The sequence below is a fragment of the Meleagris gallopavo genome, chromosome 21, assembly GCF_905368555.1.
Source record: "Meleagris gallopavo chromosome 21, MGAL_WU_HG_1.1, whole genome shotgun sequence".
Lineage (NCBI taxonomy): Eukaryota > Metazoa > Chordata > Aves > Galliformes > Phasianidae > Meleagris > Meleagris gallopavo.
In genome coordinates this window covers 9,219,020-9,452,362 of record NC_139424.1, presented here as the reverse complement: position 1 = coordinate 9,452,362, position 233,343 = coordinate 9,219,020, and the positions used below count along the sequence as shown (strand labels likewise).

General features: G+C 44.3%; 9 protein-coding genes and 1 long non-coding RNA gene across 35 annotated transcripts; 5 read left to right on the top strand and 5 right to left on the bottom strand.

Annotated features, from left to right (window-relative positions):
• Window positions 1-3,233: 3,233 nt before the first annotated feature.
• On the bottom strand, window positions 3,234-31,060 carry PAFAH1B1 (platelet activating factor acetylhydrolase 1b regulatory subunit 1). 3 transcript variants are annotated; one of them, XM_085240817.1, is made up of 11 exons: window positions 30,919-31,060; window positions 16,277-16,477; window positions 14,223-14,307; window positions 11,841-11,915; window positions 10,621-10,827; window positions 8,751-8,919; window positions 7,580-7,682; window positions 6,698-6,926; window positions 5,234-5,335; window positions 4,475-4,631; window positions 3,234-3,853 (listed from the first exon to the last, which is right to left on the bottom strand). In XM_085240817.1, the coding sequence occupies exons 2-11, from the start codon at window positions 16,306-16,308 to the stop codon at window positions 3,780-3,782; spliced, it is 1,233 nt and encodes a 410-aa protein (XP_085096943.1). In that variant the 5' UTR covers window positions 16,309-16,477; window positions 30,919-31,060; the 3' UTR covers window positions 3,234-3,779. The 3 variants fall into 3 exon arrangements, with proteins under 3 accessions (XP_085096943.1, XP_085096944.1, XP_085096945.1); XM_085240818.1 differs by lacking the exon at window positions 30,919-31,060 and adding an exon at window positions 30,718-30,850; XM_085240819.1 differs by lacking the exon at window positions 30,919-31,060 and adding an exon at window positions 30,362-30,476.
• Window positions 28,570-47,584, top strand: LOC146543042 (uncharacterized). The gene is made up of 6 exons (XM_085241188.1): window positions 28,570-28,591; window positions 30,235-30,705; window positions 30,743-31,402; window positions 36,382-36,491; window positions 36,956-36,988; window positions 42,790-47,584. Exons 1-6 carry the CDS (start codon window positions 28,570-28,572, stop codon window positions 42,799-42,801), a joined length of 1,308 nt encoding a protein of 435 aa, XP_085097314.1. The 3' UTR covers window positions 42,802-47,584.
• A 20,780-nt stretch (window positions 47,585-68,364) lies between these two features.
• On the top strand, window positions 68,365-93,035 carry MNT (MAX network transcriptional repressor). 2 transcript variants are annotated; one of them, XM_085240814.1, is made up of 6 exons: window positions 68,365-68,616; window positions 74,728-75,280; window positions 77,355-77,396; window positions 78,105-78,216; window positions 89,845-90,037; window positions 91,524-93,035. In XM_085240814.1, exons 1-6 carry the CDS (start codon window positions 68,541-68,543, stop codon window positions 92,237-92,239), a joined length of 1,692 nt encoding a protein of 563 aa, XP_085096940.1. In that variant the 5' UTR covers window positions 68,365-68,540; the 3' UTR covers window positions 92,240-93,035. The 2 variants fall into 2 exon arrangements, with proteins under 2 accessions (XP_085096940.1, XP_085096941.1); XM_085240815.1 differs by lacking the exon at window positions 77,355-77,396.
• A 6,785-nt stretch (window positions 93,036-99,820) lies between these two features.
• Window positions 99,821-144,175, bottom strand: SGSM2 (small G protein signaling modulator 2). 10 transcript variants are annotated; one of them, XM_085240557.1, is made up of 24 exons: window positions 144,043-144,175; window positions 139,177-139,252; window positions 127,311-127,473; window positions 125,387-125,548; window positions 123,395-123,462; window positions 122,750-122,895; window positions 122,212-122,346; window positions 120,869-120,993; window positions 119,938-120,005; window positions 118,014-118,177; window positions 117,340-117,469; window positions 115,803-115,937; window positions 112,366-112,516; window positions 111,734-111,798; window positions 111,148-111,293; window positions 110,669-110,797; window positions 108,897-109,094; window positions 107,370-107,774; window positions 106,420-106,544; window positions 105,310-105,392; window positions 104,712-104,821; window positions 103,777-103,873; window positions 103,184-103,351; window positions 99,821-102,604 (listed from the first exon to the last, which is right to left on the bottom strand). In XM_085240557.1, exons 1-24 carry the CDS (start codon window positions 144,097-144,099, stop codon window positions 102,516-102,518), a joined length of 3,195 nt encoding a protein of 1,064 aa, XP_085096683.1. In that variant the 5' UTR covers window positions 144,100-144,175; the 3' UTR covers window positions 99,821-102,515. The 10 variants fall into 10 exon arrangements, with proteins under 10 accessions (XP_085096683.1, XP_085096689.1, XP_085096685.1 ...); XM_085240563.1 differs by having other exon boundaries at window positions 103,184-103,258; XM_085240559.1 differs by having other exon boundaries at window positions 108,897-109,079.
• A 210-nt stretch (window positions 144,176-144,385) lies between these two features.
• On the top strand, window positions 144,386-147,837 carry LOC104913908 (uncharacterized). Of its 2 annotated transcripts, XR_795698.4 has the most exons (3): window positions 144,386-144,605; window positions 144,710-144,887; window positions 145,061-147,837. It is a non-coding gene; the product is annotated as an uncharacterized LOC104913908 (long non-coding RNA). The 2 variants fall into 2 exon arrangements; XR_014887512.1 differs by having other exon boundaries at window positions 144,710-147,837.
• Window positions 145,300-158,114, bottom strand: TNFAIP1 (TNF alpha induced protein 1). 2 transcript variants are annotated; one of them, XM_085240570.1, is made up of 7 exons: window positions 157,991-158,114; window positions 156,009-156,305; window positions 154,505-154,674; window positions 153,207-153,296; window positions 153,058-153,110; window positions 150,527-150,722; window positions 145,300-149,975 (listed from the first exon to the last, which is right to left on the bottom strand). In XM_085240570.1, the coding sequence occupies exons 2-7, from the start codon at window positions 156,223-156,225 to the stop codon at window positions 149,757-149,759; spliced, it is 945 nt and encodes a 314-aa protein (XP_085096696.1). In that variant the 5' UTR covers window positions 156,226-156,305; window positions 157,991-158,114; the 3' UTR covers window positions 145,300-149,756. The 2 variants fall into 2 exon arrangements, with proteins under 2 accessions (XP_085096696.1, XP_085096697.1); XM_085240571.1 differs by having other exon boundaries at window positions 157,854-158,013.
• A 59-nt stretch (window positions 158,115-158,173) lies between these two features.
• On the top strand, window positions 158,174-160,231 carry IFT20 (intraflagellar transport 20). 2 transcript variants are annotated; one of them, XM_010721969.4, is made up of 4 exons: window positions 158,174-158,312; window positions 158,495-158,580; window positions 159,365-159,468; window positions 159,796-160,231. In XM_010721969.4, exons 1-4 carry the CDS (start codon window positions 158,186-158,188, stop codon window positions 159,875-159,877), a joined length of 399 nt encoding a protein of 132 aa, XP_010720271.1. In that variant the 5' UTR covers window positions 158,174-158,185; the 3' UTR covers window positions 159,878-160,231. The 2 variants fall into 2 exon arrangements, with proteins under 2 accessions (XP_010720271.1, XP_019477508.1); XM_019621963.3 differs by having other exon boundaries at window positions 158,186-158,387.
• A 294-nt stretch (window positions 160,232-160,525) lies between these two features.
• On the bottom strand, window positions 160,526-163,091 carry TMEM97 (transmembrane protein 97). Its single transcript, XM_085240572.1, has 3 exons — window positions 162,916-163,091; window positions 162,133-162,277; window positions 160,526-161,625 (listed from the first exon to the last, which is right to left on the bottom strand). The coding sequence occupies exons 1-3, from the start codon at window positions 163,033-163,035 to the stop codon at window positions 161,375-161,377; spliced, it is 516 nt and encodes a 171-aa protein (XP_085096698.1). The 5' UTR covers window positions 163,036-163,091; the 3' UTR covers window positions 160,526-161,374.
• Window positions 163,092-163,188: 97 nt separating this feature from the next.
• On the bottom strand, window positions 163,189-201,380 carry NLK (nemo like kinase). Of its 2 annotated transcripts, none has more exons than XM_085240569.1 (12): window positions 201,251-201,380; window positions 199,918-200,855; window positions 181,376-181,505; window positions 179,788-179,843; window positions 171,923-172,029; window positions 171,064-171,149; window positions 169,990-170,199; window positions 169,064-169,165; window positions 167,552-167,638; window positions 166,344-166,542; window positions 165,424-165,523; window positions 163,189-164,883 (listed from the first exon to the last, which is right to left on the bottom strand). In XM_085240569.1, the coding sequence occupies exons 2-11, from the start codon at window positions 200,373-200,375 to the stop codon at window positions 165,426-165,428; spliced, it is 1,533 nt and encodes a 510-aa protein (XP_085096695.1). In that variant the 5' UTR covers window positions 200,376-200,855; window positions 201,251-201,380; the 3' UTR covers window positions 163,189-164,883; window positions 165,424-165,425. The 2 variants fall into 2 exon arrangements, with proteins under 2 accessions (XP_085096695.1, XP_085096694.1); XM_085240568.1 differs by having other exon boundaries at window positions 165,430-165,523.
• Window positions 201,381-201,764: 384 nt separating this feature from the next.
• LYRM9 (LYR motif containing 9) lies at window positions 201,765-232,781 on the top strand. 10 transcript variants are annotated; one of them, XM_085240577.1, is made up of 7 exons: window positions 201,771-201,978; window positions 212,910-212,980; window positions 228,243-228,383; window positions 229,197-229,289; window positions 230,487-230,577; window positions 231,292-231,399; window positions 232,681-232,781. In XM_085240577.1, the coding sequence occupies exons 3-5, from the start codon at window positions 228,258-228,260 to the stop codon at window positions 230,502-230,504; spliced, it is 237 nt and encodes a 78-aa protein (XP_085096703.1). In that variant the 5' UTR covers window positions 201,771-201,978; window positions 212,910-212,980; window positions 228,243-228,257; the 3' UTR covers window positions 230,505-230,577; window positions 231,292-231,399; window positions 232,681-232,781. The 10 variants fall into 10 exon arrangements, with proteins under 10 accessions (XP_085096702.1, XP_085096703.1, XP_085096701.1 ...); XM_085240575.1 differs by having other exon boundaries at window positions 201,954-202,016; window positions 230,487-230,532; XM_085240574.1 differs by having other exon boundaries at window positions 201,962-202,016.
• Window positions 232,782-233,343: the final 562 nt, after the last annotated feature.

Below are 233,343 nucleotides of genomic sequence, written 5' to 3'. Positions count from 1 at the left end.
CAGCTCTGAAAGCGGCTTCCGAAGTCAGCAGGCAGCTTCAGTGACCGCAGCACCACCTGGACTGAAGGTGGGCAGCAAAGCAGACGTGCAGCAACAGCTGCTGAACAGCAACACTGCTTCAACCTCCTAACTTCTGCATCCAAGGAAACGAAGACACATCTAGTTTTATATGCATTTAATAGTTTACCAATTGGTACAATAAGATTTTTTTAATATGCAGAAAACATGAATAAATTTTGTTTTACACAGTCTGAGAGCAACAAATCTTACTGTAAAACACAGAGCAGTATTATATACATTCCTTTACTATTTTTTGTTTTTTCTTTTTTTTTTTTTTTAAATTGTGTCAATATCTTTAGTTAACTCCTACAGTCTGGGAACTGTTTTCTCCAATTGCAACCTGTAACATCATTCTTACGGAAAAAATTCAGCGTTTGCCTTCAGGTCAATGTCAGGACCAGCTCCTACAGCTCGAAGATGTCGCTAACTTATCTTCAGGGTGAGTCTGGGGAAGCCTGAGCGCAGGCGGGACAAAAAGCAGCTACTTACGTGACACAGTGGAAAGATAGAAAGGCCAGTTGAGCCCAGGTGTGACTCGGACATCCACCCCAACCTCCCCCACTCCTAACATCTTTATCCCTACCATTTTATGCACGTATTCTTTGCTAGAAGAATCTATTGACTTCTTTTTTTAAATACACTGGACTTAATGTACAGTTGGACAGCAAATAACTCATTCTAAGTGCGTTTTTCCTTCACTCAACTTAGTATCTTTTCTTTATATTCAAATCATTAAAAGGATTATCAAGCCACCACTGTCTACAGAAAAGGAAAAAAAACGAACAAACAAAGTCTCTTTCTCTGTTAAATAGCCTTCATGCGAGCCAAAAGCTATTTAAGAGTGCTAGTGTCAGGCAGCTCACGTAAAGACAGGAGCGCAGAGGAGCAGCAGGCGCGCGGTGCCATGGCAGCCACAGCTCCCAGGCAGCACCACGCAGCCCAGCACAGCTCACTGCAGCCCCGGCTTTCTCTACTGGGTGCCGGGCACACCATTGGTCACACCACACACAAAAGCAGGACGGTTTTCTTAAGTCTTCTAAAGTGCAAGATGCGATAAAACATCACCTCCAGATTACGTCTGAACCACAATAAATGTTGCACTTTCAAGAACACATCTAAGACTTCCTGGGCACAGTACACGAGTGTGGCACTGGAATGTCTGTCTGTTAAGCCAGCAGCAGTCTGCGCTCTGTGTGTAGCACGGTTTAGATGCAGGTATTTTTTAAGCGATGCCGATTTTAGTACGAAAAGTGACAAAGCAGCAGTGAACCTCTTCAACCCCCAACAGTTTGCAAACCAAACCAGTAGCCTCGGCGTATCACAGGAAAGGCACAGCATCAGGCAGCTGACAGAACATTGCAAACAGCGAAGAAGTTCAACACAGTGTAACACCACGGAGCGACACTGCAGAAGAGCCTCACAACCCCACCTCCTGCCTTGTGGGTTCAGGTTTTGCTTTTTGTCTAAACAGGGCTTTCGCTTTTGATCCGGTCGGGACCATCCCTGAGATTATTCACTGCTCATTAGAGGAGAAGGCTGCACATTGCACTGCAGAAGTACAGGGCAGGGCGCTTCGCACAAGCAACTCGCTGCTGCTTACGTTCGTTAGTTGCTTCCTCCTGCAAACGGCCCTGTGCTACAGCAAAAAATGCAGCAGACAGTTTCCACTTAATAGGTACCTTCAGTTTCTGAGTCATGTTTATGAATTATGTACACAAGTGTGGTTTTCATACTTAAATCAAGTTTCTGGGCTCTATGGGGAGCTGAACTGACCGACTCCTTTACCACTGCAGTGCACTGAGGAATTTTAAGATGCACTACTGTGTGTCTGAGTTCCTGAATAGCACAGAGCAGCCAATTCTTCCAGTCCACGCAGCCAATGAAGATAAAAATACTTTATTTCTGCACACCTGAGTGCAGAAACACCCACTGGAAGTGACATAAGCCACTGGATTTGAGAGGACTGCCTGAATCTTGCACCGGCTCCAAACCCCACACATCAGAACCCCGTTTCCTCACCGCTTCCAGGGCAGCTCTGCCCAGCAGCAAACTGAGCTCTGCCTGCACACAACGGGTCCTCCTGGGCAACTGTAGGAAATGAGCACCGCATCCCGCACACCTCGGACCGTTACTTTTAAAAGGGACAGTTTTAAAAGCCATGAATTAAACAAAATGAGTAAAAAAGCACAACTTCACCTGTTAAAACGTCAGACCAGTATTTTATCGGAGCGGAAATTTTAAAGGGCATTTTTTAAAAGACATGGTTAGTTCAGTGAGTACGGGAATTCTTACTTCTCTACAACAGAATTTGTCACAAAAGGCTGATTAAAATATTAATTTATATTTTCTTTCACTTCAGACCAAAGTATGTAACTCCAGGGGTATGCAAATTAAAAACTGACTCTACCAGACAAGGCAAAACACCAATCACCAAGCTGGGCTGCTTTTGTGGATAGGATTTGGTTTGTAGTTGTTCGCTTGACAGCATAATTCCCCCAGCTGGGCTCTGTTTTGCTGATGGCATTTTGGTTTTCTTTTAGAAGCCTGCATCAATTTGTATCTGCCATTATAATCCGATGCTCAAAGTATTTATAGTGCTTCTTTAAAGCATTTAAAGGCTATACCCAGAGATACCTCTTCATACGCAAACCACAGTAAGCTTTTATTTAAGCCACACTGCCTTGTCAAGGTGAATATAACCTCGTATTCAAAAGGGTTCCCAAGGAGGCATTAAAGAAACCGAGACAGCTTGGTACATCCCAGCCTCCTGCAGGTGAACGTAAGGGAAGTGTACTTTGATACTGTTGTGTAACAGGAATTGCACATCTCTAACAAACATTGAAAGCAAACAGCAAGTTGTACCATGGCAGTCATTTGGGAGATTAAGCTCTATTGGAAATCAGATCACTAAATTCTAGTGGGATGGACAACTCCTCCTGGAAGTTTGTCTAGCATTAAAAAAAAAAACCTGAAAAAAAAACCCCCACATTTAAACTTAGTTTAACAGCACAGTTTAACCACCGAATGACCAAATAAAAAATAAATACATTTATCACATCAGCTGCTACTAGGATTTGTTGTCTTATTTCAGGTTTACAGTTAGTCATATAAATATACCAACCCTTGCGTGATAGGAGGCCAAAACAAAGTGTATTCTGTTGATTTGGCAAATGTTTCATGACAAATATTCCAAAGTTTAATTAATTTCCATTAATTACATATAAGGTTCAGAAGATTCTGACTTGCAGCCTTATTATCTAGTACTCTTAGAGAAGATTTATTAAGCACACTTAAGTGATGTTACATAGATACACATTTCTGAAAGAGCCCTACAAAACCTTTCCCAAATGAGGTCACCAATTCAGGCACCAACAGACAGCAGAAAGAAAAACAGGTATAATTATCCGACACAGAACGACACTGTCAACTATTCAGTTAAGTGCCCTATTTCAATCATCAAACTTCTGCCTTCTTAGGTCTGATGTGACCAATGCCAGCCCATGTTCTTAAACCTATGGTACTTCTAGACAACGTATGTAAATTTACAGTATACAATTTGGATTCACCATGCATGAATACTTTGTGTGTAACATTTAATAAGCTCAATCTACATCCAGAATAATTTACATGAAAGGACAATATTTATTTAAACAGAGCTCAATGGGTAACCATGGTATCTGAGTGCATCCAGAGGAGAAAGGGGTCAAATGTGAAATCAATCAACGGCACTCCCACACTTTTACTGTTTGATCTACACTTCCAGTAACCACATATGGTGCCGTCTTGTGGAAATCTGCGAGGAAAGAAAAGGGTACGTTAAGAATGAGTGGAACAGTTTCACTCTCTCTCACTGAATGCCATTACTTCTTCCCCAAAAGCAGTGCCAGCTCAAAGATTAAATCCCAAAGCTCTGCAAGTTTGTAGCTCTGAAGGCAAATTCACTGATGTAGAGTATAAAAAAAATATCTCTCTTTTCAGTTTGGATAGAAGAGGTTTTGTAGAAAGGGGGGAGCTAGCAGCTATCATGATCTGGTAGTGCCAACCTACAATGCCCAGGAATTCAAGTTGAACACTTTTTCCTGGCTTTTACTTTTTCCCCCTTGCTCACAACCCTCCTCCTTTAGGCTAGGAAGTGTCTGTAACACAACACTCCCCAAATCCCTGCACACTCGGCAGTGAAAGCTTCCAGAACACTCTGGCAGTTAGCATCTTTATCTCATATACAACAGTGGCAACAGAAAATTCCAGAACGCCTGAAATTCTGATCTATCCCTATTTGATTAAAATACAGCACAAAACATCATGGGAATCCCAGAACGTGAATGCCCAGCTTGGTCCTCAGCTGGTGAAGATGCAGAAGAACTTGTCTCTCTGGTTCTGTACTTTGAATCTAGTGCTGGGGAACAATACATACCCAAAGAGGTAACAAAGTGTTCGTGCGCATTGAGGGTTTTCATGCATCGTTTGTTCTTGAAGTCCCAGACACGTAGAGTCTTGTCATCAGCACAGCTCAAAATAAACTTTCCCCCAGAATGGAACAGAACGCCACGTACCCAGTTATCATGGCCCACCTTATGCACAAGGAGACATCAGTGAGCAGATGCACGTTTTAAGGTCAAACAGCTTATGCTATGGCAAGCCGAGTAACTCTGTGCCCTTGGCCTGCAGTGACAGCATTTAGCATTCCAAAACTACTGGAATTCAAACTTTATCTTCAGTTTCTATTATTACATGTTTATCAACACTACCAACAATGAGTTCCTGTCCTTGAAGGCAAGCAAACAGGAGTTCCCATGTGATCTGCACTGATTCTCATCCTCACCCCCTGCAATAAGGGCTAGTTCAGTCTGAGCACAGGCTGGAAAACAGCAGCCTGCAGGACCACCACACCGAAAGAACAACGTTTTACTGAAGACAATATGCAGCTGATTACTAGCAAGTTCCTTTCCAAGAAGTACACCACAGTACTCCTGCATTCACACTACGTATTTTGAGATTTACTATTTCTTAGCAACAGAAGCTGAAATACAGAAGCCATTAAAACTATTTCCAGCGCACGTCTCATTTCAATAGCTCTAAATCCTCTTCAAAACAAACATGTAAGACAGTTCACTCCACGAAAGCTGGCGTTACACATGCAGCTATCGCCAAAGAAAAACACCACCAAACTTACAAGTGTCATAAGGCACATGCCAGTGCTGATGTCCCACATCTTGATGGTCTTGTCTCTGGATCCAGACAGCAGAAAAGGCCCAGGCTTACCACTCTTCTTAGTCTACAGAAAAGTATGTTTTCATTATGGCACAGAAAGGGGAAGGAAGGGGAGAAAGCAGATCTTAAGTGCTGCTATTACTTAGAAAAATTAGATTGTACGATAATTAACAGCATATATACACACACAGTACCAAAGCTGGGATTCACAGGCATGCTGTTACTAGTAGTATGGAGAAGAAAAAAAGAAAGGAATTAAACAATCTGTTCAAATAGTTTTATGTCCTGCTGATATACCAAGACAAATGAACTACTCTGAATCCAAGCTTTCCACCTGCAAGACATCTGCTTCAAATATACCAGTAGATACAGTCCGAGTAGAGTCACACATCTCAGAACAAAAGCATATGAAATTCAGACACACCTCTGTGTTGTCATCCTTTACATAAAGTAATGAAGTAAGTTCAACAGTTTCGGTTAGTCCCTACTCTGAAATTATTTCCATTTGTAACCATGCCAAGTAGGAACCAGAGACTCAGTTCCCAGAACCTGAAATCTTTCAACTGTGACGTTATCTTTAAGTTGCTCCTTGCCCAGAGCCAAGCATCACAGCGTGATGTACGCAGCCATCAGACCAGCAGAGGGCAGGAGATGCAGCACATCAGGTAATTACCGCTGCCTGAGGAAGTAAACAGTTGGGATTTACATTTCGTTGTTTTGAATAGAAAGACTGTAAGGATCTTGTAAGGATGCAAGTGAAATTTGACTGAAATAATTTGTTCAGTCCATGAGTAGACAAGTTCCTGCCTCTTTGTTACGGTTTTTTTAAGCTTGACATTACTTTCTTCTACACTGTCATCCTTAAAAGGAAATCTGTGCGAACCTCTGGTAAGCCTTGCTTCAGGAGTTGGCAACCAAGCCAACGTACATCCATGACCATACACATGCAGACTTTTAAGAATGCTTCCTCACATCATTAACTTTGTACACTAGGAAACTGAGGTCAAAGCTTAATTTAGCAGCAGTTTGAATTACACCCAAGGTAGCTTCATTTCTGCATTTTTAACTTGCTGTTCCCCCCCACACACACCTTTCATCGCCAGGTAACGTGAACATTACAAGGATACATTAGCTCAGCTGCCTTCCACATTGCTTCATGGAAGTATGTAGTGCAGTTCAACTCTCAACCTTCTCAGAAACAGAGCCTCTCTCTAAATGTCCCTTTCATTAGTGCACAGGTAGGGCCCTACTGTTAAAACACAAGAGCACAGTGCCTACAAAGCCAAGCTGTGGATTAATGATGCAACAGGTATAAGCAGCAAAAAGGAAAAAACAACCGCCAACACTCAAAACACCTGCCATGCCTGCCAAGTGCTTTGAGAACAAAACTTAGAAGTTACATATTTATGAGCACTGGAAACATTACCTCTGATCCTGTAGCTTCTGATATGGTGGAGTATGAGCTCTCGGGAGCCCAGGAAATGCATTCTACCACATGCTCATGTTCTCGGAGCTCAGCTTTGCATTCCTTTGTTGCTACCACCCAAACACGCACAGTCTGGTCATTAGAACAACTGGCAATTAAGGTGCCATCCTGGTTAGGCCGCACCATGCGCACCCATTCTCTGTGACCCGTGAAAGTCTTCACACAGTAACTATTCAAAACAGAGAAATACAGAATGATATATAAGCACTGCAGTAAAGCTACTACACATGCTTTTGATATCTAAGGACTTGATCTCCTCTCAGAAGTTAAGCTTTAGCAGGCATATCAGTCCTGGCTGATGTACAAGGCTGTAAAGCAGTTCATGGGGAGGAAGCTTGTATGAAAAAAGAACAGTTAAGAGCCAGTAAATACTTTTTAAGGGAGAAAATAGGAGGCTGCTGACATTCCAACTTGTGTTAAATAGGTATTTTAAGAACATACAGATTTACAAATCATTCAGACAGCCTTTACACTCAACCTGGATGGATCAGAGAGACTACTGAATAATGAAACAGACAAAAAAAATCTTCCCGTGTCAAGAAAGATGGCAGATTTCTCCTTCCACTTCTCACAATCCCTTCAAATTTGCTATTAGTCACTAAATTCCTACCTGGTCTTGAGTTAGTGTTATAGCTCCATAGCTCCCAGAAAGATAAAATCAGATACTTTTAACGAGTGGCTACTAAAACCCTGCACTTACTGACTTAATGCAGAACCCTTCCACTGACAACGGTGTCAAGGTGCACGTGGTACATCTCCTATTACAAGTATTTTTCTGAAGGTTTTCTTCAGGCAGTGATGTTCACCCAGAACTGCACTCACCCTGTTTGGACTTCCCACATTTTGATAGTTCTATCCCTCGAGGCAGAAACTATATGATCTCCGTTGGGCATGATGGCTACCGAAGAAACATTATGATCATGGCCTAAAAAGAAAAGCAAACTTTTATTAAGTGCTACTGCAATACTGTAACACTGTACACAGGACCTGCTACTCATTCATCGTGATCAAGAAGCTACAGCAGAAGCCTTTAGTGTGCTTTATGGAATAATCACTGAACGTAAGCCTGAAGTTTTACAGAAGCCATTTATATTTTCAGAAGCCATGCAGCCCAGCCATTGAGCAGCTTCTAGGATTGTTTCAAAAAACATCCTTCAGGTGTTTTAAAGACAATCAGCACCGCAAGCACTGCTTTGTAACAGTTGCCAAACCCAGCAGCTACTTTGACTGCACTCAAATTTACCAGGTAAGTCTGATTACAGTGTTATGATGCCCCACTCAGGTGATGTTTCAACGGAAAAGGTCTTTTTCTTTGGTGTGTGTGCACTTATTCTTACAAAAAATTCTCCAACATTATTACTGCTCATCACTTCTACAAGATGATATTAAAGTGAGATAAGCAGTATAAAAACATTCTTATATTGAGACCATAAAACAACGAGTTGCTGTCAACGACTGAATCCATGTGGTGGTTTTACTTCCCCACTTTTTCCCCCATGGCTTTTGATTCTAATGCAATGATTCTAATACACTCATTTGATACCAGACAAGTCTGAAGCAAAAGACCGTACAGCATACAGAGAACACTTTGTATCCTGTATCCTTCCTGAGTCAGCACTTTCTGGAAACAGAGGGGTGCAGCTGAAGACAGCTTTCCAGTCATTTGACAGTACAGATTGTTATCTAGTAAGCATTTAAATTTCAGCACTCAGCTCCCCTATATTTGCCATTTCATTTCAGTATCATTATGGGGTGCTTCCCCACAGCACTGTGTGTAGCAGATCTGAGATGCTATTTCATTCCACAGACACTGAACATATACTCCATTTTTACAGAACACTTTAAGCATTAAAAATATCCCCTTTCTTTGGAGTAAAACTCTGCTTTATTTCCCTTTCAACATCTGCAGTTTTTCTCATTCATTAAAGCCAGAACACCACAAAACAAAACCACACCTCTACTTTACAGACTGTTAATTTCCTTTAAACCTTACCATGCATAGTTCTGATGCACTCAAAGCCCTGGAAATCCCATAGCTTAATGGTCATATCAGCAGAACAGGAGGCCAACAGTTTGCCAGTGTGGTCAAAAGAAATATCTTGCACAGAGTCTGTATGCCCCTTCAGGGTTCGTTCGAAGTCTCCGGTCTCATAATCCCACACCTGACAAGCAAACAGAAAACCCATTAACAGTAACATATTATTACTCTCTGTATTCTCCAGCCTTACATTTGCACTCTGCAAACCAGTCTGGCACCTTATTCAATAATTAAACAAACAAGAAACAAAGACAGACCTAAAAAAGTCTAATAGCACTGCAAAAAAAAGCACTGTTTTAATATGATCATTACCTATATATCCTACACATCTTTCTGTATTGTTTCCTCAACCCTGGTACACAGTCTGTTTTCAGTTAGTGGGAGAAGCACCTTCAACAACTCCCCCTGCTCCTTTTTTGTAGTTTCAGAAACTACTCACTGCCTCAGAGTCACCAGCAAACACTTGGTCTGCTGCAGGGCAATAACCAGAATATATCAGTTTAGGGATGAGACCCCAAATCACAACTAGGAGTCTGACATACACATATTAGCAAGATTACAGAATTTGGAAAAGCTTAAACAACTGCCTGCAGTTAATAACTGCAAGATAGCATGAGGTCCCATTCCCACCTCTTAATTAAGTTAGTCTTCTACCATCTAATCACAAACAAAAGCCTTTGAAACAAAACAAACTTCTACAGATTGTACTGTGGGCCTCCAAACACAAAATTAGGCACTTCGTTTTTAATTATATCCTGAATAAAACAAAAAAGCCCACCATCAGCAGTGAAAGAATCCATCATCCCCAGCATTTCAATCTCTGGAAATGGAACAGTCAAATTATGCTATGCAGCTAGATTTCAATAGCACAGATATTCATTCACAGGATCCATAAGAGTAAAGAAACAACCAAACTAGTCAGGCTCCTCCAAACCATCCAACAAGCAGAGAGCTGTCTCTGCTGCAGAGGACCCAGTCTGGTTGAAGAAGAAGAAGAAAAGACTGTGCTGCCTATCTGCCACAGAAACAATGGCATAAGAGTTTCTCCTTAACTGTGTCTGATTCCACTTTCTAAGCCTTCTCCAGCAGGCAGTCACTGTCAGAACAACTCACATTTCTAAGCACATTACTTCCAACACTTTCCAACCTTTGTCAGGACAACATTTTTCCAAAGAGTTTTCAAACAGCACAGATGGCAATTTCTCTTAAACAGTGACATTCACAGAGCAACAAAATGCACAATTACATCTTTACTCGGTGCTAAAATGAGAAATCACTTGCCTACCACAATAAATCTGTTCTTGTCATTGTACACTGCAATGAAGGTGCGTGAAGATCATTTAGAACTACTGAAAGTCTCTCCTAAAACTCACAGCAACTTCACGGGGCCTGCATGTGCCACTTAAAATAAATGGGAAGAACCATTCTTCAGTTAAGGACACAGCTGCACAACCACTCTACCTAGGCCTTAGATGACTTGAGGAGACTGTCTTCCTCCCTCCCATGTCTGGATGCTCTCTGTGCCACTTTCTCTTACTGAGCAGTCAAAATGCATTCCCCCACCATTCATTGTGCCAGTCCCTAATCCACAGTAGCTCAAGTATTTTCAAGTGTAGTAAAACATACTTGCAGATAGTAACTGAACCAGCATAAAACCAAAATTCATATATTACACCAGGAATCATATTTGAAATAACTGTCCCTAGTGAAGCTAAAGCAGAATCCGAAGCCATCTTTCATCAGTACAACACACATTCACCATGAAATACTGGTGCTACATACTGCTACATACTGCTTCGTTTAACTTTCTCCAGCAAGTACATACCTTTATTGTGGCATCCTCTGAAGCAGAAACCATTACACTGAAAACCGGATGGAAAATTACTCGAGTGACAGGACTCCTGTGTCCACTCAAAGCATACTTCTCTGGAGGACGAGGGATCCACTCCTTAGGGTCTCGTTTCTGACCAAGAGGTCCACCTGATGTAAATTCTTCCTTAGCTTCATTCAGCTTCGATTCTAATTCCATTACCTAAGTTTATGGATTTTAAAGAGACCATTTATGTACAGCCTTACACCAAGACGTAAGCCATCTATAGTCATTAGTGCCCCAAACACTAACAAGCTTCCAAATTCACAGTTTAGCCCAGGCTGCACAGATCCAAACAACTAACAAGCTATAGAGCTGATATTTCTGAATTAAAAAAAACACACCTAAATTAAGCACTTATTCTCCTCCAACTGCCCAAACCTCTGGCAAGAAAAAAAAATTCCACCAAAACTTATCACCTAAATACTGTGCAAAGATGTACAAGCAACTGACTCAAAAGGGACAGGGCTTTTGTGTGTGCTTCTTGCTTATTTGGCACTTCTGATGAACTACTGAGGGCATTTTTGTTAACAAAAACACATCCTACTACTGCAATTTGCTTTTCTGTGTCCCTGAGATGGTGTGTGTGTGTTAACTAACAGCAGAGAAACTGAACACATGATACAATCTTACATATACTGACCTCTATAATAGATAGGCCATTACTGTTGGTACACTTTGATTTTTAAGGCTTTTAATGCCCTCCAGAGCCACTGAAGCATTACTAAAAAGAGTTTTGTACCATCCCTTTGCAGAAGAATCACATGCTGTAGCGCACTGGAGTTGATGGTTTCTTCCCTTTAATGTAATGGCCAAAGACATCAGCAGCATGGGTTACTTCTAACCGAGTTAAGCCTTCTGGAGACAGTTATTCAGTCTTTCCATTCACAGACTGCCTTAGGGCACATCTTTCCTTCTCCGCCTCAAATTGTACATACAACCCATAAACTGAAGTAAATAAATGTTCTTAAGAAATTGAGAGGATGTTTCTGCTAGCACTAAGATGGACAAAGACTTTCTGCAACAGGGACATAGCTATTTTCCCTGCTCAAGTCATGCAAATTAATCTTTTCCTTCCTGAGAAGGAAAAAAAAACGTAACATTCTGTTCCCTGATGAATGTTCACTCTCGGTTATAACTTTTGATACAAGTAAATCTACCAGATCTCTACTTACCTTCTTTTGTAATCTTATAACCGATGTCCATTTTTTCTCCAGAAGTCCGGCATACTTCTTATCTAACTCTTCATTCTGGGTAGGAGTGTTTAAAGAAATCAGTAAGTTATACATCCAAAGCCTCTGCAAGTTCCTCCAAAAGCAACATAAGCAGCGTGTTTCACAGAAAAATCAAACAGAAGACTATGATCAGTTTTATTAACAAAAGAGAACAACTGTACTTCAAGTTTTAATAAACCACAGTTTACACACAGGGAAAAGAAGAAACATTAAAATACATATATTTAATTAAAGATACTGCAGTAACACTGCAAAGACAATCCCAAAAACTAGAATTAGCCATCAGTATCTGAAAGCTTTTAATTCTATGTGCTCTGCATATCTGAGAAAATTGTGTCCCATTTTACTTTGTTTTTTTTCCTCCTGCACACACTGACAGCAAGGACCGAGGCATACAGGACTGGATATCACTTTCTCCAACAGTCTTCTGTTCCTCATCCATCAACTGGAGCAGTAGGAACTAGTGAACAACCCACACAGCCCAGACTGAGCTCACGCAGTACTGTTAGCACAGCGCCTTTCTTCCAGGGAAACGCACCTGGCTTGAGAGCAGCAGCCAACATCCAGAGGACAATTCAGCCCAACTAATTTAGAACTATTTTTGAAAACGTGATCATAGTTAACTTCAAATAACAGCTGTGACATTGCAGTTTTGTGCAGAGCCCTCAGCCAATCTGAAGTTTGCTCCGCAGCATCGCTACACCCCACAGCAGCCCCACGGCCCCAGCCCAGCAGCACCCCACATCTTGGGAAGATCAGCGCTCCTTTTCTATCTCTAATGAACCGCTAATGATGCATAATTTTCATCCTCTAAATATTTTCCTCCTTTGGGCTTCAGGGAGTAACTGAGGAGCAAGTGAGCAACCAATGTTCCAGCAAAAGGCTGCTTCTCTTTGCTTCTTGTCATTTTAGTACCATCTCATCTAATTCAGATCTTTCTTCTGAGAATGTCACACACAACTTTAAACAACTGCCTTTTTTTTTTTTTTTTAATCAAAATAGGACAACCTAGCCTGTTTAGATTGCCTTTTTAACCTCTGGGAAGATTTAATTAGGTTGATAGATATGAGCAAATCTGGGAATGGTATTAGGAGTTTAGATGTTAGGTATCCCAATTTGTAATCTCTACTTACTTACTACATACTTGGAAGCAGATTTTGCTGCTATAAGATGTTATACTTCAACAAAGGATTTTGGGAAAAGAACACCACAGTAATTCCAACAAAGAAAAGGCTCTATTAAGGATCATCTCATCAAGTTCACTACTCAACCCAACTATCTCCATTGTAGAAGCAAGCTACAATGAAATACAAGCCTCTAGTAAATGACAAGTTTAAAAATTAAACTGTAGGAAATGACTGGTCCATGTCACCAGCACCTCTCTAGCCTGACAGAGAACTGCTTAACAGAAACTGGTCAGACCCGCTAACTTTTAGCCTCGCCCTCCTACTACATCATTAACCAACCAGTATGCACGCAGAGTCACAGGTAATGGTTTAACTACTGACCCAAATGCAGTCACAAAACAGACAAGGTCTTTTCCACTTTCAACAAAGTACAAACCCTCTCACTCAAAGCAAGGTCAGCTGGAACTGCTCAGGACACGTCCACACACCTATTGAATACTTCTAGGGACCAACTCCACAACATCTGAACCTGTTCCACTGTTCAGTCAAAAGGTTTTGTTTTTAAAGTTTCACACTAAATTCAGGTGGAATTGCTATGTTTCAATTTCTGCCCACTGGCTCTTGTTCTGTCACCGAGCAGAGCCTCGTTCTGTTTTCTTTACACCCTCTTATCAGGTATTTACAAACAACATAAGATATCCCTTGAGCCTCCTCTTCTCTAGGCTGAACAGCCCCAGCTCTTCCAGCCAGTATCTTCCTTGTCTTTTACTGGACTCACTTCAGTAACTCCATGTCTTTTTTTTTTTTTTTTTTTTTCTTTTTAATACAGTCTTTATCATCTTCCTTATACCTTCACATTCCCTTTCATTAACTTTGCTTTCCTGCAGCTTTCATCTTGAAAGATCTAGGCCCTCCCAGGATCACTGTACAAACCAGTGGTAGCTAGAGAGAAAGTAAGATTAAGTCTATGCCTCAGTCATAGATAAAGACTTTTATTCAAAACTCTTTAAGCCATCTGATAATTGTGTTTTAATTGTACTGTGAGACAATAAGCTATGCAGGTGTACCACCTCCAGTACTAACTGCATGTGCTAATAGGTAGATAACAGGCATACATATTCACAACAAAAGCAAATGCTATAAAATTATGAACTCTTTACTTAAAATATACACATAGAATTTTGTTTGAACTCACCACATCTAACTCAGCTTCCTTTTTAAAAACCGAATATGCCTCTTCATAGCCATTAGAGCGAAGGTAATCTGCTATTGCTCGATTTCTAAAAAACACAGAACCAAAAACACAATCATTAGCATGTTAGTTCTGAATAAGAGGATTGGTTCAGGGCTTTTTGTTGAATTGTACCACCTCCTGTCAACACCCAGGATGATCAGGCTTGTAACAAGCCCAGGCAAACTCTAAGAATACATTTGGTAAACATTTTGTATCATGACAAATAGCAAGGCGCTCACTTCTTAGAATACATAGTCCTTGTTTTAGATTTGAGAAGAAAAAAGGTTATTTTTTTTGTTATCAAACATTGGAGTAGCATGAACATACTTATCAATCTGTACGGCACAAAATCCAACAGGAGACACAGAAAATAACTACATGCACATATGAGATGGGGGCTTTATCTCTGAAAGAAGACTGCATTGAGAAGAACAGTCTGCAGTACTTAAAAGCATTGACTGAATTCTACACTTCAGTGAAATCTGAACGCTCTGCTTAAGAAAACAAGCCTTAGCTTTGTTTTTCAGAAGGATACAGTAATTTTAGTTAGATTACAGGGAAGGATACCCCATGTGACCAAAACATACAGTGCTTCCAATTTTACATTTTTGTTCAAAACACTCTTCTGTGACCAAAGATTATTACTGAACTAATGTGTCTTGGACCCTTCCTTCGAGATAACATGCATTTGGTTTAGACCTACTCATAATGTGAAAGAACAGTTTCAATACTGCTTGTTGGAGTCTTAGAGTAGTCATCATCTGCCAGTTTGTTTTTTTACAATAAGACTTTAGGAAAGGCTGCAGGCACTGAGCAGACAGCCGAGGTCCCATCCACCCCCAGCTGTTCTGAGCGTGGGTACACACGTGTACACAGTGAGCACTGCAGTGACTACAGGATTTACATAAACCAACACAAAAACTTCTTAAATACAAAAATCAGGATGTCATCTATGTAAGGCATTCAGTTAAAAAAATAAACCTCTTTGGTAGCTGAAGTAAAAAGCAATAATGGCAGTGCTTCTACAGGAATAAAAAGGCTACTTCTAATTCCAAATCAAGATGTATTCCACTTCACACAAATTCTGAATTATAGAAAGGAATATCAAGCTACGGTGAAAGAGACAGGCCAAGTCCTCAGCGACTGAAATGCAACCATCCCTTCACGGCTCCCCAGCAACCCCACCACAGCTCAGCCCTCCACATAATGACTTGTCACTTGCGCTTTATTAACAGTGTGGGACACGTTCCCAGAGGCACTGCTCTGCTCCTGGTTCTCAGCACTACATTCCCCATAACACACCGCATGCAGAGGAAGGCCATTGCACAGCAGGCAGACCAGGGCACAGGCTCTGGCAAGCATCTCAAAACAGGCATTTTACATCTGTGTTGAAGCACACAGCAAAGAGATCTGGAAAAGTAGAACACTTAAATATTTGGTACACATTGTGGTCAATGCTGCACTGCAATTGATTTTTCTTCTGAGAAGAATTGCTTTTCACTGGAAAATTCTTCCCGCAGCTTTAATCACATTCTTCTTTCTTATCTCCTACACAAATCCAGCCTCCCCTCAGACACTCAGCCCTGTGACCTCAAGTAAAAGTTTCCCATTTATTCCCATAAGCAAAATACATGAGAACAGCGTTGCCTTCTTCTGCAGAAGCAATCACAGTCTGTCATTCCCCATTTTTATTTACAAAGTTCACAACAACCACCCCATTTATTTAACACTCTTCGAAGTGTTGCACAAGAACTTCAGATAATTGATAAATAATTGTAATCATGAATGTGTTTAAACCCCAGAGCTTATTCAAATAGAAGATTTTGAAGATAACTTGTAACTAACTTAAGAAGCTGTATTCAGACAGCACAAGAGACACAAAAGCTAAATGATACAGGTCTGTATGTTTATGAATAAAATCAAACCACAATCTCTAAGTAAATACAGTTGAAAATGAAAATTATTAGCTCAAGGTTAATGAATATAAGATAAACATAGAAATAACTGTTTCTTACAGTTCATCTCGTTGCCTCTGTGAGAGCACCATTGTGGCTGTGATGTCAGGTTAGTGTGTGTCAGGTTAATGTCTTCCCAAGATCTGAAGCCTTAGGATCCACAATTCAGTCTGCCACAGTGGCTCAAAGCACAATTGTTTCTCCAGATGGGAAATCCAACAGAAAAACCTGGAGGCATTCAACACAGAAGATTCAATCCATCTAGAAGGAAGAGAAAGAGATATTGTTAATTTATTTTAAATAAGCATTCAGTCATTCTGAGCTGACGAGCAGATTTATGTACCAAGATCACATCACCACTCTGGACAGAATAGAACAACTTTATCTGTAACTACAATTTTATTTTGGAAGCCTGAATTCTGCCCCCACAGCACATTTCCAGTCTGGAGACACTTGTACACATTCTCTATTCCTCCTCTTCCTAGCACTGCTGCTTCAAGAAACATGGAGCTGAAGGAGTTACCTTCACACACAGCCCAGTCCCAGGCTGTCTACCTTAAATAACAGGCTTGTTGTCTCACTAGTCCTATCCCCCATCTCCCCATCCTCCATCCTTGCACAAGATTTTTATTGTTTGAAGATCTATGGCTTCACCAAACTGTGCTCAGCGAGGTTTATTTCAGTTAAGTTTCAACACGCTCTCATATCTTCCAGCTTAGTGGTAGAGTTTAAGCAAAAAGAAGCAGATGCCACAAGGGACGAAGGGAAGCACTATGGCACACTCAGCTCATAACCAGCACCGTCAGCACGCTCTGCTCCTGCTGCAGCTCAGCTGTGGCATTATGCTAGGTCTGGGATTCACCCAAACAGTGCCCTTAAAGAATACAGATATAACTCAGCACCTGAACCTTCCAGGGAGATTATTACACTTATTAAACAAATTACTTTTTCTATCCTATCAGCACCACCTGAAAAAGTTCCAAATAACACCATTCTGAAGAGACAATAGCTGCCTCCTTCTCAGTCATGTGCTGACAGAGTTTAACTCTATACGTTAAATCTAACCCTTATTTGGGGTACATCAGATTTGTAAGAATCTTCAGCATTAACAGAGCAGTGCAATTTTTACAACACCAAGTTCAGAACCAGTCAGAAATCAGCCTTTCTTTAATTACCTATTTCTGCCCCACTTATTATCTTATTCAGTAATAAACAATCTTAACAAGAGCTACTACTAAGGACATTAACTATTCTCAGTGTGCAAACGGCCTCTGTTGGACAGCAGTACCTCAGTCCAGGAGACAGCAATAAAAGCACTTGAGCAGCTCTGCCTCCTGGTGCTGCACTGCAGGTACTCTTTCGTAAGAAGCACCATTATGAAAAATGCTGAAGCGGGCACTTCCTGCACACCGGACAAGAAGCTGCACAGAACATTTACCAAAGCTGCTAAGCAAGTCTCACCAACCGACTTCTACCAATGAGACAGAGTGAAAGCAACAGCATACAAAGACTTCAGGAAGAAGTTGGTGGGTCTGTAACCTTTCTGCCAAAAAACACATTCCCACTTTCTCTCCCTTGCTGTTTCCCATACAGGTAAGAGGCCTACTTTAAACTTCAGATTTTTAAATAATACATAAAATACTCAGTTTATGTCATTCATGTCTACTTATCCACCGCAGCAGATCAGCAGTTGGTTTCTAAACCTATCTGGGCTCCATGGTGTGTTTCAAAAGCGCAGCTGTGAGCTGTACGTGCTGCACCTTGCTGCTGGATTCCCCACACCAGGTGCTGTCATCACAGAAACGCACCACGAGCTGTTAGGGCAGCAGCTCTCCCTAATTAGCTTAACACCTTCCCTAATAGCTACTTCAGAAACAATCCAGCTGAAAGCCAATAGCACATGTTCCATCCTTTCAGACAAGGGAAGCAAGCAGTTCTCATTCTCTGATCCCACCTCCTGACAGGTAACAGACAACTGCTCTTCACAGATGCATCAAGGCAGGAGTGCAGAATATAAAGTAAGGGAAATTTAGTTTTATATAGGTGAAATAATATATTGACATGATCAGAAAAAAGTGCCCTCTAGAGGGCAATGCTGCAATAAATTTAAGTGCTAGGAAAAAAAAAGGCTCATAATGGCTGATCTCTGCACTTCAGTACGAACGAAGCAACGCTGTGACAAACCTGCTGGGGGGAGCAGCACAGACAACCGCCTCCCCAGAAGCACACAGCAGAACACAAGCTGTGAACTTCCAGAAACTGCTCGTAGCATTACAACTGCAGTAAAATCACAGCATCAAAAACAAAGGGTTTCTGCATTGTGAACTGTCTCAGCATCAAATGTAGTAACAGTGGCACAATAACTGGTAAAAATAATACACCAATATTTTGTCAGTGCCTCGAGGAGACACACCTCTAGCTCACATCTAGCAATACCAACTAGGTTGCACAGTGGTCCTTGATCCACCATCCAGCTAACAAATGTGTTTCTGTCCTTCAGTAACGGAACCCTAAACTCTCCCTCCTATATCCCCAACTGCTGTCCCACTCCAACTCCTGACTGCAGCCCCTTCCCATGTGCTCCCAACACGTGCTGTGCTGCAGCCTTATGGGCTGCTGACAGTGACAGCTCTGCCCACCTTCCTCTGCTCACTGTGTCACTCTGGATGCTGAGAAGCAGCTTCCTAACACCCGGGCACACTTTCCTCTGCCCACAGCTGCTATAATTGCACAAGAACTCCAGTGATCACACACATTCCTGCAGTAGCAAAGCTACTTTATGAAGGTATGCTAACACCATCCCACATTTCAGCAGTCAGTCCAGACATAAACAGGCATGGGAATTTGGTTGCCAGTCTAAAATAATTCAAACACAGGCTGAGGAATTAGTGGCAATATGTAGAGGTTGGATCCTACACTTTGCTGCCTCCCAAGAAAAAGGCAAAGTGTGAGTGCTTCACCAACACCTGCACTTCTACAGGCCTTGTGGAGCAGTGGAGAAGCATTATCAAAAGCTTCCAGAAGCAGGATCCTCTCATTCTGAGCTACAGATAGCCAATACTTGCAGGAAAACCACCACGAGCTGGCCGCCATCTTCATTCCCTCAGTAGCAGTGTAAGGTCACAGCACTCAAGGCCTGAGTCCTATAAAACGCCGATAAACCACTGTGCACATCTTTTACCATTGAAGCAACAAGGAATTTGAAGGAGGAAACTTTCTGGAATGTAAGAAAAGCTGCTTTTATTCCCCACTAGTGAACAATATGAACTACCAGCCATGGGAAACCAAGCTGACACCTGGCTTTCTTTGGAAGCTGAACTGCAGCGACAGCGCTTCAACTCTTCACAGCAGCTGCCTTGTGAAGGGCTTGTCCTTCGGGGAGCACTGGAACTCCCTGACACTGAAAGGGAAATCATCCGGCAATCAACGCAGCTGAATATTAATACATGCAAAATCCTTTCATGAAAAGTAACTTCCAAACTCCAGCATGGTGTGAAAAGCAGCAACATGGCCTAGTCACAAGTTTGCCAAAGTAAAAGTAAAAATCACAGCTTGTTTGCCTCCAGGTGAGTTTTATTACCAGCTGGGGCAAACACCTGAAGGGCTCCTGGCCTCCACCCCCAGGTTCAGCCCCCTACAGCTTCCAAGTGACAGCTGCTTCATCTGCTCAATCTCAGAATCCAGAAGATGTCTTGAATGCAGCATTAATTCACTTTGTTCAAACCAATGCTGCTCAATCACAGCATTTCTCTGTAAATTTGAGAGCCTAGAGAAAAAGCAAACTGCAGTCTGTTGAACACCGACTATTCAGAAAGCAGACTTTTTCTTCGGAAGGCAAGCAGCACATCAAGCAACCTTCATGTGGATGCACTTCTTACTCGCCTTAGCTGAGCCCTCAGCATGACACGGCTCTGTAGCAGTGTGATGATGCAGTCTTCATACAAAAATAGATGATGGTGCAGACATCTGCAAGTACCAGAAGTACGCCACGCAAGGAAAGAGGTCATACTTATTTGTTCAGAAGTTACCACCCTGATGGAAACGTACCTCTTTTAAAAACAGCAGAGGATGGACAAATGTTGTCCACGTGCACTGCCTCCTCACTCGGCCAGCGAGGGCTCTGACACACAGCTTGGTGGAGCAAGACTAACCAGTCCTCCTCCACCTATCGAGGTTTGCAGTCACTGCCGCATCACACACATCCCTGCAAACAGCCCTGGTAGTGAGAAACAAATGCTCAACAGAGAAATCTTGGGAAAAACCTATTCCTTGTGTCTTGCCTGACATCAGTGATCCACGGGACCAATAATTTGCTGTGAATGAGGTGGTGTCAAGACAAAGCCAAATCTTTCTCAAAAGAAAAGATTTCTTTTTAATTTGTTCTGTATTATTCAGTACAGGAAAAAGACGCCTGAGCCTAATACAGCCATCCATGGAGTAATAACTACTAATTAAATGCAAAACAGGATGTGCCTCGTATTAATATCCCCACCTATAGTGCAAAAAAGTTTTACTTCCTAACTTAAGAACCTTCTGATTCCATATTGACAGTCTGCATATAAAAAAAAAGCATTGAGAAAAAAAATCACTTGCAGGCAAAGGACTGTCACAAAGCCCCCATTTGTGATAAATCCTGTCATTAAATAACAAATCATGGCCCGTGATATGATCTACTTCACAAAGCCACAAAAACTAAACAAAACTGTTGAAGCACGCTTGAATACTTTGTTTTTTTAAAATGAAAACCAGTCCCTTCTCTTACATTCAATTACTGAAACAGTGTTTCTGGACTTTTACTGACCCCTGCCTTTAAATACTGCATAGATTAGTTACTTCCCAAGCTTTGTTATTTTCCCTGTTTCACCTAAATCATTGGTTTTAGTTGTTACATCTTTGCTGAGGAATCCTAGTAACTCAGCGCTCCACCTTTTATCTGAAGGTTCTCTCAGTGTGGCAGGGCACCATTCAGTCTCCCAAAGTATCGCAGCGTTACACTATGACAAAACTGGAGTTACAAACACAGAGGTCAAGGAAGTCACGGACGGGGGCTGCTCTGCCGCTGTGTGCAGGGGGAGGGCTCAGGAAGCCCTTCCAATGCACGCAATTCAGAAATGCATCGCAAGACATTTATGTACAGAGATCAAACAAACTACAACCAACCTTATCATCCTCCTCCGTTATTGCATCAGCAAGGTCAGCTCAAAGCTCTCCACTGCCCTTCCTTTCCTTCCAGTAAGCACGACAAAGCAGTGCAATGCCTCGACTGACTAACAATACCCATTTCTGCTCTTCAGAACAGTTTATAGTAAAAGTTACTCCAGATTGAGATATGATCCACCTACGCTACAGGTTAGCAATGAGGAAAAGCAAATGTTTAACTTAGAAACAGCATATATAGCCATATAAATAAAAAATACACAAATAGCAAATAACTGCTCTCCAACTCATCTTCTATTCTGGGTGTACGCTTGCTTTGCTACACTCAGTGGAGCCTCTGAGGTACAAGCAAGACCCAAACCCAGGGCAGGCCCAGCCATCCCACACAGCACCCAGCTTTGTCAGCTCCTACACAGACCTTAACTGGTGCTGGCGGGCAGGCAGCAGGGAAGTTAACCCAACTTCACCCCAAACCAGCATTCCTTGCATACATTTGTAGGACGTAACCAGGTTTGTTAAGACTCCTCAGCACAGTAGCAAAGAGTAACACAGAGAGAAACCTATTATAAGGCCTTTTTAACATTCAGAAGAGCAATTTCATGGGCTTCTGCCACAGCCCAAGTCCCTCTGAGCCCAGGCCACAGCTCCCATCATCACAGTCCCATCCGCAACCCCTGAACTCCAGGTTTAATGTCCTTACCAGGCTGGTAATTTAACTGCTGGAGCCCACAGAAACATTGCTTACTAGCTACAAAAAAACAATCAGCCTTAACACATTCATAAACACTTCCATTTCCTGTAATTCCCACGTGCACATTCATCCCTCCTGTATTTTATGGATTCTCTCCCATCCACTTCTGATCCTGTCCAAGTCAAACCACACAGCTGCTCCTCTGCTCTAGCAGTGTGCCCCAGCTGGCCCTACTGCTGTCTGCACCACAGCAACAGCTGCTGCTGCCCGGCTGGGGCTGCACACCCTGGTCCATGTCCGGAGCTCCCCGGGAAACTTCAAAATAAATGACATTTTTGTGGTTTTAATGACCATTGCTTAGGCTCTGTGAACAGACTTCCCCACAAAAACACAAGCTATATATACCAAACACATAACTGTAGCTCATTAAATCTGAAATTAAAAGAGCTAGATGACATAAATTATAGACAGAATGTAGCATCAGATACAAAGCAGGCCAACACTTTTCCAACTCGTAGAAGCGGCACTGGGCCTCAGAAACAGGATTTCATTTTCCCCACAGTTTGCAGAAGCCTAATATCCTAACAAACTCAAAGACACACACACACATATATAAAAAAATATATATATTTTAAAGTAATCTACACAAAGATTTCTTTGAGGGAGGCAGATCTGCAGTCACGCTCCCAGTGGCAGGCTGAGAGGCCACACGGTAAGCAGTGCTGGGCAGGAAGGTGCACAAGTCACTGTGAACAACCATGTGGGATCGTGGTTACATTATGAAATCAATTACAGAGTTTCAGATTATTCCCATTTAAATGATTGCACATTACAGCTTCAACATGAAGCAGTTCCAACACTGTAAAACTTGGGCCAGCCTGATGCCCAGCTCTCGTGCTGTCCTCAGAAGGTCTTCTTCTCTGCCTGCGAGGAAACGCCTCTCCTTCTCTCCTCAGCTTCTTACTGTATCTGAACTCTGCTTTGTGCGGCTCGCTTCCTCTTTCTGGGTAATCCTTCAATCCCAGTGAAAGCCAAATCCCTTACGGAGGAGTAGTGGAGATCAGAACCACCAAAAGACTAATTTACTTAATATCAGATATAAATTTGATTGTCCTTCCAAGTTGGGACCACCGCTCTGCCCATGAATGCAGCAGCCACTCTCCTTGCAGTGCCACTTGTTACAGGTGCCACATCAGATCCCAGCAAACTTTTTCAACAGTGTATCTTGTTTCAAAACATATTAACAAGAGCTGTTAAGCGGTTATTTGCTGGCCATTAGTTACAATCCCTTCAGGGAGAACTAGATTAACAGTTGGATACACTGCTGGACCCCATGAAGCACACAACACTTTTTTAATCTAGATTAATTGACTGATTTTTTTTCTAAAACCAAAAAGCTGCTTTATGAACCCCAGCCACAGAATATTTCTCATGATAAACTCTAGAAACAGATTCCACACAAGCTGCCATTTAAAGCTGATATAACTAGAAGTGAAGGAATATTCATACTTCTTGGGCATAATAATTATGACCTAAAAAAGGTTTCTTAGAAATCTGTCTATCTCTTGATAGGAAAGGAAAACATAACGTACCATACCAAGCATCCAGTTCCCTCTTGCCCCGTAACTCTCACTGCACCAGTCACAGCAGAACAGCACACACACAGTGCTATCACAACAGCCATAGAGCTGCTCTTCCAGTGTGGCAAACACACCTTACTGTACGCAATGTTAGAGGCCAGCAAGGATGAGCACAGGAATACAAAAAAGCAGCTCAGTTATCAGCTGGCCTCATATTTTCTCTACTTTTCACCCAACATCTGCATAGCCAGTTCAGCATGCCATGGCAGTAATTGCAAAGAATTATTTCACAAAGTGAGATTTAAACCCGTATTATCCCTCCAGTGCAAACCTGGCAGGCTGGGAGGTCGGACAGGGCGGTGACACGGCTGTGCGGGGGGATGAGGGCACAAAGTATTCCAATGGGCATTTCAAGCTGCTATCCCAAACTCGTTTGGAGAAACTCACAGCTCCTATCACGGCTTATCTGGATGACTCCAGCAAAAAGTATTTGTGAAAATGAATTTTGTTTGGTCAAGTGATGCAGACACTGTTTGGGTAACAGCACCAGAACGCTCTACTTAAGCTATTTTGTCTAAGCTGCTGAGAAAAGGCTCTACATGCTGTGAACCATTTCCAAAGCCAGCCAGCAATCGTGCACTGGATGTGATTCTGTTCCTTTCAGTTCTCTCCCTCCCACTTCCCTGAGTTACAGAATGAAGCGGCAATCAGATAATTCACAAGACCATTCCCACATTTATCAGCCCACTAGTAACCTGCCTCTGATGCTGTAAATCGTTAACAAACATCAAATAAATTTAATCAGTTCACAAGATGAAGAACAACTGGAAGGAAACCTGAAGGCACACTTATGTTGAAGCTTCAGACACAGCAAGTCACAAAATGACAAAAAAATCCAAACACTCCGCAAATCATGAGAACGCTCATCCTTCAGCTGTGCTGGACAAGAAAAACAAGACTCAAACATCACTGTCGTACGTACATCTCATCTATTACATGGAAGAGCTCAATCTGTCACGATGCTGGTGCCAAACACGATGAAAGCAGGGTTCTTCTGGGAGGTGCCCAATCCATCTCAGGGCCCACCTCCACCACGTGCTGCTGCCCCCCCGCCCGCCACAGCTGCACGCGCTGCGGCCAGGAGCCCCGGGTGATGCTGCCCCACATTGGCCACCACAGCCAGGCTCTGCAGAGCTCCTTTCCTGCTGCGGCTGATCCCTGTCACCACACTGAAGCAAGGGCAGATGGACCTCAACAGGGCTCGGTCCCGCACCGGGCAGCAGAGCACAGGCACTCGTGCGCATCCCAGCTGCCATTTTGTTCATGTATACTTCTGTAATTGTGATACGCTGTGGTACTGGCAAATTATCCATCATTACTGCTCAAAGTCTTATTAGTGAAACAAAATAGAACAATTCCAAGGTTTAGTTACAAACATGGCCTGCATGATGTCAGAGCTCTGACCCCAGCCCCACAGCCGAGGTGGATGCCGGGCTCACAGCCCCTCTCCAAAGCTCTCCTGCTCCAGGTTCTGCTTGCTGCCTACAAACCCAGTGTGTGAGAGCCCAGAACTTCCACCACACTGCTGATTTAATAGACGCCATCTGCTTCAAAACACATACACTCATGCTAATGACATCATCCTCTTAATACAGTGCAAAGAGGTTAGCATTTAAATAAACAAATTGTTTATCAGATCTTTTCTTCAGCCCCCCAAAAACCCCACAGGTGGATTAGGAACAAGACCAGCTGCCAACACTTTCTATAAGGAAGAAACATTCATTTATCTACATGTGAACAGCCTAGATGTTTCCAACCAACCTTCCTCTAGACCTGAAGAGGGATACACCTCTGTTCTAGCACTAAACTACCTCCATGCAGAAAAAAAACGAGGCAACCGATGGAAGCAGAGCATCCAGGGGGTGGAGGAGGCTAGATTTGTCTAATTAAGCCAAGAGAACTTCAATTTGTACAGAGCAACTAAAACTGATACAAGAGGGAAGGTGTAAGAGACCTCAGTCACGAAGGCCACAGCTATCTCAGATGTGAACCAGCACAGCATTACACCATAAAACCTGTTACCTTTAGCCCTGCCTTGAAGCAGGCATGCCAGCTGACTCACCAAGCAATGGAGAAGAGGTGCTTCAGAAAAGCCTACCTACAAACTCACTGAACAGGGACCTACTTAACAACAGATCTGAGAAAATTACAGGACAGACTTTGCTGCAGCACCACCTACAAACCACAAGCACAATGGGCTGTCCTGTAACTGGAAGTATCTTCTCAACACTGCAGCAGCTAGTTACTGGTTACAAATTCCAGGTGGCTCTTCCAAAACCAGTGGAATCACAACCCCAAAAATGTATTTATCATGTCTATTTTTACACAGTTCTAACCTAGAGGTCCATAAGCACTCAAATCAAACTACTGGGCTTTCTAAGAAGCATTACTAATAAGAAGTGGCTAAAATACTTCTCGATCTATTCACAAGTATCTTGAAACCATAGCATTATTTATATACATGCCTATATATACACATATATATCTAACTACGCATCATAAGTGCTTGCTACTGCTTAGCATGACCACACTGAGCATATGCTCCACTTTGAAGAGGGCTGTACCCTCACAGCCCTGATGGAAAGGACAAGAGCTCCATACAAACACACTTTCTTTGTATAGAAATGTTTCCTTGAAATTTCTGCCACAGTCCATGGCAGCACTATGTGATACCACAGTCCACCCTTGGGGAAAACAGCTAGAAGCAAGACTAAGTCACATCTATTTAATTCCCCAAAGAGAGTACATGAGGTGAGCTGTACAGGCTCAGAGCCTGCCTCAATAAGCATTAAGAGAAAGCCCTCTTTTGAGCAGCTATAGATGTACACAACTGCAGGAGGTAAGCTTGCAGTATCTAGCAAGTACCAGAATAAAACTAGATCTCAGTTATTCCTTTCACACTGAAAGCAAGTGGTTTTTCTTGTTGTTTGTTTTGTTTTTTGCAGGCTAAAAAGCCTTGTTCAGATAAACAGATGAAATAACACAATCTGCCTATAGCAGAAGGCCAAAAAACTCCACTTCTTTCAAATGCTTCTGGTGCACGATACTCATCAGTGGGTCACTCCACATTGCAGGAACGGAGGAGAACAGGGTTCTAAGATAGTTGTGACACATGTAAAACAGACACATAGCTTAAGCTATGGGCACCACAGTAAAGCTGACACAACACAGCTACAGTTCCAGTTAGGCCACTGTGTTTTCAGTAACGGCACAAACCTTTCAGGGACACCTGCTGGTTCACACAGCAACTACTGTAAGAATTTCAAAGAAATAACTTGATGCACTTGAATCTAGTCAAGTTCCTACTAGTCAACTAATCAAGACCACCTATTAGTGTAAACGTCTGTTTTTAGAAGCACGAACCGAGGCACAACCTATTCTGCCAAGCACAGCTCAAAAGTAACATCAGTCCATAATAAACGTCTTTGCTCATAACACCCAGAAGCCACTAGGTAAGTTCTTCTGTGAGAGTTACAATTTTGTTTTATTTTTTAATGAGAAACAGGAGAATTAAGAGACCACTTGTTAGTAAATCTGCCTTTTTAGACAGGACAGAAGTCACCGTTCTCTGTAATAAACACGAGAGAAGAAATCCAGGAGCATTTTGACTAATACACACGGCTCTGATACATGGAAAGACCTTCAATTGCCATCACAACTTACATACTAGGCTGGGAAGCAAAAAAAAGAAAAAATACTTTATGTGAAATCCAAAATTATTATTTGTTACTAATAACAACTGATTGTTATTGTCTCTTGGTTTCATGAATTTAGGCATAAGCGGCTTTTATTTGCAGGCTAACAACTATTCCAGTGTTCACTTGGAAGAAATTTCAACAGCCCTCCCACAGCCTTTGCCGTCCATCTGGGCGGCTGCCCGGGGGGCCACAAGAGCAGGGGAACCCGAGTGAAACAGGACTGCTTGAGAGGGGCTCTCTTTGTGCTGCAGTAGTTCCAGCCTTCCTTGGTCATGAGCACCAGAAGGAGCCTCAGAGGGCTGTGTACAAACTTTGTAACGTACACATACAGCATAGCTCAGAGCTACAGAGAAGCAGGGGTTCTCCAGCTGTTCCTCCACAAGAGGGTACCCATTACGATTAGCCCCAGTGGAAGCTGCTTACAGAGGTCTTGAACAAAGACAGTTTGGGTAAAGACAATCAGCAGAACTACCCAATAGTAGCCCCACTGGCAAGTTGGATAGGCAAGAGTTGACAGCAGGTAAAGAACACAACCCAAGCACACGAGGTTGGGTGGAGCATAGGAAGCAGCACAGGGAACAGACTCAGGCAACCAAGACAGACGTCGGTATGCATTAATGTCTTTTTCTTTTGTAGAAGAGAAATTAACACGTTACTGCCATACAATAAAGTAGCTTCAATCATTTCAAGGACAAAAATCAGCCAAAGTTATAAGAAGGTAAGAGTTGTATTGGATTCTTCATTATTCTTACCTTGGCTTCATTCGTACACACAGGCATTTAATGAATACAGCCATTAACTCCTGTAACATCTACTCCTCTAAGTAAATGAACTTTAAAAAGCCACTATCCTTTAATTTAATTTCGGGCAAATTAACACCAAGGAGCAGTCTCATCTGCAGCCACCTACCATCGAGAACTGGACTCCAGAACCGAGAGACCCAAGAAAAACCGTCAACTTGCTTCATAATTGTTTGTTTTCTGTGCTGCACTCGCTCCAAACAACACTGAATTCAGGAGCAAATAGCACTAGCTACGTCTCGAATAGCAGGGCACTCAGAAAGCAGGCCTTTCTAGGTGCTTCATCTGATCCCTTTTGTATTCCCCAAATCCTTTGTTCTAATGCCTTTCCTACACAACTTTAAGTCTCAGCATTAGTACTGCCCTCATGGTGCACAAGTATGCACACAGTAAGGCTCTTACAGTAAGGAAGCCCATCGAAAAGGGCTTCCAAAATCTTGAGATGTTATTTTGTATGAACTTGGGACATGACAAAGGGGAGGGCAGCATAATTAAATCTGCACACTAATGGGAGTTGCCTGCCCTACTACGGGCACCAAAGCGAGCAGGGATGCTTCATCTCTGCATCCACCCAAAACCCAACCCAACCAAGAAGTTACATGAACAAATAGTAACACTAAGCTACAATACAGGGGTTCTCCATAACTCCCGGAATCTTGTGTGTAAAACACCTATGCCAAACTTATAACTCTTATTTAAAGTAAAATAAAATAAATTCAACAAGTGAATATCTAAGTTGATATATTGAAACGGGTAACAGACAAAACAACTGGCTTTGAGACGGTGACTGGTCACTTCTCACTGCCACACACATCAAGATCCATCCTGCAGAAAAATCAGCCTCAAAACAGTGAGGTTTGTGTTGCTGCATCCTTAGATTCTTCCCTAAAGAAGAGACCTCATTGTTACATCAATTAGTATTCTTCCACCCCAGCAAACGCAAGGAAAGGGGAAAAAAAAAAAGCCATGAAAGGGTAATCTAGCCATTTCGCAGCTCTGCCTCCTTACTCCACCCAGTCTCTCCTCTGCTCAATGGCTGCACACAGCATCCATAAACACACTCAAATCAAAAGAAACACACAAAAACGAGAGCCCTGAGAACAGGAAAAATTTGCAATACATCTATTAGAAATATTTTCTTTGTTTAGCTTCCTGACATGATTTCTCTGTTTAATAAAATGACTCGAAGGGCAGACAGCGTTGTGATAGCAGACCCTCCCTCTTCCAAAAACCAGCTGAATGCTGCACAGTCATTTATGAAACGATTATCACTGAACATAGGCTCTTTAGCCCCGCACCTCCTAATACTGTATAAACAATATTGTCACACAAATACATCCATAAAGGAGTCTCCACATAAAAACAGAATTCAGCCAGGTCCATATACCCAAACATCTACTCAGAATAAAACAGTGCTTACTCAAGATTTTTTACATAGCTTCAGTAATCTTCCCCCATCCCTGCTTGGGGATTCATTGTGAATTGACCTGCAAGGACCAAGCCCTCTGCTGCAGCACTACCGGCAGGGAAACATTACCGGCGAGACTATAGCAAAGAAAGGGGAGGCAACGCACCGCTACCGCTACTAAAGGTCAAGCCAAAATGCATCCACCTTACAAAAAAAAAAAAAACAAAAAAAAAACCTCAAACAAAAAAAAACCGTCAGAATTAAAAATCTCACCCTTCCACCCCGGAACGGAGTAACCCCGAACTTCATAAGGGAGGCACCACTCCCACCCAGAGCCAGCAGCAGCCCGCCGCGTAACCTCCCGCCCGAACAAAAACTGGAAAGCAGCGATAAACGGAGCGACGGAGCGGAGCCGACCGCCAGCAAAAGGCTTCGGAGGAACCGCGCGCCTGCGGGCAGCGGAGCGACCCCAGGAAGGAGAGACCGGCTCTCCCCGCCCCGTTCTGCTGCGGCTGGCACCGAAGGGCTGAGCCTCCTCCCGCCCGCTCCGCCGCCGCAGGGAAACGGTGGGAGCGGAGGATTCCTACGGCAGCGCTCCGGCTCCGTTTTGTCCCCGTGCCGCAGCGGGCCGCGGCCGCCTCCCGGGCAGCGCCTGCTTCGCCCTCCGCAAGGCCGGCGGCCGGAACGGGACGAAAGCCGCCGGGAACGACGGAGAGAGCGCTCCGTATGTCCCTAGCAGGCACAGACTCACCGGGCACACGGACACGCACCGGGCTCCTCGCCCCGCAGCGCCCGTCCGCAACCCCGCCGCCCCCGATCCTGCCAAGTCACCGGGCGCAGCGGAGCGGCCTGCAGGCGGACGCAGCGCCGGGCCCGCCGCCCCGCTCCGCTCCGCTCCCCCCGCCCCACCCGCGCCGCGGCCTCCCGCCCCTCCCCGCGTTCCTGCTAAGTCACCGGCGGAGGGGAGCGCCGGGCCGGGCGGCGGAGAGCGGCGGGGCGGGAGGCGGGGAGGAAGCGGAGGAGCCGCGCCCGGCCCCGGCACCCCCCGCGGGGAGCGGCCGCCGCCCGCCAGCCCCCGGCCCGCCGCCTCCCCCGGTCCCTCCTCACCGACGGGCGCGGCCGCCATTTTGAGAGCGAGCTGGAGAGAAGGAGGGAGGAAGGGAGGGGGCGGCGAGGGAGCGGAGGGCGGGGAGGAGGGGAGCGGCCGCCGGGCCTGCACCGCTAGGGACGGCCTCCGCGGGGCGGCGGCGACGGGCGGGCGGGGGAAGGGACGGAGAGAACGGAGAAGATCCGCGGCCCCGGCCTTACCCGAGCCGCCGCCGCTTCGCTGCGCTCCGCGAGGCCAGCGCCGCCCGCCTCTCCCATCCACGGGCGCGGCGGAGTGCGAGGGGTCCCGGAGGCGCTGGGCGCTGCTCCGCTCCGCGCTCTGTCAGCGGCGCCCCGGCCGCCAGGAGGGAGGGAGGGAGCGGCGCGGCCCGCCGGACCACTGCGCATGTGCGGGGCGGGGGCGGGGACGGCCGCCCGCCGCCATCTTGGAAAGCTGAGGTGCGGGGAGCGATTCCCGGCGTGCCCCGCGCGCACCGGCTCCCGGCGTGCCCCGCGCCCGGGATGGCCGCGAGTATTGCTGGCCCGGCCCCGTCCCGGCCTCGCCCCGTCCCGGCCCCCACAGGCGCTGTGGTTCCTCTGAGCGCTCGCTGTCGCGCCTCCCGCGCTCTGGCTGCCCATCAGCCCGCCGGCCCCTCACACCTCTTGCCACTGATACCGCAGATCTTCGTCTGCATCCAAACGAAGGGTAAAAACGTGTTGATGTTCAAAACGACGCCATAAATGTCAGTGAAGAGAGCGAGGCTGCTGGCAGGGCCGGGAAGGGGAAGGCCTCGTGCAGAAGATCGCAGATGGCGTGTAGCTGTGAGCGCGGCGTGGCGCAGCAGGGCTGTGCTGACCCGAGGAGAGGCCTGCGCTGAGCCCGCTGCTGCGTTCTGTGGCTGTGTGACACCGCGCTGCGCAGGAGCACGGCCATGGCGTGTCCTGGCCTGTGTGGAATCTGCTCCTGAGACAGCGATATTTTCAGTGAGTAACCCTGCCCCGCAGGCCTGCAGTTCCAGGCTGGAAGGAAGCAAGTCAGTGGTGGCCTTCACCTCCGTGTGAGCGCAGATCTAGCTGTGTACCGTGCATCTTGCTGCTGCACATTCAAACATGTGGTTCAAAATAGTGCTTTGTGCTTGGAATGGGAGGTTTTTATAATCTTCTACAAACCACAGTTAGTAGGGATTTGTAATCACAAAATATCCTTGGTTTAATTTCTCAGTGTTCACAGTAGTAAACTGAGGCCCAGACCACAGATGATTTAACCCGTGTACTCACAAGAAATGATTGACAGAAGAGGGTACAGAAGCCCAGAGGAATTGCCTGCCACCTCCCTCAATTGCCACTTAACAGTACGCAGTTAAGCAGCTGTATGTATCAGAAGCCAAATTCTACCCCCAGCTTCTGATTATGCAGTTCTTACGGTCTTCAGTGGTTCATCTGTGTGACAGTGAGAACTGTCCTTCCCCAGGTGCTTTGCAAAATGTTCTGTGTTTGGCAAATGAGAGATGAGCTGGCAATAGACCCAACCAGTATAACTGCTTAATCGCAGTAAATCCAGGTGCAAAACAAAAAGAGCTCTGCTGTTATAGGAAACAGTTACATGTGTGTCACTATCAAAGGTCAGTGACCAAAGTCACCTCTGATATGGTTCGGCCATTTTTCTCCTCCAGTCTGCCTGCAGCTTGGCTATCATAACGTGCTGGGAGGCCACGCAGAAGCCTTGCTGAAGTCAAAGAAAGCATCAAGCAGGGCTCTTGCCATGTCCATAGAGCTGGTTGTCCTGCTGCAGAGCGTTGGGCTGTGCAGGTGCATTAAGCACAGTGTGCCCGAGGTAAAGCACGCTGGCTGCTCCCAGCCATCTCCTTGTTCTGTGTGCCTGAGCGTGGCCCCCAGGAGGCTTTGTTCCACAGCCTTCCAGGAACTGAGATCAGCCCAGCCAGTTTGTAGCTCTCTGTAGCTCAACTGCAGCCAGTGAGCAGGATATCTGCAAAAACAGCCTGACATTTAGGATAAGACTTTGAAATAGTATGCCAAAATTATATTTGCATTATTTCAGTCTGTTTGCAAAGCAGGCTAAACTGCCTTGAAATTTCTCAAAATTATAACGTGTCAAGTATTTTGGGATGCATATTCTAAGTGATAATTAGTATTTACTCATGAAATTCAATTAATTTTACAGAGACTGATGAATTTTCCCAGTGCTATGAAATATCTATGAAATAGATATTTTATTCTCCTTCTACAGCTGCCCTTCCTTGTACTATCATCACTTGATACTGGGATGAAAAAAAATTCCAGCTCTCAAGACAGCTAAACTATACACTCTCAGAGCAGAAATGTTCTTGACAATTTCCTTGATTGCTACAGTGTGTCTTGGTGATGGAAAGAATGCACTCTCAGATCCCTCATCAGGGATGTGTAGCTCCGAATTGTGTAGCTCATTCCGATGCCTGCTTCCAATTTTCCTGCGCAATATTCCTAAAGTAAATGTTTTCATCTTGTGCAGAGGTACTTTGGAGCAGTAGCAGTAGATGTTTTGCTGTGAGGACTGCGGTGATTACGTATTTCAGAAAGGTGCATCAAACCTCAGAGAGGCATTATTTTACTAACCACAGAATCATTCATTGATAACCCACGTTGTCTCTGAGAGAAAGCTGTGATTAACATTCCACCTGGGTAGATACTTGTGTAGCAAAACATCTGTAGTGATTATACTGCTGTAATGAACTAATTTACACGTTGCAAGTTCTTCTCCGTGCCTGACCTACAAAAGATGTGATCTGTTACAGCTACAGAGCTTTGGAAGAAAGTTGCCCAAAACATCTGCACAGGTTTGAACAGAAAGTTGGTCTCAGTTTTAGGTTGGGAACGAAATCTGGTGACACGACTATGGTCGTGACTAGGTGTGTAAGCATACACCAAAGGAAAATTAACTTCGAGTTATGTCTTGCCACTCCATGTAATGATTCAGCAGGCATGTCTACCCGTGCCGTTAACCCCATACAAGAAGTGAGCATTTTTTCATCTTTTTGTTCGTTAATAAATAGTGACTTCTTTGTGGCTCAAGCATGACTTCTTTCTTTCAAAGTTTTCCACTTTTTTATTTTTATAGGTAGAACAACATGCAGAAGTTTGAGGCATTGTATTTTTTAAGTATAACACTTCTTGGGAAACAACAGAAGATACTGAGAAAAATTGTTATTTTTGGAACAGAAATAGAGAGAAAATACCTACGTATGGAAATTGTTTATGTTCCCAATGTAAAGCATAGAAGCATTCAGATTCATTTCTAATGTATATCCAGATTTTAGGAAACATTTCTCCAGTTACCTTATCTATATATTATTAACATAAGGAAGAGGGCACTCTATAATGGTGTTCCTCTCTACCTGACCTTATGATAGCATTAAAAACAAGATAAGCAAATCCAGGCTCTTTTCACATTTATTTCAAAGAATGTGAAGTGATGAATTTTCTGTTTCTTCAACTAGATGTTTACATGTTTGTATTTATTCTGTTTTGCTTATCAACTGAACTGGTCATCACACACAGGTTATACAGCGTTCATGCTACTATCCACGACAGTGTGATCTTTCTGCACTTCGATTCATTACTCTCTATTTCTGTGGATATTATTTTCATGCTAACTTTCTGTATACTCACACATTAGTTCACCATCTCCTTTGCCTGGAGCCTAGGGGTGAAGGTCCAAGCACAAGCAGGACGTCGTCAGCATATCGGTTTCATTTTCCCTGCTGTGCCACAGCAGAGGACCTTGCATAAACTTTATTGTTTACCTTTGAAGTGCAGCTTTATCTAACATGTAAGCCTGGCTCATTCATTAAGTCACAATTTATTTGTGGCTCTTTGGTGTTTTAGTGACTGCATGATCCATTTCTGCTGTGCCCAACATTTCAACCACATCCACTGCGACACAGCGTGGTATCATTTTGTGATGCTGTGAGAACAGGTACTGTACAGAATAACCCTGACAAAGGTTTTAACATTATAGCAATAATTGCATGCATTTCTTGTCATACATGTTTTCTGTTTCTAATTTTTAAAATAAATATATAGAAATTAAACTTATTCAAAGGATAAATATACTTAATTTTTATACTTTTATTTAATATTTTTTAGCGAACGATTGCTTATCTCTTCAAAATATTTTCCGAATTAAAGTGAAGGCTTTATCAATAACATGTAAATTCCAATTAAAAGTATTGTAAAGCAATGCAGAGATAATAGCAGATCTGCTTCTCAGTCCAGTTGGGTGTGCACTTCTTATGCAAAAGATGTGCACAGTTACCGTGCAGATGCAGAGGTGCACTACAGCTGAACGTGTAGATCAGGCCATCGTAGGTTCCCATAGCTAACTAGAATAATTTGGGTGCATAAGTACCTGATTTGCATAGGAAACTGCTGCAAGAGTACACAAAGATATTTTAAATCAGATAAACCATTTGTCGATCTTACAGATATGTTTCTAAGCAAATTGCAGATGGAAGTAAGCTAAATTTGACATTCTCTTTGCAAGCCTTCGTTGTACTTCAGCGTCCCCTTTCATTCATACCTACAGCCTTCACAAATTGCACTTTAAAATAAAATGAAAGTCAGCATGTAAACTGTTAGAGGAAGTGATATAAGGATGCTTCACAAATTTGTTCATCAAAGTGAAAAAACCAACTACAACATAAAAGTTTATCAGTATGAAGGTTGGGAAAAGCAGTCCCAGGCATATTACTATGAGGTAGCAGTATTAAAGGAGGGGAGCACAAACTAAGGTCGATGTATTCTTAAGCCATAGTTATCCAAGATTTGGATTAAACTGCCTTCTGGAGGTTTTTTAAGGCCCTTTTTATATTTGAGGATTTACCTTTGGTCGTGACGATTCTGCTTTTAATGAGTTCATATTTGAAAAAAGACCAAGAAAACCTTTCTGGTGAGGATATCAGTGGAACTGCTGCTGAGTCAAAAACACAGTTAAAGCAAAGCAAATTGTTGCTTTTATAATTCTTTACATTCCTTTGCTAATTATAGTAATGTGTAAACATGCATGCTATTACTGCTGACACTCTCCAATACTCCTTCTAAGTTCTCTTCACCTTGTTTCTTTTCACTTAAAGTAATAAAGAACTGCTAACAGCACTGTGTGACACTGCTTGCATTTTTTGTGATCATATCCAGCGAAGGCTGGTTTCACTGCATTCAGCCTAATATTAAAAGATGTCCTCGTTATTTTTCATGCTTTTGTAATTTTATTGTTAATATATAGCCCACAGAAACCTAGTATTTGCTTCTAAGTTAAGAGTTTCTTTCCTCTCAATCACTTTCATCCATACGTATTTGTTGTCTATCGTAGAATCACCGAAAGTTCTTTAAAGTTCAGTGTTTACAGCAGAACTCTGTTGCTCAAGATATATAAAACATTAGGGAAATACTCCCTCTGTCCTGTCTATGCTGCAGCATTCTGAACAGCTTTGATGTACATGAAGTACCTTCATGCTCCGTTTTCACGGTTCCATGAAAATTCAAGTCCCTGTGTAGTTTTCATTAGAGATAAAGGAAAGGAAAACCATGTACAAGTATAGCTTGTGGCTGTACAGGGAAAACTTATCAACAGTTGCTGACTTTGTAATCATTGCATATACTGTTGACATAACATGTTTTTGTTCCCGACAGGTGCAACAGTAAGCTGTCAAAGACTGCATTGCTTCTTCTCCACAACGACCATAGACTTTACGACTGAAATTACTGGGAAGCTGATGGGGATTTGTAATACATGTGCTAAGGTATGTGAGAATCCTGGCTATGTGAAAGACAATTTTTAGTTGTATGTGTTTTCTAAGCAAATATGTCTTCCCAAACAAATATTTATCTCTTAAAAAGAAAATGAATGCCCCTGACTTTCTATTTAGCTAACAGGTCTGCTCCAGTCTTTAATAAACTGACCATCTATTACCCTATTAAAATCAGCAGTTTTACAAAAAAATAGAGCTACTTTGAAGTTATTGCTTTGGGAAAACATAATTGTAAATGCCAAAGTGATGCCATATTTTTTTAAGTTTAGAATATTTATTAGTACTGGAAAATTCCAATTCTATTTAGATTAGGAAAGTTTTAACTATTATTCTTCTGTAACATCATGAATGTTACTGGCCTAACTAGAAGGCTTAGGAATTAAAATGGATGTGCGCTGGGATTGCTGGCAGCTTATAAGAAAGTGGTCCTGATGGACAACTTTTCTTTCCCATAGGAAGGAGTACTGAGGCTTCCCAGTGGCCAGGAGGTAGGTCATTCATAATGCCCTATGACTCACGTGCAAAAGAATGTGCCACGATCAATCCATGCACAGATACTCACACACCCTAATGAAGTTATGTGTTGGACGTATTCTTGAAATGAAACTTTCTGAATGCAATTATACTTATTAGTTGTGCTGTGATTCAGTTTTATGCTACTTAGTAATGAAATGCTTCAGTGGAATTTTGACTATTCCTCATAGCATATCTCATGAGGAAACAGTGACCTTAGCTTGCCTTTGTATCACCTTTTTTTCTCTGGAAAAAATCAGCCATAATTAATGTAATGTTACATAGAAGGGATGGTGAAGAAGGATGGTAAAGAAGGAGACATTGGCTATCATAGTAGGTATTTTCCAGTAAATGCACTGAAAATTATAAGTGGAAGGAAAAAAAAATTACATTTCAGTGAAGAGTAAACTGAGAGAGAAGACAGTGTGGTGGGATGCTAACTGCTAGTGCTGGGATGCTACAGTACTTAGATGAGAAAGGGGATGATTAGCAAAAAAGTGAAAGGCTGCAGAGGCAAATAAAGTTGGCTGCCTGGGAGAAGGTGGGATAAAGATAAAGCAATACTTCAGTGTACTGGAGAAGGGAAATTCTTAGCTTACGTTTACTGAAATTCCATTGTCTTCCAGAAATATTTCCCAGCATTCTTCTCAAAGAACAAACTAGGTTTTGTGATTGCATTATCTGAATTTGAAAATCTAGATAAAGGAGAAACATTTTTCTAACAGTGTAAATTGTCTGAAATTTTATTGAAAATGGGACCATAATTTGATAGCACTATGAAGAAAGTGAGGTTTATTCCCTTGTACATCACTGTGCATTTCTATAGTTAACATAATGTTACTAGACTATTTAGAGATAATTACATGGAGTGTAAAACAACACATTCTTTGCCCATGTGGACATTCAACACTGACATCTCTAAATGACGGAGGCAGTAAAACGTTTCATTCTGTAGTATTTCATTCTGAAATTCTGTAGTTAATCTTTGCTAGTCAGACCTGTAATTATCAACAGAGAAGAAAACAGTAGAAAGAGAGAACGTCTGTTCATTTTTGGAAAAGTCAAATGGCTGACACTGAGCTGCAGTGATGTGTGCTATGCTGTGTTCTGTCAGTAATGCATCTTCTTGTGGGCAAACCATTTACCCCCTTCTGGAAATTTTTTCAAACATTTCTAGCAACTGCATTATTAACTCCTGCTTTTGAAGTTTGTTTATATTTATTCTTTAGTAGATATCACAACAAAAATAGTAAGAACAAATATTGGAAAAATTAGAAAATCAGTAGTGAAGTTCCAGGTGACTGTGACAGAATAATCTAATTGGTCTGTAATTTTTATGATGTTAATGTTCACTCATGCTCTACTGGCTCAAGTGCTTTCTCAGACCTTGGTTTTAGTCCTACTGTTTGTTCAGAGAATTTAGTGCCCTCAGCAACTGTACTGTGTTTATATTTGTCATTAGAGAAAGGTAGGTTTCAGCTTGTGGCATTTCTTGGCCAGGTTAGGAAAAAAAAATGCTTTGGAAAGTGTGCATTTTCTGCATCTCTCTGCTGTATGTTCTGCGTCCATTCTGAACAGGAAATTATGCAAATGTTGTTAAATTAATGTATGTTACCTAAAAATGTGTGAAGACTAAGTCTGATTGTTTTCAGAGCTGTCTATGAAAAAAGGGAGTAGAATTTTACTCAGAGACAAAAAAGTAGCATTTAACACTGATACATTTAATGCAGGGAAAACTTGCATTGGCTTCAGGTAGAGCTGCTCTGCAATAAGATCCCAGTGAGGCAGTAGCATGATTTTACATAAGTACTCACCTTGGCTCATCCAGTAATGACATGCAAGTTGAATTGGGAACAAAGTGTGGGACTAGTTACAAAAATGGTGAGATTCTGTTTTTTACTATTTTAATGTATGATTAGAAATTGATAACCCTTATTTGGGATTGGGAAGAATTTCTAATTGAGACTGATTTACTAAATCTTAAAAAGTGGGAATGGACATCTCTTTGATTCATTTACAGAGTCCCAGTAGATTTCCATTTGGCCTGGAGAGTTTTCTGTCCCCGTTTTCAGACTTCATTGTGTTATCTGTATTCACTTCTTTATCTTATATGGCAGCCTTTTCATTATTAAGCAGGCTCAGTGAAGGATACACTAAATTAGAACATTTCTGTCCTTTTACAGCAAAGTCTCTCCTAAGCTTTCTGGTGTTCTGCTACAGCAGAAGATTTATGTGAGCTATATCTAACACCTAATCTGTAGTTATCTTCTGAAATGCTACATTTTCAGAGCTACTCTTTTACTTTTCAGGAACAAACAAACAACTTATATCTGTTAAGAATGTCTCTGGGAGGATGTAACAGCCAAAGGTCCTGCCAAGTCAGCAGAGAATGACTTGAGTAATATAATAAGGAGTTTGAGTTGCAAAGTTGTTTCTTCCTATAGCAATATTACTTATGACCCTTTATATCTCAAGACTTAGAATTTGTCAGGCTGATGGTATGTAGCACAGATAAAAGAAACGCCTTTTTTTGGTACTAATTTGGCAATGTAACCTTAATTAAAAAAAAAAAAATCAAAAATGGGGAGGGTAGAGGGATGGGCAACTGATTGGGATGTTATGCTGGAGTAATTAACTTAGATATGGCTGCTAAAAATTGAATCATGGTAAGGCAGAAATAACCAGTATGGGAGTCTGGACTTTCAAACAGCTGTAGCAGATCAGTTCTTTTCTGTAAAACTCACCTTTCTGTAGGCAACTGCAGATCTGCGTGAACAGGCATTTGCAGCTGATAAATCCCTGTCTAAGAGCTCGATTCTGAAGCTCAAATAGCTGCAGTTGCCATCAAGCACTTGTCACAGAGACCATTGCAGCAGCAAACAGGAAGAAGTTAAGCACTGCAGAGACTACCAAGAATTACTTCAGTGAGTTGGAAACTGAAATTAAGACTGAGGAAAAACATTTGGGAGAAGTTGGGAGCAGTGATTTGATTTTTGGAGGGCCTGATGTCCTTGAACAGACTTCTACTCTCTCCATCTCTACCTTCTCTGTGTCCTGATGCAATGGATATTTTCACCTTTTATTTTAATGTGTACAGAACTGGGCTTTGTGTACTAGCATAGCTTTCAGAAACATTCTTTGAATGTAGAGAAAGATCCTTAGGCAACATAGCTTTTATTCCAGCAACATAGATTTTATTTTCATTTTCTGGAGAGAAAAAGAGAAAGCACTGAAAGCAATGATGATAATATTTCATTCTTAAAAAAAAAAAAAAAAGAAAAAAAAAGTCATGTAATGTATTTTAAATGGCTAAGAACAAATGTTCAAGGAAAACCAGAAATCTTTTCACCTTGAATCTCAGACACCAGTCTTTGGATCTGTAACCTGCCAGTCTCTTTTGTGTTCACAAGCAGGTACCTTTTCCAAGCTGCCATTTTTAGTTTCGGTTGTTTTTCTCACAAGGGAATCCTTCCATGCTCCAGGTTAATTATGTTCCTCTCCTCTCAAGTTTCTTTACTACCTAGAAATTTAAGCTAATGCAGTCTATTTTAGGTTTTTAGAAGTGCTCAGTGCTATGATATCTGTGCACTAATCTGCACAGATTATACAAATCAGGGGAGATAAGAGGACAGCCAGGGATCATCCTAGAACATAGTATCTTTTGGCTGGCTTGAACAGTTGTCTCGGAGTAGTACTGCATTGTGTTACGCAGAATGTGTACATTTTAATGAGATGAGTTAATCCCTATATTCTTGGAAAAGACCTTGATAGTATTATCTGACTTGATTTACAATACTGTTTGTATTAGAGTGCACAGAGCTATTCTTGGTCTGCCAGATCAGTTAAAGAAAAACAGCCTCTTACAGACAACTAAAATTTAATTCCTTACAAGCTACTAATCAGTCACTGCGGAGAGTGTCAGAAACAAGAAATGACTGCTGCATTTGCTGAAGGCACTGGAACAAAACGGTAACACTGGTGAGGTCCTAAGAAAGAACTCGCTGGCGTTTTCAAGTTCCAGATTCTCATAGCACTCAGCTCCAGCTTGGGTCAGTATTAGCAGTGACAGCCAAGTATCTGAGCTGCACACATTACTAAAATAATGCCAAACGTCAGCGTTTTCTAAAGAATCCCCTGCCCTGCAGTTGCTATCATCCTTGTCCATAGTGCAGGTCTTCAGAGTTCTTTAGCTGACAGCAACAAGTATTTCACCGACTCCTAGGAAAACAGCTCCTAGTTGTAATTGTTCAGCAGCCCTTTTTCCAGTTGAACTCTCTCAGATTTCATTTTCAAAATAATTAACTTGGACTTGCAGGGAAGGTCTGTAGCCTGGATTTGTACTTGGGAGCGACAGGAACTCCTGCCTGAATCTAGACATATAATAACTGCAGGTTATCAGTATTCTTGCTGGAAGACAGACAGAGATTTGGACATTACAAGAGCATTATAGCTAGCTTTGTCACCAGAGAAATCATCAAGATTTCCTAGATTTTATTTATTTGTATTTTCAGTATAAAGTTTAAAAAAGAACCACAAAAGTAACTTTCATTGCCTTGTAGAACATTTCCCAATATAGGAATAGGAGAGCATTTACCTACACATCTTTGTAAGAAAGCTGGAAAATATGAGCAGAATGTATCTGAGGAGCTTAACATTTCAATACTTGTATACTTTTAAGATTTTGAAGTAATTAATTTTCATGGCTTAGCTTGCAGTGCTTTGCTGTGTGACACTGACAGTACTCTAGAACCCTTTATTGATGTATTTTTGTTCACTTCAGATTTCTTTTCCATTACTGCTTGTGGAGTAATTTACATATATGCAAAATGAATGGAAAAAAGTCAAAACTGTGGCCTTTCTCACTGAAGTTTTGCAAGCGCTGATAATAACACAGAATGCATGGCAACTGTGGAATCTAGCCTTCAGGCAAGAATCCAACTTCACACAATTCTTGTCCTGTCCTTGTTTTGATAGTTATTCTTAAATTATATCAGAACTTTTTTCACGAATTAAAAATTAGGCAGCAAGCTACCATTCAAAAATCATTGTGAAAGTCACTGACTAATATAAATATTTATCCAAGTATTGATAATGATAGTGAGAAGCAAGACAAGATGGAATGGGAGTAAGGAGCTTGGAATATCGTAAAGGAATTGGAGGAGAAGGAGAGAAGCTCATTCCATTTAGCAATTAAGGAAGGGGTCTGTCTTTATCTGTTGCATCAGACGGAGGAAAGAAAAGAGAGAAGGGGCCGTGAGCTGGGTGTTTCAAAGAAAGATGTGAGCATCCAAGCTGTGGGGAGAAGGATCAGTGGAGGAATAATGAGAAGTAACTGTCGATATCCACAATAAAAAATGTCTTAGCAGGCTGGCAATCAGCTCGTCAGAGATTCTGTAGCCCTCGTATTAGCCAGGTGGCCAGTTCCCCACTTAGCCTGCCAAGTGAGTTGATCATCATCTAGGAGCCAGACAGTGCCAGGTGGCCAGATCCATCACTCAGCATCCAATTAACAATGACACTGGTTCCAAGCCAAATGGAAAGGCAGCTCGGAGACGGATAGGGAGCATTGCTGCAGCTCCAGTGCAGACCCTATGTCAGGTCCAGCTGCCTTGAATTTTTATAGAAAGCTTTTTTTTTTTTTCTTTTTCTGATTCTTTAAGGGTTTTGTGGTTGTTTTTTGTTGGTGGTGGTTGTTTTTTTTTTTTTTTTGCTTGTCTTTGAGCAATAAAGCTGTCTAAATCTTCTCAATTTCACCACTATTTTTCTTTTATGGCAGTTCTGTGTCTAAGAGCAGATGTGCCACACTATACGTGATCTGTCCATACTAGGAAGAAACTACCAGGTCATTTACCTTCTGAGCTGCATTGGAGTTCTAACCCCATTGAGCGACTGCTAACCCATGTCTGGTGCTGGATGTCATGGCACAGGTGGATCTTGCCTGATTTATTTTTTAATTACTTAGCAAGAAAGGATCCTTCACTCTTATTTCATCACGAACCTTAGATATAGGGGTAGTTTTTGAACTCTGTTTTTCATACTTGATAAAGGCAAGTGTATTTCAAAGGGTTTTTCATTTCATTCGATTTTCTAAGAGAGATCCCTTCCATATGTTTAAATGGAAATATGGAATTTATTTTTAATTTATGATGATGTGGGTATAATATAATCACACACTTACTAGAAAGCTCTGGAGAAGAGTCAGAATTTGGGAGATTGCCCAATGAATGTGATAGTTTAAATAATCCTACGTCTATTAGGATTCGTGGTTTTCCACACTGGTGACTGTCCTGCATGAAGCAGTCTGCTACTGGGCCTCTGCCACCAGAGTGAAGCAAAAATTGAAGATGTTTTCAGTGTTCTCCACTCCCTAGAAATCAGATTGAGACACGTGAGCTGAGAACATTTTGGTGGTTTTGTGAGCATGTCATGAATAAGTAGAGGTCTTCAGTTTGTGATATCTTGCATGATATTTAAAAAATGGAGGAAGGAGAATACTCAAAAATGCAGCTCTGTTTAGGCCCCTCTCACAGTCTGAAAATAGTGTTCCACCTTTGGGCTGGCAGCTAGGGCAAGATAAACAGTTATGAATGAAGCGTGCGACTGGTGAAAAGTGAGATAATAGTTTATAGGAATAGAGCTATATATGGCTTGAAGGATGCAGCAATTTGAGCTGCAGCATCCGGTGACTCATGTGCCACTCGGGGAAGGTGCACTCAGGATAAAGCCTTGTCTGAAATCTCTGTGCTGCCCCTGTAGTTGGCACCAGCATAAAACTGCTGGAGAACACATGTTGGGAGTTTGTGGTTGTACCTGGGCAGCTACAGTTAATAACATTCAAACAGTTTAACAGGCCGGGTGGTGGGTTTGTCGTATCTGACTGCTTCATTGTGTATTAGTAACAAGAGTCTGTGTGTAGGAACAATTGGCTGCATGGAGTGGAGATACCGACTTGTTTAAAGAGAGATGGTGGTTACCTCTCCTGGCAAGGAAATAGAAAAGAGCAGCATTTGCTGAAATCTCTCACAGACTTCATTCAGTTAAATTGTGTTAATACTTCTCTGTAGCAGATCTCTCAGTGATAAGACAGGAGTGGTGGTTTTGATGCATAACTCCTTGAAATTAACAAAACCTCCCAACGTTTTGGGGTGAGAGAGTCCATGACTGGCATGCTGCTATCTGGGGTTGGCTCAGAGTAGGGGATGCATTAGTCTCTCACCAGTTTCCATAGATGCAAAATGGAGCTAACAGTGCTTAATTATCCACTTTATCTACTAAGTAGGGTTAAGGCTGGGGACATTGTGGCCATTTAATTACTCTTTGTAATGAGCTCTGAAAGAAGTGACTTACAGGCAGTATCGGCATGAATCAGGCGCAGCCCTGTCGTGGTGCAGTGCCAAGCGCCTCGCATCGTCCGCTCGCCTCCGCCTTGCCGCACACAGCTGTGACAGTAACAATTATGCTGGGAGGAGTGCATCTCTCTCTGGTATTTCCACCCATTTGATCCCTTTCAGACAATCACAAGGAGGTGGGGTTTCTGTCTTGCTTACGTGTCCGTGTTTTCAAATGAGCCTCTCTCTCGTGTTGCCGCTCTGCAGTCAGCACACCGCCAGGCTGCTCTGTGCTGCACAGCCCGGCGTCTCCACCAGCTGACAGCGACCTGTGGCTGGCCAGCTGCAGGCAGCTCCGTGCCAACACCGCCCGCCAGGATGGGACGAGGCACCCTGCTCACACCCTGCTCACCCCAGGGCACCCCACTGCCCTCCGGCCGTGCACAGCGAGGGAAGCGTGCTCTCTGTGTGAGGAGGGAGAAGAGGCTTCGCTGGATCAAGCTGCTGCTGATCAGTGGCGGGATGCAGCCCCTTCGAGGGCTTGATAATTACTGCACCGATCTGCTTGCCTCTGCCACCGCAAGTGCAGAGCCCACAGTGAGCGTCAGATCTGCCTCTGCCCAGCGCGTCCTTACACAGCTTGGTCAGCAGGCCTGCGGGCGGCCGGCAGCTCTTATTGTAGTTCCTGAAATGTGTTTATTTCGAAAAACAGAATAACAAGCATTTCATGCTGCCTGGGTCCAGAAATGCCTTGCTGTCTTTGCCTTTTCTTCAATTTTTTTTTGTTTTTATTTTTTGTGAAACATAAAGAAATGAGGATTCTGCCCCTTTATATTGTATTTTGGTGTAACTGCTTTTAGACTGCTTCCATCAGAAGGTGTTTTCCTGACAGCTTCCTAAGGGCGGTTAATGCAGCAACATGCATTGATGAAGGCAGAGAAAGGAGTGGTCTACTTTATGATCTCAAGTGAAAAGCCCAAGAGAGATTCTCCCCCAGAGATTTTTTTTGCCATTTTAATTAAGCTTTGAATCTTTACTGATGGCTTATGCCAGCACGTCGCGTTGTTTATCCGGGCAGTATTTACATTCTGGAGTGCTGATGAGCAACACAGGAAAGACCTGGAAAGTCCAACCAAAATAAGTTCAAAGATATTATCGCTTTGACATTAACTTAATTTGAGGCTTTTTTATCAACAATCTCACATTCTGAAATGCCAGTAGCAAAGCTGTTAAGGGAACGTGCAATGGGAATGGGCCATCTGTACTGGAGCCCAGTCAGCTGCCATCACAGGGGAGCACATAATCCTGTTCCTCAACGTCTGTAATGCCCCAGCCCTGTTTTGTTTTTTTGTAACCAGAAGATGATAGTTTTCTCCAGGTTGGAAAAGCCTCTCCCAGACCTCTCTCCTCCGGTTGTCAGAAACGCTGACTGCAGACAGGTGACTCCTGCATGGGCAGTAGGGAGTGTTTCACAAGACATTGAAGGGCAAAGCTATTTGTTTCAATTAGAGCGGCTTTCACTGGCAGCAGTAGTAAATTCATGTTAATTTCAGTGTATGTCACATGCTATGCCCTATATATTTCTCAACATAGGCAGCGATTTCGTCAGTCCCTCCGCTTCCCCCTTGGAGACCCATCCGTTATCTGCCGGCACGGCCGTGCTGGAGGATGTGTGATCAGTAATGCAGTGAGTGCAGCTCTGCTGGCCTGGCAGTGCTCGTAAAGGCCTGATGAAATGCAGAAAGCCTCTGCCAGTCACCGTGAACAGTGCTGCCCCAAGGAAATGAAAAATTGCCTGCCTGTTTTACACCCATGCGCTTTACAGATTAGAATGTGGCTTTAGGTATTTAGGTGCTGTAAGCTTGAATGTAAGATTTCTTTTGCCCATAATAATGAAGTGGAACTAAATGATCTATTTCCCAGTATGCCACAAGGCTGATTAAGTAGGAGACTGGAAAAGGAGTTTTAGAGACAACATTTAGCTTTGGGTCTTCTTTTGTTTGTTATTTTTTAACAGCGAATTGGAAGAGATTACAAAGCTTGAAATTAATATAAACAGTTTTCTGATTTAAAAAAATAAAGGAACATAAAACAGAAGAGGACTTAATTCAAACCGTGCCCCGAGGAGCAGGTGGCTCAGAGGTGCACTGTGGACCCATGTAGCACAGCTGCAATGAGTATTCCTTACCAAAAGAAAATGACACTCTGCTCGATGGCTTTGTTTCAAAATGTTCTTCTAGCCCAGCTGTTTGTTATGCTGTTACTAGCATATTAGGAAACTATTATTTACAATAGTAGTGCCTTCATGGCTCGTCTCGGCTTCAGAACACTTTGTAGCATCAAGTAAATTTTTTTAGCAGCACTCCTGAAATGGAAGAGTAATCCTTATAGTCCTAGCAGTCTTCTGGGAAATGTGAGCAAATGCTTCGGCCCATCACACCTGGACGTGGCAGCCTCACTGCCCAGTCAGGAGCATCGTGCAGCAGCACTCAGCAGCTTGTAGACTGCTCTCAGCTCCAGGTCCTTGCAGCACAGAGCCCTGGTCCTGTGACTGTTCTTCAGCACTCCCACATCCTCCAGGATTCCCATTGCCTTCGCTTAGTTCTCCTCTGAGTTGCTTGACAGGAGTCAACTATGAAGTCGTGTGCCAGGAAGTTCCATAGAGAATGCATTAGGAGAGAGAAAAAAAAAAAGAAAAATGAAGGTATGTGAGAATACAGCTGCTAGCAGGGTAAGCCAGCCTGCTGCTGCCCAGCTCCCATGGCGAAACCTCTGGGAAGCGCTTTCCATTCTTTCTAACTCACAGTTTTTTTCTGAAGAAATCTGACAAGGGATCGGGCAAAGCATAATGGAAAAGCTGTTGCATCCTGCAAGTGACAAACCCCAAAGCAGTTCGCATTTATTTTTGCTGCATTTGAAGGCATAGGCTGCATAATTTAGTATGTCTTTTATGTCTTATCTTGTATTGTTTCTAGATTGTTTAGTGAGCGTGTCACCTTTAGGCATTATTAATGCAAAACATTTGAAAATGGAACCTTAGCAGGCTGCTTCTTGGAAACAGAGAGGCCCAAGCAGTGCTGGCTGACCGCAGAGCTCCATTCCCAGCTCACTCCCACGGCCGGGCCCTGCTGCCTGCGAGCAACGCGCAGCCCGCTGAAGGTGTGCTGTGTGCGGGTTGCCTTCATGTAGGGTTTCACGTTGGAACACGTGGTGTGAAATACAATAAAGCTGTTTGGAAATATGGATGGAAAACAGTATACCTTTGCTTATCTCTATTTGGTTATTTGGTTATGTGCCTATTTACATCTGCATTGCATCTGGACATTTGTTAACACGAAGCAAGAAATATTCAATTTCTCTGCCTAATGCGCTAGGAATTATTGAGGTTTTCTGGGACCACTAATTAATATAGATTCTTTATCTATTGAGAACAAGGATGAAAGTGGGCTTAGCAAAAAATGCCCTGAGGTTAGTGGTTTTGCTTCGGCTCTGTAGTGACTGCCACACAAAAAGCTTTCAACTCTTACGGTAGTTTCTAACTCTGCTAAGAAGAATACAAAATTATGTATGAGTGTATATTAATTTAAATATATATACACTTAAATCTGGTTTTAGAGCACTCAGGGGAAGATGGGGATAACTCTGACCTAATTTCTCACTGAATTGATTAGTAGTTCTGTGTGCCTCAAAGTGAAACACATTAAAAGGTGCCATCTTGTTAAAGTTTCATCTCTGGTGGTCAAGTTTCTTTGAGAGGGCTGTAGTTAACCACTCAAAAATAGATGCGGTAGCAGCAATTTCTGAATATTTAGGTCAGTCATTCTCTTTTCCAGTTTTCACTGTTGAGACAGGACTGGTGCAGGTAGTTATCTGGTTTGCACTCACCTCAGCTTCCACTAAAGTGAACTTTGCCATGAAACTCCGTGGACAGAAGTTTTCTTAAAGGCTTTCTCTATGGTTATTGTACAAAACAGTCTGCTTCCCCTGGCCTGGTGCAGTGGCTGCAGGACGGGGAGTTGCTGTGTGGTGCATTCTGGGCTGCAGCTCACACTCGGGTTGGTGTCCAGGCTCACAGCCTCCCTGTGCCCCCAGGTACCTGCGAGTGTCAGCAAGGGGCAGCTGGGTGAAGCATGCTGTGATTCCTACAGAGAGGTCAATGCAGGGCTGACAACAGAGTTTTGAGCACCTAGCTGTTCCCGTGAAGCTCTTGCATTGCCATGGCGTACCGTGCAAGCGCTAGTTTGCTTTTTGTTTTTCACTTGCACTAGGACATAGAGAGGAGCAAATGCAGACACTGCATTGTCAGGTTAGAGGTGACTGTAGCTTTCCTTTTTGAAGTGAAATATCCCTATTGGCTTTACAAGCTGCTGCTACCCGGTGTTCAGCGGGCTGGGAACCCCGCAGCAGGGCTGGAGCCCCACGGGGGGGCTGGAAATGGTTATGATTTCGTTTCCCAGAATAGCCGTGTCCGTGTAAACCAGCGTGTTCCACAACTCCTACTGTAACTTCTCTCCCTCCCTTTTTTGCTGTGTTAACTGTGCTTGAGTTGGGGATTTGCTCAGCTTCAACTACCCCATTATAATTAAGGCAATACAATTTGCCTGAGACAAGCTCTTAATGTCATTTGCAGTGATTATACCTGTATTAAAATTACAGCACTTGTTTCAAAATAATTGTGAAACAAATGAGTCGTCCTTTTTAAGAATATTGTTTCAAATATCTTTTCTTCAGATACTCCCCTTCTTTTCGATGGGTTGATACTACAAGACCTCTGTTCTGCCTCGCTGATGGTCGGGGCTGGGATTCCGTGGCTGGAATCCCTGAGCACGAGGAGCCCCTGGGGGGCAGCACGCCGGCTGCTGTGGGTGCAGGTCCCTGCTGTGAGGTCTGAAAGGTGACCTTGCGGGGACCCTGCTCGGAGTGCCTTTTAGGAACGCTGCTCTTAAAGGATCTCCTTCTTTGAGATAAAGAGTTGCTCATGAAAGGCGACTGGATAATTAAACCATTTTGTATTTTAGGATGAAGAAGCACTGAAAAGTCATTTATTACTTTTACAGTAGGAAGTCCCACAAGTACAGACAGTTGGGATAGCCGGTCTGATCTTCATGTTATTTATTCTAGTTGTGTACCATCGACTTAAAGGCAGCGACCACAAATTATTAGTTGTTGTTAATGTTTAGTTAACATGTCACAATGTTTAGTTAGATGGCCAGTGGGAGTCAGGTTTGGTGTTCTCAACTGCAAAGTTGTTTTCTAATGTTTATCTTCATTTCCAAAGCAAACTCTAATTTATATGTTGAAAAGCTTTGTCTGTTTTGTTTTTTTATATCTGATTTTGTCATTGGGTCTTTTGTTGCCTTCAGTAAGAAGAGAACATTCCAAAAGAGCTGTTGTTCTGACCATCAATACGGAACGTTTTGGTATTTACAAACAGCAGATTTCCACCCTATGCAAAATGAATTACTGTCTGTCCCTTTCAGGAAGGCTGACAGTTCAGGTTTCTGTTTGGTTTCTGTCTGGCCTTGCCTGAGACGGGCCATCTTTGAGCTATAGTGAGGACTTTGCCAAAATGGAGTTCCGTATAAGTGAGACTCCAGGCACTAAGCAGTGGAGCTGGAGGATGACGCTGCAGTCGCTGGTGGAAGTGCTGGCACTCAGCAGCGCTTTGCGGGATGCCGGATTCTGCGTGCTGGTTCTGTGGAGAAATGTGAACTCATTGCCAGGAGAGCAGTGAGATCCGAGTTGCTATCAGCTTTGTATGTGAATAACCCCAAATAAGAATATCGAATCAGGCACTTATACCGTATGCTTGGAACAAATGGAGATGTGAGCAAATGCTTTCAGCGTCTTCGAGTGCTGTTGCTATTTATTGTGCTCGGATTCATCCTGTCCTTTTCCTAATGACATTTCCTAATGACAAACAAATGCTATTTGAGTTTATGTATTTAGACTGATAGTGACATCCAGTGGTTGATCAATCCAACCACAGGAGTAATAACAGTCATATCAAATGGAGCACCTAAAAATGATGAGGCGACGTTGATTTGGATCAGGTGGAGGCTGTAGCAGATATATGTCGTGCTGCCTTCTGGACTTCTGTGACCGGGAGAAACTTGGCAGCTTTGTGCTTGTTCTTCGGGATGATGGCAGTGAAATTGCACAGTATCTGGGGGAGGAATTGCTTTATATTCTCATGTGGTGGTGGGCAGCTTTTGGCACAAATCAACACCTGGCTTAAAATCTTATTGTGTTTTTTGTTAAGTTACTTGAGAGCCGAATGGTATTTTCTGCAAGTTAAAGGAGATTTTAATGATGATGATTCACGGGAGTTTGGGACAATAATTCTGATAGCAGTACTGCATTCCAGGACCTAATCAGGACATTGCAGAGAAACCTCACAAACAGTGCAGTGTCTCCCAGAAGTCTTCTGATTTTAAGCCTACAAAGAGTGCAATAGAATAAATGGTTGCTTCCAGCATGAACAGAACTAATTTTAGACGGCAGTGCTTAATGTGCCTGTCGGTGCTTCAGAATGAATGATAAAAGATAAAAATAGATTTATTATATTGTCGCTTGTGTCCAGCCTCAGATCTGCAGGAAATACAGTATCTACTGCTGAAAACACCCGTGCAGGACCGCCCTAATGAATTCTGAAAGTGATTTCCCCGTGTCTGTTCAGCACGACTAATTGCATTGTCACAGCTGTGAATGTTCCCAGTCCTGCTTACACTCACAAGAGGCGCTGGGTAAATTTATTTTGACTTCAGTGTCTCCGGGTTAACTTAGCAGTGCCTGGCGATGTAAGTCACGCTTTGTGGCGTGCTTCTTTTCTTCTGAGAGGCTGCCAGCAGGCTGCCCGCACAGGGGGAGATCTGCTTGTAGGACTGGCGCGGATGTGGGTGCTCCCCGTGCTGGATGCAGTGTGCGGCGCCGACAGCCCCACGTCCACCCCAGCTCTCAGCCCCTGCTGCCCTTGGCTCGCGGCAGTAATCCCACAGTGCTGGTGTGCCGTGGAATCCCAGGTGTGTGTGCTGCGTGTGTGCTGTGTGTGTGCTGTGTGTTTCTTGTTTCTTGTTCACCTTTTTCATAGTAGCAGTAATACATAAATATTGCCAGAATAGTATTGGAAGCCCTAAACGTGTGTTTGTAAATGCAGTACTCTTCCCAAGGCTGAAGCATGCCTGCAGAAACTCCATCGTGAGCATCCCACAGCTTGGCAAAAGTCTCTTGTAAGGAACCTGGGGAGGGGGTACGTCCATCACATATACTTAAGTGATTTCACTCAATTTATAGACGTGTAATTTATCCAAAGAGCATCAAGGAGTTAACAGATCTTGTAGTTAAGTGCTTAATTAGCAACTGAAGAGTAAAGTTTCATTCAGTTCATTATTTGTCATGGATAGAGCACTTTTCACTTTGCCATGTAGGGTAAAACATTGATATTAAGATTGTACGCACTGGAGGTTCACAGGTCAAGATTAATCAGTTGTGACCTTGGAACACAACTCTTCATGAAGTAAAAGCTGAGTAAGGGAATCTGAAACGAGAGTCCATGCTTTTATATAGAGCTCTGGTGAAAATGTAATTGAATGGCAAAAATAACATTCCTTTTTAGAGGAAGAATTAGAGCCCGTCGGGAAAAGAGAAGTGAAATACGAGTAATTTTTCAGTGCAAGTAGCAGTACGAATTCATCTCCAGCATCACTGAGGTTGTTATCATTTTCCTTCTACTACAGCAGTTTCTCCTGTTTCAGATGTTCAGTATTTTACCTGAGAAAGATACAAATAGCAAAATCTAAAATTGCTACAGTCTATTTGCTGCCAAACAGAACACAACATTTGTTTCTGCACAACATCTTTGTTTACAGAAACTTTATTTTTTTTTAATCTTCATATGTTTTTTAGTAGCAAAATAGAGCATAACTTGATAGTGGGTTGCTGCAGTCACCTTCGCAGCGTTAATCAGCAAATAAAGGAGCCTAAAGGTAAGGAGTGGGTTCTGTGTGTCTGAACTTCACAGGAGAAGCAAGGTCGTTAGAAAGCTGTCTGAGCTTTGTGGCTCTTAGTTTACAGATGTGTGTGTTAAAGCTGAAGAGGAACAGCTTTGGTTTATATCCTGACAGTGGCTGTTTGGTATTTTATTTACGTAAACAAGCTCTCTTTCAGGCTCACATTTTCTTTATACCCAGCATCCCATGCCTCTGCCCTCCTGCTCCAATACAGCTTCCCTTCCTCACTCACTACTTCTGGCTGATTTAAGGTTATTTCATGCTGCTTGTCGGGCCTGGCACACCAGAGATTCTTAACCTGATAGTTCAGATAGCTTCTAGTTGTGAATCTGGAAATAATTACCTTTTAGAGTTCCATGCATAGTACTGGCATGACTGTGTTCTCTTTGTGTCCCTAGTGATGCTATTCACATTGTTGCACTCAGTCTTTATAATCATTTCAAAATTCTCCACTCCACAGTTTAGCCAGTATTCACCTATTTCCACAGGTGTAGAAGCAATTCCAAAAAAAATGGCATTTTTGCTTACTTAGTATTTTCCCTGCTCTGCTCTGTTCTGGACGTTATCCATTAAAGCTTACACATGCCTACATAGAAAACACACGACTGCTACCATAAAGAATAATGCTTTTGAGCCATAACTTTTTCCCTATTACCTTCTGTTTTTATGAGCAATGCCAAGACAGATCAGTATGTAAACATCAGCACATTTGTAGTCTCTCCTTTTTGTATTTTAAGTTGTATTTCATAGCTTCCAGGTCTCATCATTTCATCACAGCTTTCATCATGTTCACCTTTTCCTTAATTCCTGCAGGCAACTGTTTTGTTATTTTAAATATTTTCTTTGCTTTTGCAGTTATGACCCTACAGGCTCAAAGATTTGTAGGGACATTGCAAAATGCAGAAGCGTAACTCATTTAAAATGAGTTGTTATCTCAAAACTTAGCTTAAGAGTCTTCATCCTGATTCCTGGCTTTGGAATTGCAAGACTGTATCTAAGCTACTTCTCATTCTCTCATTTATTTTATGTTGATGCCCCAGCCCAGAGAAGGGAGTCGGGAGAAGATGTGCTCTCCTGGTTGCTGGCAGCCCTGGAGCATCCCAGCTGTGCTCCCTCCAGCAGCAGGCAGGATTTGCTCGCAGGTCCCCAAGCTGCCCCAGGACGTGGTGGAGCTGGCAGCACCTGCATTGCCAAGGATGACGGTCAGGGAAGTCTCAAGCACAGCTGCATCAATTTCAGTTTCATTTCTTATACCTAGAACTGTGCTTTATAGCTTGCTTTGCAGTTTTCACCCTGATGAGTACTGCTTGAACCCAAACTAGTATTCCTGTTGTTCTTGTGTAAATCCACTTGATCATTTGTGCTTGTATTAAGGCTTGTAATCTTGTGTTTGGAAAGGGAGCACTGACCTTTGGCCTGTGTCATTTGCAAGGCTTCCTCTAAGCTATGCCTCAAGGTATTACAGGGATAATGAGATGGAACAATTTATTAATCTGTCATCTCTGAGCAAATGAGGTGCATTTGTTTTGAAGCCTTAATGTAGTGGTCATAGGTTAACCATCCTAGAAAGTCCTTTAGGCTTTTCTTTTCAGGTATGAATAAACTATGGGGTCTTGCAGACTTCCATATATCAAGGAAAGGAATGGGTAAAATCTATAATTAGTTTCAAAACTTTGTGAATTTTCCATGGGGTCAACCATTTACTGATGTTTTCTGTGCTGCAATGCATTGCACCTGCAGAGCACTGTGCAGACTTTAGAGGAGATCCATCCCATGCCATAGTTAGCAGGTCCATGGTATATAGAGAAAATAGCTCCAGCAGATGTGGCAATCGCTATTTTCAGACTTTGGACCTTAAGACAATTATTGAACTTTTTTTTTTAAACTGTATTTTTATATCCTTATGTATCCTTAACTGCAAATGTATTGTAATTCCCATAATACAGGTCCCTGCAGCAGTGAGTTGCAGCTGCTTAGTGTTAGTCACCCATTTGTAAGTTATCTCAGAAAGCACAGTGATTCAAACATGGAGTCAGTGAATACAAGACAATACAACTCACCCTAATATACATTTAAATATTTATGCCGTGCTCACGAGGATAATATTTACGTGGTGGTGACTTGCAAACTCTGGAAGGCAACGTTTGCTTCAACCTTACAACGAATTTGTTCAAATTACATTTTCAGTATTTGATACCTTTTTGTAAAAGAGTGCCCATTTCCCAGTTTTTGAAACAGCTGTCTTATGTGACATTGCACTTTGTTTCTGAACTTCCAGTGTTCTCTTTCATTGTCCACCACACACTTGTTTCCATTTAACATTGTCAGGTAGTATGTGTGTAAAGAAAATTTTGTTTGAAGACACCTGCTGCAAGTGTGTTCTGTCGCTCTCTACCATGTGCTATTGGAACAATATGCTGTAATCCTGGATTAGTTTTCCTCCCAGCAGGTGCTCTCTAAACTGCTGTGTCCAGTCTGGAGCTCTTGTCCCACATGTTCTTGGCTTGCTGAATCTGCAGAGAAGTGTTGTCTGCTGGCTCGGGGCCCCTCGTCGTACACTGCAGTTGCAAACCAAGTGTCAGATACTGCTCTTGGCAGGGAGATCTGCACAGACTGCTTGCTTAGGCACTATCAGTAGTCCTTACTTTCTAAACCTTTCATAATAGGTAGTGGATATGCTCATAATATTTCAAAACTGTGCACCCCAGAGGGTGAACTGTAGACTTCACTACGTTCTGTGAAATGCTAGCAGTAGGGAACACCAGCAAATTGAAATAATAGCGGTCCAGATAGCAGAAAGCTTAATGTAGATCTTTCTTTCATTTGTCCTGTGTCTCCAAAAATCAGCTAAGATTTTGTCTTCTGACCTTCTGCCTGACTTAGCTTTCTTTTAATCTAGAACTGCTCCTTTCCTGTTGCCTTTTGGTAAGTCTGATGCGGGCTGCCTAGAAGAGTGAATTCCAGGGGGAATTACACTCCCTAATGTCTGCAGATATTCTCATTTGGAGAGGTGATTATCCTATAATAGCCTCTGACGACTGGGCATTTGCCATCCCTTGGTGGTGCTGTAGGAATCGCAGTTAACGGCACAGCAAATTATATGGCAGAATTTTACAGTCTCACTCGATCCTTTAAAACCAAATGCCTCGTGCAGCTGGAGGCTGACACACAGCCACACGCTCATTTGTCACACAGTGCAATGTAATTCCTGCTTTCGCATTTGCATTTTGGAAAATGAATGTAAGGATCTCCACACTGACTTGATATATAAGCCTGCCTGGTTCTCACAGAGCAGCTGTAGCAAGTCAGTAACGTGCCTACAGTATTGCTTACTCTTTTTCCATTTGTTCTCTGTGCTGTGCCGTCAGTTTTGGTGGTTGACTTCATTGCTAGAGTTAAATGACAAAAAGGTGGAATAATAAAGGCCAAAGTTTTACCTGGAATTGAAGAGGGGAAAAAAAGTAACATGGCTCCAACTTGAGCCTGTAGGTAAAGGATGTCTGAGGACTCGGTGCAGTGCAAACAGATTCATTAACTGCTGTACGCTGTTGCCTGAATAGCATTTAAGATATATAATGCAAATAAGTGTATCTTAAATTAAGAGTACTCCGTATCACACTTAGGGCAGAGAAAAAGTCTTAAGTTATTGCAGACACCACTATTGTGCTGTGGTTGAAATATGGCTTTTGATTAGTAAACAGATGGATTTTGATCTGCATCACGAGCCTGAATGAATTGGCAATTCTTGAAGCAATTTGTGTTCTCAGAATCAAACTACCAAGCGGTAACAGATGTGAGTACATTGAGCTGTCAGGAGCTTAATGAGGTAAAACTGAGATCACTAACCAGTTTTAGAGAAGGGTTAAGGGGATCCCTTTTTGAAAGCTAATTATTTAGGACAGCACACCTGCCATTAGGCAGAGAAGATACCAGAAATTAGCCACTGTCTTGCATGAATTCTCACTCTGCCACATGCGGCTGAAGCGATAGACAGAGCTACAGCACAAAATTAATTGAGCTTTCAAATCCGGAGAAGGTGAGAGAAAAGAGTTGATTTAGGGTTATTACAAACAGTTGAAATCACTAGCACAGCATGCCTTCCATTGCTACAAAGCATTTATTTTAATTCTTAAAACTGTAAAGACGTTTGGAGATCGCCTTTCCCGAGTCCTTCATCACGAGGCGCTTTGTGAGGCTGCGCAGTTCCAGCTCCGAGCTCCCGGGCTGTGTGGCGTCGGGCCTTCTGGAGAGGCCTGTGGCTGTGGGAAGGTGTGTCCGTGCGAGCCAGAACTCTCCTGACAGAAAAATGGAGTTAAAAGTTGTTCCTGAGAAAACCTTGTTTCCGGTCAGTTTGCCTCCATCAGAGTGCATCAGAGCCGCGTGTCCCAGCACCGCCCTGCCCTGTGCCGCGCCGCTGCAGCTCAGCGCTGCGCTGTGCACGTGTTTTATTCACGTCCTTCTCTCCGTTCTCCATCCCCGCTGCTGACACGTGGAGTTCTGAAAACACGAGTGCCTACAGGGGCACCATGGCTGGCTGCCAGCGAGGCACGGAGAGAAGAACCTTCCTCAGTGCTCGGCGGTGGCCACGGAGGATTCACATTCCTGACACAGGGCTCCTTCCCAGGAGGGCAGGTTTACGTCACGCTGCATTTTTACAGAAGATGTGAGTCCGCCTCCTTGGGGGCTTTTTATCGTTTAGCATCCTACTGATACCTGGTTTTCCACTCTGCAGGAGGCCTGCCCCAAACTGAGTGTAAATTACCAGGCAGAAGTCTTTGATTACTCACCAATTATCTCTTTTCCTTTCAACACATAAAACTCTCTATATGAGATAAGTCCTGGAAATTCAGTGTAAATAGTAACATTTAAATTAGCATGCTGGAAAGTTGGTTGCCTGTTACTTGAACAGAAAATTTCCCCCGTGATTCTTCTCTGTTCCTTTGTTTTCCATGTAAACACAAACCTGGTGTGAGTGCTTGAACACATGGCTTACCTTGTGCTTCTGCTGTTACAATGACAAAAACATTCTCGCTAAGCTTCTTTGGTCTTTATTGATTATTTTGGTAAAAAGAAAACTCTCGTCATTGCAGAGAGCTTGAGATGGAGAGAGGGCTCTCATTTCTTACCTTAATCTCAGTAAAACAAACTTTTCAGTGCTTTTCTTGTTCTTTTTTTTTTTTTTTTTTTCCTTGGAAAATGCTGGGAAGCAATAAAATAATTGAGATCTACTTCAGCGTGGTGCCCAGCATTGGCAGTGCTGCTGACCCCTGGTCCTGCGCCCTACATGATGGCACCTGGCTCAGCTGGGTGATGGTATCACAGAGATCACATTTCTCCAATGCTTTTCAGTATTGGAGCAAACAGTAAAGTTCTGCACTTCTACACTTCTACAGAACGTTCCTCCAAAAAGTATTGCTGAGTTTTAATGTATCCTGAAGTTCCCATCTTGTAGTGAAAAGAGGACTTTTTGGCTTTTAACTCTACACTATTGTACTTGTTCCTTCCCAGAGGGAAGTGTCCCACATACGGAGTCAAACACAGAATTAGACTCTACCTTCCCTTGTGAAAACACTGCATAGTTTCTCTTTTATTTTGTTCTACTTTTGTTAAGCCTACACAGGGAATTTTAACTCTCAAATAAGTTTTACTGACTCTTCCACTCCCAAAGAAGATACATGTACATATATGTGTGTACACATACATAGAAGCGATCATCAGCTACTTCTATTACAGTAACTGTGAAAGAGCTGGAGTGCATTCCTCTGGGTGCAGCTGGACAGGCTGAACTTGTCATAGAAAACAAGCAGTGCCGTACTGTGCCATACTGTGCCATGCTGTGCCATACTGTGCCATACTGTGCTGTGCTGTGCCATACTGTGCTGTGCTGTGCCATACTGTGCCATACTGTGCTGTGCTGTGCCATACTGTGCCATGCTGTGCCATACTGTGCTGTGCTGTGCCGTACTGTGCTGTGCTGTGCCATGCTGTGCCATACTGTGCCATGCTGTGCCATACTGTGCCATACTGTGCTGTGCTGTGCTGTGCCATACTGTGCTGTGCAGTGCCATACTGTGCCATACTGTGCCATGCTGTGCCATACTGTGCTGTGCTGTGCTGTGCTGTGCCATACTGTGCTGTGCTGTGCCATGCTGTGCCATGCTGTGCCGTGCTGTGCCATACTGTGCCATACTGTGCTGTGCTGTGCCATACTGTGCCATGCTGTGCCATACTGTGCCATACTGTGCCATGCTGTGCCATTCTGTGCCATCCTGTGCCATGCTGTGCTGTGCTGTGCTGTGCTGTGCCATACTGTGCCATACTGTGCCATACTGTGCCATGCTGTGCCATACTGTGCTGTGCTGTGCTGTGCTGTGCCATACTGTGCTGTGCTGTGCCATGCTGTGCCATGCTGTGCCGTGCTGTGCCATACTGTGCTGTGCTGTGCCATGCTGTGCCATGCTGTGCCATGCTGTGCCGTGCTGTGCCATGCTGTGCCATGCTGTTCCTGTGTTCAGTCTGCCAAATTCCACACGTGTGTAGTTAGCAATTGCTGTTCTAGTGGCAATGTTTGCACCTGAATTGCGCTTTCACATTTTAAACTTACTATTACACTTTGTGTAGTGGGATGAGTATTCAGACTGTATCAGTTACAGAGCATGAGCAAAGTATATTTGAGAGTGGGAATCACTGCATTCTTTCCAAGGCAGTGACACCAGTGCTGTTGTACAGACGTTGCTTTGGTTCACGCTGTCACCATGAGTCCAGTCTGTGTGAGCATCGCTTTACACAGCTATCACTGCAGTGTGGTGGCTCTGTGCCATTGCAGCCCACAGTTCTCAAAACAGTTGTTAGTTCTTTATTCTTCTTCCATTCGTTATTTCACAACAAAACGAAAACTTTTCCTGTAAGAATCTCTTGAAGTAAAAGTGTTATAAGAATTGTTAATAATGGATACTTCTTTGTTCAAGTCAGTAGATAATTGCATTAAGTTGTCTTTACCTGATCTGAAAATTATATTAAACCCAACAGTCACATCACTGCCAATGGCATAAATCACTTATGGACTAAGATGTTCTCCTCCTCCCCCAAACCCAGAACCCCCGGAAGGGGAGGTGTTACCCCCACCACCTGTCCCTCCAACTCTCAGCATCCAGAGTCCATTCATCACAAACGTGCAGCTCTTTGAATTAGCACTGCACAGTGTGTTTGCTGGAGACTATGAAATAGAACAGCAAAATGCTCTCTGTGCTGCCGGAGGCTGGGCAGTGTGTCCTGCTGGTCCCTGCCCTGTCTGGGTGGACACCAGGCTGTGCACAAAGGCAAAAGCTTGAATGTTTCAGCTAGGTTTTGTTTTTCCTTAGAAAGAAGTCACAAAAGATTACAGGTGAAAACAAGGGAAAGTGGATTCCTTCTCTTTGATGTGTTGTTTTTATTTACAGGGCAGTTAAAGTGTAACAGTGCACTGAATGGTTAGTAGATCATTTGTCTTTCATGTAATCTGCAAGAGAAGTAAAGCAATTTGTCTTTGTGTGAAGTGAAAAGTACAGAATAATGCTAGCATGCACCTTGGGAACAGACCGAACCAAAGGACGGTCCAGCAGTTCCCATTTTGGTGCATGAAAACCACTTGCTAGGACACGTGTTCTGCAGGCCATGCAGCTGCTCACCTTGGGCTCCCCAGCAGGCAGTGGGAGGCTCAGGCTGCAGCTCTGTGCCTGTCCCCTTCGTGCAGTGCTCACAGCATGGCAGAGAGCTTCGTGGCGTGGCTGTCCCTGCGTGTACCCACCCTTGGTTTGCAGATGACAAAACTACGGAATGCAGGAGAGGTGTTTATTTAAATGAATGGTAGCTGCAATAATCCAACATCATTTGTCACCATCTGTCAGTTGTTTGCATGCTCACAGTGTGACCACAGCACAGGGACCCGCACGCCTCAGTTCCCTGGGCTCAGATCCACAGTAACCCAGCACCAACCCTGAGCAGCCTCAGAGCTGTGTCTGTGCGTCCATGTGTGCGTCTTTGTGTCCATATGCACGTTAGTGTGCTTACACATGTGCACATGTCTCACCAGCAGCTGCTTTCCACAGCAGGAGGGCAAGGGCTTTGCTCAGCTGGGGGCAAAGCAAACCGAGGTGTACAGCAGCCCTGGGATCCAGGCGGGCCGAGCAGCAGAGCAGGAGCAGGAGCCAGCTAAGCAGAAATATTGGCCTACATTTTTTTCTCCTCCTGGTGGAAGGCATGTGAGTTTCTATGGCAACTTGTGTTTTCTGTTCTGTCAGGCCTACTGACTCATTTCTGGGGGAGCTGTGCAGCTAAGGAAGATTTTTTCTATCTTTGCCAAGCCAAGTGGCTTCTTTTCTGCAGCCCATTGCTCTCACCCGTCTGATTGGCATTTGAGTCTGGCACGGCTTTTCAGAATCACTTTAGGGCAACAACAAATGACAATGAAGTGCTACGGCATCTTCCTGCCCTTGGAGATCCATTGCAAAGCAGTTGGGCCTGCCTGCTCCAGGGGATGCCAGCCCTACCTGCAGCCTGCAGGGGCCGGCTGCGAGGCATGAGCTGGTGGGAGCTCTTTGAAGGGGCACAGCTGTGCCCCAGCTGCTGCCCCAGCCCTCCTCCAGCCTCAGCATGCCACATCTCTGTAGCCAGAGGCTTCTTTTTGAACCTGCCAGTCCATTTCACCTTTCACTGACACATTCTGCCAGGAGCCTTGCTCTAACAGCTACATCCCAAAGGGTTCCCCCACGCGGACCAGCGTCCATTGCTAAAATAATTGGTTTGTGGCATTGTGGTGACATCTTAATTGCCTGGATCAAATGTTCCATGGGAACGGATCTCCCACGATCTCACCTGATCACGCTGGTTTTTGTAATTGGGAAACTGCCATGGATGCACAGGCTGGATTTTTCAGGAGTGTCCAGGGATGCTGAGTAACCACTTTTCCTTGAAATAGTGGGATGGGGTTTGCAGGTTTGCATCTGCTTCTCCAGGCTCTGCAGAAAATTGCAGCTCTGACATCCCAGAGAATATGATGAACACTCTCACAACCAGCAATTCTTTTGAAGCTTTTTCTTTTGCCTAATCACAAACATATGGTACACGTTAAGGGAGATTACCTTCACAAAATGCAGCCTTCCTTCAGCTTTGCAAGGTCACAGCAGCTCTGCAGTTAGGCGGTGAGCAGAAAGAAAACGTTCACGCAACATGACCTTGGTCAATCAGTTAATCTTTCTCTATTCTGTTTTCTCCAGCAAAATAAAAAGCTATCCCTACACGCTGCAAAGTGCTTGGAGATCCTGGGGCGAAAGGTGCATCATAAGCCCAGAGTATTAATTATTTAAGCCCTGATTGTCCGCTTGGTCGGGAGGGAATACAGATGAATTTGCTATCTGTTGTTGTCTGTTTGTTCATATATAGCTGCTGATTGTGTTGATTGCAGCCCTGTGGCTCGCAGTACACCGGGCAGGTTGGAGGCTGCAGGCACTGTATGTTGCTTTTCCTTTTGCTTCATGGCACTGAGATTTAGAAGCAACAGTGAGGCGAGCAGCAACAGAATTATTACTACAGGGAGTACGAACCCTTTAAAAGACTCATGTTAGCATTTTATGCAGGGCTTCTTATTAATTAAACTGCAAGGGGGAGGGGGGCTAGGATGCAGTCAGCACTGAGCGTCACTGTGTGCCGCCAGCCTGATGTGTGTCCTGATGTGAGATGGTGCCTGCATGTGACAGGGAGAGGAGAAGGGCTCACTGTCTTGTTCCATCTTGTAATGCCAGTTCTCGAGGTTTTGTGGGGAAACCTCATTTAAAATTGCTCACAAATTGGCTTTTGGTTGTTAGATTAAGCTGTGTTGCACAGTGTAAAACATTGATTTTTAGATTTTAGAATGCTGAATAATGTATGTGCCCATGGCCTGCTGAACTGATGGTGGCAGTGGGAGTGCTTTGGCCCTTTTCAGAGCAGCCCCAGCCAATGACTGCTTTAAGACAGAGGCAAACTTTGAGTTCTCTAGCTGTCTGGTGTCTGATTTTAAAAGGGAAATCTTTTCTTACATTGTTTTATGTTACTGAGATTTCATTTTATAATGTCTCACTTATAATGTCTCTTATGATCCTACCATAAGCACAAAGGATGCTTTTTAGAGCTGTTGTTCCTTAAAACCTGCTTTTACCATCACTCTCTTTTCACATGGCTACATATTATGGGTATACAAATGTTCGGTACAAGCGTGAGTACATGTAGACAGAAAGGGAAAATTGTATTTTTATGAACCATGCAGATGTTATCATAAATCTAAATAAAGTCCTTTTTCAGAACTCTAGTCAAATTGGATTGGCTTGAGGCCTTCAGAAACTTCTATTTTCAGACACAGATGTTGCAGAATGTATTTAAAAATAAAATGGCGTGTTGGCACTTCAGTAGCAGTGTTGGCAGTGTTGTCTCTGAGGAGCTCAGCGCGCTCCTGTGCGGGTTTGAGCCACGTGCAGACGCTGATGCTGGGTCTGTGATTTCTGTAACAACTTCATCACATTTCTCATTCTCTCCCCCTTCACTGAGTGCTGCAGAGCGCCAGGCCGTGTTGATTCTCCTCCCGTTCTGGGTCAGGTTTGGTTAAATCATCAAAAGCACAAAACACCTATTAAGTGCTATTTGCTGAGTCCTCCGTTTAAATGAATTTGCAGGGAGCAGCAGATATTCTCCTCCCGCTTTCTCCAGGCTGGTTCCTGCTTCCCCAGAGGTCACCGCCTCCCCAGGGGCCCAGGGCTGTCTGCGCAGCGCTGCACTGAGCAGCTCCCCATGCTGCTATTCAGCACCACTATAATAATCTCACCTAAATACGGCAGCCTCCATCCATCAAATGATTGACCCGAGATAGGAAAAAACCCTGTAATTGTCATCGCACAATGCTGGCTAGCAGGCCGGTCTTTACACTGGCCTTTTCCAAGGCGATGCATTATGCTCACACAATAAGTTATTGACACGGAGTCAGGGCTGACATTTATGGTGGGGTTATTGACAATGACTGTTTGGGGCTGGAGATGGATGGCTGCTGCTGTGCTCCCCCCCCGCAGCGCCGCCCGCCCTGCAGGCACAGCACCTCGGGCTGTGAGTGGGGCTGGGGGCAGCGGTGCCCTGCGAGCAGCGCGTGCTGCACGGGGAGGGGGGTCACCGAGCCCGGGGCTGTTCGGGAGCCCTGCAGATGTGGCACTGAGGGACACGGTCAGCAGGCATGGTGGGATGGGTTGGGCGTGGTGATCCTAGGAGGCTTTTCCAGCATGAATGATTCTGTGATTCTGTGACTCTTTTGATCGGGCTGGTTTTATTTTACTTGCAGCCCCATGGCTGTGTTTGCCATTAAGGACAGGGACAACAGGATGTATGCAGGTCTCTCCAGTGCTGCATATAAGTCTCAGACAGAAACAGTTCTCCAGCAGCGTTCACGAGCATCACCGAATGTCAGTGGGTGCCTTTTTCTCTGCATGGGGGAATTCAGTCGCACGTCTTTGCTCTATGTGCACTTCCATGTCACGCCATGGTGTCAGACAGCCGCTCTGCTGCCGCCTGTCGCACGGCAACAAAATGTAACGGGATATCGGTGGGAAGGTTCAGCTCTGCTTCCATCGCACCGACATCCGCCTACCGACGGCGCGGGGCAACGGGACGAAACGGGAGGCGTTACTTTCGGAGCAGCCCTCGCAACATCCGCCGCAGCGCCGCTGCTTTACACCACTCGCCCCGCCCGGTCTCACCGCGTCGCGCGGCTGCGGCGCCCCCGAGCGGCGGGAGGCGGCACTGCGCCGGGGTCAGCGCGGACAGCGGGAGCCGCGGCGCTGCGGCGGGAGCGGGGAGCTGCCGCAGGTCGGGGCGGGAGGGCGCGCGGTTCTCCGCTCCGGGATGGGGAGCCGGGAGCGCGGCAGCTGATGGCGGCCGTCCTCGTACTGACAGACGGGAGCTGCCCGGATCCGCCTTAGATGGAATGATGGCAAAGAAAGTCGGTGTGTGTTTCTGTCGAGAAGGAGGACTCATTATTTCCACCGTTATTTTGGTTTGGTTTGGTTTTAATTCAACACAAACCTCACAGTGAAAATACTGAGGTAAACTCCACCGTCCATGTGAGTACGGTGTAATTTTTTGTCCGCTGCATATTCTGAAAAAGAAGGTGACAGAATCACACCATCACTTCTGCTCAGCCCCAGCTCCAGCCCCGAGCAGCGCTTCCAGCACTGCACAGCCCTGCGTTCCCCAGCCCGGGGTGCTGCGCCTCCAGCTCCGCACCGGCAGCTGCGTGCTGCACGTGGAGCTGTGCTGAGCTGGGGCTGAGGAGTGGGGCCTGGAGTGCCAGGAGAGCGGCTGAGCCCCGTGGGCAGTGCTGCGCATGGTTGGACAGCCAGCAGCCACAGAAGGCAGCACTGTTACGGCGGTAAGAGCAGAGAACCTGAGGATGCGAGTGCTCAGCTGATGTGGCACAAAGCCGTATCTGAGCTGCTCAGCTAGTTTCATTCAGAGTTCATGAAGAGTAGGAACAGTGAAAATTATTTAACTTTGGAAAGTGATTTAGCTGGGGCTTTAAAAGACAAGTAATGAGCTTACATTATCCAAGTTGCTCTAACACCAGCTGCACTTCAACTTAAGTAAAAGTCTTTTTGGCCGGGATGTGACTTAGCATCTTTGTAGTAAAAAGCTCCCATTTAGGCACTGCTTTTTCTTCTAAAAAGCACAGCATGGACACAGTATTCTACAAAACTTCTGTCTGATGTGGAATCCCGTGACACAGCCACGAGGCCCGGCAGCAGGCAGCGGTGTCGGGGCAGGCGCTGGGAGCAGAGTGGGGCCCGCAGCACCCGGTGCCAGCACTGCAGGCCCGGCAGCTGCTCCTGCAGCCCCACGCTGCTCCGGGCTCCTCACGGAGGGAAGTGCAGCAGGGGGTTCTGAGCGGGGGAAAGGCTGCGTGAGCGCTGCGAGGAGTGAGCATATCAAAGCTCACGTGATGCACGGCTCAGGAGATGGTCTGGAAGGAGCCGTTTGCTGCATAGGTGGGAAGGACCTAGGCAGAGTAATGGGAGAAAGGAGACTGTCAGGTCTTCAGCTGCGCTGCAGTTGCTTCCCCAGATTTGCGCAGCATGTCCCTGGTACAAGGTGTGATGAGGTGGTTGGATACATATAAAGAAATCTAAAGCCATTGAAACTGTATAATGCCAATCCCGGTGTGCCGCAGGTCTCGCTGGACAAGTCTCAGTTCTCCCTCTGGGAAGCTCTGGCAGCCTGCAGGTGCTCCCTGGGAGCCGAGCAGCCCAGGCTGGCACCAGGGGGCCGTTCTGCCTGTGGGGAAAAACTGGTCTGACTTTACAGCAAACTGTCATCCTCGGCCCTGACAGTCTGACTGTGTGCAGCACTGCGTGTACAGCCCCGCGTCCTCTCTGTGTGTGCATGGGGTGTAATGGGGTAGAAATTGGTCCTCTTGTTGCTTTTAGCACACGTACAAGGTTTTAAAATTTCTCCCCAAGTGTTCACAAAGTTGGTCCAAACAATCCAAGTGTTCTGGTTTACTGCTGTCCCTAGTAACAGAGTCAAATGATTCACCGAAAACCTTTCAGTGCCATCTCCAGCAGCAGATGAATACCCAGCTGATGGGGTTTGGCTGTGCTCCCACTGCTGCATCGGGCCGTTCCGAAAGCTCGCAGTGAGCGACTTCAATCAGGAAACGTCACCACATTATGAATGCTTAATGGCACTGATTTGTGCCTTCAGCTGCCAAAGCTGGGAGCTGGCTCAGCAGCCAGGAGCCCTCTGAGCTCAAGGTTCAGAACAAACAACTCCTTGGGGTCAGTGTGTTGCAAGAGATGTTCCCAGGCAGCCAGAAGGAAAGTTTGATTTCCTAAAACAGTTAGCACAGGTCCCAGCTATTCAAAAATATCTGGAAGAGTTTCTTGTAAAAGCTGCTTTTTAGCAAGTATCCCATTCAGAACATTGACTGTTGTGTTTTCAGTGAGCTTCTCTGGCATTGGTGGGTTTCTGAGTTTTACAGTGTGACCTGCTGGAAAGTCGGCAGGAGGGCTGCGGTGCCGGGGCTGTGATCCCTTCTGAGAACTGGGGCCCTCCAGAAGAACCTTCTGTAAACCCGTGTGGTCTGTAGGGTTACGTGTGGTAGGAAAGAAAAGAGAGCAGTGGTTGGAGAAATCTGTGGGCTGTTACGCTTACTGCTTACAAGTGTACTGCAGACTGCAGCCCGCACCTGCAGCTAAGCCTGCCACAAATACACGTCCCAGCTGGGGCTTTCCTCCCAGGCAGCCAGAAGCACCTTTTGTTCTGTTATCTTGTCTGAGCGTGCTGCTCGCTCAAGTGCTAGACTGGGAAGGCACTGGCACAGACTGCCCAGGGAGCAGTGGGATCACCGCCCCTGGAGGCGTTCAGAAGCGTGGGGATGTGGCACTGAGGGCACGGTGGGGGTGGGTTGGGCTTGATGATCTTAGAAGTCTTTTCTAACCTTAATGACTCTATGACCGTGGGACTGTACTGGTGTCAGGCCACGCTGCTGCAGCTGTGCTCTGAGCCGGGCTGGGGGACCGAGGGCTGTCTGCTGATACAGCTCCATTCATTGCAGGAGCTGCGGGTGACCGGAGGAGAGCGGAGGAGCGGAGCTGTGCAGCACACGTCTCCCAGCAGCTGCTGGCACCAGGTGAGCTCTGCTGGCACTGCGGGCGTCAGCGCTCACAGCGATGGTGTGTCCAGGGGCTCGTGGGCACCACGAGTTCGCCTGGGAGAGGTGACCCACAGCTCCAGGAGCGTGGTCAGGGCTCCCTGCGCTGAGCTTTGCCTCCTTCGCGTCCTGCAGGACAGCTGTGGGTTGGTAAATTAAAGTTCTTTACTTTAGAAGGAATAGAAGGAAAAATATGGTTGTTTGTTGAAAAATGGTTGTTTTCCAGTCCCGTTCCTTCCATTATATTTGCTGATTCATTTTATTTTCCTTGACTTCGGTACGTTCTCCCAGCTCCAAAACGAAGACTGTCACAAGCGGATACTTGATACGGATAAGGAAAGTTCAGTTGAGATTTGTAAGGTGCTGAGAAAAGAGCCTCACGAAGGCCGGCGGACACCACTGGTGACTGCAGGCAGCGCTTCGGGGCCGTCTCCTAGCGGTGCTCCGGAGGAGCGGGCACTGCTCGCTGTTGTCCCCCACGGCCCCCTTCGCGGCGGTGCTGCCGGCAGGACTCGGGCTGCCCCGCACCGGCCGGACGCGGCTCGCGTAGCTCCGCGCAGCGGCGGGAGGAGCGCGGGGCCGGGGGCGGCCCTGACCGAGCTTCTCCTTATAGAAAGCAGCCGCAACGAGTCCCAGAGCCGTAGGGGTTGAAAGAGACGTCTGGAGATCCCCGAGTCCGCCCTCCCCCAACCCCCACCCCGGCTCCCTACAGCCGCAGGTTTCACGCTCTCCAGCCGATTCCATCACGAACGCGTCTAAAAAATAATGGTACATTCTTAACCCTGGGGCAAACCCACGCCGCCAACCCGAGGGAACACGGGCGGGACGCGCAGCCACGTGCGCGCAGTGCCCCGCAGTGCCGCACCGCTCCCGCAGCGCGCGGCCCCCGCCCGCTCCTTTCGCTTTTGCTTCTCTCCCGCGGGGTCCCGGCCCCGCCCGGCCGCGGTGCGGCGCCTTTAAGGCGGGCGGCGGCGGCGCGGGGCGCCCATGTGGAGGTGCTCCATGCCTTGTTGTCCTCCGCGCCCATTGGCCCGCGCCGCGCTGACAGCTCGCGCGGCGCCGCCAGCGCACTGCGGGGGGAGGGCGGCCCGCAAAGCGCGGCGCGGAGCCCGGCCCGGAGCGGCGCCTCCCGCGGGGCCGCCGGCGCCGCGCCCCGGCCTCGGCGCTCGCCCACGCCGGCCTCCGCCCCGCGCGGCCAACGGGGCCCTCCGCCCGCCCCCGCTCCGCCCCGCTCCGCCCCGGCCCGCCCCTCCGCGCTCCGCCCGCCCCGTCCGCGCGGCGCTTCGCTCCGCGCCGCGTTTTTCCTCCGGCCGCCGCGTAGTAGCGGGGCCGCGCCAGCGCCCGCCTGTTGTGTTTCTGTTGCCGCCCGCCATCTTGTCGCCAGCGCTGCTGCTGCTCCTGCTGCCGCCGCCGCCGCCGTCGGGGCGAGCCGCGGGGCGGGGCGGCGCGGGCGGGAGAGGCGGCGGGCGGCAGCCGGGGGCCCCGCGCCATGAGCATCGAGACGCTGCTGGAGGCGGCCCGCTTCCTCGAGTGGCAGGCGCAGCAGCAGCAGCAGAGCGCACGTGGTGAGAGCGGGGGCGACAGCCGGGGGGCGGGCGGGGGTCGAAGCGGCGCGGAACGGGGATGTCGGGCGGGGGTCCGGCGGGCGCTGGGGGGGAACGCGGGGCCGCCCCCGCCCCGCCGCGCGGGGACACGCAAAGAGCGCGGCGGCGCGCCCCGGTGGGAGGGGCGGGGTGGGTGACGTGATCGGTCCCGCCCTCCTTCCACGTGCGCGGTGCCGCGCCACGCCCCGGTTTCCCGCGGGGAGCGGCGGCCGCCCCGCCCCACCGCAACACGGCCGTTCGGGCGGGGCGGCCGCCGCTTCTCCCCCCGGAGCCCCCGAGCGCGGAGCCGCTCTTTGTTCCGGCGTGACTCATCATCAGCGGGGCGATGCGGCAGAAGGGCCGTTCGTGCGTTGTCACCGCGCTGCCCGCGGCCCCGCTGTTCTGCCGCGCGCAGACAGGCGCAAATCCAGAGCTCCTTTGTCTGTTGTTTGCAAACTCCAGAGACGTCGGACTGAATTAGCGGGTGTCTCAAGGTTCCGAATTGAGGTTAACGTTTTATAATCGAGGAAAAACACATCCCCACAAAAATGTAACCGAAGCAACTCGTATTTGTTTTCTAATTTTTTTCCCCATCTACACTCCTCTGCTGTGCTCTCTGCTTTGCTCCTGCCCGTTTTCCTCAAACTTTGCAGCGTGGGCAGTGACCCAGAGGTGCACAGGGTTTCTGGCTCATCCCGTGTCACTGCTGGTGGCACACCTGGGTTGGGTGGGATGTCCCCTGCCGTGCGTGCTTGGGGGATTTCCCATTGGCGTGGCCCAGAACAGCCCTTGAAGACGCCGAAATGTGCACTCAGGGGTGTCTTTTTCTTCTTTCCTGCTCCCTGCGCCTGGGTTGCTGTCTGATTTGCAGCATTGGCTGTGCTGAAGGTCAGAGGCTGCTCCCCCGGTTGCTGGTGGTAGGGACGGCAGTAGTGCCATAGGGGCTGCAGGCAAATACTGGGTTGCCCCGTGCATCTGCAGAGCACTGGGTAACTCATGACGTCTCCAGACCAATCCCTGAATGTTTGTGCGGCTCCAAATACTCTCACTTTTCTCAGTGCAGCACAAAGCATTCCCTGGTTCTGCTGGCCCCACACACTGGTTGGTCACGTTGCTGCAGAAGAAGTTCTGTGGGGGCCTGGCAGCACCCGACACAAATCGGTGTTAGTGTTGGTGCTGTGGGCAGGTGTCTTTCTTGGAGAGTCCTGTGCCCAGCAGGAGCTCCTCACTGGTGGCGATGTGCTGCAGGCCTGCCTGTGATGCGGGATAGCCTCTCGTCTATTTGCAGCGAGCCGAGCAAACCTAGATCGTGCGTTTTGGATGAGGAAGGTGTGTTTAGTGCCCATGGGAGATGCTGTAGGTTCAGAGATTGGCTATGGAAATGGGCAGAGCTGTGGTGATGATGTAATCTGTGGGAGGACGTGGCCAGCTTTGGCTCCTCCACAGGGGAGACCACACATGGAATCTGGGAGAAAGTCAGCACTGGGGAACTGTAGCACTGCAACTGCAGTGACATCCATGCAGACATGGAGCTGGTGCAGGTAACAGTGCTGGTACTGCTAAGGGTGATGGGCAAAGGCTTTGGCTCCTGCACACATGGATCGTGACTTGATGAGCAGATACTGTTCAGTTTATCTTTTCTCAATTGTGGAAATAGGATTTTGAAGGGTAGTTTTCTATTTTCCTTCATTCCACTGAAGAGAGCTGGTGAGTGAGAGCATCCTGTGACAACGGCTCCTGCACAGCCCTGGCACAAAAGCTCGGCACTGTCCTGGTCATGGGAACCCAGGAATGTTACATGAGCTCCAGACCAGCGAGGCCGTGTGGTTGATGCAGGGATCTGGTTCTGCCGTGACTCAGTGTGTGGCACAAAGTCACCCAGCATCTATCGGCTTTGGCTCCAGTTGGTGCAGTGCCAGCAGTTCCACATGGCTCTGAGCTCAGCGTTCCGCTCACACCCACAAGGCTCAGGTTGGGTCTCAGAGCTCTGCTCTGTGGGCACAGCAGGCACCTGGGCTCTGTTTCCTCTCAAGAACGTGGGTTTACCACCCTTTCCTGACTGGCACGCTAAAAGCACACCATTGTTCTGTGTCTCTGCAGACTTTGGAGCCATCCCAGGCTTGGGAAGGGAGGCAGTGGTTCTTCACAGTTTCTTTTGTGCACCCTGTAGAAGATGGGACCGGGTCCTGGCTGCCCTCAGTGCCATGTCCTGCTCTGACCACAGAAGCTGCTCAGCTTGAAAATAACTGCTCATCAGAATACATTACTTACTGCTTCTTAAAAATGCTGATGCCTGGCAGAAAAGCCCTGAGACAGCACCTTGCATCAGCAGAGCTCAGTGACCACACGTCCAGGTGAAGCCGTGCAGACGGCAGAGCAGCCCAGTTGGCTGCAGAGCTGCCCGTGGAGCTGCACACAGCCGTGGGCAGGGCAGCCTGGGCAGGGGGTGCTGGATTGGTTTTCTGGCAGTCCCGATCCATTTTCATTTCCCTTGCTAAGCGTACCTCATTTCTTTCTTCTCTCATGTAAGAAATGTCACTGAAGCGCAGCTGTGTGGACCCACTGAGACTGAGAGGGTTTCGGTTGAACACGGAATATCAAACTTGGGCACGATATAAACTGTCCGTGGCGGTGTGAGCAGTTGTCGCTTTGAGAACCATCTGTTATTTAGGGATGGTTGCTTCTTGTTTGGGGATTAGAAGGCAAGCCACGAGATTTCTTGAGGCCTTCCCAACCTTCCCATGTTCCTCCATGGCTTTGGTGGAGGGAAAGGCTCTCTCCCTGGCAGAAGCACGGTGTGTCCGTGCCCTGCGTCCCTTGCCGGGCAAGAGGGTCATCTCACCACTCTGGTTTGTCTCAGGTTTGGATGCTGAGGTCACTGTGGTTTCTGGGAGCTGCAGATAGGCCCATCCCACTGATGTCGGTGTCGGTTGGTGCTACAGAGGCACGGTTTGCATGAAGGCTGGTTTTGCTTTGCTCTTGCTGATAGGACGTAAATGTGTCATAGTCATCCGGCTGAGAAAATGGAGATTCGAGGTGGTTGTTCACAGTGAGTGGTGACACCTGCAGAGAAGGTGTGGGAAGTGTGCATGACGATAGCGAGGTGGCTCAGCACGGACCGGGGTGGGCCTGGAGGTGTTTAATAGTGGGACACAGATCGCAGGAGGGATGGCTCTGCTTCCAGCGGTGTGCCGCCAGCCCTGGGCCCCATCGGAAAGCGTTTCCCATCCTTCGTCCCCAGCACACTCCTGACATACGGCTTCACCTTTCCGTAAGGATGCGGTGTGCGTTAGGAAGGACAGCGGGGCACCGTGACGCGGGCTGACAGCCAGGCTCGGTTCCCAGTGAGCAGCAGCTGGTGGGACTGGGGAGGGTTTGGGGTGCGGGGCTCCCTGTGCCGGGGGGAGGGGGGCAGCGCGCTGCTCGCACGGCCGGGGGCTGTGTGGGTGCTGCTGACGTCACCTGCAGATGAGAGGCGTGCAGATCAGGGCCCGCCGTGTGCCGGCACTCCGGCTCGTTTCCAGGCACCGGGAAGCGCCGCGGCTGTTCCTGCCGTATCCTCTTATGTCAGCAACATTTGGATGACTCAGCCCTGATTCAGACTGCGCTTTCCCTGTGCTGTGCCTGGCCTCCCCTTGCGAGTGCAGCCCAGAACAGCCTCTGCTATATGCAGGAATGAGGAAGCGGCGCCTCATTTATTTGATAATGAGCAATCAGAGGCGTTGCGCTGCTCCGCGTAGTGATGGGGTGACGGTGGGATGGGGAACAGGAGCTCTCCATCTCCTCTGCCTTCTGCTGCCCATCCCCTGCTTGGCTGGAGAGGCCCCCACAGAAGCACTGGCAGCAGCGATGTGCACTGGCTGCCGTCACCCCCGAGGTGTGCGCTGCAGCTGAGCTGGAGCACTGCCTGGCAAAACGCCGGGACGGGCACTGCTGGACAGCTGGGTCAGGTCTGCTCTTGACTCTTCTCTGCACGGTCTGTGTGAGCTTTTCCTCCTGACTTCTGCCACTGCTTAGAAGAGAGCGCCAAGGTCCAGACAGCAGCTCTGCCTCATAGAAGCTTAAGGAGTGTTCACTGTTAGAAGTGCAGAGCATCTGCAGCTGATGGCAGAGATAGTCAGGGGCCCGAAGGACGCTTGGCCTCTCCTAACGGAATCAGTGGGAGTCAGCACTGTGGCTCTGCCCGCATTCAGCTGGTGGTGGGGTACGGTGCTCTGAGGACATCTGACCCTCTCTGAGCAGACTCAGAGGTAAGCTTCATTTTGCAAAGGCACTGCCGCTGATAAATAATGAGTATTGATTATGTCCCCAGTGCAAAAAAGGAGCATTAAAGATAGCTTTACAATCCCTTTAGAGGAGCGCTCATGGGGTGCATTTGCAGAAGGCCACAGGTACGAGCTGCTGTACCCTGAGCACTGCCAGCCCCAGCATCTCCCCTGTCACCCCGAGTCCTGCTGTGGGTGGGAGGTGCTCCCTGCACAGGCAGAGCGAGGAGATAATTTTAAACCTGGCAGATTACTAGGTAATGAAATTAAGAGTCCCTGGCACTGTATATTCCTGGACCGCGAGACCCCAGAATAGCAGCAGCTAACTGGGGAGGGATTGCTGACCCTGTTTCTGTGCTGTTCTGTGACAAAATTGGCTGTGTGCTCCCCTTGCTGCCGGTGTTGCTGTCACCCACGTTACTTGTGGGCGGCGAGGCTGAGGGCTGAGGTGTGAGCGGGTGGGAGCCTTGCAGCCCTGTGAGGGAAAGCTGGGGAACTTAGCTCCTATGAGAAAAGAAAGAGCTCTGAGGGTCTTTGTGATGGTGTCTTTACTTTGTTTGCAAAGGGAACAGAAGGCAGAGATTGCTACAGCTTGCACAGCATTGAGGTGTTCGTGTCCCGCGCACAGACTGCTGGCAGGCACCCTGAGCCCTCCGAGGAGGGGCTGGTAGCCCAGTGCCTTATTGCCAGTGAAGTCAGACGGTGTCAGGTTTTGGCTAAAGCTATTCTTGAAGTGAACCCTTCAGCTCAAGGGAGCTCAATGTTTGCCGCACCAAAGGCGTCTCTGGCAGCTTGTCAGCAGCCCGAGGGCTGCACCTGCTTCGCAGAGACATTTACATAAATATTTCTGATCAGCAGTGCACGCGTGTAACCTTACTTTGCTGTGCTCTCAGCTTGCCCAGTGAATGGGAATTACGTGTGGTAGGAGTTTCACTGCTGCTCTGCTGATGCTGGGGAACGTTGCCGGCAGCACTGGGGCGGCTCCAGCTGTCCTGCAGCTCCTGTGCAGTGCTGCAGGGACGGAGCAGTGTGCCGGCATGCCGTGTTGGGATGTCACAGCCCTGCAGCAGTGCTGGGGGTTTCTGTCCCTCCCTGGGCCGTACCGCTCCTTGCCCAGCCTGTGCCATCCTGGCTTTTCCCAAGGCATTTCTATATTGCTGTAAGGAGGTCCCAGCGTGAAGCGGCTGTGAGCGTGCTGTTCTTCAGCTCTGCGCAGGTGCCTGAACAGCACGCAGGGAGTTCCTTGGGCAGCGTTGGAGCTGTTTGTTGGAGGCTGTGTCTGGGTGCCGGGGCCCCTGGCGCCGTGGAACTTGGATAAATAATTGTAACTGGTGCCATGTTCACGTGATTAGGGCCGGAGGCCTGGATCAAGTTTAATGAGGTTTATTTTGCTAGTCCGGCCACACACTGCATTTAATTTGTCTGGCGTTCTAAAAACATACGGGAACACATACACATCAGGGCGAGTTTTAGGAGCTCGAGTAAAGTCACAGCAGAAGCGTGAGGTCGGTGTGAAGCCGGTTGGGTTGGATTTGGCAGCACCAAACAGGGCCGCTTAACCCCAGGAGCACTGTCTGCAATGGCTGCAGGCCCCCAGCCACTGTGTTTGCCCTGGCTGCTGCGTGTGGCGGAGCTCGGGCAGCACGTGCCGCACGCTGGGATGGCCAGGCAGAGCGAAGGGTCGGCCTGGGCTTTGGACGCAGCGGGACCTCGGCGTTGGTCCTAAGGCCTCTGGAAGCGCAGGCTGCGCCGTGCTGCCTTCGTAAGGGCTGTGGGTGGGAGACACGGGGGAGCCCAGTCAGTGACCGTCTTCTGGTTTGTCTTTCAGAAGAGGATGAGAAGCACGAGAAGCTCCGCCTGGAGCGGGAGCAGGAGCAGCGGAAGGCCGCCGTGCCGCGGGCCAACCACGCCGTGCCCCCGGAGGAGCCGCGGGGTGAGCTGCTGGTGCCCATCTCGCCGCCCGCCCCGGCCCCTCCGCCCCCCCCGCCGCTGGCGGCCCCCATCTCCGTCATCCCCATCCCCGTGGTTACCAGCCCGCCGCAGCCCGCCGCCCAGGCCGCCCTGTCCCCGCCGCTGGCTCAGCGCCACCCGCCCCTCGTGAGCACCCCCGGCGTCGCCAAGGAGCCGCCCTCCGTGGCCCCGGTCATCCAGCGGCCGCCGGGCGCGCTGCTGCCGGACGGGAAGGCGGGCACGCCGCCGGCGGGCAGCCCGAAGCAGCTGCAGCACTACGCGGCGCCCGTCCTGGCCATCTCGCAGCACCACGTGGTCCCGCAGCCCATCCAGCCCCAGCCCGTGCCGCACCCGGCCCCGCCGCTCGGGGCCCTGAAGCTGGCTCCGGCGGAGGACGTGAAACCCAGCGAGCAGAAGAAGAGGCCCGGAGGGTGAGTGAGCGCAGGTCCTGAACGCTGCGTCGGCCCTTAGCAGCTGCTGCTTTGTGGAGTTTCAGATCAGAAGTGCTGAGATCAGTGGATGTTTGGATGGCTGGATTGGTGGTTTTTGATAGTAGGATTTCTCAGCTTGATGTTTTTCATTTTTTGCCCCTGACCACAGTGTACAGCTTTGTTTTTCCAAGCCGGAGCGGCGTTAGGAAGCAAGTCCCACACTGGTTGTGTGACCCCAGGCAGCGCCCGGTGTTCTTGGCAGAAGATCTCTGCTTACAGTGTTTGGGGGGATCGTGCGGCAGCCCCGGTGCCTGGAGGCAGTGCTGAGTTCTGGGCAGTTCTGTCTCCCAGGACAGTTCCCTGTGGCTGCTATTTGCTGTCGGGAGTGAGGGCCTCCAGAGCACCTGGGGCCAGAGGGGATGCACGGCTGCTGAATGTGTCCCTGCCTGGGACGGGCCTCGTGGCTGGACACTCGTGGTCAGTGCTTGTCTCATTGTTCTCATGGACTTGGGTCGGCCAGCGCTCCTTATGGGATCCAGAGTCCAGTATCCCAGCACATAGCCCGCTGCTACTTCTTGTGTTGTTTCTGCGAGAACGAGTGGTTCCCTTTGCCTTTGCAGCAGTCTCTCACCTGTTCCCGTGCTCCTGCAGTCCTCCTTTCTGCAGGACAGCTGACAGGACTCTGCTCAGTCCTTCCTTCCATCCCTGTTACCACTTCCATGACCATTCCATCGCTTCCTGCGCTGAGGGATGTCTCTGTGAGGCCGTGCCCAGAAGGACTGTGCCCACCTCTGTGGTCTCAGGCTGCCGTGCATCCTTGGTGTCAGCCTGCGGCTGGGCAGCAAAGCAGAGGTGCTGGGGCCATGTGCTGCTGGTGCTGCCTCCTGGCTCACAGCACTGCTCTGCTCCTCCACACCCCAGCTGGTGGCAGTGGGAGCTGTGTGGAAGCAGCACAGAGCCATGGGTGCCCCACTGCCCCGAGGAGCAGTGCCGGGCTCAGGAGGTGGGCGATGCTGTGGGCAAGGATGGGGTTCGTGGTGTCCTCTGGAGCACAGAGACCCCAGTGTGCACAGAGGGAACGGTGGAAACCGTGTAGTTAAGAGTTTGTAAGGATGAAAACCTTTGCAAAGTGCTGATAAAATTCTTCATAGAAAGACTGATTTTGAGAGCTCACTCTTTGCAGATGGGTGTGTGGGCCCGGGGCAGCTTCTGGTGGCACAGGGGTGCATTGCTGATGTTCGGTGGGTGTAAGAACAGAAAGGATGTTTTTTCCAGCTTGTAAATGTTTCCTGGGAAAAGGCTGTCAAATATTTATTTTTAAACACCTGGATGTTTATTGAATATTTATCAACCTCCTTCAGTGCTCACCTCACTGTTGGTGTGTTGTCGACCACTTTGCACTGAGTATTCAATGCCTGTTGTTTTATCACCATTGTTGCTGAAAACCTATGGTTGCAAGAATTCTTTTGGCTTTTCCTAAAAGTTTTCCTGTGCTCTGTGAGGTGGGGGGCAACCCAGATCCCCCCCCAGAGGCTGACCCTGGCTTTCCCTTGAGCAGTGCCTGCAGGATTCCTGGATTACTTCACTCCATATTTATGTTGGGCTGTGTTATTTCAGGCACAGCAGAAATGAAAGAGGTTTGAAGTATGTCTGCCAAGTCGTGTAAACTTTAATTTGCGACTGCGTAAATCTCACCCCGCTGGAGTGTAGGCGTGGATCAGAAATGGGTCAGAATCTGGGCTGCCAGTGCTGTGTGAATGCACCATGCACACCCACTGTCCCCTCCTGGTGCTGGGAGCTTATGTGGGCACATCATGCTGTTAGCTGTTGGATCCCGTGTGCAGTACGTGGGTAATGCTCATCCCATCACAAATGTGTGTGAAGTATGGATTTTACCTTAATACAGCGTAGGGAGGAATATATATGCAAGTAGTTCCAAACCAGTGGTATCTCAACAATGCTGTTGTTCTCATATTACCTCTGTCTGAGACGCACACACTGCTGAAAGTACAGGCTGAATGGCAATAGTTTTAAACCTGACACTGAGTTTATCTTTGTTCTGTTTGGGTTACAGGGTTGGGACCAGGGAAGTACATAATAAATTGGAGAAAAACAGGTGCGTAGAAAGCCAGGGTTTTGTTTTGTTTTTTTTTTCCCAATTCCGTTTCACATTTTGGTTTTTGTTTTTCGGCCTGTAGTCTGTCAATATTTGTTTGCCTTGGGCTTGTTTTTTGTTGTTTTTTTTTTTTTAACAAATGACTTGGACAAAATTCTTAGTTACGTTTAACGAACCTCGCAGTATTGCTTTGCTTTCTTACGGCTCGATTCTGCATCTCTTGCTTCTCAGTACGTTTTGTTTATCTGCATAACTGCATTACAATAACCTTGCAAAGCCCTGATCCTGCAAAGTAAATCCCCACGTGCATAACGGCGTAACTTCTCTTTGATTTGAAGCAGTAAAGTAACCAAGAGCAGAGCCCAGCGTGCACTGAGAGCACAGAGTGGAGGTTCCTGATCTGACACTTGTAGCCCAAATAGCCAAATCAGAAACGGGATGAAACCAACAGTGCAGGGAGGTGTGATACGTTATTTACAACAGCACAGCAGTTTCCTACCAAGGGAGGGCTGGAATCGGAGCCGTATAAGCAGTCTGCCTGCTGGATTGGGATGGTTTGGTTTTAAGCATGCAGGTAGTCCCAGTGACTGCTATGCACACGTGCACGTGCTTTGCTGGATTAAGGCCCAAATTAAGCTTCAGCCCTCTGCTAAACTGATTTCCGGTGTGCGCTAACACAAGCTGACAAACCACCTGTGTTTTCTTTAGACGTGCACATTTGAAAGAATGCTTTGAGACATTAAAACGCAACATCCCCAACGTAGACGACAAGAAGACCTCAAACCTCAGCGTCCTAAGGAGTGCCTTGCGATACATCCAGGTACGGTGGCGGTCGGGTCCCTGCTGGTGGCCATTGCACGGCGCTGTGCGCTGGAACAGGGAACTGTGCCAGCTTTCTTAAGCCAAGTAAAACTTTGCTCTGGATTGAAAAGGAAAAAAGCCCCGTTGAGTATGGTCACTTCTGAGCTCCAGATTTCCAGGCCTTTTTGATCTTCTAGGGGAGCTTGCCTCATGCAGCCTCCTTACCCTAGGAATTCCTTGGGTAACTGTAAGCCGTCCGTACCAGTGATGGTGTTGGACTTCAGGCAGTTTCACCTTAGTGCAGCAGATAACCTAAATGGTCCGAAAAAGGGGATCCTGCCTAAATAAATGCATGATATGGTACTGCTTTTTGGACTAAGGTGAATTTTAATCCGTGTGTTTCGGGGAGGTTTTAGTTTGCTTAACCAAGATGGGTAGGCCTTGAATTTCTCAACGCTTTGATGAGAAGATGTGCAGGTCATGTCAGGTCAAGTTGTGCACGGGGACCAAGAAAGAGCCTGGGAAGAAAATAAAGATCAATTTGTATTGTGGTGATTGCAGGTTGAGTGAAATAAGCATCACTGTTTGCTTATCCTTGTCATGTTTGACACTGTCAGCAGTTTTGTCAACTGACACTGCAAGTTGAGTTGTTCTTACGCTGAGGTGTTTTGCACACCTGATGTTTGTAAAAGGTGGTTAATTATAACACAGAAGTGGTTCTTAAGAAGTGTCCTCTGTGGTGGTGATATCAAGAGCATGTAGCACAAGTAAAATTTGTATAGAAAATGGAAGCCAAATTCATAGCACCGTCTTGCAAGTGAAGAGAGCCAATAGACCTCGTGTGTTTTGGCTGGGATAAAGAATGCTGAGCTTTTCATGCGTTGTCAGTTTCCTTCTGTTTCTTTCTGTATTTCTCAGTGTCTCTGAAGTACTGCGTTATTCTTCTGTTCAGAAGTACTGGACATTCCCTGCCAGCACTGCGTTTCCTTACCTTTCAGAATTAGACCAGCTCGGCTCTCCCGTGTAGCCTTGACCAGTGACATCCCTTGCAGAACCTTTGGGACCTGGAAACCAGACAAACTCTAATGGTGCCCAGCCACTAGGGAGGGGCAAGTGAAAAAGGAAAAGATGTGTGTTGCTTCAAAAGGTCTCTTATGGAGTTGTGGTTGCGTTGTAAACAGGCATCAGAAGCAATTGGAGCGTTTCATTGGGCTTCAGACTGGTGTCAGTATGGAGCTGGGCTTCTGTTAGCGCCGGGGGAGGCAGTGATCACATCACCTGCAGGTGCACCAGGAGCTGAGTCCGGAGTCCCGGCGTCCTGAGCAGCACTGCTCGCTCCTGGCTCGCTGCGTGCTATGCGTGCCGCTGTGAGCGCTGCTTTGTCTGCCAGCGCGTTGTTCTCTGACAGAATTTGTATCCTGTGCTTCTGGGGGCAGCTCGCGATTCTCTGTGAGGATGTCAGCGGGGACGGCCAACTCGTTCTCCCCTCGCTAGAGCCGTTGGGAAACGCATTGAGTTGGAGGCTGCACGAGCAGGCAGCTCTGGGCGGCGGGGGCCTGCGGACGTGCCGCAGCCACAACGGGACCGGCTGCAGAACCGGGTCAGGGCCGCGCAGAGGAGCTGGGAGCGCAGCGGCGGCGGCGGCGAAGGTCGCGGTGACCCCGTGCAGCCCGGCCCGGCCTCCTTCCTGCCGGGAGCTCCTGGCCGCGTCCTCGGCCACGTGTGCAGCGAGCACGTGGCGCAGCGGAGGCCTGGCGCGCTGCCCGCGGAGCCTCTGGGCGCGGCACGGCTGGCGCTGCGCTGCGCTGCGTTGCGCTGCTGGGAGCGCCGTGCCGGCGGCCGCCCCGTCGGGCTGGGGCGGAGCCGTGCTGCCCTCGGCGGGGTGCTGCTGAAGGCTGCAGATGTGTGCCTGAAAGAATCAGGTTGCTGGGAACCTGATTTGAATTTTCTGACTTGAAAAAAATATAAGGCTTTTTTTTTTTTTTTTTTCCTCTTGCCTTGACTTTGGCTTGGATTTAGCTCCGTTCTGTTTCACCAAAGTGCACGGGGTTCAGGCTGCAGATGGGGCCAGGATGAGCCCCGCAGGTGCTGCCTGCAGAGCATCGGTGGGGCTCATCTCGATCAGCAGGTGGGAGCACGGGACTGGCCAAAGAGCTGCCTGCACCTCTGTGTTCCAGCTCTCTGCTGGGTGCTGCTCGGTGCTGCCTCTGCCTTGCGAAGAGAACGTGGGAGTACAGAAGAGCGCTAAAATTCAACGCTCCTTCTTTCAGTGTGGCAAGGTAGTTTCTTACGGAAGGGAAAAAAAACCCGACCAAATGAGCCTTGCACGGGAGGAGTGCAGTGCGTGGCCCCGAGGTGCTGCTGGGCTGATGCTCTCCCACGAGGAGCACGGCAGTACTGGTTGCTGCAGCCGCTCTGCCTGCAAAATTCTTTTTCCCTCTTCCAGCTGGAACTTCTTACAAATGAGGTGCTTGTCTCCTTGGCTGGATTTGAATATTTGTGTCTGCATCAAATCAGAGAAGTCGCAAAGTTGAATTCCAAACTTCCCGTGGTGCTGCCATTCTAATTTATCCTTAGAGTCAGGCCTGTGCTCTAAGAGAGTAAATTAGAATCTCTGCAATTAAGCACATTGTTGCGCGAAGGAAATCAGGCTGAACGCAGCTGGAAGTTAATAATCCTTTTAAATGGTGATTTGGCTCCAGGCAGCGTGGGCTGTTGCAGCCCGGCTCTGTGGCCGTTGGGTGAGGGAATCGTCCCCGTGCGTCGTGATGCCGTGTGCTGCAGTCCTTGCATGTGGTTGCCACCCATTGACCTCCTGCAGAACTCAGTGGCGGCACTGCAGGGCTACTGGCAGCTTCCTGGGTGCTTCCTGTGACACTGAGAAGTGCAGTGGGATGAAACGTGGGTGTCTGCCTGGGGAAGGTATGCCTGAGTGCCCTGGGCCTGGGCAGCCCTGGCATGGAGCAGGATGGGTCTGGCACCAACCCGGGCAGCAGCAGCTGTGCCCCGGTGCTGGAGAAGGCGCTGCCAGTGCCGAGGAGTGGAACGCAGGGCAGTGGGCTGCGGACAGTTCATGGCCAGAACTCGGCACAGCTGGGTGTTTTGATTTAATTCTCTTCGAAGGGTTCCTCGCCCCCTAGGAAATGTTGTAATCATCTTAGTTGGAAGCTAATTGAAGCCCTTAAGCAAGACTGTTTTCTCTTCTGTGTTCTCAGACTGTGCCTGTCGCTATGGTACCTGAACACTTTCCAGTTTCAGGGGTTATTTCCCATTGCATATTTGGTGTGACACCATATCCAGGCGATTAGCTCACTGGGTGACACCAGGACAGCCAAAGCAAGCAGCTTGCAAGCGTGGAGCTGCAGCTGACAGACCGGGGTCGCTGCAGGGCCTGGCTGGCAGAACTTCCTACTAAGAGCAGAGCCAAGTGCTGATCGAACAGGAACGTGCTTAGAAAATACTGGTCAGAACTGAGCTGCCCAGACCTTGTGAGGGGCAAAGAGCAGAATCCTTTGAAGTCTTCGGAGTGGGACATGCTGTGATCCATGCTGCTGTGCACTGCTCAGCACAGTGTTTGGAAAGGTATTGGGTGGAGGAAGGTGCTGTGATAACCGTGCATGGCTTGAGTTGTGCCGGAGGAGCATTTGCTGTGCACTTGGCTCACAAGTTCATACAGCTCATCTGGCAGTTGTATTTGCTGCTTGTAGGATTAGAGATAGAAAGTAGCTATGAAATGAATTTGGGATTTGTATCATGTCCGCTGTGTCATCTGTTCCCAGAGAAAGAGGCAGGAGGGATGTGGTTCTTCCTAGCTCAGGAGCTGGGGTTTATGTTCTACCCTGCACCCACTGACTGAGCAGCACTGCTGCAAAGCCACTGACACCAGCAGGGACCTCAGCTCGTGGTGCCTCAGTCCTCCCTGTAAGCACCTAGAGGAATTTTTGTTGCAAAACAATCCATTTTTTTCTGTTTATGTGCATTAAAAAAGATCTGTAAATGAGTGGCAAAGTCGCACAGGTGCTGTGTGACCAGGTGGCAGCCCCTTGCTGTCTCGAGATGCAGACCCTCCAGCTGCAGGAGCTACCAAAACTCAACTTCACTGAATTTGGCTAAAAGAAATAGTGGTAGTGCACTGGGCTCAAGGTAATTGACATCTCTTTGGATTCCCAAATAAATTGCTGCATCACTCACTTTGAGGGAACGGTGCCCAATTTCCTTTTCTGATTACAAAGGCAGGCTTCCTTAGCTGACCTCGCATCACATCCCCACTGTGTCCTCAGCTGTCTGCTGTGTGCTGCCCAGAGCACTGCCGTTCCCCTTTGTCAGGTGTAACTGCTTTGGGCTGAGGTTAAAGCAAGGGCAGTGTCACTGGTCTCAGATGGCTGTTTGTGCAAAGGAAAGGAGGTGTTTGGCTAGCTCAGACCAGTGGGCACGGCTGTGACGTGGGAATAAAGTGATTATCCCAGGCAGGAAAAGGGCTTCTGTCCATTCCTAAACAAAAGCCCATAGTGCACTGATACAGGGAGGTGCTGTGCCACAGGCAGAACTGATGTATCTGGTGCTAGATGTGGTCTCTACTCTGGTGAGAGAACCAGAGCTCATCTGCACTCAGGCAGTGCTGAGTACTGATCAAAATTCATAAGGCCGAACTGCAATGCTGAATCTGATTAAATTCCTCAAAATGAAAATACGACTGTAACTGGTGGTTCTGGTTGGTTGGTTTTTGGTTTTTTTTTGTTAATTCAGTGCCAGTTACCAGCAGAGATATGTATCTTCTGTGAATCTTGTCTGGTAAGAGCCTGAGTCAGTCTGCAGTTTCAGTGCCTCCCTCATGTGAGCAGCTCTCACATGCAGCAGCACCCCTTTGTGTTGTTTACCTGACCCGATCAATTGATTCTATCTTGTCTAATTAGCTTGAATTTCACCGCAATAACAGCTTCCAGCAACAATAGGCTGTGGTCGTGCCACAAGGGTATGGTATCATCTGTAAACTTCAGAAAGAGGTGAGAAATACGATCTTAAAAACTGATGCTTAGAAAAATACAGAGGTTGGAGCCTGCGTTAAAAGGTGAAATGTAAGAACTAGGGCATGGGAGTGCTGTGCCACGGGAGTCAAGTTCCTGTTCCTCCTGGAGCTGTGGGAGCATTGATTCGGCCCCAGGGGTGGTGGTGGGTCCCATCCCTCTGGGGGCTCCGGGCCTGGGGAGCACCTTCTGAAGCACTCAAGGTTGTAAGACCGAAACAGCCCGTGAGTGCTGCACAGCCTGGGGCCGGGAAGGGATGGGCTGCTGCAGCCCATGGCTGTGTGCTGCCAGTGTGCTGGGAGCGGAGGGAGCACACATGGTGTGGCGAAAGCAGGGCTTTGTTTGAGGTGTAGCACTGCACAAGTCACCTGCCTTTAAAATAAGACTAAAACCCCCAAATAAAAAAAAAACAAAAAGTCCACAAAGTGAGTGTTGGGTTTGGTCTGCAATTCTGCTTTTTATGGAGGCAGTTGGGAGTCCTGTGGCAGATAGCAAGGTATGTGCTGCTCCTCTAAAATTACTGTGAAGTAGTTGGTGACCTAATAAAATTACAGACCGGTGGTTACAAGAAAAAGTAATCACTGTGCTCAGTCCATGTTGTGCAGCGCCATGCAGTCACACTGGCAGCAGCTGTCTTGCCAGACACTGTCAGCTGCAAAGCAGCAAATGAGGGGGATTTTGAAACCACAACACAGCAGCTGAAAGTTGGTATCAGCCCAGCCTGTTGCCATTTTGGTGTCACAGCGCTGTGATAGGAATGCTGATAAAACTTATGCTGGAGAATGTGGAAATAAGGGTACAGTTTTAAAGTCTCCCAGCTCACTGTTACCTGTCAGTGCTGAGTGGTGCTGCTGGCCCTGCCCGTGGGCTGCCCTGCTATTCCTGGGGGCCACCAGCCCTGCTCAGGTGCTGCTGTGACCACAGGATCCCTTCCTCTTCCCCAGTGCTGCCAGGAAGAGCTGTGCAGGCGCAGGCAGCACTGCTCCTAGCAGCGGATGGGCACACGCATCAAACCAGAACGAATGGATTTCTTTTTCCAACTGCTGTCACTTTCAGCTATCTGTCTTGCCTTTCGTGTCATAAGCAGTCAAAAATGCTGTAGGATGTCCTCTTTGTATTTGGCTTCTTTTTGCTCTGTTTAAGTCGGTCGTGGTGCCGTCGCCTTTGCTGGGGCGCAGCAGTCAGCCTGCAGCGTGGTGCGCAGCGTTGGGGTGGGCTGCTGTACAGCTGCACAGAGGTGTCCTGGGGCTTTTCCAGCCGGGAGAAGGGAAGACATTCAGTGAGGAGTGCAAGAGCAGGAGGGGTGCCTGGCCCAGGGCCATCCTCACAGCCCCAAACGCTTGTATGAAGGCAGGTTTCCATTTGCACGCACGGCTTTGGCTTGTGGCCTTACGCAGGCAGTTGTTTGCAGGAACCCCTGGGCTCTGTGCGCTGCCCTGAGCCTCGTCCTGCTCCCTCTGTGGCCGTGGTGGCGAGGGCAGGAGGTGGTCAGAAATCTGCCGGTGACCCAGATCTGATCTGTAGGCTGTAGGTGGGGCTGCTTGGACACCGCAGTGGGGAAACCGTGAGGGAGAAGTGGTGTGGGAGAGTGGGGCACTGGGGGCTGTTCTGAGCCTGCAGGTTCGGGCTGGAAGTTCTTGCCTTGTGTTTGCCTCAGGACGCATCCAGCCCCTGCTTTGTCGCCCACAGCACCGCGGTGAGATGCCTCCAACCAGAGCCCTGCAGCAAGTAGAAGCAGTGTGCCCCCACGCTGATCCCTCCCCATCTCTAAGGAACGTGGCTGTGCTGGAGCGTGGCTGCCTGCTGCCTCCTGGAGCTGCCAGCTGTGTGTCCGTGCAAGGCTCAGACAGGCTTAGGAGTCCCCAGTCCAGTGAGTTTGTCATCAGTAACGATCGCTACCTGCAATGCAGTGCTGTTAGTTTTAGCTTGCAGGTTATTGTTAGAGTTATACCACTGACATATTTGCCGCAAGAGCCAAATTAAAGCAGTTTGTTTAGGATAGGTTTCTAAATAACAACCAGCACAGCATTTTGAGGTATTTTGGGCATCCGTATCTATTAGCATTGAAAATGTCTTGTAATTCCTGAATCACAGAGATTATTAAAAAAAAAATATACAAAACCCACAGCCAAACTTAATGCCTTGTCATTGCAAACAATACTTCAGTATTTTTTTTAATGCCGGATTTCTCTTAGCCTTGAAAGTGCTGTCCAGGCGCAGGGTGGATCTACTGAGCTGGTAGAGACCAGCAGAGTCCTGGTGGTTGGTGTTGGGAGCAGCCGTGCCTCTGCTTGGGTTGTGTCTGTGCTGTGTGTTCCAGCTGCTTGGCTTGTTGGTTGGTTTTTATCCTCTCTGAATTTATTCTTTGTCTTCCTGATTTGGATCCTCCCTACCTTCTGTCCCAGTAACTCTCTGGGCTTCATTTCCAGCTGTGCTTGTGGGAGCTGGATCCTTCTGGCCCGTAGATAGCCTTGTTTCAAGTTCAGTTGTGTTCCAGAGGTTGTGGCCCAACGTGTATTTTTATCAGGAGTCCCGAGTGCTAATTATATGCAAACACTGCATGTTTTCATTTCTCACGATTCTCTGCTCCAGACAGATTTCTGGTTCTGTGAAGTATTTCTACGTGGATATTTCTCTCTTCTGTGAACTGCAGGGAGCAGCGTAGGGTGCCCAGAAGCGCCACGGGCACCGACCCAACGCCAGCACAGTTCTCGTCCTTTGCAGACGAGCCAAGGCAGCTCTTGCAGCAAACAGTGTGCTTGTTTCCTGAAATCACAGTGCTCACTGCATGCATGTGAGGGTGAAATCACATCTGAGAATATAACAGCACTCTTTGGCTGCCTTCCTTGTCCGGGGTTAAACAAATGGAAAAGCTGGGCCACGAGCTGCTGGCCAATGGCCCATCGGGTCCTGCGGTCTGAGGACTGAGCACACTGTGCTGCAGGCTGCTGCATCTGGCCGGAGGTGTCTGCAGGGCAGGGCTGCCTCTGGGGCCGGGCTGGAGTGAAGCAGCGTGCAGTGCTCGTCTCCTGAGTTTGAGGATGGTCTCGGTGCTTGTGTGAAGCATTAGTTCTGATTGCTTAGGAGGCTGAAAATAATGCAAAACCAGAGTTAAGCAGCCTGAAATTCTGCACCTCGTTCCTCTCCTCCCTCCGCAAACAGGATTCCTTGTAGGGTGCTAGCAGACAGTGGCTCTTGATAGCCATGAATGCAGATGTTATTTTTGCATGAACTGAGGTGTCACATGAGTGCTGTCAGTGCTTCGAGAGATGCTGGATTGCCGCTGCAGCTGCAGGCCGTGTGTTCCTTAGCGATGCTACCTGCAGCCTGGCCCAGAGCAGGTGGACCCATGTGGTAACGGCCAGGAGCTCTGTGTGGAGCGTGTCACTGTGCCACCAACCCTGGGGCATTGGGACCACAGCCCTGTGCCGAACAGAAGCCGTGGAGCACACGGCAGCCTGCAAGGCCACATCTGTGAGAGCCAGCCAGTGCTGCAGCTGCCATGGAAACAGAGGATTTTGTTCCCGTGGCAACCAGCTGGGGCTTTCCCAAGAGCGGAGTGAGAGCTCTTGGAGAAGGAGCAGGATGGTGCCCTGCTGCAGGGCCCGGTCCTGCTTGGTGCTGCTCCCCTCGGCAGGGCTGTGGAGCTCCAGAGCTCTGCGTGCAGCTCTGGCTGCGCTGCTGCTGGTGCTGCCTGGGGCAGCTGGTGCTGAGGTGCATGCAGGGATGGGATGGGCGCTGGTGTTCAGGTGTGTTTGGGCTTTGCTCCGTTGCTGCAGGTTGTGCTTTGTTGGCCAAGGAATCGCTTCGGTGCTGGGTTCTAAAGAAACTGCTTGTTGCACCTGAAGAACTTCACGGAAGACGTAGCAGGATTCAAAGCAGGAATGTCTGGAATTGATGTGATGAGTGCAGAGCCCCAAAAGTACCACAGTGAGCACAGCACAGAGGTGTGTAACAGCGGGGCCGTCCCTGTGGGAGCGAGATCCTCTCCGTAGGTTTGAGCTGCATTCATTGCGTGCCGCAGTCAAAGCACTGCGTGCCATGGGCAGCCCAACACTGGGCTGTGTGCTGTGTGGAAGCTGCACTGGGGCAGCACTGCAGGGAGCTCCCACAGCCGTGAGCTCCAGAGCTGCTCCAACGGCTGCAGAGAATTAGGGAATCTGGTTCAGAATTACAAATCACTTCCATGATTGCTCATTGATGGGGAATTTTTAATCAGTGGATGCCGTGTAGTAGAGCACAACAGCTGAAATATGCTTTTGGAAAAGCTCATAATTGAAAGTGAGTTTTTAAATTGCTAATGTAATGCCTATAAGGGGAGCTTTTTAATAAGGCCTCTTAAACCTCCCTGATTCCAGCACAGGGTTAGCATTATTCCTGAGGCAGGCATAGAGAAAGCAGTGGGAGCATTATTCTCAATCTTGACATAAGAATAAGCAATTTAATTACAGCCAGCTATAAAATGGAAAATTCCTTACAGTGACAAACGGCCGCTGCGGTGGGGTGACAGCAGCACTTTGTTCCTGGTTTGTTTACCAAGCAGTGGCAGTGGGAAGCATGCGAGGATCACGGAACGGCTCCGAAACGGGGAGAAGAGTGGGCACAAAGCGCACAGCACTGCAGCTCCTACTGCGGCTGTTGGCTGCCGCTGCGGTTGTGTTGGGCTTACTGTAATAATCCGTGTGGGAAAAGGCTGCTCTGCAGCTGAGAGCTACGTGCAAAGGAGGAAAATCCCATTCCTTGCGTAGCAAAGGCAAATGCGGCTTCCAGGCAGGCACGTCTCCCTGGGACTGCTCTGTGCTCTGCACAAAGCCCCGCTGGCCTGCGCGGCTGAGTCACTCGCGGGCACAGCCTTCGCTTTCAGAATTGTCCTTCCCTTCTGGGAAATGGAAATGAAAGGGATGCTCACGTCTGCAGCACACTGTTCCTGCGTGCCCTGCGTGGACTCTGCTCCTGATTTCAAGCAGAGGCTAACCTGCACAAACTGGAGTAAAATCATCGGCTCCTTTTTACCAGAGCTTGCAGCTTTGTGCAACTCCCCAACTCCCAGCAGCCAACCCCAGCCCTGCTGCAGGGGCACAGCCCTAGCGGAGCAGTGGGGCGGACCAGGGAGAGCAGCACCGCCTTGGCAGGAGTCAGGAGTTGGGTTGGAGGCCCCAGGGCCGGGCTGAGCTCCTGCATCGCAGCAGCTTCATCCCTGCCTGGTGGTGGGGCTTTGTCAGAGCCCTCAGCACAGCCATTGCTGGTGCTCCCAGTGGGAGCAGTGGCTCAGATGGCAGCTGCAGATCCTCAGCTGTCCTGGACGCAGGTGCCTCTGCGTAGTGACATTTCAGACCTGCAGAGACAGGTGGTCGGCCACTTGTACGAATTCCTTTATTGAAGGTTTGTTCCTTACTTTGTTTCATGTAGTTCTGGTGGTCCTCTCTGCCCATTTCAGCTCCAGCCATAGGTGCCAATTCTATTGGCAGATCCCAAAGATTTGGCTTAGGTGCAAGGAGTATCAGTATGATTGCTGCTTATTTTAAAAATAAATGTAACTGCTGTGACTGTGGGTTGTTTTGTTTTTTTTTGCATAGAGTTGTTCTATTGTGACACTACTGCTGTTGTAAAAAATTCCTGTGCTTTGCAGTATAACAGCCCTTGGAACAAGTGTGTGGGTCTGGCTTCAGCTGTGAGTGGATCCAAAAGCCTTCATCACCACTTACATGTGTGGAATGATCATGTGCTATACAAATGTGTTTTAGCATTTAAAAAATGCTTTTTCTTGTCCGTGTCAAAGTTCTCTCTTCCTGTTTTAAGTGCTGACCAACTTGAGGTTACAGAAATGCACTGTCATCATGTGTAGACCTATTTAAGTTCCTGTCCCAGAAGCTTGTCATTTTTTCATGACTACTGTTAGTTAGTTTAGTAGAAGATGCTATCTGTTCTTCTGCGCCTCATCTTTCAATTTGTCTGTGGTTTTATCATCCCACATAAGAGCTGAGTTTTCTGCACAGAGCTTCTTTCTCAGTGCAAGGATGTGGGGGATTTTCACCCTTCTCAAGCAGCGGGCCAGCAGTTAGTTGCTCTGCAGGAGCACTGCTCTGTGTACATGCTCGCTTTCCTGAAGTGTGCTTGGAAATAGATGTAGTAGAAGCGTTTTCTTCTACCTGGTGATGAGGAGAAAGCTGCACCCATCGTGCTTCCTTCACGCCTTTCCAGCAGTCTGCAGTAAGCCTTAATCCCCTTTACATTTCATGAGTCAGGTGAGTTCAGACTGATGTTGAGAACTGAGGGCTGACTGCTGGTGGTGAAGTTCTGCAGCTTTTCCTATGGAGTTGTAGACTGCTCCTCTGGAGCTGAAGTGACTCACATCTGACCTGGTTAACCATTTCAGTTTCGGAGACTCATTAGTTTTCCTTTAGAAAGCAGAAAGTGGTTGGCCAAGGCATCCCTATAGGTTTTTGTGGCCAGGTCCTTTCCCTTCTGCGTGAACTTGGAAGAGATAACTATACCTGAATGCAGCTATGCCAGCGTAACTAATAATAAAAGAGAACCAGCAGTGAATGTGGCAACGACCAAGTTAGCATAGATTACATTTGTTTTTTTTCTTAGATTTTTTCTTTACTTTGTTCTGTCTTTAGACTTTAAAGAGAAAGGAAAAAGAATACGAGCATGAGATGGAGCGGCTGGCAAGAGAGAAAATCGCCACCCAGCAGCGGCTGGCAGAACTGAAGAACGAGTTGAGCCAGTGGATGGACATCATGGAGATTGACAGAATTGTTCGACAGACAGTTCAGCCAGAGGATGACCAGGCATCTACCTCCACAGCGTCAGGTACCCACAATTTCTGTCTCCTTGTAACCATCACTGTACAGCGCTGTCGTAGAGGTGGGTGGTGGGGATCTTCATTTAGCACCATCACAGTTGCTCTGCATTCAGAATTAAGTAAAAGGATCTCCAGCGTTTTGTAGTCGGTGATGGTGGCCTAATAATATGCTTGTGTAAAGTACACTGAAAATCATGCATCCACTGTGTTACATAAACCCAAGGTACAGGTTTGCACATTCATTCTGCTGGTGTCTGGCATGAGGCTCCTTGCTTTCAGAATGTACAGCTCATTAAAGCTGATTTGGGTTATAAGTGTCTTGATACATTTGTGCACGAAGGTAGGAAGGTATTCAGCCACACAGAGAAGAAGGAATTGGTACAGGAGAGGTCGCTGTAGCATTTGACCAACTTAGCGAGCCTTTACATTGCACGAGAAAGATTCACAGTGAAAATAAATGATGCTAATGAAAATCAAGCATGCTATTCCAGTGAGAAGTTTTTGTGAGCTAGGAGAGTGGGCACTTTCCTCCAAACCAGTGATCTGCACAGGAAGAACAGGCAGTCATGGATGGACAGCACTTTGCTTTCCAGAGATCAGAAGGCTGTAGCAGTTCCTGACTATTTGCAGCAATTCCTTAAAATCGCAGTGGCTTTTGCTCGTGGTGCTCCAGGCAGATGGCACAGCAGGTGCCCAGAAAGGGAAAACCTGAGCTTTCTGGTTCACTCAGATTCCTGTACAGGGCTCATCACCTTTGAATATGCTCCAGACCATCTCCAAGTGTAAGCTGGTGGAAGCTGAGAGTTGGAGAGCTTTGTAAATTGAGGCATCAGCCATTCATTTCACCAGCTGGCCTCTGCTGAAAACATTCTCTTCAAGCTACTACTGACCGTGGGGCTTGCAAAAGGGAGGTGTCTTCCCCAGTTATGCTGCTGCTTCTGTATCTTCTGAGGTTTTTAATCTCTACTGCATGACTGGCTTTAGAGCAGGCAGTGCAGAATGCCCTGCTGATGATCCTAATCTCCTTAAGGTCAGCATTGCCTCATTAATTTGTAGGATCAATGGAGACTTCTTTTTCCAGAACCAGGCCAGTAAACTTGCTGCCACGATTCTTCATCACTGTTTCCTTTCTGCTCTGGAGCAGGAGGAGTAGTTACAACTGATAGAACAACATACCAGGAAAAGAAATCCTTTTCCTCTTTGTGCAGAGAGCACTCCTCAGTCCAGCTTCTGTCCATCTACTCAGCTCAAGTTGCTTCTCTTGCCTGCCAAGTGGGATCTCCCAGCCTTTTGCGAGCACCTCTCTAGCTGAGCTGAGTGCAGCCTGCTGTGCTGTGCTGTGCTGCTCTCCCTCAGCTCGGCGACTCCTCCTGCTGTCCTCCCTGCCGCTTGTCCTGCCCTGTAGGAGAGGCTGCTTAGCCCAGTTCATGCTCTGCTTTTTTTTTTTTTTTCTTTTCTTTCTATGGGAGTTTCTTCATTTCATTCGTTTTCCAGAGGGCGAAGACAACATGGATGAAGACATGGAAGATGACAGGCCTGTGAACTCATTACCAAAACTAGCCCAGCGCCAGCACCCAGAGCTCCTGAAAGCCGTCCCTTCAAACGCTGCTTCCCATCACCTGGCGGTTTTGCCTCAGCACCTGTCTATCCAGCAGAAACAGCCCCCAGCCCACGCACAGCCTTCCATCCAGACACAAGCACTGGTCCAGCCGCAGGCGATTGTCCCAGCACAGACTCACATCGTGGCGGCTTCAACAGTGCAATCGACTGTTATCGCCCACACCGCCACTACCCACGCTTCGGTCATTCAGACTGTCAACCACGTCATTCAGGGTCCACAGACCAAGCACATTGCTCACATTGCACCTTCCACGTCCAGCCCTGTGCAACTTACCACTGCTGCTCAGCCTATCGGCCACATCACTGTGCACCCGGCCACCATCAACCACATGGCCCACCTCGGCCAGCAGCTGCCCATCTACCCTCAGCCCGTGGCCGTCAGCCAGCCCGTGGTGAGCCACATCGCTCACACGATCTCTCACCAGCAAGTGAATGGAACCACAAGTCTCGGCCAGCAAGCGGTGATGGCCAAGCCGGCCGTGGGAACCCAAGTTGTCCATCACCCGCAGTTAGTTGGGCAAACGGTCCTAAATCCAGTAACTATGGTAACCATGCCATCATTCCCAGTGAGCACGCTGAAGCTGGCCTAGGGAGAATCGTCCGAAGGTGAAGTCTTTGCTGGGAACCTTTCCTAAACTCCGTACATTCCAACCACGTCCGACTCCGCGGGTTGAGGTGCAGAGCGGCAGGGTGCAGGGCTCTGTCCTGCTGCCCGGCAGCCTGGCGTGGCCAGAGGGGCCTCTCTGCACTTGAGTTTTGTTAATCTGAGAAAACTAAAGAGACAGTTGTTCATGGTGATTTTTTTTCCTTTTATGTGTAATCGGTGAAATATGGTTATGATGTTCTTAAGACTTTAATTTTCCCCTTTTATGTGTTGCTTCTTTGTAGAATAAATCTGCTGATCTCTTTATTGAGACGTTGTGTAGAATGGGAAAAAATCATAAAGTCTATATTTATATATATGTGTGTATGTGTGTGTATATATATGTATATACATATATATATAAATATAACATTTGAAGAAGGCCTTTTGTAAGGTTGATTATTTTGCAGGATTATTAGTCAAAATTCAGTTTTGGAGGAAGAAGACACAGTGTCCTCTCTAAACAAGAAACTACGTTAGATGGTTTGGTGGACCAGGGTACACAGACAGTGACAAAAGCAAAGCAAATTGAACGTTTGAGATATTTCCCATCAGTATATTACATTTCAAAAAACCATCTACAATCACTGTGACTTGTTATGGCATTTTAAGGAAGTTCTCTGTCCTGTTTAATAAAAGGAAAAAGAATACACAACCGGACTTCATTTGTTGCAGTTTTATAAATGACTTGATTTTTATAGCTATGTCAAAAAGAAAAAAAGTATTGTTTTTTATTATTTTAATTGATGACTGTGTTCTGTTTGGATGTTTTTGGGGGGTTTATTGTTTGGTTTGGCTTTGCTAATGCAATAATTGATTTTACAGAACTGTTTCAGGATTCCTCGTGCCAGTCCCAAGCCTTAGATTTTCTGGGTTGGTTTTTGTTTTTGCAGAGGCAGACACTTTGTGGTGGCGACTTACAGTGTGTTTATCTGGCCTGATAACAGTGGAACTTGGGGCAAGACCAACGGAAATTAAGCTGATTTGCTGCATGGTTTACTTTTCTTTGTTAGTTTGTTCCTGAACAGACCACGTTTTAGTGTGGAAGTCAAAGGATTAGAGAAGTGATAAACGTGCATGTGGTATCTTCCAAAGTGCAAGCAATTTTTATACTTATTTTTCTTTTCGGGGAAAAAAAAATCTAGTCTTTTGTAGGAGAACAGTATGAGCTCAGTATGCATAACCTGACAGTGTGTCTTACAGACTGCAGTGGGACGTGCACCAAAGAAACTCCGCATCCTAAGTAACTGTCTTATTCCATCTCTTCTGGTAGCGAGGTCTCGTTGCAGTTAATGAATGGCCCACTGAGTCACGAGGTGAGGAATACTGACTGTGCTGGTCCCCGCTGGGAGTTTGGATGTGTTTTATTGCTGACTGCATATTCTGCTCCGAGCACCGTTTTGTCTGTAGCACTACTGTTAATGGTCTGTCTGTTCCTTGCACTGTTTTGCATGTAGCACTGCTCTTAATGATCTCTTTACCATCTTCCTCTTTCTAAAAACAAAAGTCCTGCAGTCCTCGATGCAGGCAAAATCCCTGCTGTAGCCAGTGGACGTTCTCCTTCAGGCAGGCTGAGAGGATGCTTCCTGCTAGCATCCAACCTGTGTTGGAAATGACACCCATTCAGAGGAGGAGGTAAGAGGAGGAGGCTTCAGCCATGAGACCGCTTCAGTTGCTAGCCAGCTAACTGGTTCTGCCTCAAGATCTTCCACAGATCCTGGGAAGCTTGCTCTGTAGCGTGCCCAGAACACCCATAGGCTCCAGCAGGACTTTTGCCTGGCTGTGGATTGCTGTACCGGGGGTACAGTGAAAAAAGCTTGCCAGTTCTGTACTGTCCGTGCTATCACTGAAACTGTGCTGGAGGCAGCAGTAATTACTGCATACAGAAAGTGTGATTGTGCCTTCTGAGTAGACATGGCTGAGAGTTGCATCAAATCTGTATTTATTAAGCCCTGAGTTGCTCAGTAGTTAATACTCTTTGTTGTTTTCTTGCATCTCAAGTTGAGGAAGCTCTCACCTGTGCTTTTAGCACAGTTCCTACAGCAGAATCTTTACGGTTTCCTTATCTCAGTCGTGTTTCAGCAGGTTGTTCTTTCTCACTTCCAGAGCACCATTAATGCTGTGTGGAAATGAGAGTTGCCAGGTCTTTACTGTCTCTGTTGTACGTTCAGGTGCTCGGCCACGAGAGCCGTGTTCTGGGTGCCCGCGGGACCTTCAGCTGGTGTATCTAGAGATGGCCATTAGATGCTGGGACATCTCTTCATCAGAGAATACTGGAAAATGAGCACTTAAAACAGGGTCGTCTCCTTAGGCGTGGCTTTGTCTTCTGCAGCTGTTTGGAGGAGGAGGAAGCGGCCTCTGCCGTTCTTTGCTGTTCCAACTCGCAGAGCCATGCGAAATAACAAAATGGAGGCAGGAAGCCTCATTTCTGGCCAACAATGGCTGAGCTTTTGAAGGAGAAAAAGCCCAGATTGGGAACTCAGCAGCGCGTGGCTGCTGTGAGCACAACAGCAAAGGAGCACCAGAAGCCCCTTCAGCGCCTGGACGTGGATCCCGTTCTGCAGGTGCTGGCAGGGAGGCACAGGAGCAGCACGCACCATTCTCCTGCCCTTGTTACGTGCAGTTCTGCACGATGGCTTACTTCTTGTACTGAAAAACTTTACTCCCACCTTAATTCCATTGGCTTCTTATCCCAGGAGAGCTGATGCTGGCCCACTGGCAGTAGCACAGCCATACTAAGCTGCGCAGAACGTGTAGATGGAGAGAAGGGTTCCTGTTCTTTGATGCAGGCAGATGAGCTTTCCGGTGGACTATTAATGGCCTTTACCCGTGGTCGTGGTTCCGCTGCCTTCCTCCCTGCTCCCGCTGCGTCACTTTGCCCTGCTCTGCCGTCACCTCCCCCCAGCACTCTGTCTCTCCCACCCGCTCCCCTCGGTGCAAACCTCCACCCTCCCAGGCTCGCCCTGCCCAGCAGCCGCCCCGTGCTGATCGCCGTCAGCGCTGCAATTCTTCGCCTTCTCCGCGGCTGCGAGAAGCATTTCTTCATTTCTATCTGTGTTTTAAAGCTGGCCAACTTCTGTTCTGTGGGACACGGCCAGGTGCAGCCCTTTCCCCACGGCTGTCATTCCTGCTCAGAAACCGCAGATTTGTGCTGATGCTCTTAGAAATGTTCAGTACTGTATAACAAGGGGCACTTTAGAAATGTCTCTCCTCCTTTGATATATGTGTTTTCCCTATGGAGAAAGCTATATATAAATAAATATATGTGTACACTTGGGGATTCAGAAGATCTAATTTGTCCCAAAAAAAAAAAAAATCAATAAATACAAAGTTTACAAGAAATCTCTTCTGTTGTTGAATAATCTTAGTTACTTAGTTCTGCAGCGCCGGGCACAGAGCTCAGAGCTGGGCCCCCAGCACCGGGCTCGCCCCGTGCGTGCAGCTGCGGCCGTGTGAGCCGAGGGCCCGGGCAGCCGCAGGTGTTTTAGCGTCTGCATTCGGCGCTGCGGGCCGGGCTGCCCTGCGGCGGGAGCTTCCGCGGAGCCGCGAGGTGAACGGCAGCGCAGCCGCGCGGGGAGCATCGCGCCGTTCCGACAGAGCCGAACTGCGGGAGCCGTGCGAGCTGCAAAGCCAAGGCGGATCGTTTCCGTGCGGGGCTGCGGCGGAGCGCTGCCGCCGGGATCCGAGCAGACGGGGCCGCTTCGCTAAAGGCGGCCGCGGGGAGAAATGAGATGCGGTATTCTGCGTTCCATCCTCGCGCTTTGCATGCGGATATTTCGCTTCCTTTGTCACTTTCTAATTACGCAGACTGTTTTCTCTGGGTCTTCTCCCAAACGTGTGCCGTTGCTCATCAGCTGCAGAGCCGCCGCCAGGCTGAGCCCAGCGCTGCTCCTGCTGCTCCGGGCCGGCCGGGCTGCGCTGCGCTCGGCGGGGAGCAACCGCTCCTTTCCGGCCCCAGAACGTCCCAGAACTTGGAAAATCGGTATTGCTTGAACATTGATCAGCATTAATGAAAGATTAAAGAAAGCGGCATTCATTTATTGGCATCCTTTAGAGAAGATGTGGAAATGTAGAAGCAGAAGAAATGCAATGCCTGTTGAATGGGGAAGGTTGGCCGATGATGCCATCGGCGCTGTGACCACGTGTGCCAGGTGAGGCTTTGGCTCCTGGGGACGGGGCCACCCGGCATTGGGGTGGGGCTGGGGTGCACCGGGAGAGGGGAGCTGCAGCATCCATGCTGTGAGATGAGGAACTGGAAATGCAGCTTGGCTAAACCTGCTCCACCTAACTCAGATTTGAATGCTCTCTCCTGCAGACCACCAAGTTGGATGTCTCAGGTTTTGAGAAAAGCCTCCTGGGTCCCTTGAGCACAGACTGAGAGCCAGGTAAGCCAGGTCACACCACACTGCTCCGATTGTGTGCACGTGGGGTAATTATACCCACGTTGATTTCTGAACTGCTCGTAAGGGCCTTTTGCTCAGACATCACTGTGCTGTTTTTTAGCCTGTCTGCTAGCTCCAGGAGGTGCCAACACTGAGTTTGGTTAATTAGGTGCTATTAGATAGTTAGGGTACCCCAGTAATTTGCTCCTATGGTTATATGAAATGACCTGTCCTTTCTCTTGTCTACACGTTTTATGTGCAGAATACTTTTCATCTCAGTGCTTAGAACTGGTTCTCTGGTCAGATCTTGCAGTAGATCCAACTAAAACATTCTGAAAAGGGAAACAGTGGCTTTTTGGGATGAAAAACCAAATGCAGTGGGATTCAGAGTTGTGCTGGTGATTGTTCAGCTCTGCCACCTGATGCTGCATCAACTGCACCTGTGTGGACAGCTGGGTTCGCAAAAGCCAGCAGCTGCAATTGCTATGACACTTGATTAGCAGCACCTTATAAGGAGATCTTATGCTACCTGCATTCCTCAAAAACTATTTTGGCTTCTTAACGTCCATCCGCTCCCCACCTTCAGAGGTTGCCAGGAGTGCCACCTGATGTTTAACGAGCTTGGATGAATGAATGAAAGGCAGGAGGGGGGTTCAGGGTAAGGTGCAGTAAGAAGGTCTCAGTGTGGCTGTTGTGTGGAGGCACAGTGGAAATGCTGTCACAGCCTGAAGCAGTGATGGAGCACCTGGTGGGAAGGCAAGGCCAGCCCAGGGGATCTCAGCTGCATGCAATGTACTGAATGACCAGGAGGGCTGGAGCCAGGATCCACCCCTTCTCAGACTTCATTTAAAGGTTGGCAGTGGAGGTGAGGGTATCTTGCTAGAGATCCTTGCCTACCTGAGACCTTCCAAAGGTACGCAGCTCTTTTCCTTTGTTTCTGTGTCCAAAGCTGTTGCATTTGGGCTTACTCTCATTTGCTGCAGCCAAAGGCTTTGCAACCATGCTATTATTGCTGTACTTTCCATCACATCGTGGTGTTATGGGGTTGCAGAAAGGTGGGACCTGTGTCTTGTGGGGGGGGGGGGGGGGGGGGGGGGGGAAGAAGAAAGCGCAGTGCAGGGCTTGTAAATTCATTAAACCTCACAGAGAGGTAGCAACTGTTATGTCCAAGCATACATCAGAAACAAATGAAAAACTTAAGGCTTAAAAATAACGCAAAGCTCCATTATATCAAAAGTGGTTTTGCTAAGGTGTGCTGGGAACTGCCTGGGATGCTTTCTTCCATGTCACAGTGCCATGGTTGCACTGCTGTGATGCATACCTGGTGTGCCAGGTGAGGCAGAGCTCTTCCATCATTGCTTATTTCATTGCTTGTTCTCTTCCTCCTGGGAATTTTTAAAAGATGTGGAGGGGAGCTGTTAATGGTAGCAGTGCTTGGCTGAGGCCTGAGGCTCAGAGCATTATCTCTTGCTTGCTTGTTTCCTCTGAATTGCATGGGTACGTGCTGGGCTGCTGCTCGAGTGGGGTCAGGACTGTGCCTGGGCACTGGGAGGGCATGGGGTGGTGCTGGGAGGGTTTGTGGGGCAGAAATAGTCACAAAGCCTTTGAACACCCCCAGTGTCAGCCTCCTCAGAGTCATCTTTGGAGCTGTTTGGGAGGGGCAGGGAGATCTTCCCGGGGCCCATAGGAAGGAAGCGGATCTGTGGGGGCCCAGCTGTGCCAGGCAGCTCATCCAAAGGTGGCTGTTGTGCTGAGGGCTGGTGCTGGGGAGATGTTCCTGCTGAAGGCAGCGGTGTCGGAGGGCCTTTGGGAGCTGGAGGAAGTTTTGCTGTTTTATTGCTTTAGGTTTTTTTGCTTGTTTTTTTTTAAATTTTGTTTGTGGAACTGTATAGCATTTCTAGATGGGGTAGAGCTTCTGAAGGTGGAAGGCAGACCTGGGGCTGACTTAATAGGCTGCTGTGAGATGTGGCAGTGAACTGTAAGGGCCCAAGTTGCTGTGTTTGGCAAAATGAGTGGTAGACTGGAGACAGTGTGTGAAACCTAACCAAGCAGGCTGCTCGGTCTGAGCCTGGATTACAGAAAAGAGAGCAGGAAGCAGGGGAGATTTGTGGGCTTTTTTTTCTTTTCTTTTTTTTTTTTTTTCCTACTGGCAGTGGGTAGCAGTGAGAATTTCACTGTGATGAAACTTCTCTGGGATGCTGTGTTTTGCAGAAATGAATTCCTGTTGCTGCAGGGACTCTGCAGCTGTGGAGGACAGCTTTCTAAGTTGGAATATCTATCTATCTGAGAGCTTGCGGAAGAGTGCTTGGGGTGCATGAGGGGGTCGTTGGTACTAAGAAGGCCCTGTAGAAAAGAAAGCAAGGTGACAAGATGAAGGACACAAGCATTGGAAGATCGTTTAAGCCAACGTGTCCCCAGATACATTTCATAGAGGGCTTATGTTCTTGTGAGAGGATGAATACACGATCAACAGCTCTAACAGTCACAAGTGATGGCTGAGGGACTGCTGCATGCACTGCAGCACAGGGGGCGTTGGTGCTTCTGACAGTCAGTGGGTTGGGAAAACTCTCCTTTGCTCCGTGGGAACCACCTCTGGGCAGAGCTCCCAGCAGAAACACAAACGAGGGTTGCCTGAAAATGTGGAAGAGCGATCTCTGCCAAACCTGACGGCAGCAGATGAGCAGCAAGCTTGGGGAGAGGGACAGAACTGCAGGAGGAGTCTTCTGGGGGCTTTGGAGGACAAACAGGGAGCGATGGAGGAGGATCTATCCTGGAAACCTGGCAGTGCTGTTGGATTTTTTTAACGTTAGCTGCAGCACGATCAGGCCTGAGACTGTTATTTTTTTGGCACTTGTCGTAGGCCTACTTCTGTTCACACTCCTCCAAGGCTGCACTGCTGCAGGCTGGGCGGTGCTGGGCTGTGTGTAACTTACATCTGTGCTGGAAGTCATGGAAGGGCTGTGAGCAGCCTGTTTAGCAGTGACCTTCAGAAACGCTGCTTAGTGCAAAGCCTCTGTGTGCTCGTCACAGAAATGTTAATTATGCATCCCGCTCTCTTTCCAGACAGCCTGCTCCTCAAGGCTCCCTGTTCTGTCTCTGAAGATCCCTTCGGGGCTGAGAAATTGTTTCCAAAGATCTCCACAGAATGCCTTGACAGTAAGTATTTATTTATATGTTACATTTAAATATAATTGAGCAATAAAGAGAATAGTCTGCTCTTGACGAAAATAAGTTAATACACAATATTCATAAAATGCAACTAGACAGAACATTGTAACAAATACAACAAATTTCGCAGATATTTTTTTAAATAGATTTGTATAGTACATTCCCAACAAAGAAAAATAGTGCAGTTTTATTTCTTACATCATTTCCTCAGGCTCTGTATATTGGAGGGCTTTTTTGCTCATTTTTTTAATACTTCACTCTTCAGACAACAGGCAGGCACAAACCGAAGCGTTTTCAGACCTTTCAGCAGCCATGCTCTGCCCTGTGAGAAGTGTGACGTGCAGCTGTAAGTAATGCTGAGGTCAGGCTGTGAGCCTGCCTGCAGTACAACTTCTTGGCTTCTCATCCTGCGCGCACTCTAACTGTTGGACGTGTGGTGGGTGAGGAGTACAGCTTATCAATCACAGCTTTCCTCCTCCTCTCATTCCCACTGTTACTATTTTCTGTGCACTGTTATGCACAGGGAGGGGGTTTCCTTCCAACCCTCCTCCTCTGCACCTTTTTTCAGAGTTCTGTAGGCTCATCTGTTCTCGCTTCTGCGCTGTGACCGTGTTGCTACTGAGTGTGCAGAGCTGCAGGTTGGTTCTGCTGCAGCGAGGGGGGACCCACCTGGTGCTGCCTGCACTGCTGGTGTCACAGTCTGGCTTTGGGACAGCACCTGAGTGACACCTCTGAGAGTGGAAATGAGGGCAGGGACAAATTGGTGTTTTACTTTACCCTCCCATCAAATGTTCAGAGAGCACTTTAAGCACTTGATTATTAGTTAAAAAGCATGCCTTTTTTTTATACCCCCTTTTGGAATACTATTTATAATTTTTATTTTACTTCAGTCATAAAAAGGAACTAAGCACACTTGTAGAATCAAATCTTCCTCTTGCTTGTGCAAGCAATGTTCAGCTCAGTAGGACCTAATGGCATTACACATCTATTGCAAAAGCAAGAGAAACTGCTTGTTTCTACTTGTGTGGTAATAGGAGGGGAGTTACCAGCCAGGGCTGAAGTCTTCGGACAGAGTAATTTGATTCCCTACGCCTGTTTTACTAAAATCTGATTTTCGAAGCTCATCTGAGTTGACAGCTGCTTTTGTTGACAACCTGAGAGGCTCAGCGGAAACAAAGCTGTGTAACCCAGCCTGCTCTGAAAAGATGTTTTAAAAAGGAAAAAAGTTCAAACTTTATCACTGAGGTTCAGTAGCAAAGGGAGGAATACTTAAAATGGAGACACTGAGTTTTCTGGGAGCGCAGGTCACACCAATCCATGAAATCTACAGCTAATCCCATTAGTAGAAAGCTGCTCCCCTCGTCTCTCTGGCTGACACAGAGATACACTTAAATACAACACGTGCTGGGAAAGCAGTAAGAGTACAGGTGACAAATTCTATATAGTGTGATGAAGTGCTAGGATAGCAACAGACAGCTCCACGGCTGAGCCCAGCCAAGTCACTTCTGCTCTCTATAGAAGATGGGTTAAAATACACACTGCTACTGAAAGCATGCAGCCAAGCACAAAAAGTAGAGGCACAGAACTGCCATGGCGTGTGCAAGGGTGGCTCTACAAACAGCACAGCATGACAGCAAAATGGATCCTGTGCAACAATTTAAACTGCTTCATCTGGCAAGTACCAAGGCTTGCTTGAGTTAACAAATGCCTGGTTTGTGTTTGCAGGATCCCAAGGGAAGTCCTCCCAGAGCAGGGGGGAGGAGGAGGAGGTTGTTAGTCTGCAGTAAATGAACTGGAGGAGGTGAGGCTGTGCAGTGTCTGCTCTGTAAGTGGGATCTGAACTTTATGGGACTCTGCACAGATGCAAAGAGCGTGGGATTTGCTAACATGAGCAAGGAAACTGTTTCTATGTGCTTAGGCTGTGTTAACCTGAACTATATTAGGCAGATTTGTCATCTGGGAATACTTGCCAAGTAAGTTTGCAAAGTAAAACAAGGGCAAGTTTGTGGCATATGTAGGCCATGAACACTCAACAGCATGAGCTAGGCAGCAAAGGCTAACCAATGTTTTAGCCAGCATTGCCAGGTCTTCACTGCTCATCTTAACCCTGTTACTTACTGTAAGGCTATTCTCCCAGTTGTTAATCTTATTTTACTTGCTAAGTATTCTGAATGTAAGTATGAATGTTTTAGCAACAGGATCTACATATGCATTTCTCTTCCATGTTCAAGATATAGCCTGTGAACTGAGCCCACAAATGTGCTCTTCCATGGACCCAGATCAGTGCTTGCCCCACTTCAATATCAGATCAGGCCTTACCTCTTCAAAAAATTCTGGCAGAGCACAAAATGTGCTACTAAAGGTGCAGTAAGTCAAAATACAAATGTTCTAATATGTCAAATACCCCCTATTTAGTATCTCAGTTATGTAAGCAGACAGTCTTCTAGAGAGAGAAATAAGAGAATGCAAAAAGATTCTGTTCTGAAATAGAAAGTTAAGTGTAACAAGGACTATTAAACACAAACCCCCTCTGGTGAAGGAAAAGTTCATTTTTAAAAGTATTACAAATCTGGTTATTTATTACATTACATGGAAGATGCAATTAAAACACCATTTTGAAGTTACAGTGCAAGAAATGCTCCATCCAGTAGCTCACAGCAAGGCCCACAATGATCACTTATTTTCAATCAATGTCTGCACTTTGTAGACAAGGTCTCTTGCTATCCTCAGTATTTCCTGGGCATTGTGATGTTCTGCCATTTCTAAAAGACACAGACAAGCATTTTTAACTGTCCATGGCAGGAACGCTTCTCTAGTATTGATATTGCTGTCATGTTAGCATTGATTAATTAGTGTTACGTGAGCACCAGAACAAAAGTATTGGCAGTGATTCAGGTTTTTAGAATTAAAGATGAATAAGTGAATTAATCCCTTAGTGCCAAAGGTCCTGGCACCAAAAGCTAATCCTTCAGGTGTCTGTTCTCTTGCTGCAAAAAATCACAGTCCCTTATGACCACAGAACAGGAATGGGAGGTCAGTACCCACCCATACCTGGGAACAGCCCTCTGGGACTCTCAAAACATCAAGGTGCAGAACCTTTTGCTCAGTTTGTTTTTAGGAAAACAGGCACTGCTGTTTGTGGGGCAGGTTGGATCAAGTACATGAAAATCTGAGCTCTTCATGCACATGGAAAGCAATGTGACTGAAGCAATAGGAGATTCTCAACTTAAAATGAATAGGGGCTTTCACAACTGCAGATGGTTTGTCAGAGTAAAGGAGAAGCAGCAGACTGTGGATACTTGCTGTTTATCGCAATGTCTTTCTTAAAATATGTCTCTTACCATTAAAAAACTTGATGATATCAGTGAAGTCCATGTTGTTATCACGGATAATCTCTCGGTAAACTTCCACAAGTGCTAAGGCAATGAAAAGGACAAAATGTTCTGAAGAGATGTGCTTTGCAGCCCAAATTACTTCCCACACTGTAAATACATCCTCGTACAACAATTCTGAATGGGAATAAACATTACAAGAGCATCTGATTATTCAAATTGACCATTTCTCCCCACCCTTCACTATGCTGTCTTTCAGGCCCTATGCAGAAAATAACTGTATGTGATAACTCTTCCTTTTCCCTCTCCTTTCTCCTCCAGCCAACTCCTGTCATTTATTAGTGCAGCTATGGCAACTGAAAATTAAGGAGCAGCATAGGTGTAGTGGTCTGACTTAACCCCCAGGTGGACCCACTTGCTGCAGTTAGGGCTACATGACAGGATGGGAGTCTGAGTGCATAGCAGAGGTCCTCCTAGTATAGAAAGTACATCACTCAGCAGAGTCCAACAGCTACTGAGCTGTCCCTATAAAAACATTTTGCTACAGCCAGACACAGGTATGTTCAGTTCTGCATAACTCCATAGGCATAAAACATTATTACCTCTTTTAAAGTCAAGCAGGAACCAGCGATAGCAGAAGTAAAAGTGAGTGTAATCCCCATTCTGATGCATCAGTTCAAAAAGCTCTGAGTCTAGAATCTAAAATGTAAAACATCAGATATTGGTACCTTGTCTGAAAGTAGCCAAGATCAGAGGTGTTAGAGGCTGGTGAAGTCTTGTGCTGCTCTTTATCAACTGATCCTGTAGTCATTCTCAGCAGCTGCCTTTATTACGCATTTGTAAAATGCCAGTGGTGTAGCTGCCCAAACTTGCCAGATGTCTAAAATATGTAGTACATCTGGATAATGAGGATGGCATCCTCTTGCTTATCTTGCTTTTGCTGCTTGTGTTTTCCACTCTGACTCTCTTCTTTACTAACTGAATCTCTGCTTTCACTGTAAATATAATTTATTTTTTTTTTTTTTACTTTACCACCTATGAAACCAAATAATGGCTTATCCAGATAATTCTCGCAACCAAAAAACATTCAGTAAGCATACTGTGTAAACACAAATAAAGCTATAGTCTATAAATCTGTAAGTTTTTTTTCTCCACAGATAGTAGTGTTTTCTTTTCCAAAAGCAATGTAGGAATGGATATTAAAGCAACTCCCTGACTTCAGTTAAAGCTGGACTGAGCCACAAATGTGAGTCATTCCATGGTGTAGCTGGTGTAATGGAGGCAGAAGTCTGAGGAGTTCTGTCAAGTTAACCTGGACTGACCTGCTGTAATACATACTCTTTATTGTGACAGCAACTGCTGCCCCCTGAGAAGCAGGAAATCAGTTTGGGGGTGCATAAGTATCTTCCCCAGCTCTGAAGTACCAGATGGCTAGGAACCCATCAGCGGAGGTCCTGCCTTACACTATGGCATCATGGCAGCTCTCAGCCTCTGAAACAATCTCAACTTCATTTAAATAGGATTCAGAAAGACTCACTTGGATTAGAGACCGCATGTTGGCGAAGTGTGTGTCCATAGCACCTCCGTTGGGGAAGTTCTGGCTCATCCTTTTCATCAGGTGGCTGAAGCAGCTGTAAGCCAGTTGATCTGCAGATACAGTACATATAATGCAGAACATTTAATTGTTGCAAGTCTTCTGACTTCCTTGATCCAAACTAATTTACAGCAGGGGGGGAAAAAAAAAAAAAAAGGGGTTTCCCCTTTTCTGTCCCCTAGCTCCATCATCAGTACTTAGATGAAATGGAAGACAGTAGCTGAATCTGGACCACTTTTCTTAGTTATGCTTCAAAACAACACAGCTTGAGGCTAAGTTTCCATCTTCAGCAGCTGCAGGAACACAGCTTCTTTGAAAATCTAGTAAAATTTAATTTGGAAGTTGGTCATTAAGCAGGGAATCCCTAATATACTCAGGATTGTCATTTCAGCAACAACCTCACCTACAGAAAACGCAAGTAAGAGCTTTGGGGGTGTTCTTCCTAACGATCTAGCCTTACTTAAAACATGCAACCTCAAAAACAGCAATTATAAAGAGGTCTCCCAAAAGATACTATGTTCCAAAAGAAAACCCTTCCTACCGTTGTCAAGTATAACCATCAAAGGAGCCAGGAGGTCACACATGCCTTGTACATAACCAACTTCTAGGTGCTCCCAAACATAACTGTAGAAAGAAGAAAGCACAAGAGATAATAGGATTAAAAAAAATCCTCCTGCTTTGCCTACACCTTAAGGCTTTGTCTTGCATGTAAGATCCAACCCCTCTTGGAAGCGCGATGTTCTATAAGAATAATGTTAAGGTTTACAAATTTTCTGGCAATTCAGTTTTTCCAACTCATTAGTACAAAATGGCAGTACTTCTGTCTTTTGCAGTAGGCTCCTGGTTTGCCATGGAAAACTAGAAGGATCTTAACAGTTTTCTACTTACAGGATGAATTAACTAATAGCAAACTTCTATCTTCCTGTTCCTCAAAACCTAAATATAATATTGAAGTCTAATTTGATTATGCAAGTTCAAACCTTAAGCAGCTACTGAATGCCTCTGAACCTTCTGTTGCTTCAGTCCTGAGTGAAAAGCTCATAAAAGCATTATCTACAGAAAAAAGTCCCAAAATGTTAAAAGTTACCTATTGTCAGTGGTTTATGGGCTGGTTTGGCCTGGTTCTGTGACTACAAGGTAGGAGGACCCACAGACCCACACCTCAGGAAAGGGGGAAAAAAAAAAAAAAAAAAAAAAAAAGGAGAAAGGGTAGAGAGATGGGACTGAGAATAAAGCAGTGTCAACAATCTGAGGAGAAACAAACTGATTTAATAAATAAGATATTGGAATGCAAGATAACACACTGTAATACAGTATAATACAGTATAATTGGAGTTGAAGCTAATAATGCAAATATAATGAGTGTCCAAAAGCTGAAGGCCTTACTGCAGTGCTGAGGCAAGGCGATCTGGGGAGCTCACACTGCTGAAATCAAAAAGGGGAGGGAAAGTGTTTTGTGGATGGTATTTATCTTTCCCTGAGCGGAAAATGAAGACACAACCTGAGCCATCTGTTGGATCTATACTTTCTAACTTACCATTCCTTCTTCTTTCACATTCTTTTAAATTAGTAAGTAAGATTTTTTACACGTTATTATATTTTATGGTTTATGACAGATGTGAAAAGCAATTCACTTTACAAGCTGTCCTACCTGCACATAACATTGCGGAGTTTTTCCAGATTATCAGCAGTAAAGTACCAGTAATTCCGGTCACACCTCTGGACATCCTTATCAATTCTGTGCAAATTTAAGGCAACAGTGTCCAGTAATTCTATCTATAAGAGAAAAGTTGAAGTTAGATCTGCTGTTCAATCAGATGCAGGCTGTTACATCACTTTTAGACAGATTTCATTTAGATAGTAATGATAAGCAGGGAGCAAGGAGCTGTAGAAGAGATCACGTCTTTTTCTCCTCTCCACAACTCAGGGTTGACTCCCAACTGATCATTGCCTTAGTGGCACTAAGGAGGAGAATATCCATCAGCAGTGGCTGTAACTGAGCTTAGGACAGTTCCAGGCACAGATTGCTCTAAGAATCAACAAACCAGAAAAAGTAAAATTATACTTAGGATTTTGGAGAGCACTGAACTACTCAATTACCATCAAAAACTAAAAATCTGAAATACAGTGCACATAAGTTCACTGGTAAGTGTCCCAAGCCTGTGCTCTTTACAAAGGGTTGTGTCTACTTCAACAGCTCCAAGAACAAAATAGAAACAGAACCTCAACTACTAATCTGTCAGTAGTGTTGCCAATAGAGATGGTGGAGTCTTTAGATGTAGGTTGTTTAGTTGATTAAATGGGGATTTCCCTTTGAGTTCAATGACAGGTGACACTGAAATCTTATAATTAGCGTCCTATCCTCCATCAAAATTTTTAGCTACCAGATCTCACATTTTTTCCTTGCTATTCCACTCAAAGACAAATTTTTTAACTGTCCATCTCAAAATCCAGACAAAAATATCAGGATGCAAAGATCCTCCATTATCCTCCCACCACACGCAGTTCTAGTTTGAGACTGTCACGATTAAATCCTATCTGAAATCTAATATAAGAGCTTGCCATTAAAGGAGAGGTGATGGTATGTAAGTTGTGACTTACTGTGTAAGACGCAGCACAGACAGCAGCAACATCCATTAAATAATCCACCTGGGAACACAGCTGCTCTTCTGCTACTGAGTCCTGAGGCTGCGGTACAGCTGACTTGGCTTTCTGCATAGGTGCTGTGTCTGGATCAGTCCTTTCCATGTCAGTGCTGGTTTCTTCTTCAGCCCCATCTTCAAAGGAGACACTCTGCCCATCATCAATACTGGACAGGATGCCTGAGGCCACAGAGTAGTTCCGTGAGGATGGCAACCCAGAGTCAGGGGAGTCGAACTCTACAGACTGCTGCTCTACAGCAGCTACTACTGCTGGTGTGTCAGCAGACACCACAGTGAAAGTATGGTCATCTTGACATTTTGAGTCTCGTTCTGCTGAATCTGTTTCATCTACAGATATAAAGACCTTAAGGTGGATGAGGAAAGGGGGGAAAAAAAAATAATCAGGTAAAGCAGAGGAGAAGAGAGAAGCAGTAAACATTAATATAGCAAATGAATCTCCAACCACAAGGGTGAAATAAATCCATTACTCTAATGAACAAGATCAAAAATTAATAGAGCTTCCATGCATGCAAACCTCTTCATTCTTTATACTGAAACCATAAGTCTAAAAATGATACCAATTTATGATTTTGTGTCTGTCTCTTACAGCGATGTCTCACCTTTCACAATCTTCAATTAGAAAAACCTCTTAAAGCAGTAAAGCTTCACTTCTTGCAACATCAACTCTAAAAGCTTGTGGCCATTCTAAGTTATCCTTGAAGGGGACCAGCATACCTCAGACCTCAGTTCAGTTTACCTACTGTTGAAGTCAAGATTGGCCTTCAGATTACTTTAACAATGCAAACATTTTACCTCACAGCCTATTCTCTCTTGCCTTAGTGAAATCAGTTAACTATCAGGTTTCTATTTCAGTATGTAAGTATCAGGTAACTATTTCAAGTCTGTTTAAGTAGCAAATGCCCAGAGATGCTTTTGGCACAGGAACCACAGGAAAGCTCTCTTTTTCAACAGTGTGACTATAATCAAGAGTCCCCTTTCTTGCTTACTGACCAAGGTGTGAACTCAAGTCTGCCTTTTCCCTGCTTAGCATCTTAACCTACATTGACAAAGATCCCCTCTCCCAAAATAAATTGCACTCAACTTCTCAATCAGGTACAGGACAGAATAAAAAAATATGCTTTAATAGCAGCAGTCTTCTGCTCCTATGCTGAATTTGAAAAGGGGCCCAAGAATAAGAGATCTAGAAGGCTATTCCACTACTGAGAGAAGGACCTGTAGCAGGTGAACCTTAAAGCCCCCTAGGGAGGCTCTGCTTAAGAACAGCTGTAGATTACCCAAAATACAAACCTGCTCTTTGCTGTATCATGGAGAGGCTACTGCTTTAAGTTCCATATAGGATTTAAGCAGCTCCAGACTGACGATCTGTGTGCTGTTAACCTGTGCACATATTAGCTCCCACCACACACACACATACACACACACACACACAGCCTGCATCATACAAGTTCTGGGAAGGGAAACTTACATCATTGCTGATGGTGGAGTCCCTGTGAATCAGCCGCTGGACATGGCTGTCAATGCTGCTGCCTGAAGAAAACTTGGCCAGTGTGGCAGAATGTGATTCCTTCTCTCGCTGCTTTACGATGACCTCACAAGCCTTCCACTCAGCCATAACCTTCTGGTATCGGAGAGCAATCTCTTCATCCACCTGTGGACAGACAGACTGATAGATACTGAAATGCTGGTCCTCCTGGAAAGACAGCATTAAAAACAAACAGAAGCCAGAAGGGGAGAACTAAAGCAAATGTAGTATCTCAAACAGCCTGAAGGGTCCTGAAGTCCTCTTGCTAGAGCACAAATCACTTGAAAACACAATGACAGGAACAGTAAGTTGTTGCAAAGGAAAGACAGTTGGATATTTACTGCAGGGAATAAACTACCACTGAAAATTCCAGAAAAGATTAATATAAATACCTGTATCTGATATCAACAGCACTCCAGTATTCAGGGAAGAGCTAAAGATGTCACTGACTTCCATGTGAAACTTACACACAAGTCAAATGCAATCTGATGGAGCAATAGCTGGCTTTAGTTGGATTATTTCTAACATCTCTGTTTCCATTTTTTCTTTGTTTGTCTCCTCTATTCCACCTCTAACACAGCTCTTGCAATGGATTCCAAGTCACAGGTTTGTTGACATCTGCCTGTACAGAATTACATGCTGGAACAGAGTCCTGAATAGTAGAGATCCCTGCTCACATAGCATAGTACACTGCACCTGGTCAGACCCAACCATTCTGGTTCCTGTAGTAATAGAACTGTTTTTTGCCACTGCTGGCTTCTGCTGAAAAACAAGGGCAAAACCCCCCTTGAGCTTTAAAGGACACGTAGTAATTTCACTACTCTGTCACTTGTCAAGAGCTGAAGAGAAAACACTGTTGTGAGTTGGCTCCAGGCTCAGCTGGTTGGAGTGGCCACCAGAGCACTCATGCCAAGAGCTGCAGGCTTCTTGTCACCTGAGGTAGCTGCAGAGTCATACATCAACAAAATACAAGCGTGAGTGGAAGGCTGGAAGACAGCCATGCTTTGGAGTCCCCCAGATGCTGATGGACTGCAAAAATACTATCAGAAGGCAAAGGTAATAAATCACCCATGATGACTTCAGTTAAGGGCGTGAAAAGATTCCCATGTGTGCTGATGTTATGACTGTTCCCTTCTTTTTCATTTAATAGGCTCTCAGATTCAATTGTATGCTTTATTTAGCATCCAGAAGTAGTTCTTTGAGGTGTCAGTCATTGCTATTACTTATTACTGGTGTTGAGTAGCTCATAAGAATTCCAGATAAGGCTTGAAGCACTGTTGTACTAGTATGGAATGAGTTCAGGGAAAATAACTGCCTGTAGGAGCCCGTATTCTGCAGTTCAATTATTTACGCCTTGCAACATGTCTTTCTAAATTTACTGTAATTCCTTTTTTACAAACTGACTCAGGTATTTAGCTCTTCTTGTTAAATCTCTCATGTTCTAGCTGTATAAATGCTTGTGCTCTATGAAGCTGGGGCTATAATCCATGAGTTGTGGCTTGGCTTTCATCTGAGCTATTCAGACAGCTCCATCTGAGGTTCACACAGACAGACACAGTATCATGTAGATAGAGCAGGTATTTCAAATTAACCTGTCACTCAGTAGCATTTTGCCTTCGGAATGTTAAATCGTAATAAAAGCTAACACTTCAGCTATTTAGAAAACAAAACTTGTTATGCAAATATAATTCTTATCCCCAGAAATTTGTACTTACCTGATCCATTTCTTTTTTGGCCATGCCAAATTTATAGTGACCTAACAAGAATGGCCATACTTCCTTTCGAATCTCATGCTGTACTCCACCATAATAAACTTTTCTTAGCAGTTCCAGCTCCTTGTAATTCTGCAGCAGTTAGGAGAAAAAGAATACATCTTTATTTTCCTCAGGAGTGCTCATATATAGTCAATTCCAACTACAGAGACTAATAAGTCCAGTCCAATAAAGTTGCATCTTTTAAGAAAATAATCTAATTTTAATAGAGTCGTCATGAGATCAATTGCTTCGGATTTCATTGATATCTTTGCTGTCATCAGAGAAACAAAAGAAAATCAACTTTCTTCCATGAGAAGTCATCCTGGGAAGACCAGGAAGCACCTTTAATATTTCCTGCAAACAATTCTAAGGGATGCCATGCTCACCACACCAGCACCTTGGAGCTAGTTTAATCATCATAAAGGTATTCTGTGACTTACTTTTCTGTCCTTCTGGTACTTGCTCCAGACCTCTTTGGTCAGGCCTCCTGCAGCACTGGATGGCTTGTCAGGTGGGATAATTGTGTGGTTCACTAGGGCAGACAGATGCGTTCGCACTGTTGATAAATGGCGGCAGTAGGCAAGCCCTGTGGTTGGGGAGGAGGTAAACTTTTATAAATGGATCTGTATAACATCAGCAGCCTCTTCAGGATCAAGCTGTGACATTTTAAAATTGCCACTAATACTCCTACCTGAAATAAACTTGCATTCGTACTGTATAAAACTGAAGAATTGCAATGGAACCAAAGATTAAATCAGTCTTACACAGACAAGTAAAACTCAAGCAGAGTATTATACAGCAATATAAAGTTACACTGTCTTCACTAAGCATGGCTCCTCCACTGCTATATTAAAACCTACAAATAACTGAGTTACCAAGCTGTGATACTTGTGTCATAACCAATGTAATGTCCTGAGCTGATCTGACTCACAGTAAATTTGTGTTTGGACTCCTTTTTAAAACACATATGTTTTCGAGGTAAGCATATGGGTCTCACAAGGACTGGATCTGAGAAGCTTCGCTTACATCCATAAAAGGCTCTGGAAACAATTTGCCTCTTCATGCTTTCACACAGCATCTTTAATGGAGTCCTGTCGAGACACATTATGGGAACATGTTAGGTCACTGGGACACAAATCATTGTGAACTTTATGCTGATCCCCACGATCTTCACATAGGGATTCTTTCACTGCGCTAAGATTTATTTAGCTAAGGAACAACAACTAGAAATAAAACTTTAAAAAGCAGATTCCCACTAGAATTTTGGCTCCAAACAGATTAATCTGGTGCCGTTAGCTGCAACTGCTTCAGAGCATTGTAAAGGTCTTTGTCAAACTGGACGAGTTTGCCCTTTGTTACAGTTGCTAATTACTTGTTAAAGATCATGCTTCTATAGTTGTATTATATAAAACTACCAAAAAAAAAAAAAAAAAAAAAAACCACATTGCAATTTTTCTATCAAAATACGAGTCTAACTTGATAGGTTAGTTTCAACAAACTAAGTTTCTTGCTGTATAACTTCATCTTTTTGGGTCAGAAATTATTTGAAAACTGTTGAACTGTTATCCTTCATCTCTGTTGCAGAAACCAATAAGACATTGCTGCTTTTAACTGTGGCACAAGTTTTCCCAGTTGAGCTCTCTGCACAGCTTGCTTACCTGTCATGGATGCAATTGCAGCAGCTGGGTATATCGTAGGGAGAGCTGCCTGTTGAACAGGAGATGCATGAGGAGCCTTGGCTGCAGTGCTCCAGCTGCCACGAAAGCAAGTTTGCCCCAAAACCTTGCATCTCTATCATTTCACTGGTGTCTAGGGAAAAAAAAAATGAAACAAAAGAGCAGGCCATCAACTCTTACTCGTCTTTCTGCCTTCTGTGCATCCTGACGGCTTCATGCTTTACTTCTCAGCAGGCTTTGAACCTTGATTCCAAAAAGCGGAGAGCACCACCTTAGTTACCTCAGAAATGCTGCTCTCACTTTAACCTAAAACCAGCAGCATGCTGTGCATGTTCACTTGAGGCCAGTCCCTTCACCATTGCCCTTTTTCTGCCCATGCACACATCCCAGTCCATATTTCAAGAGAGCAAAAGCAAGTGCTGCATTGACAACTAAAACTGGTTCCTGTGCAGCGCTAATGTTATTTATAGCTAGAAGAGAGAGTCTAGCCTGATCTCCTATTTAACTCAGGTCTTAGAATTTCATTTTGTAATTCCTCAAATCAGCCATGCAACTGCTAGTCCAGCTAGAGTGGAAGTTTGAGCATAAAAAGAAATAAAAATTGATTGATTCTGTGATTTTCAGAAGATGCTTCTTTGCCCCCGACTTAGAACCAGATCCTAGAGCATCCAGCACATGATAGTTCAAGCCCTACCAGTATCAATAACATGTTGTAAAAGTAGGATACTCTGCAGGAAAACACACAACGGTACAGTGCGGCTTCTTGAGTCATCGCCAAATCTTAGCTTTCTAAAGCACCTTCAGTAAGGCAACACAAAAAAAATCACCAGTTGCCTTTATAAAGCTTGGCTTCGGCTCTTTACCTTTTCCAGCTGGCATCTGAACTTGTGGATTTTTTGTATTGTGATAAATAAATAAATAACTGGCCTTTCAGCTCACCCGTGATTAAAATTAAGGCAAATGCCATAATACTGTATGCCACTGAATTAATATTTGTAAGCAAAATCCAGTCCCCTGGGCCGTGCTTTTAAGACATACATTTGATGGGTGGTAGTAGGGGCAAATCCAAACCATCTCATGCATTTTACATCAGGGTAGCAGAAAGCATTTTAGTAGTGCCTATTAAAAAATGGGCATAGGTGAGGAAGAAGTGGGAGTAAAACCATTTGTTAACAGAAAAAGCACAGGCTCATGCGGAAGCAGTCGTGTAATTTCACTTCACAAAACAAAGTGTGATGAAAAAATGCTCTTCACCTTAATTCTTCAGGAAGGAGCTGAATGACCCAGTATTTATTGCAGCTTCTCATTTGGTTCAAATGAAAACGATTGGGCAAACATTTTTAGATCTTATTTTTTGCATCCCCTCTACAGACAAAAAAAGTAGATTTTTCCAGCTTTAATTTATAGATATATATATTTTAGAGAACAAAGAAAAGAACCCCACAGAACCTAAAGATTCAGATGAAAGGTACCAGAATTAATGAAGAATTAGAGTGAACAGCATCTTTTATTTAACTGTTGTGGTGTTATCTGTAACTTCAGCTACATGCAAAAGTTGAGCATGTTGCAAAATGTAAAAGCAAATGGCCAGCAAACCTGCTACAACAGCGTTGTCATTATTTAAAAGGGATCTTGCTGGACAGACAACAGTCATTCCAGTCTATTTCAGCAAGAGTCACTACTCAAATAGCAGACACAATCCTAGCTATACCCTTAAGATTAAAAGCAAAAACAAGCAGTTATCTGACAGCCATTCGAGTAGGATGACTTAAAATTGCCTGACTAAAGACTAAATTTGCTCCTTATGTTTTAGGTCACAGCATTAGCCTCTAATCAGTGTATGTGGCAGTGTTAGACCTTCTTCCTTTCTGTCATCACTAACATGCAGAAGTGATCAATTAAGATACAGAGGAACTTTCCGAAACAGCATCTTTCTTCAAGGAGAACAATGTATTTTGGAGTTTCTTCCCACCCATACCTCTCTGTTAACTTGGGCTGGGCTTTATTGGCTGCTAAGGTTTACTCTCTTGGGATACACATGGGGGTGACATACCAAGAGAATCTCTGCATACACATGTCCTAGCTAAACAAAACTGAAACACCGTACAGATGCAAGCAGTTACAGTCTCCTAAAGGTGGTTCCACCAGACCAGGGCAATCATTTACAACTAAACTCACTGCTATTTAACAGCGTGTCTTATCTTGACTCCAGATATACTGTGGTTTTGTGAGGGAACAAACACCAGAAAAAAAAAACAAACATGCTAACAATGAATGAAAAATATAGAAAAATATAGAAAAGAATCGAAGTTGCTCTCCTTCCTACTTCTGCATTTGTCCAACTTCTGACAGCTACTTTACAGCCTGATAACAGAGAACTTTCTGTTCTTGCTGATAAATTCCAGTTAACAGCAAGAGGTAGCAGCTTTTGTTCTGATTATAACAGGAGCATGCCAGATTTGGTACTCAAGAGGTACCAAGGCCAAAAGTCTGGTGGCATTGAAGCTGTGCAGTGACTGGCAAGCCTAGAGGAGGGAAAGGATTTCACATGAACTAGTGGACTGGCCTGGATGACATTTGAACAATTGCTCTTTGAACAATTACAAGCTTTAGAATTGTAGCTATGTGGGAGGCCTTTGGCCTTGGGAATGGATTTCATACACTATTCAGCTCCCTCCTTTAAAGAAGCAAGGGCTTTTTAAGTTTCCAGAACCACACGGTTCTGGATGCTTGTTAATGCCTACGCTTCTTGTGAATGGCAACTTAATAGGTCTTACAAACAGCTTTAGGAAAAGAATGAGATGACAAAGTTTTGGAGGGCAGAGTCTTGCAGCTGACCACCTGAAACCACCTAGCCTACATATGGAAGAAATGGAATGAAAGCACCTGACCACAAAAAAGCATCCATCTCCAATTTTCTCTGCATGCTTCTATACCTTGCAGTTAACCACCCCTGTACCATCCTGGGGCTCACACTGTAACTCCCTACGCTTCAGTTCTCCTTACTCTGTCTGCAGAGCACTCTCCATTTCTGACCCGGCCCAGCACAAGCCATACTACTGTAACGGTGTGTCTCTGATCCTGTGTATGAGGCTGCCCTCCCCAGTTTGTTACACTGCACCTGAGTAATGATCCCTCCTCCCGTGAGAACATGCTCTAGCATCCAGCTTTTATGAAGGTGGGGCAGGAAGCCTCTGGAAAAAAAAGATCCGTTTGTTCTGCAGCACAAAGGCTCATACCAGAGGGAAGATGCTGCTGTTTCCACTTCCCATAGGTTCTGAGCCTCTCTGCAGAGACAATCTCTAGATCTCAAGGCACGAATGAAATGTTTTGCCCGGTAATAATGCCAACACTGTTGTATGCATCAGTGGAACGAGCTGCAATAGAGCTCTGGGACACAGAGGGAGGAGGATAAAAACCTTTCATCCTATTAGGAGCTGTGAGGTTCCGAGAGCAGATCATTGATAGCATTGCGTGTAGCTTATCTTCCTCCTCCTCATCATCGTCAACAGAGGCAGAGCGGCTGGCAGCTAAGTGGTGGTAGTTAATAGTTACTGCTCAAAGAAAATAGTGAAAGAGGAGCATAAGAAGAGAGAACTTGATTCTGCGGGAAAGCTCAAAAGGACACGTTCAGCAAAGACAAAGGGTTTGAATCCTGCCCTCTTCTTGAGGGCACAAGCTCCTGTGTGAGTGGGTATGAAAAATGAAGTTCTTAAGAAAAATAGCATGCTCCACCAAACACAGGCTAGCTTCTGATTGTGCACAGGCTGTTCCCAGAGCACATATGTCAGATCATGGCAGTGGAGGAAGGTCCCAGTGCCAGCCTGCAGTAGGCAAATACGCTCTTTAGCAAAACTCCATGGGAGTTCAAGGCTCCAGCTAGCTCCCCTCCACCGTACCACATCTATGCTATGGCCTCCTCTTTTCCACTCTGATACCCATGCCAAATGCATCTGGGCAGGACACAGTCTGCTCCCAGCTCCATCCAGCACTGCAGACACGCAGGGTACAGGCCTACCTCCACAGAAGCCTGTGGCAGGAGCTAGCTCTGTCCTGCACTCAACAGGCAGGTCTGTGCTGTAGGTGCCCAAAGAATCTGCAATCCCCTCGATTCAGGCAAAGGAAGAAGATGCTTTTGCTAGTGTGAGAGTACACAAACTTACCTGTGTCAAGTCAGAAACCCTCATAAAGCATGGTTACCATTGTGGTTCAGTCCCATGAGTTGAGGAGGGTTCACAGTCGAGACTTCTGCTTTCTTAGCTGCAGTAAGTCCCACTATAAACAGTAAATCTAAATTCCTTAATTCCTTGTAAAATTTTAGGGATTTCCCCCCCCCCCCCCCCCTGCTAAGAGGAGTGAGAGCTGTTAGAGAACTAGCTCAAATGCCTTCTTGCATGTAAGGAATTTGTCTTCACTGATGACATGAGGTGGTTTGGTGCTTGGGAATTAATTGTTTCCTCAGAAGGGCATTTATTTATCCACTGTTAAGTTCTTGCTTCCAAGCCAGGTAAACTCAGCCCAGGGAATTCTTTGGGGTATTTTAAGCTGGTTTTATGGTTTGTTTTGGTTTATTTTTTTCCTAATAGAAACATTACGATCAAGCAGTATGGCCAATTAAAATATCCTCACTTCAAAACCAAAAATTCTCCTAGATAGTAAAACAACATTTTGGTCTCAGTTTGCAAGCCCAGGGGAGTATTTTGAAAACTTCCTCTGCAAAACACAGAGTAAATGTTACATTTCTCACCTCCACTCCATTTCCTTGAAGAAAACAAGCTTAACTTTGTTAAGGAGACCTACAGTCAGCTGTACCTGTAAGATCACGGTTATCAGTCAGTATAACTTTGTGGTAGATTTTCCCATTATCACTTCCTGTCCCCTAAACAGGTTTTCTTAGCTGTGGGTTTTTTGTTTGTTTGTTTGTTTTTTTAAACAAAGCAGAACAAAGGCACTTACTGTTATCATGCTTGTGCCCTGGGTAGATAATTCTGAACACATAGTCTGTGGAAGTGTCTTCAGCTGGCATTTCCTCTAAGTCCACTGATTTGTTGCTGTTCCGTTTTCGAAGCTTTGGAAATACCTTACCCTAGAGAAAATAATGATCTCATATATTAGTTCAGCTACCAAATGCTAACAGAGCACAACAAACTAACTACTTTGGATCTTTGGTATCTGAAGTCTTAAAGCTAAGCTTTCTATGTTGGGAGAAAAAACACTACAATCATAGTCAGAAGGTGGCTTTATGAGTACTAAATGCAGCTTTTCTCTGTGCTTAAAACACAACTTTTTCTTGCAACCCATAGAAGGTGAGCACCAGCTTTTTCAGTCCCTGTCAGCAAGTATATCCCAGACCATCAGAGACTTAGTCCCTATAGCCTGCAACTAATACTGACCTTTCATATTTTAATAAGACAGCAGATTCCAGTTCAAGGAATATGGCAATGAAGGTATAAATAAACACTAAGGACAATCTTAACGCAAATGAAACTGGACTAAATAGAGTTTTTTTGCCTTCCACTTTGATTTCCATCTGCTTTATAGTAATGCCTGGACTCTGTGGGGCAGGGTGCTGTTGCACACAGACTATAAGATCAGCCCTACCACAAGCAGCTCATCAGAAAAGGCAGTACCTTGCCCTGTTGGGACCACAGTGGTGGTTCCAGCTGACCACGAGGCAGAAGACCATTTTCCAGACAGGAAAGAAATGCAAGGAGGTGACCTCCCTGAGGGAAGTGCAGTGGAGGTTTCTGAGTTCCATCCTGACTCACCAAGACTAATGTCCATCTGCTTTCTGCTGCAAAGGAGGACAAGGGGAGTCCACACTGTTACATCATAATCTCTATTTGCTGCTCTTACCTTCTAAGTAAGTTTTATTTATGACCACCTCTAAGTAGATAAGTAAACTTCTAAGTCACAGTATAACATAGGTGGCCTCAGTCCTTTCAACCTAAAGAAGTTCAGGATACAACAAACTGTGATGGGCCTCATGCAGAAACATTAAAGTGATTCTGAACATTAATAAAATAAATAATAGAGGAACAAGTAAGTATCTGGACATGGGCATAAGCTGACAAAATACGCATAATTTAGAATGAAAATTAGCCTAATGTATATAATAAGAAGCTTTTTGCCTGTGAGAATTAGCAAGTCATATTCACTGTGGTAAATTCTTCTCATCTATTTCACTGTCACCATAAACTTATCACAAATAATGAAACCTGCCCTGGGCCATTCTATGATTCTGTGATGATTGTCTGGGTATTCTTTTAAGCGTAATTATCTGCATTTTGAGTTCAATTTTCAAAAGCACTTAAGTGAATTAGATTCTTAATTTCATTTTCCAAAATATAATGAATGAGGAACATAACTCAGCAGTGCTTTTGAAACTTTTACCTCTGATATTCCTCCCTCTATGGCATCTAGAGGCACCTGGTAAAGGGGAGATGTCTCAAGAGCAGGAGGTGTTCCATAGCATGGCTGTGCAATTCCAGTCTGGTAGGTAGGTGCTGTGGCAGGACCACCAAGTGTCTGTCATCTTATGCAAACAACAAAAATCATGTTGTGTATACACCTGGCACCTGTTACTGAAGCAGCCTTCTCAATGAACAAAACCAAAGGATTTTGTATTTCATGTCTGCCACCTGATTCCCTCTTCTCTAAGAAACTGCTGCAAAGCAGTGAGGCATCTGATCAGCCACTGAGATCCTGGGCAGGCACAAAGTGTTCTGGAAGGGGTGATTCAAGTGAGGCAAACAGATCTGAGCAAGAGTTGCAATTGTCCTCTAGCTAGGACTCCAGGTTTTCACACCCATATGCCTGGGCTGGTATGGTGTAACTAGTTGTGTTAATGGCACGGAGGGAAAGGGATCATTCAAGTGGCTTTCCCATTCACATATTTTAAAGCAGTATGTACAAACTGTCTTTTAAAATAGGCTCTTAGTTCTAAAGGTCCTTTGGTTCACACACAATTCAAATCTGAGTCCAAATAAAATTTCTGCATGTTCATTCTTTGCTCTGTGATTTTGACTTAAAGCTCATGGTAAGGAAAGCAATGGGAGAGACGTTTTCTTCAGACCCCACTCTCTAAAACGAGAGAATGGGCTAGTCAGAATTCTATGGGCAGATGGTGGCTTGGTGTTACAAGCACTCCATTTCTACAGCAGTCGACAATCCCACTGACAGAAGTTGCTTTTTCCCCCTATCATTTTGTAACAGTCTATGGATTGAGGCTCGTGCTTACAGAACCAACACATCTACATTTAATACCTGATGCTGACAGTTTCCCAGAAGTGCTCTACTGCACAGATGACTCAGAAAAAAACAAAGGGCATAGAAAAAACAACAAAGAAAGCAAGTGACAACCTGAGCACTGTTAGGCAGAGAAGATCTTACCAGGTTTTCACTGAAGTCATCTGAAGAAGAAAAATGGTCTGCCTCCTTTTGCATTAAATCCCTAACAAGCACCATATAAAATGGTAGCAGCATTAGCATCGTTAACATTAATCTGGCAGACAGGGGCTCTGAGGGCACCCCCACGAGAAGTGTTATGCTTACGTTGTTGATGGCAGTGAATACAGACGATCTGGCTGAGAGGCACAATTAATGCGTAGTCCCAGTAAACGCTAATAGAAAAGGAAAAAGTGCAAGACAATTTTTTTTTCTACATTCAGGAGTGCTTGTAGTTCCAAGCGTGCAATAAAAAGAATTTGCTGAGTTAAAAACTGCTGCTAAATGTGACCAGTTGAGGTAAATCAGTAGTCAAGTAAAAAAAGCAAAGAACTAGTACTCCATAGTAGGTACACCTGGCACCAGCCTTTTCAGAATGGCCTTTTTTTGGCCCCCTTCCCACTCCCACCTCCCCAGGTCAGAACAATGTTCCAGTTAACACTAAAACATACAGGGCACAGACTTTATGGTAGCCTTGTAGCTGGGTTTCAGGGCAGCAAGTTCACTTATGTCTTGCACACATTATTGCTGGGGCTCAGGGTTACAGATTAAACACTAGAAACAGCTCTGAACCTTTCTGAGAAAAACCTCTACAACTTAGCATCAAAAGCAACAGTAGAGGGCTTCAGTAACGCTCTATTAAAAATACACATTATGTTTTAAATACAAAGAAAAAAGAATGGGGTGGATCAAGCATTAGAGAGCACTGTTCTGAGGCTGAAGGAAGCGTTCCCTGAGGAAACATACCTACCTGGTTCAAAACTTCACCTGTCTTACGACTGAAGTAGAATGCCATAATAGAGGAATAACTAATGAAAGAGAATGACATTACAGACCTCTCTTTTAAGGCTGACAGTAGCCATTTGCTTGTCAAGTGATTTCTGACTCTCTGAACCCAAGCTGCCTGACACCTCAACATGTGCACTGTTCTGAAGCCCTTCAATTAAATCAATTTTGTTATACTTATGTCATTATTGCCAATATACAAGGAAATAAACACCACAAATGCTTCCAATCTTTTTCTGAATGCAGAGACTACCTTTTCTCCAGCTCTGAATCTCCAAGCGTTCCATTCATTAGCTGATTTGGAGTCCATTTTAATGTCAAACTGTCTGCTGACTGGTGAAGTGAGAGATATCCAGGAATCGCCTCCAAATCATCCTTCTGTTTGCAGAAATAAACAGAAAAAGATGATTCAAGTGTACACACAGTTTTTTCTTTTCCTCCTCTTGTTTGTTCACCCCTCCATAATTCTGAGATTTTAATTTCAACCATCAGCCCACTAGATTTGGCCATATTCTGTATATGCCAGACTATTTTCATTTGGCCTAATTACACTTCAACATCCAAATCCTTCACAACTCTGTTATCCATGCATTTAAATCTTGAGTGCAACAAAGATTTTTCTGAATGAACACAAGTAATAAGATTTAGCATGACACAGTGATGGAGGACTGAAGTATCCTCCTTAGAGACAAGAAGACACTGAAGTAAGAATTATCAGCCTTGTTCTCAATGGATATTACATTATGATATTTATATCTTTTTGTCAGTGATAATGAAGCCAATTTCACAAATTCAGAAAGAAGGATCATACCAAATCACATAAAAAAACAGTAGAGAAAGATGGAAAATTTGGCATCGCTGCATAAATATCCTTTGTTTCTCTAGTTGCCAGATGACAGAAGTTTCCGTATCAGTTCAGCTCCCTTCAGCTTTGCAAAATGCTTTCCTTGCAGACAAGACACAACCTTACGCTCTCATAAATGCGCAGCTCATTCTGTTTCTCCTTCCATTATGAAATGAGGATCACAGAGTTCTAGACTTCACACCTGGGCTTGCTGCACTCGATAGGTTATTGTGACAGTCAACCCTCCAAAGTATCTTTAAAGCTTACTAAGTTTCAAGTCTGAATTCACTTATATAAAGATGAAAACCCCCATTCACCAAATCCTTTCAAGCTGTTTATTTAATGCAACTTAATCTTCCAAATCAACTATGATAATTGTCCTTTAATTGCCTTCAGTGTCCCCCAGGAAAATCTCCATAATTTCTCCTGGGACTGAGGTTAAATCAAGAGGTCTGTAGTTTTCCAGGTCCTCCTCTTGTGCCCTCTTTGTAGATGGGTATAACATTGGGTAGCTTCCAGTCAGCAGGAACTTTCCCTGACTCCCATGCCTTTTGGTAAACGGTTGAGGAGTTCAGGTATAACATCTGCAAATTCCCTCTGTAGTTCGAAGTGAATCCCATCAGGTCCCTGGATCTTACAAAACTGGTCCCTTACAATCTCTGTGACCACAGAGGAAAGTCACTGCTCCCCAACTTCTGAAGTCACAGATATGCAGCAGCTGTGTGTATTGGCCCAAAACTCAGTGTACTTACGGGCTGGACTAAGACATTGTTTTTTCCATATAGGAGATGTGTTCTGGAATTCTGGTGCAAAGACTCCACATACTCTCTTGCTGAAGCAGCAAAGCGATCTTCTGATGTGCTCCCACTTGAATGTCGTTTCCGGATCTAGCACACACACACACAGAAACAGTCAAGGCAGATTGGGCAGAATGGGAACGGCTGTACTGACAGCTCCATTCAGAGCAGTCTCTGTACTGGAATTTCTGGAGCCAGGAAATATTGCAGAAATTACGCAGGCTCTTCCTCATCCCTTGCCAAGACAGCTCACTTCTTGTGAGCTATTTGGTCAAATAACACACATTAAAGGCCATGTAATTTAGTCCTGGATCTCAAACTTCTCTTAGTGTATTTGGGCAGAATGGACTTTTAATCTGTGATAAAGGCTCCATTACAGAAGAAAAAAAAAAGAAAAAAAGATTGTTAAAAATTCACATATCTTCCTTCTGGGATATTTTTATTGTTAATTTGTGCCTTGTAACTCTGAAATAGCTGCACAGAAAATACCTACTCCTAGTGCTGGACGCTTTGAAGGCGAATCTTGGCGGCCATGGACTCCATGAATCCGATGTCGCTGAACAAGCTCATCTGCTGAAGGGTCTGTCCAGTAGTGATCAGCTGTTTTGAGCTTGGTGTACTCCAGTGCACACGGTCCAACTAAGAAAAGAGCCCAGGAGAGAAACATGAGTCTGCCTGCAAATCTACTGAATCTTACACTGCTGGCCAAGTACTGAAAGTGGGATTTTCTTCTCAAAGCAGATGAATTATTAATCATCACTTAATGATCCTACAGGATCAGCCAGCCCACTATATAGATAATATGTATAATAACATATCAGGTCCTATTATCTACAGCTGCATTCAAATATTCCTTTAGTACACAATACCCTGCCACAGAAGCATTTATAGTTCCAATCTGCTTGCAAGCATTCTGTAAAAAGCCATTTCCATTCTGTCCTCTGATCTAACCAATAATTAACAGTACTGGTCTCTACTGGTCATGAATGCAACAAACACCATCTCCTCCACTGCTCTATTACAGTCAGTCAAACCATGTGCTAGAGATAAGAATCACCTTTTGTACAGTTATAATATAAAATGGTTTAAGAAGCAGTTTATTTTCTTTAGGATAAGAAGTAACTTTGCAAGAACTCACCTAGAAGAGAGGCAAGTATTGGGCCACAAACAGGATCTGCTAGTAAAGCTTCTTTTTCATAATATTTACTAGGAATAAAAGATTAGAGCCCAGTTAAAAACACTGGCTGTTATGATACCAGTAGTATTACTTAATTGGCTTTAAAACTATCACGTTACTGCTTATCAGAAAATAAGCCAAAGAAAGCAAGATAGATAACAACAGAGAAGCTGGACATGCTGCTTTCTTTGTTAAACTGACAACAATTTCTTCAGTATTTGGTGCAAGCCCCCTTGGAGTCCAGTGGACGCTGACTGTGTGCACAGGCAGAAAGCAAAACTACTGAAGTCATCTATAAGGTCAACGTAATAAAAAATAAAAACTGAGGCAAAATGCTCATTTCAAGAGTGAATTCAAACAATTAAATTAACTATATAAAGGGAAGTTTTTACAATTTAGAGTTCTAAGAGCTTTATCAAGACTGAAAATGGAATCTAGACTGTGCATCTATAGTGCTGCACACGTACTGAATCAGAACACATTTTCCAAGGTTGATTTTAATCACAGTTCTAGTGCAAAACAAATTCCAACACCAGAATTTAGCTGTGATTATCAAATGCACGTTCTCACACAATGGGCAAATAAGCAAACCATCTACCTAAACCACCAGAAATGGGACCAAAGGGATCTAAAACCCGTCCTTTCCTGAACTAGAAAGGAGAGAAAAAGCAGTTGCTAACTGCTGATGCATGCATCTCCTCTAAAAGCTGTAATACAGCTTGACTGGCTCACATACTGATCTCCAAAGAACAACTGTTGCACTAGGTCTGCAAGTATTTAGAAGGCTTTTCCTACATGGCACATCCTAAACTCAGGTGCCAAGGGACACGGTTTAATGATGAAACTTGGTAGGTCAGGGTGATGGTTGGACTTGGTCATCCTGAAAGTCTTTTCAATCTACATTATTCTCTAGCTATTCTTTAAGTACATTGAAATATATTGCAAGAAAGTTATAAAGAAATTAATTTGGCCTATTTTAGACACTTGTGTTAGTATTAATTTCCTAAACACAATCAATAACATTGACTAGATCTCCATGGAGCATAAAGGAAGTCTAGAACAATCGGTTCAATTAAAATATTAAAATTATAATATAAATTTTTATACTTAATAACATTACCACCATCCCTACTTTTGATCCATACTCTTCCATTCATCAGCTGTATAATCTCAAGTAAGTCACTTCCTCTCAGTGTGAACATTCTGCCTCATCTATTTTGACACTGAGCTCAAGGGGAAGCAGCTTGCCTTTTGCTAGATGTGTTTACCCAGTATATTGATTTGAGGCTTTAGACACTAATGCAATATGGAGACAAGTAACAATTCTCTGCAAGCAATGCTGCCAGTTTTTCACAGAGACCAAGAGATTCACACATTCTTAAAACGTATTGTTTATCTGTGAGGAATGTTCTTAAAACACTGTCAAGAACAATGAACTACAAATAGCAGTTCTTGCAGTGACCAAAAGTATTCCCACCACAGCAGCAAAGCTAACTTTAAAACACACAGCCCAAAAATCCAAACACCCAAATTTCTCAGAATGTCATTATCCTCTGCTGTCTCTCCCACTAGATGGGGCTCCAACTCTAAATCATCTTCCTTAAGATGGGAAGAGCTGAAGGACTTAAACACGGGGTGTTGTGACATACGTTTGCCATAAAAATGCATAAGAACAAATGTTATGTTTTATTCACTGCAATTGAGGTTCTCAAAAATCACTAACATTTGAGGACGTGGCCCTAACTCACTAGCACAGATGGAGAAGCCAGTGAGGTGAATATCCACAATACATGGAACAACTGTGATCAAATTCTCTTTGTCATATATGGTGAATCATGTGGAAGTAAAAAATAAAAAAAAACACCTTCAAAATATTCAAGTATCAGTAGATACTTGATACAAAGGATACAAAATACTTTCGACAAATATCCACACTTTAGATTCTTGTTTTACCTGCAGTTATCAACAATATACTGCACAATCTTGTCGAGCACCTTCTCAATCAATGCTGTCCGAACCCATATATGTTTGATGGCCTGAGGAGTCAGTACAGGTGTTTTATTTGTGGTTGATCCTTGCCTCTTGAGGGGTTCCTGCAAGTTCGGCTGATTTTTCCTGAAAAAGGACATAAGATAAAAGTTGCCAAAGTTCACAATCTTTTCTCACTGGAATACCTCCAGTGACAAGTCTACACAGAGAGGTGCTGGAAAACACAGCACGTGTCTGACAAATGCATATCTGTATACTAGCTATGTCAGCACTCACCACATCGGGTTTCAGGATTTTAGTCAGGGATTTTTTGAAAATCATAGCTGTAATGAGTGATTTGGGACACTTGAGTTTTGGACTAAAATCAGATACCAAGCAGTCCCTAAATATAGCCCCAAACAGGTCTGTATTAGTTATATTGGGTGAGGTAGTCCACCAGCAAAAATATCTTTTGCTGTTGGTGCTTTAGAAAAATCCCAACATTCGAACTTCCACGTGCAATTTAGGCTGAAATGAGCAGCCAGCAAATCTATAGCAGACTGTAGCTGTCAAAAGAATGAAGACATAACAAAATGCCAAGTGTAACATAAAGTAAGTTGCATTTGATTAACAGAATTTAGCTTCTTATCAAATAAATCTTCCTACTTATTTGGGAAAGCTACACAGAGGATGCTAAAATAAAAAACCAGATTCTTGCCTTCAGATTCTACCATCAAACTCAAGCTAGCCATGATCCCCAGAGGGCACAAAGCTGTTTCAGTGCAAAATATTCCTACTGAGACCAGAAGCATGGAGCAGGGTTTGGGATTAACAGAGGCAGAGCAGTTCTATAGAGCTCCTGCCATACCACTGTCAGGCAGTCCTTGGACACAGGCCCATCTTTTTATTCTCTGTGAAGCACCATGTACAGCTACAGCATCAGCTGCGCTGGAGCCTTGGCAGGGAGATCCTCTCTCTTACTTCCTACAGAAAGACAGCAAGACAACTAAAAGATAAGCAATATCAAACTGAGAAACCAGAACTAAAGCAAATGAGCATCCAAAGCCAGCTGGTAGCTTGCTTACAGCCATGACTCCCTGCTTCTTCCTATAGTATTAGCCAGCACTTCAGAAGGGCCAATGCAGAAATGGGGTGCTTAATGCTGTGTTTTAGTGAGTGACAGGATGGTGAGCTGGTTATACAAAGCAGATTCACTTCCCAAGTGCAGATGTAAACAATGCAGGGACTGGCCAACAAGGTGGTCTCTGAGCCATTCCATTCTGTGGAGTTACTTGCTGCCCAACAAATCTATTTGACTCCAACTGAAAGAGGGTCAGCTGCACACCGTGCCTCAGGCATGCTGTGGGGGTGGTGTTTTGATGCAGGAGCAGGATGGGACTGTTCTCTGGAGATCCCAGTCTGCTGTGCTTTCTGTTGTAACATTGCATAGCTTCATGTGGTAGAAATACAATTTCGAAGAAAATTCCCAGCAGAACACATTTTTATTTACGTTGGATATTCCGACATGGTCAATGTTCACTTCTTAACCATTCAATTACAGGTGTCCAAAATACATTTGCATACTGACAGTGCTCCTTTCACTTCTTTGGTGGTCCACCGTACCCAGACTGTGAGCACTCTGTCAGTAACTTTTGTTGCTTTGCATGGACTAGCCATCTTAATCCTTTGCACTGTAAGAAGCTAAACAAAACACGAAAGACCCACTTCCCAACTTCTGTCCTTCTGCTGTCAGCTTGATGAAACTAAAACATTTGTCTTATTTGACACTCAAGATTCAAAGCTTCTGCAAATTTGGCAAAGAAAAAGCCCTCTGTGTTTACCAAGTGATCTGTGTATCCTCTTCATAAATACTGTGTGAATTTTGCTAGTAAACAGACATCATCCTCACCTGCTCTCCACCTGCTGCTGCAGCTCCTGCACTTTCTTGCATATGTCTCCTGCAACTGCATATGTCTTGCCAACTTTGGTGAACAGCGCAGCTACCTTGTCGGTTCGCAGGAAGCCAGCAGCCCTGCGTTTCAGCATGTGCAGGAGACATGCTTCCACAACACCTGCAAGAAAGGGAAGGAGATACATCCATGGGTACTCCTGTCCTTCAGCCTTCTCTTTGGTGAGTGCTATCTGCTAATGCAAACCGGTCAGGCGTAGAGACATGAGAACAGAGAGCTGCAGAAAGACAGCCAAACTAGATCTCAGAATCAGATGATGCAAGTATGTAAATAATCTGCAGTTATAAGCACCTTGTAAGTTACTGGCAGTGAAAGAATTCCAGATTCTACTGAAGATGAAACCAAATGCAAAAACTCCAATGAAATCTTCACGGCAGAACCAATTCAATTCATTTCAGCCTGCCGAGAAACCTAACCTGGTCTCATTTAAACTGCAGCAGGAAAAATTAAAAACAAACAAACAAAAACCCAAACAAAAAGAAACAAAAAAGCTCCCCATCTAGAAGCTTTTAAAACTTCATTGCAGATGAGTTGTCAAGTCAACATCGTCCATAAAAAGGCATGGGGAACAGATCAATTCATTCACAGGGAGGAAAAAACCCCAACTAAATGACATCTGCAAGGTGTGCACCCTCACTGAAACCCACGGAGGCCTACCAGCCCTTATAGAAAAGTCTGTGTTCAGCACCTGAGCAATGCTCTCTCCTCTTCAAAGCCAGCAGCCTGTTCTGTAGTAAACTGCAGTTGGAATGGCCAAGTTAAATTTGTGTTACGAGTAATAAACAGTATTCCATCTGCTCTGATACACATCACATCTCTCTCAAGATTTGGCAGCTAAGTTTGACAGAAGGCAGCATTTCGTTGCACCTTCAGGTGCTGAGCATTTCCTGAAGACTTACAGTACTTAATGGTTTCCAATCCCATGCTAACCAAAAGCCTGTGTCTGAAAAAGACTGTCCTCTCTGCTGAGCCCCTGAAACCTACCCCAACTCCAAGACTTAACAGCACACGGACACATCTCCTGCATTTAGTTAGCCTAGAAGCTGTTGCAGCAGCTGAAGGATCACAGGATCGTCTGCATTAAGTTATTACGATGCTTTCTTAATTTCCAGCACTGCTCTCCTATTTCTTTGCTTTGCAAGACTGAATAACTACCTGCTGAATGAATTAAAAAAAAAATAAAAATAAGAGAAGCATTTTTGAGGTTTCATAACTTCACATTTTGTATCTTAACATTCCGAAAAAAAGAAATCTCTAATTGGCTTCCCACTAACATATCTCTATTACAGAAATTAACCTTGTGTGTGTTCTGAAAATATAACCACTTGCTTTTTAAGTGTGGAAAACAGCACTAGAAAAGAAATGGGAAACACATTGTGGGATAACAACTATTTTGCTTTCAACTGTGAAGGCAGATATGTCTTTAAGCTAAGTAATATTGGATAAAATCTGACAAAAGGTAAATTTTCCATGAAAATCCCTAATTTCCCAGTGGAACAGCCAGTAGAATTAAATATTGATGGCTTAGATTGCTCATGTGGCTTTAGAATGTTCATGTAATTTTTTTTTTTTTTTTTAAATAAATCAGGATAACAGTAACTTGATTTAGGAAAATCAAATCTTCTAACTATGCACCTTGAATTCATTCTCGGTAAAACAGAAATCAACATACTCTTTACTCCTCCATCTTAGCCCCTGCTAAATTTAATTAAACTGAAAATTCTTCAGAATAAATTTCACATATTCCCTCGTTGCATCACCTACATGGGAAAGACTCAACAGAATCTTCAGTTTCATCTGCAAGTGAAACAAGAGACATGTATTACCTCATGTCTAATGTGAGACGTCACATAAGTGCTGCTGCTAAGCATGTCAAAACCAGAGGATCGTGATGCACTGTGCTGTGATCAGCTTCGACAGCTGAACAACAGGGACAACTCAAACACAGGAAAACCCCCCACACATGCAGCCATCCTCCAGCGAGCAGGTAACCCAGGGGATGGGCAAGCCCGTGGCAGGCCGCGCAGCTGGTGTAATGAAATTGCATGTCTCATGCACTTACTGATAATTAAGGACTTGTTGGGTTTTTTCTTTTGTTTTGTTGCTGGACTCTCTCAATAAATAAAAGCATTCAAACATTCACAGTATTCAACCGATACTTCAGTATCAATGCTTCTGCTATTCAAATCCACACCTCCTTTATCCCCAGGACAAATAGACAAAGTTTCTATTGAGCTAGAAAGTACACAAAGGAAATACTGACCCACCTATGCTGCTTCCAAGTCACTGCAGTCCAAACAAAGCCTCGCTGAGTGGTACAAGGTATCTGTACACTTTAATACCTATCTGAAGAAATGGGGATTCACCTTCTGCTGTGATCCCTCCATTGGTTATTAGCCTCCAGTCTCACATCAAACTGCACCAACAAACTGTTCTTTAGAAGAACAGAATATCCTACATTTTTTTAAAAGTGGTTATTACTTTCTCTGTTTCACTAAGGTCTCACTGCAACAAGCACTGTATAAACACCTACTGGTACACAAATCATATCCCAAAGTAGGGAACACCAATAACTTCTCCATAATTAGGGCACTACCACAGCTGACCCCAAACTACTGTGCAATAACTGTCCTAGCACACTTACTGCTGCTTGCACGAGGGCTGAAGCTGAACCCAGAGGAGCACAAGTCCAAGAGAAGCAACAACCAAATACTCACAGAGAAGACTACTGCCTCAGAACTGCCTTGCTTTTTCACCCATATCATGTGCAAAAGCCAAAGAGAGCACCATTCCATGAAAGAAAGGCAGGAGACACAGGCACATCCCTGCCTGACCTCTCAGCAGTCAGCTCAAATTGGCAAACATCTGCTGCAATCAAAGGACATCTGTAGGTGGCAGAGGCAATGCCTGTTTGCCTGCAGTCTTACAAGTGGGAGCCCAGTGCTGATGACATCTCTGCAAGCACGGCTGTTTCTACTCAAAGGAAGAGGGAGCATCTGTGCATCTGATAGAGAAGCAGGAGCGGGGGCGTTTGGTTGCACACAGGGTTGTGCAAGGCCAGGCAGAGTGGGATGGGAACAACAGTGATGATAGCAGGGGATGCTCTTCACAGCACAGCCCAAGATCCTGTCTTGCAATCATCACAAAGAATCCTAACTCAGCTGCTGTTTTGCTCTGCCTTTCAATTAGAAATAGAGAAAATGAAAAAAAGGCAGCTTTCAAGATGCTTAAAGCAATGCAGTAATAACTGATACCAGATCTTAAATGAAGCAACCTGCCTTTAAAAATAACTGCAAATAAGTGCACTGCTGTTGCTTAGGAAACAGGCTCTCTTCCCACCTTCTCTGTATTTTTTTTGTTGTTGTTATTTCTTTAGAACAATAAAATATTGATGAAGCAAATTTAGTGAAAAGCATAGCAGGCACAGCTTTAATTACTAATAAACGTTGCAGCTGCCATGGAGGGCAATTTCCACAGTGACTGCCCCTGAAGCTCCAGTATTTAATTATTCCACTGTGACATTTCTCATCACAAGGACCTGGCGTAACATCAGAACCCAACTGACTGCAATACACAGAGCAGTTATTTGCAAGGGCAGACATGCTGCAGTTAGCTCCTGGATTGCCTCACAGTATGTGTACCACAGGATGAGATTAATGCACCACATCCAGTTTTATGTGCAAAGCACCGGAGGTCTTTAGGTTTCAGTCCCAGCCACAACGTGTGTCACCTCCACATCGCTTGCTTCGCCTCCACCACCAGACTGAGGCCAGCTTTCTTCAGCTTTTCTCTCAGGGCTCCTTTATACAAGAGCATTACTCCACAACAGCCAATTGACTTTAAATTCATACCCGACTTAATCTGAATTAAGTTTCAAGCACACAGTGGCTTATTTCCAGCTAAACTGAGAAGCATTCAAGGAAGGGAGTAAGTCTTTCAGCAGACACATTCCTACTCCGCCATGTGGGACAGGACAGCTGTCACCTCCTCAGAGCAGCCCTCCGACACAGCAGCTGCACAAGAGCTTCACAGCACATTAGTTAAAGAGGTCAGCAGCCTGGAAGATGCACGGAGGCTTTTTTGCTTACTGCATGCCCAGAGGCAGGCACTCATCTCATGGCACCTCCTCAGCATCACCCACAGCCGCACTCCTGCACGCACACATAACCAAGCTCAGACAGAAAGGAATCTTCAGCACAAACTGATACACATGCAAAAGAATCATCTCAAGCTTCAGAATCTTTTTAAAGACAAGAGAGGACACCAACAGCGACACTCAAATGTCTTTGCAGAGGAAATACAAAGTATTTGAGGACCCACCTCTGCCAGAAAGCAAGCTGCAGTCTGGAAACTAAGAACAGATTGCTTCATCCTAGAAGTAAGGTGCATATTTTTATCTGCAGGAATGCTGAACAAAACATCCACAGAAAAGGGGGATTCTCCACATCTTTCAGTTTTGAAATCCAGGCCAGATATCTTTTTTGGAAGAGAAGTCCTTGGTCTACGCCAGTTACTGAGCTCAATATATACAGACAACATGATGAACTCTTCAGCCAACACGATTTGCACAAAGTAAATGCAGCTTTGCCAACAGATCCACAGATGTGCCCAGATTCTGCAGCAGACATCACACAAGTACCTCAATTACATCTCTAGAGCTCCACTTAGTGCAGCCTGTACACACATACATTTGCCTTTATTTATATGTTTACATGCGCGCAGGTAAAAACTACGCTATGCTCAGAAAGCCTGAGCTTCCTACTGTCACCATAGCTACAATACATGCATGAAAAAGAGAAACACAGATCCCCGTTGTGGGCGCACTGGAGGAGCAGCACCGTGCTTGGAAGAAAGTCTACACAGCTCAGATAATTCATTCGCATCATTCAGCTGACGGCAGCCATCTGATAGTTCATCAACTCCAGCCAATTATAAGGAACATCCCCTGCAGTATCCACCACTTAATTAAATAAGTGCAGATATATTATTGATTTACAGAAAAAATAATCCATGTCTCCAACAAGTTTTAAAGAATGTCACATTTTAATGACTTCAACAAGGATACATCTTGCAATGTCAGATGAACACCCTCCTTTTTTTCCCCCTTCATTAAGATCTTGACAAGAATTAACAGACTATGAAATAAAAGAGCTCCAGTGATGAGTTTGGAAGAATGGCAAGCAGAGAAAAGAAGGCCTGTGGAAGGATTATTAATGGGATTTATTTAGGTGAGCCTTTCCTTAGCTAAATACCTTGTTTTCATGGAAACTGTGCACAGGGAATAGGATTCACGAGACTTGAAGAAAATAAGAACAAGCAAGAGGAGGAGGATGCTTTTGCTGCGCCCAAGTAATCACAGATCTGCCCAGTTTGAAACTCATCACCAAGTTACAGCATGCCATGTCATTGAGAAACACTCTGTACCTGCACTCTTTCCAAGAAGTAAATGACTGTAGAGGATGGATCCCAATATGCTCCTCTGTCTAAAGAGCGCGGCTCTGGGCATTTTATACAAGAGAGAAAAACAGAATATGAAGAGTGTGCTTAGGTCTCAACCCCATTTAACATCTGTCTTCAAACACCAAGGATCACAGACTGTCCAGACTTCTCAGGCTCGTGGGGCAGGAGACAAAGATAACAAAGAAGGAGCTATGCTACAGCCAAACTCCCGCTCCCTCATTTGATCCTCAATACATCATTAATCAAAACCCAAGTCTGCAGCAATCGCTGCAACTGAGATTGAAGGATTCCCTCAGACACCAGAAAAAAAAAAAAAAAAGGCACCAAAAACAAGTGGGCCATTTGAAACTAACATTTTCCTCAGCCATTTGCTGCTGCGATTTAAACATCATAACATGGGTTACGAATGATATAAGAATACCTGCAATTGTTTCTTCTCAGGATTGCTATAATTTTCAAGGTTATAAGCACATAAACCCCTGGAATTATAGAGCTCATAGGTTACCTAGTGACCTCTCTTGGCTGCTGGTGATGTTTCTTCAATACTGGTAATTATTTCATTTCCTCCCTGGAAGCACAGCAGAAGCAGCAGCTAGCTGGAACTCAACACCTAAGGCTGTGCAGTTTAATAGTTAAGTTGACCTAGACACTCACTACCTGCGTTTTGCTCTACCACGCAAACAGAACATAGACATCACTTTCACAATAAGTCCCTGCAGAAGGCAGTGAGGGAATAAAAAGGTATCTAAATGGACAGTCCTCAGTTCTAAAGATAGGTCTGGCTGGGACACATCAGGGATGGAAGTTGGTGACCACATCTCTTTAAAGTCTTGACCATTAAGCTTCAAGGACCCTTCAGAAAATGAAAGCGTTTCCATTAAACACTGTTATGGTGAATCAAAATAACTGAGGTTTCTCTAAATAACTGGATGCAATCTAATTTGATAGCCCAGAGCTAACATAACATGTTTAGCAGAGTGCTCTAAAAAGCATGAGAAACTGTACCTCACTTCTCAAGCTAAAAGCACGCGCAGTTCAAAATCTGATTTCATAGCAGAGCTAATATTCACTCTTTTATTTCCCCTCCCTCTAACACTCTGCTCATTACTTAAAAGTGGTCAACTTTGGGGCACTATCAAAAAGCTTTTAAATTTGTGTGAAAAAAATATTTACCTCCCCTCAATTATGATAATCTCTCTTAGGGCTAATGTGTTTATGAAATGATGTGGAATCTCTGTAAACTACTTTGAAGGTATTACTCATCACTGAAAATGCTCCGTTTGTTTCCAAATAGGGATAGGAACACAGACTTAAATTTTTATTATTATTATTATTTTTTTTTTTCCAACAGACCTGCATTTACATAAATGATTAACTGCGTTTTTAAAAATGTTCATGCCAAAATAATTAAAACAATAAAACGTCTGTTTGGACAATGGTTATTTACACCTGTTTCTATGTAAAATACATTTCTGCAAACTAAGAAAAAAAAGGAAGAGTGACAATAGAACTCTTACTTTTCTGTGCTATTCAGAAGCTTCTAGGTACTTTCCTACAAAAGCAGGTGTAAGCAAGAGCATCTGTTCCCAAAGGCTGATTTCCAGAAGAACTACAAATGTGTGACTCCAGCTGAACTGCCTGGGAACAGCTTGTTGTGCATTTCAAAAACAAACAAGAGTTTCACACATTGCCACCTCCCAAGATTTTACTGCATGTCTCTGGATTTTTGATACTCTCTTGATAACTTTATCATTTTGAAGTGTGCCACTGGGCAAAAATCTCTGGATATGAAACGTACTTCTATTCTTCAGCTGCTTTTATTTTCCTGTCATGAACTTTAATCTAGTCTTGTAATTTAGAGCCATGAAGGAAAATATTTCTGACTCGTGATTTTTCATTGCTTGGGGCTGGCAGTCATGACTTTTGGTGACTCTGATAACTGCTCATATTTCAAATCTTGAATGAGAAAAAACAGAACACAAGCTCCAACATCACAACAGTCATTGGTCCCTAATTACATATTCTCTTTCAAACACAATTAGCTTTGTGCAAAATGGGATAACAAGTCATCATAAAACTAACGAAGAAAACAGTCCCACAACTAACCTCATTTTTGCTGTTATCCCTTTCATACAACAGCAGCCTAGATTCTTAACTAGCAGGCACTCCTGTACTCAGACATTACCTGTCCCTGGTGCTCCCCAGATACCTGGCCTTGAGTCACAGCCACACTCCTGTTCAAATGCTTCCCGGTCTTCCACTGACAGTTTTGACAAGGAGAAAATACACTGCTAACTTCACTGAGGAAAACATTGTCTGGGCAAAGTTTGTTTCCAGCTGGAGTATTTATCAATTTACCTTTAAAAACAAGGTACATCTGCTACATTTAACTATTATTATTATAGAAGCAATATAATTTCTGGCTACATAACCCATTCATAAGGCACCAAGCATGCGCCACGTTCATGGAGTGCTTTAAGTTCCTTTTCCAGTAGAAGGCTCCCCCCACACACATCATTTTCTTTTCCTCCTTCAGTGAATAACACACACAAATGTAGCAGTGTTTGAGCAACCAGGGAAGTTATTACAGCTCTGCAAATGCAGTACGCGAGCAAAACATGAAGTGTATTAAACAAACACCACAATGATAACGGAGCAGAGAACAGGGAAATAAACCTCCCCTTACTGACTGGCCAAACAGTGATGTAGCTGCAATGCTGCAGGCTGTCACCCCCACGTCCCTGCAGGCCTGCCCTCCTGCACAGGCAGAGCTGGCATTTCCCTAGAGCAGCCACACCACGACAGATCTGGACTGGACACAGCATAATTCCTCATGGAGGAAACCAGTCCTGAGAGATCCAGACATGAGCTACACACCCTTGACAAAGCAAGAACAACATTCAGGTGACCTTGTCTTTGGATTTGGCCACAATCAAGGTATTATCTTGCTGCATTAAGTTGATTTAAACAGATTTTAATTTCTTTGCTTACAGCATCACATTACTGTCAGACCTGAAGATGGGCAACCACACACAGCGAGCCTTGAAGCTTCATACAGCTGCTGGACAAGCATGGGAAATGCAGCGTGCTGAACCAGAAAGCCCTGCTTGCTGATTTCTGGTAAAAACACATCAGATAACTACAGAGGCAGACACAAGAAAAACTTCCCTTTTCTTCCCTTTTTCCTCAGAAGCATAAAAGCTGGGAAGGACAGGTATTTCTGGTGAGAACACCACCACCCCCAGAACCCGCAGGGGAGCTCGTTGGAAGGCAGGATGCAGGACAGCACTCACTGAACACACAAGGCATGGTCCGTTTGTAACATGATGTCAGCTACTGTTACTAAGGCAACGGCACAAGATAACCTGGGCTGAAAACATCCACATCCAGTTCCTAACAGAAATGTCTGTCCACTAAAGATGTAAAAATTTAAACACAGCCTGCATCATTTCATTATACTTTTCATTACACTTCTGATTAACACTACATGGGTGAAATCCACCTTAGAGCAACCCACTGTCCTTGTGAACGAATAGAGTAAACTGGGGAAATAGGGAGATAGAAAGTGCAAGTACTGCTTTGTTCTCTCACACAGGGCAGTCGGTGACAGCTTGAGCAAAATACAGATGGCATAGCAACAGGCAAGAACTTCCACAGCAACCTTCTCCAAAGGGAGCGGGCTCCTCCCTGCAAGGAACCCATCCACATCCTCCTGGTTCCAAAGTTTGGTTAAGTCTCGTGCATAGGCTTGTGCACAATTTCCAATCAAGTATTTCAGCCCCAGATCATTAAAAAGAAACGGGCTTTACAACACTTGGACATAACAGCACTTCTTTATTCCATCTGTAAGCAGGCTCTACTTCGTTCCAGCACCTGCAAAGCCCATTTCAATATGCACTTATCCACAGAACCACTACCTAAAATCCTGACGCTGTGTTCACTTTCCCCTCATGATAGCTGTTGGGAGTTCTGCTTGAGCAAGGCTCTCAAAACCTGTCTGCATAAATCTCCACATCCGTGTAAATCACACACAGCAGTGTGGTTACTCAGCAGCTCAGTTGGTCTCCCCTTGCCAAAATACAAGTGGTTGCTGTAACAGAGGAGTATCTCAAGTAGCTGAGCAATAAACTGCCCACTTAGCTCACTCTGCCACTGACACTGACTGAGCCCCAGCCTCCAAATGTATTAAAGAAGATCTGGAAATTAAAATCTGTGCAAGGTCATCTTTCCCAGCTGACCTCGTCAGACTAGGGCGTATCTGCTACAGAAGCATTAAAGGAGTTCTTGTCCTTACAAACCCCCATGTACTGTAACAAACACACACTTAAGATCATGGGAAAAGCAGCAGATAGTACTTAAGACCCAGTGGTACCTCAGCCATTTAGCATCTAAGAGAGCTAGGAAATTTTCAGTTTCTAGTGCAAGCAGGCATCAAAAATCAACTACCATGTATTTAACAGACTCTTGCTAAGCTCAGCCTTGCAGAGAGTAAAATGATTCACAAGAATTCTATATTTATATTGAAGACTCACTGAAAATGACTCATATACTGAGCCAATCTAAATTTAAACAGAAGGAAAAAACTTGAAAGCACATGAAACAGAAATTGGAGAGGACAGAGAACTGCACACACAAGAGAACCCCAGCCAGGAGCAGTTAATCTGCTGCCAAATCGGCTGGAAATTCTTCATTCAATTAGTTGATGCGATAGTGGAAGTTTCAGCTTCACCTACATCTGTTTTAGAGATAATTAAGTCCTGCGTTTGAAGCAGCGACCTTTATGCAGGTTAGAGTATCTCCTTAGGATAGGTACGATTGCTGAGTAGTAATAAGGCACAGATTGTTATCAGTTCTTCAGACCCTGCCAAATCCTCAGCACAAACTCAAACAAAGTCACAGCAGGAGGAAGAGATACTTATTAAGAAGATTTTACAGTATTCCTAATGAACAGATCCAAGCAGAAACAGCTGCTGCCCCACCAGCCCTTACATCAACAATGCAGCCCCAAGACAGAGAACTGACACCCTCACTTGGAACAATCCAGATTCAACAGGCAGTCTGCAGCAAGGGCACAATGAAAGTTTCTTCATTCGCTCCAATCTCAGGACCATTTTCCTGATTTACCCTTTCCTCTGTGTAAGTACACAGCAGAGTAAAGGGGAATACTAAACATAATGACAACATAAATGCAGAACTCAGTGCAGGCTACTATTCTCAGAATTTTGTGAACACGTGCTAGTACTTGTCTCTCTAAACAGCCTTGCACTTATCACACTTATCTTCAAAAGCAAATTCAACGTTTCTTAACCTCTCTGCTTAGATGATGGCTATTCTCCAGTCATTCTCAAGCACTGCTCTGAATTAAATCTTCAATTTGAAGCACAACAAGAAAGCAGCAAGGAGTTCACAGACCAACATGCCTTTGCAATTGTATGCAGCTTTAATTCTCACTAATACCTTGCTGTGATATTTTCCACACACTGAAGTCTGACAAACAGTGCTAAATCCTTATTGGCCCCAGCAAATGATGGCTGCATCACAGAATCAATATTCAAGAATTCCTTTTCAAGCACGTGAATGAAGAGGCTATGCCTCCACAGGAGCCTCTGGTACAAACTCTCGGGGGCTGCCTCCTACTGAGGCTCCTGCAAACGGACCATTCTTTATCCACCAGTCCACACAGGGTCTGCTTCACTCCGCATCACGACACACATTCACGTCAGCCTACAAAGGCCAGTCAAACAACAGTCAAACTCCATAATTTATTCAGACTTTGATCTTGAGAGTTCTGAAACATCAGCTGTTGTTGATGCACTTTGTGGTATTACCTCCAAAGAAGTTTTATTTTCTTGTTAACTCTTGGTAACACAAGTTCCAAAATGCAGCTTTTTCAATGACATTTTGGGCTGAACTCTGTCAGCTTCATTCAGAATGAGACATTTTATTCTACAAATACACTGATAGAGTTTACAGAACAAACTGCTTCAACCTGGAAGATAGCTGCCAGAATTTAACCTATGACTGGAAACTTCAACTTTTGCCAGTTATTCTCTGGGTTGTAGCTTAACAGTCACTTATCTCTCAATACATACTTTTAAACTATTAATGCTTCCTAGAAAATCACCTTGTTTTGGCTTGGCATTTGTTTTGGACAATGCTATTTAAATAACTGTTTTATTATTCATAAAGTACCAATGGATGCAGCAAATACAAAGAAATGGTAGCATGAGCCTGCATTCCATGTTTTTCTGATACTGAAATCCCAGTATTTTCCTCTTACAGCAGAATAAATAAATCCCTACAAAGTAAGAGTATGCAGCATTAATTTTTTTGTGTGCCATTTACCACATAAGGCGATGATATGACTGCTGTCTTCATGTACAAATTTCCTGGTGACTGCTTCTTCCATGATCTGCTTTACCTACAAGAAAGAAGTAAAAAGAAGTGATTTTAAAATCCCAACACGAACAAGGACAGCACTTGGGAGTTTCAGCTCGTTTCAACCTTTGCTTGGCATTTCCCCATCTCTAGAAGATGAATCACTCATGAAAGTTACTCTCTGCTTAGAGGAAACGGTAAAAGGATGCAAGAAGGGAAAGGAATAACAAAATGAAACACCTTTCTATAGGATGGGGTAAACCACAAGGAGAACACAGACAAGTCTATCTGCAGCAGGCCTCTCTAAAAGGCTGAATTATTTCAGAGCACTCAGAGTGCCCTCTGGAGAACCTCCTCAGCAGAAGTCAGCTGGTCAGCTAGCAAGCTTTTTATATGGCGCATCCCTGGCCTTTCTGTGTATATTACTTCTGCTCACTACATCGAGATCATGTATTCCTACATGTTTTTTTTCCCCACACAGGGCATTCTGCTCTTTTTTAAACACAAGGAATCCCTGAGCTGCAAAGACGTGCATCCTAAGCAAGCCCTGGAGTCCATCAAATAGTGAATTATCTAGCAGGTAACCATGTGTCCCCACAGGCAACTCTATCAACAGACCCAGCATTCTGCCTGTGAATCAGCTCAGTTTGACTGGGCGTTAGTGCAAGTGGCACAGCAATGGCCACCACGAGCCTGCACAGGGGCTGCATTTTCATGTCTGGGAGACCTCAACTCCTGCTTCCCAGCGGGTCTGCACTGAGCTCTCATTAAGCAGCACCTGGTACCTGAGATTAGCAGTTTAAAGCTAGCTGGGTTACCGCTCCTTTGTAGTGCTGATAGGTCCAAAGGTTGCAATTCTTCCCTCTTAGTGCCCGAGCCCAGAGGAGCTGCAGATGCATTGCTTGGGCAGCATCTGGGCTGTGTATTTGAGGTGGCAGCTGCCTACAAAGGTTCTCTTCAGTTTGGAGTAATTATTCCTCCAGTGAGACCATTTGTGGAGCCATCACACGTACCTTCTTCCAACTGACAGCCTGAGGCCCATACCCACTCCCACAGCCCCTGACCTGACGAGCAGCTGCACAAAGCCCCAGCCCTGATGCTCACTGTCCGGACATTTCAACATGTGACATCCTCTTTAGAGCCCAACCATATTTAAGCTACTAAACGAATGGCTCCATTTGCTGCAGGGGAAAAGTACCCAAGAGCCACTGGCATTAAGGTGGCTAGAAGAGGGAGCACCAGAGAGCAGCTCCAGGATAAGCCATGCACGTGTGACTGAAGTTTACAGACTTGAATTTAGGCACCGTTAATTCCTTAAGACTGCAGCTAAGATTTCAGTCCCAGCTCCCCAAAGAACAGTAACTGGAATCCTGCCTCTGACTACAGGGAGGAAGATGAGTAGTTTAATAGGAGTTAGAGCTCAGGAGCTTGAAGGCAGTTCCTGCTGTCACACACTTCCCAGGCATCCCCTGCACATCAGTGTTTATAAGCTCAGTAGCTGATGTAGACGCCACTGTATGGACTCAGGAAGAAAGAAAAAAAAACAACTGTAGCCACAATTAGAAAAAACAAAGTTATGAATGCAATAAATCAACACTACTTTTGTGCAGCAGTGCCATGTGGTCAGCCCATTGTTGGGTCTTAAATCTAGGACCCCCAACTAAGCAGTACAGACCAACTGAACAATTAATGTCTGTTCCCAGCTGCCACCAAATACAGAGCAAAGCTTTGCAAATTTTCAGGAGAGTTACTGCATGTTATTACAACACATTTTCAGGGCACTGTCAGAAGATTCAAACACTGGAATGCACTGTTCTTCAGTCATACGTCATTGCTCAATGCCACGCAATTCAGGGATGCCCTAGGCAAGGAGTTCAGTCAAACTCTTTCCAACCAAGTTGAACACAAGCTCTCTGCCCTCCCCTCAAAGTCTGCATCATTCTCTTTGTAGGGAATTATGCTGTTGCAGCTCTGACTGTCTGTTCTGGGAAGGCACTTGTCAGTGAAGTTTTCTGAGTCTACAAAGGCATCTACCTTATCAAGTGCAACCTATTCTCATTAAAATAAACACAAGCATCCCCTCCTCCCTTCACTCATCCAGCTGCACAGGTGAGTAATCTGTTAGAACTTTTGGTCTGTTGTGTCTGGATTTGCTGCAAGGGAGGAGGCAACAGCATGAACAGAACAGCATCTGGAGAGAAAACCCCTCCGGTGGCTCCAAGGTGCCACAGGCTCCTTCCATCCCATGCCTCCTCTGTAAGGCCAGTACACTGCCTAACCAATCAGTCAGCCTTCTATTCTTGCCAGGTGGCACAATCACACAGAGAAGCTGATGCACTTACTGCTTTTATTTCAATCCTTCCATTCATGAACCATAAGTGGCAACAAAGCAAGAGAATTGCAGAAAGCTTTATTTTAACAGACCGCAGTGACAGTCTCCAAAGACATTCTGTTCACGTGCACCAAGTTTACCAACCTTAAGAATGGAAAAGATATCCAAGCAAAAATCCTGGCACCTGAGGAGCAAAGAATATCCTGATGGTAGCTCTGCCCACAGACGTAGGCAGAGCAAGCTCCTTCAACAGATGTTGCACGTTACAATGGGTTACTCTGACTTTTGGCCAGTGCTTTCAGAGGCACACACCAAACTTAGGTCACAACAGACAACTTATTAAGCTGAGAAATGTTTGGGTTTATTTCAGTTTTTGTCATATTGTTATCATTTTTGTTAATTTTTACTTTTTTGCACCTTGCATCATGATGGGATGCTGGAGATGCACCACAGGGACGGTACAGTGTCAGAGGCAAAGAACAGTGCTCACAAAGCACTGGAATAACCAGGAACACAGTTCATACCCATTGCATTCTTTCCTCAAGGAAGAAAACCTCATCTCCCACATCCTTACATCCTTGCCTTCTTCAGCTTCTGCAACTATCACTCATTTATTGATCGTTTCTGCTGCACTGACGTTTGTTACTCTGGAAGAACTGGATGGTGTAAATGAAAGCAGTTAAACAATCTCTGTTTAGAAGTTATTGCATTTTAGTTGTAAGACAAGCAACTGCATTTCTAAAGTGCTCTGATTTTTTTTTTTTTTATGGTAGAACTGCTAAGGTTATTGTTATTCTGTTTGTTTCACAGCTAGAAAGAGTATTTACATCCATAAAAGGCAAAAAGCTTTCATTTGAAAAGGTAGAAGGAAACGGCTAGAGAAATCTTGTTTTATGAGCCTACTCATCACAACAGATTATCCTGCAGAGAGAGATGTTTGAAATGTGAACTTATAAGCAGCCTCAGCACAAATCCCAGTAGAGTGTAATTTTCAAAACACATTACATGTCCTCCTTTCTATCAGAGCCAACAAAATACATTCTTTACCAGTGGGGAATAAAAAGTCAATTTGAGAAAAGCAAAAAGCATCAAGTTTTCCCAAAGGAACAATACAACAGTTTTTGCTGTGGGGAAAGAGAATAAAAAATAATAATAAAAAAAAAAACCACTCTGCACCAAGTGACTTCAGAGACTCCCCTTTTGTGTTTTGCAAACTCACTGAATCTTAATAGGATTGGTGTAAACACCATGCAGAAAAAAAAAAACAACAACATTACTCTGAACTCCTTTAGACGCTGAGCTAACGTGAAAATAATGCAACAGGATGAACAGCCCGGCTTCAAAGGACTAAAAATTGGAATGACAGCCTTGAGAACGTATATGGAACAGTTCAACTTCCAAACAAAACAGAAGCAAGGCAGGTAAAAAACAGCTGTGTGAAAAAGCATACAGAAAAAAAGGAGGCTGAAAGCCTCTCCAGAAGTCTGTCGGCTGGGATGGCAGGGCTTGGTGTTCAATTCCTGCCTGCGTTAACAGACTGTCTGAAAAGAGCCTCCCTCTCGGCACCTCCCGATACCATTTCCAGTGCAGAACCGACGCTGGGTTCCTCCCCCCCCCGTGTCTGTGCAGCACAGCTGCTTCCTCACTCACAGCTGCTACCTCACGCACAGCTCTGCTCGAGCCAGCCGGGATCACGAAAATCCCTTTCACACATCAGGACAGTACAGGTGCGAAAACGCATCTCAGACTTATTTATCTACGTAAACATTAACCCTCGAGAGAAGAGCACTGAATCCCTCACCAAAGCCCGTTCTGCCGTGTCCCAGAGGCCCCAGCTTAAGGCGCAGTTCCATAACGAAGCAGCACACCTGTGGCTGCACAGCCCCACCACGTCCCATCTCCCCAGCCGTGAGCGGGTAGGAGAAGCCGTTAGAAAAACTTCGTCCTGCTGTGAGGGACAAGCATTACATCCTCGCTTCGCTCTTATGTAAGAACAGCCGCACACAGCTGTGACGGCCGGAACGCCACACGAAAGCCCGTCGCAGCCCGGCTGTTACCACCACTGCTGCCAGCGCTGCTCGGGGGCAGTGGACCGAGGGACGGAGCTCAGCTCGGCCGGACCGCCCGGCGCGGCGGGGGCAGCGCAAATCTCCTCAGCGCCCCGCGGGCACATAGCCGCCATCCCACGGCAGCGCCGATGGGTCGCCACGGGGCGCGTCTGCTCCGCTCGCGAACAGCACCGGGAGCGTCAAACAGCGGAACAAATCCCGCACTTCTACAAATCCCTCCCGAAGGAAAATCAGATTTTAACCCACTCCGCCCAAAGCTTCGTTTTATTTACTCTGGGCGGACAATCGGCCCCGCTGCCAAAGAGATTAAACGCGTATGTCACGCGGAACGCTCCGGGTGCCGTTATCGGACCGAAGCCGCCCCGCGAGAAACCGCCGCGACGCGACCCCGCGCGGCAGCGTGTCCTGCGGGGAGGCTCAGCCCGCCCTCACCTCCTTCTTCACGTTCCAGAGCAGCTTCTCCTTCGCGGCGTCCGCCGAGCAGCTCATGGCGGAGCGGGGAGCGGGGCCGCCCGCCGCGCCGAGCCCCGCGCTCAGAGCCGCTCTCCGGCTCCGCTGCGGCAGCGCCCGCGGGGCGAAGGCGCGGCACCGCCCGGCCCGGCGCGGAGGGGCTGCTGCGCACCGCGCGGCTCCGCGGCCATCTTCCGCGGCTCCCGCTGACGTCAGGCGGTTCGGCCCGCCCGCGGGCGGCGACGCCGGGAGTCGGGGCGGAACCGCACCTGCCTGCCGCCGCCGCCGGGGAGCCCGCGGCGACCGCTCCGCTTCGCGGCGGCTGCGCCGACAGACGGGCGGGCCGAGCCGGAGCCGCCGCGCGCAGCGCTGAGGGAGTGCTGGGGGCCCCGGGGCCGCGCTGCTCCCTCAGCAGCCCGCCGTGAAACCGCCCCGGTGGCGGTCAGCGGCACCCGGCGGCGGGGAGCCCCGGGATCGCGGCCGCGCGGTACTCGCGGAGCCTGAGGCAACGCACCTGGGGAGAAGGGAAGGGGCTGGAGCACCAGGTTAGTTACACGCTTTAAACTGCCTTTTGCTAGGGCTCATTTCTTTATACTCCTTTATTGTCTGTAAAAGAGCAAACGGCACGCTCCGTCTGCGTGTTTCTCAGGTAATTTCACGTTTAAATCTTGGCGGAAGGACAGAACTTTGCAAAACCATATGGAAATGTCGTTTTTTTGGCAATTAATTCCTCAGTCCACCCCCACAGCACAGACATCACTACAGAAGTGGCGAATCAAGGGAAACAAGGACCGCCACTGCATCGACCACGAATCGTGGCTGACGAGGTAAGGAAGCCCTACAGGACAGACAGACGGCAGGTGCCATCTGCCCCACAGCTGTCTCCTTCTCCCTTGCAGCCTGGACAGGTTCGGGACTTCCGTAACAGGAGCTGAGTTACTTCTGTGGTAGCAGAAGTTGCCTTAAATGTCAGATCAGTATCCTCTGTGATTCTTTTTAGGAAGTTATTGTCACAAAGACAAAACTCAGCAGTGCTATAACTAAAGGAAAATCCCAGAGAGAGAACCAGCTGCCTTCAGCACACTCTCAGCATGCTGATGGCCTCCTACAGAACAAGAGCCTGCAGGGCTTGTGTGAAAGGCCATACAGCAGACAGACCGACCCTGAGCCATTATTTCTGCATCTTGGGAACCCCGTGTGGCAAAAAATTCTGATGCTGGAGAAAAATCAAAGGCAATGTAAAATATAATGCTTTATTAGAAACCTGCGTTCTATTTATCTTGTTGATAACAGAGAAAACACCTTATTCAATAGTTAATACGGTTAACTGCATTATTTTATTCATGCCTGACCTTTAAAAGTTAGACAAAAAGAAAATTAAGCCTGATGCCATAAGAAAACACCTTGATTGCAGAACATCAGTTTAAACAGCAATCACATTTACTATCCTCCAAATACAAAATGTAGAAATCCAAAGTGCTCTGTTGTTATGAAACAAACTAAGCTTCAACATCCCTCTGAAGTAGGGGAGAGTCTTACCCCATTTTATTACAGATGAGTAAAAATTCACATGCAGAAAAATTGACTTGCAGTCTGTGTCACCACATTAGTGGCAAAGCTGGAAACAGAGGTCATGTTCCCTCATCTCTTAACAGGATTTCAGTCGTCCTAACAATGCACAATGTGAAATCTGTCCACAAAGGTTTAACAGCAAGGATTGTCACAGGTTATAATCTAAATTATACTTCACCAGCATTTCTAAAAATGAATTATGTCTGAAAATTTAAAATACAGAAAAGAAAAGCATTGCCTGCTTCAGGCTGAAGGCAGTGAAATACCATACTATCAGTCTTTTCAATGCCCTCCAAGCTTGGGTCAGGTCTTTTTGTTTGTTTGTTTTTAATTTTTAACCAAAAATTGTAAGAGATGTGAAGTCACTGGAATGTTACAGTAGGATAGATGTTTCCTGTTCCAAAAACTAAATGTCAAAGTGAAGGTTAAGCATTTAATTTTGCCTTGGCATTTATCAAGCAGTTGGAGGCTGCTGCCCTGCAGAGCTCTCTATTTTGGCATTACTGCCTAATTAACACCAATATTGAAGAACTGTTTAGCATAAGACATTCACTCAAGGCACCGAGGCTCCTTCTCTGCAGAAAAGCTGAGGTTGTTTTTCATTATATTAGGACCCCATTAGAGAATCGTGTAAGACTTTATTACTTTGCTTGTGTATAAATGTCAGTTAATGTTTTCCATTCGTTCTTTCAGTCTGCTAATATAATGTTTGAATGCACAGAAGTTCACTTAAATTCAGAAGCGAAGAAAGTAAAGTTACAAATGAGGCTAGGAGGTACTTCTTCCTCCTAATGGCTACTTTAAATTCAGTCACATCAGTAAATACATCCAATGTTGATATTCTATATAGGAAGCCATTACTCTTAATTAGCAGACACAAATGCATATAATTAGAAATGATAATGTGATACTTAAAGCCAGCAGAAAAGATTCTTAGGAAGCACAGCTGTTTGCTCTAGAAAGGGTCAGCTTACTGCAAACAAGTGAATGCTGCATCACCCTTTTCAGTGCTGCTTTTTTTCCATTATACCAGGTTATAAAAATATGTAGGAATATGTATGTAAGTCAAAACTGATATCCTTTACCTCGAAAGCAAATTATGATGAGAATTACAAAGTGCACATTATGTCAAAACCGCAGTGTTAAAAATTACCAGAGCTTAGCAGTCAGATTGTACTGTCATGATTTTGGTGGAAAGAACAATCAGTTAACATTCCACCCTGGAACAGTTTCAGATAAGCAGGACTCTTCCTAAGAGAAAATAAATTAGTTTGTACCACTTGCACAAAAAAAAAAGTTTAACCATTGAACTCTGTAAGTGATGGCAGAATCCATGTCTACATTTACAATTACTGAGCTGTCATGTAAATTATGCAATTATGTAAGAAACAACCCAGGGCATTCAGGTTTTGTCAGAAAAATGAGTACAGCAGCTGTGCCTAGGATGGGAATCTCTACTAGCACTATCATTTAGTGGTGTGCAGACATCCCAGAACACGCCTACCAGTGAATTTCCTGATGCTTTCCAATTCCTGATCTGTCCACCAGTGGAGGGAACTACTGGACTGTTAGTGAAATCCAGCCACAGCTATTCACCTGGGATCTTCTCAGCCATGTCCTGAAAACCTTATCAGGACAAACACCAAGACCATGGTTTTAAAACTCTTTTAAATAGACAAAACTAATTGTTGCTATGGGATACAAGGAAAAGAAAACTGGCTGAATCAATGCAGAAGCTTTTTTTCCCCCACCGCTTCTTACAGCATAGTAAGAACTCCACAACATGAATCAGTCCTCTTAAGGAATATTGTGAGCATAGATGTGAACGACCAATCGAAGCATCTGAACCAGCAGACTGATCAGACACTCTGTCTTTCACACTTTGTCATTTTTCTGCTTATAACTTCTCTGAACAGTTGTGCAAAGCTACCCACGTCACTTACTTAATCTGCTAACATCCACTGTGACAGTAACATGAAAAAAAAAAATCATTTGCCAAGAAATACAAATGCCATACACATGAATTTTTAAATGGCAGACTTATTTGTTACACAATGGAAAAACAAAAAAGTACGAGACTAAACTGAAGCTATCAAGTAAAGCAAAAAAGACCATTTCACTACAGTCTCCACCAGTGGCTTCAAAGCACCCACCATGATTTAATTTAAATAGTATCAGTGAAGAAAAATCAACTGAAAAAGAAAATCCACACCACACTTTATCACAATTAAAAACAAAAGTTTTAGTGAAAACTGATCTCAGCAAATGTATTTTTCCTGGCACAAAATAATAATAAAAAAAAAACAGCTGAGAAAAAACTAGAAGAAAGCAATATAAAAAGAAAAGTTCATTACTAAGGCAACTTATTTCCCAAATGTGAGGAAAGTAAGTGCCTTTCATGTAGAGGCCCAGTTAGGCAATAAACCTCCCACATTTTGCAGCCATTAGTGTCATTTTACAAAGCCTCAATAGTTACATTTTCAAAAGCCTAATTGAGTGGAAATCACTGTTTTGTTCCCTCCCCCCCTTTTTTATTTTAATAATCTCTCTTAATTTTAGTTATGACTTTACTTCATTTATTTGGCTTTTGCATTAATTTGCTTTAAAACTTCTATGTAATTTTGGCACTGGTCAAAGGAGTTCAAGACTAACCATCATGGAATCTGAGGCTTCCACCTTCACATAAAATATAAGGAAATAAAAGCAGTGGTGGAGCGCGCTAAGCCACTGACACATGTCCATACGTGTCAGTGAGCAACCTTCAAATAATAACCTCTTGTAACAGTGGTAAAATTTGAATCTGCAACCTACATTTGAAACATACAATCAAACAGTTAAAAAGAAATTAGCAACTTTTCATACTAAACATCAAAGTTTTTCTAGAGACCCAATGTGCAAAACAGCTGGCACTCCAATCTTCTGAACACTCCTCTGAAATTAGCATCCAATCAAGCACTCAGAATAAAGCTTATATTTCAGCTTACCATCTCTTTCCTCTGTCCAAGGCCTCCTGTGTGCCAGAACAAAGTTTTTATGATTATTCTTCAACTTCTATGCTCTAGAAGTGATTCAGAACACAAAATTTAAACTCACTCTTCACTACATTAATATTATGTAGCATTAAAACTGTGTAGTTTGCACTTTTCCAGCCACTGTGTTTTTTTCCCCTGTTGCTGGAGAAATTTAACATCAAGTAACACTTTTGGGCCAAGGGGGGAAACTAATAAAAAAAAAAAAAAAAAAATCACATATTTCTACAGGTTGCCATTGTTTAGATGAACAGGATCACACTATCAAAGTCCTGAACAATGCGATCCCTACCACAGTCTATTGTTAAAGTTTTCTTATTTGATAAACTTTACTCCTTCACCATATCTATTTTTTCCAGCTCCCATGATATGTCATTCTGTATGTATTTAAATTTTAGATATTTCTTATTTTTCACAGGGGGAGATTTTTTTGACAATTTGACTTCTCAGAAAAGCATGCCTTAGAATTAATGAGTTTTACATACAACTACACTGGAACACAAGTTGCTGTATGTGCATAAAGGAAAAATAGGTGGAAGAAACCACATATGCAGTGCATCTTACTAGTGGATAGCTAACTGTCTCCTCCAGGGGTTATCAGTTGTAGTGTTTCATAGAAGTAGTCATGTTTGAGGTCTTTCCACTCCCTCTTCAGTATTTTGATTTAAGAACTGGAAGTTCCATTACATCAAACCCTAAAAGGACAGGTAACTGAAAAAAATACTTTCAAATCCCTCCGTCTCATTCAGGAAAAGCAATACTTCCCACAGGAAGTAAGATATGTACACATCATTAGATATAAAAGAGCAACCACAAATGGTCACAATCAGTGTTTTGGAATCCATTTCTCATGTTGCATGAAAAAGGGGCCAGTCTGTGTTTAAAGCACATGGTGCAAAACAAACATCTTAGTCCTTAAAGCCCTTGGCCTTTAGTGTTGCTTTGTGTGCATAAATGCCCTTTTGCTTCTCTGGAGAGACAAGAAGCCAAATGAAATCAGTCCAGAGTCCAACTGATCCCTCCCTACTTCCTGATCTCCGTCAAAGAATATCGATACAAGCCCTGAAACCAACCCCTCTCTCCTCGACCGACATGCTAGTGGCCAAGCTGACGGTCATCGTAGGTGCTGTATCTCTTCACGTGGATTCGGCGCACGCGGTCACGAAGTTCAAAACCATCATCATCCTCGCTATGAGAGGCCTGGCTTCGGCTCCTGCTGGTTGCCTCCAGCAGAGAGTTATCAGGAACTCGTGGTGTTTCATACAGTAAGACGTTTAGAGTTTCCTCGTAAATACGTGCCTCAGGGAATTCAACCTACAAAGAACAGCAGATGTCATTTTCCTCAACTAAACAGGGTAACCTGACTGGAACATCTGCCCAGAAATAACAGACACACAACCATTTAGTCAAATTATATACGATATCTACATCAGCACAACAGAAACAAAGTTGGTAAGTCTAAGTAACTGCAAATAGCAAACTTAAGTAGGTTTAATAAGATTAAAATCCTTACTTAAAGTTTATAGGCATTTACATGGTTTTGGGACACAAATTCCATCAACTTTACAGATCAACGCTTAAAAGACCGCGCTTTCAGAACTACCATTTGCAGTACTTCAGCTTTCTTTGAATTCTACCTAGTACATGCCATGTCTTCCCAAGTGCCAGCACTGTAAGTAGTGAACCACCCAAGTAACATGGAGGTCACTGACCATCAATTCCAGTCAATATTCATGACTACCAGTATCAAAATCTCCCCAAGAAACATTGCCCCAAGCACTTTGGTATATCCACGTCTTTCCACTATGCATTATTCAACTGATTTATTACAAACTATAATAGACAAATGGGTAAAACTCCTGTACCTTGGTTTGCTTCTTCTCTGTGGCATACACTATAGAGGTACAACAGACTTCAGCAAGTTTCCGACCCTGTCCATAGAAAGACCAGCAGCAGATTTCATCCCCTATGACATCCTTAATGAAAAGAACTCTGCCATTGAATCGGAGAGAAAGTTTGTCAAACAGTTCTATGTTCTTCAGTAAGTTGTCATCTGAATTACTGTTAAAAAAAAAAAAAAGTTATTTTTTCTCTGGCTATCTCTACAGAGTTTCTATGCCTATTCCACCACAGTTTTAAGCATTGATATAACTGCAGAATACAAGTCAGTAGTGACTCATTGCCATATGCTGCCAAGGAAAGAGGGGATAATAGCAAACTTCAGATACAAATAAGATGCTCTTATTTTTATGAACAAACACACCAGCCTTCAGAAGTTAAGTTACATAATTAATAATGACAGCATAATTTCCCAAATAATTACATTAACTATCTGCAATTATTTCTGACTTATCCTCAAGACAATTAAATCATATGCTAACTGCAGTTCTGTTTAGCTCAGTAACAGCCAAGTCTGAAGAGTCAACGTGTCTTCAAAGGCTAGCTGAAAATGATGGTGTTCTGCATGTACAACTAGCCATACTTTATACAAATTTCTAGAGTGGATACATTATTTTGTAAATTATGTATTACTGACAGGCAGAACAATTTAGGATTTTGATTAATTTTCCAAGCAAGATCCAGATGTTCTGGAGAAAAAATAAGTATCATATGGTAGCTTTAAAATCAAGTAGAACCATCAGAATGTTAGTCTTAAGGTTTAAAATATTATTTAAATAAGAACACGATGACCAATAAACATCCAATTTGAAATTAAAAAAATACAAGTTAAAAGCATTACTCTTCTGATATTAGCTTGAATGCTGCTCTATCTAAAGCTTGTACTCTGTGCACCTTTTGATCTCATTTTATAGCTGGCTAGGAAATTGTGTGCAGATATGTGGAAGATAGCGAGCACATTATTGACACAACAACAAAGCTAACTTCTCCAGCTTTAACAGGAAAATTCCTTACTCATTGGACCCAAAAGCTGAAGGTTTGCACTGCTGCCATGAACCTATCCAGAGGAATGAAATTATACTTGTGTGCAGTACCTCAATTTTTGGAAGTAGTCCCAGAAGGCTGTGAACACTTGTCAATCAAGACACTGCTGCTAAGAACAGCCAACTAGGCTTTACATAAAATATTTAATCTGAGATGTACTTCTGTTCAGGTCTAAATAAAAAAAGCATGATGTGCAACCCAACAAAATCTTCAGCTCTTAAGATATAGTGTGATGAAAACAATTTGGGACTTAGCCAGTAACAAATCCCAGGCATTATCAAGAGCAGAGCTGCAAAAAGAATTTAGAAGTCTTCATCCATTTTCGATACGTGACAACAATGACTACGTAACTAAGAAAACTCCTTTCATAATGTTGATTAGGAATAAAAGACGCAGATAGCCTTTGGTTGCTAGTAGCCAGCATGGAATTTTAAATAAAGATTCCTCATTTAAACACGATCAAGGCATGAAGATTTGTGTGCGAGGAATAATTAGAATCCTAGAGCTAGTTGAGATACCAACACCTTCTGATATCCAGGATTCTGTTGCTCTCATTGCTAGCATGTTTACATTTGCAGAACCACGATGACTAATATGCTATTCTGTACTTGCTTTAGCATCACTGCCATAAACTAAAGGATAAGACCAGGAGGCATGCAGAATGACTGGCAGATACAGAATGCAGTTTGCTGAAAAATGGGCTGCTCTTCAATACTCCCTCAGATAGCTTCTCCCAACTACGTGGAATTTCAAGATTGTTAGAATCCATCTCTCTGACAAAAAGACAGACAGTTTGCCTAGAGAAAAAACTTCCAAGATTGCATGTTAGACTGAAAGGCTAAAACTGAGAATTCTGCCAAACATAAAGGATTACTCACATCGCTTCAGTGACTGGTTTGGGAAAATCCAGAGCCATTCTGATAGCATCCTGGTAGTTAAACCATAAAACTAAATGAAAAGCCAGTGAATTCTTGCACTGGCCCTGTCTGGGTTGTTCTTGAGCAGAACAGATTCTTTTCTTTGTAGCCAAATAATTAATTCATCTAGAGTCACTGGAAGAGACAGAACATCTAGAATTTCAGTAGGTCAGGGTAAACAGAGTGAAAAACTGAGGAGGGAGGAATCATGGCTGCATTGGCTTTGCACCAAAAAAGCTAGCACTCTGTGAATAGTTTGCATTCTATTCTTTTTCAGCCAGTAGCCTCATCATTTCTATTTCTCGGCCCTTATCTGTTCATCTTTCTCAGGCACACACCTCCAGCACAGCACTTCAGGGAGTTTGGAGGAGGTGACAAACTATTTTTGGATTCACATCAACCAAAAATAACTTTACAACAGTGCTGTTATGTGGATCTGAGTAAGCTAAATAACAAAATACAAGTTAGGCTGTACCACACTTTCCTCCGCCCCCAAAGTTAAACTTTCCCAGTAGGGGAAATACTTGGTGACATACCTGGTGTAAGAATATTTGTTGTTGCTTCTATTATACAGCAGCTTAACAACGGGCTAACAGAAGGGGGAAAAAAAATAATTAAGCTTTGTCTTTGAATACATTTAGCAAAAATTCAGTTTCTCACTGAACAAATGGAGAAAAGCAGTTACTTTCATTGAGGATTCTATCAGTCTTTCTTCTTCTTTAGGAGATGTAATAATAGGGATGTTACAGACAGGTTCATACAAGTCTTTCTTGTCCTGTTTTGAAAAAAAAAAAAAAAAAAAAAAGGAGAAGAAATGGAAATAAATCTCAAGAGACATAAATGCTAAAACTAACATCTGCTGCCGCTTGCTCTTCCAGACCCTCCAGCCATGTTTCCAAACCCTGTGATGCAATGGAAAAGCTTTGTGTTGCTATAGCAACCACAGAGCATTACCTTGATCTGCAACCCAGAAATACAGCGGAGAGATTTCTTATTCCCAGAAGGCAGTGATAATTGAAATACTGGGATGCAGGTGAACGTCCTTCTTAGCTATAGCAAAGACTCTGAGCTCAAGTCATATCTGCTTTAAGTGGGTTTATTATTCTGTCCTTTTTTGAAGAAAAGGATAGTATGAGTTTTAATCAAATCAAAAGACTGCAATATAGAAGAATATCAGTTTTTATGAACTGAACATTTGGCAAGAACAGTACGTCACCAAAATGGACTTTAGCCCCTTGCGATACAAAAGCAGCAACCAAGAGTGTGTGGTACAGTCTGTGAATCCAGATTCCTTGCGTGGCAAATTAAAGAGAGCTCAAAGCTAATAGGAAAGCCTTGGATTGGAACATTTTGTTTTTAGAATAAGTGTTTTGAATTCCAAACCAGGAAGAGAATTGTCAGTGTACCTTTACATTTTTTTTCAGTGAATATAAGCAGCATATTGAGCCTAGTGTGTGAGGTATTTGTTAAGTATTCAGCTTTTTTCTACAAGAAATATTACTAACCATATACAAAATATCTGGGCTAGCCTTATTAAAAAGATTTCCAAACAAGGTGATTTAAATCAGCTGAACTTGAACCCATAGGAACTGGGTGAATTAATAATGCTAACTCAGGTTTAAAGATTTGCAATGTATATAATAAAATTACAGAAAAGTCCTTAAAGTAAATAGTGCTTACCATATCAGGTTGTTTTTGTTTTTTTTTTTACTATTAAAATTCAAACTTAGAAAAAGTTATTATATTTTCAAAGATTTTCAGAGCTCAGGCACAAGAAGTCTGGAAGGCCGTGCTGTGACAGCACATAGGTCTGAAAACATATCCAGGGAGATCATAAACCAAATGTTGTCTCTATCCAAAGCTCTGCAGAATGTTAGGTATGCATACGGAACAAGGACAACCATGGATGTGATAAATGGACTGGACAAGATCTTAACTGCTGTCTAATTGTGGCTGTGTTAATTTGGTACTTCCATTTCTTACCTGCAGAGCTGCTTGGCACATATCAACTAAGCCCTGAATGAGATAATACTTGGCTTCTGCCATCAACTCCTTGATCTCCTGTCTGTGTTTTGGAAGTGCAATTGTGTCATCTCGGAGATAGTTTAAAATGGTTCCAAAGTGCTTCCCACAACGGTCTATAAGGATCCAGCCTGAAAAATAATCACAACATTTCAATCACAACACTAGGAGGCAAAAAAAAAACAAAAACAAAACAAACCACCAACCCTCCTCAGAGAGGTTCACTAAGCCAACTGTTGCCTGAAACTACACAATGTTCTTCCAGTTCCATTCAGGGGAAGACTTCACTGACTTTCAACAAATTGGTATTTATTACAGAACAGAAACTAACAGTGGAACCACTCCCTTGGCACCTTGTCTGCATTCTCGCTACTTTCCAGCACCCCAGAAGAGAAGCCTTAAGCTTCCTATCACTGGGCATTTAAAAAACTACAGCAAGAACTTGACTACACTGTATCTATTGATCACCCATTGTACCACTGTACCAAAGTTATTTTCTGTGCTTCATCCTTTCTGTATTACGTTTCAATTAAAGTAATAAGTCTTTTCAATTACTGCAGGAAGTCACCAGTTTACATCTATTTAGTTGACAGACCCAGTGAGGAAAAAAATGCTGTTCCAGCCTCCAAAGAGGAGGAAGGAACAGGACAAGGATGATCAGGAAGGAGCAGAGGAGGGGATACAGCACAGGAAACATCAGTAGACAGTTTTTGCAATTCTGAAACTTCCCTGCAGTCACATTCACTAGGAAACAGGATGTCTGACTTGTGGGCAAACAATAGCAAAGGACACACACTGACAGAGGGCTTAATAAAGTGCCCAATCGTTGTTCACGAAGTAGAAGGCAGACAAAAATAAAAAGTTATTTTATTTTAGGACCTGGGTATATAAGGTGACATAGGAAAGAGGGTGAAAATACTGCCAGATTCTCCAACTAAGGCTGCCTGAAGACAAATCTTGTCCTCCATTCTGTTAGAGGCTCTTACACAGAACTACTGGACCAAACAGATTTAGTCTTACGTGACACTCAACAAGGTTCAGCCTACCTGAAAATATTCAGCTCAGCAATTGAGGCTGTATTGAGTTTTAAAGCTAAAAACTGAATCTCCCCTCCCTAAAGACATTTTGATTAATGCCACTACGTAACTCCATAGATACAACAGCCCACATACTGTCTGTTCAGTCTTCACAAAAACATCAACGATCTGCATTCCAACTGTGACTGCAGGAAAGAGAACCAGTTCTTCCACTTGTTAATTTTAGTAACAGAAGTACACATTTTTATAAAGCTGGGAGGACTGGTAGAGCCAATGAGATTTGGCAGCCTAACATTCCCTGTTATTTTTGGAATACAGCTTTCTCCATGCCTTTCACTGAGCATAGCTTTATTATATACTAAAAATAAACAAAAAATAACCCAGCAGTTACTTTACAATATTCTCAACAACAAAAGATGCTCACTTACCTTCCTTATCTGTGAGAACTTCCATTCTGCCGCTGAACATGGCCTTCAACATCGTGTCGTGCCTGGTCAGGACTTGCACTGTAGTGTAATACAGGGAGCCCCCAACATTCAGTCGCACGTACTTGTTACCAAGGCTGCCGACTTTGAAGCTGCAAGTTTTAGGCTTGGGTCCCACAGCTGGGCAAAGGGTGGTGGTTAGACACGTGTCCCCCGACATCTCTTTCTGTAGGTAGATGACGACCCTGCAGAGCGTGGGCTTGATGGATCCCGCCGTGGTTGGCGATGAGTCACGAGGCACTAAGAGAAGATGGGAAGGCAGACACGGTCATAGCCACCAGGCTCTTGAAATGGAAATGTTTAAGATCAACACAGGAGCCTAGAATTTTCACAAAGGCATGAAGCCCACAATAAAGAGACAAATTCAGTATATTCCTAAGGACACATCTACACGTTCTGACAAAACGTAGGTGTATTTTCAAACAACTTACACAGCAATACAGAAGCTGTTCAGCATCACACAGTCATACTACAACTGCATTACTGTTAGTGAGGCAAGCTGAACTCTTCTGGACTTCCTGTTATTCAGCCTTCAGCCAACACTACAATCAACATACAGCACTGCAGCCCAAGGTTAAGTGCTAGATGGAATTCAGCTCCCTTTCAACTTCCTGAAAGAACATAACTTTTTTGCCTGCAGGAAGGAAACTAACAGAAGAGTTTTTTCCAATTCCTTCATCTGGGGATTACATAAAAAATGTTTTAACGTGATACTCTTATAGCAGCTACAACTTCTTCAAATGACTTGATACCGAAGTGCTGGAACATTATATTCTATTTCCTGGAAACTCCTTTTATTCAATTTTTTCCCCTCACTCCTAGAAAAATCAATAGTAAACGTAATGTAGTTTTTACTACTATTGTTTGAGGACAGGTAAGTCTAAAAAATATCCACTCTTTGGAACATCTGTCTCAGTTAAAAAGCCAGCACGGTACTGGCCAGAAGAGTAATTCCCCACCAGTAACCAAGCAACAGCAATTAAAAATTGCTTATTACAGTGGTATTCTATAAGAAGTTAATTACTCAAATAAAGCAGCTAAAGGTAACAGAGGAATCCATGGAATACGTTGCCAGTAACAAAGTTACTTCTTATTAATCACGGGTTATATTCTCACACACATAAGTCAATCAGAAGGAACAGCACACTGTCCTACACCTAAACTCTCTGGTGAAAACAGAAATATGACTCAGGTCTGCAGGTTTGTCCTCGATGTCTCATCTTGCTTTAGACCACAAGAACCCTTCCTCCAAAATAAAAGTCTGTTTTCAAGGACAGCCGGAGTCTGTAATGAGCCACAGCTCTGAGCGCGCATGGAGTTTTCCAATCTCAACAGCAGTCTCTCTAGACACGTGCACTAGAGTGAAGGTTTCTGCCAGTTGTCTCACTTCTGGCACGTCGTTAGAACCCAACACAGCACGACCAAGCAGGAGACAAAGCCGTCACTAAGGTCGTGATAACAGCTCACGTAGGAGGCTTCTACAGAAAGCAACGACCGAACCTTTAATTACCCCCCTTAACACAAGACGAAACGTTTCCCGTGTTTTCCTTCCAGCCGGAGGGCCGCACAACAACGGCACAGCCGCTGAGGGAGCGCGCCCTGCTCAGCGCTGCCACAAAACGGAGCGGCGCTAACAGCTCGAGCGGAGAACGCAAGAAAAGAAAAAACAAAGGGAAAAAGACGCACAAAGCAGAGAAAGCAACCAGAAGAAAACGAGAGCGCCCCGAGCAGAACCGCTCGTGCCCGAACACGCGCTGCGCCCCGCACCGGCCCTTCAGCTTCGCGTACCGGCGCCGGGCCGTGATGCGGGGCCGTCGGGCGGCGCGCGTCCCAGGCCACAGCAGTGCCTCGGGCCCAAACGCGGCCGCGAGCCCGGAGCTCCACGCCCGCAACCCCGACAGCGCCCGGCCCCGGCGCTCGCTCACCGCCTGCAGCCGCCCCACCACCGCGGCCTGCGGAGCACCTAACTTCCTGCGCGCCCCGCCGCGCCCCGGAAGTGCTTCCTGCCGCCCGCCGCAGCCCGGAAGTGCCCCTTCCCGCCCTCTGCAGCCCGGAAGGGTTTCCTCTGGCCGCTGGGGCGGCCGTGAGGGGTGGTAGGTCCCGTCCCGTCCTGCAGGGCGATGGCGCAGGCGGCGTTGGGCTCGGCGGGGCTGCACTTCGATGAGCTGAACAAGCTGCGCGTCCTCGATCCTGACGTGGCCCAGCAAACGGCGCAGCTCCGCGAGGAGTGCAAGGCCTTCGTGGACAGTGAGTGCTGCGCGCCGGGCCGGGCCGAGGGGCGCTCCGCTTCCATCCGCGTAGCGCTGACGGCCCCGAACGCGCGTGAGCACTGCGCGGCCCGGGGGCAGAGCGGCGCCTCCCTGTCATTGCGGGAGCGTTCGTCTCCTGTGGTGGTGTTTTGGGTGCTACGTGACTGTTTTTCTTTTCAGAAATAGTAGAATTTCAAAAAACAGTGGGTAGCTTAATCGAGCTCGTTGACCAGCTGGCCAAAGCTGCCGAGAGCGAGAAGATGAAGGTACCGTGCCGTTACGGGCTATCCTGCCTGCCGCCCCGCGCGGTGTGTTTGTGAAAAGCCTCCCGTCCCGTTCTGTCACAGCGCGGCGGCTGTCAGCATCCTAGGGGCATTCCTGCGGCCCCACCTGTCTGTCCTGTGGGAGCACGAGGCTCTGCATAACTGATACTAACAGCTGGGATATTTTGAGCACTCCGTGCCATGCAACTCCTGCATTTAACAACCCTGCTGCTGTCGCTTATCTGTCTTGCTCCACTTGCTCGTGGAGAGAAAACATCTCTCCGGTCACACCTCCTAGTAAGGCACAGTTCTCAAGAGACACGATGGGCTCTGTGAGGAGGAGAGGGCTATCCAATAAAAACCTCTGTAACTACCTCTGAAACGTGTACTTCTGCATGTCACCAAGTGTTCTTTACTTTATCACTTTATTATGGAATTGGAAATGAATTTTCAGCACCATAGTAGATTACTTTTTTCTTATTTGTTCTGTGGGAGAAGTTCCGGAGCCTGTCTGTTGGTAGTCAGTCACCAGCGGTCAGGTTGCATTTCCAAAGAAGCTGGTGACTTTTATTTCAGGCTGTTAAGAATATCTGAGGCTGGAAGGAAGCCTCAAATGCCTAAACCTGCCCAGCCTCTACAGGAACTGTGCTTGCTCCGCAGCCCATTCAGCAGAACGATATCCCCTTTTGCTGTTAGCATGGCTGAAACATTTTAATCGCGACCTGCTGGTAGTGAAAGGGATTAAAAATTCCTGTACAGCTCCATCACCAAACGTCTGTTTTGACAGGCCATTGGTGCACGAAATTTGCTGAAGTCTATAGCAAAGCAAAGAGAAGCACAGGAGCAGCAACTTCAGGCTTTAATAGCTGAGAAAAAGATGCAACTGGAAAGGTGAGCTTTCTATTAAATACTTTTGGGGTGCTGATGTAAGAGTTGGAAAAGGAAGACGTAGCATATGAGAGAAACACTTTCTCAGAAGGATCATTTCTAATAGCTTTGTGGCTAACTGAATAGAGGCGATGTGAGATCATGCACTTGTGGAAATTAAAACTGTAACAGTGTCAGGTAGCTGACTTTTAAAGGCACTTTAGAACTGCAGTATCTAATTCATGTAACTGTTGCTTTAAAAAGGACACACACATAGCATAAGGTTCCTTCTCAGACCAGTGAGCACTGTACTAAGTCATCAGCTGGTAACCTATTTTCTTTGTCTTTCAGATACCGAATAGAATATGAGACTCTGTGTAAAATTGAAGCGGACCAGAATGAATTCATTGACCAATTCATTTTTCAGAAATAGAAGACTTTAAGATAAAGACTAACTTGGAAATATGAGCATTCCAGAATCTTGAGAATTCCAGAAATATGCAATTTTTCACTGTGTACGAATGAATATAGATGGTTTGTGCAAATAAAAGTGTATTTTAATGCAGTGTGAATTACACTAAAAGTGGCAATAAGGAGGGCTTTCTAACAGATGTAAGACTGTTCTGTCCTTTGATTTTTATAAAAGCTTTGTACAGTCAGTAGTTCAAATTCAAATTGTAGTTGAATTAATACTACTGTTCCTATGTTAATGTCTCTCACCTTTTGAAATGTGCAGCTCTTTCAAAGAAATAAGGAAATAAACTATTGTTTTTCAACTTCTTGGATATACCAGAATTAGTTTCTTCTGTTGGGTTACTGGAGAGCTTGTTTGCGACTCCCTGAAACTGAATGCCTGTGATCTAAAATCAAGTCTTGAGTTGGAATGGCAATAGATGAATTTTATGTCTGTCTTTAGGCAACCAAATATGAAAATGTTGGCCTTTTCAAAGCTTGTGGAAGGTTTAAATTATACACCAGTAAAGTCCTGAAATAATAAGGCAGTGACTGAAAAAGCCTGCTCAGTGGCCTGTAATTTTACACAAGTCTTCATGTTTTATTCTTACAGATCAAACTGAGAAAGTCTGCCAGCAGTTGGTTTTATTTTCTATGACTTCAAAGTATAACACAATTATTTTTCTTTATCTAAGCTCCCACAGATTATATTGGTTTTAATTATTCCTTTCAGAAATTAAATGCAATTTGGATGCAGTTATTTATTTTCACACTAGAAGTTAATTCATGGAAAAGTTTACAAATCCTTGTTTACAGCTACTAAAGTACTTGAAGAAATGCAGGAGGAATTGCCAAGCAAAAGAAAGCATTCAGAAATCCAGATTTTGGCACATTTACCACTGACCAGGCATTTGCAAGTAATCAAAATTGGAACAGAGAAAAATAAGGTGACATTTTAGATGAAAAGATGAGGAATTTAAGAATTGTTACATGATCTGAAATGCTTCAAAAGTAGCTGAGAAAAAGATTTTAGCTTTGCAAATTTGTATGTAATCAGTTAAGGATTTTATAGAATATGTTATTGGAAGACAAATTTCAACCTGAAGTAACCTTGGAGAAAGGAAAGTTGAAGGAAAAGCATGGGCTGGAGTTTCCAGCCTCCATCACACAGTTATGCATTTAATGGTTGGAAGTTCATTTTCCTAACACAGAAGTACCACAAAAAATTGACAGTGGGAAGGGAGCTGCCAGGTCCCTTAAGCTACAGATACCCAGGTACCACCTGGAACTGCCAACACAGGCTTCTGCCAAACCTATTTCTAATGGAAGGGCTGTGAACAAAAACCAATTCAAACTTTCCTTGCAGGAATCTGACGCTTGGTAACAGGAATTGCAGCCAGCATCACTGCTTGCGTTTGTCAACAGAGGGCTGGATCAAAACTAATGGGGAAGTTGTGCTTACACTTTTTGCAGCAGACTACTTCCTTTTCCTTTTCTCCACCTGGTTGTACTGGGGGCTGTACAGCATGGTAAAAAGAATCAGAAGTGGTATCAGCAAGTACGGTGCATATATAGATAACAGAATGAGGCGCTCGCGCAGTGTCTGAGGACCCCGATGCTCTGACGTTGAGAAATCATGGAACAGGATGTGAGCCAGGATAGCAAACAACGTTGTAGCTACATGGGTGGAGTATATAATCGCAGGAGTCCTTATCCATTTGCAGCCACCTGGGTAGAAGCAGCAAGGAAGCAATATTCAGGCAGTTGGAATCAAACAGAATGCAGTCACTTGTAAATTAACAACATCAGCTGTGCGTCTATCACAGCAGGAGCCACAGGGCATCACAGGTAGCAGAAATGAAGAGCTTATAGCAACGCATGGAATAATCCAACTTTGTGGAAACTTGGAATGATGCTGCAATTGTTCAGGGTTTTAAAGCGATAAAATAAGCGCACAGCTTAACCCAGAGCTTCATCAGTGCTGGAGCTAACTAGATGTCAGTCGCTGATGCTGGTTACACATAAGTGAGCGCAGCTGAAGAGGGTGCATGAATCACCCTTCTGATTTCTGACAGGGCTCACTGTGCTGCATTCTCAGGCAAAACCTGCCATGAAAACAGCACTCTGCGCTGTGCCCCTTCACTGCTTAGGGCTGATGGATAAACCACCTCTGTACAGAACGCGCCGTGCAGAAACGCTGCACAGGACACGTTTTCACACGTCGTTCACACCAACCTTTTAAGAAGGCGTACGCTGCAACGGGAAAGAACGGCAGCTGTAAGAAGGCTTCGCAATATATGAACGCCTTGAACCACTCCGGGGGGTGCAGCATCAGGGGGTCCCGGAAGGCGGTGGCGTACCAGTGCAGCAGCTCCGTCAGCTGCGGAGAAACAGCAAAGCCGCGCGTTAACAGAGCGAGCATCGCCCGCAAAGGGGCGAACCGCGGCCCTGCCGTGCTGTTGGGATGCAGCCGTCACTGCAGGGATAGACTCGATTCTAGCTTAGCGGGCTGCAACGCGTTTCCGTGACAGAAATGTAAATTCCAGCACGGCTTTTAGTTGGACTTTGAACAGAGATACGTGTCGAGATCTGCAAGTTAACTATTAATTAAAAATGGCTTCCCTAATGGCACGGCTTGCAGATGGCAGAAAACTCAGATGGCTCATTAGACGCGAAGCCCAGCGCCGAGCCGCGGGTCTCAGCCCGGCGGCCAGAGCTGAGCTCTTCCGTTCATCCTCTCCTTTCGCTGGTTCCGTCAAGCCAGCCGCCCTCCAGGCTCTCGTTCCGGACGCGGCCGACCGGAGATGCGCAGCCACCCGCCCGGCTCCCCGCCGCTCCTCCATCGGCCGGCAGCGCCGACCCCCGTCCCCAAAGACCGCGCGGACTGGAAGCGCGGCGCCGCCGTCCGGCGTCATTTCGAGTAGGGGCCGTTTCAGCAGATCCGCCGCGCCTCCCCGCATCGCCCCGGAGACCGAACCGCGGGGTCGGCGGCACCCGCGCAGCGCGCCCGGCCCTCACTTGCTGCGGGTGCAGCCCGGCGGGGAGCAGCGCCTGCAGGTCGAGCAGCAGCGTGATGGGGACGTGCGAGACGAAGTAGAGCGCGAAGGCGGCCTCCAGGCAGCGCAGCGCCCGCGCCATGGCGGCGGCTCTCGGGCCCCGCCCCCCGGAAGGAAGGCGGCCCAGGCGAGGCGTTACAAAGTCTTTCTACTTGCATCGTTTCGGACAGCGTTAATCTAACAACCGAATCTTAAATAAAAGTAGGAGATGAGACAGGGAATAAAGATAACGCGCTTCTTTTTCAAATGTCACATTTAATGTTTTCACCACTGTACTTCAAATCTACATTTTACAAAGTGACCAGCAAGTGTGCCACATAACTGACCAACCTCTGAGATTTTACCTTTCATACCAGTGTCTTCTCGGGCTCTCCTAATTACACACGTTTCTCATTCAAGTGAATTGAAATGCTTCAGTTGGTTCTATTCTCAGGAGCCTCACAAAAAACAAAGATATTGCACCATCTTTGTTCAGTAATTCAACGTTTGTCTCTTTCACAGCAAATAATTACTTCATTGAAGTTAAAACTTCCGAACATAACTTACTGATAGTTTCCAATTTCAGCTCAGATCACCCTTGTTGAAAATACTCTGCTAAATACAGATAACTTACAATAACTTTAACAGTTAATTGTCCATAACAAACACCACGGTTTTTCTCCAGACCAATGCTCAAATTTTAAGACCACCCTTTAATATTTCTTTGTACAGGTGAAAAACAGTCTTCAATTTTCTAGTCTTGTTTTAAATACAAAAGTTGGAAGGGACATTCAAGTTTCAAGTCTCCACACTGAACTTAAAAAAAAAAAATCATGTGGAGGTAAACAAACCAAGTTGTATACTCCAGGAGGTAGAGGCCTTCAATTTGTGTTCATATATACATATGCACAGAATTCAGTGTTCCAACAGAAAAAGAATTCGCCAAAAAGTAATAAAAGTTATTTACTACTGTGACATCTCAAGACTTCCACAGCTTTGCCTAAAGACACGAACACAATTAACATAACTCCCTATGTGCTTTTTTTTCCTTTTCTTTTTTTTTTTTTTCTTCTCTCTCTCTCAACTGTCCAGTGCAGGAAAAAGTTCTCACAAAATTTCACAGACCTAAAATGTGCAAGCTAGTTTCTCTCTATACAGCAATGACATCAGGGATCTCTGAAATTAGCCCATAAATGGAAGTATTTACACACATAGAAGATGCATGCTGGGGGGTTTTATGTAAGAAAGAGCAGAAAAAACTTCTAATAAAAATAGATTAAATATATATATATATTTATACTGGGTAAGGAAACAGAAGTTTAGTCTCTCCTAGTCACAAACTCATTCTCTCTACTCACAACATCTGATTTTAGAACAGCACACATCACCATCACAGCTCTAGTGAGAAGCTATTTATAGGGTTGGATCATCGGGGGCGGTGCCACCTCCTGTGGTCACTGCCACCCAACGTGACTTCATCATTGGTCGCAGTCAAGATTTCTGTATTCCTTAGCTTTAGAAAACCCAAAATCTTCAGGAATGGCTCAATATCAAAATGTCTGTCTGTCTTTGCGTACAATCTCACTTCATTAAAAAAAATCCTCCCCAAATTTGGTTCGATTCTGTTTGTTCCGAGCTGAGCCATCACAGCTGCACTATAATTCATAAAACACGTGCAACTCTGGGTAAAATATTTTCTTCTAAAAGCACAACCACTTTACAAGATTAAAAGTCTAGTACATTTCTAAATATTATTCATATTGTACAAGTAGTGGTTGTTAATTTAAAACTTCATTAGTAAAATTACAGTACAAGCATGATTAACCTCCAGAATTGCAAATCCCAGACTCCAGTGGAAAGCTACATTACATCTTCAGTAGTACATTATCTTCCACTTCACTCCCAAACCAGTGGAGATGGTGGCATCTCAGAAGGTTGAGCAACTGTGGAACTAGAATGGAAGTGACACAGAAAATCAGTGTTCATTTGCAAAACCTAATGGACAACAAAGTTAATGCTTGACCAGAAAGCAAAAGTTTCAGGTATGCAAACATTTCAGCATCCCATCCCCTCAAAAATGCATGAAAACAAAGCAGCCTCAAGCCCAGCAGTTAACAACACCAACACCAAGTACTGAACCATGTTTATCTATGTATTTCCTTAACGATTCTTTACCTACAACTGTCACTCGTCATTTTGCAGTGCATTTTTGTAGTCAGAATTTAACCCATCAATCTTTCAAGTCTAATTTAAATAATTTTTTTTTTAACAAAGATATTACTTGAAACTTCTACACATTTTACTTAAATTTTAAGTATTTGTATTATAAATATGCATAAAATCTAAGTCTCTATAACATTATTTTTTAATGTAACTACACATACGCTTAAGTTTTCTATGGACTCCTCAGAAATTCAAAACAAAAACACTGTGGATGTGTGAATTCTGTACTACTAATAAATGTGAATTAATATCAGATGTGATTACATACAGTTACCTAATAAAGCTCTTAAAAGCAGCAGACTGAGGGTTGATGCAGAGAGGTACTCTGTTTCCTTTCTGCTGTTCCAAAATGAACTGGTGAATTATTTCTGTATGTAAGAGAAAAATAAGACACACCACGCCATGAGATTAACATTTGTGCTGCACTGGTATCTGTGCTGCTGTCAGCAAGCTTTAAAAACAGCATTTACAACAACAGACGGCAGAGAAGACAGCAGAGCTACATGCAGAACTGAAAAGTGATGGACAAAGACAAAGGGAATGGAAAGAATAATGGGGTAAAAATAAAACAATTTTTTTTGTGAACTCTTAGGAACTATCAGTGTGAATTTCAGAATTCCAAGTTCAGGATATGTCCAAAATAAGTCACATTATCACAGCAAAATGGTGTCTTTTTCCCAAGTGATTGAATCGTTTGTTAAAAACTGTGGAGGTAATGCATTTCTTCTCCCTGTCCTCTTCGTATCTTATTTGAGCTGCCACCAAATAGAAACAGAATCCCCACTAATATCTCTCATACTGTAGCGCTCTCATAAAATGTTACTTATTGATGGTGCTGACCCTCCTGCAGCACAGCCATCAAGAGAACATCTTGCACCTGGAAACAAAACGGTGGGGATTCCATTTTTGCTCTGGTACAGCCTTCAAAAAGAGCAAATGGCCAAGGGACACAACTTCACCGCAGGCAGCTTGAAGCAGTTTGTCTCAGCTGGTGTGTGTGACACTGCACCACGTCAGAACCACCAGAAACATTTTTACTCTTTTAGTGAAAAGGAAGTATTTCCAGTATTTACCCCGGAACATTACCTTAAAGAAAAAAAGCAAAATATGGCCACGAGTCCTAGCTGTGCACTGCTAAAGGAGGCAGCAGGAAGATACAAGCATACACAAGGGCTGATTATGACTCACCTTTAACCTGCCGAACAGAACTGAGGTTCTTTTCAAAAGTGTCATCAAATTTGGGATTAGTGATGGGTTCAAAATCACTAGTATAAACTCTTCCAGTGGATGTGGAAAAACAGCATTTACACATACAGGTGTGGTATCGCAACCGCCCTTCATCAAGGTATGGGTGAGCTAAGGCGTCCTTAGCAGATATTCTTTTGGACTGAAACATTGCATTTAAAGAAAAAATAAAGAGTCAGGATATTTTCAGAGTTACTGAAACAGCCTTAGGAATACCTACTCATCAATTTCAACCAACTGTTCTATAAAAGCCCCAATCCTATGACACGTTTTGGCTTTGCAAACACGCTGCCACTAGGGGGAACATTTCACTTAAAAAAGCACCACTGCTAAGATGACGCTGACCTCTCTGTACTGTGGCCAGTGATAGAAATACTGCTGATGTGACTTTTACAAATTTGTTTTCCAAAAATTGCTTTTTTCCCAACAAGCTTCAAGCGATGACCTTCGCAGTAAATCAAAATAAACACCGGGAATTTATGTGAGCAAATACAGCACTTTGTAAATCCATGTTCTGCAAAATGATTTCATCTGTCCCTAAGTACGTATTTAAAGAAAAACACAAATTCCAGCGTTACTTGAGGATGGAATAACTTGGCATATGCTTCCAGAGTTCTTAGAAATATCTTACATGCCAAGTTTCAGAAAGCAAGTGGTGAAGGAAGAACAGGGCAGCAGGTGCTCACAATAAGGGATTTAATTATAGCCTATTTTCACATGAATGTGACTTTTTGTGCCTAATCCAAGTGTCCCATCAAAAAGGAGACTATTATCCAGATACACATATTTTCTATGTATGCAGAAGGAATTTTTTGTGCCTTGCAAGACCACAAACACCCACACATCTTTAATTAGAACTGCATCAAAGTATCTGATGTTCTGCTACCTACACCTAGCTAGGAAAAGACAGCATGATTCACAAACACCCTCATCCCCCTGACTCTACCACAGCTTTCTGCAAAAGGCCAGCAGATTTTAATTGTGAAATCCTTGTTCCGGGAGGAGATTAATTGGCCAAGTGTAAGATGATACTTTTATGTCTCTTATGGAACCAAAAGTTCTGATATGCAATCTAGAAAATTGGTTCAAGCAGTTCTTTACTCACAATATTCTTAACCAAAAGGTATTAGCTATATCTGAAATATACTTACTGGATCAAAGACCAACATTCTGCAAAGGAGATGAACTGCTTCATGAGTAGCTTGACTGGAAAGTGTATATAGGACAGGAAGGGATGGCTGTAAGGGAATAGGAAAGAAAAGCACAGATAGTTTCCTGTCAGATCAATCAGCCAGAAAATCCTGCTATAGCATGCACTGTCTTCCAGTTACCAAGGACAAACTCCATGCTAAGGACACACAGTACTTCGTGCTTCCCAACAAGATTGTAGTCACTAACTCAGCAACTGTAACAGAAATCTAATTGATCCTTTTTCCTTGGTGGAGACATCATTGGTATTCCCAACCCAATATCTGAAGGTGAATGGCCTCTGCTCTCACTCAAAGTAATTCTAAGAGCTGCCAATGTCTGCAGTTATTCCCCAGCTGAAAACCAACAATTTTTAATTCTCGCAAACAATGGATATAACTGATGCTGAAGAAGACTTAAAGCTTTTCCTAAGATCATTATAAAGAAAAGAACAACTAGTTCTGCAGTGCTTTAATTACAGTCATAAAATCAAGGCTGGACCACAAGTCATCTATGCATAGTGCTACCCCCTAACCAGCACAATGCAGGCATTTACCAGGAAAGCTGCTATCACTTCCATCTCACTTCCAAGGCACGTGGCAGAGCAGTGACAGAACCCAGTGCTCTCAGCCCCCGGATTTCCCTGCACGAGTCCATGTTGTGCCCAGCAGTTCTGAAGCCCCTGGCAGGTCCTGCAACTTTCCTTTTCTAAAAAACGACCTGCTTAGTTCTTACATGTTTATTTTCTAGGGGATGCATTTATATTTTCTCCATAACACTCCAAGAAGCAGTGCTGCTCAGAGGTAACAGAAGACACAGACTGTAGCTTACAGTTTAGTTCCTATGGCTAATGCACCATTCTATCCATGTCAGAAACATTTCATAGCATTTCACCTCGCTTGTTTTTTGGCATTCCCATAATTCAGTGGGTAAAAAGACAGGTCATTGCACAGATGTCTTTGCTGAGGATCTGCTTGACTATTCTGTTTACTGACCTTGATAATGGGCAATTTCCTCTTCTAACACTCTCAATCCTGTCTGCAAAGGAGTCCCTCTGGGGCTTTCTGAACAATATTGCTAATTTTAATTTGTCTCTTCTCAATATTATCGCTTAGATTAACAACTTCATTCAGAATAGCTATCAAAACACCATCTCAAAAATAGGAGCAATGTTCACCTGTATCAGCAGTTCAAACAATATAAATGAGGTAAGTCAGAAATGCACTTGACAAGTGAGAAAACATCTCGTCAGCACAGAAATTTGAATAACTGCACAATTAACCATAACCACCTTCTTCAGTGAACTTATCTCAGTTCACAAGCAGAGACAAGTCTGAAATTAGATATCAAACAAAGTATTTGTGCCCTGACCTGAGAGTCAGAATTCAACTGAGATGTAAAAGAGAGGAATGAGACAGCAGAAGCATCTGCACAGCGGAAATGCTATGCCATGCAGGCAAGTGGAGCACTGGTACCTGTTTGTGAGGACCCCTGAGTATGTGTGCCTTGGCGCCTTCGCACGCTGTCCTCATTGCTTCCAGTGAGGGCGTTCCCAGCAGGTCTGTGATCAGATCCAGCTGCAGGCACAGAACACAAGCACTTGGGACTTCAGGCATATATTAATATATTTAACTATGATAGCAGATTCTGAAGCTAAAGTAAATTAGCGTATGAACCAATGCTTTCGCTGTGTTTCTGCAGAAGTGAACGCATATGCTCCTACTGCGAATGAAAACAAAAACATCCTGTAGGAGTCAAAGTTAAAAAAACAAATGAATCCTGCCAGCAGTGAGCTCGGCTCCCCGTTCCAAGGGTTCCCTCATGACCACCATCCGCTCACGCTAACGAGCAATCGCCCAGCTCCCCTCTGAGAATAAACCCATTACCATCATCACACAGGCCCTGCACGCATGAAAATCACTCATCGACTGTAGGCATCAAATTGAGAAATGTGATTACTGTCTGTACACCGAACGTGTCGCTACATTTGGTGGCTTCTCTCCATCTCAGCTCCACTCCCAGGCAGAAGCACTGCTCTGTGAGGCACCGCCAGGTCCATCAGCTTCACGGCTCAAATGCAATACTCCAGTTACACACCGATGGAAACATCACTTTCTTATTCATAGTCAGAAGATTGATCCCAGTTATATCACTTTAAAATGCCACAGTATATGTTAGCACTGCAGCAGATTAAAGGGGAATACAAAAAAAACACAAATTTCAAAAGTAATGGCAATTACTACTGCTTTTAACAGCATCTGGAAGCCATCCCTTCAGTGTTACAAAGAGTTTGGTTTTCTGCCCATGCGTAAACTAAGCAAAACAAAAGCAGGTTTGAGATTCAGAATGCATCGGTATAACTAACTCCATCAAACTATTTTAGAGGGAAATTTAATTGTACCTGCTGAATGGGACTCTGTGCCTGAAACAATATCCTTCGCCCGAGCAATTCTGCAAAGATGCAGCCTACAGACCAGATGTCAATAGCATTGCTGTAGTGGCGGCTGCCCATCAGGATTTCTGGAGCCCGATAATACTGAGTGACAACTTCCTGAGTCATGTGACGAGATTCATCTAATTCTTCCACCCTGGCCAATCCAAAATCACAAATCTAAATTGAGAAGGTAAATAAAAAAATTAAAATAACCAAAACACTTAATGCACTTCAAATAGGTAACCTGGTGGTACCGGAGCATGTCATTCCAAGCCAGCATTTAAATAAATCAGATAATCCATAATTGCACAAGCCAAGAGACGGGGGAATAGGTAGAAATTATGTTACTTTGTTCCATATCCATTTAAGCTTTCCACCATTTTATTTGAAATCACAGCATATTTTTAGTTGGCATTGCAATATTCAGTCTAAAAGCACAAAAAAAGCACTAACAGAAATATTTATTGAAAGCCCCTGGCTTCAATAAATCCCAAGAATCCCAAGACAGATTTCCTTTGTTTGTGGGAGGCCTCACAATGTCACAGATTCAGCCTTCTCTCACTTTGGTTTTAAGGATTTTTAGAAGTTTCCTTAACCAGAAGGGTTAAGAAAGCAGACTGATTTTTTCACAATTGGCCGCACAGCAAATCAGTGTAAAGAAAGCTTTCTTGGCATTCAGCACTGCTATACAGCATGCCTCCAAAATTCCACAGGCCTAAGCAGCCCCTGAGCACACGCACTGCCTCAGTGTGCCTGACCCCTGGCTGCCAGCACAGCAGCACTGCAGGGCAGCCCAGGGCACAGGCAGTCCCACGAGCCAAAGAGCCACGGATGTCCAACGTGGGCACAGGTGGGACGACGCCCCAGCATGGAACACCTTTGTTTCATTTATAATTTTTAAAGAATCTGTGACTTTTTTTCCCCCTTTTGAAATGACTGTACAGGAGAAGTGTGAATATTAAATGCTTTCACAACAAAACACATCTGATTTATGACGAACAGCACACACAGATGGACATTCTCAATAAATTTAAGGAGCACCTTAAGAACACAGTTGCTGTTCACAAGTAGGTTCCCTGGTTTAATGTCTCGATGCAAAATGCCAGCAGAATGTAGGTATTTCAGACCTGAAATATTAAGCAAAATTAAAGTAAGTATCTCTTCTTTCCTTTTAAATAGCAGTTCGAGGCTGACAGCACTCTGCAGGGCAGTCCTGCAAGGCAGCCAGCAAAGACTGCACACAGAGCCGTTCCCACACAGCTCTACCCATTGGCACTGCCAATAGCCCAATTTGGAATATCATCTAGATTCCTTTGCTCCACTTTTTACAGGTTTGCTATTTATTTACTACCAGAAAAAGCTGACAGTTCACTGCAGTGAAACTATCCCAATAAAACCAATGGAAAAGCAAATGGACTAACACTGATCAAAATAATCTCATTTCTTAGATAGAACTTTCCAAATAGATTAAAACCCCCAAACAATCATATCTAAAATCACTATCATAGCAATTTGCTTTAGCTAAAACTAATTTAAATTAGTTCTGCACAGCTGTGTCCGTGCGTCTGCCGTCCTGCGCCTGGGTTCACCAAATAGCAGAGGAGCTCTGGAACACCAACATCTCCCCCAAATTCAGCCTCTCAAAGGCCACTGAGAAATATCTCGCAGCCAAGTGTGTTCTGTCATCTTTATCCATATAGGTAACAGAAGGCAGCAAGGCTGGATATTCTTATAACTGATTAAATTCTTGCTATTCATTCATACCGTGAAATAAAAAAACCAAGTTCCCACAGGAAACTTACTCAAGACAAGGATGCCTTGATAATAAATATTAAACAGTGAAAGAAAAATTACAGCACTACACAGCTTCCATTAATTTTACAAGAAAAAAGAAAATTACCTCTTAAAATCTGGTAAAGAAAAACTTTGACGTGATCCGAGCTGAGAGGCTGAGGAGAGACGATAATCTTATGGAGGTCGCTCTGCATCAGTTCAGTGACAACGTATCTGCGGTTCATCAGTTAAGGCAAAAGCACCAAGTGCAGCACGTGGGGTCCTGACACATGAACTGCTGGGAACTGGAGCTCTTGCAGAGCACAGCTCAACAGTAACAGAACACAGCTTCCTCACAGGACAGAGGTCAACTCCCCACACTTACAGCAATGACAGCAAAAGATGAGTTGGGAGAGAGGATCGTTCAGCAAAATGCCACGTGTATTAAGGCAGCTGTTACTCAGTTATTTCAAATTAAGTTAGGACTCAAAGAAAATACAATTCTCAATATAATTAATGAGACATTGAAATCTTTGAATTATTCCCCACAATCTGTAAGCCCCAAATTACAAGTACCAGAGTCGTGTTGTCAGAGGAGATATACATCAACACAAGAGCAAATCTGTGACCATCTGTCCTCAGAAGTGCCTCACAGGTTGCTACGTGCCTGGCAACGCAGACTTCCCAGCACACGCTTCCCCAAACCTCCCCCATCGCTGCTGCTGTACCTGGTCAAGCAGCACACATACAGATCCCAGCTAAAAACCTCTTCTGAGTTATAACACGAGAAGAGAAACTAAAGGAACAAAACCATCTGCTACCTGAAGGGAAGGTGAAAAACAGAGCAGGCAGCCCCCAGTGGCGATGTATTCGTGGATGCACAAACACAAACAGCCACGTCCACTGACAACAGAACACATGGGAGCATCTGAAGATACAAAGAGATCCAAAACGCTCTGGTTACCCTGAGGTAAGGCGTTATAAGAAAAGCATTATGCTCATTGAGAAAGCACTGAAAGTCCTGAAAATAAAGTTTCAGAAAAGAGAAGAATGCAGAGGACAGCAGCAGCATGCCTGAGCCCACACATCCAGCAGCAGCGTTGGTTTCCCGAAGACGTTACAGTAATAAAACACACGCTGAAGTTTAAAGCAAAGCTACACATCCCATGTGTGAGGTGAGATCGAACCTGCAATACCAACAAGTCTTACTTCAGGTGTAACAACTAAGAAATATTACTGCTCTAAAAACTTTTCTTCAACAGTCATATTTGAAACAACAACAACAAAAAGGAAAAACTCTGCTACCAGTACATTCGTGGCTGAAGAAGGTAAAATGCTGCCACCACACGTCAACTGCATTTCTGCTTCCCAGCAGCACAGAACATCTCAGACTGCTGCACCGGGCGCTGCAAGAGAGGCAGAAACAAAGCTGTGTGCTGGGCCCATCTCCCAGAGCGCATTACAGCCTGCGGTGTCAGCTGCCCTGCAGGAGCTCTGGGCACCTCCCAGCACAGCAGGGCTCTGTGTAAGGGCCTGACCTCCCCCCGGGAGCTAACTAGGTCAGCACAGAGGGCTCTGATCTGCTTTGAAGTCTCACCATTATCCGCAGGAGCCACCAGCTGGGCAGCGCTCTGCATAGCCCACTGTTACAGAGAGAGTCTGAAATACAACAGCACAACCTGCCTTCAGGCTGCAAATCCACCTCTGCGTACCTCTGTAAGCAAGTCAGCTCCAGTACAGACCTACCTGTTCTTACCGTTATCAGCAATTAATCAGCACAGGTTAAGCTGCACTCACAACAATCTCAAAAAAACCATAAATGTTCTCTCATCTCCACCTAATGGATGTTCCTCCATCTGTTGCTCTGCAAATCCTATCTGATCTTAATAAAAAAAAAAAATCAGTAAAATTGTTCATCTGCCATCATCAGCATTAAAAAAAAAATCATTTTAGGAAATAACTGTTGCCAACTTTGACCAAAACCACCCCAAATTACAATTGCTTTCATTAAAAATATAATAACAATTCTTCATAAAGAAAAAGCCCAACCCTCTAGCTCCATAATTTCTTGTCCTCTAATTTTTCTTCTCCTTTTGCAAAGGCCCTCTTAAATATTTATACCAGCCTTTTTAATTCATTTATTATTATTATTATTTTTACCTTATGGCTGCAATACATCTCTACATTTCATTTTTAATGTAAAATATTTTTAAAAATCTGAAAGCATTACTCTGCACTTTATTATGATAAGATCTGTTTTGCTACGCCACAAATCCTCCTAAATCTCAATCCCAAGCATAATGTCTCCCAGATGTCTCAACTAGTTGCCATGCCAACTAAAGCAGCTTAAATTAAATGAGGGCCTGAAATGGCACCTGCACCACTCCAGGTCTGCCGCACATTAAATAAAGCTCTCTCGACGGGCTCAGAGGTGCCATTAAGTTGAACGGCAGCTATCTGATTATTGTCTCTAGATAATTTAATGAGGTCTCCAAACATGAGCAAAAGCAGCACGGCTGATGTTCCTGCCTTCTGCAAGCAGCTGTGCCCAAGTGGGTCAGTGGCTGCAGCCTGCCCAGCAGCAATAGATGTCACACAGAACCAACCACGGAACCCTGCGGACTGCGCTCCGCGATCCCAACAAGCGCCAGAGCTCCTCCTTGGAGCCGGCCCACAGAGAGGCGGCCACTGGAGCTGTAACAGAGCTGAGCACCGCCACCAGATAAAAATTGCTTCTGACAGAAGTAATTAGTTAAGTAGTGTATAAAATTAGAACTACAAATGTACCAATTTGCTTCAGACTAATTACCAAGGGAAATGCGCGGCACAGGAAAACTTCACTTGCTCTGACGGGGAGACTTGCTGAGTTGGTACATTTTACAAACGAATTTTAGAAAAGAACAAAGTATTGTGATGCAAGATTCTCACAGTGACTCAGAATCTTCCTCACTACGGCTCTGCTCACCTCAAAACAGAGCCACAGATACTTTTCTGCAGGAAGAAGCAGCGCTTTGTGGCTGAGCTGTGGGGCAGGCGGGCCAGCAGCAGGCAGGGCAGGAGGTGTGTGTGCAGGGCAGTGCATCCTGCCGCTCTGCAGGCACGGCCAGCCACGGGATGGCACTGCGAGGGCTCCCTGTGCACCCAGTCCCAGCCCCACAGCAATGACCCACTCATTAAGTAGTGCTGGTCCCCCCCAGAAGCCCCACGTCTCAATCACACAAGTGGCTCTGCTCTTGGCCACCTGCAGTTTATCAGCACTCGGTATCATACAATAAAATGGTTTTAGTTTCATATCTAAATACTTGCATCTACTATTTGTAAAACAAAGCTTGAATCCTGTGGAAGCTCTATTCAGGGAAAGACAAACTAAATCAGGCGTTTCACTCCTGCACGACTGTCTCTGGGGTTGCTGAGACACATCTTCCTGGCTGTACACTGCCATCAGCCAGATGAGGACATACAGGCTCGCTGGTGTCAGCAAAAACTGCCTCTGAAATCCCTACGCAGTGGGATGGCAAACCACTCCCCAGGGTATGGCAGCACACAGCCTGCAGGGTAAAGGAATTAACACTACACTTCAGCATTACTTCCAAAATTCCCTTAGTTATCTAATTGTTTGGTCACAAGGTTACCTGAATTTAATATTCGGACAGGAAAAATGTTTGTCAGATGTTTGTGCTACTAAATACCTCTTGCAGATCACAATTCTGAAACGTTACAGTGCTTATGGGCACATGTGGTAAAATTAGCAAATATTTCCACGAGTAGGAAAAGAGCAAAACAGTGCAAAGGGCTGCGTGAATTAATCAGCAGATAGAGCTGTGCAGATTAATCAGATCTGTGGATAGAGGACTAATGAATATTGATAATTTATTCTACAAATAGCTTTTAAATGGATTAAAAAGATGCAATGCCAAATACCAACGCACAGAGAGCACCTCCTCAAAGGTAACAGTGCAGAACTTTCTCACATAGCGCCCTTTCAGCTTCCACAAAAATCAGGCTGTAAACTTTAAATTAGAAATTAAGATAATTCATTGAGTACTCACAAAAGGTTCAAAATTAGAAGGAGAGAAGGGAAAAAAACACCAATCTGTTTTTACTGACTCACTGACAGCCAGACACACACCACAGCAGCACTGACTTGAGAGGAAACTGCTAACAATACATGATATTAAACTTCAAAACCTCCCTGGTGTTTTCCCACGAGGACGCAATCTTCTCAATAGAAATAATTTCCCATTGATGCATACCAGGGAAAAAAAGAAAAATCTCTGTAATACTGGTATACTTAGATATAGTAAATTAAATTCCATGAGTAGCTCGTTCTCTTATTAAATTAAAATTACATGGAGCAGACAGCTGTGTTGAACTAGCAGCCTATTCTTTAAACAACTCCACACTGTTAGCTGGGAATGCTGTACAGCTTGCAGAGCTCACATCCAGGTAAGTTTTTGCTGTAAGAAGGAACTCTGAACAACCATCACCCTGCAGAGATGGATTTGCATCAGTTAAACCCCCTCTGTATCAGTCTGTGTGGGGCCCAGGCATAGCTGTGGCTAACTGAAAACAAAACGTTGGGGCTGGGGGAATATTTGCACCCAGCAGAGCCGGCTCCTGGAGCCGCCTTTTCAGTTGCACACAATATTATCCAACTAGACATTGCAAGTGCTGCAATGAAGGCATTCAGCAGTCAAGTTCTAATAAGGTAAAATTTTAACCCTCCTACAAGAGCTCCTCGTGTTACAGCGACTCTTTGTCATACAGTCCATTCGAGCAGACATCCGGGCCTTTTTCAGATAGAGTTTTAGAACTTTGAGAACAGCACCATTTTCTCATCATCTTTATATGATGTCTTCAAACTGTTCAGTTGCATTCTGCTCTGCCCAGAACACAAACTGCTACCAGCCACAAAAGGGCAACCCACAGCCTTCTGCAGCACATCCTGATCCTCCAGTCCAAGTCCTGCTGGGTTTGTTGGAGCGTCGGCCCAAAGGAGCGTGCTGTGCGGGCAGCAGCACAGGGCACACTGCCTGCGGTCCTGGTGGGGCCACATCGCCCCTTCTGCTGCCTGAGGAACAGCTTTTGCTCCCTGATGGCCAGAAAAAACAGTTCTGCCCCCCCCAACAGATGGGTGGAAAGGAGGTGCTATGCACCTTTTCTTTTACTAGCCTTAAAATCTTTCCCCGTCAACAAACAATACTGACAGGATATTGTCTTCTCAACTGCTTCTAACATTCCCTTTAATGGAAAAAGTGTTCCAGAAGTTACCACAGCACCAAATTACAATAGATCCCAGCTAAAGAGGAGACATCTGTGTATTTCCTAAAGAGGAGACATCTGTGTATTTCCAGTTGCAGATTTCAGTATTACAGTCAATTAAAGATTTTGCAAGTCTGACTACTGACTGGCTGCAGAACAGAGCTGTATGGCAGATCAACCAAGAATTCCCACAGACAGTAACATGCACTGAAATGCACTTCAGTCACAACATCAGTGGTCACTGTTCTCCTATTTGATCAACACTCCTGGATGCCGTCAGCCCAGCACAGAGCCACACAGCAGCCTGGAGTGCATCCCCACAAAACACTGCTCAGAATGACTTAAAATTGGTTAGCCACGAAGGAAACTGACATTGCTGGTTTTCCATATGAAACTTGGCAGTAGCTAAGCTTATCCCACTTACAGACTCCTGGTTGTACAATTACACAGAAGGAATAATCCTTAGCCTAGATCTGATCTAAAACTCACATGACTTGTTATAAAAGAAGAGAACTGAACTACTGCAAATGACCGAAATCCAGTTTGTGAAGACTCAGATCTTCATATGAAGGAAATACTAAAGCAAAATTGCAAGAGCTTTATCTAACACTCATGTGACAAAGCCTGAATATAGAATGGCAAGGTTTTCATCCAACAAATCTTTTATCAGCCAATAAATCATGTCATACTTTAGTTACAACCACTGGGTTCAAAATAATTTTCCTGACGACTTTTCTTCACCAGAGGTTTCAAGGTACTACAAATAGATCAAATCACAATTCATGCAACTCAGTTTATATCAAAGAAAGAATGACAGCTTTCATTATTGTTTTTTTCATTATTCTAAGGAGGGTTATACAAAAACAAACAACAACGACCCATCAGTAACTGAGAAAATAACCCTCCCAACTCTGACCATCACCATAAGCTGACACACTCAGTCCCGCTGAGGACTGACACCAGTACACCAAAGCTGCTTGTAGGATAAGTAGGACATGTGATGGACGCCCATAGGATTGTGCAGTTGTTTTAAACATAACTGCTACATGCATCCTGCCAACAGAAGAGAAGTCCTCAGGTCTCAGCTACGATGGCATCAAACTTGTAATTTTGGAAAATAAACCTAAATCCTCAATCAGAACACTTCATACACTCTGAATGTACACACGTTTTGAGCTGGAAGGTGACTGGCAGGTATGCCACTGGAGCTCATAACTGATAGTTCTTCATGGCCTGCCTGATTTACAACAAGATCTGGGTAACAGTTTTGGCTCTGGGAGGGAGTTACTGTGTGAACAACCAGGTTGTGGATTATAAACTCAAAAGACAGTGCAACCAAAGCTGTAAAAAGAAGAGCAGTCAATGAGATGACACACACCTGAGTGTGTTACGGTGCAACACCTCAACAGTTCAGCACAGAGTTTAACAGCATTTGTTTGTGGCATTTTCCATAGAAAAGACACAGGTCTATCAGCTTACCTCAGATTGGCACAGCCCTCAGAATGCTCACTTGGTAACAGAAATGCCAACGTGTGAGGACATTTGATTACCAGCTCTTAAACATTATTTTCACTAGTAAAAGTCTACAAAGATTATTATTTTACTAATAACTTGTGTAAAAATATCTGAACAGTTTATAAAACTGCATAATCTTCAGACTCTTGAGGGAACAGAAATAAACGATCCATTCAGTGCTATTTATCATGGTTATGTTTTACCAGTTAAAAACTTCCCCCAAACTGATCTTAGCAGGACAAATGTTTAAATTAGCTTACAGAAGAGAACAGCCAATGGGGTTAACCAGGCAGAAAAACCTCGCTACAATTCTGGGTATGCAGCTGGAAAAGTCTGCAGAGATCAGAATTACTCTGATTTTCTTTGTTCCAAGCCAATCTCATTTTATTCCTATGTTCAGTACTGCACATCTACAAATCTGTAGTTAACTCACCGCATTGATTTCCAGTGACATGAGCAGACCAAGTGCCCATAGCTCTGCTCTGAACCCCAGAGCTCCTCCTGCAGCTGCTCCATAGTAGCACAACCCCCCTGCATGAATCACTTCATTTTTCAGTATTTCACAAAGCAGAAATTCCCAACCCCAAAACAGTACCCAAACAAAGACTGAAAAAGGAAACAAAACGACACGCCTGCGTCAAGTTATGATGAATGAAAGAAATGTAAAATTTTAATATGGTTACCTGTAGACAGCATGTACCTTTGTATCAGTGACACATCCAACACAACACTGAAATCTGTCATCTTGATCAAGATAGGAGCTGAACAAAGAGAGCCAGCACCCAGCCAGGCTGCTGCAGCATCCCCAAAAAGTCATGATTTCAAAGCAGGTGACAGTCACTGGCGCTTTCCGAGAGCACCAGGAAGCATCTGAAGGCACTAATAACTGACAGGACGATCATTGCTATGTAAGTTTTCAAAGAAACATTTTGGAGGATTCACCACCAGTAGCAGCACTCCATGCTGGTCGCATCGCAGCACTGCACTGACAGCCCCACACATTCTTAGTTTCACACTGCACTGCTCAGCATCAGCACTAACAGTAACAACAGCTTCAGGAAAGTACAGCTTCCCTTCTTCACATCCAACTGTTCAGACGCAGGCTCGGGGTTTTTGTAGTTCTATTACACAGATCCCACCAACTGCCAGTAGCTTCTAAGCTAATGAAAATTACACCTACCTCAATTAAGCAGCTCTATTTTATTTTTAGGATACATTTCTTCAAAATAGTCAATGTGCGGAGGCTGGAGTATGTCAAGGGCAGAGAGTACCTAGGAAACACCACACAAGATCAAGACCTACCCCAGTCAGACAGAACAGACCCCTTTCACAAAGACAGTCAGACTGCACTTTTCTTTGGGAACTTAGTTTTGTGTTATCCTCTACAGACAGACCAATATTCTATCTCACTGGATATCTGCATTTAATAGCCCCAGGTCAGATATTGTACACTCGGGGTCTCTTTTCTTTTTTTCTTTCAAGAAAAAAAATCCACTCATTGTGGATTGGCTCAAGTACTGGCTTGAGAGCACAAATTTATCTACTCACAGTATTTTATAGATCTCAAGAATAAGTAACAACAAAATAAGTAATTCTAACAAAACACAACAGCAAAAGAAAGTACATTTTTAAGCCATTTGTCTTCAACTGTGCTGTAACATAATGCTTCCATGTAGGAATTACAACAAGCAAAGCAGTTTACACCCTGAATCAGGAGGGCAGACAGTTACCCAAGTTTTCTGAGCAGAGCAAAAAGGCAGAAAAGCAGCAGTGCAGAATTTCCATCTATCCTCACATATTTTTCTAGATCCTGCCCCAAGCATATCATCTGGGAGGAGCTTTGGTGGCTTTCAAGAATGACATGCGACTGCCTACAGAGATAACTTCATTTCATTTCAGTCCTCAATAAAATCCCCCCAGAGACAAGATCCTGGTGGGAAGCAGTTTAAGACATCACTTCAAAAGATGTTGTGTCCCAGAGCCCAGGGACCAGCAGCAGTGCATGGAGCTCTGTGGTCTGGCACTAACTCACAGACCGGTCCCTTTCTTTTGCATCCCCACTGATAATTATCTTAATTCAGTGCTGAGCCACAAACAAAATGCTTCTTGGAACATGATAATGCCAGATTAAAAAAAAAAAGAAATTTTTAAGAAAGAAGGAAAAGCACTGAAACCCAATTCTGAAACATACAAACTTTGTGATCCAGTTGCACTGGAAGGAAGCACAATGCTTGCTGCTGCTCACCTATGAGAGGTTACCATACCACAGGAAGTTTCATTGAGTACATTTTTATTCACTGCACACAGAACCACATGGGTCAATTCAAATCATTTTAAGTGATTTTACTTCACCCAGCTGATCTCACTGAAAGCAGACTCAAGAGTGCTTGCACAGCTGCTCTGCTACAGAACTGAGAGCAGTGAATCCAACAAAGGGAGCCGAAGATGGAGTAAGAAACAGTGTGAAAGCAAAAGCAGCTCCAGCTGGCATCACTTTGTGCTGAGTGAAATTCACCTAAAGCCCAAAATAAGATTAGGCTGAAGGGCACTGCCTGTCTGTAACCATTTTGGAAGGGAAGTATGAATGCCTTTAGATTCCTGGTAATCGAGTATTCAACTTTTTACAGTGCTTGCTGCACTACTACCTGAGTTTCCAGGTAATCTGATAAATGTGGAATTACAGAGCTTTTAAAGCATTTTAAATATTCTATAACTTAAAAGGAAAAGAAATTATTCACATATTTTATAATCAGGCTTTAAGAAATACTTTGAAGTTAGTTTGAAATACTTTAAAATTACTTACATTGTCATGCTTAAAAAAACACAACATCTTCAACTCCCGGAAGACCCTTTTACAAGAGACCAGATTTTGGAAGACGTTGGGCATCTTTTTGAGTGCAACTCTCTTTCCGTCTCGCGGATCTGTGACTGACCTGCAGAACAGAAGATGCAGAACATCACACCACCGTTAGTCCATGTTTTACTTAAGAGTTCTTATCATTCTCAACTTAAATGCTGAGTCAAAACAATGCAAATACATTGCATGGGGACAAAAGTACTAAGCAAAGCGTGTCATACGCTGCACTCCAGAGTCTGCATAAAACGAGCGTGGTCTGTGTGATCACCCTTTGCTTACAGTACACACACACAGATGAGCTCAGCAGCTCCTAACTGGCTCAGCACACGTACATCCATGCACACACTGCTGGCCACTGGTGTACACTCAGAGATCAACACCCCTGCTAAGGAGCAGTTGTGACCACAAATATCTTCACATCCCAAGAAAGACTTTACTACAAATAAAATGCCTCTTCAGCTACATAGATTTGATTTTACCAAAGAGGACAAACGCTGTAACTATCCCACTCAGACAGCACCATGTCAAATCCAGGTCCATCACTCCATCACCGAATCATTTTGCATCTGCAGAAGTAAAGGCACACAGCATCTAAGCTTCCACAAATGTAAAATGGGAATGACACCGGGCTTCCTCTCAAAGTGCTTATGTGATGCAGGAACAGTAGTGCAGAAATTTTAAGGTGCCTTGCAGATGGCGACCATTTTAACTTAAGTAATTAGATTCTGAAAATAGAATTTTATAATGAGAACCACAAAATTAGAGCAAGGAGATTCTGGCACCTCAATTCCCAATCACCATTTTTAAGGTGAGGTTTCTCAAACCTCCCTGTGAAACAGGGTTTCTGGATCTCCAGTCGTGAGGAAGCCTTTGCTTTTGTCGGCATACTTTCATTGGGGTGGTCAAAATAACTTTCTTCTGAAGGAATGCACATAAGAATCTACAGCCAGCTATATATCCTGATGAAACGGTTCCAATTTAAGGCAGAATAAACCAATGCCTGAGATCCAGTGAGCAGATCCACTGCCACATTTCCATTAGCTGTAAGAAATGAACAGAGCAGAAAAGCGCTGTCCTTAAGGATCGACCCAACACACCAGCAGGGACCGCATCCCGGGGCTGTACTGCGGAACCCAAAAGGAGCAGAGAGTAAAAACCATCAGCAATTTGTCTGCAGGTTTATTTCACTGAGGAAAACAAAGTTGCTTCTGAAATCCAACCTGCCGGTGGGCAGGACGAAACCGATCTGCTGGAAGAGGAATAAACACCAGAAGAAGTTTCCGTCTGCTTGCAGACTCAGACCCAACTGAGCCAAGGAACATCTGCTCGGTGCCACGGGATTCGGATCCCGCAGCGCGGCTCCATCGCAGCACAGCGCTGGGATGGGCTGTTTAACAGCCACCTCCGAACCACAGCCAGAATCGGGCCGCCTGCTGCCTTCGTCCCCGGAGTCCTGAGCACAGACATCAGCGAAGCACCTGACCGGAATGCTGTGACTCAGGCGGAGGAATAACACTCCTGGTTTCAAAGCCGCACCGGATCTCGTTCGTGGCTTAAGGCAAAACTGACAAAGTAGCATTTCACCTTATAATTCATGCAAAGACCAGTCATGCTCAGAGCTGGTAACAATATAACTAATGACTGTGAATGGCAGCACAGTAATTTCACGCCATGTTGAGTTTGTTCTCCCTGAACTCGGGCAGCAGCTGCTTGGGCTCAGCACACAGCCCCAGGGAACAGGGGTAAGTCTGCAGCCCATTCACAGGAATGCTCCTATTTCTTTGGTGAGATGCTGCAGGGCTGAGCCACTGGTAGCACAGCTCCCTTCCTGCCATCACGCCGCCCTCTTCCAAACATCTGCACCACTGGCCAGCGACTTTTCAAACCAAACCTCCCGTGAATTAATTACGGAGGTAGAAGATGTTGCTCTAAATGCATACGCTGCAAAAAAATCAGATGTTCATCAACAAATCAATTTACACAGTCCTACCGTGTGAAATGAAATTTAAAAAAAACCACTCTACCTCTGTCTAAATTAAAGTTCTTGTAAATCAATTTTAATTACATATAAACAACAATACAAACTGCAAAGCATTCTTCCCTCTTGGTACTAAGCCAATAATTGTCTAAGTTTTTTCCTTAATCCTTTATAAAAATGATAAAAACAACGTTTTACAACCAAAATGATTACCTTAGAAAGATTACTGAGGTAAGGAGGGCAGCTGCTGAATGCCTGGAAATCCCGACAGCTACCACAGATTTACTGATGCCCCTTTCTCAAGGTCCAAAACCTCCTAAACACCAGGGAGTGCTGAACATCTGCAGAACTGCTGAACTTCATCACAGCTGTGTAAGCAAGTGATGTTGCTGCCCTCCGATTTGTCATCAAACGCTTTCATACTGCAAAAATTGGTGTACGCAAACAGCTTGTTCTAAGGTCCTGCTGTAGGCTGTGATAAGAGCTGGACAGGGTTGCTGCTGCAGGCGAATTTAAGGCATTTTTTATTTGTTAATAACGATCGCCTGCAATGCCCCGCTCTGGAAGCAGCTCCTCAGCCCTTCCCTCCTCACTGCAGTGCTCCTCTCCCCACGGCCCCCCTGGGCGCCCCGTGCTGCTCCCAGGGCTCTTCACTTCAAGGGACAGCAAAAACTGACAAAGTGACGGACCAGCAGTGCCAGGACAGCACTCCAGAACAGGAAAGAGAAAAGAAGCCTGTCTGGGGAACTCCTATTTACATCCAACAAAGATTCTGAAAATGTGCCTTGGCACTTCTATACTTTGATATTAGTAAAATAATTATTTATAGCAATAAAGTATCAGGTCATATATCCCCAAGAGGAACAAGAAAAGCATGAAAGTCTCCCAGGAGCTAATTGAGAGAACAACCAGAAAGGCAGCTTTGCTTATTGCTGCTGTTCTCAGAAGAACCCATTCCAATTCCCTCCTCTGCTTTGTTAGGATATTGCTCCCTGGGTGAGTCCAGCAGCAAGGCGAACAGCAGCAGGAACCCGTCCATCACTCAGCACAGTCATGGGCTGCTCCTGCCAGGGACTATGAAGCGTGCAAAGGCTTCGCTTATGAAACGTCAGCTGTAGCTGAGATAGAGATGAGAAACCACGACTTAATCCAAAAATAAGAAAGCAGTATATAGGTGTGGGGCAAAAATTGAAGTCATATAAAATCAGGAAGGGGAGAAAAACAATCAAGGAAGATCTAGTTTAGCCTTAATTGTGCCTTTAAGAATTCTGGCTGCAGATGTTACTGTGAACATCCAGCCACATCGGTCTTTTTTATTATTCTTCAGTGCAAAACACGTCAAAAGCTACTGGTAATGCCATTAAACAGAGCCCAACATTTTGCTTCCAAGGCAGCCTGAGTCCTTCTGCAGCACCACGAGCCGCGGGGCAGGAAGCTGCAAGGGCTGCCAAACCACACAGCTGGGAAAGCAAAGCAGCTTCTTGTGAGATGTGATCCCTTTGTTACCTCACCAGTCTCCCAGCACATAACTACTACTGTTCCCCAGTGAGAATATTTATATTAATTTCCACTTCAACTAATTGGCTTCATGGTTCAGCCACTTAAAAAATGGTGAGCAGCTGCAACAGCTACTTGTCATCTGTCACCTAGTGCTACAGGTAACACCAACAGAAGTATGGCCAAAATATCACAGAAAGTTGTTTCTTTTTCTTGTTTTCTCCATGTATTTGAAAACATGCAGTTATTCTTAACAGCCAGTTTCCTCCAGAACAGCAGCCTGATCAGCTCTCCCTTGCCATGCTTGTAAACAGGACAAAGAATATCCTGCTAGCCAAAAAGAGGGAAAGGAAACACAAACAAAAGCAGTAAAAAGATTATGGTTTGGGTAAGTTAGATACCAAGATAAAGATACCAAGAAATGCAAAACTCTTTGTCTTATTTCTGGAAACATCCAGATAAAATCCGTGGTCCCTCCGAATATTTATTTACCTTAGATATGCAACCTGGCATATTTCATGTAACAGAACAGCTGATTGCAAACATTTGCTAAGAAATCATCAATAGCTTTGCTGAGTTCAGCAAAATAACATCTTATCAAACAGAACACACAGCCTAAGAACTGCAAAACAGATACACTCCGTTCTGCTTCTCTTTGCAGACCCACTGAAATACGCAACCTCTGAATTCTAACACTCAATATCTACTACACACGCCTGTATTTTTAAACAGAAATAAACACCTTCTAACTGAGATGCAAACAAAACTCTGACAGAAGAACTTTGGCTGTTGTCAGAAAGTTATCGAATACACATCTGGATGCTCAACGTTTCTCTTCAAGTATCACCTATTTCTTTCAGACACCAGATTTCTCCAAAATCTCTCATCGTGTCAAGAGTTGGTGTTTCTGCACTCGAACAGTGCTACGTGTGCTCTGGACTTCAGGCTGCACCTCGCTTAGCTCTCCTGTATCTGTCCTGCATTTGCTCACAAACCCGAGACCAGGTGCACAGCACAGAGCACACAGTGAAGCCATGCAAGGCCCCCAGCCTTCGTGTGACCGGAGAGCTGAGGGCACCGCAAGCTCCGGAGCACTTTGCAGTGCTGGGCCTGGAGGGAGCGCGCCTGGAGCAGGGCAGTTCCATCCATAAGAAAACTACAAACATCCACATGCCACATCTTACTGTCTGTACTGAAGTACTGCATAAAAAATAAGTCTGATATGAAATGTATTAAGAAAGATAATTTACACTAGCTTTTCTTTACAGTAAAGGCGAATCACTCCAGAAGTAATAAATTCTTATTTGTACTGCAGCTGCAGAAAGGATTAATGGCACCATCCAGACCTCCAGCTTTCAAAGACATTGCTTATCAAACTGAATTCTCACAGGCATTTCGCCTTCCAATTCTCTCTGAAAGTCTTTAGCAACTCCCTACCATGCTGATGGCAAATGTTCAAGGCAGACATCATGCCAATGGTAACTTCTCTCTGAATCCAGGTCAATGCATACACACTGTTCTGTATTTCAACTGGCAGAAAAACAAGTTTGTGACTACTCCATGGCAATTATTACACAAAATAAGATAATGAAAGAATGTTCTCAGAGGGTGGTGTGGGAAAATGTTGATTGAGTTTGTTCTAAGAGGGAAGCAAACCTTCCCTTCTGCTAACAGGGAATACGTATGAAAGCAGCTCAGGGCTGACCGGGCGGCGGGGGGCTGAATGCCGTTACCTCCCAAATTTTCTCCACTAGTCCAAGAACTTCCTTCCTCCGTTGCTCAACTCTATCAATCATAAATACTTACTTTTTCCAGAAAGCTCTACCCTAAGATATGTAACAAACATGGTCCCACGAGCATTTCAGCTGCTCACCTGCACATATTTGATGCAGCACTTTTAAACAAACAACGCAGCTTGTATCCAAAGGCACATGATACCCGAGGTGCTGCTTTTGGAATACACAGCATTACAACAAATCCATGATGTTACAAAGCAGAGTTCTATTCTCAGCTACTGAGGTTAAGAGTTCTGCTTTAGTCTGGCAAACGCTTAGAGGCATTTTGTACTCTGCTATAACAAAGACTCTCAGAACATTTGGAAGTGGAACAGAACAAAAAATACTTCAGAAATGCTCACAAAACCAATATGATTCCCAGGACTAGTTAAAGGACAGGTAAAGGGTGTGTGGTTATCATCACCTCACCTCACCTGTCGGGGGAACGCATCACTGGGTACGTAAAGCTCACTGGATCCGATGGCCCACTCCCTATGTTCTGGTCTCTGGGTAGAATTACTGACAGATAAGCCCATACATTTCAAAGGGTTTTTTTTTTTTTGACAGTTCCTAATGGCAGTGAAATCATGGAAATGCTAAGCACAAATGCTAAAGTTGGAATAAATTTAGCCAAACTTTAGAAAGCGGACGCATGGCTGCTAATATGAAGCTCTCATGTGTGCCTCCCTGACCTGCCTCACTGCACACAGCATCAAAACACAGAGCTGAGACTAAGAGAAGACAGACTGCTGTGTCACTGCCACGGACGGCTTGGGCAGGGGTCAAACATGGTCTGTGACCAGACAGTCACACAAGCTCTGTGTAGTCAGTAAGGTGAAAGATAGGTGGCATTATTCATTATGGAGCGCCTGCCTCGGGTAACACATGAAATGCTCCTCTGGAAATGCCTTCCTCTACCAGTCACCTGCAGAGGGAGGTAGGAGACCCGGCTTAAAATGGAGGCTCACCTGCAGATAACCAAGGCTTGCTGACTTGAGAATTCTCATCTCTAAATTCTGCTCAAGTCTCTCCTTTCCCTGTGTGCCAGGCCTGAGTTCAAAGTCAGCACTATCACTTACAATACACGTTAATTCCTGTTCTATTAGTGGAGTGGCTTTCTCTGCAAAGGCAAATGGGAGTGGCGGCTAATTGCATGGCACCATTACAAGAGAGGTTTGTTTTTGTTGGATTTTCACAACAGGAGAAACTTAGCATGCACACTCACACAATTAGCGTGGCATTATAATGTGCTTTACCCTCTGGCTCTGCACACATTGTTTAAGAGATGCAAAAGCTGATAGATTGTGGTTTAAAGGAAATATTCATAACCATTTTAATTATTCTGTTTGAAAGAAAAGCCACACACAGATAAGATAGGAGAAAGAGAAAACAGTTGTGCTGTCTTCACTTCGCTGTACCAACCACAACTCTGAGGAACGCTTTATAAAACCTCCAGCATGAGGAAGAACGAACAGATGGAAACCTACTCATCAGCCACAGCATCGTAAGTGAGGAAGAAGAAACTGAAGTCAGAGAAGTACACAGAACTGGAGTACATCTGCCCACTGGGGTGACAAGGCACAGGCCAGAGGTGGAAGCCAAGATGAACACCTGGGGACAAAGTGAGTTCTTCCCACCCTACCAGCACAACATGTCAGCTGTCTGCTCGTGGCACACAAGACAGGCACATGTAAGACAAACACCGACACGAAGCATGCCCACATTTTCACCAGTTCATGAACGAAGTGGCCACAAAATCTGTTGATGCTTCTGATGCAAACCACTGCCCGCCAAGAGCTGCCAGCAGCCACACTTCTAAAAGTGTTTGAAACAGAACACTGAGCGCGAGTCAGTGCTGATAGCAGCACACAGGCATGGGAAACAGACAGGGTTGCATTGTTAAAAGACTTATTACCAAAAAGAACAGCTGTTATTTTTGGAGATATTTAAGAAATTGATGTGCTGATAAGATTTTCGGGTCACAATTGCTGTGCAGCAGTCTCCAGTTGGCAATACTTCAAAGTTGCAGAAATGAAATATTAACAGTCATTCTTTATTTTAAGAGATATGATACAAAAGCAAACTGAAAAAGATAGCTGAGATGATACCACTGAGCAAAGCTTTGTGTATGCTCACCTTTATTTCTGAGGTACAGACAAACAAGACCAGTTGCTGTGGGAGCAGTAAGGGCCCGTGCAGACATGCAGTGACAACCAGAGGTAAGAGCTCAAGAGATCTATTGGAGGATGTAAGGGCAGAGCCTCCCCCAGCAGATACGACACCTGTTGCCCTCTCCTGGATGCATAATTGCAACATAAAGAAGCAGCCTGCTTTACTGCCTTTTGCTAACAGCAAATGCTGTTAACGAGAGCCTTGTTTGAGATGTAGGATTCATTCAAGCTAATAGATTTAATGGAGAACTTTAAGATGAGTCCAAAGACAACACCTAGACTTAACTTTCACCAAAAGGTATCTCATGTGAAAGGGTTAAGCAACTTGTTCTTCACATCACACTTCAAAGGTGCTCTTTATTCCCATCTTGCTCAGCTGCCAAATGCAGACCTCTCCAGAGCTCCTTTTTCAACTGTAGATGTCCTAAAAAGCCTTTTAATGCTGTGTTCTAATCACACCCTCGAGCATGTGTGCCATTATCACTTATTCTTTAAAAATCAGAGCTAAAAGCAAAACTGATTACTGCAAGAAATCTGTCTCCTTGAAGAAAAATTGATTCGGAGTATCTTACTTAGAAGAAAAGGATAGAAAATTAAAGGGATACTGTTATGGTTAATATCTTTAAAAATGTTTAATTTGGCTTCCTTCATGGAAGCTTAAAACTGAAACTGCTTTTCAAATCAAACTTGTTTCCCCGTTCACAGTACATTTTCTGGCTATGCTGAAGACCTCTTTTAGTTACTTCCCAACTGCTTATATGAAACACTGCTACAGTTAGTCACTGCACTGCTCAGGACGTTCATTCTGTGCACCTTCTGATTCCATACAAGTCAATCTTCTTTTCAGTCAATGCCACAGTAGCTCTTAAGGTCTGCGATACCGACAAACATGATCAACATGCACATCTCTATGCACTTTTGTTCTTTTTTTAAACACACACCATCTCTACAGGAACTGCTACATTCCTGATGCAATTTGCTGACCTCGATCCCTGTTGGCCAACCAAAGAAAATCTAAATGTGAAACCTCCTTCTCCATGTCCAACAAACCTCTAGGCTTTGGCATAGTTCCTAGAATATTTTTGTACCACCATAGGAAAGTAGGTTAATAAAACTGTTGGCCATACCCTCTAGATAGATATCTAGTTTCCAGCAGTAGTCATGTACAGTGTCTTAAATTTCACTATAAGCTGCTGCTGCTACCTCTCATCCTCCTACTATCCTCTCCTGAGGGCAGGGGAACCAAAGCAACAGGGAAACCCAATGATTAAACTCCTCTTTGCTCATTACTCCTGCCAGGCTAAGCATAATCGCTGAGAACCAGTACCTCCTTATTTCAGTGCTGTATCTCCCAGGTTAAGCCCATTGCGTTTCAGCCACTCCATCGTTTCACTGCAGTCACACTTGGCCGTTAGCCAGCATATGAAAAAATCTTATTTACTGACCTCTCAAGTTTCAGTCATTTTTCCTGTCCATTACTATGACACAGAATATTTGTTATAATAATGCAGAATCCCATATTAGAACACAGAATATTTATTACTTGCTATTCTCCCTTTCCATCCCTCTTGTCAGGAATTATTTTAGACAACAGCATTCACATTTAGCTGTTTTGCATGGCAGTGGACATCACGACCATAGAACTTTACATTTGAGCATTACTTAAATGTTAAATTCACTCAGAATTGCAGTCCCCAACACCAACATTTAACAACTGACAAAGTAAGCACATACCAGAGACTGCTCACTTCTTTCTCTGCTGAATAAACCAAAACCAAGAGCTGAGAAACAAAAGGAGCAGTTCTGTCTATTTTGTCAGAAGCAGCAGCTAACAAAAGCTCTTTTCGTGCTACCTCTTTCAGAGACAATGCAGTTTCTTTTCATAATGGCAATTCAAACTGAAGATAATCCTTTATATATTTTGACAGTAGTGGTAAAGAGCACAACTACATTAATGGCAGCTTCCTTGTTTCTGTACAAAAGGCAACAGAGCATCAGTTTTTCTGAAGCTTCTCCTGTACGTTTACTCATGTTAAATGTTGGTAATTTGCTGCCTTTTCTCCCACCTTCCCATGCAGGGACTTCTATGTGACCAGAACTGCACATTCACTCTTTGAGTTACTGTAGGAGCAGAAGAGATGTATCAGAACACAAGGAAAAGATAATCTTACTGCCAGCACAATCCAAGAGCCTGGAAATGCTTTGGAGTTGTGGATATTTTTCACATATAGACGACTTTTTTTTCCCTTCCTTTTTTTAAAGAGATGTATTAACAAAGATTTAAGAAAAATCTACAGCCCCTCAACTATTTTAAATGTCAAGGAAACAGCATTTCTTCATTCTCAGCAAAACCCAAAGCCCCACGTCACAAAAAACACCCTGAACTGCTATAAATCCAACTAATTTCCCTCCTACACAGCAGTAATTTCAGTTTCATAATTTCAAGTGAAGAAACACCGAAGCCAGACCTGCAGGGCCCTTGTCTAACCTACCCGCTTCAAAGCTGCATTTAGATTTAAATGATCTCCATGAACTGACCTGAAAACCCTAATACGGGTTTCTCTATTCTGAGTCAGCCAAAAGCCTTGTGATAACACAAATCACACCGTGGGTGTAATTCCAGCCTTCTCAGGACTTTCTAAAGTAAAATATAGAGCCTTGGGGAAAAAAAAAAAAAAAAGAAAAAAAAAACTCAAAAGGGAATTCGTTACTGGCTCTAAAACACCTTTAACCCAAAGTTTAAAGAGCAGTTCCAGGGAAATAAGAACTGTTACAGAAGGATTGCCATCAGCTGATTGTATGATAGGTGACAAAATCTTCTTGGGAATAATTGTGGGAGCAGTAATGCTATCTTCATTTAATGTCCAAATTACCAAATGTATCTTAAAATTTTAGATGAGCCTTCAGATGAGTAAACAGTAGCACAGCGATGGCAATGTGACGTGCCTGAGACAGATCAGAGAAAACCACAAGTAGGTCAGGGCTGGTCCTGATTCTGTCAACATTCACCTACTTTCCACCTCCTTCAGAAAACAAAAAGCAAAGCAGGTCTCAGTTACTTCTCCTTCTCCACACAGGCAGCAGGAAAGGTACAATTCAGGTTCTGGGCTCAGGAGGGGACGTCAGTGCTTTGCGAGTGCAGTGCCGGACCTTAATCCTCACTTTTTCAAATAACATCAATGAGAAAATCTGAAACCCACCAGAAAAGCACTCTGCTATCTGATCTTCAATAACTTAAAGTACTTCCCTCTTCAGACTAAAGCCTGCTCCTAGGGAAGCTGTTTGTTAGACAGCATTCTGACTTTATCATTGGAATTAAATCAGGCGACTCACAGCAAACTACTCCACGAGGACCGTGCTGCCCTGCGTGCCAGCTGCTGGCACAGAGCTGCTCCAGGGAATGCACACTGATGCACAGCATGGGCAGCACTCCGGACCTGCAGGAGCAGACATCCCTCACTCCATCAAATAGCAAATGGTGAGTGATAACAGCTTGAAGATTCAAACCTGAACATCATTCTGCCAGGTCACAGCCTCGCATTCTTTCATTCCAATTCGTAATCTAAATATTCACTTCTGAAGCAGCACTAAACACAAGACTAATGATCTAGGACACTGTCACAAATGTTAGCTCAGGCACAGCAATGGGCTGCCACAAACGCGGCTGTGAAGCTACATCCTTAACTAAATGCAACTCCCAAATTAAATCTGAGTCTTTCAGCTCGCATATTTACTCTACTTGTCAAAAAAGATGAGGCGCTATCAAAGAAAAAAAGAGAAAACGTCATGACAGTCACAGTTAATTCATTAGGCCAATTCAGAAAGAATAAGGGATAAGGAAGAAAAGCAGGGTTCTCCCTACTTTTGTAAGGACTCAAATTAACACCAATTATTATATAGAACTTCTGCTCCCAACAATAAACAGTAAATACTAAGGTAGGTGCTGAGTATGACACACTCCATTTATTTCAGAGCAGGTTACTTTTTCAAATACAACCTTGAGTGCCAAACCCTTTTTTCTGCTTAAATACCCACAAACTACAGATCAACATCAAGGTCTGCTTCCAGCACTTTCAAGGATCTCGGGAGATTCAGAAATACTGTGAGATTCAGAATACTCTCTGCTGGTCTTCCCAAAGGTACCAGCCAAGGAATTAGGAGACAATAAATGGTGGATTGCAGGCAGTCTGGGGATAACCACAACATTCTGCCCACACTGCTGTAAATGCTCACCTGCAAGACAACCTCCCTCCAAATCAGAAACACTCAGTGAGCAAGTCTAACAATCAGAAAGATCAAGTGATGGAAGGGCGCTACAAGAGGTGTAACAACAAAGGGACCAACACAACAGAAAGGTGTCACAAGGAAGAAAAAAAGGACTGCTCAGCCAGCCCCCGAAGAGCTGGGCTCACAGGGAAAAACTCCATCAAAAAGGGATCCCCAGAACAAGAACCATTCCCAGTGCCAGTCAGCCCTTAAATGAGCTCTGAGAGGAGCCAGGCTCCACCCCTTCCTGCCATACAGGTGAATTGCCTCCACCTGTGCTGACCTGGTCCCTTCCCCAGGTGCTCCATCAGTCATTCAGGCCAAGACTCAGCAGTTCCCATACAGCAAGCCAACAGGAATTTACAGAAACATCCAAAGAAAAGTTACTGTCGTACTGGAAAACCCTTTTAACAGTGCTTTTATTCTACTTACTGCATAACCTGTGGGTTGCTGACCTCTCATTTAGTGCTCATGCAGCCCCACACACAGGTGGGAATGCAGCCACTGAGGCACCCCTGCAGGCCAGCCAGCCTCAGCTGCTCACATCAAAGTGAATCGTAACCAGTGAAAACAGACCAGGGCACATCTCCTGCTTTCTGGAGACTGTAACCAACCTTAATGTATTCATTAGTAACCAAAACAGTTAAAAGAAACATAAAATGGTTTTCAGTGTAACAGTCCACCAAGGGCCTGCTGGACTCCTTCCTTCCTGACCTCAGTCGGCTCAACTTCCTCTTGCGGAGCTCAACAAGTGCACATCCCAGCAGTTACTTCACGTGACAAAGATTACCCATGCCTGAAAGCTGCTATTCAGTTTATGAAGTAAGTTTTATTTATTCATAGACAGGTATTCTTCAATGGTTGCAAGTATTTATGTTAAACAATAAAATGTATTAACTGAAATAGTAAAAATCCCTATACGCACTTCCATGAGAGAGGGGATGGGCAGCAGCTTCTCAGAAAAAAATGAATAATGTAGGATTTAAGCCAAAATAACTACTTGACTACCAACCATTCAACACTGCGCTCTGCGTCCCTTCCGCCATTAAGCAAAGGTTCTGTTTTGACACCACACAGAGCCAACAAAATGGAGACAGCAGTGAGAGCAGGGCCTGGTGCTGCCTGAGCAACAAAGCAAAACCACGCACCAAGCCCACAGATTCATTTCCCCATACCTTTTAATTTTCCATCAAACTTCCCACAACTGTTCCTGGACACGATGCTTAGAATTGCCATTTCTGTAATTGCACACAAATACCAACATGCAGTGCTCTACAAAAACTGAAGAAGTAACAGAAGATGATTTATCAATGCACGCATGCTACAAAATGATCCTGCCACCACATTCTGGTGTCAGAAACATCATAAGCAGTAAGAATTCCACTCACACATGGACGTTTCCGAGCCTTGATAGAGAAGAATCACATCAGGAAATTAAAACAAGATACTGCTAGGACACACCGGTTCTGTTCCAGCCCTTGTGATTAAAGCTCAAGCTCTTGCTAAGCACTCCCGGACGTGGTACGTGGCCGCATTCCATAGCCATGGAAGTTAGCTAACAGCAAGGCTGACACGAGACTACCTTTATTTATCCATCAATCTCGTGTACCAGGAGAGAACCAATACAATTTTAAACGTTATAATGAAGTTCAGGTCGTTCTAACATGCTCTGTCTGAAGCAACGTAAAGGGGTGGAAGTGAGCTAGAACAAAGGGAGAAAATGCATCCTGAGAACGGGTTGCTGACATTACCTTTTAGAGAGCCTGGCTTACTGGTACAACACCAATTTTTACAGCCTCCCCATCGCTAGATGACAGATAATTGCTATGGTTTGTACCACCTTTAGCTACCCATCCCATGCTCCACCACTTGCATTCACTTTTTCCTTGTTACAGCTTATTACAGTTAAATACTACTATCAATAAATAAATGCATTAACCACATAAGCCTCCATCCTTTACATACATATTTGTACTGCCTGTCATAAGCCACTTTCATTTAAGCATCTACTACCTCACTCAGGGGTCTACTTTACAAGATTGGACATAATAGTCAGTTTGACTCACAACAAAGCAAAATTTCCAGCCCTACTACGCGACGTACTCCAAATTACAATGCTAGGACTTTGTCTACACCAACTGCACTCAAAGGCTGCAGAACAGCGAAGGACCTCTGTGTTGGCCTGCTGCTGGATGAGGCTCGTCACCACAGGCATTGCCACCATTGCCACAGCCGCGGGGCTGCGCCGTGCCGCCCGCTGCCCCCAGCAGCCACAAGCAGCACACGCTGCTTCCTGTGCTACTCACCACCTCTTGAATCACGTGCTGAGAGCACTGACGCTTCGACCCACATATAAACACGAGAGGCTTTTGTGTCTTCTGCCTTGGTGGTAGGGACAAGTTAAACTCTCCTTTTAGAAGAAGTGAAAATGCATGGCGAGGAGAGGGAAAAGAACATCCGAAGTGAAATGTCTTCAACATTTGCAGAACTGAGGGCGATGAGCGCTCAAGTGACCTGCACGCTGCCGACCTTGGCATAAACTACAATGAGCTGATTTATTCAAAATAGTCCTCGCCCAACGCTGAGAAAAAAATATTATCCACATTCCTTCACTCTTGCATCATCTCATGAGACAATAACGAACAATCCAGTGGATTACGTGGAGAGGACGCTGCTTCGCCCCCAGAGTCTGATTTAAGGACATCAAGTTGCCATATGCATTTCATTTCCTTCTGCACGTTTGGGGAACTGCCATGTACGTGTTAACAGAATTCTTCTTTTCATGAAATTTGAAAACAGCCCCAACAACTTAAACATGGCAGCTTTGCAAAGTGTCTCATAGCACAACTGGGTGTCACTGTTCCACTCTACTTGTTCACAAACTGAGCCAGAATTCAACGTAAATAAAGTGACCCTTTAAAAAACACTGACACGATCACCTGCAGATGCTGAAGCTGTGACATTAGGTGTGAAACACAGCACGCGTTACCTCCTCCAAGAGGTAACTGGATAAAAATGGCTCGGTCTCTCTCTCTCAGACTCTCTGCCACACCTCAGCCAGCTGCAACAGCAGCACATGAAGGCTCTTCCCATTTGTCTGCTGCTTGCTGAGCTCAAAGGCTGTGTGGGGATTCTCCCTCTGTTGCACGTGTTGGGCCAGGCCGACTCCTGCCACAGGCTCTCATCCAACTGCTGGTGGATGTTGTGTTCCACCCACGCGAGGACCCACTTCCATTCAGTCCTGTTAGTCTCATTCACAACGAAAATTCTAGGGTGAATTTTAGACAGCTTCTCCAGTTCTTTTTGATCAATGATAATAAAAAAGTAATTTTAGATGAATATAAAATGGCAAGTGAGATGGTTTAAAGCAAAACAGTGCCCATCTAAATGCTAATGCTAAAATCAGATATTTTTGCTGTTCACAAATGCTCCACTAAAGGTGAGTTTTCAGGGACAGGAAAAAGACCATAATGCAAACAGCTTCAGCTTAGAAAAGGACATCTTACACCCACAAATCCAAAAAGGTTTCACAAAGCAGATTTTACTCGTTGAACTTTCTCTAAACTATTCACGTACCAGACCGGACTTTTGCATTCCCCTGTGCATTAACCACGCAAAACATCCCCTGGGTTGGCTCAGAGGGGAACTTATCTGCAGTTATTCATATGGGTTTTGAAGCTGTAACCTCCTTTATTTCCTGACACATATTCCAGCAATTTGTCCAGAATAAATGATCTACACTGCATCCCTGCTCTACACAAGTCGATCCTTTGCAGCACTGCTGGGGGGGTTCCTGCTACCCCACAGACATCTCTCCCACTGCTCTGACCAGCACCAGCATGCGGATAAAACACTTAACATTGCTTTAGGGTTACACAGTGATCAATTCAATGCAAAACTCCTTTCAATGTTTCACTTAGCACTGGCTCGTGAGTTCAGGCCTTTGAAGGCCTAAGTATAAATTTAGGCTAAATTATTTCTGCTTTGACAAAGTAGTGGCAGCCCGAGCACAACATCTATCTCAAAGTCAGCCAAACCATCACAGCACTACCCAGCTATCAAACATCCTGAATAAAAACTATCAGAAACAGAAATACATTGAAAACCACACAGCAACATAAAGTTGCATAAATCATGCCTTTAAAAATAATTTAAAAAGAATGCACAGCTTTTTTTTGTGTGCCATTTGTGGCACATTTCCCACAGAAACGCCTCTCACCACAGTTTTTATAGTAATAACACTGGTTGCCTGGTTCCATCCTCTCTGACGAACTGCACCTTTCTGAACTCCACGGCACACAGAAGGCTGCCACGACCCGCACACAGCTGGCAGAGTCCCAGCCCAACCAACACAGCACTCAGTTCCACTCCGGCCACCCCCACAGCCGCTGCTGCTCTCTGCTCTGGGAATTTCAGTCCTGCAGAGGCATCAGCCCTTGGCCCCTCGCTCCCCAGCCAGGCTCCCTGCCTTTTTCTTATCGTTATTTTTATGAACCCCACCAGATGGCAGCAGCACGTCTCCCCAGCAGAACAGGGAGCGCTTTGCAAAGGACAGCTCCTTATCCCCAGAACGCTCACAAGACTTCCAAACATCTGATGCGCGTTTTGAAACGCGGGGCGCGGAGTTTTTGCTGAAACTAAAATCTGGATGTTTTTTTTCTCAGCACGTTAAGAATGTGCTGACAGGGGGCAGGTGAAGGACAAAGTGTCCCGCTGGCAGCAGGACGGGCGCGCGGCGCGGGCAGCACCCGGGGAGCAGCACAGACCTGCAGGAGCTGCTTCCTAACTGCGGGACAAGCTGCAGCTTCTGGACGACACGACACATCTCAGGGGTACGATGAAGGACTCCTTCAGGTATGTCAACCGCCTGCAGAGCAGCATTTCTTAACAACATACAGATATGAGCCCTTGGGTTATTCGTCAGCGCCAACCAATGCTCAGAAAGAGATCCAGATATGCAACAGAATCCTCACACACAATTAGCCTGGGCCTCGTGTTACTGAATTTTTCATGTTACGCTTGTACCAAAGGATGCATTTTTCATGGCTAACTTGAACTGTAAATACCCAAATCAATGTTCGTGTTGGGTTCTGTTATCCCATAAAGCCAGAACTGAGTTAAACAGGCACTCCCATTTGGAACGAAACCTAAAATTCAGCTTACCTCTACTTACAAGGCCTGCTCAGCTCAGCACAGCTCCACCCGCAGAAGTGAACGTGAAACACAAACGCTGCACAGTGAGCAAAGAGGAACTGAATTCCACCCATCACGTTCTTAGACTTCACGCCCTTACAGCTTTAGCACAGCAGCTCGGCAGGCTTTGTCCCACGGCCGTGGGGTAGCAGAGGAGCCTGGTTGCTCTGCCGCCCTCCACCCGGGCCAGACCCTCATCCTACACTTCTCTTCCCCCGGAGCTCTCAGTACTGAATATGCAAATGTAACCTTTTATTCCACTGAATGTTATGAACGCAGATCACTCTTTGTACCTTTTTTTTTTTTTTTTTTTTTTTTTGGCAGATAAAACTGGGAAAAATAAAGACCGGAAAATTACATGCAGGTAAACAAAGTGTTTGAGCCAACTGCTAACAGGGTCTGATCTTACACAATGCTCCAAATTTAAGCAAGCTAGCAACGACTGAGATGAAAACCCACACTTCATCAAGAAAAAATACAAGAACAGATGAAAATAATCTTTAAAGTTTTCTTTGCAGCCTTTACTGTTTCCTGGACTTTTTTTGAACAGTTCAGCACGCCAGGACTGGAGCAGTGCTGCCCATGCAGCAGCACCCCCGGCTCCCTGCTCCCAGCACTTAACTCCTGCATTGAGGGACACAGACCAGCCACAGCACTCAGCTACGCCTCTCCTGCGCACCAATCCCAGACAACGTGGTGTGTGACAAACACCGGCCTGCTCTAAAGGCAGGGCCACCAGCTACCGATGCGGGCTGTCCCCGCTCTGCCCCGCAGCCCCACTGTTCTCGGTGACGCCACAGCACCCACAGCCAAGCAGGAGCTGCGCAGGGCCGTATCACTGACCTGCTGCAAACTTGGTGCCGGCGAGGCAGGAAGTGCGCGGCGACGCGCCTGCTCTCACAACAAAACCCCGGCGTTCCTTCTGCTCCCAGACGGCCACAGAGCAGTGGGAACCTGGCAGCAGCTCATCCAAAAAACAATCAAAAACCACCCCAGCTTTGCTCCAGTGATCCTGACGGGCAGTTATGACACACATGAAGTGGTCACAAAATATATTAGAAGAGATTATGACCCACTGAGAAAATCCTGTGACACAGCAGCTGAGAGTCAAGTTATTGCAGCACAGTACAGTAGGACAGAAAATCCCATTTGCATTTATGAGAGGAGAGCAAAGTTCAGGCGCTCTGTTTCAGGCAGCCTCCCAGGCACAGCTCCCGGCAGGTGACGGGGATAGGAAGACATTTTCAGACACTTTGAATTCTAGCTCTTAAGACAGGTCAGAATACATCTTCTAATGTTTGTAAACCTGAAATCTTAGCAGGTGCGGCTCAGCCACACAGCACGTACGTTCTAAGGAAACGTGCAGGAGGTGCACAAACACGCTGCTTTTGTCCTAATCAAGACTGATGGTGCGGCCTGATAACAAGGGGTTGTTCTTCACCTCGCCCTGCCAAGAGAAACAAGAGAACCCAACTTTCTAAGAAAGGAGAAGAGCCAGCAAAGAACTGGGCAGCTTTCTTCTATTCTGGATCAAATGAGAAAAACCAAGAATGAATTATGATTTGGTAGAAAAGAATGTAAACTCGGTTTGTTTTTTTCTCTACTCACCAGACGACACCAAAGGCTCCGTATCCAATAGGTCTGTCCGGCTCAATATCCAGCTGCTGCTGTGGATGTTGTGAGTGCTGATGATGGTGCGCTTTGACCGCAGCCGCGGCTGCAGCTTGTACCTGAGCTGGGGCGGCCGCCGCTGGTCCAGGGGCCTGGCCCGGTGCCGGCGATGGGAAATATGGCTGCTGCTGCCCGGGGTTCAACATCGCCGCCGCCGCTGCCGCCGCCGCCGCGGCCGCAGCTGCCGAGGAAGCGTGCTGCTGCACGGGATGGACCGCGGGCGCGGAGCTGGGGTGCAGGTGGTGCTGAGGGTGGTGGTGGTGATGGAGGTGAGGAGGAGGGAGGTGAGGGAGGTGGTGGTGATGGTGGTGGTGGTGACCTGCCGCTGCCGCAGACGTACCGCCATTGTAAGCCGCCATCATTTTTGCGTTGGCCGTCGCGCCACAAAGAGACATTCAAAAAAATGTCCCTTGACCGGCAAACGACCGGGTCAAGCTGTCATTTGGCCATCAAAAAATGAGATTTGCTACACTTTAAAGGAAGTCGGGTTCCATCATACGCGGCCCACCTGCGAGAACATCGAGCTCAGCGGGCCTGATCTCTTGGCGAAGCCACACGGCGCGGAGACTCTTCATGTGCACGAGCCCGAGCGCCGACCCACCGCCCGCGGCGCTCACTGGGGCTCCATCCCGGGCAGGGCCGCGGCGCTCCGGGCTCTCCGCACTTCGTTTCCGAGGAAGGGGCGCTCAGTGCCCCGCGCCCGGAGGATGAGGGGCCGCCGCCCGGGGACGCCCTGCGCGGGCCGAGCCTACCCCTGCCATGCCCACATCCCCTCGGAGCGCCCCGCGCCTCCTACATCGCTCCCTCCGCTCGCACACCTGCTCCCTCCGCCACAGCCAACAACTCGGCGAGTTCGCAACTTTTCCTCGCAGGCCCTGAAACATACACAGCACCCGGAGAGAGTGAGGGGGCGCGGGCGGCGGGGCGGGGGGAGCCGACGGGACCGGCGGAGGGAGAGAGAGGGCCGGGGGGGTGGGGGGGGTGCGCGGGCACGGCGGGAGCGGGGGCGGGTGACAAATGGATGACAGGGGCGGGAGCAGGGCCGCGGGGCGAGGGGCGGCGCGCTGACAGCGGGGCGGCGGCGGCGGCGCCGGAGGGGCGCGGCGGGGCGGGGAAGGAGCGGGGCCGGGTGGGGGGAGGGGGTCTCCGCTGCGTGCGTGCGACGGGCAGGGATGGGGGCGGCGGGCTCTCAGGGCCCCGCCGCGCGGCGCCGCTCCGCCCCCCAGCCGCCGCCTCGGCCGCCCGACCCTCCGCCGCCGCCGCCACTCACCTCCTCGCGGAGCCCCAGCGCGGAGCGCACAGCGGGCACGCGCACCCGGCCTGCCCTCCCCCCGCCGGCCCCCCCCGCCCCCATGCGGGGCGCGCGCCCGACACCCGCCCGCAGCCAATCGGACCCGGCCCACCAGGCTCCGCGAGAGCCGCCCCCACCCAATCACCGAGCGGGACCCAGCTCGGCCGGCCCATAGGACTCGGCCGCCGCAGAGACTCCCTGACTCAGTCCCGCCCCCTTGACCCCCGCCGCCCAATCACCGCGCGCCTCCGCGCCCAGAGCTAGCGAGACCCCGCGAGATTCCCTCACCTCACACAACCCTCACCTCGGGCGGCCCCGCCTTCTTCACCTTTCCTGCCAATCACGCTGTGCCGCTCCGGTCTGCCGGCCAATCGAGTCTCCCTCCAGGTCGATTCCCGCCCTCGAGACCTGCTTTTTGCCCAATCGCGGCGCCCTATCCGATCCGATTAGCCAATGGGGGAAAACGAAAGCCCGAAAGGGGGTTACTGGGCCAATGGTGCTCGGAGCCCGGGCGGCGGCCTGATTGGCAGCTCTCGGAGTGAGGGGCGGTGGCGGCCGTTTTTCTTCGAATCGCTGCGCGAGGCTCCGTGTGACGGCCGAGGAAGTCTCTGGTGCGCCCGTCCGCGGGTGGGCAGCCGGCCAATGGGAGGCGGGAAGCGGATGACGAGCTGCGGGAGGTGCCAATGGTGCTGCCGGGGCGGGGTGAGGTGAGGACGCGGAGGTCGCTGCGGCAGGCGGCTGATGGGTCGGTGCGCGGCTGGCTGAGGGCGGGGAGCTGCGCGCACGCGGCGTTGGCGGGGCGCTCTGAGGCGACAGCGGCCTCGGAGCTGCGCGGGGCGCGGGAGCACCGCTGCTCTGAGGTGATTCCCACCTCGCCCCGCGGCCAAAGGAACTCGCTGAACTCAGCGGAAACGCGGCCGTTTCGAACGAGGGCCGGCCTCGAGGCGTGCGGGGCGGCGCTGCCTCAGGTACGGCTGGCTGAGGCAGGCGGGACGCGGCAGGCTCGTGCAGAGCCGAGCTGAGCCGAGCCGCCCCGTCCCGCCCCTCCCGCTGAGTTTCGCTGCTGCTGTGTCCTGAGGTGCGCGCAGTGCTGTGGGCGCTGCTGTGGGCGCCGTTTGGGACGCGCCGCCTACCGCTCCTCACAGCCTCCTGCCCTCAAGCGGTCTGCCAGCATTTAGGCGCCTTGTTAACTTTCGGCTGCGTTTCTTAGGTGTTACTGGGTCGTGTTCTGCTCTGGAATTACCGTGTAGCTTTGCTGTCACGTTTGTTTTTAAAACACTTCAGTTATAAACTTATTTGGGGAAAAAACCGCGGAAAAGGCTCGTTTACAACTAGTTTATGATCGCAGGGTGCGGGCGGAGGAAATGCCAGGTGAAGCTCGTGCTCTCGTGCTGCATCTTTGTTCAAATTACTCTGAAGGGCTCCTTTAAAAAGCGGCACACGGGATATTAAAAAGTAACGCCACAGGAAAACTCCTGAGAGTGATTCGTGTGGTTCACCTACGGCTCATTCGACAGACTGCGGTTTTTGCGTGGATGGTGGCTCTCAAATGGAGGAGCGGCACCCAGCTGTGCCAGCAGGCAGCCTGCAGCACCAACGGGCGGGGCGGGCGGAGCAGAATGCTCTATCCTGCATAGAGACCTTCCTCTACGCCTCGAGCTCCGGCTTCCTCTTGGTTGGCGAGTCCGAGCTGTGCTGAGTTTTCAGGTGGATGTCAGCAAGTGGATGTTTTGCCCTTGAAATACTTAAAAACTGGTGTTGGGCACTGTTTTGTAGATGAACTTTTATCAGAGCAAAAGAAGTGAGCTGGATTGCAGTCCTGGCATTGTCAGTGGTTCTTCTGGCAGCTTTTTGCTGGGTTACTACAAGTCATCTTTTCCATTTTCCATGTGCCCAATGAAGTGTAACTAAAATGTGGGATGTCCTTTCTTTTTTGTTCAATTATTTGCCACAACTACGTTGTCCTTTTTATTTGCCCTTTGAAATTGAACCAGCTCTTTTCAATGAGGTAGAAGACTGGTGAGATAGCTGAAGGGATGCACTTATCTCGCATGTCCATATGGAGTCCCGTCAGATGCCAGTGTTGAAGGACCCGCCCTAATGGTATATCATCCTTCTGTGCTGAGCTCATAAACACTTTTATTGGTATTCTTGGCCTCTGCCTTACTGTAGAAGGCAAGGGGAAACAAGATTGAAGCTGGCTTAAGCTGAAATATATTTAAGGAAACATGGAATTTGCAGGTAAACTAAGTGCTCAATTTCTAATAGACCTCTTGTTTCCCCAGTGCAGTCCTGAGATAGAAACCTGTTGCCTGAAATAGTGTTGCATGTTAGCTGTATAAATCACACCACCATCGAACACAGCTGCAGAAGGATCATGTGGTGCACTGCTATGATTTGGTGCTTCCTTGTTCCTGCATGTCTATGGACAAGAAGTGTTAAGTCTACCGAGAGGAGCTTGCTAGAGCTGGCATACAGCTTTGAGCAAGAGAGCTTTGCAAGTAGTCCACTGAGTGTGAGCTGGTGAAATCTAATAGCAGGTACTTGAACTGGGCAGGTAGAAACACTGCTCTTGATCCTGCCAGCACCCAGTTTGATGGCAACTGATTTGTCATCCCCAGTGATGCATGGAGATATGCGATTGGTGACTGCTGCTGATGAAACATGACAGATCAGTTCTAATTTTTTACTGGTGAGGACAGTTATTCATGGGGACATGCATCTGTCTCTTGCTATTTTGTTCGTGGTAAGAGGACTGTAAAACAGATACAAGTCTGCTTTTTGAGTATCAAACACCGAACGGTAGTGTATCTGAATTTGTCAGACATCTAGCTAAGCCCGTTTAAACAGCATGTAAAAGTAAATACTGTAGTCTAGAAGCACAGAGGACAGTCTTTTCTCTTCCTGAAAACCTACTGTATCAAGTTCAGTATTTCCTTCTGACTCTTGGGAGATTTACTCTCCCCTTAAATTTGCCACTTGCCTTGCAGAGGTATAATCTTTCTGACAGCACTCTGTATAAGGCTAAGTGGTGGAAGACAATGTGTAATCATCCCTGTTCTATTTCTTTGATGTTCCTCAACTGTGTTAACCTTAAAATTCTCCATGAAAGATGGTACTGCTCTGTATAAAATGCTATAATCCAGCTTCAGATGTAGGCTTTGGTGGTTTTTTGTGTCATGGAAACTGGCTGTGAAAATAGGCCTTTAAATGATAGAAAGGTTCTTTTTGATTTCGTGGCTCAGTATTGTACATAAATGTCCTTCAGCATGTGTGTGCAAGTTTTTCTTTTTGTGACAATTTAATGCAGGAAAAGTAATATTAAAGAGAACAAAGCATAATTAAATGCTTGCATAGATTTCTGTGATGCACAAAAGGGGTACTCTGAACTGCACTATTGATAATTTATTGCGTGGGTGTTTGACAAGCCCACATGTACCTCAGGATACAACTCTGCAGATGCATTCCTCAGCATTCTGCAGCACTGTTAATATTTTATTCATAAATCCTACTACTGAAACCATAAAGTGTCATAAACAGTGTTAGTGCCTGGGAACTTGATGGGTTTTGGCTAGTCGTATTTTGCTGTAAACTAATAATGGTTCTAACATACAAAGGGATAATTAATATATGCGAGGCATCTATAGCTTTAAAATTTGTTGTCTATTACTCTTTTCCTTTGAAAAATAATTTTCCAAAATTTTCATCTTTGAAACCTTTTATCTCTTTATAAAACAGAAAACAAATTTATCTATTAATAAAACACAACGGGGAAAAGAATATTTTGTTGTGACTTTGGTTAAGTTTGCCTTACTTCATGAAGTCAATACCTTTATCTAGAAGGTAACAAAGTTCTGCTTGTGTTGTCAAATGGGGAACGGATTCTTGGTCTGTTCTAGGTACCACATAATAATGAAGAGGCTGGGAAAGAAAAAATCAATCAAAACAAGTGGATGCCCCAGCATAGGTTAGTCAGTCAGAAAGGTGTGTTGATCAAAATGAGCATCACCTTCATCTTGAAAGCAGCAATGGCCCATCAGCCCATTCATGGCTCTTGCAGCTTAGTTCTTGCAGTGGTCATATTGCAGTGACAGCTTTGTTCCAGGTTTGTGCAGTGTGCAGTATATGCAAGTATGGCAGTCACCATTTGGTGCTGGGGCTTGAATTCCTCCCAAAGACTGTCAGCTCCAAAGCACTGCACTCCATACCATCCAGTGTTTTCTAGCCAGAACTATTTTTGTTTCATTTTTCTGGAGGAGTAACTGAATCCTTTGCTCAGCCACAGACCTTAAACACGATCTTGGCTTTAACTGGAAGTGCTCAGGTGCTTAAAGTCAGTATATAATAATTTGCTATTTAAAGATGCAGGTCTGATTGTTTATTGTTCTTTCTGTCTCATTTCCCTTCTTGCTGCTGAATACCAGTTGTTGGTAGAAGAGGGAAGATCTTTAATCCTCAGTAGATTTTTGGAGAAATTGACAGTTCTACAGTTCTGTTCTCTATTTCTTTGCAGCAGAAATGACCCTGCTGCTCTTTGTCACCAGTGTTTCCTTTTATCATTCTCCTGGCAGCTGCTCTTGCTCCATTTTGATGTCGGAACAACAAATGAACTCCCTCTGAAGCTAATGTCATGCCAGCAGATTTTGAAGCAGCAAGAAAATCATTTCTGTCTCTGAAGACAGAATTGGAGACCTTTGTGAATGAGCTATGTTCTTAAAATAACTCCACAGCATGTTATCCCCAGAAGGTGAAGAAGTTAAAACATCATGACATACCACTTGTATTTGTGTGAGCAGGATCCCTAAATAGTGGAGTGAGGAGAGAAGCAGGTTTCTTCCTTCTCCAAATTGAGTATAGTATCTAAGCTCTTTGTTTCTGCAATATCTCTTTCTGAGGGGGTAGAGGAGGAAGAAGCTAAGGCTCCAGTAATTAAAATAAATTGAATTATGTAGGTTGTAGGTTTAATCAGCGAGAAGAATAGCACTGCTGTGGTGGTGTTTTTAGGAATGCCATCCTTCAGAGATCAGCTAGCTTTTGTTCTGCCACTGATTCCAGTGACAACGAATTGAATGAGCCAGTTGAATTGATCCAAATTGATGACATGCCTCTTGCTAAGCATTTTGTTCACAGCATTATGGCTAACAGGTATGATTGTTTCTCATCCTTCATTCAATTACAACTGAAGCAAAGCATGTGCTAAAATTTGCTTTGTCAGAATTACTGTTTTGACCCAATACTCTGCAGATCAGATTCAGTGAAGTTGTGGGTAGGAGAAAAAACCTTTAGACTGTAAAGTTCTTGCAGGTGATACATCAGTAAATACCAGTTAGTTTTATTTGCTTTAGTTTTGTAGTGATAACACAAAGTCCAGCCTGTTCTTTTTCTTTGTTTTTTTTCCTCATTTCAAGTCTGGATAGCTTCTTAGAGCTTGTTCATATAATGACTAATCTTTTCTAGCACAATAGCTCATAAATCAATCCTTCACCATGTCAGAGTGCCTTGAGTGTTGTAATAGGCCACGTTCATTCAGTATCAGAAAAGAACAATGCATTATGGAAACACTCAAACAGTAATTTTTAAATTGAGGTCTTTGCAGCAGGCACACCTATCCATTACAGCAGGGCAGTTTTGAGAATGCATCTTAAACACTGTTTTTCATAAGGTACAGAGAAGTGATTATTCCCTGTGGTCTTGCCAGTTTTACTGTATTTCTTTGTTGTACGCAGTCAAGATGGGAATACATAAAAAGCCAAAACATCTGGAAACTAATAGGAAACACTTGTAGTCTTGTTCATGACAGCATCTCACTTCAGCACTGTCTTCAGAGTTTGTCTCCTGTAAACTGGGATAATGTAATGCTAATTAAACTTGTTTGCATAGGAGATGTTGTAATTGATGCAACTTGAAGCCTGTGCTTTTATTTGGTCATCACAGGTATGGAAAAACAAATTCCAGGTTGACTCCAAACTTGCCTACGTATACAACAGTAGACTTTAGCCCATGATAGTAATTTAAAATGGACTCAGTTCATAAAATCAAAGGATTTATACGGCATCAGAATTTTCACATCTCCCTCATCAAGCTTTTCTGAATCATTCTGTTAAGTAAGTTGGTCATTAGGTTCCTGTGCTGTGGTGCCAGAGCACTTGGATGCTGTCGGTGATAACTGCTCACTAAATGACTGCTGAGCCTTCACACACTGAACTTCTGCCCTTGCCTGGAAGCCTTGGCAGTGGGTTTCATTACGTACACTTGTGAAGACATATTTCTGGGTTTTTCTGTGCCTACTGTATGTGAAGAGGGCAAGAGCTGAGTATGCATCAGTTGGTTGCATTTTATGTTCTACAGCTACGGCACTGGCATCACTCACATCCCTGATGCCTTTCCAATTCCTCAACATCACTGACTAGGCTTAAGAAAGTGGAAAGAAGCAGAATGCTGTAAGATCCCAAGATGGCCATGGGTTGGGCTTCAGTCAGTCTCCCTGTTACACAGAGGAAAATGATTTAAAATTAGTGTGCATTTATTTTTGTTGTTGTTTGTTTTTATTAGCACTGATCTTTGTAGCACTGTTACAGCCTTCTGCCAGCCGTTTGCCATTAAGCTGTTGCAGCAGGACATGAAGCTTTTTGTAGTTTCATTCCAGTTGGGCCATAGGATCTTGTGAATTGCGCTGGGTTTACACCCACTTGCAGACTAAATGACAGTGCAACACATCATCTAGAAGAATCTGCAAGCAGCCGTCTTAGATATCTTGAGTTTCTCCCCACTATTGCTTAAGACAAAATGAATTTAATATAATTATTAGTAAAGGAAAACTATAAGGACAGAATGCAGGAAGCCCATTAGAATGTAAACATTGAAATAACCCAGTGATTGGGCTTTGGTTCTGTCCTCGCCCCCTCACTCATCTTAGGAGCTGCTTTGTATTAAAAGTAACACATCTGCAGGACGGTGCTCCAACGTCTGAAACAAAATGAATTGCTTGTTTTCTTTTCTCCATTCTTCCAACCTCTGCATGTGCAGATCTCCTGTATGTTAACAACTTCTATCAATTGCTCATATGCAGGAAAAAAAATAGATATTAATGAAATATCTAGTGAAACTTAGATACTAAGTGACTGTTCACCATGGAAAGGAATACTCTTGAAGTTTATGGGCCTGTCTTCCGAAATGTTGATGTTGTCTTAAATCACTAAAACTGTGCAAATAACTTGCCCAATTTCCCACTCCTGGAGTGTTTGCTGGCAAATAATCACTTTATTAAAAAGTATTCCATGTGAAAAATGCTCTGCTTTATTGGGAGTTTGAATTTTGACTTTGTAGATTAATCCAAGAAATGAGTTGTAGGTGTATCTTGCTGACTGCTTGCTTTTTCAATCACTCTAGCTGTGGTTATTCTGGTAGGCTGGTATTTCTTTGTTTTCTGTTTTAGACAGCTGCTCAAGTGTTCATAGTTGCAATAACTGTTTTTTAAACTATAATGAGTGTATGAACGTGACCTGAAGTATCACTTTGTCAGTATTTGTACTAGAAAATTACAACAGCACAAAAGGTCATCATAAGCAAATAGAAAATAGTGCAGATTTAAGGATACTTAGAAATCTTCTTCAATCCTTAATTATCACGTGGTGAATTCTTTCTTCCAGTCTAGAAACTAAATTGTAGCTGGGGAGGTGCGTGTTTAAATCATATCCTGGAGAATGCTTGAGCTTACTTTTAAGAATGTTCATAAGTTACATTGGCTCAGTGACTCAGAACTGCTTGAATCTCATGCAGTGTCAGACTGACTGCATAAACAAGAGTTGTAATGTAAATACTGAAGTAAATGAGATAAATATGGGTCTGGTTTTCTGTGAATTTATCACTGATTTTGACTTCTGCAAACACTTTCTGGTATGAAAATGTCCCTTATTTTTTAAAAAAAGGAAACGTTCAACTGATTGTATATATATTTATAATATACTGAAATGTATGAAGTTACACGAAAGAATCCATATTACAGTAATCCTGCATATATATGGGAAAGGAGCACTGAGCGTGCATGGCAGATGGTTTCAAAGGAAATCCTCGAGAGCTGGGATTAAAAAGCAATTTTCAGCAAGTTTAAAATGGGGCTCCATATTTGGGTCACATATATTAACCCCTTCATCGCAAACTAATGAGAGAGGAGTCTTGTGGGGCTGTTATGGGAACGTTTCTTTCAACTGGAGCTGAGCAGCGTGCAGTGCCAAGGGAAGAAATGAGGATGTTGATTCTGGTGATAGTCCTGCTGTTCTGGCTGCTGCAGGAAGTGGAGCTGCGGTGTGCAGAGACAAGGCCTGCTGCCAGTTAATGGCTGTCCTTGTTTGGCTAAGGATCACTGGTAACCTGATTGGAAACAATAGATCTGTGGCTTCTTCAGGTTTTGGCTACCCACCCACACAGATTTAAACAAAGTCAAATGGTGTAGAATAAAATGCTCATAAGGAGTGGTGTTTTTGTTGTACAGAAGTTGGAATTTTCAAGGACACCTGAGGTATAAAGCTTGAGGTACTTAAATGCTACTTTGCTTCAGGTTTCTGAGCTCTCTTCCTGCCACTGCCAACTTGCACTGATTTTATTGGTCTTTAGATCAGAGTTCTGCATTTTTTTTTTTTATGCCTCAGACACGTGTGGATAATCCTTTTCCTTTCTCCTACCTGTCACTTTTCTTAGGAACTTTCTGGTGCGTTGCTTTTGGTGTGTTTAAAAAAAATACCAGTTTCCATGCAACAAATTTATGCTTATTATGTTATGATCTTATGAAATTGCAATACGGTATTTTGTTTTTTGTCTGACCTTATGATAAATAAGAAATTGAACAGCTATGCAGGAATGTCTTATTCAGTCCTAAATACCAGTGAATGTGGGCTATGAGTTTTGCTTGAAGTATGTATGCTTCCAAATGGCAAACAAGCCCGTGTGTTCTCTGACGTTGCTTTAGGAGGGCAGTTTATTTATTTTAAAATTAGAATATAACCAAAGTTAGAGCTTAATGGTAACAGTACCATGCAAACATCATTCCAGGCTGCAGCTCTTCACATTAGTGTTTGAATATCCAGGAATATTATCAATATCATGCCTAAAAATGAGTGCAGTTTGACTTAGGTTTCTGAGATCCAGAGAAGCCACTGGGTCTGTAGCTGGTATAAATAGTACAGCAAGTTGGGGATTATTGGCTTTAGCCAACTTACACCAGCTAGTAAACACGTTAGGAATGTAATTCACACATCAGTGCTCCTTTATATGCTTCTGACAGTGTGAAGGGGAGTTATCTGACATGGGCTGAATTCTGTTAAAGGCTCCTATAATTCCGAGGTGGAAATTCAAGTTGAACTCTGAGTAATGTTTATCACTAAATAATGATATGCAGGAACTGCTATTAGTTTGTGTTCTCAAAACTAAATTTTGTGTACTTTGAATAGATTTGCTCAGCTTTCCCAGAAGAGGTGTCTGTTCTGCTAAGTGAATTATAGAATTAATTGCTGGTTTAAATTTCAGCCCATGGAGAAGTTAATTGGGTTGCTCTTTGGCTATTATATTAGCTGCATGTTAACAGTGAAGGACAATATACTTCTGAAAGGGCATCATAAATGTCCTGCTGGGATAACTAACTGCAGATATATCTATGGACTGTTAATTAATGCTGCTAAATAATAGGTGTTTTCTTCAGGACTGATCAGATATATCAGAGGTCCTATCTGCTCTTTAGAAAATAAAATTCTAATGGATGAAAGCGATACTATGAAATACTTACTAGTGTTCAGCTCTTCCACCAAAACCAGAAAGCTTCAGTTGTCTCATGATTGTTTTTTAACTGAATTTGAATCTGCTGTAAGAAATTTCTGTATGCATCTTGATATGGTGAGACTTAGCTTCGTGTGACCTTACCAGGTGCTTTTATTTTAGTAAAATTAGTGTTTCAGATGATTATTCCTGCACAAAATAAATTTACTCTTTCTTTATAAGTTGCCCAGACTACAGGGAGGCAATAGGTTTAAAAAAAAAAACAAAACAAACCCAACAGACAGACTGAAGGCTGTGTGAGGTGGTACAACTGGTTACTTTCCCCCTACTCCCAGTTCTTTGAGACCTACTAACATCCTTGCAAGGAATGGAGTTTGTTGATGCCTGATGAGATGAGGTCCGAGCGTAAAGATGTGTGTTATAGGCCCTAGCTGCAAACAAAGCATCTCCTATAGTCATAACTCAAATGCAGGTTTTAATGCTTTTATTCTTGGAACCAGCGTTTCCAATTTGTGCCTAAATTCAGTATCCCAAGCTGTTGTCAGCCATTATGTGGCCAAGTTATGATATTAATTGAAATAGTTCTAGATTTTTTCTCCCTAATGCCAAAAGTCCATTTGATCATAATGCTATAAACACAGTTCAGAATTTTGACTTAGATTTTTCGAAACCTGTCCTTCAAATGAAGTCATGTAGATCAATTCAGGTTCTGCTGTTGCTGGTATCTTCCAGGACTTTGCTTTCAAGTTGCTTTTTGCACGTTTGTTGAAGTAGCAGATGATCTGAGCCATTTGTCTTTAGATGCATGTTAGAATCCCCTCTCTTCAGCAAACTTGCATCAACTTCTAAATAAAGGAATCAGTGTTGATTTTAGAGAACCAGTCTACCTGATTCACTTTGCTCACTGTGCCATCAAGTATTTGATAAAGCAGGATTTTCTCATACAGAGTTGAATGTCCATCCACGATGGAAGGAGGAGCTGATGCAAAAAACCAGAATGTATAAAGTTTTATGGGGGGAGGAGGTGGGAAGGAGTCCTGAATTCTCCTGTGAGGGCTAAATGTGAGTCATCGAACCTACAGCGAGGTGCAACTCTAAAGCAATATGGTATGTTGTTAGAATGTTTAAAAATAGTACAAAAGGGAAAATTCTCAGATGCTGTTTGAATGTTCTACGTTATCTTTGTTGTGAATCACATTTTCAATTAAAATAGCAACTGTCAGGGAAGATAATTCTAGTTCTTTGCAGCCTTCTGGAAGCCAATTCCTAACAGCAGAGGTTGGTCATGCAAGCAGGGTATTTGATAACTTGTTCCTGTGCCCCTTCCTTCAGAAGGGTACTGGAGCATTTTGGAAGGGGACTGCAGCACTGTGGCGATGGGAATGGAAAGCCAAATAACCCAGTAGTAGGTCTTCAGTTGTAATCAGAGGATGCTAGGGTGTTGTAATGTTGATAAATGCACTTTTCCAAAGCAGAATTGTGCTGTTATAAATATGTAATTCTCTATGAAATTGTCTTTTTTCAGAGTTCTGAGTATTGGAGATTATAATTCTTAAGTTAGTTAAATTCTTTCTTATGTGCAGAAACAGGAAATAATGAAGGTTTGGTTCCACTGAGTGCTTTGGAATTACTCTATGTACCTTTGGTAGTGTATACTTATTAAAAATGCTTGAAGTAGGTGACTGGAAGCAATAACCTATTCATCTCAAGGCTGTTCACTTTTAATGTAACTAGTTGGATGAAAGTGAAATCTTACATGCTGATAAATATGAAATTTGTGCTGTAGATGGACTTTTGCTCTTCTTACTGATGGTACTTTGAGTAGTGAGTTGGGGAAAACCAGATAATGGAAATTGATTCTTCTCTGCAGGTCTCGCTGACTGTTGGGCTTCGGCAGACCTGATCTGTGAAGATAATCGAGGCTCTTTAGCTCTGAATGCTGTAAGTGATTATTTTCTTTGGTTTTGTGGCAATCACTAGGAGCCCATTTGTCCCATGTAGAGAAAAAGGTGAAAATGCCAAATCACAAATAAATGGTGAAAATGAAGTTGATGCAGATCAGGTATGACTGTACGTGTGGTCTGGAAGTCATTCCTGCAAACATTTTATGGTTAGGAACGCTCCTCTTTCCCCTCTAGCCCTGCTGACAAAGGCAGTAGCAGAATCCTAATTTCAAATTGTCACTGAAGATACCAAAGTAAACAATATTTTGATAAGTTCATCAGGATTACAGATGGATTAGCAATTTGAGTATGGTGCAGGGAATGTGCTGTTTCTGTGTATATTGTATTCGACTGAGAGTGAACACCTGAGGAATTGGTACAGTGTCTTAGGCAGAAAATTCTTGGGAAGTCAGAGGGGTGATAAAACTTGAATGGAGAAGCAGTGATGTCGGGTGATGGTCCTAGCTGTTATTTAGCGTAAGTTGTTTGAGTTTTGGGTGATGTGATAACATAATAGGAGACATTTAAAATGTCTTTGTTTTGAGCTTCTTGCAGTAGCAGACTTGCTTGCTTTAAATCCTGCAAATGTGGAAGAATGTCTTCTGGAGCGTCTGGGAAATGGCCCCTGTAGTAGAGGGAGTCCAGCAATTGTCTGGTGCCTTACTGCAGGGAGACTGGAAACAATGTTATGTTTTTGACCTTGTTTCAGCATTGCTTTTGTATTCTTTAACATAGTTGCTCTTCTCATACCAAAGAAAACACAAAATTCTCTTCTTACCCCCATTTTTTTCACCCCGAATCTGTAAGAATTTCCTGACTTGCAGAACAAAGAGATTGGAACTAATTACATAGCCAACATCTGCACTGGGCTTAGTTATAAGAGAATATTTAACATAGATGCTAAACTGTTTTCTGACAAGAGAGCCTTGCCTGTACACTTCTTCAGGGATGAGGGTAGTCTCTTCATTTTTGGTTCATTAAAGACATTTCCTTGATCGGTTAGTCAGTCTTGTTGAAAGGAAAATAATTTTGCTTTTTAAATATCAAAATTTAATTAATGGCTCATCAGGCTATTTGTAACCAGCTACACTGGAGGTTATGATAGTGTATCACTTCAGTTCCAATGGCAGACACATCACATATGGATTGCCATTTTGATGGCTTTGAATGATAATCTGACCCATAAAAACTGAAGCATAATATGCAAACTGATTTTTCAGGCCTGCCTTATTCTTGGTGCCATCTGTGTTGGGATGGAGATGAGCCTGCTCAAAATATGGCTTGCCAGTTTTAAGCAGAGTGGTAGTGCCAATCACAGATGGAATTAAAAGAATAGCCTCATGTAAACAAGGAAAGAAGGAAGATTTTCCTGAAAGCAAGAAGGATCACTTTAAAGCATATTCTGTCTGTTAAATCCTGTGGCCTATGGAACATCTATCAGACTTTTCTGTGAGTTCTTCATAGGGACAAAGTAACCTCAAGTGTCTTTCTAAAATAAAAAATGAACCCTTAGCTTCCAAATGTTGCTATCTCACTAGTGTCGCCTTCTATCCCTGTCAAGTATATGCAGGGTATCCATGCAACAAAATCAATTACAGTATATTATTTTGTAAGATTTGTATTCTTAATTTGTTGTGTGAATCCTGCTGAAGTCATTGCATTTGGTGCTGGGCCACCACTTCTGAGTTCTTGTCCTTGTCAGTTAACAAAGATCTTGCAGCTGCAGGTGAGTACCTGTCTCTCTGCAGTATCTGTACACAAAACCGAAGGTGTTAAGCTCCCACTTTTCACTGTAATCAGTGAGGTCTGTCTTCTGCCCAGTTTGAGAGCCTCAGCTTTGAATTAATGACCTTGTCTTAGATGAAACCACAAGTGTATATTGGTACTGTTTATAATACAAAAATACATGAAATGATTTTCACTGGTTACAAATATAGTCCACAGAAATCTCCTTTTTTTTATCCTTTCTTAAATAGATTACATTGTTTAAGCTACCATACCCTTTTGCAGCAGGGAAGCGTGTAAAAGAAGCCACTCATCAATGATGCCATGTTCTTGACGCTTGAACATCCCTCTAGAGCTCTTTCAGTCTTTTATTTCCAGGCTAAATAAGCACCAATTTCAGTGGTATTTTATCTACTCCCTTTAATTACTGCTATGGAGAGAAAGTTTCTGCCGATGCAAATGTGTTATTTTGTCATGTCACATCAAATTGCATCAGCCTTATATTTAGGAACAGAAAGAGGGGGAAGCAGAGACAGGATGTGGCTACAAATTGAACTAAAGGGTTTTCTTCAATACAGGCTGAAAATAGACAATTGAGGCAGCGATGCTTTTTCAAGCAGAAATCCATGAAAGGGAAAATCAAATCTGTGATGGCAGAAGTGAAAAGCAGGCTGAGGGTGTGAGAAGGAGGAGTTCTAGATGGAGGTGTGGGCTGGTGTCATGGACAAGCAGATGAACTCATCTATGCTAACACCCCTTACACTGGCTGGTTGGTGAGAAGTAGCTTTAGAATGTCAGACCATGTACAGTTATTCTACTTCCTTCTGTGCAGGCTAAAAAGCTCTAGCCATGTTTCTTTTCTCTTTGTTGCTGGGCATGCCTCCTGCCCTTTCTTTTGTAATTATTTTACCTTCAGAGATAATTTGGTAGAAGTTCATAGATGCTTATTTTCACCAAAAATTTTAGCTAGTGGCTTTAATGTAGTTCTTAGTGCTACAACCAGTGTTTGCAGAAATTCTGGTGGAAGAATGAAATCCTCCAAATACTGTTCTAATACTGGCACAATACTGATATTCCAAGTTATGCTGGGCAGAAATTCTTTTATGGCAATATATAGTATTTCAGTTTGTTTCTGTTAACTACTTGCAGTAATAACTCTTAGTTCACATTTCTTTTATTGTTTTTCCTTCCCAAGGAGCTTTGGATCAGATCTTTGCTAATTATTCTTCTACCTTTGCCCTACCTCTACTGTACTTCTGAAACTCTGCTGATAGACGAGAGAACTGGGCATGGAATTTTTCAGTCCTAGTCCAGCAACAGGACAAAATAAAAGCAAGCCCCTGCAGATAGAATAAGTAGAATGTTTTTTTTTTTTTTATGTCATTGTAGGGTGGATATCAAGCCAGTATCAGCTGGGCAAGCCGTTAACAAAAATGCCAAATTAAAACTAAATTGTGATAAATAGAGAAAAATTTGCAGTAACTATTCAAGTGAATGTAGTGCTTTTTCCCAAATTTATATTTTTGAAGCAAGTAATTCTGGTTCTTCAAAAAATACAATAGTATATTCCCCATGGAAAATATCTCTTGCCCTCTCAAAACTGGACAGAAAATGACCCATTAAAATCAAATACGTAAGTTATACATGTGATACAACGTGCTTTGAAATGGTGAGGCTGATTGGAAGCTGGCAATTAAATTCTGAAAATTTGTCTGTTTGAGAGGCATCAGATCTCTGGGTGTGGATGTGGGCTGGAGGCGTAGTGGTGGCACTTATTTCCCAAGTTAGAAAAAATAATATTCATTTCTTCCTGCTAGGTGCTTGGATTTTCTTCTTGGAAACAATTGGTGACTTCTAGAGATATTTTTATTCTTGTCACCAAGGATAATAAAAAAGCATTAGAAGTGTAGAAGCTTGTTTATTTACAACATTGACAGATGTAAAAACAAAGCAGTATTTCACACTGAAACTAGACAGGCTGAGGTACCCAGCTCTTCATAGCTAAGTATTATCAGTCCTCCCAAACTGTAAGATATCAAAGTGATGCTGTCATATGATCTCTTAATTTTTGAATTCTTTATAACTGGAAAACAAACACCCATGGTGCTACATCCATGTACCCAGGGAAGCCTGAAGGCAAGGTTTGCCTTGGGCTTTATGTACAAAACTGGCACATAGGTGCATGATTGTCTGTGCTCACAGTGAGCAGGTTCACAAGTGGGAAGAAGGGCACAATGCTGACTTACAGTGTGAAGAGGCTTGTGGCTTAGACACAGTTGCAGTGTTTGGTGTTCTGCCATATGTGTCTTTTATATTTGGTAAATGCATCTCTCCTCCATGGCATCTGGTCAGGCCATAGATGGTCTGGGAATGCTTCTCCCAGTAGTGAAGGGAGGAGGTGAGAGAATCCTTGACGGATTCTAGTAATACTTCAGGAATTTTATGTGAATGAATGCTTTGTTGTTCACTTCCAGGTTCATGTACTTCCCAGCACTTAAGACAATCATGTCAAATTTTTCTTCCTCATGACTTTTTTTTAAGCTCATGAGAAAATTAAAAATGTTTCAGCAAACTATATTTTCTTAGCAAAGAATGCAGTACTATAGTACTTTTTTCAAAGCAAATCACAGAAATATTAAATAAAGGAACATAGCTGTTTTATAGTTGGCACATTTATTTTGAACTGAGTAGGTCTGGAAAATACTAGATTAAAACTGCAGATCAAATAAAGAGTCTGCAAGCTTTCTCCAGATTGTTCATAAAAAAAAAAAAACCAACCCAATTGATAACACTGCATCAAGAAAATGTTTTTAATTAATGTCTTTAGTTAAAGGAAAAGCACTGTGGCTCTCAAACATATTATTAAATCAGTATTGTTCAGTTGATGTGATGGGAGAAGACGCTTGCAGAGTGCTGTGTTGGATTTATCGGGGCATGTTTTAATTCTAGATCACTTGCTGGATTTCACAGCTATTTGTCTGGTGTTGGGATAATTTGGAGGGCTGAGTAAAGCCAGATGACTGTATTGAACTCATTTTGTCTTTGGCTCATTCTGGAAAGAAAAAAAAAAAAAGCTATTTATAGGGTATTGTGTATGGTTAGGGTTTCTGTTCTTCCTGTTTCTCCAACTTTCTCTGGGCCCCTGTCTTTGTGCCATCACCAATAATTACATCAAATTAATTCAACATAATTGAGTTAATTATTAGATATGAAGGTTAGCACCGTGACTTCCATTGAACCAAAGCTTTTATCCCCATTCTACTGAGGTTTCATGAAATGTAAGCAAATCTGAGTCATGGGTGAAACCTAAGGCACCTCCCTTCCCGTAAAATGCTGATGTTGCTCTGAAGAACTGTCCTGCCACATTCATTCGTTCATGGGTGATAATGCCCTGTCTGTGAGGGGAATGCTCTGGAGTTCTGTGCGAGTACCCAAATACTGCAGAAAAAAAGAAATATTTGAATTGCCCCAGAGCCATTCAGTCAAAATTCAGATAGGTGGAATGATCACTGGTAGAAATTTAGATACATAGAGGATATTGAACCTGGTTTGGCTGGTGCGTATAAAAGAGAATTAGGACATGAGTTCCTAATGAGAATCAGAGGGTGATTTCTAATCTAAGCTCTGCTCTTGGTTTGTTGTGTGATTTTGTGCAAGCTACTTCATTTTCTGGAAGCACAATTAATTTTCTTGGGTGTTTTTGCTTCAGAGAGATCTGATGCTTGTGTTGTCTATTTGTACATCCATGGTTTAGGTGTAATGGGATGTTTGAATTCTCAGCACTTGTTCTCGAGATTTGTTCCTATTCTCATTTAAATGAAGACTTTCAAAATGGCTGCCGGACAGCTTTCTTTCACACAGGGCAGGCAGATGGTTTTTTCTCAGTGCCATGGAGAACAATGTTCCCAGTGGGGCCAGGTCCTCTAAACCATTGTTTAAGTCAATGGAGCTGTGCCAGCCTGTTGATATCACTGCAGGTCTGATCTGTGGGCAGTGGAGCTTATGTAGAATTAACGAAACTGGCCTCTTCCAGCATATGTCTGTTTTCCTTTTGAAAGCCTATCTTAGAGCAGAACTGGGGAGAAACAGCGAGGACTAAGCTAATGTAAGCAATATCTCATCTAATCCTCTGCTCGAGCAATGTTTAGACCCCTACAATTCAAATACATTACACTAGCTAACATCTGCCATTGCTGTCAGTTGTGGATTTTCATCGCTTCTGTCTTAGTAGCATCAAGTCATGAAGCACTGAGACCAGTTGTCACATAGCCCTTTCTGGAGTCACATACTGATTTCTTGAATGACGGGCTTCCTTCAGAATTTCTCTTTTTATTTCAAAAGAATACCTTGTAACTTTCTAAAATAAAAGCCTTATGTATAGAGATGAATGGTCCTCCCAAGGAGTAGGGGATGTGTAGGTCTTTTGTAGAACCAAAGAACCATTTCAGTTGGAAGGGACCCTTAAAGGTCATCTAGTCCAACCCCCTGCAACAAGCAGGGTCATCTACTAGACCAGGTTGCTCAGAGCCTGGTCCAGCCTGACCTGGAAAAGCATCTATCAAAGCATGGAGATTGTGTAAGACTCACTCAGCAGCTGGCTTTGTGAGGAGCATTCTTGTGGAATCCCACTGCAGCCAGTGGGATTGAGCCCTTGTCTCTGAATGAAAAGCCAATTGCTGGACTGTACTTTTTCTTTGCAACAAGCTTATTGCAAGCCAGACCTTTCCTTGTTTTTCTTATAAAACAATTTCTCTTTGGGCTAGAGTAGGCCATGGAGAGTGACAGTGAAGTTTCTGGGAGAACCTGAAATGTGGCTTTAAGAACTCACAGATGCTCCTAAGATATGGTGGGGCATCTGGCCATGTGATTGACTGTTGGTATGGTAACAATCCCTGATTAGTGAACTGTACAAATGAAAATCCTTCTTAAGAGGTTAAACACTCCTAGACTTGAGTGTTCTGTAATACTACTGCTTATAAACATTTCTCCCATCAGCAGGCATGTATTTTGCTCATGTTGCAGTGGGCCTAGAATTGTAGCCAGAAAGTTATTGTACTACCTGTCATGCAGTAATAGGGAGAACCACTGTTGCTAAACTGGAGCACTTAAAAATGCAATATTTACAAGAAAGGGAGGAATGAGCAGGCAGCTTTGTTTTAACGCTAATGGCAAAAAGATAAAACTCACTTCATATTGGGCGTGATCTCAAATATAAATACTTACAAACTTAATCAGTAAAAACTGAATTCATGTTGGCTGAACTTGTACTGAGTGGTTTACAGCTGGGAAGATAAAGTTCTTATAAGACTGGCTTTCAGAATTTTCTTTGTGAGCTGGAAGTAGTCACTGGGAAAAAATAGATTAAGTTGCACCTAAATCAGGGAGACTTTCGTCTGTGCCCCCATTGCTGCCTGAATTTGGTGTTTGGTGAGCATGCTGCAAAGCATATTTGTTTGATTAGTCTAAGCATGTTCATTAATTATCCAAAACTGGATAATCTGGCCTAAATGTTGGAAGTGCATTGTCTCACTGGTGTTAGATGGTAAGCCTCCATGTTTTGCTGTGTTTGATGTATTGCATGTCTCTGCTTTGTGATACTAAATGATACTGTAAGGTAAAACTCTTGTCCTGCAGCTTTGTTTGCTTGATTCACATAAGCAGTCTTCTGACCTGCACTCTGAGTTGTTTGTTTAATATTTAGGTGCATCACAGCACAACTTCTGAGTGGAACCAGTTTATCCAGCAATTTACCTTCTTCTCTGCCCTGTCATCATCATTATATACAGCTCTGATGATGCAAAGATTGAAGTTTGCACATTCAAATTTTTGCTGGAAGGCAACTTCTGGTAGTGTTCAATAGCATTAGGCCTAATACTGAAGCTGACAAACTGCCTGAAGCCCGTCTGACTGATGGCAATTCCTTGTCAGGCAGATGTTTGGATTTTTTTTGTTTGGCCAGTTTGTAATTTCCTGTATGCTGATACTCTTATAATGCTACCTTTACAGCACAGACCTATGTTGTCATTTAATTGTTGTTTGACATTGCTTGGTGCATGCAGCAGAGAAGCAAAGCAGAGAGCAGAGGAGAACAGAAATAGAAGTGAACAGAACAAGAATGTCTGACTATCATCATTCATGCAATAAGACATTAGAGATCGTATTCAGAAAGGACAGAATCCACAATAATGACAGACCACAGCTCGTCAGAAATCATCATGTCAAACCAGCAGATCTTAATAAAAGCTCAGCATGCTGGAGAGATGTGTTTATTACAATGTGATTTTGGCATTGTACATGCTCACCCATACACGAGAAAGGGTGTATCTACAGGGCAGGCCATTGCCCAGGGCTGCAAAGCATTCGGTAGCTGTGAGTGAATGTGACTCGTAGGGACGGACGTTTGCTGGTTTGCCTAAGGCAGCAGAACTCATAGAGCTGGCCTTGAACACAGTCACTGTTCATTCTTCTGTGACCTTCTAGGAAATATGGAAAACCTATTACAGTGCAGTAACTAGAGAAGAAAGGACTTCACTGAAACAGGACAAGTCTGCTACTCTGCTGCAGGAAGCTGTAAATATATTTAACAACTTTGTCCAAAATCTGAGGCTGTTCCCACATTCCGTGTGGGAAGCTGTGAAACGTGAAAGGGAGGACAGATGTAACCATATACAAAGACAAAAGAGTGGGGGTTCTACTCAGAAGCAGCAGTTCACTCGGGTGTTGTCCTGGGCTGATATCAGATCTCGAGCCAAGATGTTGTGTGGTTAAAGAGGTTTCAAGAAGCCTCTCATTTTATTCTTATTTTGGCAGCTAGATTATTGCTTCTCTGCACAGAAAATGTTACCATCTCATTTTGCAGAAATGTCACTTCTGGTATTTATATTCTAATACAAACAGGCCCGGGAAAGGCATGGCATGTCAGGTTACACAGCTAAGCTATGAATCTTTAATAGTAAGTTGATTGGTGATTTTTTTTTTTGAGTATTATTGGGCATTTATTTTTTTTTATTTTCGAGGAAGACAATTTTGGCACGTTAGGTAACTGTAGACGATTTCAGTGTTGGAATACCTGAAATAATATATAGTAATTTTTGGTGGGGAAGGAACATCCCAAAATAGGCTATTTCTGTGCTGTTTTATGAATACTTGCATAGCTGTGAATATTCTGAAGCATCTTCCTAATTAAAACTGCACTAATGCTGCTCAGCAGATACTTTACATTATTTTTTCCTCTTTTTTTTTTTTAGAAGTTTTGATTGCTCAATCCTAATTTGCAAAATCCTAATTTGCAAAATCCACCATGTGTTTCTCAACAATTTGATGGAGTCCAAACAGAGCCTACTGACACCCAGTATGGGTGTATGGTTTTCTTGAATATGTGCTGCGATGAGCTCGTAAGAGACTATGGGGCAAGAACCTCAAGCTCTGGTTCCAGCTTTTGTGTCCACGTGTACCTTCAGTGGAACAGCCAACTGTGAGAAAGAGAACCACTGGATATTCTGTTTTCATAGATATTTCTCTCCAGCTTCTGTCTTGTGTGCTTGGATTTGTGTGAGATGGCAGCAGTCAGCAGCGATGTGTTCCCCACCAAAGATCCTGAGATGGGTTGATGGTTGGAGCACTGGGTTGGCTGTGGGAACCCCCGCAGTCCTGGTGAATAGCATTCAGCACTGGGGACCCTTGTTGCCCTGTGGACATGGGGATGTCTCTGAGCTGTCAAGGCAGTGCTCCAGACTAGCTTTGTGTCAGTTAAGTGACCAAATTAAGTGAGTGTTTCAGCTCCTCATTGGAGTCTCTGAAGCCCAGCGTTGGTGGCCATTTAACTAGTCTGAAGGGAGTGAGATTCAGGCTTTTGAGCCATAGGGATTTTTTTGAAAAACGCACTAGCAGGAGGAAAAAACAGCAAACCATCTGAGCAGTGGTATAGTGTTGTGTCAGTGTCGTGGGTTCAGGTATACACAGGGTCAGTTTACAGGCTCGCTAGTACAGAGTGCAAGATTAATTGGCTTTGGTCAGCTTTTGCTTCACTATTTGAATATCATTATCAGGAATGTAAATGATTATGCTATGCAGAGAAATACCACAATACTCTCAGTGTCTCCTTTTATACTTGTCTCTTTTTAAACAGAGCTTTATCTAAATGCAAATCTGATTTCAGCCTTCTGATTAGGACATTATACAGTCATCCATTCCAGAAAAGCATAATTAGTGTATTATTTTATTTCTGACTCAACAGTTCTTGGTTTAGATAGTTTCTATTGTACAGTGCATAAAATTTAAGTTATCAGAAGGAAATTTACATTATTAGTCACGATTATAGCCAGACTTTGTGAGGTTGAAGGTTTTTTTCTTGGCAGATAAAAATGGTAACATTTGTAGGATGTTTTTAGAACAAAGACAGTAGTGCAGATTCTTACTATACTTCATTGTCCTTTATGTGTGTATGCAAAATGGGCAAATTACTTCAAGTTCTGATGCAAATGCTCTGATGCAGTGTGCTGTACAAGTACAAAGTTAAATGTTGGGAAGAGGCAAATCTACGCTATTGCATTATGCTAAGAAACTGTAGAAATTCACCAGGTTAGTCTGATTGAATGGCTGTTCTGCCAAACAGCATTAGGTTTTCGGTATTCTCTGGTAGACTTACAGTGAAGTGCCATAAGAAAGCTAACAGTTGCTTTCAGGAAGCAGCGTAGGATTATAGCAAATTTGGGAATTCTGTAGGAAGAATTAGGAGTTTTCTACACAGTAGAAGACAGCTAATGTGAGTTGTGCTGTCATTATAGCAGTTGAGGGAAATTGCTATGAGGGAGTTTTTTCCTCTGCTGTAAGTGTGGAGACTTTCTCAAATTCAAGTCTTTCCAGTGGCTGGTGGTTGTGAATTCTGCAGGCTGTGCAGTGCCTTCTCAGCACTCTTCCTTCCAGTCCTGCTGGTGACGTTGCCCAGTCGCAAGAAAAGCAAGAACAAATTGGTTCTTCTCTGCTGTACTTTTGCTGCTGGTGGGTATTATGCATCCTTCTTCCCATCTGGGTTTTTATAACCAAGTTTACAAGTTTAAAAGAAGATTAAGAGAACGTCAAGGGCAGGCAAGTCTTTTTATAATAAACAATGAACGTGTTTTAAAGCTTTGCTTTGTGTTGGGAGAGGCCTGCTTATGACTTATAAGTGAAAACTGCTGATAGTGAAGAAACATGAGACCCCCAACCTTCCCTGTCCCTGCCTGCTGTTTATGCGAACGTTTTCTGTCACTGTGGTTGATCATCTTAGCCAGCACTGTAAAAGTCTATGAATGAGATGCCCAGAGTGCCCAAGCAAAACTGAGGCCTGCTCTGGTTAAGTTCTTTTACTATATTTCTGTTTTCAAGGTAGGTCACAGACTTGGAATCATCCTACTTGATTTAGGCTTGGAACTGCAGAATCTGTATTAAAACCCTTGTTTTGCTACTCCTGCATTCAGTGGAGAGATTAGGGAGCAATTGAGTCTCTGTGTTACCTGAGCCACATTTTGGAGTTTCTTTATCATTCTGCTGGTTGGAGGGGTGGCACAGGGATCTCTTACTGAGCTCCAAGGGTGTCATAACCCTTTTTCTCAAATGCTAAAGTGGAGTGAATGCAAACCAAAAAAAAAGCTCAGAACTGATGTTCAGCATAGGTTTCATTGTAAAGAGAGAAAATGTTTTAGCAAAAAGATTGGAAGTGAATGAGAGATGAACTGCATTCTGGGGGTGTTCAGATCACTATTTTAAGCTGAATGTTTCCGTGCAAATCCATAATTAGCAAAATTGATGAGCTGACAGATTGAGTAGTTGGGGTGGAACCATTTTGAAAAGTCAGCTCTTAGTCTGTGCTTCTGAATCTTTGTTAAATCTTTTTGCCCAGTATTTAAGTCCTTAATTATTAAGTGGGTGAGGGTGAATGACTTCTATTGAACAAATGTGAGTGAACAGAGCTTGAATCAAACAAGCATAATGAAAAGATTACTGTAGCATTGAAGGACCAACTTGTTGTCCTCGTGGTGGAAGAATGGTTTTCTAATTGTTCTTGAAACCCAATGGAAGCCATATTTTGGCTGTGAATAATTCCCAGGAGGTATTATTTGAAGTCTTACCTCATCTCTCTTACTTTAATAATAGAATATATCAAATATTCAAAACCAGGCACACCCTAGGAAGCTCAGAGTGCACTGAACAACTCATCTGTTTTAGATAAAGATGGGACTGTTCAGTGGTGGGTGAGGCTTTCTGACCTCAGTGACCTCCCAGGACCAGTTCAGTTTTGTCTTTGTTACCTCTCAGTTCTGAGAGGAGGGAATGACTGGCAGAAGAGAAAGCTTACAAGGATGGGAGCCAGATAATTTAAGTTTTCATACCAAGACATTGTGATTTCGCACTCAGCTGTAGTGTGAAGTGTTTGAAAGTTAACTCTGGTCATCACCTACTGCATCTACTTCTGAGTTACCTGTAAATAATTAAAGAAACAAAACGTCCTGCATCTTGTCCATGGAATCTTTCCTTAAAATGTTATACTATTTGTGTCCTGAAGATGTTTATTTTAGAATTCAGTAATAATAACCAAATGAAAATTAACCACTTTTGTTTCTGATGTGTATTAGGCTTCCTGGCACTGCCTGCAAAACCACAGGACTGCCATTGCCATATTTGATGTTGGCATTGCCCATCTACCCATCTCAAGAACGTTCCTTATCTACTTTAAGATCCCCGGATGTCAGTACTTTCCCAAGGACTGTGTAAGGAAGTGACCATCCTAAATTAGTTTTGATAGTCTTTACTTCATCAGTTCATGAGATAGCACTTAACAGTTACTCCCTTAAAACTCATCTTTTTCTCTTGAGGGCTAGAAAAAGATTTTCCTTGTGAAGTGTCATCATAGCTTTTCTTAAGGACTTCCATGGCACCCCTCACTCATTAGCTGTGACTTTCCTAAGGACCTGCAGAAGGAGACTGTTACAAAACTTGCCTGTTGATAGCAGCTAAGCAGCTGGTGAGCTATATTGTGTGCTCTATTAGTCTGCACAAAAACATGTTCGGATTGCTGTCACCTCCTCCCCATTCCCATCCCACCTGTTTGGCTCATCTGCCTCATCTTGTGACTTGTCATCAGTCTGCCTTGTAAATAGTTTGTGGCAGAAACTTTTTCATGAGATACCTGTATAGGTATACGCAGAAAGAGGAAGTACCTACCATGACTGAGCCTGAGCTCTTGGCTGAAGATTATGGCCACGATTCCAATGCAGATAATAATGCTAATATTGCAAGACTTTTTCTCACACGTCTTCTGCAGACAAAGAGCTGTACTGCAGCAAACACTTTACAGGATGTTACGTTTTTGAATCCAGCTACCTGTTGTTGAATTGCTATAGTATAAATTTCACCCCGTCTTCAAACCTTTGCTATGGCTTAAGCTTTAAAGATATTGCTGTAAATCAGCAGAGCTCTTGTTCCTTTGTAGAGAGATGCTCATTTGTACCTACTTGATTTCACCACGGTCTGTTTTGTTTTACTAAAAGTAGAAATCACAGCAGTAGATATCTCATTCTGATGGACATTTTGTAGATGCTCAGTGAACAGCTTTTTGCCACTGTGAGAAGTACCAGTGTCTGCAAGTGTTCATATTGCAGGTGCTTAGAAAGATGATTTTTAAATGTTCCAGCATTATTGTCCTATGGTATTTATTCTGTTGTGCTTCAAAATTCTTGAGAGATACTAAATTCCATAGCAGATGGGAACAAATCTGTATCACATTCAACAGAAAATCTCCACTATCCTAGTCACTTCTTACTTTCTTATAGATATTTTTTAAAATATAAATGTAGTTGTCTGTACGTGGGGTTTTATTTTAAGGCGACAAACCCTGTCCTCTTGTAGTTATAAAACTTTGTTCAATTGGAGCAGTTTTTTGTTAATGTCAGGAGCTGTAGCTGCTTGGCAACTGAATGGATGTAAGGAACTCTAAGGTATGACCCTTTCAAATCTGTGAGAAAGTTAATGTGAGTTCTGAATGAATATTTTATGAAATCTGAGGAGACTAGAACACAGTGTCTGATTCAAGGGTGCAGTGTTCCTGCAGCAAATGTTGGAAGGTACCAGGAACTTTATTCTCTGTTTCTGTCAGAATATCAAAGAAATTAAAATAGTCATATGGATGATGAAATGTAAACCTCCATAACCTACTAAGATGGGGTTGCTTAAATAATTCTTCCAGTTTTTAGTATGTTTCTGATAGGACCTGGATAGATTGTGTTATACGGTGAGATCAGCTCCGAGCTGACTGAAAGCAACGCTTACAGCAGGCTTTATTTTGGCCTACACAAAGGTCTGAGATGTTGCACAGACTGTGCTATTTCTTAAAGGGTTGTCGTGAAATACATTTGGATCCAAAGTACTTAGAAAAGTACAGTTTGGATTTAAATTGCAGCCTTTGCTTTTTTTTCTGTGCATCTTGCAAACTGTTGGAGAAGTATTGCAGCCTCTTAGAAATAATCAGTATGATCCCTAGCAGCCCATGCACAGGATGGTTACTGTGGTACTGTACTCAGAAATTGGCCAAAGACATTGCTTAAGAGAAGGAAAACGTAAATAAATCCAAGTGATGGGTGAGTATTATAAAGGGTGCTACAGTACTGACATATAGCTTCATTATTCAGATACTTATGTATTATCTTTATTCTTAAAAGAGTAATGATGTAGAAGTGCTATTTTCCAAATGTTAATTCAGTTCTCTGCAGATGGCAACCATCTGTTAAATGACAAGTCCTGTACCATATTTGAGTAGCACTTTATATAGCTTGGATGGACGTATTGGTGCAATACATAAATGGAGTTACCGAGGTGACACCTGGTAGATTTGTTCGTTTTCTGTTGCTTTTCCGAAAACCAGAGAATTTCAAAGCTCAGTATTTTTTGCATATCTTCTGTATGTTGAGTTAAAGCTTGACATTCACAAGCCAGTCCACAACATACTCCTGAGAGAGTCACAATGCTAGGAAATACCTTTAAATTACAACATAACTAATTATCAAGGCCCTAATTCTACAGTGTCACCATGTGGATGAGCTCTTACAGATACTCACAGGAAACACTGCAAGCTTTTATGAGCCTCAGGATCATCATGGCTTAACAAGCAAACAGCTCTTGGAGCTGCCAGTACTCCGTTATTTTCTGTTGTTGCTTTTTTTTGTTGTTTGTTTTTTTGGAGGGAGGGTGGTTGTGCCTGGTTTCTTTTTTCTAGGAAAATAGTAGCACTGTATTACAATATAGCTTAGTGTTACAGGAGTAAAGTGATCTTTTCTGCATATTTGTTTGTTAGCCAAGCAAGTTCTGATCCGTTTCATATTGTTTTTTTCTAAAGATTTTTTCAAGTTATGGTGCTAAGTTTTAATTCACATGCCTTGCTTTTGTTGTTGTAAAATTGCCTTATGCTTTTATTACTGTGTTTTTGATAAAATTCAGTGAGTATCCTGACTTGTGTTCTTGATTTTTTTTTTTTTTTTTTTTTTTTTTTCTTTTCCCTACAGCTGAAAAGCTGGATAATGGCTCCACTACCCAATGCTGGATTAGTTCGGAACGCTTTGCAGTTGTATCGTTATTTGCTCCGATGCTGTAAGCAGCTTCCTGAAGAGAATATTCGTCAGCATTACAGACATGCAATCAGGCAGGTGAGAAATGTAATTCTTTTCTGTTATTGAGTTCACAGTTGTGTTGTAGGTCTTTTATTTTATTTTATTATTATTTTTTATCCTACAGTTTGGACCAATTTCTTATAACTCCTGGAACTTTAAAGCAAATTCTTCTGTAGGCTTGAAACCTGTGTGGATTCAGAGGATTATACAGGGATTATGTGAAGGAACATTTGATTTTGTTTGCTTTCCTTTGCTTTCTTGTCAGTTCTTGTGTTAGTCAAGGTAGTGAACAATTGTTTATTTACCTCTTCACATCCTTTTGGTAACACTTGCTATTCCCCATCTGGGATTGTCTTCCACAACAGGTATTCATGTGGAGGTTATTTAATGCCTTTGATTATTCCTGTTGTCCTGTGTCTCTTGTATTTTACTATAACAGACAACTTCAAGGAAACTTCACTATGTAGTGTTTTATTTAGGAGTTGTTGAATTTACTGGGATGTTACGTGCTTTCTAAACCAGAGCTTGTACTTCTTTGCATTTCTACATTGAGATACCTTGATTGTTGTTCCAAATTGAAGTTCTCATAGTCTCTGATCATCTTTTTGGTATTTTTTTGACGATAATGTGTGAAAAGAGTAAAAAAAAAAAAAAAAATTGTATATGAAAAATACATTTGATAAGCCTTGTTTTGGAAATAGAGTGGGCAGGTGCTGTGATGTATATTTTTGCATCTTCAAATCAAAAGTTGGCGTTAAATTTTCTTCGGGGTTTAAAAGTGATCCTTATTTAAACAATGGGTGCATTGAGTTGACTAGTCAGTGTAACACCTGAGATTAAATGTTGCAGAGTTTCAAAGTTCATGCTGATGAAGATGATCCTGATAGAATACAGCAAATTATTAAGAGAGCCATTGAGGATGCTGACTGGGTCATGAACAAAGTAAGTGCATTAGATTGTCTAAGCTTTTCTCTGACTCAGTTCAAAATGAAGAAAACATTGCAAAACAAATTATGAACAACAAATTGTTGTACAAACTGTTGTTTGGGACACTGAAGTATCCAAGTGAAAGGAAATAACTTGTCTGCTAGGTTTATGATTGCAGTGGTTCCTGTTTAAAAATTCATCTTTGCCAGTGTAAAATTGTATTATTTAGAACCATTGATGTTTTAAGTTAGTCTACATGTAACCTGCTTCCATTAAGAATTAGATTAAATTTCCACAGTGGTGACGAATATAAATCTATCACAGAGGAAAGGTATAAAATTTTTGCAAGTCACAGTTTGTAGATACTCAGTTGCTGCATTCCTAACAGGAATCTATCTTCTCTTAGTCATTTTGTTTAAATTTGCAGAATGTTTTTTTTTTCTCAAGTCCTGTCTGTGACTGTACAGGTCAGAGTTAGCACAGTGGCAAAATCGTGGTAATCCGTTTACTCATAGTTATCACCCAGTGGAAATGCATCTTTATTATCATAGTTGCTCAAAATATCATTAAGTTCTGCAAGGTCCACATCAATGTAGGCTAGCTGAAAAATTGTGGAATGACAAACCAGATACTTAAATAAAAGAATATACATTGTATGCTAGTAGACGGCTGAGAGTACGTGGAATTCCTTAGATTTATATCTGTCTGGTGAGCATGACATGTTAACATGGATTTCTGAGTATAATGAAACAAGTCAAAAATTCCACTTGCTCTAAGTATCTGTGATTTAATCTACTAAATGACTGTTAAGTCCTTATCTCTGTCAGTCCATGAAATCCAAATAAGAATTGTTACAGGAGCAAGCACAGATTAGTCATAGATTACAAAATTATAGTAGTAGCTAAATCCCAGCAGTTACAGTCTAGTAAATAACTGTCTGTGCATGAATCAGATTTTGTTTGCCGTACAACTATGAAAAGCATCATTCAGATTCTGCAGCTGAGAGGAAGATCAGATTCACAGTGTTCATGAGAAAGCAAATGTCTCCATTATTTTATATTGTAGATAGAAAGCCCATCACATCTCTGTTGAACTGAAAGGAAACTGAGACAATTTTGTGTAGATGAATAGACTTGTAAATCCTTGACAGTAAGAATCATTGCTTTTAGTTATGCATTTTTCTCCACTAATAATGTTTTTTTTTTCCTTCAGTATAAAAAGCAGAAGTAGAAGAAGGATGAAGACAAGAATGTCATTGGTAAACACCCTTAGATGACATCAGTCAAATAAGTCCAGTCCTATGGTACAGTTATTGCTTGCAATTTTACCTAATGCAAATACAGTAATATTTCTGAAGCCATTTGAGATAATAGATAACTGACACAGCCTAGGTTCAAAGCATTAGCATGTATAATTACAAACCTTAGTTTGTAGCTAAACTTCCCTAAGGTTTGCATAGGCCAGAACATTTCTCAGGAAAAGTGAGCATGAAAACGTAATGCAGTAAAAGTAAATAATAAATAAATATTGCTTGATTAATTGTTCATGTCTGAGTTATTCCCGTGTGGAAAAAACCTAACTACTTTCTGTGCGTAAAGGTCTGTACTGAGAGCCTGCAAATTTGGGAAGTGCTCATTCAGGATGAGAGCAAATTTCTCTTCACTTGATTGTGCATTAAATTACACTGTTAGATCTGGATTCTCGGTGGTATAACACACACTAAGCACATCAAATAGTAAATTTTTTGTTTGGTAGCAATGTTCTTCTGTTAAAGTACCAATGGGTTTAGGCTTATGTTTATGCAATGTTCGTATCTAGTAGCAGAGAGGAAGGTGTAGGTTACTGAGTGGAGAACATTGCCATGGGGGCTTTAAGCCCATCTGAAGCTTGAACTACAGTGTATCTGTTGGTAGCCAGATTGATCAGTCTCACCTCTTGTCCCTTCATACAGACATCTTCATTCTACTCTGTAGGTTTACACTTGAACTAATGTTTGTTTTTTCTTATTTTACTGCAGTTGCATGTTCCCTGTGACCCTAATTTCTAAACTCTCCAGAAAAGACTCCATTCAGCTGAGTTCTGTGCACTCATTGGCATGATCACTGAAACGTGCAACCTTACACAGGTATAAAGGCTTTCACATCTTTTTGAATTGTGTAATAAACATCCTTTAAAAATGGGGAGTCTATGTTCTTTTTTAAAAGACGACCGTAATTTTGCTGCCCTAATAAATTTTCATTGGTTAAAAACTCGAAACACTAGGTATCTTAATCAAATTTAGGGAGGTATAGGTTTCCTTCCACTGCATCTTCTTTGTAGCTGTACTTGGAACTTTCTGCCTCTAGATGGCAGCGCTCGCTGCTGTAAATGCATGAAGTCCGAAGTATTTGAGGATTAGATCTGTTTGTTTTTACGAACTTTTCCAAATTGCTGAGCTTATTCACCTGCGAAAATAGAACTCAGGTGCCAAATGAGATCTGTTCTGGGCTCCAGATTTTTTTTTTCATGCAGTCTAGTTCCAAGTAATCAAACAGAATTTCAGACAAGTGCTGTAAAAGAAATTAAGGCCATAATGTGCAAGTTTATACCATAAAGTGCTGAACAAAAAAATTTGATACATATCTGCTCATTTTATACCCTACTCATCAAGCATTCCTTCACTCTGTTATTGTAGTCTACCATCTTCATTATTGTCTTCTCTCTGGCCCTTCATCTTTCACATCATCTTATACATCTTCCATTTTTGTAGCTTCTGTTCTGTATCTTCTTTAATTCTGGTCTCTCATCTTCTTCCTCAACCTCAGTTCTTTCTCCTTCCCAGATACTTTTCTGATATTTGTCGATACATCAGGAGGTACTAAGGTATTACATAGAGGGCACCCTACTGCTTAATTTCAAATAACAAAGAATGAAGCTAGTAGGATGGATGCAAGTTTTTCTTCATATGGGGAAAACTACCTAAATATGTTTTTGGAAAGTGCAGCTGTTTTGGTTTGTCTTTCCAATATAGTTTGATGCAAGGTGGAACACTGAATATTTCAGCCCTGACATTTGACAAGGAGTATTCAGTATGAAACCAAACACAAATAGTGAAGCTCAAACAGGTTTGAAGATAAACATAGGAATGTGTTATCTTTTAAACAAGAGCAAAAAAAAAAAACCAGCTGACTAGTATGGAGGTGCAGTGACAGCTTTATTTCAGTACAATATCGAAAACGTTGAGACTCAGTAGCAGTAACAGTGTATGGAAACATACTGGTTTACCAAAATGTAGGTGTAACTTGCTCAGTAACCCTCCATTGCTTTAATTGTCCAACTTTATGTAGTAAAAAACATGATGTTTTGCTCAGTTAATAATTTCATGTTTATATTACTCTTACATATATAGTATTTAATTTGTGGACAGCTCAACAGAATACACCAAGGAGCTGTAAGATGTAGCCATGGCATGTGTGCAGCTCCAAATGTCTGAGGTGCCAGCTGAGATCTGAGATCATCAGACCAGAGGTATGAGAGTTAATTGTTACGGCAGACCAGGGATTGTGAATTTTAGTCTTTGGAAGCTGGTAGAATATGTACTTCTTTGTAGGGTGCAGAGAGGGAACATGGTTGAGGCAGGAGACAGTATGACTAGTATTCTGATAATTTAAAATATTTTTAAAAATAATAAAATAATAACTTTAATGTGGTGGCTCAATGTTATGGGATGTCTGAGTCATTTTTTTTTCATACAAAACATAATTTCATTTTCAAAATAACAAACCTGTGATGTGAAGATAACTTTATTTATGCTGCTAGGGGACAGGTAACTTTTTTTTGATAGTGGGGAGAGATAATGCAAACAACTGTTTACTTCCTTGTAATAGTGAAAGTGACCTCAGTGTCTAAGACAGAAGTGTTTCTCTAATGACTGGACATCCAGATCTATAGCTGAGGCTTTCTTGCTTTCGAGACATAAAACATTCTCTTCTTCAGTAGCATAATTTGAGGTGAAATGCATTGTCTTAATCAAAATGTAGATGAGAACTTGAACTCTGAAACAAAATTTGAACAGAGATCAATACTTCAG

Excerpts from the sequence above, each read along its gene's own strand:
- PAFAH1B1 (XM_085240817.1), bottom strand. The coding sequence starts at position 16,308 with ATGGTGCTCTCACAGAGGCAACGAGATGAACT. Across the intron at positions 14,308-16,276 it reads CAGAGGCAACGAGATGAACT|AAATCGAGCAATAGCAGATT; the intron begins GTAAGAAACAGT and ends TGTGTTTTTTAG. Across the intron at positions 8,920-10,620 it reads CAGAGGATGCCACAATAAAG|GTGTGGGATTATGAGACCGG; the intron begins GTATGTACTTGC and ends TTTGCTTGTCAG.
- TMEM97 (XM_085240572.1), bottom strand. The coding sequence starts at position 163,035 with ATGGCGCGGGCGCTGCGCTGCCTGGAGGCCGCCTTCGCGCTCTACTTC. Across the intron at positions 162,278-162,915 it reads CCGGGCTGCACCCGCAGCAA|CTGACGGAGCTGCTGCACTG; the intron begins GTGAGGGCCGGG and ends GTTTCTCCGCAG. Across the intron at positions 161,626-162,132 it reads AGCGTACGCCTTCTTAAAAG|GTGGCTGCAAATGGATAAGG; the intron begins GTTGGTGTGAAC and ends GCTTCTACCCAG.
- NLK (XM_085240568.1), bottom strand. The coding sequence starts at position 200,375 with ATGTCTCTTTGTGGCGCGACGGCCAACGCAAAAATGATGGCGGCTTAC. Across the intron at positions 170,200-171,063 it reads ACAGCAACTGTGTTCTTAAG|ATTTGTGATTTTGGATTGGC; the intron begins GTGCTCCTTAAA and ends TTCTCAATTTAG. Across the intron at positions 165,524-166,343 it reads TTCTGTTCGGCAGGTTAAAG|AAATAATTCACCAGTTCATT; the intron begins GTGAGTCATAAT and ends TCTTACATACAG.
- LOC146543042 (XM_085241188.1), top strand. The coding sequence starts at position 28,570 with ATGGTGCACAAGTATGCACACA. Across the intron at positions 30,706-30,742 it reads CCGGCCCGCCGCCTCCCCCG|AGCGAGCTGGAGAGAAGGAG; the intron begins GTCCCTCCTCAC and ends CGCCATTTTGAG. Across the intron at positions 31,403-36,381 it reads CGTCTGCATCCAAACGAAGG|GTGCAACAGTAAGCTGTCAA; the intron begins GTAAAAACGTGT and ends TGTTCCCGACAG.
- IFT20 (XM_019621963.3), top strand. The coding sequence starts at position 158,186 with ATGGCGCAGGCGGCGTTGGGCTCGGCGGGGCTGCACTTCGATGAGCTG. Across the intron at positions 158,581-159,364 it reads CCGAGAGCGAGAAGATGAAG|GCCATTGGTGCACGAAATTT; the intron begins GTACCGTGCCGT and ends CTGTTTTGACAG. Across the intron at positions 159,469-159,795 it reads AAAAAGATGCAACTGGAAAG|ATACCGAATAGAATATGAGA; the intron begins GTGAGCTTTCTA and ends TTTGTCTTTCAG.
- MNT (XM_085240814.1), top strand. The coding sequence starts at position 68,541 with ATGAGCATCGAGACGCTGCTGGAGGCGGCCCGCTTCCTCGAGTGGCAG. Across the intron at positions 77,397-78,104 it reads AATAAATTGGAGAAAAACAG|ACGTGCACATTTGAAAGAAT; the intron begins GTGCGTAGAAAG and ends TGTTTTCTTTAG. Across the intron at positions 78,217-89,844 it reads GTGCCTTGCGATACATCCAG|ACTTTAAAGAGAAAGGAAAA; the intron begins GTACGGTGGCGG and ends TTCTGTCTTTAG.
- SGSM2 (XM_085240557.1), bottom strand. The coding sequence starts at position 144,099 with ATGAGCTGCTCGGCGGACGCCGCGAAGGAGAAGCTGCTCTGGAACGTG. Across the intron at positions 125,549-127,310 it reads CAGCAGCAGGTGGAGAGCAG|GAAAAATCAGCCGAACTTGC; the intron begins GTGAGGATGATG and ends GTCCTTTTTCAG. Across the intron at positions 102,605-103,183 it reads TATCATCAAGTTTTTTAATG|AAATGGCAGAACATCACAAT; the intron begins GTAAGAGACATA and ends TGTGTCTTTTAG.
- LYRM9 (XM_085240575.1), top strand. Across the intron at positions 212,981-228,242 it reads GCTCTTTAGCTCTGAATGCT|CTGAAAAGCTGGATAATGGC; the intron begins GTAAGTGATTAT and ends TTTTCCCTACAG. Across the intron at positions 228,384-229,196 it reads ACAGACATGCAATCAGGCAG|AGTTTCAAAGTTCATGCTGA; the intron begins GTGAGAAATGTA and ends TAAATGTTGCAG.
- TNFAIP1 (XM_085240570.1), bottom strand. The coding sequence starts at position 156,225 with ATGTCGGGGGACACGTGTCTAACCACCACCCTTTGCCCAGCTGTGGGA. Across the intron at positions 153,297-154,504 it reads TGTGCCAAGCAGCTCTGCAG|GACAAGAAAGACTTGTATGA; the intron begins GTAAGAAATGGA and ends TTTTCAAAACAG. Across the intron at positions 153,111-153,206 it reads TGATAGAATCCTCAATGAAA|CCCGTTGTTAAGCTGCTGTA; the intron begins GTAACTGCTTTT and ends CCCTTCTGTTAG.